At 39.9% G+C, this 288,358-nt stretch overlaps 6 protein-coding genes and 1 pseudogene across 31 annotated transcripts in view; 3 read left to right on the forward strand and 4 right to left on the reverse strand.

Moving 5' to 3' along the window:
- The first annotated feature begins 28,778 nt into the window (after positions 1-28,778).
- On the forward strand, positions 28,779-47,017 carry Plek2 (pleckstrin 2). Of its 2 annotated transcripts, none has more exons than XM_076921895.1 (9): positions 28,779-28,984; positions 35,452-35,616; positions 38,234-38,415; positions 39,555-39,646; positions 39,935-40,122; positions 40,331-40,432; positions 42,385-42,468; positions 44,621-44,699; positions 45,323-47,017. In XM_076921895.1, exons 1-9 carry the CDS (start codon positions 28,943-28,945, stop codon positions 45,448-45,450), a joined length of 1,062 nt encoding a protein of 353 aa, XP_076778010.1. In that variant the 5' UTR covers positions 28,779-28,942; the 3' UTR covers positions 45,451-47,017. The 2 variants fall into 2 exon arrangements, with proteins under 2 accessions (XP_076778010.1, XP_076778011.1); XM_076921896.1 differs by lacking the exon at positions 28,779-28,984 and adding an exon at positions 35,084-35,163.
- A 2,249-nt stretch (positions 47,018-49,266) lies between these two features.
- On the reverse strand, positions 49,267-70,591 carry Eif2s1 (eukaryotic translation initiation factor 2 subunit alpha). Its single transcript, XM_076921897.1, has 8 exons — positions 70,039-70,591; positions 64,833-65,074; positions 60,226-60,305; positions 57,615-57,766; positions 54,032-54,138; positions 53,030-53,127; positions 51,112-51,255; positions 49,267-49,792 (listed from the first exon to the last, which is right to left on the reverse strand). Exons 2-8 carry the CDS (start codon positions 65,071-65,073, stop codon positions 49,667-49,669), a joined length of 948 nt encoding a protein of 315 aa, XP_076778012.1. The 5' UTR covers position 65,074; positions 70,039-70,591; the 3' UTR covers positions 49,267-49,666.
- Positions 70,592-70,604: 13 nt separating this feature from the next.
- Positions 70,605-87,037, forward strand: Atp6v1d (ATPase H+ transporting V1 subunit D). Its single transcript, XM_076921898.1, has 9 exons — positions 70,605-70,805; positions 74,908-75,025; positions 79,534-79,613; positions 81,158-81,225; positions 81,738-81,782; positions 83,160-83,263; positions 83,724-83,790; positions 84,824-84,902; positions 86,408-87,037. The coding sequence occupies exons 1-9, from the start codon at positions 70,765-70,767 to the stop codon at positions 86,547-86,549; spliced, it is 744 nt and encodes a 247-aa protein (XP_076778013.1). The 5' UTR covers positions 70,605-70,764; the 3' UTR covers positions 86,550-87,037.
- A 2,510-nt stretch (positions 87,038-89,547) lies between these two features.
- On the reverse strand, positions 89,548-181,264 carry Pals1 (protein associated with LIN7 1, MAGUK p55 family member). 2 transcript variants are annotated; one of them, XM_076921893.1, is made up of 15 exons: positions 181,048-181,264; positions 136,702-136,783; positions 133,925-134,449; positions 120,211-120,419; positions 113,417-113,494; positions 112,964-113,110; positions 111,157-111,318; positions 109,563-109,640; positions 105,216-105,399; positions 103,919-103,990; positions 103,511-103,582; positions 100,007-100,174; positions 98,974-99,176; positions 97,517-97,627; positions 89,548-92,783 (listed from the first exon to the last, which is right to left on the reverse strand). In XM_076921893.1, the coding sequence occupies exons 3-15, from the start codon at positions 134,289-134,291 to the stop codon at positions 92,607-92,609; spliced, it is 2,028 nt and encodes a 675-aa protein (XP_076778008.1). In that variant the 5' UTR covers positions 134,292-134,449; positions 136,702-136,783; positions 181,048-181,264; the 3' UTR covers positions 89,548-92,606. The 2 variants fall into 2 exon arrangements, with proteins under 2 accessions (XP_076778008.1, XP_076778009.1); XM_076921894.1 differs by having other exon boundaries at positions 133,925-134,212; positions 181,048-181,258.
- On the forward strand, positions 148,133-148,496 carry LOC143436643 (phosphatidylinositol N-acetylglucosaminyltransferase subunit P pseudogene; annotated as a pseudogene).
- Positions 181,265-196,563: 15,299 nt separating the features above from the next.
- On the reverse strand, positions 196,564-228,886 carry Garin2 (golgi associated RAB2 interactor family member 2). 5 transcript variants are annotated; one of them, XM_076921900.1, is made up of 8 exons: positions 228,588-228,880; positions 220,928-221,009; positions 218,774-218,935; positions 216,945-217,144; positions 215,721-216,273; positions 211,364-211,602; positions 202,870-202,898; positions 199,837-200,014 (listed from the first exon to the last, which is right to left on the reverse strand). In XM_076921900.1, the coding sequence occupies exons 3-8, from the start codon at positions 218,933-218,935 to the stop codon at positions 199,950-199,952; spliced, it is 1,248 nt and encodes a 415-aa protein (XP_076778015.1). In that variant the 5' UTR covers positions 220,928-221,009; positions 228,588-228,880; the 3' UTR covers positions 199,837-199,949. The 5 variants fall into 5 exon arrangements, with proteins under 5 accessions (XP_076778018.1, XP_076778017.1, XP_076778015.1 ...); XM_076921901.1 differs by having other exon boundaries at positions 218,774-218,953; positions 228,588-228,770; XM_076921899.1 differs by having other exon boundaries at positions 199,861-200,014; positions 220,923-221,009; positions 228,588-228,730.
- Positions 228,887-236,139: 7,253 nt separating this feature from the next.
- Positions 236,140-288,358, reverse strand: part of Gphn (gephyrin) — a 410,619-nt gene continuing 358,400 nt past the window's right edge. For all 20 annotated transcript variants that reach the window (XM_076921909.1, XM_076921924.1, XM_076921922.1 and 17 more), the window contains 9 exons: positions 286,858-286,916; positions 284,467-284,620; positions 276,709-276,830; positions 259,604-259,691; positions 253,319-253,392; positions 247,408-247,472; positions 240,452-240,555; positions 238,170-238,266; positions 236,140-237,133 (listed from right to left, as the gene is read on the reverse strand). In XM_076921909.1, coding sequence (XP_076778024.1) covers positions 237,000-237,133; positions 238,170-238,266; positions 240,452-240,555; positions 247,408-247,472; positions 253,319-253,392; positions 259,604-259,691; positions 276,709-276,830; positions 284,467-284,620; positions 286,858-286,916 — 897 coding nt within the window. In that variant the 3' untranslated portion in view covers positions 236,140-236,999. The remainder of the gene's footprint in view (positions 237,134-238,169; positions 238,267-240,451; positions 240,556-247,407; positions 247,473-253,318; positions 253,393-259,603; positions 259,692-276,708; positions 276,831-284,466; positions 284,621-286,857; positions 286,917-288,358) is intronic.

Raw genomic sequence — 288,358 nt, forward strand, 5'->3', positions numbered from 1 at the left:
GAAAAGGAGGGAGGCTGGGGCAGATTAGGAATGAAGGAGACAAAACATTTGTCTCCTGACTGGAGCATTCTGTCCCAAGTACCGGTGCCAAGATGGCTCAAAGAGACCTTATGATAAGGAGCTTGGGAGAGAGTTGAGGGCTGGCCTGGGTGGGAGGGTGCTAGCCTGGAAGCCTGGACTCTGAGAGCAGAAGGCCCTAAATGGGAAACAGTGTCTTGGTATTATCTCTCAGATCTGACTCTGGGCTCCCCAGGCTTAATCAGACTCCATTTCCTCAGTCTATGAAATCAGGTGTTAGGGGATAGCTGGCAAGGACGGCAAGATAATGAATTGCTTGACTTTGGAATCAGAAGGATGCTGAAGACAAGACAACCCTGTCTCCATGCCCCCTCTGTAACCCCCTCCCACTGAAAGATAGAAAAATCATAAGTTGATCCCCTAAACCCTACTCTTAAAAGCAAAGACATAAAAACCTGTAAGTCAAACACTGTGTTGCCTCAGTCCCAGAAAATTAGCTGACCATTTGAACAGATGGCCCTAACTAAACAAACCTTAAGATTCATGGTGTCAGGATGCTATGGGCCCGAGATTAGCTTGGCCAGGCTTTGAACTAACAGCCCTGAGACAGTTGGTGCCAGGATGCTAAAAGTTTGAGATAAGCCTGACCCCCCTTGAACTGGAGCTCATGATATATAGTGTGAAACTACTTCGAAATAGCCAATTATAAAGTGACACACCATGCATCTTAGGAATTTGAGATCAAATGTATCGATGACCTAGTGACCTGTTCCCCCTCCTTCCCCCTTCCCTAACTCCACTCTCAGCCTTCCCCCTTCCCTAACTCCACCCCCACCTGGTTTGTAGATTCACCCTTAAAAGCTGTAAACTTCTTTTGTTCGTGGCTGCGGAATCCCTCAGGCCCCTGCGTGGGCTGGAAGGGAGGACAGCCCTGGCTAGCCAGTAAACCTCTTGCGTTTGCATCAAGATGTGTTTCTCGTGAGTGATTTGGGGTGCGTCTGCAGTTCTCCACGGACCGTGAGTTCTTTTTCAAGTGGGCCTTACATTTTGGTTCCCTGACCGGGAAACAGCAGCCACCCCCGCACTCCCAGAAACAACCTTGGAGGTAAGGGGATCCCCAGTGTGAGTGAGTGAGTGCATGAGCCGGCCGGCAAGTCCATTGTCTGTTTGAGGTGTGTTTAAAATAATCTGTATTCGGTCCGAAATAATCTGTACTCAGTTTGGAGTATTCTGTAAAGCACCAGCAAGTCAGTTGTCGGGTCTGATTCTGTATCTGTACCTGTATTCTGTATTCGGGAAAGCTTTTGGTTTTGCAGCTGCTTCACTGGTCGTAATGACTGGGAAGCTGTAGTCGGCAGACGTGCTTGGATGGCTACAAGCTGCCAACCCTGGAGACGTCCGGGGGGTGGGGGGTGTTAAGGAGGGCCAGAGGTGTCTGGTGAAAGCCTCCTATCTGAGGAAAGAGGATTGCGGTCTCCTTCTGAGAGGGGAGTCTGGCAACCCCCTTCCATCTGAGTCGGTTGTGTGGTTGGGGAGCACTCGGTGTAGCCAGTGTGTTTCAGGTTGTTTGGTTTCTGCTTGCTGTTTTTGTGTTTTGGCCTTGTTGTGCACGTGATGAGGAGACTCTTGACTGCTAGAAGAAGTTAGAGAGACTTGAGGGGCTGCAGGGCTTTACTCTGCAATATTTGGTGAAAGGAACAGAGAGAGGGAGAGAGAGAGAGAGGGGGAGAGAGAGAGAGAGAGAGAGAGAGAGAGAGAGAGAGAGAGAGAGAGAGAGAGCTAAAACAGTGTGCTCTCAGGCGAGTTAACAAAAGAAAAGGCTATTTCAGAGCCCTTCTGGGAGCAGGAGCAAATTAGGAGGTTTCTCTCTGGCTCCTACTGAAGAGAATTCTTAGTTATGCTTTCTCTATCTACTGTGTGTCCTTGGCGCGCCAAATTTGTCCACGTGTCTGTCTTTGTTTCGTCGGAATGAATAAATGTTCTATGTTTCATGTTTTAAAACAAAAAGATTAAAACTTCTGGCTTGATTTAACTTAAAACTCTCTTAAAGGATAATCTTAATTTACACAATAGAAGCTGATAAATAAATTACCTTGCTCTGGGGCTGGAAATAAGGCACACCAGAAGGAACCCTGGCAGATATGATTATTTGCATAAGCTGCTCTTGGAGGGGGCCAACAAGTTTTTTTTTTTTTACTTCTATGGTAAAGAAATTGATGGCTGTTTTCCTAGGAAAAATTTTTTGTGACCGTGTTTATTAGCTTATTAGGCTCAACAAATGACAAGGTGCTTTCTTTTGAAATTACAGCTAGAAAAAGTAAGAAAGATTTGTTTGGATGAAATATATAAAATGTACATCTACTTCACTTTTGTTTCTGACTGGTTTTAAAGTATTAAATGTTCTATGTGTCTTGGTTATATGTTATTAACCTATAAGTTAGTTATTAGATATGATTAAAAATTACAACTTTTGGTAACAAAAAGCTAGATTAAAATTGGTAACTCAGGGTTAGAGTCATTCAGAGATCAGATATATAAAGATAAGATTTAAAAACAATGTCTCTTTAGTGAGATATTAAAAGCTGCACTATCATACATTCAGATATAAAAACTGGCAGCCGAACTATGTAAGATAAAACTAATGTACTTGCTGTTAATTAAAAAAAAAATAGATTGTTTACATTGTTAAAAATTGGTTTTATTTCCCAAAGTTATGGTTATACTCTAATATTGCAAAAGAAACTTAAAAATATAAACTGCCAGTATTCCATTGAATTTTTGACTCACCCATGTTTATGGTTGAGAAGAGGATCGAACAGGTGGAGATGATTGCAAAAATAATAAGAAATAAAAACAGCTGTGGCACAGTACAGGCCTGCTGCCAACTTTATTTGATACAGTGACAGAGGCAAATTTAGCCTCACCAAGATTGAAAAGGAGATATTATTACAAAGTTTTGCCTCAAGAAATGGTTAATAGCCCTCTGAAAGGAGTTTCAATGCAAGCCTTTGTTCTCATAAAACGAGCTTTAAAATTTTGGGGAGTGCTTGTTGCTCCAGAAAACATTCAAAGGCAATATCTTTTCAATATTTGGGACACCAAGATAGTTTACTTACTTTAAATGATTTCAGAAGCTTCTAGGAGATGCTAATTAGATAACAGCTCACCTTAAGCTCACCAGAGGAGGACTTAAGCCTCTGTTTGATGTTCTCAAGGGAGATGCAAATCTTAATTCCCCTTGACAATTAACTGATGAAGGAGAAATAGCTTTGCAGAAAGTAGAGGAAGCTGTTAGTTATCAATAGATACATTATACAGACTGGTCAATTGTTGGCTGTTTCACAACAGTTCTTTGGGAAAAGGGACCATTAATATAGATTCATATTTCTTTATCTCCAAAGAAAGTTTTAACACCCTGTTTTAAAGCTGTTGCTGTGTTAATACAGACTTGTAGGTCAGGGTTACAAAATTATTTTGAAAAGAACTTAATGAACTGTTCCTTATTCCAAAGAGCAATTAAATTGGTTATTAAAGAATACTGATATTTGGCCTATCATATGACCAACTTTCTAGACAAATTTTGTAATCATTATCCAAAAGACAAGTTGTTACAATTTTTCTATACATGCTTTTGTATTTCTTATAAATTTACACATGCAGCCTATAGTGTGTTTACTCTATTTACAAACAGCTCATCTAATGGGAAGACAGTACATGTAATTGGATCCTCTTCAATTTCCCGATGCTTCAGCACAAATAATTAAGCTACGTGCTGTAACCACTGTTTGTAATGCTGAGGAATGAAGCTTTCAATTCCTATACTCGTAGCCAGTAATATAGCTCATGGTTTATAATTGCTTGAAATTGTTCCTTATTTAGATATTGCTAATTCTCAAATTTTACAAATACAGTTTAATTTAAGAAACATGTACTTTTCCTTAATTTTATAAGACATTTGAAAGCTCATGCTGGATTGCCTGGATCCCAGGAAAATGTCACAACAGATTTATATACTAGGCAGATTATAGACATTCTTCCTTCTTCTTGTTAGTTCTTCTTGAGACAGTGGAGGGGGAAGAGCCTTGGCAGGGGTTAGGACCTTGTTTTAGGAGATATTTAAAGTTGCTAAATAAAAAAAGTTTACTTGTCTAAGTTACTATACCACTGTGGCTGACCTGCTTTCTCTGATCCTCTGAAGCCAGAAAGTGCAGTTTCTTCAATTTAACACATCCTGAAAACAGCCAAGGATTAAATAAACAGCCTTTGTTCTATCTCATCAGGAACTGCTGGGTTCTAACTATGCCTGCTAGTCTCAGGTTGCAGAAAGAAAAGACATTTAGAAGAAGTTGTTGTAGAGTTTATTACTAAGTGTGAAAAGTTTCCTAGGAAAGCTGTTTAGGGAGAGAAGTGGAAAGATCCTAAGTGGAGAAAAGGAAAACATATACCGTAAGTGGAGATAGGTGAAAAATTCTATCCTATCTCTCCATTGTATCTGCCTGTCATCTCTTTGTCCTCAGTGCTTGTATATCTTTCAGAATACATAATCACACGTGACAGGGTTCATCACAGGCTCACACCTTGGGTCAAATCATGGGATGAGGTGGAAGTTTGCAACAGAGAATGTTTACATGCACGTCCATTGGGAGTGATTGTCTGGCTGGACATCCATTGCCTAATAACAGTCCAGTTACAGAAGAGCTTAATCATCATTGATATAATTTTAGAAATTCTTATAGGATCATCATTAGAACTAAGAAGCCATCTATTTGTCTATATAGCATCACCACAAGATATTATATCTTCATGGATCTGCAGAGATCTGCTCCAAAGGTGCTGTTGCTTGGTTATTGTTACACATGTTTAATTATAATGGCTTGAGACAGTAATTTGATATTTCTAGAGAGTATATAAGTCAAATTACAAAAACTTGTTCTCAGTGACCTCAATTTTTTTTTTTCATAATGGTATTAATACTTGAGAACCTATGCCTAATCAATTATGACAAGTGGATGTTACTCATTTCTGATTTTAGAAAATTAACATGTACATGTGACTTGACACCTTTTCAGGCTTTCTAGTTACAACTGCTTTAACAGGAAAAACAACTAAAAATGTAATTAGTTATTGCCTACATTATCTTTCTATGCTTGGTGTTCCATATCAGATTAAGATAGATGGAAACTGGCTATTATAGTCAGACATTTGAGATGTTTTGTTGACAATCTAATATTACCCATATTACTGGAATTCCTTATAATCCTCAAATACAAGGTATTGTGAAACAGATACTATGGAACTTTAAAATAATATCTTCATAACTATCTGAGAGTGGGAGGAGCGGCTACTAGTGCTTTTGCCCTGGTTCTTACAAGGAACACTGAAACATCAACTTTTGAAAAACCAAAAGAGGAGTAGTTATACACACAGAAGGGGTTCCCTAGGGATATTCTTTATCATGCCTTGTGTGTTCTCAATTTTCCAAATCTGGTTGCACATGGCAAATCTGCTGCTGAATGCCTTTGGCACCCCGAGACCAATAAAAACTATGCAACAGTTATGTGGAAGGACCTTCTTACCTTCAAATGGAATGACCCAGACCCAGTTCTCATATGGGACTGAGGATTGATATGTCTGTTTGATACCAAAGAAGCACAACTATAGATGGCTGCCAAAAAAATTAGTGAAACAAATAGATACTTCCACAAAGCCAGACCTAACTATAGATAAGATAAATAACAATTGACATCCAGGGAAGAGAGATCTCCCTGAGAATTCCCTTCTTTTTCCTTTCCAGATAAAAAGGCCACCCGTGATGTCTGCTGTTGGAAGTTCTAATTCTGATGCCAGCTTCAGGACTTCTACCACTCAGAACTTCAAGGGGCCATTGACAAGGACATCGAGCAGCTAGAGATTGACATCACTAATCTGAAAAAATGCCTTGTTTTGCTGTCTGAAGTGGTCCCCCCACCCCCCACCCCCCCACACACACAGAGGGCTGGATCTGGCCTTCCTTCAACAAGGGACTATGTTCTGTCCTCAAGGAGGATTGCTGTTTTTATACTGACCATACTGGGGTAGTTAGAGATAATATAGCTAAGATCAGAGAGAGATCAAAATGACAAAAAAAATCGTGAGAATGAGTGGGAGGGTGGCTTAAAAAACTGGTTCTCTGCCTCTCCTTGGCTTACCAGCCTTCTCCCTTCCATCCTGGGCTCTGTAGTCTCCTTCTCCTTTTGACTTTCAGCCCTTGGGCCTGTAACAGACTCACTGGCTTTGTAAGACAACAAATTGACTCCTTGGCATCTAAATCTCTACAAGTATATTATTATAGACTTGATCTGGCTGATAGAGACTTGGCTGAGACTTGCGTTGACCTATCTCCTTTAAGAACTGCATAGAACTCAGATCTATGCACGCTGGTTCACATGACATGAACACAGCGTGGGTACCTGCAAGGGGTGTGTGACGAAGTACTGCAGGGGGAGGACCCAAATTGTCCACATCTGAGTCCCCTGTGAAGCAAACCTGATTGCATAGAGGTTGGTGTTAATTTCTTGTGTCTCAAAGCTGCTGACTAGGACCCTCGATATCCTATGAAGCCCATGAGACATTTAACCCTCTCCTCCCCAAAAGACACCATTTCTAATGATAATGGGAGGATCAGGTCAATCTTCCCCCCTCTGGTTAATGCCCGCTCATATATCAATGAGATTTACAAATGTCTGCTTTCTCAGACCAGTCTCCTTAAAATTGTTTAAAAAAGAGATGCTGGGAGCCAAGACTTCCTTCTTCCTGAGAACAAATGTCAGCCTGAGTTAAAAGGACCTTAGCAGCTTCCCTGCCTGAGAAAAAATTAGCAACTTGAGCCTAACAAATGTTTTATTGCCCTCTTGCTCCAGAAAGTGGTTTGGGCTAAGAAAATGATGATTGCTAAGGATTTAAAAGCTGACATAGCCAATCCCCACTGGTATCCTCCCAGATGGGGCCCCTCCTTGTTCTCCTCTTATTACTCCCTCTAGGACCCTGCTTCCTAGATCAATCTGTAGCTTTTGTCAGAGAAAGGGTGAACACAGTACAAATATTGATACTCAGACAACAATATCAGTCTATACATCACCGGGGCTTGCAGATGAATCTAGTGATACTACGAATTAAGATTCTAAGATTAGAAACTTACATAAAAGAAAAAAATTGGGGAATGAAAGATAGAAAAATCATAAGTTGATCCCCTAAACCCTACTCTTAAAAGCAAAGACATAAAAACCTGTAAGTCAAACACTGTGTTGCCTCAGTCCCAGAAAATTAGCTGACCATTTGAACAGATGGCCCTAACTAAACAAACCTTAAGATTCATGGTGTCAGGATGCTATGGGCCCGAGATTAGCTTGGCCAGGCTTTGAACTAACAGCCCTGAGACAGTTGGTGCCAGGATGCTAAAAGTTTGAGATAAGCCTGACCCCCCTTGAACTGGAGCTCATGATATATAGTGTGAAACTACTTCGAAATAGCCAATTATAAAGTGACACACCATGCATCTTAGGAATTTGAGATCAAATGTATCGATGACCTAGTGACCTGTTCCCCCTCCTTCCCCCTTCCCTAACTCCACTCTCAGCCTTCCCCCTTCCCTAACTCCACCCCCACCTGGTTTGTAGATTCACCCTTAAAAGCTGTAAACTTCTTTTGTTCGTGGCTGCGGAATCCCTCAGGCCCCTGCGTGGGCTGGAAGGGAGGACAGCCCTGGCTAGCCAGTAAACCTCTTGCGTTTGCATCAAGATGTGTTTCTCGTGAGTGATTTGGGGTGCGTCTGCAGTTCTCCACGGACCGTGAGTTCTTTTTCAAGTGGGCCTTACACCACCAGTCCTCCCCCCTTGGAAACAGCACTGCCTAGTCCTCTATGTCTCAAGTCCCTTTCCCTCTTCCTCCTCCACAAGCAAGTACAAGGCAGTGTGCCCTTTCCCACGGCCCTCTTGCTCCTAAGCCTGTTCCTCATAGTCTGCTCTCAGACCTGAGATTCTTTTTTTTTTTTTTTTACCTCCTCTGTGATCTGAAATTTTCATGTGTTGATCTGTACAGAGCTGAAGCTTCCCAGCACAGTGTCTGATACACACACACACACACACACACACACACACACACACACACACACTAGCACTCAAGAAATAATTTGCAATGAAAGATGCAAGTCACCGTAGGCCTTCGAGTTAGCAATCTTCTCTGTACTGCTCCCATTGCTCTCTGCCTCCAGAAGCCCGGTCCCTGAGAGGGAGGGGAAGGTGCTGAATTGGCTAGTTTCTATCTCTGCCTTGCAAGACTGAAGGTGGCAACTGGACAGTGAATGTTAGCTGCTGAGTGGAGACTGGGAACAATGACAACTCCCAAGTACCCACTCTGGTGTCCCCAAAGGCACTTCCCTTAGCTGGGTCTTCCTATAGAAGTGGGGCTCCTTTTGATGAGCCATGCGAGGTTGCCAAGATTGTGTACCCAGAGAGAGCTTCAGTGAGGACCACCAGGAAAGGGTGGGAGCCTATATCCCTCAGACAGGAATTGAATTGTTGTTTTCAAAGCCTGCTTATCTGCCTCAGGGCCACATCGCATCAAGAAAGAAGCTTTAAACATATTGCTGAGTTAGGACTGGCTAACACTATGTCCTTTACTGATTCCTGGTAGAGAGCAGACTCTACTTTCACACAGGTACCAGTCGGCCTGGCTTTCTGGGCGTTGGCCCAGCCTTCTTGGGGGATGTGACAATCCCCAGGTCCTGGCAAGAAGCCCCAAGACTCTGGGCAAGAATGGATCTATAGGTTCCAGGAAGAAAACTTCTGTGGGAAGCAGAGCTGTGGTGGCATGTCTGAGCCTTAGGGATCAATGTGCAGGAAAGGGAGCCCTCTGGGAGCCAGAGAGGCTTAGAAGAGCACTAAGAACAGGCCATCAAGGTCCCCCACCCCCTACAAAGGAAGACTCAGCAGCCTCCTTAATAGACAGCCTGCTAAGACTTCCTTAATAATTTGTTTGTTACCCCATATACTGTGCAAACTGTGCAACCAACAAACCTACCTAAATTAAAAACAGACCCCACCCCCCACCCCTTGTGGTGCCTCCACTGGTTAGAGTTACAGTCCAGACCTAATGCAATGCCGTCCAGACCTTGAATAGCAGTGACTTCTGTCACTTGAAGCCTGGGGTCCCTAGGAGATAAAAGGAAAGGGTGACTTGCAAATAGAAATGCTTTGAAGCAAGAATCCCACAGAGTCTCCATAGGTGCTTGGTTAATTATTCAAATGACCTACCTGGGCTTTTGACAAAAACAAACAAACAAACAAAAAAATTTTTATGACTTCCTTACCTAAAGCTCAGGGAACATTGGGGAAAAGGGGGCAGAAAGAATGTGAGAGCCAGGGAGTCAGGGAGTTTGCTAGGAGGCTGTGTCTCCTAGAACTATGAGAAGCTACACCCGGCAAGTCTCACCAACAAGACTTTCTGAGCAGGAGTTGAACAAGGACAGCACCCACAGACATGCCGAAGCAGACAGAGGAAGGACCATGAGACCTCGGCCCTACACAAAGAACTACAGACAACTAAGGAATGCTGAGCCTGGGAGAAAGAGTCTTCCCCAGGGAAGATCACGCCAATTGGTTATTTAGTATCTCAAATAGCCAATCTTGAGAACACACGTAACACTATACAGAGAAGTTTCTACTTAGGAGTGTGTGTGTGTGTGTGTGTGTGTGTATGTGTGTGTATACATATATGCACATGACAACAATTATTGAAAAAAAGAGGCCATGAATTTCAAAGAGAACAAGAAAGGGTATATGGGAAGTTTGGAGGGAAGAAAAGGAAAGGGAAAATGTTTAATTATATTATAATATATTTATATGACCATTCTGAGTTTTGAGAGGGCTTGTAGAACTAAATACATCATGACTATGCGGTGACTGTGGCCATTGTATCCTGGTATGGGCATCTCATGGAGGGGTTGCCACTGTCTCAGAGTCTGGAATCTTTTCTGCATTCCTATCTGTCTTTTTATTTCTGTGGATGTCCATGCCTGATGCTTGATCCTTCAGTCCTCCCAAAGCCTTCTTGTCGGTGCTTTGTGTAGAGTTGGGTGTTCTGCAATGTGAATGCAGTAATGAATCATCTGGTCTGATTATAAAAAGAATGTTCCCTGGCCCTCTTTAAAGATTCTGACCAATGAGTCTCAGAGGTTCTGCGTCTTTATTCCGAGAGCATCCCAGTGATTCTGAGCTATCTGCCCAGTCCCACCCCCTTTATTATTGAGACAGAGTTCTAAGGCGACCTACAACTCTTCATCCTCCTGCCTCAAACTCCACCATGAGGAATCGTTGTGCAAACAACTATCTTCTGAGTTTTTTTTTTTTAACCTTAAGTAATATTATAATGAGCACTGTAGAAGTGATTCCAGGAACCACATCTTAGGTATATCTGTGGAAGTAAAATTGTGGAATCAAAAGATAGAAACGATTTTTTAAGGTTTTCTCATATCAGCATCAGGAAGCCTGTACTACCAAATGTACCTTCCCCCCACCATGAGCAAGCCTGAGAGACCTTGTTTACCACAACAAGGTCAAGTAACAGGATCTAGGTGGAGTTACCCACCTTGGCTGCCCAGAACACAGAAGCAGAACTGCCCCTGGGCTTGCCTTGAGACATCTCCAGCAGTGACCTGGAACGGACTATGGATTATCCCACCCATCTGAAACCAGGAGTTGGGTCTTCCCCTTTAAATTGAGAGCTGAATATTAAAGCTTGGGGCCTTGATCAGAGAACTTTGTCTTGGCCTCATCTCTTCTCACCCTCCTTCCCCCTTCAATTCCCAGCCCCCCTTTCAGGTGTACCCAGTTGACTTGTGGCCGCAGGCGGCTACAACCAAATATAAAATTGTATCACTTAAATGGAGTTTGCTTTGTTTTCAAACAGAATCTTGAGTAGTTCAGGCTGGCCCTGAACTCCTGACCCTTCTGCCTCCACATCTCGACTGCTGGGATTATAGACATACACCACTAAGCTTGGCTAAAGTTAATTTCTGTTTTCTTTTCTTGGAGACAGAGTCTCATGGATAGCCACCTGGCTTTGAACTTGCTATGTAGCCAAGGCTGGCCTAACTCCTGATCACCCTGCTTCTACCCACCGAATACTGAGATGACAGTCACATACCACCACACTGAACCTTAAATTGCTTTTTTCCAGGGGTTGTTTCTTTGAGACAACATCTTGTTATGTAGACCAAGTTGGTCTCAAACTCACAGAGATTTACATTCCTCTGCTTCCCCGAACTTGGATTAAAGATGTGCTACACGAGACTGGCCTTAAATTAATTTTTATCACATCATAAAAAGTTAATTAAAACAGGAGAATTAAGAGTTGTAGGCTAGCCTGGGATACATAGTAAAACTGTCTCAAAAATAGGGAGGTGGGGATGAAATTTGGGGAGATGGTTCAGAAACCCTGGTGTCCCAACTTTAATTCTAGTCTCAGAATTGAGAGGCAGGCTCCCTCAGAACATGCTAGCTAGGCAAGGTTAGTCATATTGGAAGAGAATAAAATGGAGAAATAACTGAAGATGACCCCCATATTAACATTGTGCCTCCAAATGCATCACACAGACACACAGACACACACACACACAGACACACACACACACAGATACACACATACACAAGAAAAAGAAGGAAAAACACCACAGAAGAGACAAAGACTTCAAGATTCATGGTGCGTCTGCTCACTTCTCTGTGTGTGTGTGTGTGTGTGTGTGTGTGTGTGTGTGTGTGTGTGTGTGTATACTCTTCATCTGATTCTTATCAGAAGGGATCAGGATTCTGGCTTTTTTTTTTTTAACTTGGGGCAGTTCTTCAGTTATTTTGGGCTTTATTTGCTCCCCGTCATCTGTGGCTTTCACTTCCCTGTTTGCTTTATTGCATTTGGTGGTACAAACGGCTTTTAAGAGCAGATTTAGATCCATCCCTCCTGCCTCTGATGTCTGTTGCAGGGATAGTTAAAATGTTTTCTCCAGTTACAGCTGAGAGTCGTCTGCATTTCCATTTCTTTCTCTGGCTTTTTATGGCCCGTTTGGAGCATAACGTGATGCATGATATAAAAAATACGGCTGGAAGCGGATCCCAGGGTGCGCTGACATCCCACAGCTTTTCTGCAGAGCGGTTCTTTCTTGCAGCACTTGTGGTTGCTTCTTTGCCTTCAGCCAAGTCATTAAATAATGTATCTGTCTTAACAGAGTCTGCACTGGCCCCTAACTTCTCTTTCTTTCTTTTTGCATCAAGGCCTCACTGCGTATCAGTGGCCAGCCTCAAACTTATGACTCCATCTGTCTCTGCCTCCCAAGTGTGGGATTAAAGGCATGTGTCTCTACACTTGACTGACTTTTCTTATTTTGTCCTGGTATGTGTTGAGCTGGACACGGTGGCACATGCCTGTGATCAGCTCTGACAAGCCTGATGGGAGGGACTATAAGTTCCTGCCAAGATGGGTTAAATTATGAGGCCCTGTCTCAAACAAACAAGCAAACAACAACTTTTAAAAACTTTGCCCATTCAGACTCCAAATGAATTTTTAACAATTACATAAGTTATATAATACATCTCATTTGGTCCTTTTCTCCCCATGTTAGTCTTATTATTCAACTTCACAATTAGAATTAGAGGAGCTGGAGAGATGGCTCAGTAGTTTAAAGCAGGGATTACTCTTACCCAGGACTACAGTTTGCTTCCTAGTACTTATGCCAGGCAGCTCACAACTACCGGCAACTCTTAGATAAAAGGAACCCATGGCTATGGCCCTCAAGGGCACCTGTCTGTACTCATGTGCATATGGTTACACATACACATAATTTAAAAAAAAAAATTAAAAATCAGAAACACTGGTGGTGGTGGCACAGAATCCGAGCACTCAGGTGGCAGAGGCAAGTGGATCTCTGTGAGTTCAAGGCCAGCCTGGCCTACAGAGATAGTTCTAGAACAGCCTGGTCTACAGAGATACTTCTAGGACAGCCAGGGCTACACAAAGAAACTCTGTCTCAAGAACAAAACAGAAATCAGGGTGAAGATCCATCCCTTGGTCAGTCAGGTTTTTCTTTACTCTTCATATCTAATTTTTTTTTCGTTGAATAAATATATTTTACTCCAAAGCAAACTCTTTCCCAACTACATCCATTATTTTCCGAGTTGTTGTTTGAACAGCTCACTCTCTCACTTTCTGTTCCCTTTCCCTAGACCACTCCTATTCGTGTGCTTACTAAAATAAGAGCCATGAGCCTAAAATGATACACTTCCACCCTCCTGACCCAGCAGATGTCATTTCTTGGCATCAGCCAGCAGCTGTCTTTGGATTGTTCTGAGGACATTTACAACTGCCTTTCTCTCTTTTCTTTTCCCTCCCTGTAAATGGGCAGACTTATCTTTGCACTGTCTTCCTGGATTAAAACATTACTCATTTAAAAAAAAAAAAAAAACTCAATATTCCAGAAGTGTCATCCCTATTTAACATATGAAAAAGGAGACAGTGTATACTAAGCTGAATGGTGTCTCCTCAACATTCTTGCTCTCCAGAATGTGACTGATTTCAAATGGGGCCTTTGGAAGCAGAATCAGTTAAAATGAGGTCATACATGGGTTAGGATGGACCCTACGTCCAATGACTGATGTCTTTATAAAAGAGAAAACACATAGAGAAGCCATGTCATGAATGAGGGAGAGAGTGGAGGAATGTGTCGGCAAACCAAGACACTGGGACATTGCCAACATCCCCCAGAAGCTAAGAGAGAGACTTGGGACAGGTTCCCTCCAACCCAAAGGACTAGGTCCTTTGAACACCCTGAGTTCAGACTTTCAGCTTCTTCAGTGTGAGAGTACACACTGCTCATTTGTGAGGGCAGCTGTATGGCTCCAGTCCATCCTGAACTCCCATCTTCCTGGGCCTCTCCACTGCTAGTGTTTCATCCTTAGATCTGCTGAGACCAAGGAGGGGTGGTACTTTAAGCCTGTCCCAGCTGAGACAGAGGAGTGTTCTTGAAATCCTGTCCCAAGCAGAATATGAGTGGTCCCCTCTGGAATGCAAACATCAAGGAAGGACAAAATTTCTCCTGTTTCCCGACCAACTGTCAATCTGTCTTTGTAGCAGGACTATTTATGGGACATTCTGGTTTTAAGCACCCAAGGCTCTGTCATCAAGGGATTCAGTGGGGCATAATTTAAAAGTTTCTGACCACCAGACTTTCAATCTTGGCTCCACCATCTTTTAGAAACCTAATTCTGGACAAGACACTAGACATTTTGAAACCCTATCTGTAAATGGAGACAATAATCATTTATGCCCAGCATGTCTTACAGAGTTGATGCTAGGATCCGTTAGATGATTTATAGAAAGGCATTGTTTAAACTGTGAACCTCTGGGTCCATGTTACCAATCACTAGTGGTTGTCCGTGGAGCAGGAGGGGCTGGGTGAAGGATTGAAAGGGCTCATGCTTCTTGCTCTGTATATCTTCTTGTTTTGTATTTCAGCTCTGTGTCTTTTGTGTACTTAAGATGCATTTTATTATTTTAACTATGTATCTGGGGGTGGCATGTACACATGACTTCAGGTTCCCACAAAGGCTGGAGAACACACTGGATGCCCTGGAGCTGGAGTTACAGGGAGTCGTGAGATGCCCAGCGTGAGCTGGCAACTGAACTCTGGTCCTGTGAAAAAGCAGTTCCAGGCCCCACACTCTCAAGCCACCTCTCCAGTCACTAGTATCTCATTTTTTGTTTTCTGAGTTCTGGGGAGCAAATTCAGGACTTCCCATGTTATAGAGACGTACCCTGCTACTAAACCACACCCCAGTCCGCCTCCATGTCTTCAATGAAATAAAACGTTGAAGATACTTTTAAAGGTTTTTAAATGAAGAGTGTGTGTATGGGAGTATGTTTGTGTGTGAGTGTGTATTGTGTGAGTGTTTGTGTGTGTGGCCAGCAGAAGCCAAAAGAGGTTGTCAGATACCCTAGAACTGGAGTTGTGGGTGTTTGTAAGCTGCCTGGTGTGGGTCCTCTGGAAGAATAGCAGGCAAGTGCTCTTAAACACTGAGTCATCTCTCTAACCCCTGAAAATATTTTTAGGGCTAGGGATTTAATTCAGTTGGTAGAGTGCTTGCTTAGAATGCACAAAGTTTTCCCCAGAACCACACAGACTGGGCATGGCGACACATGCCTGTAATCCTAGCTAGCATTGAGGAGGTGGAGGCAGGAGAATCATCTCAAGTTTGAGGCAGCTTGGGATACATGAAACCCTGTCTTTTAAAAAGTGTTTTTTAAAAACATTTACTGAAGAAGCGAAAGCAAATAAAATTCTCTGCCCTTGTTTCAGGTTCTAGGTAGATATGCTGAATGATAAAGGCCTACTGTTGGCTGCTGGCTGGCATGCAGCACCTCTCACACAGGTGTTAGGTTTAACCATCACTGAGGGTGTTATTAATGGAAAACGTTGCTTCTAGTTCAGCCTCAGCCTGATGGAGTTTGAACAAGTTATTTTATCCCCGTGGGCTCTACTTCACATAAAACGTAATGATACGTCTTAAACCTTAATATTTCTTCCAATGGTGTGATCCTAGCATCCCTTGGACTCCCATGTGGTAATTCCACTTGCCATAAAGACCAACACTAAGATCACCAGAGGAGGGATGGAGAGTTGGCTCAATGGTTAAAAGCAATTGTTGTTCTTGCTGAGGACCTAGGTTCAGTTCCCAGCACCTACACGGCTGCTCACAACCCTCTGTAACTCTAAGCACTAGTGGTATACACACATTCAGGCAAAACTTACTTCCATGAAATAATAAGATAAACATCTAATTTAAAGGTTTTTGTTGCTGTTGTTTTTATTTTTAAGATCATTATTTGAGGAGGCTGGCTACCCAGAGAGCATGAGGTTGCCAGCCCACATCACAGGCAGCAAAGGGAGGGGATGCAGGAATTCATCCACAGACACGGAATGACAAATACCTAATACTCAACACTTAAGGAAGGACAGGACAGGCCTCAAGCCCCCAGGGTGGAAAGGCAGGACTGAGCTGAGTAAACTGGTCCCTATCCCTTACTTAGTCCAAAGGTGGAAGGAGATCGTGAGGTAGATTAAAATGCAGTTGTCCTCAAAGGCAGGGTACATACTGCTTAGAAGCCAGGAGTCAGTCTGCCTGAGTTTGAACCTAGCCCCTTCCATCAGCACCCAGGTGACCTTAGTCACGGCACTCCATCCTCGGTTACGCAACAAATCACAGCAATAGCACCCCCTAGGGGACAGTTGGAAGATTACATATGTGCAAGCACTACCCAGTCACATAAAGAGCATGTGTGGGTTTTGTGGTTGTCCCAAAACAAAGAGAAGGAAACATGGCATAACCAGTGTCCTGTGTGTGCATGCATATTACAGGCTATGTCTTGAGCCTGTAACAGACCACATAATCAGAATGTATGATCCAGATAAGGGAGATAAAGGAGATAGATAAAATGTATTGGGGAACTAACAAAAAGTGTAAAAGCTATGCCTTGCCACACTTGGGGTTCAGTCTTTGAATGTAAATCTGCTAAATCCGGTGCCAGCACAAATAAATGCTACTTCCTGGCAGGAAGCTTTTGTCTTACGTTTCTCTGTTTAAAAACCCCACAACAGACTACATTTTAAGTTATTTTTTTTCTTTTTCATTTGCATGTTTGGGCGCAAATATGTATGGTTTTCATTTGGAGGTTCAAAGTTGATTCTGGAAATCATTCTTGATTTCTCTCTTACCTTATTCAATGAGGCAGCGTCTCTCAGCCTAAACCAGAGCTAACTGATATGGATAGACTCTCCCGCCGTGTTGTTCTGGAGGGTCTTGTCTTCATCTTCTGAGGCTGGGTTAAAAATGGGCCATCTTGTTCAACCAGCATTAGTTATGAGGATCTGGACTCTTGGTCTTCATCCTTGCATGGCCAGTGTTTAATCACTAAGCTATCTCCCCCAGCTATCACTGTATATTTTACTATGACCTTAAGGAGCAAGGTGGTGCAGCTTTGGGTTTGGTGCACTGAGGACACCTTGTATATGTGGGTAGATAGCTCCTCAAATGTTCGAGAAGCAGCAGAGGTACCCCATCAGGGGGAGTGGGGGACAATAGAACACTCCTAAGCTCCTATAAACTCCAAGAACGCTCCGATTGTGTCTTGGGTTTAGTGCAGGAACCCTGAAAAGAAAAGAGGGAGCACAGGCTGGAGGCTTTGACTCCAGCTTGGATCCCCTGAATCCACTGCGGAAAGCACTTCTGTCCCAGCCTATTCAACTCTTGGCAGTCAGGGACCTTCCCTACCGCTGATCATTTCAACTACACGGGGTTTGGCTTCCCTCTAGTGGCCATTCTGATGAAATGCACTTAAAACTGGCAGCAACACGTTGTAGTACTTGCCCCTCCCCTTTGTTGTTTCTCTTCTCTTGCCTCCTCTCCCCTTTCTCTTCCTCTCCCCACTTTCCTCTTCTCGTCTCCTCGTCTCCTGATTTTTTTCTTTCCATTTTCTTCTTTCTCCTTTCTCTGGCTCCATCCTTTACTTAATTTATTCATTATTGTAACTTTTACCATAAATAATTTTTGGTTTCATACTCTACATTTTTGGCACTTACCCCCTATGGTCATTGGTGGTAATAAACTTTAAGTGTATTTCCTTTTTTAAAAAATTTAAAGCTGGGAGTGGCGTAGCACACCTTTAATTCCAGCACTTGGGAGGCAGAGGCAGGCAGATCTCTGTCAAATTTGAGGCCAGGCTGGTCTACATAGCAAGTTCCAGGTCAGCCAGGGCTACATTAGACTCTGTCTCAAATAAATAAATAAATAAATAAATAAATAAATAAATAAATAAATATTGTTTTTAAAATCTAAGTGTGGTGGCACATGTCCTTAATCCCAGCCCTTGGGAGGCAGAGGCAGAGGGATTTCTGAGTCAGGGGCCAGCCTGGACTACAAAGCAAATTCTAGGACAGCCAGGGTTACACAAAGAAGCCTGTCTCAAAAAACCAACACCAGCAACAAATATAATGTGGTAGAGGGGATACAGTAAGAATGTCAGTTATGGGAAAGCCACCATATGGATGAGAAACAGCAAGGAAACTGAGGTTTTGAAGAAAAAAAAAATCCAATCTGAAATTTTGGAAATGAAAAACTCAGTGAAGGGCCGGTGAAATGGCTCTGTGGGTAAAGTCAGTAGCTGCCAGGCCCAATGACCTGGGTGTGATCCATGGGACCCACAGGGTGGAAGGAGAGAATTGGTTCCTGCAAGCTCCCTTCTCACCTTCCGAACTCAAGAAGCACAGGTATGCCACAACTTGTGCCCGCCCCACCAGAAAATAAATAAGTTAATGCAATTTCAAAACTTTTTTTAAAAAGCCAAATAAAGTGAACAAAAAGTACAGTGTGGAATACTCAGCCTGGTGGCTCACCCTGCAGAGAGACAGGAAAATTGCCAAAAGCTTGAGGTCACCTTGTTCTACACAGCAAGTTCTGTGCCAGCCCAGTCTCCATTGTGATACCCCATCTTAAGAACACAGACAATAAGAGGAAGGACAACAAAGGAAAGTGTCACCAAGAGAGTAAATGAAACAGAAGAAGGAAGGTTGGGGGAATGATATATAATTCTGCCTGCATATACGCCTGCATGCCAAACTGGGGCACCAGATCCAGGGCATCTGGCACCCTCTTCTGGCCTCCACGGGCATCAGGATTCCATGTGGCGCACAGATATACAAGCAGGCAAGCACTCACATGTAAAATAAGGCAGGTTCAAGGCCAGTCTGGCCTACATGTCAAGTTCCACTCCAGCCAGCCATAAAGGGCTCTAAGATTTTGGGGTGGTCTATAGTGAAATTCTGTCTCAAAAAATTTTTTATTCATTATGTGTATGTGTATATCTCTGTGTGGTTTTATGCTGCTGAGTGAAGTACCCATGGAGGCCAGAAGAGGGCATCAGATCCCTGGCTCTGGAGTTACAGGTGGTTGTGGTTGATGTACTGGGAACAGAATTCAGGTCTTCTGCAAGAGTGTATGCTCTTAACCACTGAACCATCTCTCCAGCCCTTGGGAACTCTAATAACGAAAATAGTAATAATGGCATTATTATTTTTTTTCTTAATGGCATTATTCTTAAACCTACATTTTCAGCTGGGTGGTAGTGGCTCACACCATTACTCCCAGCATTCAAAAGTCGGAGGTAGGTGGATCTTTTGAGTCTGCGGCCAGCCTGGTCTACAGAGAGACCTCTTGGTGAGTCACTTTTGCTCACCAAGTGCAGGCTCAGAAATCAGGGAAATAAAACAGGCCTGGGGAAGCTGTGCTTGGGCTCTCATATGAGAGTCCAGATATACTCATGAGAAAAGAGGCGGGAAAGACATGGCAAAGTTCATATACTCAGAAGCCCAGAGACAGGAAGTGCAGCATGCCACACCACACAAGCCCTCATCAGTGAGGACTCCAGGGTAGTCAGGAACTCTCAGACACAAGGAAAGAGAAAACTTAGGCTGTGGTCTTTAGTGAGGCCTGTATGGGAAAGGTCAGGCAGGTAGGGGAGACAGTCTGGGATCACCCATAAAGAGCTCTAAGATTTGGGGGTGGCCTCTAAAATTTGGGGTGCCTTGTGCCTGGCCCTTGGATAATTAAAGCAGAAGTGTGTAGTCTCCTGGGGTGTACAGGCCAGATAGGAGAGGGGTGCCTCTGGACTGGTTAGCATGTATATCAACGGTATGTGGCTTGCCATTTTAAAGAACTATCTCCAAAAGAGTCTGTCTCTTTCCATGCTAGGGAATCTACCCCTGTGATAGCCTGGTCCTTCAAATAGGTTTGGGTGTGGGGTAGTTTGTGTGTGTGTGTGTGTGTGTGTGTGTGTGTGTGTGTGTGTGTGTGTGTATGCAGGTGTACATGTGTGTATGTGTGTATATGTGAAGGTCAAAGGTCAACCTTAGGTACTTCTTCAGTGGCCATCCATGTTTTTTATTAAGACACAGGGTAGCTTGCTGGTCTGAAATTCATTAAGTAGGCTAGGCAGGCCAGTGGGATTCCCAGGAATCCCCTGTCTCTGCCTACTCTGGGTATGAATTACAAGTATGTCCCACCACAACTGAGTCCCAGAGATCAAACTCAGGCCCTCATGTTTGTAAGTCAAATACTTCACTGAGGGCCATCTCCTCAGCCTCAGCTTGGTTCTTAAAGATTTAAAAATAGTATATAGAAACCATGTACACGACTAGAACACCTCCCATGTCTTCAGTCAGATCCATTCATTCTTATGCTAAGCCCTGTTCTAAACATCTGGATTGCTTGTTAGGGTCCATCACATGGTTCGAAGTTTGCTCTACCTTCCACAGCAGAGGTTACAGGCGCTTGTACCCAACTTTTTACGTAGTTGCTAGGGATTTTAACACAGGTCCCAGGGGTGTGAATACTCTAGTTTGATTTTTGTCGCTGTGAAAACACTGGCCAACAACAACCCAGGGGCAGAAAGGTTTTATTTGATCTTACAGTGAAAATCACAGTCTGTCACTGAGGGAAGCTGGGCAGGACTCAAGGCAGGTGCTGGGAGGTAGAAACTGAAGCACTATGGCAGCTTGCTCGCCATGGCTTGCTTTTTTGATATAGACCATCTGCCTAGGGGTATGGTGGTCCATATCATTCAATATCAACCATTGAAAGAAAGAAAGAAAGAAAGAAAGAAAGAAAGAAAGAAAGAAAGAAAGAAAGAAAGAAAGAAAGTCCCACAGACTTGACTTGCCTCGAGGCCAGAATGATGGAGGTACTTTCTCAGTTGAGCGTCATCTTTTCTCAGATGATGCTGACTTGTGTCAAGCTGACAAAAACTGACCAACTACTAAATAACACCTGAAGCAGGGGCTCTTTTTACAAGGACAGGGTCTCTCATGTAGTCCAGAGTGGCTTCTGCTTAATACAGAGCTGAGGACGGCCTTGAACTCCAGATCCTCTGCTCCCGTCTCCAAACAGTAGGAATCTCCAGCCTGTACCTCCACACCCAGCTTCTCACTGGCTCTTCTTGGAGAAGCAAAGTATGCAGAGGTACTGGCTGGCTGTCATCACCGCTCCCTCCCACCCGCTTTCAGGGAATAACACAGAAGGAAAAGCACCTCAGAGACAATACATAAGCAGCCCAGTTAGCCTGACAAGGCAGGCACCATTAGGAGCCTTAGGCCGGAGGTAGTGGTAGTGGTTGCAGCAGCGGTGGTAATGCACGCCTTTAAAACCAACACTCTCAGGAAGTGGAGGCAGGCGGATCTCTGTGAGTTCGAGGCCAGCCTGGTCTACAGAGTGAGTTCCAGGACAGCCAGGGCTATACAGAGAAACCCTGTCTCGAAAACCAAAGAAAGAAGAGAAAAGAAATAGACTCCTTTATATTAATACACCTTCAAAATGCCATTTTCATTTCTCCCTGCCCTGTCGCAAAAATATAAAATAAAATGAATAAAAAATTCAAAAAAAATCAAAGTCGGGGAGGAAGAGAGATGACTCAACCTCTGCTTTGATGCTCTTTCATAATTTTTGAAAATACGAAGTTGGAGCTGGAGCCGTGGCTCGGTGTTTAAGAGGACTTGGCTGTTCTTACTGAGAATCCAGGTTTAGTTCTTAGGGTTCACATCAGAGGGCTCACAGACATCTACAACTTCAGTTCCAGTGAATCTGAGGTTCTCTGGCCTCCTCAGGCACTGGGCATGCATGCAGTTCACATACAGGCATGCAGAATACAGGCACGTAAGATAAAATAAAGCAATCTTTTAAAATAGCTATTCTTAAAAAAAAAAATAAAATAAAAAAGCCAAGCCACAGGCTCAGTGGAGTCAGTTATAGATTCCACCTCACACCAGTCAGAATGGCCGAGATCAAAAACTCAGGTGACAGCAGATGCTGGCGAGGATGTGGAGAAAGAGGAACACTCCTTCATTGTTGGTGGGATTGCAAGCTGGTACAACCACTCTGGAAGTCAGTCTGGCAGTTCCTCAGAAAACTGGACATAGCATTACCTGAGGACCCAGCTATACCACTCCTGGGTATATACCCAGAAAATGCCCCAATATATAACAAAGACATATGCTCCACTATGTTCATAGCAGCCTTATTTATAATAGCCAGAAGCTGGATAGAACCCAGATGCCCTTCAACAGAGGAATGGATACAAAAAATGTGGTACATTTACACAATGGAGTATTACTCAGCTATTAAAAATAATGAATTTGAGAAATTCTTAGGTAAATGGATGGAACTAGAAAATGTCATCCTGAGTGAGGTAACCCAATCACAAAGGAACACACATGGTATTTACTCACTGATGATTGGATATTAGCCCAAAAGCTTGAAATAGCCAAGATTCAACTCACAGACCACATGAAGCTCATGGAGAAGGAAGACCAAGTGTGGGTGCTTCGGTCCTTCTTAGGAGTAACAGAATACTCAAGGGAGCAAATATGGAGACAACGTGTGGAACAGAAATGGAAGGAGGGGCCGTCTGGAGATCATTCCACCTGTGTATCCATCCCATGTGCAGTCACCAAAGGTAGACTTTGATGTGGATGTCAGGAAGTGCATGCTGACAGGAGCCTGATATACCTGTCTCCTTAGAGGTCTGCCAGAATCTGACATATTCAGAGGCAGATGCTCACAGCTAACCATTGAACTGATCAAGGGGTTCCCAATGGAAGAGTTAGAGAGAAGACTGAAGGACTGAAAGGGTTTGTGGCCCCATGAGGAGAGCATCAATACCAACCAACCAGAGCTCCCAAAGTCTAAACCACCATCCTGGGAGCACATAGGGAGGGATCCATGACTCCAGCTGTATATGTAGGGGAGGATGGCCTTGTTGGGCTTAGGTGGGAGAGGAGATCCTTGGTCCTGTGAAGGCTGGACACAGAGTGTGGGGGAATTCGAGGGTGGGGAGGTGGGAGTGGGGGGGTAGGTGGGGGCACGCCCTCATGGAATCAGGAGGAGGGGGGATGGGATAGGGGTTCCTGGGTGGGGGCGGGAAAAATGGGGTAAGGGGATAACATCTGAAATGTAAATAAAATATCCAATAAAAAATTTTTTAAAAAAGATCAAATCTGGAGACTGCAGGCGGTCGTTTCCTATTAAATGTTTGCATTTACTAGAAACACAGCCTTAATTGCCCTTGATATATCTTAATTTCTGATCTTCAAATGAGAAGAGATTATTATTACCTTCACAAAACTAGAGTACCCGCAAGTTTCCATTCAGAGGAGGCAAGCATCCTGCAAGGAATGGAAAGTTCCTGCTTCTGAAGTCCCACTCCTAAGTCAAGACTAGGACTGTGGAGGCGGCCAGGCAAGCGAGTGGGTGCAACATTTAAGGAGACAGGCGCTCTGGGGCCAGATCCTGCCCCTGCATGATTCCGAGACAGAGGCATGTACCTCCTTAAAATTTGTGTCTGTAACTACTAGTTTGCTTTCCTGTAGTGGAGCTTGTGGGTTGTCTCAATTACCTGGCACTTGTGGACTGGAGGACGTCTGCGGATGCATTAAAAGCATCAAAGGCATCAAATTCGCCCTGGGAATTTTTAGTCGGAACGGCCCAGTTGAAGGGACCTCAAAGCCGAGCGATGGATACGAATCAGAGTTTAACGTCCTTGCCTTCTCTCCTGATTTTTAGCTTCAGGAAGTCTGCAGTCACCTCTGCCCAGCAAGTCCCCCTCCCCCACCCTGCCCCGGGTCCCCCTTAGTTCTTAGCTCCGCAGTTGAAGCGGGCTCTGGCTTTCTTCACCCGGCGTTTAATTTCCCTGGCAAACTGCTCCACCTAGCAACAGGCAGCCTCTCCCTAGGGTGGGGCTGGCTGTGTAAAGGAGCGTCCTCGGGACATTTACCTGCCTGCCTCAGGCTGAAAGGCCAAGCTGGACCGGTTACTGGCTGCCCCAGATAGCCAGAGCATCGGGAAGGGGCACAGACCCTGCGCAGCGGTTCGCTGCCTGGCTTTTCCTCAGTCCTTCTCAGAGGACAGATCTTCAATTTTGGGTTAAGAGTTTCGGCCTGGGGAGGGTTGGGGCAGTTAGGGAATTTCCAGGCTCCAGGGGCCCAGCTCGCTTTCAGAACCGCCCGGATTTTTACGTTCTCTTTTTTTCCTGAATAGTTTCCATCTGGGCTGTAAAGAGATTTCTTAGAATGAGATTTACCTAATCTAGGCTCTTCTAGTCCTAGTCTAGGACTTCTGCTATTTTTCCACAAAATTGAAAAAAGCCAGGACAAGCCAGCTGCCGTCCTGCTGGGACGTGGCTTGGTGAGTGGGTCACGCCTTTAGGTGAAGAGGAAGGCCCTTCCTTGGGAGGAGACAGCCCTGTGGCCTTTACTATCACGGCTCAGACAGCGTCTTTTTCCGCACAATCTTTTGTTCTAAGCGATGAGACCAGGTGGTCCCGGTAAGAGCCCTGCAGGTACTCTGAGGACCAATCGGACCAACCCGACGGTGACTTCTGAAGCCTGCCGAGCAGATGTGATCCGGCACCGAATACCATAGCCACTTTTTTCTGCTCTTCAGTTTCTCGGACATCCCCAGACCAAGATTATGCTTCCCCAGTCCCTTTACCCCACACTAAATAAACAAAAGGAAAAAAATTTAAAACCCCTAATTTCCAGAAATAACAATTGGGGAAGGGAGTTGAGAAAAAGGAGGGACTGTGTAAGAGAGGCTCAGAGGGGCCCTTATCTCTCTCCAACAGGTCGGGTCCTGCCTGCTTACAGGGCTGAGTCACCATCCTGCCCCACCCAAAACCCTATAGTCCCTACATGAAAGGCTCTCTGAAGCCTGAGTTCTCCAGGGGGTAGGCAAGGGCTGACACCACCCTCGGGAAGCAGGGAATCTGGCCTCTGGTCCTTGCAAAAGACTTGCTGAGCATCTAGACCCTAGATTCTAAAGAGATGCTGTTTCCTGGAGCACCAGGGTGGAAGGGTCCGCTGGGCTGGAGAGGGGCGTGTGGCAATAGCTTTTACCAAGTGACCTTCGTTGGGTCCCCACTGATAAGTTTCAAGAGCAAAGTCTGTGAATTGCTCACAGCACTTTATGCTTGGTACCTCTGACACAGTCTGTTAATGAATGAATGAAATAGAAAACGAAAGAATATACATGCTCCCTGATTTACAGTGGGGTTATGGCTCCATACACCCACTATAAACTGGAAACCTGTTTAACACTGTGGAATGCCACAGCTCAGCAGTACTGTGGCATGTGTCATCCCTTCCCTTCCTGACGGCGGGGGTGACTGGGCGTTGTAACTCACTGCATCGCTCTGAACTGAAAGAGGGCCACAGAGGTGATGACGCTCACATGTAGACCAGCACGAAAGTCCCGCCGCAGGAAGATCTCGAGTTTGAGCTAGCCTGGGCTACAGGAAGATCTCGAGTTTGAGCTAGCCTGGGCTACATAACATGTCTGAGTTCAGTTTGAACTACATAGTGAGATCTTATCTAAAACCAAAAACAAAACAGAAAAAACAACGAAGAGGATTGCAGCATTAGTCTGGGAAAAGACAAAAACTTAGAAATCTGAATTAAGTGTCTATGTTGAACTGCTCTTGAAGCATCAAAAAGCTGAAAAGCCACAGAATCTAAGTAGGGTGAGAGCCAGTCTGTGTTCCTTCTGTGGAAAAGCAATTTAATAGATGAGCTTGGGCAGAGGCATGAATTAGGCAATTTTTTTTTGTCTTTGCCTGTTTGTTTGTTTACTTAGTTATCCTTTGTTTATTTTGTTTTTCAAGACAGGGTTTCTCTGTGTGTCTCTGGCTGTCCTGGAACTCACTCTGTAGACCAGGCTGGCCTCGAACTCAAAGTTCCTCTTGCCTTTTGCCTTCCAGATGCTGAGATTAAAGGTGTTGCCACCACTGCCTGGCTTATTTGTCTTTATTATGTCACTAAGTGACATTCATTGTGTTTACACTGATGACTGACAGGGGAAAGTCAGCAGACTGTTCACTGCACGTCTGACTTTGCACTCTGACATGCACTCAATGCATGTCTCCTGCTGTCAGTGAATAAACACGATGATGTTAAGTGACAGACCACAAACGCTCCCTGATTTACGGTTGGCTGTTGTTATTGTTGTTATTAGTGCAGTGCCAGGGACCAAACCCAGGACCAGAGCTACACACCCTATTCAAGTGCTTCTGGGGGCATTGTAGGCTCTAAGATGCCATGTACCACCTTTCCCTGTGGCCACTGTCCCTGTCTGGGACTTCCCTGGCCCAGGCTTCTTCCAGTTCTCAGTCCCTTTCATGGGAAGTCGTTCCAGGAAACAGTGTTCATCTTAGCAGATGACACAGATTCCCCAACATACTGTAATTGATGCTGGTGTAGACACTGGGCTGCTGGTGAGGAGCTCACAGGGGTCATGTCTGCGGCAGAAGCTTGGTACTGAGTATTGAGGATTTACCACACATCTCTAATCCAGCACCCAGAAGGCTGAAGCAGGAGAATCTTGTCAATATATTTTTTTAATTATTTATTTTATTTCATCTACATTAGTGTTTTGCCTACATATGTCTGTATGGGGATGTCATATTCCCTGGAACCAGAATTACAGGCACGTTTTGGGGTTTTGTTGTTGTTGTTGTTTTTATTGTGTTTTTCCCCCCAGCTATCACATGGTTGCTGGAAATTGAACCCAGGTCTTCTGGAAGAGCAGCCAGTGCTCTTACTGGCTGAGCCATCTCTTCAGCCTGAAACAGGAGAATCTTAAGTGTAAGACCAGCCTGGGTTATATAATAAGACCCTGCCAAAAAAAAAAAAAAAAAAAAAAAAAAAAAAGGGGGTGTGTGTGTGTGTGGTGGCACACTCCTTTAATGCCAGCCCTAGGAGGCAGATGCAGGCGGATTTCTGAGTTTGAGGCCAGCCTGGTCTCACTCTGTCAGTGAGTTCCAGGAAATGGAAAAAAAAGAAAAAGAAAAAAGAAAAGAAAGAAAGAAAAAGAAAAAAAAAGTAACAAATATAAGACAGCTAAATCAACCAATATGGAAATGATTGAATAGGTTACAACAAAGTTATACTGAAATTTTATGTGACTATTGAAATCATCTTTTTGAATCATTTTTAGTGATTTGTCAAGTTGCTTGTTAGCTATTGGAAGTTAACAAGTTAGGGCTCAATTTTTTTTAAAATGCTGCAGCGTTGCTGGCGGAAGTGTCCCTGGGGGCGGGCTTTGAGACTTGTCTTACCTCAGCCCACTTCCAGCTCTGATTCTCCAGGGATAGATGGTCATTCTGACAAACTCACTAAGCCAGAGTGTTCATTGTGAATATGGATCTACTGGTTGTAAACAGAGGATTCTGATTGAAAGCCAAAGGAATGACTCTCTAGTGGTAGAATTCACACCAGGCTGAGTCATCCGCACAAACACTGATCTAACAGCTTTCTCTACACACGGATACATGATAGGCATTACCTGGCCCTTCCTAACAAAAAGGTGTCTGCCTGAGGCTGGAGGCTCCTTCCTGGCCCTGCTCCTCCCCAGGTCCAAGCTGTCCCTGATATCTGTTTTCTTCCAGCTCCTCTTCCCGGTGGTTGATCTGGGTTTATGTCATCGCGGTTCCTTGGTAGGTTGGTGGTGCAGTCACGACAGACTGGGGAAGACAGAGGAGGTGAGTCACGCTGAAGGTCCAGTGAATCAGACAGGGTGGGCTGGGACAGGGGTTTCCCTGAAGGAAGAGCATTAGTTGTTGAGGAGGGTGGGGGGTAAACACCACCAGGAGAAAGAACCAACTTTCCTCCTTTCAGAAAACCCACTTAGGAACCCGTTTTCTAAGGAAAAGGCTCAGACTGTTCCTCCCAAAAGGAGTTGACAGAGGTATAGGATCAGCCCTGCTGGGGTTCAGAAGCAGGTACAATGCCCTGGGGGTGTGGTTCTGAGTGAACTCAATGGCTTCAAATTTCAGTTTCCTGGAAAACACAGTATTTGCCTTGTGGAGTTGGGGTATTGCAAATAAAGCCTAGCACTACTATTGGAAAGAGAATGGAATCTCTGTTACCTTTGGATTAAAAATCTAGGAAGCTTTTACCTGGTAACACTATGGCCCCTGCCAGGTCTCTTACTTTAAAGGTGAAGGTGTATGTTTGTTACAGAGGGGCAGAGCCCAGCATAGGGACACTAGCGTGTGCTGGGAGCCAGATTGAAGGGCTTCTCTGTCTTTCCATTGCCACTGCTGGCAGTTCTTTCTCTCTAGTCCAGACACTCCAGGGCCTTTGTCCTGACTAGCAGGCCCTTCCCTCTGCAGAGCAAAGAAGGAATATCAGGTATTCGATGCGGATCAGCACTACCAAGGTTTTCTTGTTTCAGACGCCAACATGGCGTAGTAAGACGTTGTGTTGATTCTATTGGGATATTTTCTTCATCATAGGTATTAGTTTTTATTTTAAAATATTGCATTACAATGTGACGTATACCGAAGACTGGATTGTTTTGCGTGCTCTTTAAACTCACCCCGAATTGCTAAAAATCTTTGACTCAGATTTTTTTGGTTGTTTGCTTTTGAGATGAGGATGGTGTGATGTACACACTGAGGTGAGAATGTGTTCTGTAGACTATGGCAGTCACCTTAAATTTGCGATTTCTATGCGTGCGCTACACACTGTTTCTCTGCTCTCAGGAATGGCTCACAACTATAGGCACCGGTCCAGGGTCGTGTTCTTGGGCGATCACCGCGGGCCATGCCGGGTAGGGCTGGCACACTGGGCATCTGGCGAGAGACGGTCCGCACAGAAGTCCCGACCCGGCCAGACTTCCTGCCCGCGGGGCGGGAGGCTCTGGGACTGGAAACGCGCCAGGGGGCGTCTCCGGGCGGGAGCGGCTTCCTGGGCGCGGGCGGCATCGGAGGCGGAACGCGGGGACAGCTCACCTGGACTGGCGACATGGAGGACGGCGTGCTCAAGGAGGGCTTCCTCGTGAAGAGGGTGAGTGCGCTCTGGCCTCGCGCCCGCGTGGCCGTGGGGACAGCAGGGCGGGCAAGTGCTGGACGCGGGGATGAGCTGGCGCAGTGCTCCCACTGGCCAGCGGGCCTGGCTTGCACAGGCTAATCCTGCTTGGTTACTGTGGTTCAGGGCTGGTTCTCTCCGGTGGATCTCTTAAAACAATTTACTGGAGTTGAGGACAGGACCCATGGTTAGCATACTCAAGGCCCTGGGTTTGGTCCATAACAACACCAACACCAACACCCCACCACCACACACACCCCACATGCCTTACTAAAGTACCATAAAGTGGTGTGGGTGCAAGGTGGAGAGAGCGTGGTTAAAAGGCACGGTTGGAAAGAAGGGATGATCTTCTGTGGTAGAGAGTTAACTATGACTGACCGCTGTTAAGAGTATATTCTCAAGTAACTAAGGGCATTTTGACTGTTTCCAACACCAAGAAACATTAATAAATGCTTGAGGTGATGGACATGCCAGTTACCCTGATGCGATCATTGCATACCGTGCCTAAGATTGATATCCCACTGTATGCACTCCATGCATATGCCCAGTCATGTGTCAATTAAACATAACAGCACGATATTGAAATATAAGGCACCATGGATATGCCGTGTAATTTACAGCCTAGAAGGGAGGAAGGCACCACCCCTTCTCAGTGTGTGTGTGTCTGTGAGTGTGTGTGTGTGTGTATGTGTGTGTCTGTGAGTGTGTGTGTGTGTATGTGTGTGTGTGTGTGTGTGTGTGTGTGTTACCACTTAGCTTTCTTATTTCATCAGTCATCAGCCCTGCAGGGTTAGTGACTGGCATCAGAACTGCTGTTGCTCTGTTGTTAGAGACGAGGAGACTATCAGGAGATGAAATAGCTTGTCTAGAGTAAGTGAGTATCAGACAGGATGTGAACTCACTCCATCATTAGTTCTCCCCCATCACCTTTGTTGAAGAAGCAAGTGTCCAACCAGGGACTGTGGGACTGACTCCCAGGATGCCTAGGGTCAAGGAACAAAAGAACATAGAAGAGAAACTTTTATGGTTCAGTGCATGCAGAAAATCTCAGGTTTGACCTCTAACTGGTAAGACAATTATTTTAACATTGATGTCAACACTGAACATTTATATTAGTATAATAGCATGCTATCTATCTACCATCTATCTATCTATCTATCATCTATCTATCTATCTATCTATCTATCTATCTATCTATCTATCTACATGTACAGGTGACTGAGCCCTTGGGCTGTTGTTCTGAGCTGACAGTCTTAGGAAGCTTGGTGATGAAGGATAAAAACTTGTCCTCCTTGTTAGCTCACTGGGTCACAGCCCCCATTAGCCCTGAAGGCTCAGGTCCCTTTCATCCTCTGTTTACAAGATGTCTGTGTTGTTTTGCACAGTGTGTGATATGGGAGGCGAGGGAGAGACAGGGTTTCTTCAAAGCTACAAGCAAGGAGGATGGGAAGATGAAGCCAGATCAGTGGACTGGTGTCCATCTGTCCAGAATTCCATGTTCACTTTGTGTCTTTGTCATTTAAATGATAATACGGTTTATCCAGGTCACAGTGACAGCCTGTGGGGAACCTCTGACTTCCACTGTACTGCAGTCTGTGAAGTGTCTGAGCTGGGGTCATGTGGGGTTGTTTAGTGATTGCTAGGCTGAGGTAGAAGCCCATGGAGGAGTGGGGTTACCTCCAGGTCAAACCCTTCAGATAGGGCTTTGTGGGCCTCTGCCTATTCCTTGGATTCCCTACGTGACTCTCCACTACTAATACTATGCAGAGACAGAGGAGGGCTGAGGCTCGCTGGGACCCTGACTCACTGAGGAGAGGATTGCCCCTCTCTTCTGAGAGGCCTGGGTTAGAATTCAGGGTGTCAGGAAGCGAGGAGTCATATTTGTTCCTGCCCAGGTGGGGAAGCTGGCCCAGGATCCTTGCCGTGATCACCACCTGCTCCCACTGCCCCATAAATCCACTTTCCTCTCAAGTGGCAGCAGTAAGCCTGTGCCACAGGGTTGTGATGGCACTGGGTGGTTTAGGAGAGTTCACAGCCCCAGGATGGTGAAGACCTGAGCTGGAAGCCAGAGAGTAGAGCAGCCATCTCCTGGAAGGCTTAGCTGGGGGCAGGCAGGCAGGGGCATGATGGAGTTGGCTCCTAATCCCGCCCAGACAAGAAAACCAAACTTAACGAAAAACACAGGGCACTTGCCAGGCCTGGCTTTCAGGGAGAGGAGCAGCTCTCTCTCTCTCTCTCTCTCTCTCTCTCTCTCTCTCTCTCTCTCTCTCTCTCTCTCTCTCTCTGTGTGTGTGTGTGTGTGTGTGTGTGTGTGTGTGTGTGGTGTTGGTGCGGGGGTTGGGGGAAGGATACAGCTTTGTGGTGAAGAGAGTCAAAACAGGTATTGCTGCCAGGCTTGGATCTTGCTCATCATGTTGGCCTGGAGACTGTAAGACTCCAAGACTCCATCTCAAGGAAAGACAGAGAAAGCTACTTGTTTGTTGTTGTTGTGTTTTTGAGACAGGGTCTCATGTAGTCCACACTAGCCTCAAACACTCTGTGTATTTATGGATGACCTTGAACTCTTTGATCCGTCAGCCTCCACCTCCCAAGTACTGGCTTATAGACCTGTAACATCATGTCCAGTTTATTTAGTGCTGAGGCGTCAATCCAGCTCAGCAAGCCTCTACCAACTGGACTACATCCCAGTGCACCAAAATATGTTTCTTATGTATGGAAAGTTCTAGAAGACTGTGTAGTGGCTCATACCTCACTTGGGAGACTGAGGGAGGAGGACCCTGAGTTGGAGTCTCAGCTACATAGGGAGACCCTGCCTCAAATAAACAACACAACCAATCAACCAAACACCCCTGGAAGCTACCTACGTATCTCCTGAGATAAACAAATGATTAACTAAATAATGGTTATACAGATGTTAAAAATGCTTATGGTATTAGCTCTTAAGAGGAAAAAGACAGAAGTGTGGTAGTTGCTTTCCTAGTTGGGTTGACCAAATACTCAACAGAAAACAAATTACGGGAAGAAGAGTTTCTTAGGAGTCCATCATGGTAGGAAAGGCATGGCTTTCAGGTCATGGAGCTTTGCAGCTGGGAATTCCTCACCTCTGGGAAGATCAGGAAACGGAGCACGGCTATGCTGGAGCATTTTTCCCCTTTCTGTTCAGCCTTGTATCCCAGCTCATGGGCCAGTGCTGCCCACATTCAGAGTGTGTCTCCCCTTCTCTGTTTAACCTCCTTGAAAACACCGTCAGACACACCCATCAGTGTGTCTCCTAGGTGATTCCAAACCCAGCCAAGGTGAGGATGCAGGTTAACCATCACATAAGGTACATGTGAAGAAAAACAGTATGCCAAAAAGAAAGAGACTCCAGGAGTTCTAGAGGCTGGAGGTCCAACACTCAAGGTACTGGTAGGGCCATGCTCCCTTGAAGCCTGCCAGGTGGAACCCCCACTTGCTCCTCTGGTTTCTAGTAGTTGCTGGACACCCTTGGTGATCCAATGACTTGTAGCTCTGTCACAAGCCTCTGGATGCTCTATCACATCGCATGGCGTGACCATCCCTCCTGTGAGTCTTCCCTCTGTAAGGATACCAGTCACATTTCACCTTGGATTAGTGCCAGCATTACTGTGACGTGACCTTGTCATAATTTGATAACATCTACAGAGACTTTATTTCCAAATAAGATCATATTCATGGGTATCAGAAGTTAGAATGTCAACGTTTCTTCTGGGAGACACACTTCATCCCATAACAAGTACCAACTCTACTTTTGGGGGTTGTAGGGTATAACTGTCTGATTCTTCATCTTTATTTTATTTATTTACTTACTTCTTTATATTATTATTATTATTATTATTATTATTATTATTATTATTATTATTTTGGTTTTTCGAGACAGGGTTTCTCTGTATAGCCCTGGCTGTCCTGGAACTCACTCTGTAGACCAGGCTGGCCTCAAACTCAGAAATCTGCCTGCCTCTGCCTCCCAAGTGCTGGGATCAAAGGCGTGCGCCACCACCACCCGGCTACTTCTTTATTTTAAAACAAGATCTCATTGTATAGACCAGGCTGCCCTCAAACTTACAGAGATCTACCTGCTCTGTCTTTGAGTGCTGGGCTATACAGCTACCCTGCCTGGCTATTTCCTCATCATTAAAGCAGGAGTCGAGTAGCCTCCTTTGAGAGTGTCTCCAGCTGTTATGTTTTATGTTTTGTGCTTCTTTAGTATAACCATGGCGTGCAAGTTCATCTCGTGGGACCCCTCATGTCCCCAAAGGAACTGGCCTCTGCCTCAATCCGTGGCTTCCAGACAAGAGGCCTGAAGAGAGAGGGTTCTCCATGCATGGGGACTAGTGTCTAGGTAGAGTTGGGGCTGGGTTTACTTGGACCTAGACTCACTTTGCCTGTGTGAACTGTGGTTTATCTATGGAGTGAGGTGTGAGAATATTGCACAGGCCTCCTGGGGAGGTCCCCACTACAGTCTCACTGTTTCGTTCACTTGTTCCAACACACTGTGGTCAGAATGATTGTTTTGTTGAGGCAGGATCTCCCTGCGTAGCCTCAAATTTGTGATCCTCCTGTCTCAGGTATGATTACAGATTAGAGCTCCACTAAGCCTGACCAGAGTGACTGACCAATTGATTGATTTTTGAGAAAGTTTTAAATTCAGGCTTACTATGTAGCTAAGGATAACTACATAATTCTTAACTTCTGATCCTTCTTTCTCTACCTGAGAGCAGGCATGTGCTACCATGCTTAGTGTATGTGGTGCTGGGGATGAACCCAGGACTTCATGTGTGTTAGGCTAGCACTTTATGTCTGGGTTACATCCCCAACTGCAGAGTAATCTTTCTAACCTGAGACCCTAAGCTTGTTCTGCTTCTGCTTAAAATCCTTCAAGGTATGAAGATCAAACTGTGACATAGAATGGGAAACCTTTGCCTACCAGGAACCCATTACTTCTCCATCCCTGTCCATGGCCAAGTCATGTGGAACCATGCATATACCCCTAAAGGGGAAGTACTGTCATGGTTTTGTTGTTGGGGATCAAACCCAAGACCACACAAAGATAGGCAAGGGCTTGATCGACAGGCTACATCTCTACCCTACTCTTGCCTGTCTTCCTCATCTGACTAAATCATGTACAATTCCCAGCAACCACATAGCGGCTCACAACCATCTATCCCAGGATCTAAAGCTCTCTTCTGATATCCTGGCATACATACAGATAGAGCACTCATATACATAAAATAAATAAATAAATAATCTTTTTAAAAATATTTTTTGCTTATTTGAGTTTGTTTATTTTACAATTAAAACAGCACATCCTTTTCTGGGTATTATAATCTACACCTATAATCCTAGATCCCAGAAGGCTGAGGCCAGAGGATCATAGGTTCAAATCCAGCCTGGGTAAGACCCTGCTGTCTTGAAAACAAACAAACAAACAAACAAACAAACAAACAATGTTTGAATGCTTTCAGCTCAATGGTGGAGAGATTGCCAAGCATTCTTGAGGCTCTGGTTCAATTTCACCACCATACACCCTCAAAGAATTGTTTATAATATATTTTTAGAATTATATATTAGGGGCTGGGGATATAAGTTCAGGGTACTCACCTTGCATGCATGGTGCCTTGGCTTCAGTCTCTAGCCACACACACACATACACACACACAGATTTTCTTTTAAACTGTTATTTATTTATTTAGTTTTGGAGACAGGGACTGTAACCCTCTATGTAGACCAAACTTGTTTTGAACTCACAGAGATCTGCCTGTTTCTGCTTCAGGAGTGTTAGAATTAAAGCTGTGTATTACCTCCCCTGGGGCTGGATAATCATGAGTTCGAGGCTACCCTGGGTTTCATAGTTAGATCTTGTCTAAACACACGCACACACGTACACATACATACATACATACATATCTAATATATACACAATACATACATACACACATACATACCCTGTCTAAATACATACATGCATACATGCATACATGCATACAGACAAACATGGTAAAGGGAAAAGACTAGAAGGAAACTCCAGATGTTAACAATGGCTGTCTTGTACTAAAAGAATTATAGGTAAGTGATTATTCCTTATATTTTGCAGTTTCTCTCGAGCTTTATGACTTGGTCCTGGGATGTATAGCTCAGAGGTAAAACACTTGTCTCACATGCCAGAGGGCCTGGGTTTGATCCCTTTCACTGGGGGGGATTTATAGACAGAACAAAAGTGAATAGGAAGTAAGGCCAAGGTCAAAGGCCTTTTTGCCTTCAGAAGAGATGAGCGAAAGGAGAGTCGGACACAATGACAGCTCCCTCCTTCACTGTGCATTTACTCTCAGCCCACACGTGCTTTAGTCATGGGCTTCCTCTCTCCAGTGCTGTATCCTCCCCTGCATCGGCTCACCACTGGGATTTCCTGTCTGCCCGTCTGTTCATAGGGCCACATTGTCCACAACTGGAAGGCACGATGGTTCATCCTTCGGCAGAACACACTCCTGTATTACAAGCTAGAGGGTGGCCGGCGAGTGACCCCGCCCAAGGGGAGGATCGTCCTCGATGGCTGCACCATCACCTGCCCCTGCCTGGAGTATGAAAACCGGCCGGTATGTGAGCATCCTGATGCGTGGTCCCCTGTACCAGCCACCTTGCCCTTTTGTTATCATTGAATGATCTGGGTTCAAATCCTGGCTGTCCCATGAACCGGGGCAAGTAGTTAAACAGAGGCAACAGGTGGCTTAGCTATTAAAAGCATTTCCTCTCCTGCTCTTGCGGTAGTCTGGTTGCCAGCACTCATATCAGGCAGCTCGCAACTGCTGTAACTCCAGTTCCAGGGAATCTGGTGCCCTCTGGCCTCTATAAGCACCTACAAGTATGTGGTGCACACAAACACACCACACACACACACAGAGAGAGAGAGAGAGAGAGAGAGAGAGAGAGAGAGAGAGAGAGAGAGAGAGAGAGAGAGAGAGAGAGTGTTGTCTACTTCAAGTACGGCCTCAGGAATAGGGATCCCGGGAGTGAAGACTATCAATGTAGCTAGTAAGGGAATACTCACTGAAGTTGTGATGGGAGATTGTCTGGGACGAGATGAGGTAGGCCATGGGGAGCCACTGAAGGTTTTGAGTGAGAGTGGATTGCTGAAAAGTGTTTTTAGATGTCCGGCATAGTAGCTCACACCTGTAATCCCAACACTCAGGAGGCTGAGGAAGGAGGAGTGCCAGAGTTCAGGATGTGAAGGGCGGCCTAGATAACATCACAGTTTCAGAGGTTCAGTCCATTATCATCATGGCAGAGAGCATGACAGCACACAGGCAGACATGGTGCTGGAGAAGGAGCTGAGGGTTCTACATCTGGATCTGCATCAGCAGGACCTAAGAGACTTTAGCACTGGTTTCTGAAACCTCAAAGCCCACGCCAGTGACACACTTCCTTTAAGACCACACCTGCTAATTCTTTCAAATAGTGCCACTCCCTGGTGACCAAATACTCAATTCTATAAGCCTATGGGGGACATTCTTATTCAAAGCAGCACACCACTTATCAAGAGTCTGTGAAGTGTCAGAGGAACCATTGAAGAGTGGTGAGCGTAAGCCGAGATGACTTCACATCCTCTCCCCCTTAGAATCTTAAGACTGAGTGCACAGTAGGCATGGTGGTGCACACTTTTAATTCCAGTCAGTGCTCAGGAGGCAGAGGCAGGCAGATCAAGGCCAGCGTGGTTTACAAAGCAAGTTCTGGGACAGCCAGACCTACACAGACCTTATCTCAAAAACCCAAACAAGCAAAGGACCTCACTCTCCAAAAGACTGAATACAACATCTAAGCACATATAGATGGCTTGTGTTTGTTGAATCAATCTTGAACAAAGGTGAAAGATTGACAGATGTGTCAGATGGTTTTAAAGAGGAAATCCTGGTTTCCTCAGTGGTACTCTGGGTATCATTGAATGAAGCCTCAAACTCACAGGCTACATTCTAGACCTGTTGCCCCTTAATACTTATTACAGTGAATGGGGAACATGGGTACCATGGAGATGAGAAAGATTAGGTTTCAGTTTCCAAATGGGAAACAGGCTAAGTTCCTGGAGTTGTTAATTTTCATGTTAATTTCACATGAAGTTTTACATGAAATAACCAACACTGTAGTGTTTCTCTAGGAACAAGTCATAAAGAGAGAAAGAGACAGACAGAGAGAGAGAGAGAGAGAGAGAGAGAGACAGAGCGAGAGACAGAGAATGTGTGTGTGTGTGTGCTATTGAGGTGTTTGGTGTTCACTTGGCCTTTCTAGTCTCTCCTGAAACTAAATGAAATTAAACTGGTCAACTGCAGCTTGACAGAAACAAATTCAAGCCAACCTTCCACTGATGCTGGCAAGTGAATGCTAACTTAGTGAAATGTCTTCACGATGTCCCTTGAGACAGTGAGTCAGCCATGCCTTATTCCCCCGTATTTAGTATTAATTTAAATGAAGGCTATTAAGTTCGAAAGCAAAACAAGCACGCTGTGAATATGCTGGTGACCACAGTTCGACTTGACATGTCTAAGAGAGGCTCCTGGCTTTGATCCCTATCACTGAGACAGTGGGCCTGATCTACTTCTTCCACAGTTGCTTTCAGGGCCCCCAGGTGTCCAGTTAGAGGATACAAACACGGCCCATAGTACAAAGACTGTCTGCCGATTCCACCAAGTATGAGTCCACCATGTCAGTAGCTGCTCACGGCCCTTGTACTCTTAGGTACAGCAATGTAGTACCTCTGTCTCCACCTAGTCCTGTAGCAGAATCTTCCATCTTGGGTGAGGATCCATCCTCCGAGGATGCTGACCGAGGGCAGAGCATGGATCAGAGGGCCAACCGTTTGGGAAGGAGCTGAAGCCACATGGAGGATGAATGAAAGACTTGGAGATACTTAAACTGTGGTCAGAAGTGAGGCTGTGGTTCTGGAAGGAGGAGCCAGAGCCACAATGCTGGGGTGTACTCTACAGTACTCTGTGTAGAAGGGAAAGACAGCTTTAGGAGGCCATGAGCCTTGGATGTCTTGGATGTACCCAAATCAATATGTTCAGCCCGACTTGCTGAGTGTGAGCAGAGGCTGGACACTAGGCCTCCCTGGATGCATGGCCTCCTGGGTTCTTGCCGGTCCTGTCATTTCTGCTGCCAGCATTCTCTTGACCGATTCTCCCCCGAGTATTGATCGGTCTGTCTGGTTGTCTCTTCTTACAGCTCCTCATTAAACTAAAGACCCGAACTTCCACTGAGTACTTCCTGGAAGCCTGTTCTCGAGAGGAAAGAGACTCCTGGGCCTTTGAGATAACAGGGGCTATCCATGCAGGGCAGCCAGGGAAGATCCAGCAACTCCACATCCTGAAGAACTCCTTCAAGCTGCCCCCACACATCAGCCTGCAGTGAGTGCTCCACCTGCCTGTCCCTGCCTCTGCCTGGACTCCCTGCTGTCTTTCTTGCCTATTTATTGTGGAGGGGGACCCTATAGTGCTGCCTAGGCCTGGCTATTCAACCCTTGTGCTTCAGGGTCAGCCGTTTTCTCTGTTCTGGTTATGCTGTGTTGACTGGCTGGAACTTGCTTTGTGTAGCTCTTCTCTCCTGTTTAACCTCTTAGGACCTCTACCAAGTCATTTTACCTCAGTTCCACTTTAGGTAGAATGCTTGGCACTATGGTCAGGTCTCGTTTGCAGCTCAGTGTCAGGTAGCAGTCACCTGTTTAGTGAGATCCCTCATTCAACTGTCCAAGAAATCACTGAGTCACCTCACGATATGTACAAATATTATGTATCAACTTCAAAAGGAAAAAAAAGGGGACAGTTACTGAGTGCTTGTTGAATGGCATGCATTGTGCCAAGTGCCCGGCAGAGGTAAATGAGAGTTAACCAAGTCTCCAGGGCCTTCCACCCCAAGATATACATAGAGATCTTTCAGTGGCGGCAGCAACTGTCACATCAGGTAGAGGGAAGCCAGATGATACTGTCTGTCCCACAGAGATGTCTGAAAGGTGTTTCCCTCACGAAAATATAACCTCTCAGGTAGCCACACTATTACCCCCATCATGGAGGGGGTGTGAGTCGACTCCTGGACTCAGAAAACTCCACCCCAGCCTCTGAAGTCTAGTCTGGCTGGGCCCCGTCTGCGGGTCTACATCCCCGCTAAGCCAGGGTGAGTGCAGGGAGGAGCGGTTGATAAGGTGGATTACAGAAGGGGTGATGCAGAGGGGGCGCTGAAGAAGTCCAGACAAAATGCAGCAAATCATAGGGAGCCACGTGGGTTACTGCAGTTACTGCACGCTCTGTGTTTTAAACCGTCACAGTTGTTTAGTCTGATGTCCACAGTCATAGTTGCCTAGTGTGGAAATATTCTAACACTTAGATGACCAAGAAGAGAGGAGTCTCTGAAAACCCTGTGCATTGGATTTTGATTGTGTCACAAAAGCCTGTCTCTGTGTTGTGTGTCATACCATTTGTCCCTTGCTTTAGATCATGAACTGTAACTGACAGGGTGACCAGGCTCCTTTCTTTGCCTTCCTTCTATGTAGTCGAATTGTGGACAAGATGCATGACACCAGCAGCGGAATCCGGCCGAGTCCCAACATGGAGCAGGGAAGCACCTACAAAAAGACCTTCCTGGGTGAGCCTGCCTGTCCCGTGACCGGGTTGGAGACCTGGGTCGTAGTGCCTGGAGCTCATCCAAGCAGCTTATAATGGGGACGGAGCTGTCTGCTAAGAAATGGGATGGCCTGTGAGGACCACCTGTGGCTATGGCGACAGCTCTGTGCATTGGGTGTCACCATCAGGCTGCTCTGAGGTAGAACCTGAGGCCTCTTGGGAAGTCAGCATCAATAAGGTAGTTGATTAAGCCCCTGAGTAGTCTAGTCAGCCCACGGCCTGACAGGTGTTTGTCCTTGTGCTCGCACAGGCTCCTCTCTGGTGGACTGGCTCATCTCCAACAGCTTTGCAGCCAGCCGTCTGGAGGCAGTGACCCTGGCCTCCATGCTTATGGAAGAGAACTTCCTCAGGCCAGTAGGGGTCCGAAGCATGGGAGCTATTCGCTCTGGGGATCTGGCCGAGCAGTTTCTGGATGATTCCACAGCCCTATACACTTTTGTAAGTTAGAAGTTGGGTTCCTCTTGGCGTTCGGGGAGAGAGAAGGAAGTGGTCGGAGTAGCAGCCATAGGGAAGGCCCAGGGTATGGGGAACAGCTACCTCAAGGGGACAAGTGACTTCTGTGTTGACCAATTTTCTGCCTTTGCAACTCCTATGCCCTGGGCCTGGGGTTCTTTTGTAACAAGTCCTCGCTTTCCCGTCCCACTAGGCTGAAAGCTACAAGAAGAAGGTAAACCCCAAGGAAGAGATCAGCCTCAGCACAATGGAGTTAAGTGGCACAGTGGTCAAACAAGGCTACCTATCCAAGCAGGTATGACTCTTTGAGCAGGAGGAGATGCTTGAATCATACTTGTAGGAGACAGGAATGAGCCCAGAGGGAGGCAGGGGCTGAGGATGCTGGGTATTCTTTACTAGTGGGATCCACAGAAACAGAACCTCCCCTTCTCAGCCACAAGAAGCAGGACAAAGACCTGTACATTCACACATACCAGACCCCAAGAATTGTTTTGAAAAAAAAAAAATATATATATATATATATATATATATATATATATATATATATATACATATACATAAGTAATTGTTACATCGTCTTTGTTTGGGTTTTATTTCTGTGAAGAGACCCATTACCATGACCATGGCATCTCCTTTGGTTTGTTTTTGCTTTTGTTTTCTGAGACAGGGTTTCTCTGTGTAGTCCTGGCTGTCTTGGAAGTCACTCTGTAGATCAGGCTGGTCTCAAACTCAGAGATCTAGACCATGGCAGCTCTTAAAAGGAAAAAGTTTGATGGGGGCTAACCTACAGTTTCAGAGGTTCAGTCCATTATCATGGCAGGAAGAATGGCAGCGTCCAGGCAGGCATGGTGCTGGAGGAAGAGCTGAGAGTTCCACATCTTGATCTGCAGGCAGCAGAAGGGGACTGTACCACACTGGGCATAGCTTGAGCACAGGAGACCTTAAAGCCTGCCCCATCAGAGACACTTCCTCCAACAAGGCCACACTACTCCAAGGCCACATTCCCTAATGCCACTTTCTATGGGTCAAACATTCAAATACATGCGTCTCTGTGGGTCATACCTATTCAAACCACCATATGCATTAAGAAGCAACGTCTATATTATTGCCTGATTTTACATTTGTCACCTTCCTGATAAGCATAGCGATCCATCTGCTCTTAAGTTATTACTTACCATAGAAGGAATGCTTCACCCCAAAGGTCCTGCTGCTGCTGGGCTTGACAGCAACACTAACTGAGGGAAGAAATGAGAGCCTACATGAGTGGATCAGGGGATGAGAGAGGCTCTAAACGCTAAGGAAGTTTCATGATCTTGGGCGTGAGTTCAGAGAAAGCTTCTTTCTCGCTCTCTGTCACACACACACACACACACACACACACACACACACACACACACAGAGCTTAATACCTTCTATTTACACTTTATTGTATACTGTATCATAGACTATAATTGATTTTTTTCTGATATAAAATGTTACATTGATTTCCTCTGTGCATACATGTAAAGTACACAAATATACATGTAGCTACAGAGTTGTTTTTGGACCAAGTTGATCCTTAAAATGTTGGTGACCTTGGTGATGTGCTGTGGCCTGTGAACTTCTGGTTCACTTGCTCTGTCCTCCTCCTCCTTTAAAATTAAAATTTATTTAATATCATTATTTACATTTTTTTGTGTGTGCATGGGTGTTTTGTCTGCATACATTTGTATGCGGTGCCTACAGATACCAGAAGAGGGAATTGGATCTTCTGGAACTGGAGTTATAGATGGTTGGTTGTGAGCCACCATGTGGATGCTGGGAACTGAACCTGAGCCTTCTTCAAGAGCAGCAAATGCTCTTAACTGTTGAGCCATCTCTCTAGCCCCGTCCCCATTTTTATTATTGTTGATCAGTGGTGGGGATTGAACCTGGGATCTTGTGCTTGCTGGCCTCACAACCTTACTGCTCAGCCATAGCCTCGGCCCCTTAGTCCTTTTTTAAAAATTCCTGAATGTGGAGATAACACACCCCTTCTTTTAGTGCTAACTCTTATCTCTCTGTACACTAAATGTGGTACTTCTGCTATGGTGCCACTAAACAGGGATCATGTTACTGTAATCCTTGAGTTTCTTGGAAACTCTCGCTGGAATGTCGTTTCCATCAGAGTAGGCTGGTTTGTTGGGGTTTTGTTTGATGGAAGCATGGAAAAAGGAAGAAAATGTAGAGCTGTCACCAGTGAGACTTGAACCCTTTTCTTCCCCACAGGGGCACAAGAGGAAAAACTGGAAGGTGCGTCGATTTGTTCTGAGGAAGGACCCAGCTTTCCTGCACTACTATGACCCTTCCAAAGTGAGTGACGAGTGTTCTTTGGGGCTGTACTGCTTCTGAGTCCAGTAGACCAGGCAGCTAGTGTGCATCCTCTCCCACATCGCCATGGTTCTGTGCAGGCCATGCTACGCTGTCATACAGTTGTCTGCTCAGTGTGTGGCCTTCTGTGCCCACTTCCCATGAGAGGACCTTCATTATTTTGAGAAGCAGCACCTTTTTCTTTCCCCAAAGCCTGCGTTGTGGGCAAGGTGAGGTGTACACATGAGATGGGCAAGGTGAGGTGTACACATGAGACTCCAGCCTCTTCAACCCTTTCATCTGACTGGCCCACAAATTCTGCCTCCCTTGGCTTTTTATCACCTTTGAAAACATTGTAATGTATTTAATTTACACATTATGTTTTGTGTCAGGAATTGCTGCTCTGAGTACCACCTCATGCTGAGTTAATCTAATTTTAATCAAGGGGAGAAAGGTGGCTGTTTAGTTGTGGTGTTCAGCCTTACCTTTGATATCTGTTTTTCGTCAGGACCCCTTAGACTCATGGAGGAACCCGCTCATTCCCTGCCATCTCTGTTGTTAAGGGTTTCCATTACTGTGAACAGACACCATGACCAAAGCAACTCTTATAAAGGACGACATTTAACTGAGGGTGGTTTACAGGTTCAGAGGTTCAGTCCATTGTCAAGGTGGGAGCATGGCAGCGTTCAGGAAGGCATGATGCTGGAGAAAGAGCTGAGAGTTCTGCAGTTTCATCCAAAGGAAGCCAGGAGCAGACTGTCTCATAGCAGCTAGGAGGAGGTTCTCTTCTGCACAGGACGTTGCCTGGGCATAGGACTTCAAAGCCTGCTTATACAGTGACACACTTCCTCCAACAAGGCCACACCTATTCCAACAAGACCACACCTCCTAATAGTGCCATTTCCCATGAGCCAAGCTTACTCAAACCACCACAGTGCCCAAGCACAAGGAAGACAAAGGCCTGGGAAGAGAGATAGCAGGAGAGATGACTGAGTAATCAAACCCTTGGGTCCCCAGAAGGCACCTATTGACCTATTGATTTCTCTAAGGTCTCGGTCTCTCTCTCTCTTTTTTTCATCTTTTAAAAATTTTTTTTAAAAGACAGTATATCACATAGCCTGGGGTAGCCATAACTCACTGTCATGTCACCAAGGATGCTGTTGAATGCTGGGATTACAGGCGTCACCACCTGGATTGAACTCAAAATTCTGTGTAGGCTAAACAAGCAAGCTAACAACTGAACTACATTCTCAGCCACACAAATCCCCTCTGAAGCAAGGAAACTACTAGCAAACGCATAAGCACAGGTTTTGCACGTAACTCTTAGTCTAACCTTAACTACTCTGCGCTTTTGATGAGTCCAGGGCCTTTTGCTATTAATTTGCTCCTATGCTGTGCCTTTATGGCTCCTACTGCTGGGCTAAATCCACCCCAGTGCCCAGGATCTGTTTCTCAAAGCCTATTCAGTTTCCCCTCGAGACTGCCTGCTGTAGACTCTGCATTGTTATTTAACTGTGTTTGCTTTTGTTTGCTGAAACCACCATTTAGTATTGATTATTAACAGAAGGGACCAAGGGCTGAGGCTCCTGGTGTATAAAGTTGATCTTTAACCATCCAGATACCATAAACCCAGTCCTTTTTCCTACCAAGCATATAACTAAAGACTTACATAACAATGTCCAATGTGCAGGAATACCCATTATCACTTACTGACCAAGGTTAAAGAAGCCAGTGCATGCTTCTGGTAGAAAGTTGGATCAGCCTGGTATCTCACCCCCCCCCCCCCGCCACCCCCCCGAGACAGGGTTTCTCTGTATAGCCCTGGTTGTCCTGGAACTCACTCTGTAGACCAGGCTGGCCTCAAACTCAGAAATACCTCCCAAGTGCTGGGATTAAAGGTACGTGCCACCACTGCCCGGCAGCCTGGTATTTTAATGGCACTGTTGCTACTGGTCCTGAAGAGGCCCACACTGCCTCACTGGTATAAATTACTTGTGCAAATGAAGCCCAAGTTCAGTTTCCTTTATTACAGATAATTTGAAGTGGCTTTACAAGGCCTACAGATCAGTTATTAGGGGATGTGGGAATGTGTCTTTTTTTTTTTTTTTTCCTTTTGTATGTTCATGAAATTACTGATTAGTCTCTTCCTCCACAGGAAGATAACAGGCCAGTAGGTGGGTTTTCTCTTCGTGGTTCCCTTGTGTCTGCTCTGGAGGATAATGGTGTTCCTACTGGTAAGCTACAACTTCTGCTCTGGCCTAAAGATCTCTGGGGCCACCATCTGCATGTTATTGATGCCCCTGGGAGGAAACCCTGAGCAGGACTTTTCTCAGTGAGACAATGTTATCATTTTTGAAGCCCATTTAAAAAACAAAGTAAAAGGTTATATGGGATGTTCAATCAACAGAATAATTCTTACTTTTGATATTCTTTATTCTCAGTTTCTGTGCTGATGGCCTGTAAGCGTCCATCTAAGTTACAGCGAAGGGTCACAGTGTTTTCATGTTAAAGTATGCTTTCATTTTCTATTCGTATTGATTTTACAATCCCCAGCTATGGTAGGAAGGTAGTATCATTTCTGATTTGTGGGTATAGAAATCGAGGTTCAAAACCAATCCAAAGTAAACATCAAATTATGTGCCTTTTTTAAACATAAACTTAGGGGATTCTTTGATGTGAAACTGTTAGTCTGTGAGTAACACAGGGCCAAGCAAGCAAGCTGCAAACTTTCAGAATAACCACAGACATGCCTTATAGTAGGCAGTGGAAATACTCAAGTGTTTTTGTCTTAGTATACATTCAGCTTATTCAAGCCGGAAGTGACATGGATATTCCATACTTTTCCTCCCCCGTGTAGGAGTTAAAGGGAATGTCCAAGGAAATCTCTTCAAAGTGATAACGAGGGATGACACACACTATTATATCCAGGCCAGCAGCAAGGCTGAGCGAGCAGAATGGATTGAAGCTATCAAGAAGCTGACATGATCCGAAGGAGCAGGACCAGGGTCTTCATCACTGGATACAGATCAGACTTCCTGGAGAACTGGAGTACAAGATATTGGGCTGGGGATGTGACTCAGTGGTAGAGGACTTGCCTGGCAATCCTGAGGCCCCAGGTTCAATTCTTGGTACTATTTGTTTGTTTTTTAAAAAGACTTTACCATTGTACATTTTGCACCACTTTGGAATGAGACTGCCCAAGGTGGCTCCTCAGATAACAGTGAGGATGTGATTTCTTTCTGCCTTCCTATGACCAACTTTAAAAGCTGGACCAGCTGTTAGGTGGGCAGTATCTTGACTTTGCTCTTCAGGACAGAAATCTGTCTGTCTTTGGGGAGTATAGTAGTACCTCTCTGTTGGAATACTAACTCCAGCGTTGCTATATTAAATACTCTAGTCTCAAGACAGCTCTCAACTGATTTCAACAACTCAGTATCTCTGGGATTAATAAAAATTGACATCTGTCTCTGGCTATTATGGTTCTTGTTCTATGGTTCCCACAGGCTTCCAAGCTATAACGCCTTATGTATTTATGTATTACCGAAGTTGGTTGTGGAGAAATCTCAGGTGATGTTACCAGGATGAGTAATGTTTCTTACGGTAAAGAGGGTGCTGGCAAACTGCTGACTGCTCAGAGGGTAGTTGTAGTTTGTCTTGTACTGTAAGACAGCAAGTATCACATGTTGCAGAAGTCATACTCTCTTGAAATCTGTCACAGATATTTTTTAAAAATACAGCTTTTCTACATAGAACGAACGCTTAGAAAGACACGGGGCATGTGCTCTCCAAGTGACAAAGATACAAATGACAAAAGTTAAATGAAGGCACCAAACTTTGGTTTAAAAATCAACATTAGCTGAAGTTAAGAACTTCCCCAGTTGGGAGTTAAAGTGAAAAGTCTATCATACAGTATTTTTATAAATATTTTTATTAAATTTATACAGTGATCTGGCCCATTATGGCCAGCATTCTTGCCAAGGACAATGGCTTGGACTTTAATAGATAAAACACATAACTTACATTTAAGAGGAGTGGATATTTCTAAAGTGCCTAAAGTAAAAACTTTTCTTAAAATAGATTTCCTCTTCATGTCTGGAACATCTGACCCTGAATAGTCAGGAATCCAAGAACATGTTCTTTTCCCTTTATTCCTTACTTTGTAAGAGACTGCCTTTTCAAGCACCACTTTTTTCATTTGGCATCTTTCCAGGTTTAATGTACCTAGAATTACTTTTAGAATGATGACAGGTGCTTATCTGAATTAAACTACATTTGGCTTGATAGCTTCCTGCTTCCAAATTGCCACAGCCATGCTTCTCATAGCTACAGGTAAGACAAGGATTCTCAAGGGTTTTAAAACAGGTGAGCATTGGCTGGAGACAAAGCAGTGAAGCTGGCAAGGTACTAGACCCAACTCTTCTTCCTTGTTCTCAATGTAAAAAAACTACCAGGACACAATGGGCTGGTGTACCATAAGCTGAGTAGTGGCAGAAATATCAGCACATCTCCATAGCTACAGTTAAGAACTTGAACATCTTGAAATTCCTCCCACCCCCAGCCCCCCAAAAAAACTCGAACATATTTGTGAGAATTGGTTATGTATGGTTATAAAACTGATTTTAAAAAAGCAGTTTCAATGTTTGATTTCTTTTTAGTCACTTTCAATTCATGTTAGGGGTCTTAAAATACCATTCATTTTGTTGTATGACCATGTGACTGTAATCAAAGGCAGAAGAGGGAAAGCAGAACTGTGAATATTTTTAATGAGAAGGCTTAGGTAGGAGAACCAAGATATGTTAAGTTCTGTGTTGTTTACTCTGTTCAGTTCTTCCCAGCTGGGTGAGTATGCCTGGCCTCATGTGTTTTAGTCTTTTTATCCAGTATTACTGCAGTACTGACCTCCCTGGCTAGTCACCATTTTACACAACTGTAGAACCTAATAAAAAAGCTCAGATGGAAAAAAAATTATGAGAGATCTGAGCTATTTCTTATTCTCTGAGACAGGGCTTCTCTGTGTAGCCTGGCTGTTTTGGAACTTGCTTTGTAGACCCAGGTATGCACCACCATGGCTGGCTTAAATTTTGTTTTTTTCTCTGTGTAACAGCCTTGGAACTTGCTTTGTAGACCGGTTAGCATAGAACTCAGAGATCTGCCTGCCTCCCAAGTGCTGGAATAAAAGATATATGCCACCAACCTGATTAAATTGTTTTTCTTTTTTTTAAAATATAAAACTTTTCAGTAAACAATCCCTAGGAAAAGGGCACTTGTTATACTTGATATTGCAATTTTTCTTCTGTGGTAATGGGGATTGATCCCAGGGCCTTGACTTGCTAGGTATGTACCAGGCCAACTTACATTTCTAAATCCTTAGAGGAGTATGTGTATTCTGTCTCTGAATTATCTGCGATTAGTTACTATTGTAACTTTGGTAACACCTTCATGTTCTTTTATAAACTTGAAAAATTTTTGAGACAGGGTCTCTCTATGCAGTATTTGATCTGTAACTTGATATATAGACCAGCTAGCCTTGAACTCAGAGATCCACCTGCCACTGTCTATGATGGGATTAAAGGCATGCATTACCTGGCCCTAAACTTGTTTCTTGATGCATGACCAGTGGTTTTCAATCTTTGGGTCATGACTTAAGATTGCTCCTTTCACAGGGGTTGCCCAAGACCATCAAAACCACAGATATTTACATTATGATTTGTAATAGTAGTAAAATTACAGTTATGAAGAAGCAATAAAATGATTTTATGGTTGAGAGTCATCACAATGTGAAGAGCTGTATTGAAGGGTCCAGCATTAGGATGGTTAAGAACCACTGCTGCAGTCAGCCAATCTGGAGTTCATTCAGATTCCCTAAATACTAGCAACATGGTATGCTGACTGGCAAGCATGGTTCCTTGGAAATGGGTTAGACCAGCAGATTAGAAGGCTAACAGACTACTATGTTAAACAAAGGACAAACTTTCATAAATGGTATAAAACATCTGCCAGCATTCCAATTTCCCATCCTTTTGACAGAGGGCCTTGCAATGGCTGCCCAGGCTCATCAGCAATCCTTCTCAACTTTCCAAGTTCTAGAGCCATAACCATACCTTCTGTACCCAACTCCAGAGCTCTTCCCATTCACTCTAGTCCTGGACTGACTTAGTTTTAAGTTTGCTTACAGATAATAAGTAGTATATGTATCCTAAGATAAGCATGCCAAATTAAATGAAGACTTTCTACCTGTGATGCTGTAGCTGTAACTTTATGTGTGTTACTTGAAAAAATTATTTTCACATTAAGTAGCTAGTTTGTGAAGGTAAAAATAGGAACACTAAAAATTATTTGTTAAATCACATCTTGTTTTTTTTCTTTTGGGGGGGGTGGGTACATATATTAAAAAAACAACTAACGACTTAGGTAGCACCGACAAGATAAAGAGAAAACTGTCCCCTTCAGTTGAGTGATGCTGCTCAAAATAACTACATCAAAGCAGCATCACTTTAAAACATCCCTTGACTTATGAATTCAAGGTAAGTAGCTTAGTATATACCAAAGGGACTGAGTGTGATGACTTCTCCCATCACTGGTTTCAAATAAGTTAACAGGCACATAATTCTTTCATTGAATTTCAAGGTTTTTCTCTACTAGGGATCAAATTCCTAATTGCTTCTTTAACATTCCTTTGGAAAGTCTGTTACTGCATAGGTCATTTGATTATTAGCCCACTGACTTCTACCATATGAAGATAATTAGGGTCTGAGCATTCAGATTGGCTTTAACTGGTGACAAGAAGGAAGAAGCCTACAATTAAATATCCCAGAAATTTATTTGATGCTTGCTTGAATACATTTTATATAGAAAGATTGGGATTGTTTGTGTTTGGAGCCCCTGGTAAATCTCTGAACCATAAGGGTGCCAATCCAGAGACATCAGATATGAACAAGTCCAAGTTTAGGACTGCTGTTTAAGATTTGTCTCTGGTCAAATCAAGCCACTCCCTTAAAAAATGCTTGAGATGTTAGAGCCACTATGTGAAAACAGCTGACACGAAGGAGGGCATTTAGATTCTGGCTTGTTGAATACTTAAATACTTGGAAATAAAAATATTCAGCTTTGAAGTTTTCAATACTGGAAAACTTTCAAGTCTAGGGTTTACAGCCAGGAAGGGCTGCTTCGTACTCCTTAAACTGGACTGATTTCCAACACGTTAATCTTCAGCTTTGGCTTCCATTTCTTCTGCATCATCATCTCCATCCACTTCTGCATTTTCTCTCTCAAGCCGTTCCAGCTGCCTTGCAAGTTCAGTCTCATCTGTATCTGTGACCACTTTGGGCTGTGGAAGAGGCACAATTTCAAAATGAAGTAAACAGCAGAGAAGATTTGACTTCAATAGTATTACTGGACAATGTTTAAAATCTAATGTAAAAAAATTCTTTCATTTCTAACAATTCAGTCTTGCCTGTGCTGACTTACCACTGAATAAGTTCTATCAGCTGAAAGTTAAGAAAGTACAAGACTGTCCAAGGAAATAGTGCACACCACAGTGGAATAATACTTTCTGCCATTTCAATAAGCTCAACTGAAAATGAGTTCAGTGGTCACAACAAAGACCACCGGATGTTTTGGTTTTAAAACAATAGATATTCTGGGCTCCAGATAAATTATTCTTCCTCAGAGAATGAATCATTCTATACACACAGACACACAGCATATGGAAGTTAGGTTTTGTTCATATTGAGATGAGGAAAAGACAGGTTATTTTATGTTTGAAACAGGATTCCCCATGTAGACAACAAGCCATTCCTTCTGCCTCTGCCTCCCAATGCTGAAATTATAGGTTTGTGTCATACTATGCCTAGCAGATTTTTCTCCATGAAGAGAAAAACCCATTTGGCACAAATGTTTATCCCATAACATGGCATTCCAGTGCTAACAGTGTTTTATTACCTGTACAATTACTTTATATTCAATAATTTTTTATTCCCAAGTATATCTGACAGGGCAGTGAGCTTTGATATGCTGACCAGGCAGCCTCTGAACTCCATGCAACCATTCTGGTCTCAGTTTCCCAAGTACAGAGATCACAGGCATGAAACACCACATCCAACTCATCTGCTACAACAATACTTATGCGTGTGGGAATGCACTGCCATGGTGTGCTTTTGAAGTTGAGAAGACAACTTTTAAAAGTTGCTTTCTCCTTCTAACATACAGGTCCTGTACACTAAATTCTAGGTCACCAGGTTTGGCAGCCAGGGCCTTTAGTACTGAGTCATTTTTGCTGGCCCCCTAACTGACATTTTCAAAAGCACTAAGAGGTTGAAAAGGTGAAGTAATTTCTGCACAAGTACAAGATTCAAGCCCTACCAGCCACAGCTAAAGCTGGCAACAGTGGTATGTACCTGTAACCTAGAGCTAGGAGTGAAGATGGGGATCTTCAGCCCTAGGCTCAGAGAGTCTCAAGAAAACAAGATAAAGGATATCCAATACTGAACTGCCTTTCATATGTGTACCCATGGGTCAGTATACCTGGGCACATACACTAAAAAGAAAATGAGCTGAAAACTAGCCTTGAGTACAAGGAATCCTGTATCAAAAGCAAAAACAAAAAAAGTGTTAAGAACAAAGTACAAAGTAAGACCCCGATCTCACCTCCATCTGAACATTGAATACTCCTCTCTTCTCCTCAATCTTCTCTTTGATGACTGCCATAGCCTGATTGAGGACAGAGAGGCCTTCTGTCCTCTCTAGGGTCGTTGTTGTCATCACATACCTGGGAGGAGCTATTAGATTAATCTAAAGGAGAAAGATGAAAATGAAGTTATGATTGTATTTACCTAGGATAATCTCAACCCATCTCCCAGTTCTCTACATCAGTTTATCAATACATTCTCTAAATTAATGCGTGCATGCATCCAATCTATTCAGTTCCCTCTCCATTTCTACAGTTAAGGATCCATTCAGAGAATGGTGTCATTCATAATGGGTGGGTCAGTGTACCTCAATAACATAATTAAAATGATCTTGCACAGACATGCCCAGGCGAATTCTAAGTCTGTCAAGTTGTAAACTAACACCAACCATCACATACAGTCAGACCACTGATACAGTGATCTCATCTAGTACATATATATACACAGTCCACTATAATACTGAATATGAAGAATTATAACCACTGGGTGTTTCTGGTGGTTGTCATCAGAATAATGGGTAATTGGGGTTGGGAAGACTGCTCAGTGGTGAAAAAACATTTGTTACTTTTGCAGAGGATGCTGGTCTGGTTCTCAGCACCCACATAGTGACTCACCACCATTTATAACTTCAATTCTAGAGGATCTGACACCCTCTTCTGGTTTCTGGGGGCACCAAGCATGGATACACATGTAAGCAAACACACACACATAAAGTAAAAACTGAATCTTTTTTCCCCTCTCTCTAGGTAGGCCACTCTGTCCTTGAATTCACAGAGATCTGCCAGCCTTTACTTCCCAAATGCTGGGATTAAAGGCATATATCACAATGCTTGGTTATAAATAAATCATAAAAAGAAAAACTGAATTATCTCTAAATTGATAGAAAAAACCCTGAGTAACAACCACCCAGTTGAATGTGTGTTGTTGAAAAAATGTTGCCTCAAGGCACTGCAAACATTTTGGGCACTGCAACTTCTTACTGTAAAGATTTAATATTGTTGGTCCACTAACAATAGAAACCCCCTACATTCTCTATAACTGGAGCACCAACAAAAAGCCATAGCTGTAAACACCCCCAGAAATATCAACTCATAAAAAATTTAAATAATGAGACATGACACTGAACTTTGATCTTTTGTAAGAACAATAGCTTTTAACCCCTGAGTTGGCTTTCTAATCTCCATGATAGTTTTGTTTTTAGGAAACTCTTATAAGAAGGAACTAGACTGAAGTGATTTTGAATAAAACTTCCATTTTTGAATAGAGGTTCCTAAGACCTTCCTGGGAAACTGGCATCCTGCTTGGCAGAGACAGGTATGTGGGAAACTGACATCCTGTCTGTCAAGTCGAGGCAAGGTGCCCCACCACAGTTGAATAACCCAGCATATTGGAACAGGATACGTATACCATGAAGACACATTCCTAAGGAGGTCCCTTATCCCTAAGCCCTGATGAGAGGGATAAGCTGGCATAAATGTTTGTGGTTTTGAACTCCAGAGTCTGTTCTGCGGCTCTGATCAATCAGTGGTGGTCTGAGTGCAATACACTTTTGTCATCTGCTTAAATACTCACTGAGATGAACACAGTTAGTTCCTGAGTCTGTGCTGTTATCCTGACTGGCCAATTTTTGTTACCTAGGTTAGTCAAATATAGACCTTGCTTTGCTGGACTCTTATGACTGCTTGGGTTGTTTTAGATTTCAGACCCCAACATGCCCAGTATGCACTTTATCACAGAGCTGCACTTTTCTACCCAACATGACCAGCAAAAGAGGGAAAAGACTGGGACCATGACTTAGTGGCCCTGGGTTCAACTGCTAACACACAGGTTGACCACAAAGATCTGAAAATTAGGGTGGGAGAAAATGCATAACTTACCTTGATGGGCATGGTTTCTGTAGAACAATTTAAACCTGCTCTCAGGGCTTCTTTTACAGCATCAATGCCTTCATAACCATAGCAAGCTACTTCAATATCTAAAATTACAAAAATTCAAAAGCTGGCACCAGAAATGACAAAAAGGAAAGATACATCATGACAGCAAACTGTCTAGAACTAGTTAAAAACTGTACACCCTTTGGCCCAGCAATTTGGTCTCTTTCTACCATGTAGGTCTTGGGTTTGAACTCAGGTATTTAGGCTTGGTGTCGAGTGGCTTTACTTGTTGAGCCATCCTGTCAGTACTTAACCAGCACATCTTCTAGAATACCTGTATAGATGGTAAGTATGTATTTTTGAAATTAAAGTTCACTAAGGAGTGAACCCAGGGCTTCACAAATGCTAAGAATATGGTCCACCCTGTTCATATACCTCTATCCCTTTGACCCCTGGTTTTCAACCTTCCTAATGCTGTGACCCTTTAACACGGCTCCTCATGTGGTGACCCCAACTACAAAATTATTTCATTACAACTTGATAACTGTAATTTTGCTGTTATGAATTTTAATGTAAATATCTGATATGTGACTCTTGTGAAAAAGGTCACTTGACTCTCAAAGGGAAAGCCCATAGGTCGAGAACTGTTGCCTTAGACATCTATGTTCTTGTAAAGTCTCTGTACAGGAAGAATGTCTGAAAATATTCCAGATGATTAGCATAGGATCAATACAAAGGCATGGAAGAATACCACTGTCCTGTTGAAATATTTTAAATTGTATACCAAGGCAAAATAATACTTCCTTATTAAAGGGTTGAATTAAAGTTAGTTAACCCTCCCCCTAACCACACAAAAAACAAACCAAAACAACACCTAAAACTTTGTTATAAAAAAAAAAAAATTAGAAAATGTATAGCCGTTGATGTAGCAGCACATGTTAGGTAAGTCTAATTACAGCTTGCTTAGGCACGTACAATATTTAAAGTCATTTAGAAGGCATTTACCTGCTCGAATTTTGACAGCTTGTGGGGTCAAACGCCTATTGATATTGTTAATGAGTACTTCTCTTTCATCTTCATTCAAATCTAAACTATCCAAGATAGATGGGTCTCTGAGGAAAACAAAACAAAACAAAACAAGAACTCAAGGTAACATTACTAATAACTGTGAAAACAAACACATCCCACAGAATAATATAACAATAAAGCACTAGCTTCCACAGGGAAGTTAAAATTTTGATCTGTACAAATTTAATTACATGTTCTTTTCTCTTTCCAAATGTGTAAACTAGGTTGGAGAGATGGCTCAGTGGTTAAGAGCACTGGTTGGTCCTCCAGAGGTCCAAAGTTCAATTCCCAGCCACTACACAGTGGCTCACAACCATCTATAGTGGGATGCAGGGTTCTCTTCTGCCATGCAAGCACACATGCAAATAAGAGTGCTCATATACACAAATAAATCTTAAAAAAACCAAACAGTGTCTCATATAGACGCAAGTGTCTCATAGAATTGTATTACATGAAGCAATGCAAATAAAGTATATGACAAACAGAAAACTGATTATTAAAACAAAAATTTTTACAGACCTGGCTAAAACAAGCAAATCAATAAATACCTTTTAATATAAACCTGACATCCTATTATAATTGGCTTAAGTACTTCTGAGTAGTTAGAACCATTTCAAGGGCTTAGAATGTAGCTTGAAAGCAACAAAACTTGGGCACTGGGACAGGAAAACATTTACTGCCAGTGAGGTCAGGAAGGGCTTCATGGCAGAAACTAGCATTTCAATTAATCCCCCCAAGTGTCCAAGACCTGGATCAGAGAAGGGCTTAGCTAAGATTTCATGTTAACTGGATAAGTTGGGGAAAAAAGGGAAGAAAAACAAAATAAATAGAACAGGAGGCACTAATAAGCCGAGGCAAAATGTTACAGAAAATTTAATATGTGAAAAAAGACTATCATGGGCAAGCATCCAAACTGATAATACCAAGTCTCAGTGAAAAGTGATAGAATGTGTGCATAGGGAACTTTTCAATTAGCTTGCACAAGACAAACTGAGAACTGAGAGAACTATCAACACTGCCATGTGACGATTGATAGAGACAGACAAATGCAGACTAACATTTACAATTGGGGCACGCAATTATAGCAAAAGGAAATAAAATCTGAGATATATATCAAATGATGGTAAAGATGAGGGAAAACAGCAATATCTATCTATACAGTTGCTAGGGGAAAATAAACAGAACTAATTTGGAGTGTAATTTTGGCAAAAGCAAATAGATAAGTATATTTGTACATATTTGTAAAATCAATCTTATGATTCAATTATTTTATTCCTAGGTATTATCTAGAAACCCCAAAGGTATATGCACATTCATTTATTCATAAAACTGTTGGAAAATGGGACAAAAAAATTAAAGCTCTTAATAGAGGAACAGAATCTCAAAATGAAATGATACAGATTATAAGGAAGTAGGTATACATCAATCTGGAGAAATCTTATTCATACTTCTAAGGCAAAATGCAACTTCATTTTGCCTATGAAAAGATAAACAATGAATTAAAGTTTGAATATACAACTTATCCTATATGTATTCTATGGACTTGTGAAGTCTTGGAAATAGAAATAACTTACATTTTTCTAACATTTTGGAATATTTATGCATACAGAATGAAGTTATCTCAGCGAGAAGATCCAAGTTTAAACTTGAAATTTATTTATGCTTCATGTGTACCTGAATTTTAATCACTACTTGTTAGCAAAGGTCAGGCATATGTGTTGTGGCACAATGTTGGTTCACAAACTTTCAGATTTTGGGGGTGTTTTGTATTTCTGGATTAAAGATGCTTAACATGTATACTGAAAAACCTTAAGTGATAACAGTACACACTAATGACTTCAAGATAGTGCTTATCGATCAGTGATATTGGGTCTGAAGAGGAAAACAGTTTCTAGTTACTCCAAAAGTTAGTTTCTTAATTAAAAGAAATAATATGAGGCATTATGATTCATATGTCAGTCAGTATGTCTCAAAACCTGACAACTGCTCCTGAGTGACAATGTAGAGAGACTGTTAAGGGAAGGGAACTAGACGGACACTAAGGCTGGACAAACAGCGCAGGAGGTTAAACTAGGGCCAGGCAGTGATGGTATGTCGTTAAAATACATACTGACTGGATGGACTGTGGCTGAGTACCTATGGTACATGCTGTGCCTTGGATTCTTCATTTCATACCACCCCCCCCCCCCCAACTATTCACTAAGGAGTGAAGAGCAGAGGAGAATAGAGCTGAGGAACGAACAAGACCTGCAGGGAGGGGAGCTGTGTGCTGAGCTTGAACAGTGGTGACACCAACTGAGCAATGTGTGACTCTGAACAAATTAATCTGTCTCAGTTTCTTCAACTATAGCATAAGAATAATAACACATACATACATCATAGGATCTTAGAATTATGGAATTGCTAGCTATTATTATTGTCCTGTCTTACAACATCTCTCACACGTAAGAATCTGGTATGCTATGGATGAGTCTTACTCCCCCATTCTAAGTGTTGAGGAAACCAGTTCTAAGCAGAACAAGGGCTGGAAATTAACCTCAAGACAGTGGTGAGAAGTCATGCAGCATTAACATTTAGGAAGGAATGGGAGGAAAAGATGCAGAGTCAGCAAGCAGGGAGAGGTAAATGGCTAACTAGCAAGGACATGATGCTTCCTATAAAAAAAGTCAAGGTAAAGATGAAAATTTATTTCGTGTAGCAGATCCAAGCAAAGAAGTAACTGGCAGGAGGTCGGATTAGTTTGAGGGCCAGAAGGGTGCAAACCCCAGGAGTAGAGGAGAAAAGAACTTTACAAATGGTCTGGAAGGAAGCAGGTGGGTAGTGAGCAAGTCAGCCAAGAGGGAATGACTAAAAGGTTTCTGAGGAAGAATATTAAGAAATAGACACCATAAAGATGGGAGCAAGAACTGGCCAAGAGCAGATGTGGGGCAGCAATGAAGACACAGAGGCACCAACTGACTACTTCTTTCTAGCAGTAGGCAGTAATCTGCAATTGCAGAAAAGTCAGGAATATCAGTTGAAACCTGAATATAACAGAAGGAAAAAATAGGGCAAAGACTCCTAATACTGGCAAGGAAGTTGTTGAAATGGTATCTCATGGTGTTTCTTTGCTAGGTAACAAAGTTAGGCAAGGGACGACAGAGAAAACGGGTTTGGAACCAGAGCCTAATACTTAAGAAGGTAAGCTAACGTGGTCTGGGATGAAGCAAGTGCAGTAAGCAAGAGGCTGTACTGTTTTGGGTGAGATGTTCACACTGGTCCCGAAACCGTCCAGGCCTGACGAGGGAATAAATTTTTTTACAAGGAAGTAGTATGAGATAAAGCCATGTAAATATGGCACATGAAAACTATATATACACGACCACATACCACAGGCCTTTTACAATGAAATATTTTTAAAGTTAAATGTGACAAGGACACAATAACATCTGGGGGTGTTGTATTACTACATGCCAGGCAATCAATCTGTGTGCTAAGACTTAGCAGGTGAGACAGAAAGGCAGAATCAAGGTGTTCTTACGAGACTGCATGCTTAAAGGCATCGTAGGCACCATATCCAGGTCTCTTGTACTTGTCATCAAAGACCCAGGCAGTCCTCTGGAACAGGCTTTCCAGCTGCTCATCCTTGGTATATTCTAATACCTCAGCAACATGTCGAAGAATGCTATAAACCTAGATACAAAATGAAGAACTCAATAATTTGAAAGTAAGAGAGCCACAAAGAGGCATTTTTGTATTTTAGCAGATGTAATTTCACTCCAATAATTCCTGAACAATAAAATTTCTAACTACAAATTCTTTTTTCATAAAGAAATAGTCACTCCTTCGCAATAATCAACTCAAGTAGGTATAAGTAGAAATATGACATAACTTTGGGGTTTCAAACAAATTAACATCTGCATTTGTTTCACTTGCAACAAGGCACTTGGTATCTTTCCTTACCAAGAGTGCTCTTCTATTATCAAATATATACAAAACTACACTATAAGGGGAAAACTGTTCAAAGTACAGAACCAATTTTACTATTTCTTTTGCTCTGTTAGTATTTAAAAATTATCCACCCAGTACTTACCCATCAAACTCCCTAAAAATAATACAAATTTAGAGAAAAATAAGAAGCTATTTCATGAGCTAGCAAGATGGCTCAGTAAAGGTGCTTATTGTCGAGTGATGACTAGAGTCAGGACACATGGGGTAGGAGAGAACTGGTCCCCACAAGAATCTTCTAACCTTTACATGTGTACCATGCTACACACATATATGAATAAATAAATAAATGTAAGTAATAAATTATTTCATGTTTCACATCAAAATAGAGTAAGAAAAGGTCCTAAAACTACTTGTTTAATTTTATCATTTTGGGAACATTCTCTTGTTTATGCTATTGTCTTGTGAGACAGAGGCTTTCTATATTACCCAGATTGGACTGAAGCCAAACTCCCATTTTAGCTTCTCATGCAGGTGGGGCTATAGGTACACATCAATGTTCCAGGCAAACATTCAATTTTGCAATGCCCTAGAGACCCAAAATATGTAAATTGCCTATAGCAGTGGTAACACTTTTACTTAGACACTGTAAAAAAAAAAAAAAAAAAAAAAAAAAAAAAAAAAATCAAACCCAGGGCCTTCTCTATACTAGGTAAATGCTCTTCCCTCAACTACAACCCTAGTCTCTGTTTTGTCTCTGTCTTTTTGAGAAAGGGCGGCAATTATATAGGTTGAGATGACCACAAACTCCTAAGCTGGCTTGGAGTGCTGGTAACAAAGGCATGTACCACCATGACTTGGCATTCTGCATTTCCAATATCTAGCCAAGTAATGCCAAAGGGTCTAGTTCAAAGACTATACTTTCTCAATGACAAGGCTTAAGGAAAGAGGTGTAACTTAAAAAAAAACAAAAAAAAACAAAAAAAAACAAACCAATGTATTTCTTTTACATGTTTCAGATGTGTAAACACATAAAATGAAAGGAGAGATCTGGATCATGGTCTGATGTACATGGGACTTTCATTATTTATTTTACTGGGTATCTTAGTTTCTTTTCTGTTGCTGTGAGAAAATAACCTAACAAAGGCAAAGTAAAGGAGGAAGGATTTATTTGGCTTACAATACCAGGCTACATTTCAGATGAAGAAGTCAAAGGCAGAAGTCTGAGAAAAACTGGTCACACCAGCAGTCGAGTAGAGAGCATGTCTCAATGCTCATACCAGTGCTCAGCTTGCCCCATCTACTTCACCCAGGTCAGGATCCCTGGGTCAGGAAATGGTCCCACTCACGAATTAACCTCAATGAAGAAAACCCCTCACAGGTGTGCCTGGAGGATTGCTTTTAGGTGTCAAACTATCACACTGGACTAATCAAAATAATAATAATAAAACCATTTTTTTCAAGTATTTTCTTGGTATTTTATCTCAATGACAGGAACACACACAGTAGAAAGGACCAAAATACTAGTAAAAGACAAAGAAAATATGCCATGAAAAACAGAGGATTAGGGGCTGAAAGATGACTTAATGGGCAAGAGCACTTGCTGGTCTTGCAGAAGACCTGAGTTCAATTCCCAATAAACACACCGTGATTCACAACCATTTGTAACTTCAGTTCCAGGGGATCAAATACCCTCTTCTCATCTCCTTGTGCACCAGGCACAGCCACGGTGCACACACATACATGTAGGTAAAACACTTATACACAAAATAAACATATCAATCAATCTCTACTTATTTACATTCCCCCTCCATTCATGACCCCCTCCCTCTCCACTCCATATACCCATCCACCCATGTATCTCCACCCATCTTTCCGGAGACTGCGTTTCTCTGTGTTAATAGCCCTGGCTGTCCTAGAAATCACTCTGGAGACCAGGCTGGACTCAAACTCATGGGGACTAAAGGTGTGTGTACCACGAACACCAGCTCAAAATCTTTTATTTTTATTTATGTGTATATACCCACAGAGGGCAGAAGAGGGCATCAGATCCCCAGAACTTGAGTGACAGTTGTGAGCTGCTCAATGTGGGTGCTGGGATCCAAACCTGGGTGGGTCCTTTGCAAGAAGAGCAAGCACTCTAACAATCAAGCCATCTCCACAGCCTCCAAAATAAAAAATTTTAACAAAGAGAACCAACTTACAGTTTTGGATTTTGTGAATTTGTCTTCACATTTGATTGCTTCCTCTGGAGAAACTCTTCTTTTTGACAAATCTATATATCCTATATGAAAATATTTTAAAATAAAATTTATTTGCTCAAGTATAAATCATTGACAAAAATACTGCTATGAAAGATTTAGATAAGATTTCAGATATTTTTTAGCATATAGACATCCAACTGTCCCAGCACAACTTTTAAAAAGACAATGCATCCACTACTCAGATGCTTTTGTGCCCTTGTTGATAGCCAACTGAGTGTAGAAATATGAGTATTCATAATTTTAATTCTTAAAATGAGCTACCTTTAAAAAAATAAAAAGATGGTCCCTCAATATAGCCCAGGCTGGCCTTGATCTCAGATAATATATATGACCTGCGCCTGCCTTTTCTGTCCTGGGGTTAAAGGTGTGTGCCACCATGTCTGGCTCCATTTGATCAGGCCTCTTCTCCTGATAACCCCACCTTTCAGGGGCCGGGGGCTGGGGTTCGAACCCAAAGCATCACACCCTAGGCAAGGTCTTTCCATTGTGGTATACCCTTAGGCTCTCATTTTCTCTTCAACTAAAACCCTAATCATCTTATGTTTTTCATCTTTTCTAACAAAACAATAACAATTACAAAATTTCCCATGGCCTTAATATATGGGTGTTCAATTTAGCAAATGTTTGCTTTCTCCACCCAAGACAACAGTACCAAAACCAAAGCAAAACAACTACACTGGTTCATTCTTTCTCACAGCTCCCTGTCAGCTGTCTCAAATCAGGTTTCCTCAAGAGGCCATGCATGTCAGGACATGCTTTCCTTTTGGGCATTGTAAGAAAAAATCTCCTTTAAAGATATTGGTCTTTTGTGTTATCAGTCAATTACTTTCATAAACTTAAATCTTGATGGTACCAATAAGACAAACAACTAAATTCATTGTAAGAAATATTAGGAGAAAGGGGTGGGGGGAAGGAATGTTTTAAAATTAAGCATATGTTTATTTCAGGTACCGTTAAGACTAGCCTAAAAGAGTATTACTATTTCTTTAATGAAGTTCTATTTGGCAGTAAATTACTAGTTTCTCTTTAAAGTGTCTCCATTTTGACTTTTGTTGTTGTTTTTTTGTTGTTTGGTAGTATCACTGGATACACAATTGTAACTTGGCTTTTTTGGTTTTTTCCCAAGGCCTAAACTCTTAATTAATAATTTCTAATAAACCAGAGCACTCTGTATTTCTACCCTCTACTTTCCATGTATGTTGTTTTTAAAAGCTACTTTCACAATTTTTGTGTACCCTCCCCCACAATGTTTTGGTGTGCTTACATGCAGTATAACTACCATTTATAGCATACCAAGTTATGGATATTTTCCAGTCTGTAAACTCATGGTTTGATATTTAGTAATTACAGGAAACTTAAGGTTTTTTTTGATGGGTATCCCACTATAACAAGCATGCACCGGCCTAGTAGCCCCCCCCCCCCCCGCCCCCCAGTACATTTCTGCTGCCTTGCTCTGCTGGCACAGTGCTTTCATATCCGCTGCCTTACTCTTCTACTGGCGCAGTGCTTTTGATACTGGACATGGCTGATGCTCTATCCATATTCTTTTCTCCTAATATTTTCTGTCCTTTACATTGGTTCTTTCTAATTTCTGTCTTAAGATTTCCTTTTATTCATTCTATAAAAGATAGTTTTCTAATGTTTTTGGGCAGCAGAACAATCATTTTAAAAAATCCTGTCTCCTAATTCAGTCTTGGACTATATCTGGTCCTTAGCAACCACCCCTCAGACATTGTTTTGTTTTATTCCCACCATGTCTAATAGTTTGGAGTACATTTTTGACATTATGAATGACATTTGGGATAGGATCTGAATTACTATATATTTGTTTTTTAAAAAAGTTGTTTCACCAGGAAAATTAACTATTTAAATTCAAAATTAACTTAAGTAGGAAACAACTTTAGCCTTCAGATTTTAACCCCTTAGGGGATGCTTGAAGGCTATCTATTAATTCAGCGGTCACACGACTGCGTCAGAATTCATTTAAAGACCGGGGTTCTCCTTTTGTGGACCTTTCTTATCTCTCTAATCTAATTCTAATGGTGTTTTACTGACTAATGCTTCCTTTAATTATATATAGTTCATGTTGTGGCCCCCAATCATAAAGTTATTTTCATTGCTACTTCATAACTGTAATCTTGCTGTCATAAATCACAATGTAAATATGTGAGCTTTCTGATGGTCTTAAGTGACCCTGTGAAAGGGTTATTTGTCTCCCAAATTGAGAACGACTGTTCTAATCCTTATCATTATTACTATTTCTATTTGTATGGCTACCCAGAGCTTTATGTGACTTAACAAGTAATAATGTAAGTTTTATATAGCAGGATCTTAGGTGCCCTGCTTGAAGGATCTTCAGTATGTACTCGGAGAAAACACAAAACAGAAAAATGACCCAGCAGAGCTCCTTTCTTCCGAGTATGGACTTTCAGCTTTCGATTTCTCCTTGTCTTAACAGATACGTTTATACATGTCAAGTTGACAGCTGTTATGGTAAAAGTCTTGTCCAATAGGATCTAACTTTCTCATATTAAAAACAGATCGTCCTTTGGGCACGGTGATGCATGCCTTTAATCTCAACATGTGGAGGTGGAGGCAGCCTGGGCTACAGAGCAAGTTCCAAGACAGCCAGGGCTATGCAGAGAAAGCCTATGGGGGCAGGAAGGAGAACAAAAAAAGCAAAACCAAACAAAAACCTAAAATCTGTTAATTTTTTATCTCAAGTCTACATTTAAGCCAGTCATCTTACTGTTAATTTAATTTTAAATCAAGAAAAAAAAAAATCCCACACCAAATATATTCATGCCTACTAATATTCAAGGGTTCTCTAAGAGGCTCAAGCATTGCAAACAAGTTTTGCCCTTTCCCTCTCCCTTCCTAAACCCATTAAATTATATTCCAAAAACTAGCCCCCAAGGTCTATTCCCTTATTTGGCTAAGGACTCATTCTCAAAACAAAACACCATGGTCCATCCATCAAAATTAATTATTTGGCTACACTGGCTAAGTTGTCTAATCAGGACTTACCAACTGACCCCAGCATAGACTTCCCCTGTTTCTCCTTAAAAACTAGTCCACTTAAAACACCCACTGTCTGCTTTTGTCTGATCCAGAGGCAAACCCCCCACAGTGCCTTGTCCCTCATGGATAATAAATCCTTTGTGCTGAGAACTAGTGACTGAGTGTGTTCTAGGGGCCCTCTTTTACAAATAAAAATAAGATAATTATTAGTCTAGGTTTCTTTCTTTGGAACTTGGTTATAATTAGTTAATTAGTAAAATACTAAAAAATTTCAAGTCATTTGGCCACAAACTAACTCTGGAATTAAACTACTACTACATGCTGGACAGTGGTGGCAAATGCCTTTAATCTCAGCACTCTGGAGGCAAAGCCAGGTGATGTCTGTGAGTTCAAGGCCAGTCTAGGCTACACAGTAAAACCCTGTCTTGGAAAACTCAACCAACCAACCAACCAACCAACCAACCAACCAACCAAAACAACGCAGCAACCTAAACCTTAACCAAACCAAAAAACCCCTACTACTACAGTAAAAGGTTTCTGATTAGTCAGTTAATTAGTACCCTTTAAATTTAAAATTTTAGACAAATGAAACATGGATTATGTATATGTAGACGTGGGCATGTGATTTTAAATGCATACATCATATGACAGTTGAGGCCATAGGAAAATCTTGGGTGTACTTAGGAGCTGTTCAGTTTGATTTTTGAGATAAGGGCTTTCATTGGCCAGGAACTCACTGAGTAAATTAGGTTGGCTGTCCATGAAGCCCCAGATTCTCCACCCTCCCCAGAGTTGGGATTATATTACACTTGGCTTTTCTATGTAAGTTCAAGGGACTGAACTCACCTCCTCCAGCTTGTAATCAAGCATTTAAATGACTGGTCATGTTCTCAGCCCCCATGTGCTTAACAACTTTGTATGTAAAAGAATTTATGTAGCAAGAATTCTAGTAGAATCATTTTCTCTAGGGTAAACATTAGAACAAAATTGTTGTTTCCTAGAAGCACTCTGACCTTGAAGAAATCACTGTAGAAAACAGTGACTGTTTTCTGTTAGCCGCAGAGTTGATTTTCTGAAGGAGCTTTATAGCTTTTGCATGACTTTGGTCACAACAGTCAGTCCTGGCACATCTGAATATCTTGCATTGTTGAGTACTACAAACAGTACCCAATGAGGACTAAAGTTGCAGAAGTGTGATGTTTTCCTTCAGAAAACAGATTATATTAGGGGCTTTTAGTATGAGAAACTAAACCCCCAAAACAACTTTTATGAACAGCTACTAATATGCTTGAGCGTCTTTTCGACATTCAGTCCACAGAGGCTGGATCTCCCTCTGTGAGCAAAGCCTGAATTCATCCTTGAGTGACCTTCTTTCTTTGATCGTCTTTTGAGACTCACAACACTGACAAATTTAAATATAGTAGTTTAACTACAGTGTATTTTAAAATTATACTTTTAAGCCATTTGAAACCAGAATTTTCTCTAGTTTTATAGTTTATATTTCTTAGCTATTTTTTCTCACTTACCTTTTTCTTTATCCACTCTAATGACAACTACACATTCATTTCTGCCAATTCGGATCAGTTTGTTTATAGAACGAATACGTCGTCTGGATAATTCACTAAGAAGAATCATGCCTTCAATGTTATTATATTCCAACAAGCTGACATAGGCCCCCATTTCAGCAATGGATCTTACATTCACCATCACTACATCTTCCACCTCAGGAAATTTGTGTTGATAAAATCTACAACTTAGACCCGGCATTCTGCAATTTAAACAAACAAATAAGAAAATAAAGTGTTAAGCTAAAAATAACCAATGTTGTAGACCTTGAAGATGAAGTAACACAACAAACAGACATTAGTCTCCTCATCTCTTTTTAAATGTCTTAAATGTCAGAAAATGGGCAGATCCCCAGGACTCAACTTTAGTTTTTATATGCTCTATATTTTTGTGATGCTTAGGCAATCACTTTTAGAGAAACTATTAAAAAATAATGACTATCTATAAAGTGCCATGAGACCTAAGGATTAAAGGAAAATGTCAAGAGTAAAACATTATTTTAATATCACCACCACTTAAGTAGGGCATCTAGGTGTATACATGTAATACTAACACTCTAAAGGCCTTAACTCAGAAGGATCACAAGTTTGAGAACAGCCTGGGCTATATACCTAGATGCCATCTCAAAACAAAAGCAAAGTGAAAACAAACTCCCAAAATACAGTAAATCAGCACCTAATATTTTAATAACTATCATGGAATGGGGGCATCATTATGATACAGTTTCGACATTACCAAGCTACTCTAAATCAGCTCAGGTGGCATGTGCTACCATACAGTGTATAAAAAGAAGACTAATTACTTAAACCTCAACCAATATCCCAAATGTTACAATCTTTTTTGTGATGCTGCAGACTGAGCTGAGTTTCTACTTACACACTAAGCAAATCTTTCCTGACTTTTCATTAGCTGCACCCCAGTCTAGTATCACTGTAGCCAAAATTACAGTTTCACAAAATAAAAGTTTATTAAGGGGCTGGAGAGATGCCTCAATGATTCAAATGCTCTTCCAGCAAATGCAGATTCCATTTCCAGCACCTACATGATGGCTCACATACTTAACTCCCAAGGGATTCCGATGCCCTCCTTTGGTCTCTGTGAACAATGCACCAACACGGTATACAGCTATACATGCAGGTACAATACTCATAAAATAAAAATGACTTCATCTTTTATTTCATTTTAAAACAAACAAGTTAAAGCTGAGTGGTGGTGGTGCATGCTTCTAATCCCAGCACTTAGCATTCGGACTTAGGCTGATCTCTGAGTCCGAGGCCTGCTCAGTTTACAGAGTGAGTTCCAGAATAGCCAAAACTACCCAGAGAAACCCTGTCTCAAAAAGCAAAACAAAACAAAACCAAAAAACCAACCAATCAACCATACCCAAATGATTTAATTCAGTCATTACTTCTAACTTATGTTATTCTCCAACAGTTTGATGAGGTAGGGCCTTGTCCATGCTTGGGAAATATACTTCACCTCCAAGCTCTACCCTACTTCTTCTATTTTTATTTTGTTAACACATATGCCTACTTTTGAGAAGAGCTTTATAAATCTCTACAGTCCAAGTATCTTTTTATCTCCATGCACTAAAGATACTTAAAATCATTCCCTTTGATCCACCCAAAGTACCCAGCACCTTCTCTTTAATAATCCACAGGCTGGAAATCATACCAGTTAGCACTATACTTTAAAAAGGAAGTCCAGAGACCTTAATTGTAGCTGAGGACTTTTATATTTTCTTATTAATCATAACCTACTTAAGGTTGTCAGAACTTAGAATATAGGTAATAATTATAGCCCAAAGGCCTAAGAAAATAAGTGTGACAGTTTAGTAATTTACTTTCTAGGCAGATCTATGAGTTTCAGACCATCTTGGCTGACAGAGTAAGTTCCAGGAAGCCAGGGCCACACAGAGAAACCCTAACTCAGGGAAAAAAAAAAATCAAAATCAAAACAAAACAAAACAAAAAGCCCCCCCCCAAGAATTAGACTCTTTACACCTAGCATATCTGTCCTAGTATGGTTTAAACACAGACCTACACATAGTTCCACTACCAACTGGGAAGATGTATGTGGGACTCATACATCTGCTTCTATCAGGAGGACTACTACATGATCTGGACATTGCCTAGCTCTCTGATGCACCACTTCTCTCTAGTTCTCCCTATTTGTAGGTAAGGAAATGGAGCTGCAGGCTGAGCAACCTGCTCCTTTACATACTGGTATGTGTTAAAGTCAAATTTTGAGCCTAAATTTTGAACCATTTGTGCTCTTAATATCAGGAACTAGAAACATCTAACATGACCAAAAAGAAACACTGAAATACATACTCCATGTTGGAATGATGTATCACATATTAGGCCAAACTAGCAGGACAGAACTAACAGTATTGCTCATCTGAAAGTAACATGTGGCAGACTCATTTCTCCTGCAGCTCAACAAAACAGGATTTAGTAAACAAAAGAAAGTAGACACTCAGCTAGAATTACCCATTTGGAAACAGCTGTCTCTCTGTCTGTCTCTCTCTCTCCTCTCTTTCTTTTTTGGTTTCTTGAGACAGGGTTTCTCTGTGTAGCCCTGGCTGTCCTGGAACTCACTCGGTAAACCAGGCTGGCCTCGAACTCAGAAATCCGCCTGCCTCTGCCTCCCAAGTGCTGGGATTAAAGGTGTGCGTCACCACTGCCTGGCCAGCTGTTTCATTTTTAAAACAGAGCTTCTCTTAAGGATGAGAATGCAAATATTTTCAAGTATCTGTATATAGAGAACTGGTGAATTAAACAAAGACTTTCAAAGTAAGCATCAAAATAAATGCTATAGGAAAATGTTCAACAATTTTAGGAGATTTAAAAGTTGCTAATCATGCCGGGCAGTGGTGGCGCACGCCTTTAATCCCAGCACTTGGGAGGCAGAGGCAGGCAGATTTCTGAGTTCGAGGCCAGCCTGGCCTACAGAGTGAGTTCCAGGACAGCCAGGACTACACAGAGAAACCTGTCTCGAAAAAAACCAAAAAAAAAAAAAAAAAACCAAAAAAAAAAAAAAAAAAAAGTTGCTAATCATATTTATTCAGCAAATTTCTCCAAATAGCAGCATCCAAAAGGGTGATGCTTTTTTGTCTTATCAGCTGGTTAGAGGTTATAGGCAACAGAGTAAGAGAACACAGAATGAAAATATGGCTACTACTTTAAAAGGCACATATCTGTTTGCAAAATATGGAGTGAATAATGAAACAGTGTATTACTTACAGTAGAAAGTCACCTGAAACTACAAAGGAATTTTTGTCACAAAGAACTTACATGTTGGCTAATTGACCAAATCAATTAATAAAAACAATGATTAAAGAAGCCCATTTTTTTCCTGTCAATGAAACAGAAATCAAGAATTTATTCATTCCTTTTGATAATTTTCAAAGTATTCTGACTTTTTTTCATTTTGTAATTTAACTTAAAACAATTTTTTGGGTAGTCACTACTAAGTACTAAACAATTCTGACAAAAAAATTTTTCCCTAGGGAATTAAGTACCAGTGGGAAAACAAATTAGGATTACAAGGTGCTATGAAAAAGCAGAGAAAAGAATTAACAGGAAACCAAGGAACAGAAACATTAAATGACTTCAAAGACAAATAACATAATACACACTAAAAACAAGAACCAAACCCAAATCTTTAAACACTAAATCTGATACCCACAAAGCCTCACTGTATCATAGTAAGACAATATTAGTTAAGGCCTCCCACCCCTTTAGACAGGGCTTCAATGTGCAGCTCTGGCTGGCCTCAAGCTCACAGAGCACCTGCCTCAGCATTTTCTTTCTTTCTTGAGACAGGGTTTCTCTGTGTAGCCCTGGCTGTCCTGGAACTCACTCTGTAGACCAAGGCTGGCCTCAGAACTCAGAAATCTGCTTATTTCTGCCTCCCAAGTGCTGGGATTAAAGGCGTGTTTGCCACACACCTCTCACTCGAGATTCCACTTCTGCCTTTTGAGTAGTTAATGCCACACAGGCTGTATGTGCTGTAATGTAAACAAACAAAAACACTTTCTGAAGCTAGTTTCAAATTCAAATACCTTGCATTATCATTATTTTGCCCCTGCTAACAATAGGTACACTTCTGGTACATTGTCATGTCACCATAGCAGATATGGGCAATGAACATTCCAAAATAAAATGTACCACGTTGGGAAAATGCTTGTTCAGTTCTAAAGTTTACTAGCACAACTAAGTCTTTTGAGAATCAGGACCTGCTATCTGGAAATAAAAGGCATTACAATTTCATAACTGCCATTTTTGATGAACTATAGAGGGTCCCCACCCCTTTAACAACTTGAGGAGAAAAAACAAGATTTTTCTGATGTACTCTCTTCAAGAAACAATGTTTCTTCCTTAGTGAAAACTAAAGTATCCTAAATATGGGAGGTGGTTAAGAGCACACAGGTAACAAAGTTTTTCTTAATCTTAGGATTTCAGCATCCATAATGAAAATACTCTAGTTTTATTTTTGTAGTTGCCCAGACAGGGCAAATAATCGCCTCAGTAGCATGACTTCCAATAGCTGATTTTCAATTCCAGGAATTCACTCTTACTGAAATGCACAACTAGAGCGAAAACTTAACGACCTTCAATATTAATAGTTACGTTTTGGCCTTTTTTAAAAAAAAAAAAAAACAACAAAAAAAAAACTTAAATACGGTGGTTTATCCTATTGGTTCTCTGGCGAAAAGTTCAGTCTCCACAAGAGTCAGAGAAAAGTTTTGGCAGTATCCTGGGGCTGAAAAGAAGGAAAAAGGAAAAAGCATCCCAATTCTCCGACCCGGTAAAAGCAAAGCATTCAATCGTCCTGAACTGGGGGTGGGATGTCGGAGAGTTCTCCAGAAGCCTCCCACCACAGGACATCTTTAAGGAGGCTGTAGAAATCTACTTGGCCCACGTTCCTTCACAAGGTTCTTCCGCCCGAACAGCCACGTTTCTGGCTCACAAGACTAGATACCGGCTGGCGAGAAGACGCAGGAAATAACCAGCGGGCGGTGGCGACGCTGTCCAGACACTTCCCGCGCAAGAACGGGAAAGGGGGGGGTGATAGCCCAGGGCCTAGCCTCACTCGACCACTCCTGTCACTGGACATAACTAAGGCAAATTCTTGGGGAAAGCAAGCTGCAGGGCCAGTTACCTGAAGTGTAAATGTGAATCCCGAACTAGGGTCCCACGCCGTGCTCCTTAGTGGCAACGAAGAGACTCGGAACACCAACACCAGACGCCGAAGCTCCTCAGCGTGCGCTTCGCCCAACCCAGCGCGCATGCGGATCCACCTCTCACTGCGCAAGCGCCGACGGAAAAGGCCCTTCGTTACCACTAACAATAGAGTCTTGGTCCTCCTAATATGGGCGGTGTGAACCACAGGGCGAGCTGAAAAGTACCGTTCTTTGGTATTTATAGATTTTTGCAGAGGGAACTTCGCTAGGCTTAAAGAAGAGGTAAGTTTCTGTTTCTTGCTCCAGGATGATGACTTTAAGTTTTAGTCAACCGAGAGATGGCGCTGTGGCGAAAGACGGAAAGCCGAGGAGAGGAGGAGCTTGATCCTCTCCAGACCCATCACTCAGAGCACGCTGAGTGCCGGCGTTTCGCCGGAGGGAGGGGCGGTGAAGGGACCCGGAATTCCGGATTGTGCACGCTTCCACATCCGGGCATTCCTAAAGGCCAGCCCTCTCCTTCGCCTCAGTCCTCTCACAACAGGAAACGGAAGTGGGAGCCGGTTTCCTGGTTGCCTCCTAGCAACGCAAGGGGTCAAGTGACACCATCAGCTGACTCCGGTGGAGGAAGGTGCTGTGGTAACCTGTTCTGGAGGTGTTGCAGTCCCGATTGTCCGGCCGGGGCCCCGAGCCGAATCACCGTCAGAATGTCGGGCAAAGACCGGATTGAAATCTTCCCTTCGCGAATGTAAGTTAAATAGGACAAGCGACACCACGTTCAGGCACATCTTCCCCGAGCGCATTAATGCACATCCTTGGCCACCAGAGCGAGATTCCTTGTTTTCTGGGCCGCTCCTGAGCTTTCCCCAGGGTCTTCCTCTGAGTTCGGAGGGAGGCTTCTTTCCAGCCCCCCTCACCTGTTCCTTCCGAGAGAAGAGGCTGGAGAAGGTGGTCCCAGTCCACAGGCTTTTTTGGAGGTTGATGCCTTCACTCATTCATTCCACACACACGGAGTTTACATAACTGAGCCGTCGCCATTTCTGCCTCAGTGCTGACGGGTGAGACGTAGAAGCTAAGATGGTTTGACCAAAGCTCTCAGACGGGAAGTGAAGTGATGGGAAGCATATAGAAGGCCCCTAAGCCAGAGTGACATTGACTGTGTCACCCTCTCACAGCTGTAGGTTTCAGTCTTGGATCCCGTCAACAATCACCTGCTGTGGGAAGGTATCCCTGCATTTCTGAGGTATTCCTACAGCCTTGTGATGACTGCAGTCTTTCTACCCTAGCAATGCCACTCATGACACTGTCACACGGATATTTATTTGGGCTGTCTCCTGGATGAAGGAGGCATCTTTTTAATGCATCTCTACACAAAATGCACAAAAAAGTTCTTCCTCGAACCCTTTCTTGCCTTGGGATGTGCTCAGTTGCAGGCTGCCTTTCTGCTTTGGCCTAATGTCTTTGTTAGGAGAAATGACATCTGTAAATGAAAATTTGAAGTTTTCTCAAATGCATATAACTTGTGGAAAGTAAAGGTTATTCCTGTTGGTGCTCTCATCTTCAATTGTTCCTGAAGAAGGAAATCAGTTTTTACTCTGATATTTAAGTCTTTAACTATGGTCCTGTTTTGGTGTGTGTGTGTGTGTGTGTGTGTGTGTGTGTGTGTGTGAGAGAGAGAGAGAGAGAGAGAGAGAGAGAGAGAGAGATACACTGTATTGTTTTCCTCTTCCTATTCTTTTTTTCCTCACAGATCAGAGGACTCTTAAATAGTTATATTTAAACCCCAGAGTGAATTTCTGTCTCTGCCAGGGTGTATGTAGTTCTCAATGAATGAAAGGGTTTAATTATTTTAAAAAACACCCTTTTAACCTTCTCCCCACTAACTTTGAAATGGCAGGCTATACTAACTGCACAAATGGGCTAGTTGTGGAGAAATGCAATGCTGTGGAACAGCTAAAGATCAGGACTACCCTAGGGTGATCTGAAAACCCAGCATGTAATGAACCCCTCCAAGCTTTACTGAGACACCAGATTCCAACCTGGCTTCTGGAAACACAAGGCTATGCTCCTAGGATGACCATAGTTCTCCCCCTGGGCCCTAACCCCAACTATAATGCCACTGAGTAATATCTCAGAGATAGAGCTCTTGCCCGGCATACAAAAGGCCCAGGGTGCAATCCCCAGCACCTAAAAGTAAAAATAACCATGCCTTCCTCAAACAAACAAAACTCAAAGCTGATAGAATTAAATACTTGTTTTAGCTGACACCTGATTTGATAAATCCTAGACTTCTCTTTGAAAGAATGTTTATTAAAAAGGGTTTTTAATTGAATATATAGTTTATATAACTCATAGATGTGTCAGGATCTGAGAGAACCCTTCTTTGCAAGGTAAACAACGGGGGGGACAGGGTCTCTGTGTCTCTGAGGGAGGCTAGAATCCTGACTTCTGTTAACTGTCAGAGAGCAGACACCGCTGACACAACCACAGGTGGACTCACCAACCCTTTTGATTTTTACTTCTCTAAGTCTGCTTGAGTGTTACTCATTTTCTTTAAAATGCCCAGGCATGTCTGTGTGAGCCAGAATGGCGCTCACCTTTTTACTTTGCTGTCAGTGGTCTCACTGTTATAAATAATGTCTAGCCATATTTAATCACTATTCATAATGCTGATATGTTTTTACTTGTACTTTGGAACTTTTAATTTAAGACTACAAGGTGGAAAATGGTCTTCTTTGGGCTCAGACGGAGAAATGATAGGTCTGTGACCGTGGAACTGTTATCTGAGAGCACGCAGTTTGCTAGCTGAGAGGAAGTCAGGGGTGGGAAGTAAATATTTTTCCCAAAGCTTGACAGCAGGTTCTTTGTCATATAGTCAGATGTCTTTGATTCAGCAGGAGACAAAGTCACTGTTTTAGTTGAAGGTCAAACTTCTTGTTTTTTTTCTTCCTTCCTTCCTTTCTTTCTTTCTTTCTTTTTTTTTTTTTTGTAGGGCTGAGCAGCTCTGAAACAGAAAAGAGCAGGTTTAACAGCCGTGGTCTGGATCATGCAGTACTGATTTTGGTTTCTCCTTCATTCCTTGGTGCTACTGTCCTGTGGAATGTTGCTTTCATTTGTGTATCGCCAGAGAACATGAAACAAGTTTGGATGGAAGCAAAGGAGTTCCAAAAGGGATGTGGTTCAGATGGCAGAGCACTTGGCCAACACATACAGTGCCCTGGCCTTCACTCACTAGTACTATATAAATCTGGGTGTGGTGGCACATGCCTGAAGCATAACAGAATCGGGTTCAAAGCCAGCCTGGGATACATAAGACCCTGTCTTAAGGGGGAAAAAGGCACAAAAACTGGAGTTAGTAGAAGTCAGGTAAATCTTGGTTCTTCTAAAACTGTTGGGCAAGTCACCTCTAACTCATTATTATATATCCCATTACTATTTTTTAAAAATAGAATTAAGCCTTTATTTCCATCTTTCTCAAATTAAGCCCATACTATTATTATTACATTATGACCTTCAGCTTGCCTTCAGGTCCCAAGTGCTAGGATTACAGGTGTTCACCACTCCGAATCCAGCTCCAGTCACTCTTTAGTCCCAGTAACTGAAAACTTCCTGTTCACATTCACAGAGGTACAGTCATCTAGAACGACCTTTAGTTTATCAGAAAAGCTCCAAACTTGTAGGAATCTGCTGTGCTGGGATTAACCTAAATTTTATCTAATTTTCTCCCCAACTTCCTGTGTGTATGTGTGTGTGGGTGTATGTGCATTCAGGTATGTGGGTGCATATGCCTGTGGAGGTTAGAACAGCGTGTCTAGTTTCTTCTTCAATTACTTTCCCCTCTTTGCCTTGAGATTGTCTCATATGGAGCTGAAAGCTTGTGGTTTGGGCTAGGCTGGCTATGAGGGTACTCTCAGAATCTCTGCCCACCAGTGCTGGGGCTACAGGCACATGCAGACATCCTTGGCTTTCTCTTGGGTACTGGCTCCTTATGCTCAAAAAGCAAGTGCTCTTACACACTGAATCATCTCCCAGCCCCTTATCCAATCTTTTGAGTCTTAATTCTGGTATTTAGTGTCAACAGTGCAGAATGTTCAGTGTACACATTGGTGTGGCTAGCTCTTGCTTGGGCTGGAAACTGAACCAGCATCAATGGTTTAGACTATGGTGAGAGTACCCACTGCTAACTACCTTTCAGATGGAATACTGTTCAAGTATTATATCATAATCAGGGATGAACTGTTGAACTGGGGTCTTGTGCTCCTAGGTTTAAGCCTTCTTTTGAGTTTTGAGCAGGTCACTAGAATCAAATCTGGTTCAAATTCCTGCCTGCCTGATCTCCAGTGATAATAAGATCTTTGTTTATGACTTTATTGCAACAACAGTAATAGAAATATATCATTGTGGATAAAGTATAGAATATACAAAAAAATGCAGTAGTAAAAAAGTAAGCTCATGTTTTTCCCAAGCCTTGTTTCCCAAAGAAAGCCATTCCTAGTTTCTGTGAGAACTTTGTAGTTCTGATCTTTGCACCTGGATGAGCTCATTCAATTCTTAGTTCATATAAAACAGCAGATAAATCTCATAGTGGTATTTGCTGTGTCTTTTTTTTTTTTTTAAAGATTTATTTATTTATTTTATGTATACAATTACACTGTTGCTCTCTTCAGACACACCAGAAGAGGGAATCAGACACTATTACAGATGGTTGTAAGCCACCATATAGTTGCTGGGAATTGAACTCAGACCTCTGGAAAAGCAGTCAGTGCTCTTAACCTCTGAGCCATCTCTTCAGCCCCTTGTTGTGTCTTTTAAGTGGTGACAATAAATATGTTTGCTTTGTTTTTTTGTAGGGCACAGACCATCATGAAGGCTCGATTAAAAGGAGCACAGACTGGTCGAAACCTCCTGAAGAAAAAGTCTGATGCCTTAACTCTTCGATTTCGACAGATCCTGAAGAAGATAATAGAGGTAGAATGAACTTTGCTTAGAGCAGGGTATCTACTTAATATACATCTAAGGAAAATAAAGTATGCAGTGGGAGATACTTAAATCTCCAACCCAGTCAGGATCGGTCAATGAAAATATGACTCAGTAATTATGAATATAATCTGTAAGCCTAGATTGGGCAGATACCCCTATACTGTTCCCCAGCTAAGAGACCCTTATAACTTGAGGATTTCCCAGACTCTGCATCTGTCCTTCTACCTCCTGCTTCTCAGTTCTCTTCTCCTTCGTTGTCTTCTCTCTCCTCTTTTCTCCCCAGTCATCGTCATCTCTGTCATCTCTGTCCTCCATTGTCTTCCTCCAGTCGTCCTCCAGCCATCTTCCCTCTCTCTCTTCTCTCCCCAGCCTTTATTTCTCCACCTCCCCTTCCTCTGCGTAACCACTGGCTCCAGCCTTTATTTTACAAATTAAGATGGGCAGAAGGTTCACTAGAAATCACCTGTGTAATGACTCATACTTCCTCTGCAGTCCTTCACAGGAAAGGGGAATTAGTATCAAAATACAAGGCCAGGGCTGTCCACAACAGAAGTATGGCCTTGTTTTTCTTCCCTCCACCTCCCATCCCTTTCTCTCTTTCTCTCTTTCTCCTTCCTTCCTTTCTTCTTCCGGTGCTGGGGATTAAGTCTAGGGCTTCATTCATGCTAAATATATACCTTACTGCAAAGGTAAGTATCTCTTTCCTAATTTTTCTTGATATTACTTAAATCAACTTTTCTCCTTCAGAAATACTAATACCTCTATAGTAGGTATAATAATATAGAACTGTTATGTACTATGTAGGCATATGAACACACAGAAATGTAAGTTTCAGAGAGTTCATTATAAAACCCAAACTTTGTCATGTCGACAGAGCCACATGATCTGATCTGTACCATGCCTGCCTCTTTCACCTCATGAAGCTCTTTCTGATGTCCCCTTCTAGGGACTTTTCATTATGTTTTCTGTGATTAAAATGCTTTTACCTTAGTCCTTTCTAAATTGAGATAGGGCCTTGCTTTGTAGGCCAGGATAGTCTGGAACTCATGGCAGTTCTTTTGCCTCATTCTCTCAATGCTGAAATTCCAGGCATAAGAGTAGTGTCTCGCTCCCTAGAACTTCTTTTGGCTGGTTTCTCTGGTCATTCTGATCTCCTCACAGAGGCTGTTGCTGACCATCCAATCTGAAGTGACTACTATTTTTACTTGGGTCATACGTCTTCATTTTATCTTATGGTGCTACACACTACTGCATGATATTATCTTATTTGATGGTCTCACTCCTACTAGAGAATCTAATTTCCAGAGAGTAAGGACTTGGTCTTTTCTCAGTACTCTATTTCTAGTGCCTGAAATAGTGCCAGCACATAGTAGGTTCTGTTCAGTGGGGTTTTTTGGGGGAGGGGGATAAATTGTGACTTACACAGAATCGTTCTCTTACTAGGTCTCTTCTTGCCTCTAGCAGTCCCATCTCTCATTTCTCTGAGTTAGTTTTGTTTTGACACTTTCCAAATATGAATTTGTTTATTGTAGTTTATGTGCCTGTGCACATGCCAGAGCACATGTGTGGAGTCAGAGGACATCAGGAGTTGGTTCTTGCCTCCCATTTTACTAAAGCAGTGTCTCCATGTATCTGCTGCTAACTCGAGGCTGGCCGGCCAGATGGTTCTTCTAACTCCACTGTTGTCTCCCCATAGGAATGCTGGGATCACAGATGTATGCTGTGTGTCCTCTTTTTTTCTGAGGCAGGTCTTTTCAGTAATCTGTTTCCACTATGTAGTTCTGGCTAGTCTGGAACTCTTTTTGTTGTTGTTATTTTAAGAATTGTTTATTATTTATATATATACATACACTATAGCTGTTCTCGGACACACCAGAAGAAGGCATCAGATCTCAGTACAGATGGTTGTGAGCCACCATGTGGTTGCTGGGAATTGAACTCAGGACCTCTGGAAGGTCAGTCAGTGCTCTTAACCGCTGAGCCATCTCTGCAACCCCCACTCTGGAACTCTTTATGAACACCTGGCCGACCTTGAACTCAGAGAGATCTGCTTGCTTTTATTTCCTAAATGCTGGAATGAAAGATGTTCAGCATGGTGCATAGCCCTTCTGGCTTTTATATGGGTGCTGAGGATCAAGATTTAGAAAGGCATCAGGTGCTTTTACCCACTGAGCTGTCTCTCTGTCCCCAGTATTTTGTGCATACACATGGATTTTTAAAATAACAGTAGTATTAAATTCTATAGTACTTTTGCCTTCTCCTCCCTCTCCCCTACTCTGTGACATAACACAGACAACTTTATATATCTATACATAAATTTGTCTTAGTCTTTATGATATGATATTTTATTGTGGATAATGGAATTAATGATGTGGCTGTAGTATTAATAGTGCCTTGGAGGGAGGAAATGCTTAAATCCTTTTGTACATATATGCTAACAGTTTTCTAGAAAATAATTTTACAGTCTTCTTCCAGGGTATAGGTCACTGCCAAGATGTAATGCTAATTTATAATTAAATTCTGCTTGTTTTCTTACATCCTTCCTAATGGGCATTAATGAAGTTCCTATTTGTTGCCAGTCTGCTGTGCTGAAGTTGTCTTCAGTCTGTGCTATTTTCAGTTATGTGTGAGCTGATACAGCTTTTCATGGTCACTGGTAATTTGATTCTCTTGTGAGTTTCTTTTCATTTGAGAAAGGTCATTATACATTCTGGTAAATGTATAAAACACTAAAAGTATTTTCTTCATATCTGTAAATTAGAGGACAATTGAAGTGTCTTGAGTTCCTTGGATGCAAGCCTGGGGACTTGTGTGTGTTAGGCAGTGTTCTTCCACTGAACTGCATCCTGTGCTTTTTAGGTTAGACAGACAACAAACAACTGAAGCTCCTTCAGTTTTATTTTGTTAAATACAAAGTTTGCCCTTTGTCCTCCCCAACCCCAACTTTTCTGCCTGGCTATCACTCACAGGCTGCGTAGAGCCCACCTTACTTCAGCCTGGCTATCACTCACAGGCTGGGTAGAGCCCACCTTACTTCAGCCTGGATATCACTCACAGGCTGGGTAGAGCCCACTTTACTTGAGCCCTCCTGCTTTAGTTGTCCAGTGCTGGGATTTGGTATGAGCCACCAAGCTGACTCCTTAGAGATCTAAATTATACAAGGCTTAGAAAGGCTTCAAAGGCCTAGAAAAGGATTGTTTTATTTTGTTACTTTATAACTTTATTTTGAGAGAGAGAGAGAGAGATTCTTTTTGCCCAATTTCCCATAAATTCATGGGCTCAAGCAATTCTCTGGATTTACTAATCTGAATAATTCTGACTATAGGTGCAAAACACCACATCTGGCTTATAAGTTTTGTTTTGTTTTAGTTTTCTTGCAACAGTTCCATATAACCAGGGCCGGTCTCAAACTGCTGTGTAATGAAGCATGACCTTAAACCATCTTTTTGTCTCTCTTCCTCTTACATGCCAGGATTACAGGTGTATGCCTCTGTATCTGTCTGTTCATTGTGTGTGTTTTACGATTTACCTTTATTATGTATATGTGTGCATCTGTGTGGGTATGCACATGTAAGTATAAGTGCCTGCGGAGGCCAGAGGACCTGTGTTCAAATGCCTAGAACCCATATAAAAAGCTAGGCATGGTCTCGTGAACCTGTAACTCCAGGGTGGGTGAGTTGGGGTGGGGTCTTGCTAGCTGCCAGCTTAACTCCAGTTTCAAGAGAGAGCAAAGTGGAGAGTCATAGAACAGGAAAACCAATGTCCTTTGTGTGCGCTCTCTCTCTCTCTCTCTGTCTCTCTCTTTGTCTCTCTGTCTCTCTCTCTCTCTCTCTCAAACACACATGGGGGAGGGGAGGACAAAATGTATTGACCTCTTTTACAGATGGGTCTTTTTTGGTGAAAGAATGTTTTAAGGTTGGAATTTCTCATTTTTGAATGCATGGACAGTTAAATGGTCTTTTATTATAATAAATTCTCACATAGACCTGGACTTGTTTCTGAATACTCTGTTCTGTTTCTTATCAATCTCATACCAGATATGTTTATTTTAACAGATTTTCTTTTTAATGTTGTTCAGCTAATTTTCTACTTACCTGACCCAATTTTTTTCTCTTAAAAAAAAAAAAATTGGCCTTTCCAAGCAGTACATCCTCAGCTATGCTCTGGAGTCAGTGTGCCACTGGGGTTTTGGACTCTGAGTGAATTTAGAAGATTAATTTGAGCGAATCAGCATGTACTTATTCAAGAATAAGTGAGCTTTGTTAGATTCAGTTTTGTGTTTGCCAGTGAATTTGTTTTAATTTTAACACTCATGGTTTTATAACATCATCAGGACCGTGACCAAAACTGGAGTTTTCTCATTATCAAATCAGTTTTTGATGCTGATATATTGTACTTAGCATAAAATACTGATGATTATTAAAAGGAACTAATTATGGTATGATTTTTTTCTGTAAGCTCTTGACTGACTCTGTTGTTGGCATATGCTTTCTCAGACTAAAATGCTGATGGGTGAAGTGATGAGAGAAGCTGCCTTCTCATTGGCTGAGGCCAAATTCACAGCAGGGGACTTCAGGTAAGATGCCGAACAGGGTGTTTGAAAAAACCCAGTGCCTTCAGGTTCAATTAATTAAAAAATGTATAACGACAAAGGATATCGTAATAGGAACACTGCCAATGTCATAACCTTAACTGCCTCTACCTTCCTTATAGGTGACTGCCTCTTGCCTTCCTAATGGTTTTTTATAAGTGCCAAGCACAGGGTACTTGATATTTTGAAACCCGTTTTCAATTAACATTTTTCCCTGTTTTCACAGGTTTGTACCCTAAGAAGTCTTATAATTTATTAACCATTTCTCCTGTGCTGGATCTTTGAGGTGAATGCTAGATTTTTGAAATCTGAGGGAATGACTATGAACATTTTTATCTTTCTAGGATACAGTTTTGTTGAGAATGGAATCCATTATTCAATTGAGAGCCTTATGACTTTATCAGGTCATTATGGCTTGACAAAGTATGCATACTGGTTTGTAAATGAATTATGTCAGTCTATTCCCTTATGATTCTCTTAGTAACTCTGTGAGGCAGATAAATGGTGTTACCATAGTTTACAGTGAAAGTGTTCCTGAGAGCACATGACTAGTTATGGACAGAGGTGTAAGTTGTTTTCTGGACTTCTTAGTTTTCTTTGTGATGACTTGGGTCTTTCCTGCTGTAGGAGCTTTTCCTGCTGTTAGGGCCTTACACCTGCAGGCCCTGAAGCTAGTTAAGTGGCAAGTTTCACGGTCTGCTAGTAGGATACTGTAGTAGGTAATGTAATTAGTTGCACTGACTTTATCAGCAGAAGGGGATCAACAATAGTAGTGTATTTTGTGTGGTTAGAGGGAAAGTTGTTCTTTTTTGTAACAGATGGTGAGTTGGATGACATCAGAAGAAAGTTAGGATAAAGACTGTAAATAGCAGCTCACCAACTGAACAGCAGACTTAGAAGGAAAGAAAGTTTTCTGCTAGGAATACATCCTGCAAAGTCCCATGTCCACTCACTGAAGACATAAGCCAGCCACACACTTTAAATTTGCTTATCCTGTGGCTACTGAGTTAGCTGTTGTTAGTTCCTCATTGAGGGCTTCCACTAGCTCTGTTGAGGGTTTTTTTTTTTTTTTTTTTTTTCTGGAATAAAGATGATTACTGGGGGCTGGAGAGATGGCTCAGCTATTAAGAGCACTGGCTGCTCTTCCGGAGGTCCTGAGTTCAATTCTCAGCAACCACATGTTGGCTCACAACCATTTGTAATGGGAAATTTCCTCTTCTGGTGTCACTGAAGACAGATCTCTCTGTCTTTCTCTGTCTCTCTGTCTCTGTCTCTCTCTCTCTTTCTCTCTCTGTATATATATTATATGTAATATATGTTTATATATAATAAGTAAATCTTTTTTAAAAAGATGGTTACCGACACATAATGTGACTTCTTATTTTTGGTTTCAACATCCAGTGGGTCCTTGTAGAGTTATTTTTGCAAACAAGACTAAATTCATTCATTCATTCATTCTCTCTCTCTCTCTCTCTCTCTCTCTCTCTCTCTCTCTCTCTCTTCTCTCCCCCTCCCCTCCCCCCCCCCAGCACTACAGTTATCCAAAATGTAAATAAAGCCCAGGTGAAGATCCGAGCAAAGAAAGACAATGTAGCAGGTAACTGACCAACCTTAATCCTTTGAGAGGTAAAGGTAACAGTTTACAGCTAATCAATTACATGACAAAGCCCCGGTTTCTCTTAAATTATAAACAAGTTGATGGCATGTTAAGACTTTAGCACCTAGTTCTAGTACTCAGGATAATTTAAATTTCGAGAAGAAGCTAACTCTTGAGAAGACAAATTCTTAAGTGTATTACTTGAAACCATTTATAGTTCTAAACTTAATTTCTTGTTTTTTTTTTTTTAAGTATTTGATTTAGCGTTTCTAGTATTTGATACTTCGTATAGAAAGCAGCCCCCTTTTAAGGAGGCAGAGGCCAGCTGATCTCTAAGTTCTAGGCTAGCCTGGCCTACTTAGTAGAATCTTGTCTTTAAAAAGAAAAACAGCTTACCTAGGCTACATAGTCTGCTCCAGAGGAACCAGACCCAATGAAAGAAAAGAAAGAAAAAGTACTTCCAGCCCAGTCTGTGAGTCCATATACACACATCTTCATTATTTTTCTAACAGGTGTTACCTTACCAGTGTTTGAACATTACCACGAAGGAACTGACAGTAAGTGCAGATATCCTAAGATGTATAATTTTAACTGAGAAATACAGGTGGTAGTCATTTGCTGTTTAAAAATATGAGGCTTTGTTGTTTATTACCAGTTCACTACTGAGACTTCTACACTGCCTTTTTGCTTAAACTGCATTCACCATGGACTATTTATAATTTTTGGTTCATGTCTTTTAAAAGTAGAGTAAGATCTTACATTCTGTGACACATTATGAATGCTGGGTCTTTCTAGATAGTTTTAACTTACTCCAAGCTTTTTGGAATTTTTCTTTCTAACTTAGCAGCATTTGTGGGGATAAGTAACATTTGTTTAGTCTTCTCAAAGTGAAGTAATTAACTTTTTCCCATATAAAAATATTCTTTCTTGTGCCACTTCTGTCTCATTGTTCATGAACTTGTTCACTGAATTGTACAGAATGTTAAATGTGGCTCATATAATAAAGGAATAGTCACATGGACAGAAAAGTTTCCTTGTGCTAATGGCATTGACCACTGTTATCTCATCCATCAAGTTTATAAAGTGGTGACGTTTCCCCTCAAGGGCTAGTGATGAAACTCTGTGGTAGTGCTTGTCCAGCATGCGTTTAGTTCTGACTCCATCTTCAGTGCACACGTGACACACCACACACACACACACACACACACACACACACACACACACGTTTAGTTCTGGATTCCATCTTCAGTGGACATGTGACACACCACACATACACGCATGCACGAACGAGTGTAGGTGTGTGTGTCTTACTTCTGTCCTTACAGTTACTCTAGTAGTCTTGTAAAGTAATTTTTTTACAACCACCAGCTATTACTATTCAAATTAGAGAAGCTGTGGTAACCTGCAAGAGACCCTCAAGATTGACTTGTGGACCTTCCCTCCGAAGAGGAGAGAGTAGGGATTAGATCCTTAGCTGAGATTCTAGCCGTCCCTCATGTATTTCTGTTCTAGCTATACATGGTCTCGGGGGGTGCCAGAGTAGATGGTTTTAGCTTATGGAAGACTAACTTGACGTGGGGCCTAACTGTGCAGCTGTGAGGAAGTTAACCATGCGAGGGGGAGGCTTTCCTGAGAGGCAACTTGTGGGGTCACCATACTTCTCTAAGTAACTCATGCCTCTGTAATATGAGCCCAGTAAACTCATTGGTTCACTAAGTGAGACTTCAATGGGATCGTTTTGGTCTGTCAGCTGGTGCCCTTCTGCGTAAGTAGATACCTGCTCATGCGAGCTGGGAGTGGCCATTTTGTGTTTGATATTTGTTAGTGATTTTGTCTTTCCATGTTTGTTATTCTTCTGAATTGTCTTCCTTTTGGGAATTTACAGAGGATTATCTACTCTCTAATTAAAAATGTTGTCTGACTGGCTCTTTCAGGCTATGAACTGACCGGTTTAGCCAGAGGTGGGGAGCAGCTGGCTAAACTAAAGCGGAATTATGCCAAAGCAGTGGAACTACTGGTGGAACTGGCTTCCCTGCAGGTGGGTCACAGCAGTGAGTGCCCAACCCGGCTCTGACAAGTCACGTGGGACACTCAACTCAAATAATCCTGTATGAAACAAGGCTAATGATCTGACTTTTGAAGTGGTGGCTTCTTTGATTTTTATTAATAAAAATGCATGTGTTAGTGGTACAACTCTGCCCTGCTAGACAAGAACAGCAATGGTCAGTCAGTACCAGATGTAACGTAAATATAACATGGTTTGTGTATGTGTCCACTTAATACATATCTAGGCTATGAGGGAATGTTTCTCCATGGAAATGCCACTAGTTCTATAGAAATCTCATGTGGATTTTCACTTTCTAAGGCAGGCTGAAAAGAGGGTAGTTGTCTTTTGGGTTCCCAAATGTTTTGTACAAGTACAGTCTGAGTGGGGCCAAGTGTATCGGTATGGCTGATCATGGAGACATGCTTGTTAAGAATCTGTTCTTTTATTTTAGACTTCCTTTGTTACTTTGGATGAAGCCATTAAGATAACCAACAGGCGTGTAAATGCCATTGAGCATGGTGAGTCAAAGCTGCTGGGAGGCGCTTTGCGCTTTGCTCCTCCCTGCCAACTTGTTAGGCAGCTAGGACTCAGGGACCAGGCTGAAAGGTAACACAGACCTCTGCCATAGTGAGGAGAGAAATGTGTCCAACAGTATGAAAACACTCGGGTGCATCCTGAGGGAGTTCAGGTTAGCAACTGTCTAGCTCCTGTGATCACTCTGTTCCTTGAGAGCCTTAGTGCTTTCTTAGGTCATGTCCATTGGTTGATTTATCTTTAAATCTCACCTTTAGGCTATTGTCTCATTTTGCTATATTTATTTTATATCTTTTATTCCATTATTTAAAACAGTACAATTGTGTTAATAATGTTGTTGGCTGAAGAACTCAATTTCTACAAAAGAAACATTTATTCGGCCTTAGGTAAGAAAGGAACAAAGACTGAAGCAAAGAACTTCCTTCAGCTGGTGCCCTAGTAGTATTGTCTAACAATATTTGTGGACATATTGTTGGTAGTGCTCTAGCACAGGTTAAGCAGGTACTACCACTGAGCTATGTCCTTATCTCTGAAACCTATTTTTTGTCTGCTGTTTATAGTGTCAGTCTGAACTCCCACCAAAACAAAATGAGTAAGGTTGATAGTTCTCAAATGTAGGGGCTCACATTCCAGAAGAATAGGAACACAGTGTTAAGGAGAACTGAATGACACATACAGTGGTCGTAGCACTTAACATAGTGTCGCTTACTTTAAGGTAACATCTGTAGCTTACTGTTAACCTGCTCGGGTATACTTAGAATCCAGTGTTGGATCGTTTTGGGCCAATATGGTATCTGTACATAGAAAAGATACTGGAAGGGTGCATACCAAAATATTTTCAAGGTAATTTTATTTGGCTAGATTACATCTCACTTTTTTTGTTTTGTTTTCCAAGTATACTGCATTAAGTGTACATTAATGCTTCAATTAGAAAATAGTAAGTACTATTCAGATAAATACTGGGGATCTTTTTAAAGGGTGGTTAAGTTCTCACATATGTATGTTTTTAACCTCTAGTAATCATTCCCCGGATTGAACGCACCCTTGCCTATATCATCACAGAACTGGATGAGAGAGAGCGAGAAGAATTCTATAGGTTTGTTGAAATGGGCACTTACTGGTTTTTGTTTTGTTTTCCATATGTACAGTTTTGGTTTGCTCAGTGGCTAAATGTACTTAATGTTCGTGTGAATAAGCACAGTTGGTGTTTTATTCTGCTAAATAAAAAGCAAGAAATAAATGCTGGGCGTGTAGCACTTGCTTATAATCCCAGAACTCGGAAGGCAAGACTGTAAGTTGCTTAAGGCTATCCTGGGCTCTATTAGAATATACACCCAGAGGAAAGAGAACTGAAAGAAGACAGTAGAACCCCTTTGCCCGCATTGGATTTTCCATTTCAGTGACTGTGGCTAACTGCAGTCCAAAAATGTGAAAAGAAAATTAGAGATATAAATGTGAGTTTAGTTTTCAATTGTATGCTCTTCTGTGCAGCACGAGACTTTGCAACCTGTGCTGTCAGGTGAAGCATCCTTGTATCTACATCCCATCCTGTACACTACCTGCTGTCAGTCACTTAGTACCCAGCCTTTACCAGAGCAGACATCAGCTGTCAAGTTACAGCGGTGCTGTTTCCTTTTTTTTTTTTTTTTCTGTGTTTCCTTTAAGAGGTAAATATTTTTGACTTATGGGACTAATTATTAATCCCTTAATATACTTAATTTTCAAATTAAACTTTTAACAATTTTTTACCACATTTGCTTTAGTATACAGATAGAAAGTTTAGCTACAAAGGGCTGACTGACCATGCATGAAAAAGCATAAATGCAAACTTAGAGATCTGTAAGTCTTGGGATGTATCTCTGCAGAGAGCAGGACTACTGTACTTTCAGAGGCTGTGGAGATCAGTGTCATGTTTTGCATATAGATTAAACATGGCATAAAAATGTATGCCTCTCAGAAAAAGTAGGAAGATTATTCTTTAAGCAAGAGTGATTGGGTTGGTTATCTTTACATAAAACCTGAGGTAAGAAACTGGAATCGAGCAGCCATTCAGCAAGCAGTATTGTCATTGAATATGTACAGGTAAGAAAAAGTACTTGGAAATCCCAACAAATGGATCACACCACCAGAGATTAGCACAGTACGTGGTGAGAAATAATGGTGCCCACTGGCTGTTTATGAAGATTTAGAGCAGTATGGGGAAATAAGTGCTACACAAAGGGACTGTGCTCTACGCTTGCTTAGTGGAGGGCAGGCGAGAGGAGTGTTAAGGGAAGCATGCTGGTCTGAGCTCTTGAAGCATCTCAGTGTAATGTACAATTGTAGTTACCATTTATGTGTAGGGTTTTAGTGACTCAAAAAGTGTAAAATGCTCAGAATTGTTCTATTACAGAATGAATTTCAAGTTTTATTTAATATAGGTTAGGGTATAGGGTTACTGCAATCAGATATTAGTGTTTTTCCCCATTCTGAGATGAGTTTTAAATTACTGAAAATGAAACTCAGATTCTAGTTTCCCATGTTTATTGTCTAGTTACAGAACCTGAAGACATTTGAGTTTCTTTACACTCAAACAGCATTCAGAAAGTCCCCTTCTTACAGGTTAAAGAAAATACAGGAGAAGAAAAAGATTATCAAGGAAAAATTTGAGAGGGACTTGGAGCGGCGGCGAGCAGCTGGAGAGGTGATGGAGCCTGCCAACCTGCTGGCTGAAGAGAAGGATGAGGACCTGCTGTTCGAGTAGCTGCCCTCTTCTGCTCCCTTGAGACCAAGCATCATCCATTTTAACTCAGTGTGTAGGCTCGGTATGTGTGGATATTTATTTTGTCATAAGAATTTCTCTGGCTGTAAGATTTATCAGAATGCCTTGTGAGACTATTTTTCCTGCATCATAATTCAGCAAACTGAGATTTGTAAAACCTGCCCAGCAACTTACAGAATTTCCTCTGTGAAAGTGTCATACTATTTTATTTACAATAGTTTGATCTGTTTAAAACTTTCAGAAATACTTACTATAAACATTGATGGCCTCAGGCAAATGCTGTGAGCACCCTTCCTTCCTACCCACTTGCAAACCTTACCGCTGTTGGCTGAGGCTGTGCAACCATTGTGTTATTGTGGTCTCCTCAGCTCTCCACCTATTTTTCTTTGCACGATATGTCTGTGTGTAATGGGAACAGTTCTGCCCATTTAAATGTGACTTATGAACAGAGTAAAATGATTTAAAAAACACGTTGTTTCTTTTTCTTTTTGAGAATTAGCTAAGAACAGTGACTGGGTCCTTATGCTCAGATCAGTGACCTTACTGCCACTCTGGTTTTACTAGATTTACCGTGAGGCAGCTATTGCATTTTGGGCTGTTACTAAGTGACGACCAGTACTATAGGCTTCCTAACTTCCTTTCTAATCTAAGAACAATATTCATTCCTATTTTGGACTAGTCAGATAACTTTGCTGCCTTAGAAACAATAGCAGTTTGCTGTCTTTTATGAAGATGAGATGCCACTGGACAGACCAAGTAGTGTTTGAGGTTTCAGTATTGTTTGATTTGGCATGATGATCTGTGAGTACTCAGACCTTAATACAACCACTTCTGTGTACTCCGGGCTTGTCTGGGCACCACATAGTTCTTAGTTATGAGGGTGACACCAGCACTGCTATCACAGTAGATATTAAATGATTTTGTAAACATTTAGGGCTGTTTGCCAGGTACTTACTGATTTGTGTTTATCTTCTCAAAATCAATAGAGTTTTTTTTTTTTTTTTTAAAGTGGTGTTAGGGAGCCTATTCATGGCCTCATGCTAAACAAGTATTTATCTTAAGTCACATCCCAAGTCCAAAAATACATGTTTTAGCCCATTCCATAGAGGAACGACTTGAGACACAGGGGAGCTTACTTGCTTTCAAATTAAAAAGCTTCAAAGTGGTGATAGTGAATCTAGAATGGAAGCCCAAGTAATCAAACTTAAGTTTTATAAAAAACATAGTATGTGTGCGTACGTGCCACAGGTAACTGTGTAGTTCACGTAAGTAAGTCAGGTTTTTCCTTACATCATTGGGTCCCAGGATGGAACTGAAGTTGGGATTTAGGGGCAGGCACCTTCATCCACTGAGCCATCTCACTGACCATAAAAGTTTACTCAGTTTTTTGTTTTCTGCTGTGTGTACATACATGTTTGCATGTGCATGTGGAGGCTGGAGGACAACCTTCGGAGCTCTTCCTTAGACCTGTCCATCTTTGTTGAGATAATCTCACTGGCTTGGTGCTTGCTGCAGGCTAGAGGAGCAGGTTCCCAAGCTGCAGGGATCTCTCTCTGGCATTCCCACGCAGGGATTGTAAGCATGCACTACTGGCTGTTTTCTACGTGGGTTCTGGGTGGGGTACTGAACTGATACTCTTGGCAAACCCTTGAGTAATCTCCCCAGCCCACATCCTTTTTATCCTTTCCATCTTTTCCATCTTTAAAATTCTAGGTATTTAAGAGCAAGATAGAGAGCCTGTCTCAGAGGATCGGATTTGTAAGAAACCAGATGTGGCTCATAGAAAATGTCAAGTTCACAAGCACACACCAAAAACCCCCAAAACTAAGTAGGTAAACTAAGTAGGTCAGTGAGACGGTTCAGCCCCACAACTTGAATTGCATCCTAAGATCCACATGATGGAAGGAAAAACTGACAGTACGTGAACTGTGCAGCAAGTAACTTGGTGATGTGTAAATTGTACCATTTCAGTCATGCGTATGGAGAAATGGAGCAGCTTATATAGGTTAAATTGCATAGGTGGAATGAATCCAAGTCAATGGAATCTTGATTTCACAGGCATAATCCTTGAGCTAACTAGGCACTGCTTTTGAAGATACCCACATTTAGGTTTTATTTATTTATGGATATTCATTTATTTGAAAGCATTGGACCAAAGGCATTTAGATTTCTCATGTAGCTTCAGTAAAGCTCTGGTGCTTTCTTGCTTAAACTGTCTACAGATTTACAGATGATTTCCTATTGAGATACCATCTTATTATGTTCCAGGGTGGTCTGGAACTCAGCATCCTCCTGCTTCAGCCTCCAGAGTGCTGGGATTGTAGGCACACACCATCACATTCAGCTAAAACTTTAGATGACTTTATGGTTTCACATTAAAAAGTCAAGATTAAAATAGTAGGTAAATATTGTTGAGGTTGGCTGGGAGTGAGCTGATCCAAAAGAGATAGATCAGGAGTGGAAAAGAAAGCTGGAGCATGTCAGGTTGCTTATATATCATTAAAACTTTGTGATGTGACCTTTGGGGGACAAACAGCAGAAGGTGCCAACGCACATCCTCAATCCCTGGCTGCCCTAAGGTAAATTTGCCTGTTCTGTACCTCTTCCTTCTGAAAAGTTTTGTGCTCAACTTTAAATTGCTTATTTTCAATACTTTTAAAGGCCAGGGGTGGTGGCATATGCCTTTAATCCCAGCACTCAGGAGGCAGAGGCAGGCAGAACTCCAGGTCAGTCTGGTCTACATAGTTCTAAGAGGATTGTGTATCAAGATCCTGTCTCAAAACAACAACAAGCTCCTTGTTTGTTCCAACCAATAATCAGGACTATCTATGCCAATAAAGTTCATCTCATAACATTTACACTGTAATTTGTATTGCACTCAGTTTCCAGCAGTGTTGATCCTGGCAATCCCTTGAAAGAGAGTGGTCTGTATATATACAAACTCTGGATATAAACATAAGAAAACAAATTGTCCAGTGGCTTTTACAATTTGAAATATAGGTTTACTTTTTATTTTTATAATACATTGTGCAGTATGACATCTCAAAATAACGAGTGCAGAAACAAGACAGTACAAAGGGAGATCAACAAATATCAGAGTGGCTACCTTCATTAAGGATAAATCCCTGGTTTATATTTTCCACACATTCGAAAAATTACATTCAAATCATTCCTTATCAATATTTACTCCTTAGGCCATGAGAGAAGGAAAGCAATCCATACACTAGATTTTCATAGAAAGCTAATCTGGACCAGTCTAAAGACTTACATCCTATTTATTCTGAAGTATGAAAATCTAAGAAATGAAGGTACTTCCTTGTTTGGATTTTCAGAGGACATGTCATTAACTGGTATCACCTACTTTATTTCTGAAACAGGGTCTCATGTGGCTGATGGTAACCTTGAGCTTCAGATCCTTCTGCTTCCACTTTCCAAATGCTGGGATCACACCCATCAACACCCATGCTGGCTTCCTCTGCACAGCCAGGGTTTTGTGCATGTTAGGTGACACTCTACCAACAGAGCTGTGTTCCCAGCCAACCACAATATCGTTTTTGTAAGCGGCTAAGACTTCCCTGGCACGGCAGTTTCCAATCAGAACCACAGAAGGATAGGAAATTGAATTGACCCTAACGGCTATACAATCACATGTAAAACAAGGTTTTTTTGTTTGTTTGTTTGTTTGTTTTAGCAAAGCTTAACATTTCACTGTTTAGGGACTATGTTGAGCATTAGTACATTCATAACCATTAGGATTTACAAAAGCTCAGGATATGCACTATCCTATCATTACTTGCAAGTAAAGAAAATGATAGAATCTCACTGACCTTGAGAATCTCAGTCTAAAACTACATGGTGGTATGGCATGTGCCTGGGTATAGGCTCTACTGTAAAGGTCACGTGTGGAAGTCTTGACAGCATACAGCCCCACTGTCACCAAGTGGCAATCACGCGAACTTAAAACTTTACTCAAATCCAGTATTCATCCTTCCATCCTTGCTTCTTTTCTTTCTCTTTAAAAAACATATTTATTTTTTTGAGACAGTTTCATGTAACTCAGACCAGCCTTAAACTCTAGGTCTTGCTATAGGGTTACAGGTGTGTACCAAGTCTCACCAGTCAGTATTTTCAGTCGGCATGCAGGTCACAAAGCTCTGCTGACCATAGACTACCTTTCATTCCTGAGGAGAAAAAAACCAGTGAAAAACTGAAAAGATTTAATCCTTTAAGTGCTCAGTGAATTGACCTTCAATGCTGACAAGGGTGTGAACCTTGCCTTTTTCCTGCTGTAAACTGGGAGTGTTCAGACTTGAGACTATAGCATTCCTCCCCTCAACCCAAGAATGTGCTTTTAATTCCTAAGGAAAATTATTTTTAAGGATCTCTAATAGACACACTTGCCAGGCAACTACAAAAGCCATGCAAAACTGAACATAAAAGACATCACAAACACTCTACATTTGTGCCAATAAGATTATCCAGAAGAGAAATCACACATAAACAGCACTGATAAGACATTATTAACACCAACTGCTTGTGCTGAGTGACAAGTCAGTGTCATTCCAGTGTTGAGCTTTGGGAACATGAAACTCTGTAGTTACATAAAATCAAGACATTCACATTTGAAGTTGGTTGTCACACAGAACATTTTACTTAAAGGCTTGAGTTAAAGGCTTGAGAAGACTACAAGTTAACTAACTTTCTGTGTGGATTTGTAGACTATGAATTTTAAAGCTATAGCTAAAGAGACAGTAAAAAAATCCCATTAGCATGAACACTTAAGATTTAGCAAGCTGCTGCATTTCGGTCACAAGGAAGACTGTTGGGACAAAACTTGTCTGTACACACTTAATAAAACATTGCTCTGGTGTCCTTTTCTAAAATGCTCAATGACTCACTTCCTTCTGATCTCAAAGTCAGTTGTATTTCTTCAGTGTGTGTATAAAACTTTATTCCAATGCAGAACACAGCTATTAATCTATTAAATATCAGTATACAGCACAGATTTCCAGTTTGAATCTACATACATAGCACATAGATATAATTCTGTGCTCAGATATGAAAATGCAGAAACTGTCAAATATGTTACGTCCTTTCACTGACATAAATATTTGTATTACAAGGAACAAATTTTAATGGTCAACATAGTTTATATGAACTCTTTATCAGAGCAAGGAGTCAAGGCTATCAAATCATCACAATTTTAATAAAGTAATTCAGAAAATTCTATCTTTTGTATACTTGTAGCTGTACTGGAGGCTGCATTCTCATCCACAAAGTCCAAGCGAAGGTCTGGACTATTTTTTTTCATTTTCCGGTTTTTTTGAGACAAGGTTTCTCTGTGCAGACTTGAGTGGCCCGAAACTCACTAGACCAGGCTGGCCTTGAACTCAGAGATCCACCTGGCTCTGTCTCTTGAGTGCTGGGACTAAAGGCGTGCACTGCCATGCCCAGCAAAACTGGTACTTTTAATGGAATGTTTTTCAGAATGGAAAGATGTAACTAATAACTTTAAACTTAAAAAGTTGCTCCAAACTAAAGTGGCACTTTTTTTTTCCTTTTCTTTTTTAAGAGAAATATTTCTGATGACTAAGTCAGTTGTTTAAGAAAATACTGTTATTCTCAGTACAGAGAAGTACAGCCCCTTCTCTCAATAATCCCATGAAGTTATTTAAGTTAAATGTTAAATAATGTTAATATTCATAACTATGTAAGACAATGGACTCTTACGTATATACATACATGTTTTTTATAGACATCTGACCCAGAAGCAAAGAGTCAGAAAGGTGAAAACAAAAGGTAATTTGCCAGGATAAATCAGAAATGCTCTGAAGAAAGTTTCCACTTTAAATCTCCAAACAAGTCAAGGACCCCTAAAGCAATGTGCAGGAAGTTGTGTACAAATTGCCTAATGCACCTTTCTCACTAGTTTAAGAGCTTAACTCTCAGCGTTAAGACTATCTTCCTGCTGGCAGTTTGCCAAATAAAGTTTGTCTCATAAAGTTTCTGTATCATGATGACACCGAACAGCCGTTTCCTTCACCTTAGCCAGGTGGACGGCACCCACTGAGGTTCAGTGTCCAGTTTGTTAATGAGCCTTAGCAGTTCCTGATAGGCTTTATCAAGATCCGAGTTCACGACTGCAGTGTCGAAGTAGTGGCCATTGTTCTGTTCCATCTCTCTAGTCTTCTCAATGATCTCCCTTAATTCTTCAGGCTGCAAGGAAAACATAAAGACTGAGAATACAGAATGAGTCAGGAGGGTCAGTACACGGCTTTCCTGTTTGTTATAGACTCAAGAGTGCCTTCCCAACCCTTCTCTTGAGCTACCATCAGCATCTTCAGAATTTGTGTTTGAACCCTGGTTTATAACACATTTTGTTCTTATGTATTTTCATTTTATCTTTATGCCTAAAAACATGGGTGATTATTTTGACTTCCCTAAAAACTTTCATTTTCAAATATTTTAGGGCATCATGACCTTTATCTAAAAGTAACATTGGGGCTGGAGAGATGGCTCAGCAGGAAAGAGCACTACTTGTTTTTACAGAGGACCCAGGTTTGGTTCACAACATCCACACAGTGATGGTTCACAACCATCCCTAACTCTTGTTCCAGGGGATCTGACCCCCTTGTGACCTTCTAGGTAACTGCAGTGGTGCACAGACATAAATGCAGGTGAAACATCCACACAAATAAACATAAATACATCTTTTAAAAAAGTAAAAGTAGTATCTTGCTGGAGTTCAACTTTCTGACTAGAGTAAATGCCTCTAAACATTCTTCACAAGAGCATTTACTCTTCCTAGGGCCAGTGGTGCACACTTTTTATTATCAGCACTTAGGATGCATAGGTAAGTGGTGGATCTCTGAGTTTTAGGACAGCCTGGTCTACATAGTTCCAGTCCACCCAGGGCTACAAAGCAAGACCCTTTCTCAAAAACAAGAGCAAAAATGCCTTACCTGGACTACAAGTTTAGACAGAATTAACACGGGAAAACTAAAGGATTGATATTTCTCTAAGAAAATCTTGTATCAATCCAAGATTTAATAACATGCTGGGACTGTTTTCAATGTACAAAAGATATTCTTTCACTCATATTCTCTGTCTCTGTCTAATTATCCCCAGGCTTCTGGAATTCTTGGCCTTCTGCTTCAAATACTGGGATTTCATGTGTATACTGCCACACTGGGCGCTACTAAAAACAGTTTTATTTATTTTTTATTTAATTTTCTTTCCCCTTCCCCCTCCAAGGAATTGTTTCTTTATATGGCTCTGGCTATCCTGGAACTTCCTATGTAAACAAGGCTGGTATCAAACTCATAGGAGATATGCTTATTTTTTATGCCTTCTGAATTCTGGGATTAAAGGTATATGCTGCTAAGACTAGCCCTGCCTGGCCCTACAAAGGAGTCTTAAGATATAAGAAAGTATCTCACTAGAGTATTGGAGATAATATAGAACAGGGTACTTTAGAATACTGAATAAAGGAAATGTTTAATGGAGACAAGCCAGTGGCAAGGCCATATGCAAAATTATCCAGAACCCTACAGTCATTCGGCTCATGGTAAAAAAATGGAAACTACCCCAAATCCCCCTAGTCCATCAAGATAGCTAATTAAACTTCAGACCAAATGTCTTGTGTGATTTTTAAGTTTGGGTCCATAAAATGACTCCACTCAATGGTAAAGGAAAACACAGTAAAAGCATGACAACTCTGGGTCAGTTTTAATTTGAAATGCTGAAGATCTATGTTTACAGCAGAGACCTTATCACTGTAACCAAGCACTATAACCGTTGTGCTGAAATTTGTCTACTCAAAGCTTGAGATCAATTGTCAGCAAAACTAGACCAAATAAAGACCAAAATCTAAGGCAGATTCCAAAACTGACGGTACAAGAAGTTCACTGATGGTTTACATTTTGGACCAAACACCAATACTAAGAATTGTGTTTACCCACTAGTTATGTGATAAAAATACTATAAGAAATAACACTGGACATACAAATATAAGTGAACTAAAAAGGCAATTATATATACCACCCTCAACCCAGTAAGTGCAGAGCAGACACTTTTACAGAGTGGGTGATGGGAGGAGGAGGAGGTGTATCACTGGGGCTGGGCTTTGGGGTTTCAAAAGCCCACATCAGGCCTTGTCTCTGTCTACCTCAAATATAAGCTCTCTCTGAAACTGAAAGCAAGCTCCCAATTAAATGTTGCCTTAGTCAGTCATGGTGTCTATTCATAGCAATAAAACAGTAAATGAGACACTACCTAAAAATATTTATAATGTAGTAGCCATTAACCTTGTTTTCCCACCCCTAAGGAATTACTAAGCAATGTATGTCATGTATTCAGATTTGTCTGTTCGGGACATCCTAAATGTATGGAATCATACAACTTGTGGTCTCTTGAGTCTGAGGTTTTTAAAAATAGCATCTGGTATTTTTAGGTTTACCCCTTGTTGTATTAAGCATTGGCAGTTCATTCTTCTTTATTGTCTGTTTTTCAAGATGTAACAACAAAGTTACAGGAATCAAAATAGTGTGGAATCAGTCTAAGTGCAGAACAGAATCCAGAAATAAAAGTGCCAACACAGTAACTTGACAGGTAAATGAGACTTCAACATGTGTGTTGTGGCACATGTATACCCCCAACCATCATGCACATCACACACATATAAACTTGTGGGGAGCCGACAGAAGGTGGCTATCATCCTTGCAGCCATCTTGAGCCATATACCCTGACAAGAGACTTGTTTACAACAGCCTACAACAGCTGAGCACACTCTGATAACATCTTGTTTTAGATACCCAGGATTTTCCCTTGGGTGTGTGAGACTTAAAGGTGTGATTTAGAGATAAGACTTAAAGGTATGACTTAAAGGCATGGCTTAGAAGTGAGACATATAAAAGGCAGAGGCAGACAGAAGAAAGAATTATTAGACACTTGAGATTAGACACTCAGACTTGGAAAGAGAACTAGGGATTAGACACCTGTACTCTGTACTCGAGACAGGCAACTAGGAATTAGACACTTGGATTGGACACTCGAGACTTGGAAAGAACTAGGAACTAGATACTTGAAAGGAACTTGGGAACTTCGAAGAGAACTTGGAACTAGGAAAGAGACTAGCAACTTAGAACTAGGATTAGGACTTGAGACTTGGTGCTAGGAACTAGGGATTTGGAGAGAAGAGAGACTGAAGAATAAATGGGATTGAATCACACTCACTCTGTCTGGTCTCCATTCTTCGTGTCTGTCCTCACTCTCTCTCTTGCTGAACCCTGACCCGTGGACCGGAGCAGCTTGGGGCAGTACAGGCTCTAACAATTTAGCCCCCAAGGCTTTTGGCAGTGTGTGTTCCAACACTGACAGAGCGGTCCGCAACATTTTGGCCCCTAAACGTGGGGCAGAGCGGTCCATGACATTTTGGCCCCCAAACGTGGGGTAGCTCAGTTCACAACATAAACTATATGTATTGTGCAAAATAACAGAAAATAGAGACTTTTCAACAAAGATTGTTGGAACAATTTGATAACCATATTATTTCAAAAACAAAACTTCCTTGTCACAGCACACTAAGACTATGAATAGTTTAACCAAAATACACAAGCTAAAATATTTAAGAAAACAGAGGATAATGACTTTACAATTTTTTAGACATGTATAAAATTCATTGGCCATAAGAAAGTGAAAAAGTGAATTTCACTAAAATTAAACATTTCTCTGGCAGGGTCTTATGGCACATGGCTATACTCCCAGCACATGGGAGCCAGGGAAAGGCAGGAGGACTGACAGTTTCATATCATCCTGAGCTACATAGCAAGATCTGCCTTACATCCAAGCCAAAACAAACCAAACAAAAACTTATTTCTCACTATCCAAGGATGTAGTTGAAACAAAACAAAACAAAACAAAACAAGACAGAGCTGGGAGTGGTTATGTATGACTTTAAACCCAACACTGAGGAGACTTAAGTAAGGTGGATCTCTGTGAGTTCAAGGCCACCCTGGTCTACACAACAAACTTCAGACTCTGAATCTCAAAAACAAACAAAAAACCAAAACAAAAAAGCAAACTGAGATCTGGAGAAAGTAACTGCCATATATACATGTGCCAAGCATCTACCAATACAGCTCAGTGGGCAGAAGTGCTTCCTCTGAAGCCTCCTGATCTGTTCAATTCCTGGGGCCCATGTAAAGGTGGAAGGAGAGAACCAATGCCAGAGAATTGACCTCTGACCTTGACATCCACATCATGGCACACATGCACCCATCTACACAAACATACACATACATACACATAATAACAAATAATGCTAATAAACAAATACATAAGCAACCTAACTTTAAAATAATGACAAGGTTTGAGGCTTGCACAGAGGAATATGCTCAAATGTTCATATGAAAAGATTTTCATTATTTTCAGGAAAATGCAAATGAAAACCATATGTATAGCATGGTCTCCATCAACACATCTAGTAAATATCTATAATAACTTAAATACTTTTTCCCCTTTCTGTTCCAGATCATGTGGGAAAACAAAAAGAAGAGAAGCAAAACAAGGTTTGGGTGGAAAAGAAGGACTCAATTCTGGAACCCTGCAAATGTCGAGCAGTTCATGAGAAAAGTTTGCTGGGACCTTTGGAGTAGGGAGGAGGCAGCCCTGTCAGGCATGTATGGAGAGTGAAGGCGTTTTAAGGCATTCTGGAGGGACTCCAGATCTGAGGTCAGCAGCAGGAGATGTCTGGGGAAGACAGGAGCAGCCCTGTAATATGGAGAGCTGCCATGGTTCAGCCAGCTGCAGCTGTGGCAGTTCTGGGACAAGTGACAGAAAGAATAATCAGCTTGATGGCTGAAGCTGTACAGCTTCGAGGTTCCAACAGCTCAGGTGAGGGTAGAGTCTTGCTTGATGTCAGTGATGAACCAGCACTATGACAAGGTTACCTTTGGGTTCTTGCCTTCCTTGGCTAACAACGCCCGAAGTCTCTCTTGTGATGGTGGTGCAATGAAGATGATATATGGTTTCAAATCTGAATTCCGGAGGGTCTTCAAGGACTGTAACAAGGATATTTGGGTTATTGAAATAGCTGCTATCATCGAACTACTTCTCAATAATATAGATTGCTAAGATGTCTATAAATAAATGTTTCCAAGCATTTCATCATGAATAATTCATAGTATCTTCACTCACTGTAAATGTATTTAAATATAAATTCACATATACTACATTAGCCTAGTGTTCTAGATACTGAAACAGAGGTAAAAGACATTGAAGGGATTACAACTGTATGGTAATAAATCACATGTATTATTAAAAAAACACAGTAAGATTCATTTCTGAGGAATTAAAATCCAGGCAGTTGCCTTTCTAGGTGAAGATACTAGAAAGCAAAATCAGAGAGAAAAACTTCCCATATAGAAGCCAAGCACACCCATGAGAAAGCAGACTGAATGCATTAAGACCTATGGATTCGCACTGTCCTGTCTCTGCATTCTCAAACTGAAGTGCTCTAACAACCTATTATATACATGCCCCTTCCTAAATGAACAAACATTGATATGCTAAGCTACTTCAAGTCTTGTGGTAATATTTGTTAATCTAAATAAAGAACACTGAAAGAAAGAAAAAGTTTCCTTAAATAAAATGTTAATGGTTGAAATAGCACACACCTCTGCCTCTACTCTCTAGAAATCCCAAGCCCCACCCTCAAAAAAGAAAAAAGAAAAAAGAAAAAAACAAACAAGCAAAGAAAGAAAATGCTATTTTAGCAAGCCATTTTAAAGTCAATTTCTTGTCTATGTACATCTACTTAATGCACACTTGATTTTGTGGTTTGAATTGGTGTCAGCAACAGACCCAGCACATTCATCAAAGTTCTATGTTAAAGCTGAATTGTTAATAAAAAGCACCAAGTTTCCATGGCAAACACCAATTTTAAAATCTCAAATTTCAACACACATCTTTTAAAATAGGAAATCTAAGATGTACTGCCTGGTAATTTTGTTTGGCTTACTCTGTCAAAGATGTGAATCCAAGGTTCATCACTCAGATAACGCTGAGCCTGCACTGGGACATGTGTGAGCCCTTGAAACAATGGCCTTTAAAACCGAAGAACAACTTTCAAATTCTCTAATTTTTCTCAGATCAGAAATGGTATTTTCTGAAGACATTTTACGTATAGTCAGTACCAGAGTTAATTGTATTTTAAGTTTTTAAAATATATACATTCTGAAAGTGAAAGAGATTCAGCTACATATTTGAGTTTACAAAGTGAATAGAAAATCACATAAGGACTTAAATAATCTTTGTCATTTTTGGATCAAACACAGGTTTCACTAGATAACTTTACAAAACATGTCCTCCAAATTTAACACTCTAAAAAACACAATTCTAGTTGTACCTGTGTTCGAAGACTTAAAAGGCATATTTTGCCAGAGTTGATTACTTGTCGTACAGAATCTATGCTGGTTCCATACAGATTTTTCTCAAATTCACCATGTTCAATAAACTTGCCAGCTGCTATATCAGCTTCAAATGCTTGCCGTGAAACAAAGTGGTAATCTCTCCCAGCTACTTCATGATCTCGCCTATTCCGAGTTGTATCTAAGCAGACAAAATCAGATAAAATAATAAACACAATGGGCGGGAGGGATGGATCAGTGGTTAATATGTACTGGTCTTTCTAGAAGATCTGAGTTCAGGTCCTAACACTCACAGCTGGAGCCTGCAGCGGCCTGTAACTCCAGCTCCAGGGTATAAGGAACCATCTTAACAGGCAAGTGCACTGAAATGCACACACTGCTCCCCTAACATACATATAAATACAAATAAAATAAATTGTTGGTAATAATAATAATAAATATGGATCAGTGAGTGTGGAGAAGATGGATAATCAACCCAGGAAGATTTTTTATTTTATAACACAAATTATGAAACAATGAATTGAGGAAATGTTAAGGGCCTGTGTGTTTATTACTGTTCCTTCCTATAAAGACATGAACAAAAATTGCCTATAGTGTTTTAATAGTTACCTAGATCCAGTTTGTTTATAACTGTAAAATACTGCCAAGTCATTGTTCCTTAAAGTTCATTTCTATTAGAGTAGGTACCATGTAATCTTAAAGTTCTTTTCAGAAATTAGTTCTAAATTTCTATCTTCAATATCAGTTTGAAGAATCAGGTACTGTGTTTCCTTTGCAATAGGGAAAGGAGCCTAAACTATAATTTATTTAGAAAATCCCTTATTTTATTTATTTAGAAAATCACTTAGGAAAAATTTAAATTCCCCAAGAACTACCTTTAACAAAAATTTGCCAGCAAATTTCGTTAAACAAATTTCCTTTTGTTGACACTGTGCCAATAAAATGAACATTTTCCTGTGTAGTTAAGATTCTGAGAAAAGCACAGGAAAACAGGAGTGTGTCCAAACTTACGAGGAACTGCAGATGCAAAGCGGTCTTTTTCTTTGTTCATGAGTCTCTGGCGCAGTTCATTCTGGCCACAGTTCTGTGGACCGATCAAGATGATAGGTCTTTTCCTATTTGCTGGCTGATGGTAAAGTGACATTTCCTCATACGTTAAGATCTCTTCATTGTCATAATCTTTGGAAAAAGAGAGAGTTAAGACTTTCAGATACAATGTCATATCATAAAGGTGTACTTTTACATAAAATAGCGAAGTTTTGTTGATATTGTGTGTTTTTGAGGTAGGAGCTTGCTCTGTAGACAGGCTAGCCTCAAACTTGTAGTAATCCTCCTGTCTTAGCCTCCCAAGTGCTGGGATTACAGGTATTTATGCAACCATGCCTAATTTAAACATAACTAGTTTGTAGTGAATACTATAATAGAGAAGACTGCCAGGGGATACGCTTGTGATGTGTCATTTTCATAAAGACTACTCTAGTTAATAGGGTTATTTTAGGATCAGATATAATGCAGAGCAAGTATGGATAAACATGTGCATATAGTAACTATTGAGAGTGCTAGAGTGTTTGGTTAGATTACATAAGTTAAAAATAAGTGATACTTGTGATTTCCACCCTTTAATCCAAGGAGTAGAGTAACATTCCTAAAGCACAAGACTCAGATGAAGCCAAAGCTATCGAATCAGAACACACACAAACAACTGGCAGCCTGGCATGTCCTAGGAAGAGGCAGCAGTCAGCTCCATGAAGGAGGTAACCTGTTAGTCTTGCTGGCGCTCAGCACAGAGTAGGAGCTCGACTGTATTTGTTTAAAATCTAACTCAACTGTTCAATTATCTGCAACAATTTAAGCTGAAACTTTAATATCTGAACTTGAGTCTATTAGTCTACAACCTCAAGAAATTTACTGTGAGATGAAAGCACACAGTTTATTGCCATGGAACACAGCTGGTACTTTAAGCAACATAGACAACTGCTTCCTTTCTTAAAGCCATTTTCTTTCTTCTGAGCTTCTTCAAACATGTACAATCACACTGGTGGCCTTCTGATTTCCTCACTTATTCATTTCCACATCTGGAGGTTTCAGATTTGCCAAGTGTCTTATAGTATAGGAGCTCTTGGAGTTGGCTTGATCAGTATGAGTCTGTTTCAAGGAATGAAGTAAGAGGTGCTAGGATGTGGCTCGGCAGTGCAACACTTGCCTCTCCTGCATGAAGCCCTGGATTCATTCTCAGCACAGAGAGATTGGGAGTGGAGGCAGAAAGGAAAGAAAATAAAGAAAACAGGACTCATCCCCTGACTTAGTTCAGCAATGTACTAGTAAATAAAGATATTAATCACAGCCTTAGCCAGTAAGATTAAAAACTTATTGAATCTTCTTAGTTACATAACATGCCAAGCATAAAGAATGCTTGCCTTAGAAAGCAATTATTATAGCTGATTCAATTTTAGATTCAGTAGTGTATAGAATATCTAATAATCTAGCTGGGGGGTGGTGACAGCAGCAAATGCCTGGTGGATCTCTGAGTTCAAGGCCAGTTTGGTCTACAGAGTGACTTCCAGGACAGCCAGGGCTACATAGAGAAACCCTGACTTGAAAAACAAACAAAAAGAGTTATCTAATAATAAATTTTTATTAGTTTAATTTATCCTGCACATAAATGCACAGAGAATATCTTGTCTATTGTATGAATATATCACCTGTTGCTTAAAAAGCCTATGGCCTATGGCTTTGGCAGGAAGGTCAGACATTCAGGAGGCAGAGAGAATTCTGGGATAGTGCCAGGTAGAGGAGATTCACCCAGGAAGATGTGACAAGACAGATATGTGCTACCTAAGTGCAGGTAACTAGCTACACGGCAGAATGGAGATTAAAACAAATGGGTTATTTTAAATTATGATCTAGTCAAAGAAAAGCCTAGCTATATGGCCAAGGTATTGGTAAATATATTTTGAGTCTGAGTCTTATTTCTGGGAGCATGAGGATGGGAGGAAAAACCAAAACTAACTTTTATACATAAATGCTTCACATTTTTAACAAACCTTACAGACTTTTAAACAGTAGTGCTTCTGACTTTAATCTGGCCTTTCTAATGTGTATCAAAGCAGAGCTAAGAAATTCAAATACAATGAAGATCAATCAAGAAGGTAATGCATCCAGAAAATAAGTCCGAATTTATAAAAATGGTAAGTGGTAGTGACGCACAACTAGAGTGTAAGTGCACCGATCAGGGCAGTGGCTGTCAGTCAGGTACAGCAGACTGCTGTCCCAAGAACACAAGCACAGTGTTAGAATTCTGAGATCTAGATTTTGAAAGATGTTAGGACTTTACACTTTCTCATCTTAGCAGTCTGTCAAGATAGAATAAATATTCCTGTGTGCTGGCCTCAGCCAGTAATTAGTGTGCTCTGTAGAATGACCTGCCTCTCTGACTTAGACTGTTATTCATATTTTACCTCAAACACATTTTGTGTGTGTGTGTGTGTAAAAAAAATTGTTAGCTGAAATACCCAACAGCAGGGAGACAGAACCTGAAGAGACCACCTTCAGTAGATAGACATGGCCCCCAGTGAAAAGATGGGGCCACTTGCCCATCAAAATTTTTTAACCCAGAATTGTCGCTGTCTAAAGGAAATGCAGGAACAAAACTAGAACAGAGGCTGAAGGAAAGGCCATCCCGAGAATGCCCACTGTAAGATCCATTCCATCTGCAGACACCAAACCCCAACACTATGTGCTTGCAGACAGGAGCCTGGTATGGCCGTCCTCTGAGTGGCTCTGCCAGCACCTGACTAAGACAGATGTAGATACTCACAGCCAACCACTGGACTGAGCCTGGGGACCCCAGTGGAAGAGTTAGGGGAAGGGCTGAAGGAGCTGAAGGGGATTGCAACCCCACAGGAATAACAACAGTATCAACTAATCAGACCTCTCAGAGCTCCCAGGGACTAAACCACCAACCAAAGAGTATACATAGGCTGGTCCATGGCTCCAGCTACATATGTAGCAGAGGACTGCCTCATCTGGCATCAGTGGGAGAGGAGGCGCTTGGTCCTGTGGAGGCTTGATGCCCCAGAGAAGGTGGATGCTAGAGGGGTGAGGGCAGAATGGGAGCACCCTCTTAGAGGCAAAGGGGAGGGAGATGGAGTGGGGGGTTGTGGAAGGGAGACTGGGAAGGGGGATAACATTTGAAATGTAAACAAAATGATCAATAAATAAAAAATTTGTTAGAGGCAAGTAATAATTTTTTGTTTTGTTTTGTTTTTGGTTTTTTGAGACAGGGTTTCTCTGTGTAGCCCTGGCTGTCCTGGAACTCACTCTGTAGACCAGGCTGGCCTCGAACTCAGAAATCCGCCTGCCTCTGCCTCCCAAGTGCTGGGATTAAAGGCATGTGCCACCACCGCCGGGTGCAAGTAATAATTTTATAAACAGCTTAAATAAAACAATTTTACAGGAAACAATATTACAAATGTCATAAATACAACTCCTGCTATTCCTGAGATTAGAACTTACCATCATTTTTATTGGCGTTATATAAAACCTTTTTCCTCTTCTTTTTATTCTTCTTTGCACACCATAGTTTTCCTGTTGATCAATCAAAAATAGTTATAAATACTGTATCTGTTTTCTAAAATAATGCTATTTCAGATTGATTAAAGATTTATTTTACTGTTGACAACTATTTTTTAATTTATCATTTTCTGTTAATTACATTGTAGACAGATGTGTAGTATTTTCATCTTTTCTTACGTCTAAAGATAATGAATTTAGCTTCTTCTATCACTCCTTCAATGCCTACACCTTTCTTGACAGTTCCAGTGTGTAAATTCAACATAGTTCCAGATGAAACCCCAAAGTCTCTTTCCTGCTTTTATTAATGAACATCAGATGTAACTGTAATAGCAAATGTCCGTGTCTGACCTGATTTTTCTGGCTCCTTATCTTCTTCTATAGTTTGCTTCATGGCTTCCCTTTGCTGCTGAAAGCTTTTGCCTAGCAACACAAAAAGAAAAAAACAGAAGGATAAACATATTTTTAATCAAAGAGAAAACACCAGAAGTAATTTTTCACACTGCTTTCCAAACCCTTCTGCTAACACAAGAATAATTCAGGCTAAAACACATAGCCTGCAATGTCCCCTTTAAAGAGAAGGGTTATTTTTAATTATATGTATGGGGTGTGTGCAATGTAGACACTGGGAACCAAACTTGGGTCCTTTAAGAAAGCAGTATCAAGTCTCAGTCAGTGAGTCATCTTTCTAGTCTAAGCCTGCAAAGGTTTGTTGTGATCCTGCTTATCAATCTAATCATATATATTATTTGTCACTTATTATAAAAAGATAAACAATAAACTAATAACAGAAAATTTAATAGTTCACCTTTAAAATTTTTCAATGACCATGACTATGGTACTTTGCAGTGCCACGCTGGGACATATAATGGTTCTCGTCACTGAGGATTGTCTCAAGTCAAACACATGAATTCTAGACATCAACTTTCAAGTAGTACACAGGTAATCATTCATGTTCTGATTTCAACACACCATTCAACATACTTACTTGTATTTATTATTCACAAATGTGTGATAATGACTTATTTCATTTCTACCTTTGTTACAATGACACAAATAGATAGACAACACATTTTTCCTCAATGGATTAAGATTTTTTTGTTTTGGTTTGGTTTTTTTGTTTTGTTTTTTGGGACAGTATCTTACTATGTAGCTCCAACTGTCCTGAAACTCACTCTGTAGACCAGACTGGCCTAGAACTCATAGAGACCCAACTGCCTCTGTCTTCTGAGAGCTAGCATTAAAGGCATGTATCATCACACCTGGCAAATGATATATTTATTTTTATTTTATGTGCACTGGTGTTTTGCCTGCATGTATGTCTGGGCGAGGGTGTCAGATCCCCTAGAACTGAAGTTATAGACAGCTGTGAGATGCCATGTGGGTGCTGGGAATTGAACCTGGGTCCTCTGGGAGAGCAGCTAGTACTCTTAACCACTGAGCCATCTCTCTAGTCCCTAATGGATTACGATGTTAATGTAAAAGGTTTTAACGTGCTCAAACTTCATCTTCTCAGTTCTCTATCTTAAAATAAACTAAGGGAGGAGATGCAACAGACTTTGATTCCAGGCCTCTACACAGCTCAGTGCATGTTCTACCACAGGGCTGGACCCTCAGTCCTTTAAATGCTTTCAGTCTTGTCTCTTACCTGGAACAAGTCCAGCTAGAGGCTGATTATCTTCGTCTCCCTCTCTATAGGCCTGCCACCAATTTGGATCTTCTTGACTGATGACATGAAGTATATCTCCTTTTTGAAAAGACAGCCCTAACTCTCGACACGGAACGTAAGGGTCATCTGAGGGGTCATAGTCAAAATGAGCTTTCACATGGATCTGAAACATAAAAGGTACAAATAAGCGCAAGAATAATAAAACTGTAAAACAAAATATCCAGCACAAATGTAACGTATGTGTTACATCAGTGCAGAGAAACGGACTGAAAGGACATTCAGTTAACAGCACTTTAGGTAGGATTTGTTTAAACTTACTTATTGACATCTCTGTAGACTATAAACAAGTAGAAGCAGTTCAAACCGGGTGACTGCTAACAGCTAACAGCTAACAAATTGAGGTACAAAGTTGCCACAAGGTAAGGTAACCAGAATAGAAGTGGTCTGACCTGTGAAAACACTGGTCCTCAGTAAGGCATGCAGCTTCTACACCACTACTATGAGAAAACGTAGATTAGTGTCACCAGGTTCCATGTAAGCAAGTGTCAGCTGCCCTGGGGCTGTCACAGCCAGTTGATTTCATGACCACTGTAGCTGTGCCTTAATTCCTTAGTGTTTCTTTTAAAAAAATTTTTTTTTAAAAAAGTAGCATGTTCCACACTAAGAAATGACCTAAATCAGGATGATCACTGGGAAAAAAATTCTTACCTTATTTGATCCAAAACTACATGATCCATTTATAGAAAAAAAAATATGAAGGAATTGCATGTTTCTATAAATGAGGAAAATGTTTATGCTGGGTGTGGGGTTGACTACAAGGTGGACAGAGGCTAAAGGGGACACAGGTGGGAATTTTAGATGCTAGTGCCATCTGGTTCTTTAACTGGGTAGTATTTACAAATATATTAAAGATACTTGTTCTAATTTGAAAGTGGGGTTCTACTTATCTAACTAAGATAACTATCTACCTAAGGAACCTTTTTTTTGCAAAATGTTTATTAATTCACTGTATTGATAAGATGTTAACACTTCAAATGTTTATCATTTCTAAGTAAACCATAATGAACATTTTTTTTTTTATCACAGATATACTTTTAAAGTCAGACACAGACGCACAACAGGCTTTTAAATACTTAAGAGAAGTTAAAACACTGCAAGGAAAGCCTAAGGAACCTTCTATTCTTGATGTGAAAACAGACATTAGATTATTGAATCCTGAATACTCAGTGCTAAAATGAGTTTTAAAAAGTTCTATGGGATAGCAGGGAATCAAAACACTGCTGGAATGGTGCCTAAAAAGAACACACATACAAATTAACAACTCAGTATAAGAAAAATGTATGAACTTGAATTGTTTTAGAAACTGGGTGAAAACCACTTCCAAAATCTATTTAAATTGTTATTTTTTTTTTGTATGTGTGTGTCCCCAAACCCTGGGAACCAAAAAAGTAAAATTTTAAGTCTTACTACAAGTAGTGAAAATTACTTTAACAGATTTTATTAACTTATTGTCTGAAAGCAATACTCATCATTGTTATGCAAAGCATATTGCTGGAGTGCCATTACAGATACTTTAAAAGGCTGAACTCTTGTTCTTGTTTTTGAGAGACAGGGTTTCACGTTGTAGCCCTTGCTGTCCTGAGATATACTATATAGACCAGGCTAGCTTCAGATTTCAAAGATCTGCCTGCCTCACATCCCAAATGCTGGGACAGGAGTGCACCACCACCAAAGGCTGAAATGAAGAAAATATTCAATTAAAAAAAAAGAATGAAAATGTACAGAAAATAAAAGCTTTAGAGGCTGGAGACAGAAAAAAAGGCTGAATTCTTACCACCACCTCAGACTTGTAGCCTCTGCACTCTGCACTGACAGACATTGGGTGTTAGATAGAAAGGTCCTGTGGTCTACTGCCCTCTAGTATACCAAGAAAACCCAAAAGACAGGCGAGGGATGAACATAGCCTTATGATCTCTTCCAAAGGCAAGAAAATCACTCAAAATTCTTTTCAGTTTACTCTAGCCTACCCAATTCATTTCCCAGCCATCGTAACTGAAGTGGCTGGAAACATGGAGGACTGTTCCATGTAGCAGAGGACACCCTGTGTTTATAGGACAAGCACATCTAGACACATCTGAAATGTCTCACGCAGCTGAGCCTTTTCTTCGTAGTAACTGAAGGTAGACGTCCAATGGCCTCCACAAGATAGGCTACTTCTTGTTAAGTTTTTTCCCTCACTGACCCAGGCTACCCTCTAACTTACAGTGATTGTTTGGTCTCAGCTTCTCAAATGCTGGGATTAGTTATGAGCCACCATTCCTAGATATTTCATTCTTATGTTTATAAAAACAAACAAACAAACAAAAACAAAAAAAACCAAACACGTGTCAGGCATAGTTATGCACACCTTTAATGCCAACATTTGTGAGACAGAGGCAGATCTCTGTGAGTTCAAGGCAAGCTGATCTACAGAGCGAGTTCCAGGATGGCCAACACTACCCTGTCCCCAAAATCCAAAAATAACCAACAGCTGTGATGAATGAATTATTTCAGTACTCTGATTTTACATTTGCTGAAAACAAGTGACAACATACAACATTAACTGAGAAGAAGCAGTATCAATACAGCATGCTAGTTTTATCTATTAAAGTAACTTTAACAGGCCAGCAAGATACCTCAGTGGGTACAGGGGCTTGCTGCCAAACCTGATGACCTGAGTTTGATTCCTGGGACCCACATGGTAGAAGAAGAGAACTGATTCTCTGATGACCATATATATGTTGTAGTGCGTATCCTTCCCCCCCCCACTTAAAAAATAAATGTGTAACTGTAAAAGAAATAACTTTTATTAAAGGTAATTCCAGACTGCATGAACAGAAGAAAAAAAAAAGCTGATAAAATATACCTCAACCTCTGACACTCGTTCTCAAAGGACAAAAATCATTTACTGAGCAAGGTAGAGCTATCAGGAGCAGTAAGAGGAGAGCATGTTCTAACCCTCTTCAGTTGTGTCTTCCCAGTGTGCAGAGTCTCTTTTCACACTTGAGGCTTATTTACAGGACAGACACATGGGAAGGCAGAGCAAGCACAGAAAATGACAAAATTCAGAGGCCAAGTCTGTTTCCTCATGTCTCTTCCTACAAAGAATTCTAACTATAAAAAGGCTGCAAATGCAACACTGACTGCAATATGCTCTGGGAAAAGATAACAGAGAACAGAAAGAGCCAAATAAAATACCACACCTGTGGTGAAAGACAATGAAAAATGAAACTGGTCTTTTTCAAATACTAAAATTTTTCAAGAACTAAAAACAATGGATGTAGAGGTGAATATGAGCAAAGCACAATGCTAGACATGTATGAAAATGTATGATGGAACCATGATTTGATACAATAACTCAACAAAAATAATAATAAAAAAGAATAACAAATACATAACTAAAGATCAGGTTTCCATGTCACCCTCGGACCTTCCAGCCTCATTTTTAATTGCTCATGATGTGACTAAGATGCTACACAGTTTATGAAGTTTTCCACTGATATTGTTAGAATATTTTCAGTCTTCTGCACCCAATACTGATAAGGGGCTATTCCCATTCTCTCCCAATTCCTCAACTGTACATCTAAGAAGACACTGAAAAATTTCTGTTTCTATGGACTTAACCTATTTTGAATATTGTATATAAATAAACCAGTAAAAACCTTGTGATTGCCATTAAAATTTTCACGCTCATATATTTTGTAGCATATACTCTCATATCAGCCCTTTAAATCAAATAACATCTCAGTGTACAGAAAGTTAATTTTCAAGTTATTGCTGGTGGCTGTGGCTATTTTTTAAGTTGTTTTTACATTTTGGGTCTTATAAATAATACCAGTATGAATATCCATGTATGAATTGTCCTATGAGTATTTGTTTACAATTCTCTTAAATATATAATTACCAGGAATTGCTGAGTTGTACAGTAATCAAGTCTATCATTTAATAAAGCTGTGTTAAATATTGAACATAGAAACACACCAGAGTAACAACTTACACATATTTGTAAAAGTATCCTCCTCTATGTGACTGAGTGAAACTCAATTATAGCTGAAGACAAACAACAATGTTAATAACAAAAAGTGTGAAATTAAACTATGTTGTATATTTTACTTTTAAAAAGTTCACAGTTTACTAAATTTTAAATGTTGATGTTTTATACTTATTTGAATACAATTACATGATTTGTTTTTACTTGACGACACTATATTAAATTTCTATAAAGTAGACAGAAAAGTAGACAGAAGTGAAAAAGGAATATATAATAAATATTTGAAAATTACTTACTACAGTTTCTTTGGCAGGAGGGGGCTTGATCTGTTGACTAGGAATCAGAACAAATGTCAAAGTTCCATGCATATCAGACTGTAACAGAAAGGTTAAAGTACTTCAAACATCCTCCAGGACCTCATGATTAACAAACACTCTCTAAACAGGATGATGGCAGAACTCCCTCGGTCCTATAGGAAAACGTTTCCCATTCCTAACTACTTTCATTATTTAGTCTTCCTGTCCACCGTTTGCTGTATCAAGTTGCGCAGCTAGATTCATAATTACTGCCCAGTTCAGCACTAGCTGTATTCAGGCATATCCAGCCTAGACCGAACTCTTCATAACTTTTCATGCTGACAAAACAAGGAACAGTGCTCAACATAAGACAGCACCAATCAAATGGGCTATGCGTGATGATCAATGGCACTTTGCTCTACCAAAGCTACAAGCAGAAATATATAGCTTAACTTCTGACACTCATTCTCAAAGGACCATATACATACATACATACATACATACATACATACGGTGGAAATAGGGATATGGATATTTTCTAGTGTTTACAATAGATATCAGCAGGTAGTAGACACACTACTGTAACAACTCATGTTAAATAATTAAGAATATACACACTGGTTTGTAGATGGGAGTACTGGCTGATGCCATGGGAGGAGAATCACCAAAATGGCTGGGCTATATAGTGCGTTTTACTTCAGACCGTGCCTCCAAAAAGGAAAAAGAAAAATCATAATTTGTGTTGCATACAATATGATTAAACATCATTTTCAAGACAATTAGGCTAAGAATGGTGGCACATGCCTTTAATCCCAGCACCTGGGAGACATGGACAGGTATATCTCTGAGTTTGAGACCAGCCTAGTCTACACAGTGACTTCCTGGTCAGCTAGGACTTCATAGTGAGACCTCAAAACAAACAAACAAACAAACAAACAAACAAACAACAAAAGACAGTTCACCAGTTGAGAGCACTTGTGGCCCTTGCAGAGGCTCTCACTTGATTCTCAGTATCCATATTTTGGCTCACAACCATATGTAGCTCCAGCTTTAAGAAATCCACTGTCTTTTTCCGACTTTCACAGATACCAAGCATGTATGTGGAACACATACATACATGCAGGCAAAACACCCATAAGGCATAAAATAAGTAAATTTTAGAAAATTATTTCTAAGAAGGTAATTAGGAATGAATACCTAATTACTGGCACTGCCCAGCAGAATTTGCTCAACAAAAATGTGTAGCGGCTATCTCAGATGACAGCCATTAACTACATGATAACTCTTGTTCAACTATAGCTAGTGAGAATAAGAAACTGAGTTTCAATTTATTCACCAGGCATGCACAAGGTGTACAGACACACATAGAAACAAATCTTTAAAAAATAGTAGAAGTAAAAATAAAACTTATAACAGAGCTCAAAGTAAATAAAAATAAACCCAAAACCAAAATAAGAATTAACAAGTCCTGTAAAAGTTAGGCTAAAAACTACTTTATACTCATCAGTTATTTTTAAAAATGCTCTTTAATAATCTCAGTTTAATAACAAAACAGGCTTTTAAATGAACCAAATATTCTACAGTCTGAACGTACCAATAAGTCAAAAACCTCATTGACATCTTTCCCCCGGATTTCAATGCCGTTGATCTCCAGAACTTCGTCTCCTTCGTGCAGGAGCCCACTCTTCTCTGCGGCCCCTCCTTTCACTATCCGGCTTATGATGACAGAGTCCATCTCATTACGAACTGTGGCACCCTAAAAACACCCAATATCTAATTTAAACATAAAAATGCATTTTTTGTTAAGCATTTCATTTTTAAATTTTATTTCCTAAACCTAATAAGACTACCTCCCTAGTTCATCTTAAGAAAATGTATTCATATTGCTACAGTAACAACTGTAGTTGTAACATGAAAGCTAGGCATTCCCCACCAAAGATTTCTGTTTCAGAGATACTTTGGGTTTTTTTGTTTTTGTTTGTTTGTTTGTTTTGTTTTTTTGAGACAGGGTTTCTCTGTGTAGCCCTGGCTGTCCTAGAACTCACTCTGAAGACCAGGCTGGCCTTGAACTCAGAAATCTGCCTGCCTCTGCCTCCCAAGTGCTGGGATTAAAGACATGCGCCACCACTGCCTGGCTCAGAGATACTTTATTCATGAAAATTCTGACGTATACAAACTTCTGGAGCATATAATAGCAGAGAAATATATACTCTGTGTTTAAAGACATAAAATCAATTTTTTTCTGGATTCTATTGTAATAGCTAGAAAACATCTAGGCATAACTAATTAACATAGTGTCTAATTATAAAAAATTTCTTAAAACTCAAAATATAATTAAAGGATAAATAGCAATATGGCTAACTATGCAAATGTTAAACAGAGCTGCAGCCAAATGTATTAAATACTAATATTTATTATACAAATTGGAAGGACAGTGGGAAAGTGTATACTCAAAAGCTAGAACAGTAAAACAAGATAAAACTTATTTTTCAGGGCTCAGTGGTTAACAGCACTTGTTCCTGCAAAGGACATAGGTTTTGTTCCCAGCACCCACACTGGACTGCTTACAAACCACTGTGACTCAGGCAAGGGGATCCAACTCCCTTTTGTCCTCTGCAGTCACCTGCATGTATGTGGTACACACAAATACACGCAGACACATAATGAATAAACAAGTCTTTAAAAAAAAAAACCTCCTAAAGTTCTTAAGTATTTAACTTTAATACTGTCATAACTTTTCCATTTATTCTTCAAGAAGGAACTAGTTACATAAAGCACTTGTACATTCTTTTTAAAAAATATTTTTATCACTCTATTATTTAGTGTGTGTGTGTGTATGTATGTGTGTGTGTGTGTGTGTGTGTGTATGAAACTGCACATGTGCGTGCTGGAAGTCCTCAATCTTGCTCCATCTAATATTTGGAGCAAAGTCATTTAACCTGGAACTGACTGATTTGCCTAGGCTGGTGGCTAGCCTGCAAACTCCAGAGAGGTCTTCCTGCTGGTGCCAGAGCTGAGATTACAGACATATGTCATCATTCCTGGCTTTTCACATAGGTGCTGGGGGACAACCTCACAATCCTCATGCTTGTGGACCAAGAATGTTCCAATTAAACCATGTACCTAGCTCCTAAAGACTAGATTTTCTAACTGTTGTTGTAAAGAATAAGTTTGAAAATTAGTTTTCTCTTCTATGAAATCCTCAGCAAGTATTTCATAAGTTATTATTTTCATTAAATTATGAGAAAAGGTAATGTAATTAGCTTTTTCAACCAAATAAGAATTTTGAGCAAGAACATATTACAATTACAACAAACTGACCCACCAAGAGAAAACTCCAACTGTACATCATATGAGGTCTGCATAGAAAACAATCTCAGACCAGGCATGAGAACACTTACCAATGGAATATCCCGAGCCTTTTCGATACGAACTATTTTTACAGTTTCTCCCCCATAATGGCCGATGCTTTCATAGACTCTCTCATCTGTAATGGGCTCTAGCTGCATTTCCTGTTCAGCGACCTTATCATGGGCCAGTAAAAGTGCCTGTTTCAAAGAAACCCACAGTACGAAAAGTAAGTGCATGATTTATTTCTGTATAGTTTCCTCAGCCGTAAGGGCCTAAAACACCACAAATATGGAAGGGACTTTTGCCCAGTTTTTAAAATAAGCTATTTAAAAACATAATTTGTATACTTTTACATATGAAAATGTATAACCCAGCAATAATTACTTTGCAGAGTGGGTTACAAACTGCATGACTAGGTCTCTTGCAACTTTAGGAAACTGTGATTTAAAAAAAAACAAAAAACCGAATACTGGAAACATAAACAATATTCTGTCTTTTTCTACCTGAATATGTGGAGCATTCAACAAAGCAGTTAATTCTTGTCCTTCCTTCTGATGGACTGGCTTTAAGACAGTTTGTACCTAAAGAAATAAAAAATTAATTTTTTTCCTGGTTCATAGGAATTAGCAGTAGCATCTATGCAGGAAAATATTTTTAAGTGAAAATAAAATGGCAAAAAAACACACTTATATTAAAGAAAAACACTAAAGAAACATGAAGAAAAATCTTTTCCCAGATATCTTTCAATCTTTTTTTTTTTTTTTTCCTCCCTCCAGACAGGGTTTCTCTGTGTAGCCCTGGCTGTCCTGGAACTCACTCTGTAGACCAGGCTGGCCTCGAACTCAGAAATCCACCTGCCTCTGCCTCCAAAGTGCTGGGATTAAAGGCGTGCACCACCACTGCTGGCTCTTTCAATCTTATTATGGATAAAAATAACATTCCTTTTTTTTTTTTTTAAATCATACTTCAAAAGCAAATGAACTGTTTCACTTTTGAAGGTTTCTTCTAACACAGCATAAAATACATTATGATAATTACATGACAGAAGATCTGCCCACCCATTAGTTATTATGCTACTTTAGAGATTTAAATCCTATGTTTCAGGAACTACATTAAAACTCTGAGATGAAAATTTAAAGTTACAGATTCACAAGATAAATGTAGTAACGTTGGTCAGTGTTTTCTTAGGACAACTCCCACAGTTATGAGAAGTTTCTCAGGCCTGTGTGTCTCTCCTCACAGTCGGGCTGGCCTCCAGCATGTAAAGCTCAACAGATGACCTGAGTCTGGGCCTGCACTTGTCATCTTCCTTTCCTAACACTGCTGGATGGTTTGACTAACTAACCACAGCTGTTGTTGACTTTAAAAGAACCATCTATTAATGTCATGATTATCTAGTCTTCCTATTAAGACATTTACGCACTCTTTCCTATTTCCTTGGTTTCTAACTACTTGAACTAAAAATTAAGTCCACTTATTTGCAATTTTCAATCTTCTACCAATGAATATTGAGGCAGATATGTTCCTCTGCACACTACTTTCTCCCAAAGATTATACTGTGCACTCTTACTGTTTATGCCTCTTTTTTTGCCTTTGACCTCCAATCCCCCACTCCAAAATGGTACACTGCAATAAAGTAAATAACAAAGCCAAAATTGTCACTATTAATGGAAGTATGAGAGTAACCAATGATTAAACAGGAATTCTATATCCTTTATGGCTATTTTATTAGCAATTCTCAAATTAAACATTTAAGATGATAAATCTTAATTAACGACAAATTTTGGCCACAACAAGCATACCAAAGCAATTATAAGGGCTGAGGAGATGGCTCCATAGTTCAGAGCTCTTGCAGTTCTTATAAAAAGACTGAAGCCTGATTCCCAGAACCCATAGCAGGCAGCTCACAGCTACCTGTAACTCCAATTCTAGAGGATCTCATGCCTTCTTCTGGTTCCTATAAGTATGCACACGCGTGCACACACGCATGCACACACACAAATTAAAATACTAAAAAAACAGAGGACAGTGCTGGGTGTGGTGATACATGTCTTTAATCCCCTCATTTCACAGGCAGGAGGATCTCTGTGAGTTCCAGATAAACCAGGGCTAACCAGTGAAACACTGCCTAATAAACAGACAAAACATAGCACCAAGACTGCTCTGTCCTCCAGTTTTGGTACCTAGAAACTATAGACAAGTAAACGCTGATTTTAAAGACAACGCTTTCCTTTTGAAACTTCATAAAAAGTACTAAAAGTTAATTTGAAATCTATAATCCCTGACCAAATACTTTCTGACTGCTAGAGAAAGCAACTCTGAGAGGGAAAGATAGTTTTGAATTAAAAAAAAAATCAAGACTTTATAAAAGCTACAATCAACTCAATAATATTTTATATAAGACACTTTTTTTCTGTTTATACTTTTAAGTCAGTTCCTAAGCATCTCTGAAACTTTTCTTTAAAAAACAATTGGAACTTTGATTAATACCCATTTCTGTACCAGCAGGTGTATTTCATTAAAAACAGAGAAATGGCCAATGACCACACAAAAATAGTGTCAGCAATCATGATGGAAAGGCAAATTAAACAAGACACCACCATACCACATATCTGAGAGTCAGTAGCCAGAAACTGACAAGGTGGTTCAGTAGGTAAAGGCACTTGCCTCCAGCCTGACACTAACCAAGTTCATTTCCCAGAATCCACACGGTTGAAGGAGAGACGTGGCTCCTCAAAGCTTTCTTCTGACCTACACACTCACACCACAACACGTACATGTTCACATACATACACTCACACTCTGCAATAAACAAATGTAAACACAATTAAAAAATGGATCAGTAATAGGAAACAACCAATGTCTCACAATAGATATAAGTGAGAAAACACACTGTTACACAGTGGACTACTAACTACTCAGAAAGCATCACAACTTGGGACTAGGACTTAGAAGACTGGTCACGTGTGCCCATCTTTGTAAGTGTTTGGTTTAATTTGATACATGTACAGAAGAGATGAACCTTTAAGATTAGACTGAGCAGAGGAAATTAGACACTGCCATGGTTTGAATGTGAAATGTCCCCACAGGCTTGTGTTAGAACATCTGATCCTGTTAGTTTTGTGAGGCTAAAGATGTAGGGCTTAATTGGAGGAAGTTGGCTGCTTACAGCTTATGTGTACGTGCCATAGGTTATAACTTTGCTTCCAGCAGTTATGTTTCCTGACTGCCAAGGCAATGTAGGCTGATGCCTCACATTCCTTCTGCCACAGTGAGCTGTCCCAATGCTATGCCTTCACAACCAGAATAAGCTATGTCCTCCCCAAATCCCTGAGCCCAAACAAATCCTCCCCATTCAAGTTGCTTCTTGTCAGGTATTTAGCCACACTGACAAGAAAAATAACTAATGCAGATACAAGAGTAAATATTGCCTATTTATTACATGTTCGTAAATGGCAAATTAGTAAAGCAGAAGCCAGGTTTGCAGATGACAAAGGGGCTAAAGAAGAGGTGGTTACTCTCTTTAGGACCGTAAGCAACAAGTAGGGGATATTTTAGTAACTTGACAGTGGGTGGTATATTTCATAGGTGTATACACAGGTATTTACACTGAGCCAACGACAAAACACCCATTTTTAATAATTGCAAACTATATCTCAATAAAGCTGGACACACTCTATGTATATAACTATTCCTCAGTATCACCCAGAATTAGTTATAGAAACTCTTGTTTCAGGCTGGAGAGATGGCTCAGAGATTAAGAGCACTGACTGTTCTTCCAGAAGTCCTGAGTTCAATTCCCAGCAACCACATGGTGGCTCACAACCATCTGTAATGGGCATCCAATGCCACTTTCTGGTGTGTCTGAAGACAGTGACAGAACACCCACATACATGAAACAAATAAATAAATCTTAAAAAAAAAAAAAAAAAAAAAAAAGAAAAGAAAAAAGAAACTCTTGTTTCATACCCAAAGCTAAGGTCACTAAGTCTCTTCTACAAAAGGACAGAATATTTGTATATAACAAATATACCTTTCCATCCATATACTTTAATTTTTTTCTACTTATACTTAATGTGCAATAGTTGTACACTATTGTTTAGGGAATAACAAGGGGGGAAAGTCTGTCTTGAATAGAGATTTAGGTTCTTTTAGCAAACTAGGCTGAATCTGAGGCTACGAAGTACAGTGATGCCGAGAGGCAATTATATATCATTTTGTTTGTTTCTGTACAGGGCCTGGGACTGAATTCAGAGCCTCACAAATGCTAGGCAAGAACTCAGGCACTGAGCTCCAACCTTATCCCTGGGGAGATATCTCTTACAACTTCTACCAAAGTGAAATCATACTGTTTAAATTGTTTTATGAAAGTATTGTAAAACTTTTGATTTGCTATAACAGAAATATGACCACTGTCATCCTCATCACCTGTCTGTCAGCTACAGGATCAAGTCTAAGTTCCTTAGCACTAAATATCATCCGATTTTTTCCTCCTTCCCTGTCCTGGCATTATTTACCACTAAACCATGCTCTGCACATATGCCATATTGTCTCCTCACAACCTCTGCGCTCATGCTACTATAATGCCTGCCTGCCTGCCTGCTTGCCTGTCTCTCTCTCTCTCTCTCTCTCTCTCTCTCTCTCTCTCTCTCTCTCTCTCTCTCTCTCTCTCTCTCACACACACACACACACACACACACCAAAATTTAAAAAACATCAAATTCTCAAAATTCATCAAAATGACATGTTGGCTTACATTTTACTTAGATGTTTTTAGATAAGCAAAAGGTTATTTAACGAAATTCAAGTTATAAACATTTTCTTTAAAAAACAGTATAATAACTACAAAATTTCCTTGTTTATTAATGCCTTAGATCATCAAAGATTTAATCTGGATCTTAATAATTTGAAGTTTTCAAAGGCTTTACTGTCCTCTTTTAGTAGTAAATGTTTGAGATTTAGTTCACATTATTTTGGCAGTACTAGGAGTGGAATCCAGGGCCCTTTACCACTGAGTGCCATCCCCAGTCCTTAACTGATACACATAAGTGTTTGATTTTTAATATATTTATTTCCTCTGTGTATGCTTAATCACTGTGGGTACATACATGCCATAGCAAATGTCAGGAGATGAGTCTTCCAACTGTGTTTATTCCAGAGATCAAACTCAGGCTATCAGGCTTGGTGGAAGGAGTCTTTACCTGCTGAGCCATTTCACCAGCCCTTAACTTACAAGGAACATTTCTTAATGTTTCACTAAACTTGTTAAGATTCCTCACTTATACTGATTTCCATTTAAAAGTGGCATGAGTAGGGACTGGAAGATGGCTCAGTGTTAACAGCATTAACCGTTGCTCTTGGAGAGGACTGTACTTAGATTCCCAGCACCCATGTTGGGCATCTCATAACCACGTTATTCCAACTGCAGGGGACTGATTCTCTTTTCTGACCTCCATGAGTACCTGCAAGCATGTATGTGTGTACACACAAACACACATAAATAAATATACAACTGAAAAGCATGAGATAATTTCTTGTATGCATGTACACATGTAAGTACTTTTGGTTTCTGAAATGTAGTTTCACTATGTGTGATTTAGATTCCAGGCTGGTCTGAATAAACTATAAAGCCCACTCTTGACTTTGGATTCCCTTTTGATCCTCTGGTTTTTACTGCCTAAGTGTTGAGATTGCAGGTGTCTATCATTACTCCCAGAAAAATTCTTCTTTGACTTATTTTATTATTTTTGTGGTACCAAGGATTTTTATCTAGGGCTTTGCGCTACACAAATGCTTTACCAATCCTCAGCCAACTTTCCTCTAAAACTGCCTCATGGTCATGCACACCTTTCACCTTAGCATCTGGGACGCAGCAGTAAGCAGATCTCTGAGTTCAAGGCCAACCTGGTCAAAGTAATGCTATTTCAATCTCTGTTTCTTTAAAAAAGTAATTTTCAGGAAAGCCATTTAAATTACCTTATGTAAATTTTTTTTTTTTTTGGTTCTTTTGAGACAGGGTTTCTCTGTGTAGTCCTGGCTGTCCTGGAACTCACTCTGTAGACCAGGCTGGCCTCGAACTCAGAAATCCGCCTGCCTCTGCCTCCCAAGTGCTGGGATTAAAGGTGTGTGCCACCACTGCCTAGCGTAAATTTTTTAAAAAGCTAAAGAAATGGATCTTTTAAATTTAATTTAATTTTCTAAATTAAAAAAAAAAAAGAAACCCTGGAATTCATATTTCCTCATTGCTAGGAATTGAACCTAGGGCCGCATGTATGGCAGACAAGTGCTAGTACATCAAGCTACACCCAGTGCTCAGCAATTCCTTCAATGAAAAGAATACCACACAACTAATTTCAGCAGTGAAAGGTGAGCTCAAAAGCCATGAGTTGGTGGTGCAGGCCTTTAATTCAAGCACTGGGAAGGCAGAGGCAGGTGAATCTGAATTTGAGACTGGGCAGGTCTACAGAGAGAGTTCAAGGAGAGTGAGGGCTACATAGAGAAACCCTGTCTCTGGGGCTGGGGTAGGGGTGGGGGTGGGGGTGGGGGTGAAGAGGGGGAGGGTGTAGCTCAAGGAATAGTAATCCACCAACTCTTTGAGACTCTGGTAGATGGCCAGTTTCTTTTCTAGAAATCACTTTTCTAGAAGTCACTCTGCCCTGGGCAACACTAGACTGCTCTGTCACGCTGTGAAGCCTTCACCACCTTAGGCATTTCAACAAGGAAAACACCTCCCTTAGGGACACTATGCTCAAATATAAAGCATCTTCTAATCTAACATTTTGTCTGTAGCTCTTGGAAATTGTACTTTGTCTGAGCTCCTTTTGTATCTTGTATGTGGTTTCAATGAGATGCATTTATTTGATAAATTTTCCAGGGGATCAGACAACCTCTTCTGGCCTCATGAGGTATATTGGCATACATGCAGGCAAAACACATATACACATAAAAAATAATACAAATTAATAATGTGCAACATTTATACCATTTTCATAAGATCCCTAAACTATCAACAAACAATATATCTAAAAGAGTTATATATTTATAATCCCTGATTATTAGAAATTGTTTTACGTGAGTTTATAATACATAATGATTAACTTAATAAAACCATACTAGATGCATTAAAATTGAAACATTGGTTACTATCTATACTTATATACACAATTAACGCTTCATAATCAGTATTAGCTAGGTCATAAATGTTTTCAGAACATATGCATGCAGCAGTTTTTTTTTTCACTTCCCATGTGACTAATAACTTACTCTGTAGGTGCCAACAAGATGTTTAGACACATACCTCTTGTACAAGGTCTTGTACATTGGAGATAAGAGGAAATGGAGGGCTAGCCTTGTTCATGTGCACCGTGACAGCATTGTGTATCTTGAATGCATTCTGAAAATCTCTGTTCTGTACAAGCTGTAAGAGCAATGCAATATCCTCCTGGCTCTGAGAGTCAACCAAGGTGTGTTGGATATGTTTAAGTGAAGAGAACAAGTCTTCAACTTCTAGTAAGAGAAGAAAAGTTATCCCCAAATTAACTGTTTTGGTTTAAATTTGAAACATGTTTTAAGATAATATTTCTTGAACCAGTAAAAACATTTGTTTTAGGGAAAAAAGTGCACATAGTTTTTTAAGTGTTATTTTACCAACATTTTCATAAAACTCTTAAAGCTATAAAACAGAATAACCTGCATTAAAAAAAAAACATTGTAATTAGAAAAATATATCCTTACTATAAAAACAAATAAGGAAATACAAAATTAAAGAATATCAATAACCCCATTATCTAAAAACATATTCCCCATTAGCATCTTTTTTCATTAAGAGTACATTTTAATTGTTTTAATTGCTATTGTTAAAAGAACATTACAAGTGATAGGTCCATCATATTTTACATGGCTAATGCACACCTGATAATAATCATTGAAGTCCAAAATTTAGGATGCTTCCATTTTAACTATTATAGGCAATAATAAATATTTCAGCATAAAAATTATTTATGTCATTGCTGCATATAAATTTGTAGGAGATTATGCTAGCATTATCAGAAACAAATACTGAAAAGATGGTTTAGTGGTTAAGAAACCTGGCTGCTCTTCCTGAGGACCTAGGTTTGATTTCTAAGCACCCATATCACAATTCACAACTGTTTGTAATTCCAGTTCCAGGGAATCCAACTCTCTATTCTGGCCTCTCCGGGCACCAGGCGTGTATATGATGTACAGACATACACACTGAGGGAGGTCGGGATATAACTGTAAGCAGGATAGGAACCTGGAGGGAGGAACTGAGGCAGAGGCCATGGAGGAACACTGTTTACAGACTTGTTCCTATGCTTTGCTCAGCCTACTTTCTTATTTTTCTAGAGGACCAACAGCATAGAATGGCACCACTCAGTGGGCTAGGGCAGCCCACATCAGTCAGTATTTAATAAAATGCATGACAGACTTGCCTACTGGTCAGTCTTATGGAGTATTTTCTCAATTGTGGTTCATTTTCAAATAACTAGCTTGTACTAAGTTGATGAAACAAACAAGCCAGTACAACCAACTACTTTAGTTGTCCACAAACTAATGTGTATGTCTCCTAAAATGTTCCTGATCTGTATGTTTTATGCCTATCAGAATGCATACACGGCATGTATATTTTTTTGGAAATGATTAGGCCTCAATGATTAAGAACCATTAGTAGTTTCTTCCCTGCTCCCCAACACAGTTGTGTGTGAGAGGGCTGCACAGAGAAACTTTGTCTCAAAAAGCAAAACAAAATAACAGGAAACAAAACCAGAAGAATATATAATTTAATACTCTACCAAATTAATAACTTTAAAGTATCTTTTGAGCAATACAGGAAAGCATTTAAGTAACTTAAAAGAAAATTTATGAACTCTACAAAGCAATTAAGATAATGGTTCATAATATTAAGAGAACAACAGATACTCCCTAAAGTAGAGGGAGTCTTATTAAAATGTTAATAACTGTTAAAAGAGGCTCCGGGTAGTAGTCTGGGAAATAAGAAAGTGAGGAGCCTCAGGTCTCCCAGCTGACTGAAACCAATAATCAACCTTGGTCTAGAAGGGAACTAACTGTTTCTCAGCATCTTTTCAACTCCAGGGAGAATGAAGGTATTTTAAAATAAAAACATTGCTGGAAGATCTCTTCTGCACATTAAAGCTATTTAACAATTAATTAATAATATATTTTTAAAAATTATTTATATTTCCATCTATTTGTTGTAATTACTGGTATTACTTTGTTGAGGTCTGGTCTGTTGCTATGCACTGTAATGCTAAACACTGGCCCCAAGGTCTGGCTGCCCCCAGGGATGAGGAAATCCTCAAGTATCCTAAGTGATGCTATATAATCTTGTTTCTTAATTTAAAACTATTGGTTGAATAAAGATGCCCACAGCCTTTAGCTGGGCAGAAAAGAGGTAGGTAGGTAGGTGGGGTTTCAGTACCTGGACTTGGGTTCTGAGGCAGTACACCACTAGGAGAAGATCGAGAAGGTGGAGAGAAGAAGATGCCATGAGGTAAGGGATCATGAGAACTGGCCACGAGGGTTGGCCAGCTGGCGTAAGAGTGGCCCAGTTGAAACATGGCAAGTCCTATCTTGGGGTTATTTACAGGGAAGTAGACAAAATAGCCATAGAGGATTGATATCTGCCCAGCTCTAGTGATGTTTAAGGCTTATTATAAATATAGAAGTTTTGTGTCTTTTATCTGGGAACTGAACAATCAAAGGTGGGGTAGAAACCCCCAATTAATATTAAATATTTACTATAACATTACTTCATACTATGTAGCTTTTTGGAGTTTTAAAAAGGCCAATCTAACCATATAGTGATACTGATAATTTTGTAATCTAATACTAATAATTAGTATTATCTAATACTAATTACTCATTAGAATAAATTCCTAGGGTAAGATTACTGATTGTAGAAGTATTTAAAAGACTTTGATACACATTAACAAACTGCTTTGGAGATTTATAGCAACTTATATTGCTACAAGCAATGACTGTGAGTGCCTACTTTGAAACATACCAAATTAAGGATTACTAATCTATTATTCTTTGGTGAACATATTTTTATATGACATACCATTTGTATTTCTTTTTTCAAGTAGTTTATCTTTAATAACCGCAATTGATATTCCTTAAGTCTTAAGTGGAACATACTGAACATAACTTCATTTTTGTTCTGTTAGAACAATAGCTTTTAATCAAAAGTATCTATAAAAATAACTAAAGAGGAGGGTAGGGAGATAGCCCATAATACAAACTGTTTGCTGCACAAGCATGAGGGCCAGGGTTATAGTCCTCAGCATCTACCACTTATCTGGCCCTATGGAGTAGAGACAAGGGTACCCATGTCACGCTGGCTACTTAGACTAGTTGGCAGACTCTGGGGTCAGCCAGGATCCTGCTTCATTAAAATGAAGTGGAAAGTAACTGGAAGAAGACATTGGATGTTAACCTCTGGCTTCAACACATCACATGCACACATATGTACAAGCAAACATATGAACAAACATCTACACTTCCCCCCAAAAAAATCATTGAAGAAATTTTTAAAAGTTGTATGTTTGGTGATCTACACCTTTAGTCTCAGCACTCTGGAGGCAGAACATAGGTAGATCTCTTGAGTTCAAGGCCAGCCTGGTCTACAGAGTGTGTTTCAGAACATCCAGAGCTATATAATAGAGACTTTGTCTCAAAAACAAACAACCAAACAAAATACAGGAAATAGAAATTTCCTAATTAGGTAAGAAGAGATGGTAGTTTTCAAATTTGAAGAAATTAGTAGGCTTTTTCTGTTGATAGAATTGGAAATTAGAAATATAGGTTCCAAAGAAAGGTCATGTCTGGCCAGTCTGTTTATATTAATTCTAAGACTGTTAAGGCCATGTGGCAATTTCAGACTCAGAGGCAAAAAATAAAATAAAACAAAATAAAACAAAATAAAAAACTAAAATCACTCTGAGGCTGCCTTTCACTCATGGGGACTAGAGAATATGGTAAGATCCACGGATACAGGCAGGCAGAGAATAATAAATACAGCTGAAATTTAGAAAAGGCTCATGACATGGATGACATGGGCCCTATGCACATTAAAAAACAAAAGTAGTAGCTGGAGAGATGGCTTTGTGGTTAAAAGTACTGGCTGCTTTTCTAGGTCATGAGTTCAATTCCAGTTCATACTCATCTCCAAGTACAGTTCCAGAGAATCATATACCTTTTTCTAGCCTCTGGGGCAACCAAGCACATATATGGTGCACAGACATACATGAAGGCAAAATACCCACACAGAAAATAATAGATTAAAAAGAATAAAATTAGTGAGAAAAATGATAACTATACTTAGCTATAAATTTCAACTAAGTGTAAGACCAACTTAAACTTGTTCCAAACAGTGTTATTTATACCCATACTCAAGCCTATCAAGACCTATTCATTCTGGCTTTTCTTTAATTGGCAAAAGCTTTTAATCAGAACTCCAAATGCACTGTGTTAATCAATACTAAAGTGAAACCACTTGCACTGCAGCTCAGCCTTCATATTAGATATTACCATTATTGAAGCATATGAATGGTTGGCTGGATTACATATAGTTATTGACTTTCCTGAACAGTATAATAGAGTATATATTTTGTATGTATTATTTAATTTAATCATCATTAAAACCTTGAGAAATGTTTCTCTCTGTGTGTCTGTTTACTTATATATATTTTTTGAAACAGGGTCTCTTATAGCCCAGGCTGGCTTTGAACCCACTATGTAACTGAGAAAGACTTGAAGTCTTGATCCTTTTACTTCCATCTCCCAAAGGCTGGGAGGAGTGCAGAACCTTGCTTAGGTTTTTTTTTTTTCTTTTTTTTTTTTGGAAAGGATGGGGACTGTACACCGGTTTCATACATGTTAGATAAGCAGTCTACCAACTGAGCTTTAGCCTCAGACTTTGAGAAACTTTTCCAAATTAAATGAAGACCAACAAGAACAAATACATAAAAGTCATGTCAAATTTATATAAGTGGAGAAAAATGATAAAGTGGTTACACTAAAATCATGAATAAATGACATCAGACTGAGAGTCCACTTCATTTTCTTTGTGCCACACCAGGGGTGTGGGTGTGGTGGGGCTGAGGTCCAGGGCTTGACTGTATGGTATTACCTACCTGTTTTAGAAAGGCTGCTTTGAGCTGTGGTTTCTGCCCAATACAGCAATATATAATTTTCTATTGGGCTTTATAGGAATGCATATACTACGGTTGTACCACTGTCCATCCTTATGAGACCGTACACTCGCCTTCCAACTTACCCTCCAAATGCTACTTTTACAATACTGCTACATTTTATTTCTGTTATTTTAGACAAGAATCTTATTTTAAAATATTTTCTCAGGGTATTCCATTTAAAGTCATAATACTAGGTAGAATATGGGGGAAGTTAAGCAAAGTAAGTCAGAGCTGCAATTTTGAGAACAAAACCTTCCTGAGAGATGCGCACTGCTATGAACAACAAAGACATGCAGCAGAACTGACAGGTATGAATTAAAGATAAATCCCACAGTTGCTTTCACGACTGAATTAACAGGGAAAGCTTTCAGATGGCATTCTCAGAAGGAAAGCTGCCCAAGTACTTTTGATGAAAAAGTAGAGCAGACTAAGTTTCCAGTCACTTAGAAGAGTTTTTAATACGTCATCAGATACACATACAGCACAAGAAGATATAAAGTAAATCATCTCAAGTTGCAATACTTTACAGAAAATGTGAAATACCAAATGACATAAGCCTTCTAATTGAAACTAGTATAAATAAATCACTTTGAAAAATACCCAAAATTATGATGCATTTGCTTATAATAATTTTGTCACATAGAAAGTAATACATATGTATGGCTTTAAAATATGATAAAATTTGTCCATTATTTTCTCATTTTTTTCACTAACAAACATGAGAAAAGGTTTTATCTCTGAAATTAAGAATGATATCGTGAGCAATACTACTGGCTTTGGTAATAAATTCTATAGGGGTCACAACTTTCCTATAAAGCCGCTTTTCATGGTCTAGATTAAGTTCTTGACTGCTACAATTTGATTAGTTTCTCCCTACTTGATTTCAGTAGAAAGTATATTGAGTTCCCAGTACCTTATCTAACATTTCATGTGACTTAAATGATGATAACATATGCTAACAGAAATCAAATACATTGGCTTTGGGATATAATAATAATAATAATAATAATTTAAAAAAAAACCATACACACAAGTCCTTAAATTCACCTCCTAACAGTCCCCCAGCCCCAGTCTTGGCTTGCTCCTAAGAATAAAACATAGAATGAAGACTCTGAAATAGGCAATAGGATCAGGCATGAGGGCACAACCTTCTATTTCTAGATTTCAGAGGTGGGGGCAGGAGCATGGAGGTTAAAGGGCAGCATGGTCTACACAGGGAGTTCCAGGCCAGCCTGGGCTTTATAAGACTTCACAAAAACAAACAAACAAAAACAGATAATAAGAAGCAAGAGTCTATTTTCAAATATTTAAGACTCTGGGCAACCATCTGATCCATTTTTAAAATTTTTATTTTTATTTATGTGTACGTCTTCTCTGTGAGGCTATGTACACATCTGCGATAGTGGCATCGGACGGCCCTGAAGCTGGAGTCACAGGCATGTGGGCTGCTGGGACCTGAATGTGCTTCCTCTGCTCTCTCAATCATCTCTCTCTCCAGCCCCCAGAGACTTTTTATCCCAGCATCAAGATCACCAGGGACCAAACCCAAAGCCTCGCTCACTCTAAGCAGATGCTGTGCTGGAGTCACGTTCCCAGACCCTCTTCTCTCTTTTTAAACTAAAGAAGATACAATTCAGATCTTTGAATTTTGGTTTTTAGTGGACTAGGTCAGTATGAATTTGTTTAAAAGTATGAGAAACTTAAGACATATCCTGAACAATAATTAATCATTATTAAGTTATGCTAAATTTAAAAAAACTCTAGAGATGCGATTTTAACATAATAACAGTATTAACATAATATCAGTGCAGCAAATAAAAGCAACAACAAAACTTCCAAATACAAGTGTACCACTTGTTTACATACAGTTCCATCTGGACCTCATGAAAACCTTAATACTGAGGTTCAGAAAAGCAAATAACTTATCAAAGTCAATAATAATTGACAATAAAAACTACTTAAAATAGAGTATGGGCATGAGTTTTGTCTACCTTACGCACACAGGAATCATTAAAGGTCAGAAGAGGGTATCAGATTCCCTAGAAACGGAGCCCAGGTGGTTCTGAAACCTTCCATCCACTGTAGCCCTCTGCGGGAATATTAAGTGCTCTTAACCACTGTGTCATCTCTCCTGCCCTGTCAAGCATTTCACACACCAAAAAAGGAAGAAGCAAGTCTTTGCAAGAGGGAGAAAAGTTACAATTTATTATCATTTAATAAAGTAGAGTAAAATTTCAGGTATGTGCATTTTTTTTTATTTACTGAAATTGAATGGTGTAGCACTGAATTTCTTTTAGTAAAATTATGTTGAAGAACCATAATTTATAGGCTTATGCACATAATCCAATGAACTGTTCAATCTTCAGGGATGCTCTAATTTTAGCAAGCTCAGAAACAACACTTCAAACAACTATTTTCAATCAGTTAATCGCTTCATTTGTAGAAGGAAACAACAAATATCCATGAAGAAATGGCTAATAGTTTGTTTAGAAGTAACTAGAACAGGTTAAGCAAACATTTGATAGTGAAAGTAACTTCAGAAGGAAGCTAATGTAAAAAAGAATCATTGACCCTGAAATTTTGCTAGATTTAAAGAAACTTTATTTTTAAAAGTTTATGACAGTGTGACAAAATTGTAGTATATCTCATGGTATCAAGTCAGTTTATGTTAGAAATCTGAAAGAGATTTGTTACTTTATTTCATTCATTATTCACCCTTATTTTCTTTGCTTTTATCTTTTACTTTTTTCATATTAAAATATCTGGAATAGAACAGGCTTTAACCACAAAATTCACGAGTTTCCTACATAACTATCAAGCAGCTCACTCTGTGTCTCTGTGTGCAAGTGTGTGTGCCTTCCTGCGGCCTCTTCAAGGATGCATCGATTACAGTCACACACATAACAGAAAGCAGTTTTCTTTAGCTTATTCCCTTTATTCTGCCTAGTTCTCCACAACCCTGGCCCCAAATTATGTAACTGTTAATACAAAACAAAAGCTGAAATATATAACCTAGAAATATCTGAGAATTACCTGGTTCTCTCTTTCTACTGTAACCTATGCTTTTTTTCAGGATTTCATTTACAAGATTATTTATTTTGATGATAAATGAGAACAATTATTTTATTTGTAATAAAGCAAGGTTTTGAATGTACATCAATTTCAAGGAAATCTTAATTAAAATTCTATAACTTATAATAGTATTATTTAAGAATTTTGGCTACTTTTAAACAAAATTCAATTGATCCCTTCTGAATATTTTCTGTATCATTCCACTTTTCTGAATGCTTATTATTATATATTACCAAATTTACAAATACTATCATTAAAAACAATCTTTCTAGCCACAATTTAAGTCTTAAGGAATGCTTTGTCTACTCACAGATAAATGATGTGTCGTTTGGAAACTGAAGGCGACTTCTCAACAAATAGATGAGCTGCCTCATCTTTCCCTCACTAGAAACAACACTGTTGTTTCTGGCTGTGAAGAAGGCTGAAGCCATCTCCTGTCATGTGTGTATTAATTAAGATACTGACAAGCAGACACATAATTTTAAGGGAGTATTTCTGTTGTAGTCTGATGTGTTAGCAGATTATTAGCAGAGAAAAGTATTTGATAAACAGTATTACACTTCTTAGGAATACTTTTTACTTCCTGCACAACATGATGAGTTTCGTTATGATTTATTAAATCTTCTAAGAAATAAATTACTAATACCTGGCACTATATTTCCATTTAGAAAATAGGTAAAACAGCCTTAAATTCAAAGGCCACATGATGGCATTAATGAAAACCATAGTGGATTATAAATTGGATGAAATATTAGTTGTCTTTTAAACTTGTAGAAAAGTGAGTCATAGAACTCATACACAGGAACAGAAAAAAGTATAAACAACTGATTCTAAGTAATGACAAATGGACAAATATATTACTCTTAAAAGAATTCAAACAAACAAACAAACAAACAAACAAACAAAACAGATCAATCCAGGTTAAATGAGGGAGGGAGAAATGGTAAGAAAAGGTAAGCAAGAAGAAACAGGATGAAACATTTCTTTTTTTCTAATAAAACCTTATGAGGGGAAACACTAAAATTCCTTCATATAAAAGTACTACACACTAATTTTTCCCACTGTAATTATATCTGAGGGAATGCAGCAGAATTCACCATCTCTGAACATACTGTTGGAATAAACCTTGAACAAACTATGTCAGACCCTGACCAAGGAACTTCCCCTTCTCCTAAGACTTGCTCAAACTCCAGCCCCTTTCCCCTTGCCATCACTGCCTAACTCAGTCACCCACTGTCACCAGCATCCTGAAAGCAACAACATAATAGCCTTTGATTTGGGAGAGGGGGCAGTGTTTGGAGGCAAAGCAGTTCTGAAAGATAAAATGGCCTTGTCTGGACCGACAATTCCAGGAACCATGAAGTAGAGACTGTATGTAGCCCCTGAAGCTGTATTTTTTTAAAATTTACTTTTATTTATATGAGTACACTGTAGCTGTCTTCAGACACACCAGAAGAGGGCATCAGATCCCATTACAGATGGTTGTGAGCCACCATGTGGTTGCTGGGAATAGAACTCAGGACCTCTGGAAGAGCAGTCAGTGTGAGTCAGTGAGTGCTCTTAACCACTGAGCCATCTCTCCAGGCCCCTGAAGCTGTATTTAACTTCCCATCCCCCACCCATATAAACTCAGAGTACTCCCTTCTCTCTTTGCAGAACACCCCCTACAGACACAAAGTTCAATCCTTCCCTGATTCAAACAGTCCTGTCTGCTGGATTCTTTCTGCCATCTGTCCCTTTATGGTGTCCTAGAAGTCTAACACATATTATTTACGATTTCTGAAAACAGAAGCACAGACATTTTAAATATGCATTTTATACAAAATTTATCAAGGAAAACTAAATGAGATACAATAGAAATGGCTCCAAATTTGGAATAAAAAGACTCATGAAAGAACAAATGTAGCATGTTTATGATGCTTATGGGCAAACTAGGGTTAGCCTAAGCCCTGGTCAGGTGAGTGAAGTGCAGGCTGGATGTCACTTCCTATTCAAGCCTCTACTTGCTACAGCATGTACTCAATTCTAACTGTGGCAAATTCAAATCTGACCCTTCCAAGTATTAGCTTGATATCTTAAGCAAGAGATGGGACTGAAATTCAACTGTTGTTTTGTGTGTGACCAGGTCTCAGCATGTTGTCCTGGCTGGTCTGGAACTCACAACCTTCCCACATCAGTTTCCCAGCATGTCTGTACTGATACTGGCTACTGTCTTATCTCAGAAATAGAGACCATAGAGGCCTTCTTAACAGAATTATTATAGGAATGGCATTTGCTAAGGTACCTAGACTACAGATTTCAACAGGCACAGGAATGTTGAAGTGACAATGATGTAAAAAACGTGTTTTATTACATCTAAAATCAGTAACTATAAGAAACAGCATCTAGCTTTAAAGTGAACACAAATTAACGTATAAGGCAACATTTCTCAAAATGACGTCTATAGGCTCCTAACGGCTCTGTAAGGATCAGTGTATGCAGGAGTAAAATTCATAAATACTCTACGTGTGAGATGGCATCTGCCATCACTCATCAATCTCATTAGATCCACACTCCTTGCTAACATAAAGGCTTGAAGAAATTCTTTAATAAGAAGGATTTTTACCTAGGATTCTCATGTTACTTGGACACAGAGAACTCTTTTGTATATAAGTCATATCTTAGATCCAGGTTTTCATTTTTTTGTCATGCAACAGAATTTAGAGACAGTAAGTTGATCCCATATAAGCAATTCCTGTTTATCTTATTGACAGTTATCAAAAACTAGATTTTAAGATGTAGTTATTATCTTAATAATTATTCACCTTTGTTTTCTAGTAGTTTAATAAAAAAAATGAGTTGATATAAGACATACTGGCTTATGGGCATATTCTTGAATACGGATGTGTGGGAGGGCCCAGACCACTGTGGGCAGTGCCATTCCCAGGCAGGTGGCCCAGGGCTGTATTAAAAAACAAGCTGAGCAAGCCACAAAGATCATGCCAGTGAGTAGCTCTCCTCCATGGCTCCTACCCTATCTTCTCTCAATCATGGATTATGATTAGCACATGTAAACTAAATAAATCCTTTTTTCTGCAAGTCACTTTCAGTCACTGTGTTTATCACAGCAAAACCAAATTAGTACGAGGAGCTGGTACTGCTGTCAGACCTGAGAGAGCTGTGCAAACCAGGAGCTGGTACTGCTGTCAGGCCTGAGAGAGCTGTGCAAACCAGGAGCTGGTACTGCTGTCAGACCTGAGAGAGCTGTGAAAACTAGAACCAATGGCTGGAAAAGCAGAGCTGGGCTTAACGAGCTGTCCTGGGGCAGCTTGGAGGAGGAGAATACGGAGGAAAGGCAGACAAAGGAGACATGTAAAGGGAACACTGAGAATCTCTCAAAGGTTGTATCAGAATGCTCCGGTGATAGTTCCAAATTAAGTGTCTGTGGTTTCTGGTTGTTGAGGTTGATGTCAGCAGTGATTCCTACGAGACCAGGATCACTGAAACATTGGCATAAGAGGACAATAGACTAGTTTGTTGAGGTTGAAAAGTCAGCTGTGACTAACAAGAGACCAGCAACACCGAGGTGAGATTTTCTGGCAACTATTTCTTAAGGGGAACACAATGAAACTGTGGTCTCAGTGAAGGCTGCATCTCGAGCTGGAAGCTGAAATCAGCAATGTGTAAGTCTCCTACATGGTAACAGGGTGTTTTTTTTTTTTTTTTTTTTTGAGAAGGGAAGAAGAAAAATGCTTACAGTGTGTGGAATAGAGTAACCTCTTCTTTCTTTTCTTTTCTTTTTTTTAAGAATTGTTTATTTATTTTATGTATGAGTACACTGTAGCTGTCTTCAGACACATCAGAAGAGGGCATCAGATCCTATTACAGATGGTTGTGAGCCACCATGTGGTTACTGGGAATTGAACTCAGGACCTCTGGAAGAGCAGTCAGTGTTCTTAACCACTGAGCCATCTCTCCAGCTGATAACTGATTTTTGATAACACAAAATTTCAAGGTTGAAGAAATCATGGAGAGACCTGGAACCATGTGGCAGGATTGGAATCCCTGAAGAGTCTCAGAGAAGCCATTGCCTGAATGTGCACTTCCACCGCAGGGGAGACCCCAGAATATTGAGACATGCCAACCAGTGCCATGGGTTGGCTACTACTATCAAGGCCAGCTGCACTAGTAGACTGGGACCAACTTGAGCTTGAGACAAGATGTGTGTTTTGCAAATGACAGAGCTAAGAAGCTGAGCTGCCAACTAGGCCACTAGGCTGACAACACTGAGTTTTGAATTTTGGTTTGATTTCACTGTAACTGTTCAATGTTTTTTCCCTTTTGAAATGAGAAAGTACATAACTTGGTTTTGATTTTAGAGGAGCACACAGTTAAGAGACTGTATTTTTAAGAACTTGGGCTTTTAAATTGGAAAAAATTTTAAAGACTGTGGAACTTTTAAAAGTAAGATTGTCTCATATTGTGATATTAATATTTACATGATATCTTGAGAACAAATAAAAAAGGAAAGGTTATGATTTTAATAGTATTTGTATATCATGTTGGTAAACGGTCAATTGTGCTGGTTTTCATTAACTTGATATAAATCTAGATACCTAGAAAGAATCTATACTGAGGAAGTGCCCCCATTTATACTGGCCCATAGGTGTACCGGGGGCATTTTCTTAATTAATAGCTGATAGGATGGGCCCAGGCTATGGTGAGCAGCACCACTGTTATATGCCATGTTTCTCAGAAGTGCAATATTCCTTCTAAATTGAAATGTTCGCTCTAGGAAGGAAAAGGAGGATCAAAACAGACACATGTCAGGGAGATCAGGAACTTTAAAAGACTCAGGGCCCCTACCCAGCAGTAAAAAAAAGAACCAAACAATTATTGGGGGTAGACAGGAGACACTGGGCAGCTAATCTCCCTGAAAAAGAAATTCAGACTGTCAAGCTGTCAGCTGCATGGAGAATGTCAAGCAGTTTTGAGAGTTGCTGCTCCCTTTGGGGTAGACTTTCTGGTCTTTTAACATTATCTTTGCTGCTTGTTTGTTTTGTTTTTTTTTTGTTTGTTTGTTTGTTTGTTTGTTTGTTTGTTTTCGAGACAGGGTTTCTCTGTGTAGTCCTGGCTGTCCTGGAACTCACTTTGTAGACCAGGCTGGCCTCGGACTCAGAAATCCGCCTGCCTCTGCCTCCCAAGTGCTGGGATTAAAGGCATGCGCCACCACCGCCCAGCTCTTTGCTGCTTGTTAAGTAACCTTTCACCCATAGTTCTGTCAATAACCCCAATAAAGCTGGGGTGAACAGATGTGTGCTGCATCTCCTCCGGAAGAGCAGCCACCCTTGGACAGTTGCTCCTGGGCTGTTAAAAAAGACAATTTGAGCATGTAAGTCATGAGAGGCAAGCCAGGAAGCAGTTTTTCTCTATGGTTCCCACCCTGACTTTCCTCAATGATAGATTATGACTGGGACATGCAAGCCAAATAAATCTGTTTCTCCCCAAGCTGTTTTCAGTCCTGGTATTTATCACTGCAATAGAAGACAAACTAGGACAATATTTAAACCAATGCTTTTGTTGTATGTGACTAAAATATAAAGAACTTAGTGCTGAATTTAACTCACCATCATTATATGCTCTCAAATCTGGCCCTTAGCATACACATTTTCATTAGGGTATGCAAAAAAACAAAGCAAAACATATTGTGCTATTTTTACTTACCTAATATTTTTACAGCATAGTGAGGACTTTCTAAAACAATTCCTTCTTCTGTGTCAAATATGGGGTTATCTATTCCAGTCTTTGGAGGAATTTGAGCTAGTTTCTTAAGTCTCATGGAAGAATTTAGGTCAAGTTCTTGCTTTTTCCCTTCCTCTTCACGCCTACGTCTCATATCCTCCTGTTGTTGTCGAATACGCTCTAACTGTGCACTTCTTCGCACTGGCATCATTCTGGTGCCCAAATCTCCAGGGCAGTCAACAGCCATCTCTCGGTGTTTCGGATATTCCTCTGGTGATGCAAGATCAAGATTTTTTATTCCGCTGTCTGATTCCTCTGTTACATGCCCATTCATATACGATGTTGTCATGGTTATCTATAAAAACCTGTACCACTCTTTATATATCAAAATTTCCTATAAAGCCAATTCTCTTGATTCTGTAGTATAAAATCCATGTTACTTCAAAGAAAAAAAAATAACTTCTCATATCACATAATAATGCTATGAAATGTATCCATGAGGGAAATCTAAGAGGGAAAGATGGAGGGAAAAGTATAAGAATTATAATATAAAAGCAAACTTTATATAGCTCACTTCCAATTTATACACAATATAGAGAATATCTGATAGGTACTTAATATAGTTGGTAATACAGAATAAGGTTATTCCTTCATTTTACAGACAATGTCGAGGACATAAAATATTTTTTAAAAAGTTGCCTCTCAAAACTATGAAGCATATTATTAAATTTTACTGCTAAGAAAATGGATACACTGAAAAGTTTAGCAAAGTGAGAAGGTGGAATGGTTTGCTATTAATTTTGTAGAGAATAGGTGCTTTGTGGATAGAGAAACATTTTAATAGCAACTTTAAACATCTCAACTTTAGAATATCACCCTTTATAATTGGTAACATATAAAGAAAATTAAGATGAACTTTATAAGGACTCATTTAAAGAAAGTGGGATAGAACGTACAGCAAAAGGAGCAGACAGACAGGAAGACTAAACTTTCATTTTCCCTCTACCATATTTCCTAACTTGTTGTTTAAGGACAGCCAGTTTTTCTCTCAACCTGAGTAACTTAGAAGATTAACTTCACAGAACTTCTCTTAGTGTTAAAAAATATAATGTATACAAGTTATAAAATAAATACAGATATGTACTATTAATATTAATTTGAGTCTATGTTAAGAGTCCTCCAACATAAATGAAAATAAAAACATATTTTATGCAATGGCTCTAGCTTTTCATCAACCCACTTATGCAGGCTGTTTATGTGTGCAAACCCACACATTAAATTTAATTGGTTTCTTTTGCCCAGGCTTTAAAAATATTTACAGTAATGAGCTTGCTGCCTCCTTGAGCTGAGCATCATGTCAGCAAGTGTGTACAACGCTGACTAAGGAAAACCCAAGTGTTTAGACTGTATTCCTAATACTTGTCAACCTTCCTTCAAATGTCTCACAGTGCAACAGGGACAGAAGACAAACTACTTAATACAATAAACACCTACACATGCTATAGAAGAAGCACTAAGGTCAATAGGAAAGCAGAGATGAATTACATCAATGACTAAAATTGTATTTTTACAAGAACGACATATTATCCTCCATCCAAACTTTAAGTCTTTTTATTTATAACCATGTGACCTACATATAACTACCTCATTTACCATTAGATTGCCTTCTTTCCCATTAAAATGAGAGCTATAAAATTTATATTAGGTGATCCTTAAGCTTTCTATGTTAATTATAAAAAGTATGAATTAAACTGGATACAGTTTATTTAATGTTCTCATTATAAGCAAACAAATTTTTATGTAGGGTTACTATACTACTATGGCTAATTTTAAAAACCTAGAAGTTTATATATTTCCAAAAATGAACTCTTAATTTTTTTCATTTATAATTACTGGTTATTTAAAAAGTATATCTATTCACTATGGTAAATCATAAAAGAAAACTATAAATCATTATCTGGATCAGAATTCTCATGGACATGAGATCTAGTCTTTTATTCTCAGAAGATTTCTGCAACGAGTATTCATCAACTTAACAATCTATTTTAGCTCTCTCTCCTGAGTGTTGTGTTTAGTGAGAGACAGAAAAAGAAATTAAATGACTATTTTTCTCTGGTTTTTCTCATCAGATTCAAATGTGTTAGAAACCATTTTTCCTTATATGTCTTATTTTTAAGTGTCTAGTACTTAGGGTAATATGTGTGATAGAGAAAAATGTCCAAGAAATATCTGTTCAACTAAACTTGGACTATTTTAAGTTCAAAGAGGATGCAGACATCTAAAACAGGTGACAAGTAACAAGGAAAATATAAGGATATAGTTTTTTGTGCTGCATTTTGAAGCACAGCTATCCATACAGAGGTAGGGACTGTTGCAGATTAATGGAAATCACATGACCAAATGATACAGATGGCAGAATCCAAAACTCAATACCATGAGACAACATTTGTATCAAAGCTAGAAAACAAAACAGTTTACTGGGAAAATAGTTTCTTATATAACCTTAAGTTTTAGGAAAGACAGACTTCATATGCATAGGTATGTTTGCTGCCTAAGTGGAGTCTTGGCCTATCTCCCCCGACCCTGTTCATCTTCCCTTCTCTTCTCTAGCATGTAAAGCCCTTTGACCAGCAGCTGGAAAGTCTCATTTTAAGTGATCAGCATTCGTCTGACATTTTAAGAGGCTGGACTATGTTTCCATAGAAACAGCTTTGTCAGCTAATACAGGACTCAGGCCAAGAATAGTGAAAAGAACTTACATTATGCAAACTGGAAAACCTTGTCTTTTATCCTCGTTTCTCTTCTCTGTTTTTCCCCAATATTCAGGTTAGCTTTCCTATTCTGCAAAACAAAAAGGAAATAATTAACTACGTGTAAAAGTATGCAATTAACCAAGTGTAAAAGTACACAGTATTTTGTGGAGAAGTGAGAAGAAAAGGTTAATTCAGCATAACATTCAATTTGCAGATAGAATTTTTTGCAGTTACAAATGCATACTACTGTCATCCCAGTCACTGAAAAATATTAATTAAAATCAATGTTGTTATATATGAGTGTTACTGAAAATGTTAAGGACTGGGGCTGAAGAGGTGGGGTAGCTCAGCAGTTCTGGCTGTTCTTCCACAAGACCTGGATTAAATTCCCAGCACCCACAGGCAGCTCACAATTACCTCTAATTCTAGTTCCAGGGGATCGAACATCCTCATATACACATAAATGCAGGCAGACACCAATGCACCAATCTCCCCAGTTTCACTCTTAGGTATAAACCTAAAACATCTACATCATAACATAGTCAAAGTAGAGAACCAGCAAATGTCCATTAACTGATGAATACACAAGTAACAAGATATACATACATACATGAAATACTGAATAAAGAAGGAAAAAAAAAAAAAAAACCACTAAAACAGCCTAGACCAGAGATAAACTTCAAAAACAAGTTTAAAAAGCCTGTTATGCTGGGCATAGTGACAGATGCCTTTAATAACAACAGGTGGATCTCTGTGTCAGGTCAACCAGTGCTATGTGAGATCCTGTTTTTGTAGCTGTCAGGGTGTGTGTGTGTGTGTGTGTGTGTGTGTGTGTGTGTGTGTGTGTGTAGGGGGTAGGGGAAGCAGCTAGTTAAAGGGAGATAATTCAGTTGGTAGAGTGCCTGCCATGAAACAGTGAGGACCTGAGTTCATATTCCCAAAACGAACATAAAATGCTCATCACAGTGACGAGGGTCTAAAAGGCTAGAGCTTGGGGAATATTGAGACAAGGGGGTCCTTGGAACTCATTGGCCAGCCACCCAGACAAACTGATGTACTCCAGGCTCAGTGATAGACCTTGTTTTAAAAAATAAGGTGGAGAGGGATTGAGGAAAACATTAAGCAGTGATCTCCACTTACACATACAAATGTGTATGTGTATACCCATACAAACACGTACGAACATACACCAAAAGAAAAAAAGCTAGTAATAAAAGCCCACATACTATATGATTCCATTTATTAAACGTCTAGAATTGGTAGGACTATAAAGATGGTGGGTGCTTAGGACTTAGTTAGGAAGGTGGGTAAGAGAATTAAAACTGATTGTGTAGGTTTCCCCAGGGAATGATATAAATTATTGGTAGTGTTCATATAGTTCTGAATATACTAAATGTTAACAAATTATACATTATCATATATATCAGTGAACTGTTGGCCTGTGAGTGATACAAAACAATAAAGTACAGTGAAGTGACACTAAAAACAATTGTGACTGCTAATCTCAGTTGTCAACCTGACACACCTGGGAAGGGGAAACCCCAATTGAGGACCGGATTCCATCAGATTGGCAATTGCTAATGATAGTTCCTTAGCAACAGGGTAGTTGCACCTTTGGGCGTGTGGGCTTGGGCTTTATAAGGAAGGTAGCTGTGCACGACTTGGGGAACAAGCTAGTAAGCAGTATTCCTTCTAGATTTGTTGGTTCAGTTCTTGCCTTTGGGTTCTTGCCAGGGCTTCCCTAATTCATGGACTGTAAAGTGTAAGCTGAAATAAAACTTTTCTTCCACTAGGCTGCTTTTGGTCACTGTATTTACCAGCAACAGAAACTAAACTAAAACAACAATAAAATCATTAAAATTAAAAAAAAAAACAAACTAGCTGCACTAAGCATTGAAGGAAGGTGTGGAGAAACTGACACTCTATTTGATAGTTCATGGGATTCAGTTCTCATCTTCTATCATGTGGGTCCCAAGGATGGAACTTGGGTTTGTAAGGCTTGCCAGCAAGCACCTTTACCCACCGAGCCTTCTCTTCAGCCCTACAAAAATTATTTTAAAAACTCACTAAACTGAACACTTAAAATCAAATTTTAATGTAAGTTTTGCTAATTTCAAAGGAAAACAAAACCTTATACACTTAAGAAGGCATCTCTTAGAGCTGGGTATACAGCCCAGTCACTAGAATTCTTCCTTACTATGTTGCAACTCTGGGTTCAAACGCCAGGCAACGCCCCCCCCCCCCCAACCAAAAACAAAATATAAAAGAAAAAGAAAAAAAGGAGCTATCCTTGTTATGTGTGCTATCTCTCCTCTCTCTCTCTCCCTCCCTCTTCCTCCCCCTTCGGGGTCTCTCTCTCTCTCTCTCTCTCTCTCTCTCTCTCTCTCTCTCTCTCTCTCTCTCTCTCTCTCTCTGTGTGTGTGTGTGTTATCACAGACAGATTCCTGTAGCTCAGGCTGGCCTGGAACTCACTATGTGGCTGAGGTGACCTTGAACTCCTAATCACTTATCTCTATCCCTCAAGTGCTGGGTTTATAGATATGTACCACGTGCTGAGCAGAAACATTTTTTTCAAAAGACCACTGCAAGAAGACTATATTCACATCATATAAAGACCCTATTTACCTGCTGAGGATGTCGCTTACTGTGGTATATCATGTATTTAGCATGCATAAGCTCTGGACTCACTCCTGAACACACACGACTCAACTTATTCAACAAATACTTAACTGATGTCTGAGTTTCAGTTTCCCAAACTTCCATTTAACAATGAATGACTCCTTCATCCCCTTCCCAGTGTGGGTACGGGGAACCACAAAAACAAAAAAACAAGGATCTAACCACATCCAAAACAAAGTAAATACAAGTCAAAACTGAATTACAGGGAAGTTAGTCACACAAGGTATTAACTCAAATTATTACTCAGTAAAAATAAGGGCAAATTTAAACAAAAATCAATCTTCAAGATACAACTGAAAAAAATCTTTTTTTTAAATTTTATTTTATATTTTATTTACATTTAAGATGCCATCCCCTTTCCCCATTTCCCCTCCCTAGAAAACCCCCGTCCCATGCCCCCCCTTCCTTTTTGCTTTTATACAGTTTTTTTAAAATGTTAATCAAAGGATTTATAAGTTTGGTAATGCTCAATCAGAACCGTAACCCAATACCCAACCTAGATATAAAAACTGTCTTTGACTGGTGGAGACATGTGAACATGTGCCTCCATGCCCCCTCTCTCTTTCTCTCTCTCATCACCTAGCTTCTCCTCTCCTTCATCTTCTCTCCTTACTCCATCTCTTCCTCTCAGTACTCCTTCCCACTTAGCTTCTCCTACATATCACTCTTCCTGTTAAAGTAAAACTTTTCTCTCAAAATACAATTAGAGCATACTTATTCCTAGTTGTACCAGTGAGGTACAAGATAGTCCTAATACCCAGTCCATCATTTTGTTGACTAACCAGAACCTCTGTCATCTCTTCTAACTAAAACACTTACTTTTGATCCTGGCTTTTTGGCTTTAGAATGAATGTCAGCTGAAAACCATCTATTCAGATCTTTTCTCTCAAAGTAAATAGCCCAGATTGGCTATGAGACTATATGTCTTCAGCCCCATCAGAAATCCAGAATGACTGAGTTAACTGAAATTATGGGAAGCACAAATCATAGCTTCTAAAACTTAGCCAATTTATAGAGATCGCTGAACACCTGAAAAGCCCCTATACTACCGAACGTTGGAGCATCAAATCTTCAGCCTTCTGGCCCAGAGTCATCTGACAGACCTTAGTGATGCAGGATTATTAAGGGCTAATTACTCTGTCTAGGCAGATATAATCAGTCGACTATTCTGCATGTGTGTCCTTTTCTGGACAGTAATTTGTCTGTAGATGGAAAGAGGCAATTCTTGCCTAGTGGCTGTCACCACACAACTGGAGTAACTCCAAGGATGCTCAATTTCTTCTTAGAATCCACAGCAGGAAGCTGTCAGGAGCAGACAGGTCTCTAATCAGAATGGACATTAATATATAAATATTTGTAGCGTCAATTATATGGACTTCTGATGTTTTGAAAACCAACTATCCATGTAAGGTAACCTGGACTGTTGTCTGTTCACTCCTCTCAGCTATTTCTAAATAAAATATGGGAAACCTCCTAACAATAAACTCAAAGCCATGAAATTGCTATAGTCCCTTAACTCATAAGTTAACCGTTCCAAATCAGTTAAAAAAGTTAAAGAAGGACTGGGTCTAGGCCTTGTATTCCTAAATGTGTTATACAGGCACAAAAATCTTTTTTTTTTTCTTCTTTGCTTTGAGACAGGGTTACATGTAGCCTAGGCTGGCCTAGAGTCAGCGATGTGACTGAAGCACACTTTCAACTGATCTTCCTGCTTCCTGTTCCTAAGTGTGTGGACCACAGGCATACTACTCCTGCTTGGGAAGCTGGTTCATAAATTACAGAAGTAAAGACACTTTTGTTGTTGTTTTATTATCTTTAATTATGTGTGTGTGTGTGTATGTATATATATATTTGGTATATGCACGTGTGTCAGTTTCTATGGAGGCCAGAGGCATCAGATCCTTGAGCTGGAGTTACAGACAGTTGTCAGCCATCTGATATGGGCACTGGAAAGAGCAGTACATGCTCTTATATATAAAACACATCTGAACTCACAGAGGTAAGTTTACAAGGTCCTTATTCTCCTTCTATGATTCTTGGTCAAATAATTCCCTTGACATAAAATAAAATAAAATAAAATAAAATTAATCAAATTGCTAGGAAAACTACTACTATACTTATAATTTACAAAAAAAACAACCCCAAAATGGGTCAAAGATTTAAACATTAAGACCAAAAACTCCAACGTTATCAGTATTAATCATGGGGGGTTGGTGGGGGCACATCCTCATAGAAGCAGGAGGAGGTAGGATGGGATAGGAGGTTCCTGGGTGGTGGGGGGAATGGGGTAAAGGAATAAAATCTGAAATGTAAATAGAATATCCAAAAAAAAAAAAAGAAGAAGAAAAAAAAAGATAAACATGGGGTGGGTGAAGAGTATTATACACTTAGTCACAGTAATATTTTGAGTGATTGACCTAAAAGTACAGGCAACAGAAACTAACACTATCAAACTAGAAAGGTAAGTATAGCATATGAAACAACTGACAGTCAGTCCCTTCAGATGGGAAACAGTATTTGTACACCATACATCAAGAAAGGTGAGTATGCAAAATGTGTTTCCAGCCTAACTCCACAGTAAGAACCCAAGAAAAACAAGGTTAAGGGGCTAAAGAGATAGATGGTACAGTGGGTAAAGTGTTTGCCATGCAAGCATAAGGGACTGATTCAAATTCTCAGCACCCACATAAAGGCCAGTGCTCTGATTATCTGTATTCCAGCTTGGGTGGGGAGGAGTAGGCACAGAGAGGGCTCAGTGGTCAGCCAGTCTGGCTAAAAAGATGAGCTCCAGGTTCAGTGAGAAACCCTACCTCAGAAAGTGGTCTGGGGGTGGGGAGTGACAGAGGAAGATAACTGACATTAGCCTCTGGTCTTTACATCAGTTCACACACATGCAAAGATGCACATATATGTATCATACAATAGTTTCAATTAAAAAGAGATGGACAGAGAAACGGAATATGTACATAATACCATTTAGCTTTTAAAAAGAAACTTTCACCATTTTATGGTATCAAAATGGTATCAAAAACATTATACTAAGTGACACAAGCCGTGTACAAAGACAAACACCGCATGTCCTCGCCTAGATGTAACTTACTAAGAACAGACATTTAGAAAAAAGCAAAGAATAAAATGGCAGTTAGGATAGAGGAGGAGGAGTGGAATGAGGACCTCCAAGGACAACACACAACCTCAGGAAGAACACGAGAGAAGTATTTTTTGAGATATACTAAATGGTACAGTGAATACAGTGCATGATAAAGCATTAACATTTCTAAATTGCTAAGACAATACATTTCAAATGTTTTCACTACAAAACCTTTAACTTAGTGATAGCGGATGATCCCTGGATCATTCAAACACAAGAGGGAGAGGAAAATGCTAAGTATGTGAGGTGATGTGCATATTATTTAGCTTGATCATTCCATTCTGTACTCAATAATAATAATCACTCTGTACTAAAGTATATACAACTATAAACTATACATTTAATAATTTAAAGCAAAAGGTAGGAGTTTTAAAAATTCATTCTCAGGGAACTGTGTTATCAGAGAACTGAAAGAACATATGGCAGATAAGCAGCAGACAGCATAATCCAGCTTCTCAGTGACTTAGAACGAAAGAAAACAGCCCTGTGGTGAGGTGGGTGACGGGAAGAATGCTTTGTATGGACTTCAAAGGGGCCTGAAATCCGTGTTCACTGGAGACCTGGTGTTAACTCTGCCCTGTGAATAAACCAAGCTAATCTGTTCAAAGTAAATTTACAACCAAGGGAACTTGAGTTTGGTGCTACTTGGTAGTAACCAGCAGAAAAACTTGAGTCATTCTGACCCACTCTGATGGTGACCCAATGGTGAGCCAAACACACACAGAGAAAAAGGGACTGTGTCCCAGCCTTTGCCTTTTCCAGGGAGCTCACAGTCAAAAGAATCACAGAAAGAAGTGTAGACTAGCAGAAGTAGAGAATGGCCATTTCTGCCTGCACATTCTAAGCAGAGACAAGACTTTTTGTTGCTGTTATTAAAACCTGCCTCTCCCCCCTTGTAGTATTTGCTAACAGGTAGATAGGTTCTTATTTTCACAACATGTGTATGTACCTATAGACATTGTTAGATATACGTGCTCATTATCCTGGGTTTTGTTGTTTCTTTTCTAATAGTAACATTCCTTCTTCCTCCACATATTGATTTTATATATACATACATACATACATACATACATACATACATGTGTATATATATGTATATGCACACACATATGTGTATATATATATGTATATATATATATATATGCACACACACACATATATATATGTTTATTGTTCTGGGTTTAGTTGTCAATTTTTCTCTTCCTTTCTTAATTCTTTTATTCATTCCATCTTTCATTCTCCCTATCCCCTTTCTAAAATTATAACCTTCTTTCTCCTGCCTTCTCCCTTTTCACATTTTAAAATATTCAACTTTTGCTTTTCATTTCCCATTTTCTTCTGTTAATTATTGCTTTTCTTTACATCTTTAAACCTTTTAGTTTGTATTATGAGCACACATTCCTGTTGTTAGAGTTGTAGATGCTATACATCTACAGGGCTTTACTTTATTTCTGCACCTTGTTCATTGTTACTCATTGCTAATCCTACTAGCTTTCTGGTGATGGGCTCAAGCACAATACTTTGCATACACTGTATAAATGCTCTGTTGCTAAACTATACTCATTGCTAAGAAATAGTAACAAGCTACTCTATATACGACCTATGCTTACTCAAATGTCAGTGAATACTTTAACTCAAAAGATTGGGGAAGCTAAAACATCAATCTAGGTCTGGGGAGATGGCTCAGTGGGTAAGAAAGAGCACTTGCTGCACAAGCATAAGGACCTGAATTCAGATCTCAGGCACCCGAATAAAAGCTACCTATGGCTGCATGTGCTGGTGATCCCAGTGATGGGAAACAACATGGAGGGCTTTAGGACCCCCTGGCCAACCAGCTAGAAACAAACAACAATCAAGCTCCAAGTTCACTGAAAAACTCATCTCAAAAGAATAAAGGCAGAGAATGACAGAACAGGACACCTGATGTCCTTCAGCCTCCATATACACGTGCATTGGACACTAGCACATACACAAAACATGCATAGTAGTGACTAGGGCTCCAAGCAGGCATAGTTGGGGATGCCAGAAGATATTGTTTTCTACTTTTATACAAACACAGTGACTTTATTATGTGGGGGAAAAGTACTTACAATACTTTCCTGACACCATTCCTCAGTTTAAATATTAAACTAGAACATCTCTGGACTGTATTATGTTATTATTTGAATTTGAAAGCTGGTACAATCACTCTGGAAATCGATTTGGCAGTTCCTCAGAAAACTGGAAATAGTTCTACCTGAAGACCCAGATATACTACTTTTGGGCATATACCCAAAAGATGCCCCATCATACTACAAGGACACATGCTCCATCATGTTCATAGCAGCCTTATTTATAATAACCAGAAGCTGGAAACAACCCAGATGTCCTTCAACTGAAGAATGGACACAGAAAATGTGGTTAATTTACACAATGGAATACTATTCAGATATTAAAAACAAGGACATCATTTGCAGGAAAATGGATGGAACTAGAAAAAAAATCATCCTAAGTGAGGTAACTCAGACTCAAAAGGACATACATTGTATGTACTCACTGATTAGTGGATATTAGCCAAAAAGTACAGAATACCTAGGACACAACCCCCAGACTGTAAGAAGTGTAACTAGTAGAATGGGCCAAGTGGGGATGTTTCAATTCCACTAAGAAGGAGGAAGGAAATAATCATGGGTGGAAGAGGGAGAAACAAACTTGGGTAAGAGGGGCAGGGGAGAGGAAAAAGGGAACAGAATCGGGTATTGGAGGGGGCAGGAGAGAGGCTGAGGGCCAAGGGAATGAATGCAGATAAGCAGCATGGAGGGATGGGAGGACCCTCTACAAAGTACCAGAGACCTGGGAGGTGAGAGACTTTAAGGACTCAGTGGAGGTGACCTTAGCCAAAATGCCCAACACTGGAGAGAGAGAACTCAAAGAGTCCACCTCCAGTAGATAGACAGGGCCTCAAGTGGAGGGACAGGGTTACCAACCCACAGACAAAATTTCTGATCCAGAACTGTTCCTGTTTAAAAGAACTGCAGGGACAAAAATGGAGAAGAGACTGAGGGAAAGGCCCAACTTGGGATTCATCTCATGGGAGGGTATCAAGGCCTGACACTATTACTGATGCTATCTATGATGTGCTTACAGATGGGAGCCTGGCATGGCTGTCCCCTGAGAGGCCCTACCAGCAGCTCACTTAGAAGCAGCAGATACTTACACTCAACCATTGGACTGAAGTCAGGGACTCCTGTGGTTGAATTAGGGGAAGGATTGAAGAAGCAGAAGGAGAGAGCGACCCCATATGAAGACCAACCATCTCAACTTACCTAGACCTCAGGGAGCTCCCAGAGTCTGAGCCACTAAACAGGAGTATTCAGGGGCTGATCTGAGGTCCCTGGCACATATATAGAAGAGGTCTGCCTGGTATGGCCTCAGTGGGAGAAGATGTGCTTAATTTTCTAGAGACTTGAGGTCCCAGGGAAGGGGGAGGCCTAGTGGGGGAGGAGAGCACCCTCTCTAAGGCAAGGGGGAGGAGGAATGGGATGAGGAACTGTGGGAGGGGGGACCAAAGGGGAGGCAATGACAGGAATGTAATTATATAATAAAAATTGAAAAAACCCTGTTGTTTGGAGGCTAGAGAGATGGCTATGTGGTTACAAATACTGGCTGTTCTTGCAGAGGGTCCAGGTTCTATTCTCAGTACCCTCATACAGCTCACAACTCTAGTCCCAGGGAACAGATGCTCTCTTCTGACTGCATGCATGCAGTATACAGAAACACATGCAGGCAAAACATCCATACACATAAAATGAAGGCTAGAATACAAACAGACAAAACACAACATGTTATTTGAATGCTAACTCAAGCTTCATAAGAAATCATCTAATAATACTAGAGAGGTAGCTCAGTGGTTAAGAGTACATACTGTTTTTGCAGAGGACTGAATTCAGTTCCCAGCACCCGTCCCAGGCAGCTTATAACTACTGGTAACCCCAGATCAACTGTATCGGATGCCCTCTTCTGTGTTCTGGCATTCATAGGCACCAGGACACATCATATACAAATACAGTAGTAGTAGCAGCAGTAGCAGCAGCAGCAGCAGTAATGGAAATTATCCAATTCATTTTGGTTTGAGATTATGATACAATTTCCAGTTTGTAAAATGGCTCTAAATATACTTCTACTACTTTGTACTCTGAGTTTATGTAAAAGTGAGTTTTCAGTCAGTGACTATAAAGTCAAAATGCTGATCATTTCTGAAAACCGCTAAGCATACTGCTCTACATCCTAGGGTACCAAATATTCAGCCAAGGCTTCATTCTTGGGGATAAGGAGTCTGCAAGTTACAGGCCAGCCTGGTTAAGAAAGTTTACTGTTTCTGCTGAGGATATGAGTTGGATTTGCAGCACTCAAGTTTGGTAGCTTATTAACTCCTTGTAACTTGAACTCCAAGGATCTGATACCTCTGGCCCAACAGGCATCCATACTCACATGTACAAACCCAGACACTGATAATTATACAGACACAAAAATAACATCTTTTTAAAAGATTGAATTCCTTACATTAAAAATAACTCATCTCCTTTGTCTTTAATAAATGTTCCTACAAGAGCAAACCTTTATATATACAATAAAAAGCAGTATAATATACAACAAACAGTAGCTCAAGAGTGAGCTGAGGTGCAACAGATAGTATTCATTAATGTTGGGAGGCATGCTGGCATATAGTGTTGTATGCTCACATCTAGGCTGCAATAAAGACATACAAGGATAAGCTGGCCCTGCTGGAAACACCTTGAATTTATTTGCTTGAATTAATTGTTGGCCATTGCTCATTCTGAGACTAGCTACTGCTGCCAAAAATTTCATGAACCTTCAAATTCATCATTTCAGACAGGGTTGCATTAGGAAGCTGGCCAATGACTATTTGAAGTTTTAGCCAGAGCAATAAAGTGAGAATAAAAACTACAGAACCATGAATAGGAAGAGTTAACTTATCCCCATTTAAAGAAAATAGGACCTTATGTTTAGAAGACACTAAAGATTCTGCCAAAAGACTTTAAGAACCACACAAAAGAGGGAAATAAACATCAACATACAAAAATCAACAATAACAACAAAACAGCTTTCTTACATACACATAAAAGCTTTTCTAGGAGAAATCGGGAAAGAAACTCGTTCACACTAATATCAGCAGTAAAATACCCAGGAAGAAATCCAAGGACTTAAATGATCTATCTATACAATGAAATGTGTAAATAAACACTGAAGAAACTAAACACACCAGAAGATGAAAAGACAACCCATGTTCATGGACTGGCAGAATTAAAGTTGTTTAAATGGTCTGTCCCCACAATAAATAATGTAATTTAAGATACTCTAATAAAAGTTATTTTATACAATTAGTATATGCTAATAATTTTAAATATTATTCCCAAATATCACATCAGCTCTTCCAAAGCAATTTTGGATGCCAATTCCTCTTAAAATTAAAAAAAAAAAAGTGTGGGTGTTTTGTCATCATGTACATCTACATATCACCTGTACTCAGTGCCCATGGAAGCCAAGAGGGCACCAGATGCCCTGGAAGTGGAGTTGCAGGCAGTTGTTAGCCGCCTGCCAGCCCCTGCTCTTCCTCAGATTATCTAAAGCCACAGGGAAGATGGTGGAAAATTCACTGTTGCCATTGCCAGAAAGAGCGATTTATGGCTTTGTTCTTTTCCTAAGCTCACAGTTTGGCTTCAATACTGGGTGCATGTGCATGCGTTGCCTGTCTACCTCCTTATCACGGTCGTAATTGGTTATGTGCTCTTATTTGGAATCAACATGATGAGTACCTCTCCACTTGACTCCATTCATATCATCACAGGTAACTGCTAAAAACCAACAGAGGAAAAACTACCAAGAGGATGCCATCCCAGCATTGAGAGACATTCTCATCAGTGAAGTAAACAAAATGTTCTTCCTAGAAGCCAAAGAACTCAACACCTAAAACCAAGCATTTACAGTGGGCTGAATAATTTTGAGCATAATTATATTGACTGTCCTTTAAATACCCAATACTGACATGTAAAAACATGAACACTGATTCCTTAGATTGAGTTCAATTGATACTGTAAATATTTTCAACTGAGTTTTTAACTGACACATAAAATACATTATACTATTTTAAAAAATGCATGTAGTTTTAAATGATCTATAATATGACCTTTCTTGATTGGTATATGGTTACCAATTAAGACTTTATAAGCCCTAGAAGATAAGAACAGTCTAGACAACACAGCCAATGTAAGAAACAAGATAAAACCAGCTACTTCTGAATACTAAGTTTAACTGTTCAAATTTCTTCCTTAAGCACCAAGAGATTACTGATAGTCAAGAATAAAACAAAATGACTTTTCAGGATAAAACTATAATGCAACTATAGTTGAGTAGAGGAAAATCTGAGTAGCCAATGACAATATTTTAATACTTCACACTGAGCGAGTAAAGCAGCAGAAGGAATAAAAAGGGTAATTTTAAAAAATGGCTATTACAAAAGTTTTGAGATAGGGAGTTAAGTATAATTCTAAAATACTTAGTGTAATAATTAGACCTAGGAGAATTATATAGAACTTTAAAATATGGACCTCGAGAGTCAGCCCATTCCCCCTTTTCCCATCCCTAAGGAAGAAGAATGAATTAAGTACTGAAAATAAGATAACAAATTCTACTTTTAAAGTATCATGCATGTTCCCCAAGCTCTCTTCTTCTAGTACCAGCCTGAAAAATAAACTTTAAAAAACAAATTTAAGAAGCTGGGTGTAGTGACACATGCCTTTAATCCTAGCATTTGGGAGGAAGAAGGAGCTGGATTTCCGTGAGTTTGTGACCAGACTGGTCTAGATTGAGTTCCAGTACAGTCAGAGGTACATAGTGAGATCTTATCTCAAAATATGCCCTCTAAATCAAACCCAACCCCCAAAACAATAAAACAAACAAACAAACAAACAAACAAACAAACAAACAAACAAAAAAACCTTAAAGAGTGTTAATTCCTAGTGCCTACATTAACAACTTGATGGCAAATGGTACTTATTATTTGAAGCAGCCACTGTAGCTATGCTATAAGAACTCATTGTTATGGGTCTGCACTGCTGTTCCCACAAAATATCTGTTAGCAGCAGGCTTGGTATTTTGGTTTGCAAAGACCAGTCAAGAATTTTCATGAATAGGCTGATACTTGGGGGCCAGAAATTTTCTGTGACTCCGTGCTGCAAGTCATGGAGTTTACTGTAAATCTTTAAGGGCACCAGAGGAATCTCCTCTTTCATTGACTGTCACCATGACTGATGGACAACCAAGTATCCATGGTAACTTGATTATTAAAAAAAAGTTATGAAATGGCCTCCCACCCGTAGCCTTCCCAGTACTAATCTCATCTGTTCTGTGCCCTGTTTTTGGACAGCGCACCCTCATTTTTATTCAGAGGCACTTTATATCTCTTATTGCTGCCCAAACTAAATAGACTGAAGGCCAGGGCTAGAGAGCTCCTCCTATCTATACCTTCAGTGTGTTTACTTAAACTAAAACAAAAATAAATAAACAAAAAACTAGGAGTTTTAGCACAATGTTAATTGGTGGATCAGGCACTAAAACAGACTTGTTTCTAAGTAATTTAAACATTCACATCTTACATTTAGATTGCTTAAAATTTTTATTATCACTTGTGTGTGGTGGGGAGAAGGGGGTGCACATCACACCTACTGGAGAGGTCAAAAACAACTCTGTGGAGTTGGTTCTTTCCTTTCACCTTACGTTCCAGGGACAGCATTCAGACTGCCAGGTTTGTGTAGCAAGTGACTTTTTCTGCAGAGCTGCCTAGCTGGCCCAAAATGTTTTCTACAGTGCACTGGAAATACGATTTCTTAGTCTTATCTCCACAGATTCCCCCAAAATGTAGGCAAGGCAGACACTCCTTTTCCTAAATAGGCACTGAATAATTAAATCACATAACTAAAAGTAACAAGGCAGAAAATCCAAACAAGTGACCATTCCTGTGGCTCCCCAGTGCTGTTTCTAAAGAACAGAAACTACCATTCAGACAGAATGCTTCCTTGAAAATAATTATACTACTCTCCTGCTTTTAAAATATGGTCAGAGAATATCAACATGTTTCTTCATACATTTGTTAGTGGATCACAATCTTATTTTACCATCTGACTTCAGTCACATTTATTGCTCAAGGCTCCTAAAAACTGAGCTAATAATGATGCAGAGACAGTCCTGTGGAGAAATGTTAGAAATGTGATTCCTCCCCTACTAGCCATGAAAAATGAAACTACACTGCCAACATTCCAGTTTCCAAGTGATCTTACACTAAAAAATTACTCTCTATTCTTCATGTTCCAACTTTAACATGAAGTCAAGGTGAGCCACATGTCTTAACCAGATAAACTTTTTAATAATAAAATAATAACTTATAGCTCTAAAAGTATGTTAAATGTGTTAACAGACCAGCTGATCAACAAACTAGCTACCCATCCTCCCCCCATGGTAATATCTGAGCAGCTTGAAAGTCATTCCTGTAGCATCCCTAAATATACACAGCTATCAATTTTAATGGTGTCTCATACACATCACAGCCCCTCTCTTCCCATGCTCTCCACCAGCTCGCTCTGACATGGTTTCTCTGAGCTCAGTAACTCAGCCTCAGTCTTGCTCTTTGTGGATCATTTCTCACACTGCTGCCAGATTTAACTTTCTCAAAGAATCCCTATTACCATGACAGTGCTCCTTTTAAAGTTTTTGTTGTCTTTCCTTTTTAAAGCTACTGTTTACTGAGGGTTAAGTATGCAACATTCATTCACTGGGCTCAATACGTGGCATGCATAATCTAAATTAAACCTCACAACAGTCTCTTTGTTGAATGCAGGGTCTTCCTTTAGTCTGATTCCAGGGTCCTTTACATTGTCCTGTAGGACATGTTTGAAACTCCTTAGCCTGACCCTTTTGTGAGTTCTTTTGACTTAATCCTAAAACACATTCCCCATCTTATTTTTCCCCTCCAAGCTCCCAAATAAAATTATTTCCCATGTAATCCTTATGAAATTCCCACCTCCATATCACCAATATATTATTTCTCATACTGCTTAAAAAAATTACTGTTTAATTTTTCAACCTGTTAAGTTTTTCTCTTCCACTGAGTGTCTTATGAAACCTCCTTAAACTTATCTGCTCTCTTCCACAGCCTACCTGTATGGCATGATGCATGCCTTTAAGGCATCATGCATTTTCTACCTTGAAATTAGAATTCTTACTGCCATATTAAACCAAGCAGATTTCAAGCTCTGTCATGGAGTTAGTGTCTAATTTCTATCTTATGCTCTCATATTGTGTGCAATACAATGGTCTCCCTTGAGTACATTACAGGTTCCAGTCTGCTTTCCAGTTTCCATTGTGAACAAGGGCGAGCAACATGTATGAAACAGGCTCACTATGCACAACCTCATTCAGAATTTTACCAATATAGTTAAATCAACATGTATTGCTAGCAAATGGTGAGAGGTCCTTAAGCCTACAATTCATTTTAAGCTTAGATTACTATTTATCAAAGTCATGCTGATGGGGTTAGGTTATGACCATTCTTCCATTGAATGTATTTTTTCCTTTAAAGTAATGAGCAGTGATGCTAAGTACCACAGGAGTAAAGGTAATGAGGAGAAATGGCTGTTTCTTAATCTCTCTCCTGAGGACACTGTTTCGAAGACTAGAATGATATATTCTGGTAGGATGACAACATACATATCAGGTCAACATAAAAGGACCGTATGGTCTAAAAATATTAACAAAACACAGATATTATTAAACTGATTTGAATTACACTAACATCTAACAGACTGTTAAGTACTCATAAAAGGAACTCTATTCCCCATACCTTTTTAAAAGGTAGTCCACTGTTTTTACTTGTATTCACACTGGGCTAAAATAAAACTAATACTACAGCAAACAAAACAATTTATAAATAAAAAGAAATACAGTGTAGCTAAGGGTATATCCACTAGTAGCATGCATGACTAGCACATATAGGCCCCAGTTCCTGGCAAAGAAAAGAGTATGTATACTTTACATAAACAGAGAACACTGGTAGGATACTATTTATGACAATGATAAAAGTTCAAAGCAATCAAATCAAATTTTTAAAAAAGAAAAAAAACCAAAACAACATAACGTTTTTCCCCTAGACAGGGTCTCTGTAACCCTGACTATACTGGAACTTGCTACGTAGACCAGGCTGGCCTAGAACTCAGAGATCCACCTGACTCTACCTCTTGAGTGCTAGATTAAAGGTATGTGCTTGCTCCAACGTTCGGTAGTATAGGGGCTTCTCAGGTGTTCAGAGGTCTCTATAAATTGGCTAAGTTTTAGAAGCTATGTTTAGTGCTTCCTATAACTTCAGTTAACTCAGTCATTCTGGATTTCTGACGGGGTTGAAGACCCATAGTCTCATAGCCAATCCTGGCTATTTACTTTGAGAGAAAAGATCTGAGTAGATGGTTTTCAGCTGACATTCATTCTAAAGCCAAAAAGCCAGGATCAAAAGTAAGTGTTTTAGTTAGAAGAGATGACAGAGGTTCTGGTTAGTCAACAGAATGATGGACTGGGTATTAGGACTATCTTGTACCTCACTGGTACAACTAGGAATAAGTATGCTCTAATTGTATTTTGAGAGAAAAGTTGTACTTTAACAGGAAGAGTGATATGTAGGAGAAGCTAAGTGGGAAGGAGTACTGAGAGGAAGAGATGGAGTAAGGAGAGAAGATGAAGGAGAGGAGAAGCTAGGTGATGAGAGAGAGAAAGAGAGAGGGGGCATGGAGGCAGATGTTCACATGTCTCCACCAGTCAAAGATAGTCTTTATATCTAGGTTGGGTATTGGATTACCCTTCTGATTGAGCATTACCAAACTTATAAATCCTTTGATTAACATTTTTAAAAAATTGTATAAAAGCAAAAAGGAAAGGGGGGCATGGGACAGGGGTTTTCTAGGGAGGGGAAATGGGGAAAGGGGATGGCATCTTAAATGTAAATAAAATAAAATGAAAAAAAAAACAAAAAAAAGGGTATGTGCTACAACATCTGCCTATGAACAGTTTGTTGTTAAAAAGTTGACAATGTCAAGGCAGCTGTCTGAAATTATGCAAAATTATGGGTCCATGTCCTTGTCAAATCTTATCAATACTGCCAGAACAGCTCAAGCCCCAAGGGACCTATTGGTTGATTTAATGATCACATATTTCCTTTTTATATCAGTACATATGAACTGTATAATAGTTTCATTATGACATTTTCATACAAGTATACAAATGTACTTCTATCATCCCCATTATAATCAAGTCTTTAAAAAAAGATTTACTGCCGGGCGGTGGTGACGCACGCCTTTAATCCCAGCACGAGGCAGAGGCAGAGAGGCAGAGAGGCAGAGAGGCAGAGAGGCAGAGAGGCAGAGAGGCAGAGAGAGAGGCAGAGAGGCAGAGAGAGAGGCAGAGAGGCAGAGAGGCAGAGAGAGAGGCAGAGAGGCAGAGAGGCAGAGAGAGAGGCAGAGAGAGAGGCGCAGAGGCAGAGAGGCGCAGAGGCAGAGAGGCGCAGAGGCAGAGAGGCGCAGAGGCAGAGAGGCGCAGAGGCAGAGAGGCGCAGAGGCAGAGAGGCGCAGAGGCAGAGAGGCGCAGAGGCAGAGAGGCGCAGAGGCAGAGATGCGCAGAGGCAGAGAGGCGCAGAGGCAGAGAGGCGCAGAGGCAGAGAGGCGCAGAGGCAGAGAGGCGCAGAGGCAGAGAGGCGCAGAGGCAGAGAGGCGCAGAGGCAGAGAGGCAGAGAGGCAGAGAGGCAGAGAGGCAGAGAGGCAGAGAGGCAGAGAGGCAGAGAGGCAGAGAGGCAGAGAGGCAGAGAGGCAGAGAGGCAGAGAGGCAGAGGCAGAGGCAGAGGCAGAGGCAGAGGCAGAGGCAGAGGCAGAGGCAGGCGGATTTCTGAGTTCGAGACCAGCCTGGTCTACAGAGTGAGTTCCAGGACAGACAGGACTACACAGAGAAACCCTGTCTCGAAAAACCAAAAAAAAAAAAAAAAAAAAAAAAAAAAAAGAGGGTGTCAGATATCCCAGAGCTGGGATGCTTATAAGCCATTATGGTTGTTGAGGCTTGAATCTGGGTCCTCTGGAAGAGCAGCTAGTTCCCTTTATCTCGGTGCTATCTCTCCAGTCCCTATAACCAAGTTTGAAAGCATACTTTATGTACTACTTACCTTGTCCTTATGTACTTTGTATAATACATGTTCTACCTGCAGGCCAACCAGACGGCTTTGTGGGTAAGGCACTTACTGTCGAGCCTGATGACCAAACAGGAGTTTTATCCCTAGACCCACATGGTAGAAAGAGAGAACTAATTCCCACAAGTTGTCCTCTGACCTCCATATGTATGTCATGACATGCATGTACCCACATACACATATAAAATTGTAATAATATAAATAAATGTTTTAAAAAAACATCTGTCCTACTTGCTCACCTATTTATATGAAAGTACTTTCCCAACTGGAATGCAAATAATCTGTGGCAATTCCAGTCTTCTATGTTAGCTCTTCTGGATCCTGGGCAGTGCCAGGTATGTTCATAGTAATAGCTGCATTAAATTTGAAGGAATCGTTAAATGGTAGCTACAGGAAGTATGATGGTTGATTTCAACTGTCAACTTGGTAGGATTTAGAATCCCCAGGGTATGCCTGTGGGGGATTATCTTGATTCGGTTAACTGAGGTAGGCCATCACCCACTGCAGGAGGTGTCATTCCCTGGGCTTGGGTCCTGGATTACATAAAGGGAGGAGGCTGGGTGAGCACAAGCAGGCTTTGCTTTCTGCTCCTTGACTGCAGATATAGCTATGTATTACCAGCTGCCTCAAGGTCCTACTGCTGTCAACTTTCCCACAATAATGAGATGTAATCTCAATTATGAGCCAAAAATAAGCTTCTCCTTCCTTTAAATTTCACCACAGCAAATGAAAAAGTAACTTAGACAGGAAAGAAGAGGAAAACCATACCTACCAAAACATTTTACAGCCCAAAGAGAAATACCTTCCAGATTCTTTAATGACAATTGTAACAAAGTAGTTAAGTGATACTAGCATGGTCACAGCAGTAAGTCACACAATTACTTTACACCTAGAGCTTGAATCTGCAGCTGCGATGTATGTACAATCATATGACACACAACTACATTATGTATGTACGTCACCACATGCCAGAAAATTTAAGACAAAAAGGACAATTCAGCATTTCACCTCTTACCTGAAATCTGCCTACTTTTACTCTTTCAACTGTTTCACTGTGATTCAATCTTCATATTTCTAGCAACACGCACAGAAATAGGCTTATACAAACATTATGTACACATACATGCCATTTTTTATGACATTACCTGAAGGCCACCTATTCTAAAAAATGAGAGCTGGCTCTCTAATATTACAGTCATCCTTCCCACAAGTTCTATTTCCCTTTTCAGTGAAATCAATCATATATCCATGCCTTCACTAAACAAGTTCTTTTAAAGTATTTTTTAGTTCATTTTCTTTTTTGTGTGTATGGGTATTTTCCATGCATGCATGCGTGCATGTATATATGTATGTATGCATGCATGCATGTGCACGCCTGGTGCTTACAGAGGCCAAAAGAGGTTCTAAGACCCTCAGTGACTACAGGTACAGATGGTAACTCCAGTGAGCCACTAAGTAGGTACTGGCAAGCAAACCCAGGTCTTCCGGAAGAACAGCCAGTTCTTTTAACCATTGAGCCATCTTTCCTGTCCCAGAAATAGTATTTTTTAAAGTTTTATTCTGGTAGCTTTCCAGGTTCTAGAAGGCTGACTTCATAGACTCCATTATCTTATGTTTTCTTGTCCTCCAATCTTCCTCAGCATTGCCACTTAGGAATTATCCACTAAAAGAAGCAAGGAATGGTTGGGTTTGTTACTTCTGCACCTTCCTCCTGTGGTCATACAAGGGCTGGGTCCATTCAGACCACAAGTCTCATCATGTGGCCCCACTCTAACTGCTACAGTTCATTTAGACCTATGTTTAACAGGCTTTCAGCTGTTGCTAGGTTTGGAGTGCTTTACCATTCTTTATTGTGAACAATATCTTTGTGAGCTTTCATTAAATTTTCTTCTATTCCTGGGCCTGACTCTGACATCATTGCATAGATTCTAACAGAAGCATCTTCTGAAAGTGCAGCACTGAGAGCCATTATTAACTCTTTATCCTCACCTTGGGAAATTCTCATATCCTTTCCTTCTTTGTCTATTCTCTTTTTGAGTGTCCTCTAAAAGCTTCCTGAGAGACGATACATTTTATGAGGTCTTGATTGGCCTGGTACCAAAGTAGATCATAACCTACAGATATTCTTTTGCTTCTTTGCTTCCAATATGAACTCAGCCTCATCCAAGAACTGCCTGGTATACGCTGGACACCACTCAATTACATTCCAGGTTCCAGTGACTTTTGGCTTTTTGTTGTCCATTCCACAGAAATATTTATAGTGAGAACAACCCTTTCCTCCAACTACGTAAATAAAAATGCGATCTAAGTAGAGAAGCACTGAAGGTGGGAGCGGGTAGTGGGGAGGATACAAGAATACAGACAAAGAAGTATGGCATGCATGCACGAAAATGCTATAAAGAAACCCATTACTTTAGAAATGAATTGGGGGTGGGAGCTGGAAGGGTGGTTTTGCAGTTGGGAGTGCTTCTTGCTCTTCCATGGGATCCAAGTTTGGTTACCAATATCCACATTAGGCAGCTCCTATAAATCCAACTCTAGGGGATACCATGCCCTCTTCTGGCCTCTGGGGCACCAGCATACACAGGGCATACACTCATACAAACACTATACACATACATTTAAAAAAATTAAAAATTAGTTTTAAAAAAGGTGATATAAACATTTAAGAAGTTTTACTTTCCCATTGTTTCTGTGTTGTTGGTATAACTGACCAGTAATGTTCACTGTTGGGAACTATATATTGAAATAGACTTTATATATTGTTGATGCTACTTAATATTTTTGAAGGGAAATTTCTACCAAAAATAAAATAATGTATTAGCTCATTTAGAAATTATTCCTATAGAATGTATTTCTATAAGAACAGCAACTTCAACAATGTAACTTTAGAGGTAGTAATCCACCAATAGGAAATTAAATTATAAAAAAATAAATAATCCACAAACAGAAAATTGAATAAATAATAGAAAAACTTATATAATGGGACACCACCAAACTTTATATTGCTACAGCTAATAGCCACAGGGAGATACTGAACACTTGAAATGTAACTGAAACAACTGAAGAACAAAAATCATAAACTTAACTTTAATTTAAACTTAATAACTGATATAGAAAACTTTTAAATATTCTGAAGCAGTTCAGGTATGTTATTCCACTTTTTATGCTATGAAGTTAATATAATTTAAATGCAGGTTAACCATAGGGTGCCTCATTTAATGAGGGAGATAGGTTCTAAGAAGTGCACTATTAGACAGATTATTATAAACATCAAAGAGCTCCTTCCGGTCTGGGCCCAGGAACTGAGCAGATCCTGGATGGCAGCTCTGCCCCCAATCACAGAACACAGAGGAAGCAGGGCTCCCAGGAACTCTAACCCAGGCAGTATCTTAGGTAAGCAGACAGCAACATTCACCCCAAACAGGGAGTAACTGGGACCCAGAAGGACCCAGGAAGCCACTCCCGGCCTGGAGCACTGGTTCCCTTTGGTCTGGGCCAGAGCACTGAGCAGATCTTGGGCTGCAGCTCTGCTCCCAATCTCTAAGAACTCAGAGGAAACTGGGGTACCAGAGCTCTAACCTGGGCAGTATGCTGTCTGCGCTTGAGCACTGAGAAAATTTTGGGCCCCAGCGTTTACTCCAGTAGTTACACCCACCCCACAAAGTTCTGCTACAACCAAGATAATAGGAAAGACAGGCTCCAGTCAGGGACAAGGCAGATAGCACTAAGGAGATACAGATGGCAAAAGGCAAGCACAAGAACATAAGCATCAGTAACCCAGGGTACTTGGCATCATTAGAACCTCGTTCTCCCACACAAGAAAGTCCTGAATTACCCATATCACTAGGAAAGCAAGATTCAAATTTAAAATCACTTCTGATTTTAAATCATGATGATGATAGAGGACTTTAAGAAGGACATAAATAACACTCTCAAAGAATTTGAGGAGAACACAAGTAAACAGGTAGAAGCCCTAAAAGAGGAAGCACAAAAATCTCTTAAAGAATTACAAGAGAACACAACCAAACAGGTGAAGGAATTGAAAAAAACCATCCAGGACATAAAAATGGAAGTAGAAACAATCAAGAAATCACAAAGGGAGACTACCCTGGAGATAGAAAACCTAAGAAAGAAATCAGGAGTCATAGACACTAGCATCACCAACAGAATACAAGAGATAGAAGAGAGAATCTCAGGTGCAGAAGATACCATAGAAAATATTGACACAACTGTCAAAGAAAACACAAAATGCAAAAAGTTCTTAACACAAAATATCCAGGAAATCCAGGACACAAGGAGAAGACCAAACCTAAGGATAATAGGTATAGAAGAGAGTGAAGATTTCCAACTTAAAGGGCCAATAAATATCTTCAACAAAATTATAGAAGAAAACTTCCCTAATCTAAAGAACGAGATGCCCATAAACATTACAAGAAGCCTACAGAACGCCAAATACAGTAGACCAGAAAAGAAATACCTCCCGTCACATAATAATCAAAACACCAAGTGCACAAAACAAAGAAAGAATATTAAATGCAGTAAGGGAGAAAGGCCAAGTAATATATAAAGGCAAACCTATCAGAATTACACCAGACTTCTCACCAGATACTATAAAAGCTAGAAGATGCTGGATAGATATCATACAGACCCTAAGAGATCACAAATGCCAGCCCAGGCTACTATACCCAGCAAAACTCTCAATTACCATAGATGGAGAAACCAAGATATTCCACGACAAAACCACATTTACACAATATCTTTCCACAAACACGGCATTACAAAGGATAATAGCAGGAAAGGTCCAATACAAGGAGGGGAATTATACCCTAGAAAGAGCAAGAAAGTAGCCCTCTTCCAACAAATCCAAAAGAAGATAGCCACACAAAAATAACTTCACCTCAAATAACAAAAATAACAGGAGACAACAATCACTGTTCCTTAATATCTCTTAACATCAATGGACTCAATTCCCCAATTAAAAGAAATAGGCTACTGGACTGGATACATAAATGGGACCCAGCATTTTGCTGCATACAGGAAACCCACCTCAGTGCAAAGACAGACCTTAGAGTAAAAGGCTGGAAAACAATTTTTCAAGCAAATGGTCCTAAGAAACAAGCTGGAGTAGCCATTCTAAAATCTCCAGCCTGAGAACACAAAGGGAGGGACTCATGGCTCCACCTGTATAGGTAGTTGAGGGTGGCCTTGCCAGGCATCAGTGGAAGTGGACAGCCTTGGTACCTGAAAGTTTGGATTCCCTAGTGATGGGGAATTGCAAGAGCAGGGAGGCAGGAATGAGAGGATGTTGGGAGCACACCCTCATAGTAATTGGAGGGGGCGGGGAATGGGGTAAGGGGTTAGGCATCAGTGGAAGTGGAGGGTCTAGGTGCCTGAAAGTTTGGATTCCCTGATGTTGGGAAATTTGAGAGCAGGAAGGCGAAAATGGGAGGATGGTGGGAGCACACCCTCATAGAAACTCCCAGAATTATATGGATTAGACATGACAGAGGCAGGCAGCCAGAAGACTAGATTCCAGAATTCAAACAAACAATTATCTTGATACTAAAATTTGTTTTGAGAATTGTATATTGCAGAATACATAGCCTTGGTGTATCTACTCATCAGGCAAGCTGAGCACACCGGCTCGAACCTCTGATGTCCTGGAATTCCAGCTGGATGCAGAGAAGACACAGTGTCAGAGGTTTATCAATTTACTCTTCCCCCAACCCCTCTTCTATTATCTCAACACCCATAGTCAGCTTGAAGAAGTTAATGAAGAGTCAGCGCCCCTATTCCCTGGGCTTGGGGATTGAGGTGGTTAATACTGGGCTGTCTTTCTAGGGAAAAGTAGTGGTTTTGCTGGAACAGGGAGGATTAGCTAGGATTTATTGCATAGCCATAACCTACTGGTAGAAATATGTATAATTGTTATCAAGATAAAGTTATAATTTCTTAAATGGTACAAAATTTACTTTGATTTCAAATTTAAGGTTTTCATTGGTACGGGCTTCTTATTAATATAAAAGTGAGATGAATATTGTTACTATCACAGGCATTGCACCTGTATAACACATTTAGGAATACAAGGCTTAGACCCAGTCCTTCTTTAACTTTTTTAACTTATTTGAGATGGTTAGACTGTGAGTTAAGGGCCTATAGCAAATTCATGGCTTTGAGTTTATTGTTAGGGTGTTTTCTATATTTTCTTTAGAAATAGCTGAGAGGAGTTAACAGACAACAGCCCAGATAGCCTTACATGGATAGTTGGTTTTCAAAACATCAGAAATCCACAGAATTGACATTACAAACATTTCTGTATTAATGTTCATTTTGATTAGAGACCTGTCTGCTCCTGACAGCTTCCTGTCTTGGATTCTAAGAAGAAATTGAGCATCTTTGAAGTTATTCCAATTGTGGTGAGTCAGCCACTAGGCAAGAATTGCCTCTCTCCATCTACAGACAAAATACTGTCCAGAAAAGGACACACTTGCAGAATAGTCGACTGATTATATCTGCCAAGACAGAGTAATCAGCCCTTAATAATTCTGCATCACTAGGTCTGTCAGATGATCCTGGGCCAGAAGGCTGAAGATCGGATGCTCCAACGTTCTGCAGAATAGGGTCTGTCCAGGTGTGCAGAGGTCTCTATAAACTGGCTATGTTTTAGAAGCTATGCTTTGTGCTTCCCATAATTTCAGTTAACTCAGTCATTCTGGATTTCTGATGGGGTTGAAAACTTATAGTCTCATAGCCAATCCTTGCTATTTACTTTGAGAGAAAAGATTTGAGAGGATGGTTTTCAGCTGACATTCATTCTAAAGCCAAGAAAAAAAAAAAAAAAAAAAAAAAAAAGCCAGGTTCAGAACTAAGTCTTTTATTTAGGAGAGATGACAGAGGTTCTGCTTAGTCAACAAAATGATGGACTGGTCTATTTGAGAGAAAAGTTTTATTTTAACAGGAAGGGTGATATGTAGGAGGAGCTAAGGTGGGAGGAGTAAGGAAAGGAGGAGAAGGAGAGGAGGAGCTAGGTGATGAGAGAGAAAGAGAGAGAGGGGCCAGACATGGAGGCAGATGTTCACATGTCTCCCAGTCAAAGATAGTTGATATATCTAGGTTGGGTATTAGGTTAAATTTCTGATTGATATTGAGCATTACTAAACTTATAAAACCTTTGGTTGACATTTTAAAAAATTGTATAAAAGCAAGAAGGAGAAGGGGGTATGGGATAGGAGTTTTCTAGGAAGGGAAAATGGGGAAAAGAATGGCATCTGAAATGTAAATAAAATATCCAATAAAAAATAAACATCAGAGAGCATACACAGGAACTTAGCATAAGCCAATTCAATGTGGACATTTGATCTGATCAAAGGAAAGGGTAAAGATACAATGCCTAAGGTGGTGCTGAAGGACTGTACTATTTTACTGTACATGTATTTTTTGAAAATAAAAAATACGCATTAAAATATTAAATTACATTATAGTATAGCAAATATATAAACCACTAGCAGTCACTTTTTCTCATTTATGAAGCTACATTGCTATGCTTTTATATGGCTAGTACTGTAGCATGTTTGTTTATAACAGCATCACCATGAACAGAGAGTAAGTTGTGCTTTGTTACAGTATCATATCACTAGATGACATCAAATTTTCAGCTCCATTTTAACTTTATGGGGCCAAATATATAGTCTCCTGCTAACCAAAATATTGTTATATAGTTCATGAATGCTTCTAATGAAAAATTATTATTCTAACTGAGATGTACTATCAGTATAAAATACAGTCTGGATGTCAAAGACTTGTTGCTTAAAAGATTTAAACTTTTATTTTTATATTTACTACATATTGAGATAGTCATAATTTTGATATACTCTGTAAGACACACTGTTCATTTTCTTTCTGCCTCCCTCCCTGGGATGACTCTACTCCTGAGCTATACTTTCAGATCTTTCCTTTTGTTTAATTTGGGTATTTTAATATGATGCCCTAGCTAGATGAAGTGATATGATGCAAAGATATGTGAAAAAAAGCAAATTTCAAAACAGCATTTGCATACCATCCACTTCTGCAAATGCTCAGATACAGTTTATAAAGTTATTAACAAAAACTGGGAAAACATACACAACCTTTTTTTGAAGATTTATCTTTATGTGAATGAACATTTTGCCTGCACGTATAAATGTACTTGTGATTGGTGCTTTAAAAGGACAATGAATCACTTGGAATTAGTTACAGACAGCTATGAGTCACTGGGTACTGGGAACTGAACCTGCTGTCTTTGTAATTCAAAACTAATATTAACTTTTAAAAATAAGCATAGAGGTTTTAAATTTCAAGAGGGACACTAACACTTTAAAATATATCAGGCTTTAAAATGTATGTGGCTTAAGGGTAACAATTTCCTTCGTATGAGGCTTTGGGTTTGATTCCCTGAACTGGAAAAAAGGTCAGGTTCATAACTTCTGACAGCATTCTGTTATCATCATAATGACTCACAATTACGAGGGGCAGAGAAACAGCCCAACAGGCACAAGCACTTGCCATGCATCATCACCTGCATTGTGATCCCTGAACCTATGGTTCGGAGAAAACCTAAGTTGTCCTTTGACCTCCACATGCATGCCACAATACACACCCACACCCACTCACACACCATACATGCACAATACTAATGCATTTTTAAAAGACACAATAAAAAATACTCAAGGAATTCTAGTTATTAAACTCGCATAGCTGTTGCTTTGTTCTGAATATATTCACTATGGAGTCTCCATTTCTGCCAATCAATCGTTTCCCTTAACACATGCTTACATAAAGTTTTACATCTCTAAAACTTCATTACAAGATATTTCAACTTCTAACACTGACTGATTTACAGTCTACTAGAGAAAAAAACATTTCAAAGGTCAGCAAATTAGTAGATGATTACCTCTATCTAGACGGCTGGCTGGTATACAAATTAAAAATACCAGGGGAAGGTGTATTGCTTTGCCAATGAAGAAGTACCAAATAGGCCGGGCGGTGGTGGCGCACGACTTTAATCCCAGCACTTGGGAGGCAGAGGCAGGCGGATTTCTGAGTTCAAGGCCAGCCTGGTCTACAGAGTGAGTTCCAGGACAGCCAGGGCTACACAGGGAAACCCTGTCTAAAACCAAAAACCAAAAACCAAACCAAAAAAAAAAAAAAAAAACCCAAAAAACAAAAAACAAAGTACCAAATAACCAGTTTAGAGTTACTAGGACAAGAATATTAACCAAAATGAAGACTAATAAAGACACAGCAAGACTAGTCTGTAAGGTTAGACTGAGAAAGTTGTAACAGTATATTCATTCAGGACTATAAAATGAGGATGTGTCACCAGAACAGGAAAAGAACCTTGACAAGGAAGATGTGTGTAGGAAGCCGCCATTCCAAGATGGCGAGGACATCGTGTCCTCCCCACTAGTAAACAACTAACTGAGCAGGTGCAAAGGCAAAAAAGCGCGCCAAAGTCACTGGCCAATCCAGAGGCGTAATATTGGGTGATGAGTGAATAGCCAATCAGAAGTGAACACACACCACTCTAGGGCATAAATAGCAGTGCCATTCCCGAGGTTCCCCTTCCTTCCACGGTCTTCACTTCTGCTGATACAAGATTAAAGCCTCGCTGTGGTAATACCCGAATTCTGCCTCTCGTGTCTCTCTTCCACGGGCGAAAGGGGACACGGGAGGTGCGCGGAACAGATGTGAATACATATGTCAATACAAACAAGAATACAATAAACTTTTGGCACCACAGTATTATCAAGAGTACAAACATCATTATAGTTTGCATGGTCTTAGAGGAGAGAGCATGAGTCTAGTCTTACAAGTAACATTTTTAGCAGATCAGTACATAGTTACTATACTGCTAATCCTATAGTTAAAGGAATTGGCTACACCTTTATGCAAGAATGTTAAGTACTCAATTGGTACAAAACACTTGAATAGTCACTGACAAGAAAGATTACTAAGGCAGAATTCTTGTCCTTTGTGTTTGGCTGTTGCTGTTTTGAGAGTCTTAGGTGGCCCAGCCAAGACAGCTTGGTACTCACTCTGAAACTTACACATTAACTTGTGGCTACCTTTACTGTTTTGTACCCTTATATTTAAGAAACCTAAAATCTACCATTGAAATCAAATAAGAACAAAAATTCAGTACAATGTTAATTGTTAACTGCTGTACCAGAACTACAGAAAAAGGGAATCCTAAAAGAGCTGGCATAAAAAGAAAAGAATACAAAGCTCAAAGTATTAACACAAACACATTAATACTAATACAATTAAACAAACGCTTTTCAAACACCACTGAATTTCAACTCTCCCAATTAAAAAATATATGGAATGAGCCATCTTGAATCCAAGCACTCAGGACAGGAGGTAGAGGCAGGCTGATCTCTGATCATTGAATCTTGGACTAGGACAGCCAATTCAAATATTCCTATAGTTACTAAAGCAAATTAATGATAATTATCTAATCTCTTTAAAATATATCTAAATATAATGGTAGTCAGGAAGATAGATGACTCAGTAGAATCACCAGTTTGAGGCCAGCATGGAATACATAGTAAACTGGAAGCCAGTGGGGATACAAGAAAACTGTCTCATAAATTTAAAAAAAAAAAAAAAAAAAAAAAAAAAATCAATCCAAATAAAAACCCGACAACAATAATAATAATTTAAAAATATATCTAAATGAAACTCATCTCTATCATCCTTCACTATACCAAATCTAGCTCATATTCTATCTCCCACTTATTTTTACTTTTATGGGGAACCCAATATATTTCAGAAACTATGTTCTTATTCTTGATACACCATCTCAGTTAACTTTCAAAATAAAACCCATGAGTTAATCACCAGTATAAGTTTATATTGATGTCGACAAAATTAACTCAGAACCTGTGACATTCCCACTTCAAATTTCTGGCCAACCTAAAACAAACATGATTGTCACTAGAGATACAACTCATTACATTTATATGCAAGTATAAAGTCCTGATTTTGATCCCCAGAACCCATGTGAAAAGCAAGAACTGTGAGTGCACACTTGTATTATCAATGATGGAAGGACAGAGACAGGCAGGTTCATGGGCTTGCTGGCTAGACAGCCTAGCCTAATTGGTGAGCAGCAGGCCAGCAAAAGACACTGTCTCAAACAGTAAGATGGACAACTCCTAAGAAACAATACCTGAAGTTGTCTGGTCTCTACATACATGGACCCACAAACACATACAGAGTTAAGAAAAAAAATGAACAGAATTGCCTTAAATTCAAATTCTTGTTGGGCAGTGGTGGCACATGCCTTTAATTTCAGCACTCTGGAGGCAGAGACAGGCAGAGTTTGAGGTCAGCCTGGTCTAAAAAGCAAGTTCCAGGACAACCAGGGCTACCACAGAGAAACCCTGTCTCAAAAAACCAAACCAAACCAAACCAAACTAAACCAAACCAACAACAACAACAAAAAAAACAATTTCTTAGTTTATAAGATTAAAAAGACTTCAATATTAAGTCAAAGTTAAAATTTAAGCAAATAATAAAAATGGGATTAAGCATATAGTATGTTCTATCCTGAACTGTTTTTCACAATATATTTCTTTTAGATTTTATGTGTATGAATGTTTTTCCTGCATGTATATATACAGACCTCATGTGTGCCTGGTGCCCATGGAGGTCAGGAAGAGGCTTATATTCCCTGGGAGTTACAGACTGTTATGAGCCACTGTAACAGTCCTGGGAACTGAACCTGGGTCCTTTGCAAGAGAAGCAAGTACTCTTCACTACCAAGCCATCTCTCCAGCCCCACTAAATACCCAACATCAAATGGTCTCTTTCTCATTCCTGGAGACTCTCCAATTCTTCAGATAGCAACTGAAAATCTTACAATTCTCATCTACCTCTATCTACCCACAGTATGGTGCAGATCTCAAGACTACCTCCACTTGAGACATCAGCCTTGTTCTAAGCCTCCTGTAATTCTGATCATGCATTTATTAACCATGAATTCCCATGATCCCTTCCTCACATTCAATAATTTGTCAAATAGCTAAAGAACTCAAGAAGGCATTTTGCATATAATCTCTGGTTTACATGAAAGAATGCAATTTAGGAAATCTAAATGGGAAGATGCACAGGGGAAAGTAGGAGGGTAAGAATATGTATGGTTCCTGTGTCTTCTTCAGGTGTACCACTCTCCCACACATACTAACCCAGGAGATTCTGAATGCTATCATTTAGAGTATTTTTAATGTAAGCTTTATTTTCACATCATGATTGATTTAATCACTGGCTACTGGTAACTCTACTCCATCTTAACTCCTCAGAGGTACAGAATTAACCTCCACTCATGCCTTGATCTTTCTGGTGGCCAGTCCCAACCTGAAGCTATTTAAGAGTCCAGGTAAGAAGTGCGTCATTGCAACAAAAGACACTCTTATCACTAAGGAAATTCCAAGAGATTTAAAAGCTCTACATCAGGAACAGAGAACAAAGACCAAACACAGTTCTCATTACATCACAGCCTCACTAAGCATGAAGCTACTCAGGTTAAAAAACACTTTCAACCCATATCGAGCTTAATTAGTAATCTGCTCGAGATTTTTCACTCTAATTCAAGTATATTTTAAATACCAAGTAAGTTGAAGGTGTCTTTCTTCAAAATGATTGTAATCTTATCAAAAAGACAATGTTAAGTAAGTCTTAAGTATGCTACACTACAAAGAAAAACCAGGGCTTGAAGTTAAAATGAATTTCCAATCTTGACTATCACAATATGATTTTGAATAAATTAATTTGAATCTCAATTTCCTCTTTTCCCAAAGAGAGAATACTGATAAAAACTTGGAAATGTGGTTGGTAATACTTAAGGAATAGATACAAAAGCAACTGCACACAGCTTGACACATCAGGAGATGAAACAAAGAATACCACTTGAATTAAGACTTAGGGGAAAGCAAAGGCAATGTGATTTAGTCACAGTATGTATTTACATAGCTCTAAAACAAAAAGAAAGAATAAGGTAAAAAAGAGAGAAAGAGATGATTACTATGGGGGCTAGAGAGGTGCCTCAGAGGTCAGAAGCACTGGCTGCTGCTCTTCCAGAGGACCCAGGCTTAATACCCAGCACCACATGGTGGTTCACAGTATCTACAGTTCCAGGGGATCCAATACTCTCCTCTGACTCTAGAACACAAGTGCACGAACATACATGCAGGAAAAAGACACACACACATAAAAAATTTAGATTTTTTTTCAAAAAGGTGGTTATTTTTAAGTCTCAAAAAAAAAAAAAAAAAAAAAACTAACTTTCCTTTGGCCAACTATTAAGCATCTATTAATTCCTATTAAGTGAATCATTTTAAAAAATATTTAAAGATTACATGTATTGTTCTTAGACAGTTAAGAGTCTCATGACCTAATGCCTATGAATCCCTTTGATACTCCAGTATGCATGTGTTTCAGAGGAGATGAAAGAACCATCAGATTCTCAAAACTCTCTGCATTTTTGTTCTGTTTTTCTGATACAGTATCATGTGTCCCAGGCTGGCCTCAAACTTTCTATGCATCCGAGGATGACCTTGAACTTCTGAACATCTTGTTTCTACATCTTGAGTGCCTAAATTACAGATGTGACCCACCACATTCAGTTTATGTGCCGCTGGGAATCATACCTAGCACTAGGTGCATACTAGGTAAGAATTCTACTTATTATCTATCAAGCCCAAATTAATTTCTAATACTGAAATTAAAGAGCTGTTTAGTACTTTTTTTCTTCTACGGTTATCAGTCAGGAAATATTTTGTGTTTGATATTTCAGGGCACAGTTAAATAAACAGAAAATAATAGTTTCAACCCTTAGCTTACAAATTTGTTACAAGGAGGGCTGGAAAGATGGTTCAGCAGTGAAGAACACTTGTAAATCTTGTAGACAACCTGAGTTCAGTTCCCAGCACCTACATGGTGGCTAACAACCATTTGTAACTCCAGCTTCAGGGGATCTGATGACTCTGGCCTGCATGCATGTGGTGCACACACACGCGCGCACGCGCGCACACACACACACACACATACACATTCAGGCAAAAAACTCATATACATAAAATTTTTTTAAAAATCTAAAAAAAGTAAAAACATATTTGTTATAAAGAAAAAAATATATGTTACTGAATACTGCTATAGAGTAACATTAAGAATGTGCTAGTGGCACTATAGGCAGTTTCTTGTCGAATCAAGAGTAAACAAAGGGAACTTTACTTGTTTACTCATGTTTGGTGAGACTGGGTATTGACCTAGGGCCCTCACGAATGCTAGGCAAACATCACCCCCCCCACCCCCCCGCCCCAGTGACACCAAGAGCCATCCTGCTTCTACAATCCTTTGAGGACTTAACACTATTAAATATTTAAGTTTTAAATATTCAGGTTTTTCATAATTCTTTTCAAGATGTGCATAAATAACTAGAGAACTCAAAAAGCTTATTTCAAAATCTATAGACTAAATCAGTAATAACAATTTTTATAAGGAGTAAGCAAAGCTGAAAAACTCAAACTACCTAATAGAAGTAGCCTCAGTAGCCAGCACTATGTAACACTAACAAGAGACTAGACATATCAGTGGGAAGCAGGAGCTCACAGAGCTCACACGTTACGTAGTGTTTTTTGAAAAAAAGACAAGGGAAAATAAATGCAGAAGAAAAAAATCTTTTCAACAAACACATATGAAATCTCATACTTTTCAACATTTTACCCAAAATGGATCATAAACCTAACTCTAAAATACAAAACCATGAGTATTGTATAAGAAAATATAGGACAATCTCTTTGTCCTAGGCAAATAGTACTTAAATAATAACATCAAAAATCCCTCCAAATGGCAAAGGCGAGCTGGGAAGTGTTTCAGGGTTAGAAGCACTTCCTGCTCTTGCAGAAAACCTATTTTCAGTTCTAAGCACCCATGCCAGGCGGCTTAGTGCCTGTAACTCCAGCACAGGGTATTAAACATTCTCTTCTGTATCAGTTCCGATTTATGAGCACTTTATTTACATATGCACACACCCACATGTGTCTATACATAATTAAAAACAAATAAAACCTTTTTAAACTTCCAAAAGCCAACCAGTAAAATGACCAGGCCTAACAAATGGAGTTCTTTCTTTGGGGTCAACATGGTAAACGGAACCAACTCCTGAAAGTTGTCCACAGATCTGCATACTTAGTCTGTAGAAACATGCATGACACCACAGCCTATGTGTGCAAGCATGCATGCACGCACACACACACACACGTGTGCGCACGCACACACGTGTGCGCACGCACAGACACACACACCTAAACATAATATTTTAGATCCCCAAATCCATTAAAATTGTAACAAAGTTAAATACCTATTAAATTTAAACTAAATGTTTCTTCTAAAACTATTTCCTACACAGATTTGGGAGGGGTGGGGGTGCTGACTTAAAGAAGAGGTGTGTAGGGTAAAACCCAAAGGTCAAATCAAGCACATACCACCACCTTTTTTTTTTTTTTTTTTTTTTTTTTTTTACAGGTACAGTAATACACAGCATAAAGACTTTCAAGTCAAGACAGACTACATTAAGATGCTGATCCCAAAAGACTATGGATCACATTTCTGCTGGTGTTGATGTAAACAAAACCTTCTGCATATAAAAGTGCAATATGTACAATTATGTGCAGCATGTATACTTGATAATGGCAGCTATTTATACCACAATTGTTTTTATTATTTATACTATACTTCTAATCATTATTTTAGAGTCTATGCCTACTTATAAAAAAGTCTTACTGTGATGAAGTATGTTGTGCCGAAATGGTAGTAAATATTGTATTCAGAGGTCTCAAAGTAACTGACACAATCTAAATTTGTGTAAGCACATTCTGTGATGTTCACACCATGAAAAAATTACAAATGATATACCATATTTCTCAGAACATACACATGTCAGTAAATGATGCACAAACCACAAAGCTTTACTGGAGCATAGTTATGGTTGTTTGGATAACTACCTTTGCATTCTAACAGCAGAACTGAATACTTACAACAGAGGCAAAATGACCCAGGAAGCTTAAAATATTTACAGAAAGTAATCTTCCCCAGCCTTAAGAGATCAAAAGACAACCTAAGAGGCCTCAACACCTTTCATGTTTCAGGTCTTTGAGTGAACTATTAACTAAAAAAAGGAACTATAAACTTAAAAAACAAGGCGGCCAAATGTTAGAATTCCTATGCTAAATGTTTGATAAACTCAAATTTTAAAAATTTGTCAAATTAAACAGCTCAATTATAAGTTACTGAAATCTTTATAACTAAGCTGTCATCTGTAGTTTGATAAAAGAAAACTTTTCACAACTCAAAATATATTTAATGAGGATGCAGGTTTTCCCATTCACCCACATTTCATGACGGTATTAAGCACAAAATCAAACAATCTAGCACTTATTTTATATTTCTTTTTTTTTTTTTGGTTTTTCGAGACAGTTATTTTATATTTCATTTTACTTTTTAATCTACTGACTAGCAAGCAAGCAATCCACTCTGACCAACAAACAAATGTATGTGACTTCTAAGACATTTTGGTATAAAGAAGTAGAATGAATTTTCTTGTGTTTCTTTAAAGTCCCTAAGTTTTCATGGTGAATAAAAGCTCTGAATTAAATCAGTTTGTCTTTGTTCAAAATAAAAACTCACCAGCTGGAAACAGTTGTACACACATACCTTGAATCCCAGTAATCATGAGGCTGAAGTAGGAAGATACTGAGTTTGAGGCTAGCCTGGGCAATACTGTGAGATCCTGTCATTCATATATATATATACACATACACATGTATATATTCATGTATATATACACATACACATACATATACACATATAATGTATATAACAACAATTTATATAACTAGAATGATTTTACTATTTATAATATACTTCTAACCACTATTTTAGAGACTACTCCTACTTAAAATATATTCATTATTCATGTAATATTCACTGTCTTAAAGGAACAGCTCCACATTTCATACCAATAGACTGAATTAAGATTTTTCAGACCAGTATTTCTCAAATTTTCTCTGCATTGTAATTACACCAGCTTTCTTTTAGTTCTTCCAATGAGCATTTGGTTTCCATATGCTTTTGTATGTTCCCCTTGGTAAACTCCTTCCTGCATATGTGTGTGGGATGGTGTTTGGTTTTTTGAGACAAAGTTCATTTTGTAGCTCAGGCTGTCCCAGAAGGCACTATGTGTCCCAGGCAGGCCTCAAAGGCAATTCTACTGCCTTAACTTCCCATGTGCTGGATTATGCAATGAACTATTGCATCTGATTTCAGAAGGAACTTTTCCTCATACCTACTCAAACAGAACTCAGTTCCTTTGTGTCCCAGTATATGGGGGTGGGAGGGTCATAATTATAATTTTTTTGTCCTACTTTCTCTTCTGAATAATTCACTGACCTTTAGAAAGGACAGGGAAAGCAAGCCAGGCACTGGCTGGTTTTTATCATCACTACCTTTTTGTGTAAGTGAGCTCTGCTATTTCTCAGGCTAAGGCCTAAGTAACGCTAATGAAGGAACAGAAAAGGCAACTCTGTACCTGGGACAGCTTCTGTACTGGTCCTGACTGTAATGTAACCTGGGAGAGAGTACCTCATTACTACTGCATTACTCAGAACATATCTCTGTCATCAAGTGATGCAGGAACCATAAAGTGTTGTTGTAACAGTCACGTTCATTTGGGCAACTATCTCTGCACTCTAATAGAGATACAACAGAGGTTCTTTGGTACCTGCAGGAACTGTCAAGTGTGCAAACTGAATTTCTTTCTTTATTAACTTTAAATTCTTACGTGGACAGCCTCATCCTTTATAGGGAATACAATTTCTTCCGAGGCAGTCCCCTAGATTCTAGATCTTCAAGATAAAAGTTGTTAGGCCTTTTCTTTTTACTTTGTTCCCCCCCCCCCCCCAAATTAGAATGTTTACTTTGAAATTCATAGGCAGTTGTAAGAAAATACACAGATCTCCTAATCTTTGCTAATCTTTTCAACTACAGTACATTGTCATAACCACATGCTCACAGTGTTGGTTAAGGTCCATATTTTCATAAAGACCCTTGGGATAGCCCTTTGAAGATCACACCTATTCTATAGGATGCCTGCAACCCCTAACTACTAATCTGTTCATCCATTTTTTTATTTTATTTATGTATTTATTTTTGGTTTTTCAAAACAGGGTTTTTCTATGTAGCCCCAGCTATCCTGTAATTTGCTCTGTAAACCAGGTTGGGCTCAAACTCACAGAGATCCACTGGCCTCTGCCTCCTGAGTGCTGGGATTAAAGTTGTATGCCACACTGCCTGGTTTGTTCATCCATTCTTAATTCTGTCAGTTCAGGTACATTATGTACATGGAACCACATAGTAACTTGAGATCCCCCACTAAGCAGTATCTGGAGATTCATCCAGGTTATACCATGTATTAATCTACTATTTTCACTGCTGAATGTTATCTCTTGGGATCAGTTTGCCAGCTCAATTTTTTCCCATTGGGAGATATGGATTTTAATAGGAATTAAGCTTCTATCAACATCTGTATTTAAAAAAAAAAATCAAAACAAGTCAGCCTGGTCTACAGAGTGAGTTACAGGACAGCCAGAGCTACACAGAGAAACCCTGTTTCAACAACTAACCACTCCCCCCCACCCCGGGGAAAAAAAACAAACCAAAGACAAAACAAGCAAATAACAAAAACCATAATTCATTTTCTAAAGCTATTTTAACATGCCTACATAAACCCAGTGTGAAGAATATTTGATTACAGTGATACTTATAACATTTTCTTTGATCACTTTGTAATTTTAAAGAAGAGTCTTTCAGTCTACAAGTCTACAAAGTCCATTATGAATCAACACATTTTAAATCCAGGACTGAGGATGGCTTAATTGATAAAGCACTTGCTGGGCAAGCATGAGGACTTGAGTTCAATGCCCAGAACCCACATGAAAAAAATCTAACAGGCTCTCACTTGAAGGTAAAGATAAGATCCCTGGGCTCAGGTGCCAGCCAGGCTCTCTTAACCATTGTGTCCCAGGCCACTGAGAGATACAATCTCAAAACAAAACAAAACAAAACAAAAACAAAACAAAAAACCCAAAAACAAGGTGGACAGGTACTACAGAACATCAAAGGTAGACCTCTGATACATCTGCACATAAGCATGAACACACAAGCGCACAAAGGAATTTTGACATGCAAAACACACATACTTGTTAAAGGAATCTTAATTCTCCTAATTTTATACATAATTTATCAAATCTTTCCATTTTTTTCTTAGCAGTACAAAAAGTGAGTTATACCACTCCCCTCTTGTCACTTCAGTTTAAGAATGTTAAGATGCATTCGTTTGAGAAAGAAACCCAAAATGTCTTTTTATTTAAAATAATCCTAAAAGCACACTAGTCTGATTCAACACTGAAAAACTAGTATGAATCATGCTGAAAGACTAACGGGAAAAAAGAAATCATGACCAGCTCAACAGATGCAGACAAGATATGACAAAATTTGACAACCATTTATGACAAAAGAAAAATTACTTCAATAACCTGGGAAATACCAAGTTTCATTTAGTTCAAAGAATCTATAAAATGGCCTATTTTTCAAAAGTGAAAATGCAATGAACGATCTCACTTCATAAGAATATCCTTTTATTTATCCTATTCCAAACCATTGGAAATCCTAGTCAGTGAAAGTTTAAAAAAGAAAGAAGAAAAAAAACCCAATTTTTTAAAAAAAGTATTCAAACTAAAATGAAAAGAGAATTTTTTTTCTTTTTATTGCAGCTCTTTAATTAGAAAACCCCAATATATCAACCACTATGGTGTTGGGGGTGGGGGCTGGGGGGAGAAAGCCAATAAATTAGTCTAGGAAAAAAAAAACCAGAGACTGGAGTAATGGCTCAGCAGTTAAGATTTACATGTGCTGCTTTTGCAAAGGAACCAGGTTAACAGCACCCACATGGTGGCTAACTGTCTGTTAGTCCAGCTTCAGGGAATCTGATACTCTTTTCTGACCTTACAGGCACACACTTGGTGCACAGACACATATGCAAGCCAAATACACACTCATATAGACATGTGTTTGGCATACATTACTTCATAGGCTCAGCTACCTGGGAGACTGAGGCCGGAAGATCACTGGAGCTCAGCATTTCAAGGTCAGTCCAGATAACAAACACTGTCAAACAAGGTGGATGGGACGGGGTACAATGGTGCATGCATATAACCTTCAGGACTTAAGATGCTGAGGCAGGATTTCTGAATTCAAGACCAGCTTGGGCTACACAATGAGATCCTATCTCATAAGGTGGAAAAAACAAACCAAAAAAAAAAAAAAAAAAAAAAAAAAAAACCTAAAAAAAACCAAAAACAAAATATAAAGTCAACTTATACAATATAATTGAATTTCCACATATTAATCATAAATTAGAAACTTTTAAATTACCATTTTGGCATTTATAATAGAACAAAAAGACTGAAATACTTAGATATAAGACCTAATAATATGCAGGATCTGTATGTTGAAAAATGCAGAATCTCATGAACAAAATCAAAGACCAAAATTGATGAGGAGAAATGCTGTGTTATATATTACTAGACACAGGCTTGGATACAGTTTAATGTTAAGCAGTTATCCAGAACCCAGTTTCAATTGTTATTACCGTAAAATTAAATATAAATTTAAAAAAAATTAATAAGATAAAGTCACTAAGAGTCCAGGTTGATCTACATATAAACCAATCCCAATCAAAATACCATGTGGTATTTCTGTTGTTATCAACAACTTGATTCTAGGTATTATATGGAAAAGCAATGGAACAAAGATAACCACAGTGAATCTGAAAAAGAACACTTGAAGTATTCATATTACTGTTTGCTATGACATGTTTAATATTCAATAATCAAGACAATGTATTATTAGTAAAAAGACAGATAAGCAGATCAATAAAACATACTATGTTGTGTTTTTTTAATTTTTATTTATTTGTTTATTTTATATATGTGAGTACACTGTAGCTGTCTTCAGACACACCAGAAGAGGGCATCAGATCCCATTACAGATGGTTGTGAGCCACCATGTGGTTGCTGGGAATTGAACTCAGGACCTCTGGAAGAGCAGTCAGTGCTCTTAACCCCTGAGCCATCTCTCCAACCCCACGTTGTGTTGTTTTGACAAAAACATTGGGCTTTCAAGAAGTTCTTTCAAGTGTCATAAAAAAAAAAAAAAGACATTTATATTAAAATTAATACAATGGAACACAAATCTAAGTGTGAAATATAAAAATATATAACTTGTGGGAAAAAGTAAAGAAAGCTCTCAATGAACTTGGAAGGTGTTTCTTCAGATACAATATCAAAGATCAGATCCATAAAATAAACAATTGCTCAGCTGGACTTCATCAAAGTTTACAATGTCAACACCTCAGAAGACAGATATGAAGATGAAAAGGTTAATAGGTTAGGAGAAAAATCTTGGCAAATTACTTATCTGATAAAAGAAAAAGCACTATAAAGAACTATCAAAAGTCAGGCTGGGGGTGTAGCTCAGCAGTAAAGCACATGCTTGATTCTCTCAAAATTCAACAGTAAGAAAATAGAAGTCTGGCAAGCTGATGTATGCAGTGGTCCCAGCTTCTGGGGAGGCTGAGGCAAAAAGATAAAAACTTCAAAGACATACTGGAAAACAGAATAACACTATCTAAAAATAAATAAATTTAAAAATAAATGATAGAGAAATAAAAATGGCAAAGAAGTTCGTTATTTTGGAGTGTATGCAAATAAGCACAACAACCAATATTCAATACTGTTAATTGTAAGAGAACTCTAATTTAAAAATGCAATGACATACTGTTATATGCCTGTGAGAATGGCTAAAGTGACAAAGACGGACTGTACCAAGTGCTGATAAGGGTGTAGAACTACAGGACTCTCACACATTGCTGGTGGGAATGGAAAGTGGTTCAGCTACTTTGAAGAGAATTTCTCAAGTGTACTAGGTGTACTAGGTTTCCAGGGTGCTCCAAAGTACCACAAACACAATGGCCTTTAAAGAATCACATACTTAAGAATTTTTAATTCTATAAGCCTGATGGGTCTCCTGGGCTAAAATGAAAGTCCTATCAGAGCTGAGCCCCCCAAACCCCAGGTGCCAAAGGTTAATCCATTTCCTACCATTTTCTACCTCTGGAAATCAAGCACATTCCTCTGCTTGGGACTTCCTCTTCTATCTTCAAACACACCTGCTTTTTTTTTTTTTTTCCCATCTAGAAGCTGTTTCTACTGTTCCATCTTTTTTTTTCCTCTTCAGATTCCACCCTTCCTCTCTCCTTTTAAAGACTTGTGATAATTCGGCCCACCTGAATAATCTCAATATTCTAAGATGCTGATTAACAACCTAATTAAACTGACACGTAACCAAGTATATTTGCAAGTTCTAATGGTTAGAATATCTTCAAGGGCCACTGCTTTGCCTACTGAAGACAGATTTTTCTTTAATTTTGCTGCTGTTTTGTTTCATTTTTAAATACAGCTAAGTTCACATTTGTTCATATGACCCAGGATTCCCACTTGTAAGTACTCACCCTAGAGAAAGGAAGACATGCTCACACTAAAAACCTATTCACACAGATTTATGGCAACTTTACAAATAATCACAAAAAGCCCAAAACAAATGCCTTTCAGCTGGTGATTAGATAAATAAATGCTGGTACATTCACATGAGAGAATACTGTGTTCAGCAATAAACTGGAAGGAACTGTGCATATGCTCAGGATAGATGAATCTAGAATATATCGTGCTAAGTGAAAGAAAAGAAGAGACGGTGCTTGCTTAAGCAGCACATACACTAATAATGGCAAGGTAAAGAGTAACACGGCGCCTCCACGAGAATGGTATGCAAATGCGTGGAGTATTCCACACCTTTCCGTAGACTTCCAAGACATGGCCTGTATAAGAAGAAAAAGACTTCAAGAAAACCGTTTAAAGGACTGAAAAGCCAAGGTTGGTGCTGACAAGGCAGGTGTCTAAGGTGGTGCACAAGCCTGATGAGGAAGGACAATCTCCAGCTGACGCAAAACGTAGCAGCTGGGCTTTGAACAACACTCTGCATCTCAAACTACTCCATCCCCAAGGAGGAAAGGTTCCGAGTGCTTTTGTGTTCCACATGTGTGCAGTAGGTATACCTTTACAGAGGATTTAATAAACTGTAAAAACTTCAAATGAATGGCAAGAAAAACTTAACACATACAGTTACAGTTAAGATTACATACTATCTTAAAAAGAGAGATTACAGGAGGGAAATCATTAGTTGCCAGGGGTAAAGGTTTGGGGGAAGACTGACTTTAAAGTTTTAATCTTTTAAAGAAAGAAAACAAATACATAATTTCTTATCCAAATGGTCAGAAAATTTTAAATCTGACAATGCTAACCATGGGCAAAGATAAGAATCATAAAGTAAGTGCGGAGGGGAAAATCATTTGCCCTCAAAGGATAATCTGGCTATAACCAACTAAGTTTAAAATGCACATCAAACTGCTGTCAACAGTTCCCTTTGCAGGTGGTATACTTCTTGGAAAACACATACTTTTCAGAGACACACAGAAGGATATCCATTAAGCACTGTATAAAGTATTAAAAAAAAAAAAGAAAGAAAAGAAAAAACTTCAGAAAAGGAATAAATTATGTAGTTATTAAAAAAAAAAAAAAGAAAAAACAGAAGTGACAGGGTAGGGCATACAACCCTGGCAATTATTAATATGATGTGGAGAAAGTAACTTACTGATTTAATTAACCATTAGCAAGGAGCTGGGCATGGTGGCACATGCCTGCAATGGCAGTACTTAGGAGTCTAAAGCAAGAGAATGAGGAGTTTGGGGATAGTCTAGGTTACACTACCAGGTGTAGGTCAGCCTGGGCTACATACCAAGCAAGATGCTAGGGAGAAGTGGGCAGGCATGAGCAAAGAGAACACACTGAAAGTAGAATACCAAGACAAGTATGAAGCATTTACTTCAGACTCATCACCACGTCTACAACCCTAACTTGTCCCTGAGGCCTGAAAATGTTCTATACATATACAAGATTACTTCCAACTTAATGATCCTGTAACTCAGTAAGTGTATAATAAACACTCTGAAATCAGGAAAACATCAGAGAAATAGGACACATTAATATACTGATACATAAGTCAGACCAATTTTTTTCCCAAAACATTTCCAGCATATTGTTCACTGTAACATATATGAAAAGCAAGCATGAATTTTACCTGTGGAAAAGTTACAAGAATATGATAAATAGTTCATCTTAAATTTTTTGAAAGTCTGATTGTTGTGACAGTTAAATGTGTGTTTAACTTGGTAAGACTCAGTGCTCACTTGAGTCCAATTTGACTGTAAATGTTAAAAGGAAGGTAGTTTGTGATTAACATATATATGACCCATCAAAGGACTTCAAGGAGGTTATTCTCAATTATGTGAGTTTATTAATAAATGCAGTGCACACGTTACAGGAGAAACCTCAACAGAAGAGAACAGCAAACAGTGGCTCAGAACTCTGGTTTACTCAATATCTTAAAGAACAGAAGGATTTTAGACATGACAAGACAAAGCAGATTTGGCTTTTGGCTTACATAGGTGGGGAGCTATGGGTAGTGAGTCTGAGATTTTTAATCAGATCCCAATACAGTAGCCTAGATGGAGGGCTCAGAAGTAAAGAGCATATACTGCTCTTGCAGAGGAAACAAGTTACATACCCAGCACCCACAATGGGTGGATCATGAGAGCCTGTAACTCTAGTTCTAGCGGAATTCAATGCCTTCGGCTTCCACTGCTAAGTGCACTCACGAGTTAAAAAACAAACAAACAAACAAACAAAAAACAAAACAAGCAAACCAAAAAATCTATCGCTATGAACCCACCATTATTTGTCAAATTCAAGGTGATGATTTTTAGTCACTCGTGGCAAATTTACTCAATTTTAAAAGATTATGAATCTCTTTTTATCTTTGTCTGTTTTACCTATAAAGCTCTTTAACTTTTAACGTAAGCCTGCTACAACAGTTTAGAATGACCTTTTAAACAAGAAATCATGTCCACAGAAATACTATAAAAACAGCTCATCTTCAAGAAAGGGTGGTTAATTTTCATTCCCATCAATACCTATACTTCAAAAGTAGCAGCACATCAAATAATTTGTTCCTGTTGCAAAATTTAACAAGTCATTAATTTCTGGCATAATTAAAAAGGATAATTAGAATACTATCATTAAAACATGACAGTGCCTTATTAAAACCTGAAATACCTTCCACCCTGTCCGCTAAATCAAAACTTTAGAATTCTTGCTACAGTGGCTTTCAGAATTTAAATTCTTGAAACTCTAAATTAGACACAACACACTAACTAAAAAACCTCCTAGGTGCTGCATTCATTTTAGAGTAAAGTGTCATGGAAAACTTTTCGGCCGAATCTAAATTCCACACACATTACTGTATGCCAATCAGCGGGACAGAAGGTGAGAGCTATCCTTAGGGAAGTTACGTAATTGCCAATAAAGATCGTTCCAAGCCGTATTCATTGAAAAGGAGTTTACAAGCATTTACAGGCTTCAAAGTTCAACGGACAATCTCCGTCTAAGTTCTGAGAAAGCACGACCGACACCGGCTTTTCTTTAGCAGTGGTCACAAGGAAGCAGGAACTGTTTATCTCAAGAACGCAATGAGTAGCAGAACACCAGGGGCTGACTCAGGCACAGGAACGCTGGCTGCATTCCGTCTTCCCCGGGAAAGTGTTTCCCAGGCTGGTTCCCCGGGCTGATCGGGGGTGGGGTGAAGGAGAGTCCCAGGGACTCGCCGACTCCGGGCCTGGGCGCAGCGAGACGACTCCCTGCCGGGGCCCCCCGCAAGTCCGGCGGGGTGGCCCGCCACCGCGCCAAGGCGCGTCCCCAGCCCAGGGAACCAAGCGGCACTGCGCGGGGAGCGTTCCTCCCGGGGACAAAGGTTGGGCTGGCACCGCGGCGCCGGGCTCAGCCTGGGGTTCCCCAGGGGACCCTCGCGGTGCGGCGGGTCTGGGAGGGGGCGCGAGCCCCGCCGCCCCTCCCCCGCCGCGCTCCCGGGAACCTGTTGATGAAGATCGCCACAGCCCCGCCGCTGCGGGTCCGCCCCTTACCTCCAAGCCCCGGCGGCGGTCGAGCCACTCGCCTCTCTACCGGCTCGTCAACGCGGCCAAAGCAACAGCCCTCCGTGCGGCGGCCCTCAAAACACCGGATAAAGAATCCAGAAACTCCGGATCCCCTCCACCTCGGAGCCTTCAGTCTCCGCCCCCTCCCCACCGCCAGCCTCCTCCGTCGCCGCCGTCGCCAGCAACTCCTCCTCGAGGCCGCGCGAGACCAGCCCCCCCGCGGCTGACGCGAGACCGCGCACGCGCCCCTGGGACTCTAGCGCAGCGGGCGCGCCTATCCCAGGCCGTTCCCGGCGCGGCCCGCCCACGGCCGGGAGAGAGGCTGGAACGGATCGTCCAATCCTGAGCGCGCGTGGGGGAGAGGGCCCGCTGATTGGTCCGCTCTGTTCCCCCCGCCCCCCGGCGCTCGGCCGCGCGCACTGGCGCGCCTCGGACTGCGAAGCGCTTGTTCCAACCGCTGAGTCGTCTCGCTGCCTCAGCCCACCTCCCCGCCTCCGTGCGCTCGCCCTCTTCCCTGAGACGGACTCAGAAGCCGCTGAGGCTGCTAAGGCTCGACGGGCCTGGGAAGCAGTCATGTCCTAAGGAAAATCCGATTCCCTTTGAAGAGAATCCTGTTGTCCTGTCAGGCACGTCAAAAATGCTAATGCTCAAAACAGCCGTGACGCCGACACCTGGATGAGTATAAAGTCCTACACAATTCCCTGATTCCACAGACGACTCGTTTCTGAAAACCGGGAAGGATGTCAAAGGCCACAGTTGTCACAGATTTCTTCGGAGAGGATTGGGAGTTACATAGGCTAGTTCCAGCACTGAGTCCATGCTGTCAGAACGTACCTATGCCACCATCTGGGATGGGTGGTCGCCGAAAGTGCTATGAAAGTGTGTCCACGAGCAACTGGATTTGGAGCAGACAGAAATATGTTCTATGCAGAAATCTCTTCTGGACCAAAATCCATTGCTTCAGCCTGTTGAGTTTTCTCCAGGGGCACAAGTCGTAGACAATTGTTCCTCTGTGCCTTCGTCTATGCAATTAATCATGTCCTTATTTCCTCCCACCGTGGTTTTTAAGCACTATTCCCAACACACCCAGGCCCCTACCTACTCTTTTCATCTTATAGGTTGTTAGTGTCCCCAGGGAACACGATGTCCTCTGAAGTAAGGACAGCATCAGTTTAGATGCTCAATATCTTTTTGGATTTTACTCTTCCTGGATCATCAACTTCAAATCTTACTGACATTTAAGTATTTAAAGTTGTATTAGTATTTAGTAAGACAAAGACAGAACTTTTTTACACACCACTAAAGACCTCTTTCCTTCTGTCAAACAGTACTCAGTGGATTTTGAGTACAGATGGACAACTTCCAAATATATGTAACTGAACTGTCTGCTTAATTCATCTTCTTCACAAAGAAGTGGGAATCTGTGAACTGCAAGTAAACTGTCTCCAGAATTCCTAGAAACTGTTAGCCACACACAAAAGGTTAGTGAGTGTTGATACTCCTTTCTACCGTTTGTGATGCATAAAACATTATGTAACAAGTACTCTAGTTCCTTTTTTTAAAAAGTGGTGTCCCCCCCCCCTTTTGGAAATGTTAACATTTTAGCTAGCTTACTCTTGTGAGGGAGGACTGTTCTGTGCATGGTAGTGTGTTTGACAAAATAGTTTCTGTCCATTAGATTCCAATCGCATCTCCCTTTCCAAAAGTGGCAAAAGATGTTTACAGATATTGCCAAAGGGTGGGAGGGAAAATGACCTCCAGTTATGGACCACTAATGTAGCTTTTCGAAGAAATGATCTCTCTACATAGTGTTCTTTTTTTTTTAAAGATATATTTATGTTTTATTTTGTGTATATGAGTATTTGCTTGCATTTATGTATGTGTACTACCTGCTTGCCTGGTGTTTGGTGAGGCAAAGATCTTTGGCTTCCCTGACATTCAGATTACAGACAATTATAATTCACCATCTGGGTGCTAGGAACGGAATCCATGTCGTCCTCAAGAGCATCAAACACTCTTAACACTTTCCAGGCTCCTAGAAAGCATTTCTTTTCATACCTCCCAATGGCCCCGTCCAGACAGCTTTCCAAAACACTTCTTTCCAAACGAACACCCCTGATAGGTAGGTACGTTGCCTTGCTTCCCCAGTTGCTTAGGTTTCCCTCTTGTAGGCTCCACTCTGATAAAATAATCAATCACTATTAGTGTGAAGCAATGGGACAGCCACTACTCTGGAAATATGGGAGATTCCTTTATAAAGTACAGTAAAATTTTATTATTTTAAATCCTAAATATAGTTTTATTTTTTTAAAGGAGACGACTGTGGAAAATATGAAATCTATTCTTTGGTAAATAGAACCTTTTCCAGAAGGCCCATATCACACTAATTACTGGCCTTGTATGCAAAAATGGGCACCTGGAAGAGTGGAAAGTATAAAAACTACAGGCAGAGTGATGAGAGTGCTGTTATGTGGACGCACACAAGCCTTCCTGGACTTAAATTTTCTCATTTGTAATTTAAGAGGGCTTTTGTTTCTGATTTTATGTCTGGTGGCTTCTGCAAGTAGAGTCTAACACGGATATTATGGAAGTTAAGACAATATAATATCCCAAAGTGGAATAAAATAGGTAATCGGTAATTTATTTTAAAACCTCCTGTTTGAAGAATTGTTCATCCTTGTCAGAAGGCAATCCACCTGCTGAGTCACCTTGCTGATTTGTAACTAAACATTATGGATGAATAGAGAAAGCCAAACTGTAAAACCAACTGTAAGAAAGAGAGCGACCATAGGACATATCCTTGCTCCTTCTTCATCTTGATATTTGCTTATATCACCTACAGATGTATTAAATTAGTAAAATGCCATGCTACTTTAAATTTGGGGGAACATATTAGCATTATATTTTAGCCACTGTAAGAAGTCTAAAACCTGAAATCTCAAATTTCAAGGTGCTACTATTTATCATTATCTTTGAAATCCTTAACTGTAGACATTATATCTGCTTTTTGTCTAGTAAAAGACGTTTTCATAACTGTTAGTTGCCTAAGCATTTTTTTTTCTGAAATAGATTCTCAATATATAGCCAAGGCTGGCCTCGAACCTGCAATTCTTAGCCTTTCTACTACTACAATTATAAGCTTGTGCTACCATGCCTAGCTTTTGCTTTCTTATTTTTAATTGTATTTGCTATAACAGGCAATACAGTATGTAATTGCAAAAGCAGAAACTGAATGAGACAGAACTTATAAAACAACAAATTTGTTTCTAAGCTAAAACTATTAAACAGTAGCTGTCATGTAGAATGTAAAGTTCTACTGTCTGTGACTAGTAACGGCTCATTCAGAGTAGCACTGTGCTGTAGGGATTGGAACAGCTGATAGACGCTGTCCTGGAGGACATGACAGTATAGGGACAAGGTAAATACAAACAGTAAGACAGTGTGGGAAATGAAATAAAAGAATCAAAGAAAGATGAGGTTCACGGCAAGAGGACCTTTACTAACTAATTGGGGGTAAGAGACTAAACTACAGTCAGATACAATAACGGGAAAATAGGTAGGAATTGAGATTTTTATTAAATGCTACAAAATTTGATAGATTGGAGAAATAAATTCAAATGTATAGCATATTTGAAAAACAAAGTGAAAAACAAGGTAAATTTTGAGGTACTCACCACAAAAAAAATAAGCATATAAAGAAATGTTAATTAGCTTACTTTGGCCGTTCCTCAAATATATACACATTTAAAAGCATGTTATACATCATAAATATATGCCATTTTCATAAAGTAAATTAATTAAATCTAAAATAAAAATAGACTGCATTAGTCACCTTTCAGCACTGTGTTACAATAACTGAGAAGCTCAAGGTTTCAGTCCATGGGTACTTACCACCCTTGCTCTTTGGCCCATACTTATGGGTGTGGGAACCTGTAGTGGAGCAAAGCAGCTCACATCACAGATGACAAGAGGCAGAGGAAGAGAAAGCGTAGAAGGGTCTAGGAACAAGGGATACTCTTTGAAGGATACTCACAGTGGCCGACTTCTTCCAACTAGGCCCTATCTACGAATAGCCCATTCAACTGTGATGGTCTTTTGATGCATTAATCAATCTATTGAACAAATTGACATCCTCTCAGGGTTGGGATTTGAGAGAGACACTGAGGCAGATTGATCTTTTGGGTCAGAGATTTCTTAGAAGAGCTGTTAACGCTATTGTTGACAGGCAACAACATGGCGGGGCCTCACAGAAGTCAGTCTCCAAGCCATCCCATGGCAGATAACATGGCAGGAGCTCTAGGGAGATCAGATACAAGCAACACAATGGAGATCCTTTCTTATAGGTCTCCGAGGAAGGAGGAGGTTTTATAGTACTGCTTGCAGTTAGACTGTCTTCTTTCTCTGGTGCCTGGCAGGAGAGGGCTTCTGCATTCCAGGGAGGGAATTAGTGGCTCTGAGGATGCAGGGGAAGTGGGGGGAGGGCACATTTAGTTAAGGTATACCCACTACACCTTAGTCCTCTGATGTCTGGCAGCCTGAGCCTTTAAATGTCTGTGAAAATTGAATTAGTGAGAATTGAATTAGGACGTTTGCTTGTCTCTTGCAATCAAGGCACCTGTGGAGTCTGTTAGGAGTGACAGGAAGCTTGCCTTTTCCTTTAGAGTGGGTGTAAGATAGGGGCTACTGCAGGTAGGTGTGGCCTTAGATTTGCCATTAGCTCAAAACCTACCACCTTCATGATTCAGTCATCTCTTAATTGTGCCAAAAGCTGAGAACCAGACTTTTTTTCACATGGCTCTTTGGGCGGGACACTTCATATTCAAAACACAGTAGACATAGGCCATTTGTGTAAATTTGAATGCCACGTACACAGGGAATTGAAGTCTGGGTTTATTAACCCCTGTATAAGATGTTCAATATTTAGGATATCAGTCATTTGTAACACTTTCATTTATACATTTCTTAGTTGCTCTGTAGCAAGAGAAGGACGGTTAGCTAAATAAAGCTTGTTCCATGAAAAAATTTTATTCTGGAGAGAAGTAGTAGGTAAATTTAGAACTTAAAATTTTTTTCTGATGAAGATATGCTCGTGACCGAATTTCAAAACAGCAAGTCAAGTCTGTTCTTAAGAGATTGTAAAATTACATATATCTTTTCCTCATCAATTTCCCAATCAAATTTGTTTCATTTGCACAAAAAATATCAGCTACTACTTTAGCTAATGTTAGCATGTGAATGTCTGTGTGTAGGTCTGAGTAATATATAGCCTAAATCTTCCCAAACTCATTTTGATTAAAATGTAATTCTGTAACTGCTTCAAACAGCTTTTGTGTCTGGCGTGGTGGTATGTAGCCTATGGTCACAGCCATTCCGGAAGCCAAGGCAAGGAGATCATTTGAACCCAGAAGTTAACACCAGCCTAGGAAAGGTCGAGGGAGGGAATAGTACCCAGCTGGTTTGGCTAAGAGCTTTCTTAGTTTGTGTGAAACCCTAGGTCCCATCTCCAGCAGCAGCAATACGATAAGAGAGTTGGAACAAAAGAAGCAACATCAAGATTAGTATGTGGAAGAAAGCCGTTTTCTGGGAAAGACCGGAGCCCCTTCCTTAGCCTGACATCCTCTATGAATAGAGTTAATGTGAAACAAAGCCAAACTACAGACAGGAAGAAGGGGGTGGGACAACCAAAGGCAGGAGGGGCAAATGCTCTGGGGGCTCCTTTCTTAGCTCACTGGCCCACTTCCCTGCTTGGGAAAGCTTGGTTTTCTTAATAACCAATTTCTGTTCCATACCTACCTTGAAAAGAGGGACTTTTTCTCCATCTCCTCCTGGTGGCTATAAGGATTTCCACCTTACCCAGTGCTTTCCTCTTAAACGCCAATAAAATTCTCCTTGAGTTCCCTTTGAGTCAATTTCTAAATTCTCTTATTAATAAGGCTAACTCTACAAAGGGAACCTAAATTTCCCTGGTAACAACAACAAAAGCAAACCCCAGGGTTTGTCCAGGCTTTGTTAGTGCTTTTAATTTCAGCTACTTTGTTAATGTTAGGCCAAGGTGTGTTTGGATCTTCATCTGGGTTTGGTATTTTCTGTTTTCTCCTCTGGGATCTGCTTTTGTTTGGTTTTGTAAATGAAAAAATATATATAATTTATTTTATGACTGATCGTTAAGATGGGGGTGCTGAAGAGAGATGGTTCAGCAGTTAAGAGCACTCCTCACTGTTCTTCCAGAGGACCTGGTTTCAATTCCCAGCATGCACATGGCAGCTCACAACTGTCTGTAACTCCAGTTTCAGGGGATCTGACACCCTTACAAAGGCATTCATGCAGGCAAAACATCAATACACATACAATAAATATTATTTATTTATTTATTTACATTCCAGTTGTTGTCTTCCCCCTCCACATTCCCCCCCCCCCCCCCGCCACAGTTCTTCATTCCATTCCTCTTCCCCCTTGTCTCTGAGAGGGTTCCCCACTCCAACCTTCTCCTTCCCTTGGGCCTCAAGTCTCTAGAGGATTAAGCACATCTCCCACAGAGGCCAGACCAGGCAGACCTCTGCTATATATGTGCCAGGGGCCTCGGATCAGCCTGTGTATGCTCTTGGTTAGTGGCTCAGACTCTGGGAGCTCCCTGGGGGCTGGGTTAGTTGAGACTGCTGGAATTCCTATGGGGTCACTCTCTCCTTCTGCTTCTTCAATCCTTCCCCTAATTCAACCACAGGGGTCCCCTGACTTAAGGCCAATGGTTGGGTGGAAGTATCTGCTTCTGTCTCAGTCAGCTGCTGGTAGGGACTCTCAGAGGACAGCCATGCCAGGCTCCGTCTGTAATCACATCATAGATAGCATCAGTAAGCATAATGTAAGGTCGTGGTGCGTCCCCCACACTCCCATGAGATGGATCCCAAGTTGGGCTGGTCATTGGACTGCCTTTCCTTCAGTCTCTTCTCCATTTTTGTCCCTGAAGTCCTTTTAAACAGGAACAGGTCTGGGTCAGAAATTTTGACTGTGGGTTAGTAACCCAGTTCCTCCACTTAAGGACCTGTGTATCTACTGGAGGTGGACTCTTTGAGTTCCCTCTCCCCAGTGTTGGGCATTTTGGCTAAGGTCACCCCCATTGAGTCCTGAGAGTCTCTCACCTCCTGGGTCTCTGAACAAATTTAAAAGAAAAGTCTTCAAGATGAACTGGATGCTGAAACAGCTTTATACTTTGTTCCTCCCCGTATCTGAATATGTGTCTCCTTTACCAGGTAGTATTTTGTCTTAGCCTTGGCATTCAGTAACATCTCCTGAACGTGGCTGGGCAGCACATTTGCATATTAATTTCTGAAGGTGATAGGCCTTACAGCCACAGTGGTATCATATATTACACCGGATTGCCATACTTTCCAAATGATGTTAATGCCCTTTCTTTTTCTTACTTCTTACTTTCTTACTCCTCTCTGGATTTGAATCACAGCTGTAATGCCTGACATGTGATCAGAAGAAAGTCATTTATTTTCTGAGGTTTAGCATACTCATTTATTAAATGAAAGTGAAAAAAAAGGTATCTTCTATACTGGTTTAAGATTAAGTGAATTTATATATGTAAGTTATTTAGAGCAGTGCCCAAACACTACATTATTTGTCTCTCTTGTTTGTCTCATGTTCTGTGTGTTGCTGTGGATCAAATGACAAGGCCGTGTGCACAGGCCATTGCTCTACATTGAGCTACATCCCTGACCCCATCACTGAATTCTTTTTCATTTACTCCCTTAATGATTTCATCTGGTCCCATAGCTTCAGACTATGAAGACTCTAAACACACCAAACTTCTAAACTTCAAATATATCTGTAGTCTGGAGTTCTACCCTAAGCTGCACATATTCAATCAACTGCTCAGCATCTTCAGCTGATATTCTAACAAGCATTGAAAATGTAATGTGAAAATTATCATTTTGTCTAGTTGCTATTTGTTCGGGCACTCTTTTACACTGTACATAAAACCATTACGAGATTCTGTCATATCTACCTTCAGAAGATACCAAGGCTAGGAAGATGGCTCAGGGTATAAGGGTGTTCACCACCAAGCTTGACATCCTGTTTGATCTCTGGGATCAGTATGGTAGAGGGAGAGAACCAGTTACCACAAAATTGTCCCCTGACGTAAACATGTTTACTGCCACATATATGCAAGGGCAACAAGCACATAAATGAACACACACACACACACACACAAATATAAATATAAGCTATCCAGGTTGTAGCCCTGGTATTTCCAACCCTGGTGTTGTCCAGGATTTACCTGGATTGTTATAGTGACTTCCTTCTCATCAGTAGTTTCTCTTCTTAGCATAGCTGCCAGAAAGCTAAATAAAGATGAAGTCCACTTTCACTCTGCTTCAATACTCTGTGGGTCAACATGATCGTTCTTGTCCTGACCTCAGCTCTTACTAGTGTTTCCCTTTCTCATTTCACATCAAACACATTTCTGCTCTTGTTGCCCCTCCTGTTCCAACAGCTTGTTTCAGAGCCTTTGCATTTGATGTTTCTTGTGCTTGAAGTAGTCTCCACATGGCTGCTGTGCTCCATCTGGGTCGCATTTCAGATGTTCCCAGTGAGGTCTACTACACACTAGGTAAATAGCAGCATCTTCCACACTGTCTCCTACTGCTCCCTTTCTAGTATCTCCATGGCTCTGTTACTCACACCTGTTGTACCGCATATTATCTTGTCTCCCCAAACTAGACTGGTAGGCACTAGAAAGACAAAGATTTAATTTTTCCTTATTAATTTTAGATTTCTATTTTTCCTTATTATTTTTAGATTTCTATCCATCTATTATAGTACCTGATACACAGTACTTAACACATATTTGCTGAATAGATTATGAATGACATAGACATGAGTATGTAGAATAGAGAAGATGAGTCAGAGACAAACCAGTTTTGTCATGTTTGGCTTATGATGATCTCATTTCATAAGAAAATTCTCCGAGGGGGGTGATTGCTTCTGTCTCCCGTTTCTTCCATCCAAATGGCAGGAGGTACATAAGGTAGACGGTGGCAAATAAAGAAAAGTATTTGGACTTTCCTGCTTTGTTGCTATGCTTCATGGGTTACCATAGCTACTATAATTTAATTATACCTTATTTAACTGGTATAGCCAAGAATCAGAAACCAAAAAGTCCCTTTTGAAGATAGACTAGATGACTAATTACTTGCACTTTACTATAGCTCCAGAACTTCTACATGTTTCTGGCAAGCTAAATTATCTTGTTTCTAATACGTAAGAATTTTAAAGGCTTACAATGTGAAGTTTCAGCGGCTGTGTCAGTTCTGTAGTCATGAAACAGACTAGGGGAAGTCAGGTTAATTGTGAATTTCTGATGGAAATTACTAATCAGATATGAGGAGCAAATCTACCTAGAACTTGTTAAAATCTGTCAGTGGAAGCGGATCTAGTACACCATATGAACTTGTCATAGGAAGCCCTAACCTTCCCATGTGAGAGACTCCAGAAGAATTTCAGTAGGTTTTGGCTCTCAAGCAGGGGAGGGAGAGCAGGAGCATCCAAGAGGTTGGTTCTCTGCAGAGCTTTCCCTAGAGCCACCCATGGGAATGGACACAGTTTCCTTGTTCCAAAGGAATTTTTAGAGGAGTGTTTCAGGGCATATTTGTGACTTTAAACTGTTTAAATCAAGTAGATGTAAACAATGTGTAGCTCCTGCTAGGGCTTAACTAAACAAGTGCTTAGAGAAAGCTCTTACCGGCTGGAGAGATGGCTCAGCCGTCAAAGGCTAGGCTCACAACCAAAAATATATAAGAGAAAGCTTTTAAGGCTCACGGCTTCTGGGTAACATTTTGAGCAAGCAAACACAGGAAAGCAGAGCAGTGTCTCGGCCTTCTGATCTCAGGTCAGAGCATTGGGGAGCTGAGAGCAACTGGGCAACAGTAATGAAAGGCATTGCTTTCCCCTCCTCTTAGGTTACATATTTGTGTATATGTATGAACACACAGAACGTCTTGATAAAATGCATGAATTTGCTTTAATGGAGCATGGAGTAGCTACAATGGTGTTAAAACTTCAGTTAGCAAAATTTTATAAAGCACCTGAAAAGCCCATATAAAATACAGACAGGACAAGTTCTGGCAGTAAAATTAGGGATAGATTTTGTGATTCACTGTTGTACACAAATGTATTCTCTTTGTTTGTGTGAGTCAGGAAACCGGAAGCAATCTTACTGGGTGGCTCTGGTTTGTGGCTTCTCCTGAGGTTATAAATCAGGGTGTCAGATGAGATAGTCATCTGCAGGCATGACAAAGCCTTAAGGGTGGCTTTCAAGAAGGCTCACCCTCATGACTGTTTACTACAGACACCACTTTCTCTTTGGGTGGCAATAGCTCTCTCACCCTAGAACAAAGGGTCTAGGAGAGAGAAAGACCAAGGCAGAAACCATAGGCTTTTTCATGATTTAGTCTCAAAAGCCAGTCACTAAATCTCACTCACAGTCAAGGGAAATGGGTAGACTCTGCCCTTGAGGAAATATCAAGTATTTGCGACCATATTTGGGGGTTATGGTTGGTTAGTAAACTGGTTTGATTTGTTTTTATATTTTGTACTTGTTAGACAAAATTTACCACTAAGTTGTCCCTCAGTCCTGAGGAAAAGTATTGAATCTGTGACCTTGGAACCTTTTACTCCCTTTGAGCAGGTAACCACTGGGATTATGTAGATCAAATCAAATAATAGCTGAGCATTATCACAATGTATTCTGTTGCCCATATCCATGTAAATAAGCTCTATCATCTGCTTCCATCCCAAACCCCACCCAGCTGTCCACTGTGACTCTTGCAGAAAATCCTTAACCCCTCCTTTCTCATTAGTAATACTAGGAAATGGCACACTCCCAGGACAGGCTGGCTTTACATCCACAGTTTCGCAGTTTTGATACGGTGCTCTGTCAAAAGGTATAATAAGTCCAAATAAGCATTTAAATCTCAAATTTCAAAATTCAGTTGCCTTTGTCTTCAGAGTCAGTGTCTAGATAGCTTCAAAGGTTACTTTGGCCTAAGTTTTCCCTTCAGAAGTTGTCCCCTCACCCCCCAAAAAACAGTAGAAACTGCCTTAAGCTTTATATCTCTGGTTGTTTAAAGGAACATGGGTACCCCTCGATCTGGCCTGGCCTCACTTGCCCATAGATTGGTTGGTTGGTTGGTTGGTTGGTTTGTTTGTTTATTATATGTAAGTACACTGTAGCTGTCTTCAGACACCCTATAAGAAGGCTTCAGATCTCATTACAAGATGGTTGTGAGCCACCATGTGGTTGCTGGGATTTGAACTCATAACCTCCGGAAGAGCAGTCAGTGCTCTTAACCACTGAGCCATTTCACCAGCCCCTATCCCAAATATACTTTTAAAAAGACAGACTCTTTCTACACTGTATTGCTACATTCTGAGATTCAAGTCATACATACACTAGAACTTCAGGTGTGCACCATCAGTCAGACCTGTTTAAGGCTTAAAAAGTATTTTGATGATATGCATATGCTAGTTTTGCTTACATGTATGTCTGTGCACGGCATGTGTGCCTGGTGTTTCTAGAGGCCGTAGAGAGTATTGGATCCTCCAGAAACTGGTTTATGGATACTTTTGAACCACCGTGGAAACTGAACCAGGGTTTCCTGGAAAAGCAGCAAGTGCTCTTAACTGATAAAAATTCTTAAACTAATTCACATATAAAAGGGAAAACAGCAAAACCTTATTTGATTATCACATTGTCTATAGCTTCTGTAGCTCTTCTCTGCAGGCTATTAGGAAATGTGTTCCAAGTCAAAGCCTCAGACTGGGATTGACCCCTCCAGTCCTCTCTGCCACGCTGGCAGCAGCATTTCCAGGAGTGGAGCAGGTAAACACTCTTTCTGTGTCACAGACTCCTCTGACAGTGCAGTGTTGATATGTCAGTAAGAGAAAGCAGGTTTGGGGGTAGGTGTCCTTTTTTTTTTTTTTAGACTTTTAAAACTGTGTTAGCTTTCTTTTTAGTGGTACTGAGAATTGGACTTAGGGCCTCAGGTGTGCTAGGCTCAACCACTGATTGTGTGTGTGTGTGTGTGTGTGCACATTTGTACATATGATTTCAGTCACTGTAACAAAATAAATGAAAACATAAACTTGGCTCATGGTTTTAGAGGTTTCAGTTTGTGGTTGCTTGAGGCCTGTGGCTGGACAATATATCGTGGTGAAAAGACATGTAAAGAAACTGATTTCACGGTGGCCAGAAAGCAAAAGGAAAAGGAGGAAGAGAATAAGTCATAACATCCTCGTGAAGGGCACACCCTTCTCTTCGTTACTTTCCTATTGCTGTGACAACCCGCTATAATCGAGGCTACTTAGAAAAGAAAAATTAATTGGGTTTATGGACCCAGGGAGTTAGGATTATCATGGCAGCAGGCAGGCAGGCAGGCGGGCAGGCGGGCAGGCGGGCAGGCAGGCATGGTGCTGAGCAGTAGCTCAGAGCTCTGATCCATATGCAACAAGCAGGAAAGAGGGAAAGAAGGAAAGAGGGAAAGAGGGAAAGAGGGAAAGAGGGAAAGAAAGAGGGAGAGAGGGAGAGAGGGAGAGGGGGATGAGGAGGGGGAGGAGGGGGAGGAGGGGGGAGGAGGAGGGAGAGGAGGAGGGGAGGGGAAGGGGGAGGAGGGGGAGGAGAGGGGGAAAATGGGGGAGAGGGGGGAGAGGGAGAGGGAGGAGAGGAGGAGAGGGGGAGGGGGAAAGGGGGAGAGGGAGAGAGGGGGAGAGGGGGAGGGGGAGGGAGAGTGGGGAGAGGGAGGTGGGAGAGGGGGAGAAAGTGGGATTGATTTGCAGGACTTTTAAAACCTCCAAGACTGTCCCTACTAACAACCCCCTCCAACAAGGCCACACCTAATCATTCCCAAACATTCAAACATTTCTACTGATCAGGGACCAAGCATTTAAATATATGAGCCTCGGGGGGGGGGGGGGGGCATTCTCATTCAAACCACCACCACCTGCAGTGATCTAATTTTCTTCTACTATCTAAAAGTCAGCTACCTCCTAATAGTACCAAAAGCTGGGACCAAGTTTTCAACACATGGACCTTTGGGGGCCATTCCAGATCTAAATTATAGAACTGCATTGTTTTAGTCTATAATTAAATATTGCCTTTAATAATAAACTTACTGCTGCTGCTGGTGGTGCACACCTTTAATCCCAGCACTTATGGGGCAGAGGCAAGCAGATTTCAGTGAATTGGAGGCCAGAGCTAGTTCCAGGACATCCAGGACTACATAGTGAGATGCTATTTCAAAAAACCAAAATTAAAAAAAATCAACAAACAAAAAACAAAATAAAAATCAACTTATTAAAGTATAACTTATATGAAGTAAAACATTCCCACTTTTAAATATTTTGTTGACAAATATATACATGGATATAACTGTCACTTTGGTCAAATGATAAGATGTTCCCATGTCTTTCAAAAGTTCCCTTGTCTCCATTCACTTCCAAAGAACATTTTATTTCCCCTTCTGTGTAAGACTCAAGCATCCTCCCTTGGGCCTACCTTCTTACTTCTTTAGGTCTCTGGATTGTAATGTGGTTATGCTGTACATTCTGGCTAATATCCACTTAAGTGAGAAAATATCATGTATGTCCCTTTGGGTCCGGGTTACCTCACTCAGAATGATATTTTCTAGTTCTATCCATTTGCCTGCAAATTTCACAATGCCCTTGTGTTTAATAGCTGAGTAGTGTTCCATTGTGTAAATGAACCACATTTTCTTTATCCATTCTTGGTTGAGGGACTTTTGGGTCATTTCCTGTTTCTGGCTATTACGAATAAAGCTGCTATGAACATATTGTTGAACAAGTGTCTTGTGGTATGATGAAGCATCTTTTGGGTACATGCCCAGGAGTGGTAGAGCTCGGGCTTGAAATAGAACTATTCCCAATTTTCTGAGAAACCATCAAATTGATTTCCAAAATTATTGTACAAGTTTGCATTCCCACCAGCAATGGAGGAGTGTTCCCCTTCCTCTATATTCTTGCCAGCATCTGCTGCGTGGAACAAGGACTGTGAGGAGTGAGAGGGCTGAGAGACAGAAATTGTTGGGGGCATTTCTGAGAGAAGCCAGAGACCTGGAAATGGGGGAAGGCTCCTGGGAGGATGTGGGGGTGACCTTAGCTGAGACTCCTAGCAGTGGGGTGGGGATATGGAGTCTGAAGTGGCCATCTCCTATAACCAGGCAGGACTTCCAGTGGAGGGAGGAGAGGGGAGGACCCACAAAACCTTCTACCCCAAATCTGCCCTGCTTACAAGATGTGCAGGGATAAAGATGGAGCAGAGATAGAGGGAATGGCCAACCAATGACTGGCTCAACTTGAGACCCAACCATGGGAAAGAGCCAACCCTTGACATTATTGTATTGATAGTCTGCTATGCTTGCAAGACAGGAGCCTAGCATAACTGTCTTCTGAGAGGCTTCATCCAGCAGCTGATGGAAACATTTGCAGAGACCCACACCCAAACATTAGTCAGAGCTCAGCGAGTCGTGTGAAAGAGTAGGGGAAGGATTGTGGGACTTAGGGGATAGGAACTCCACAGGAAGACCTACAGAGCCAACTAACCTGGGCCCGTGGTGCTTCACAAAGACTGAACCACCAACCAAAGAGCATGCATGGTCTGGACCTAGCAGATGTGCAGCTTGGTCTTCATATGGTCCCCAACAATTGGAACAGGGACTGTCTCTGACTCAGACTCTGTTGCCTGCCTTTACACCCCTTTCCCCTAGCTGAGCTGCCTTGTCTGGCCTCAGTGGAAGACGATGCACTTAGTCCTGATACAAGTTGATGTGCCAGGGAGGGTTGGTACCCGGGGGTGGGGGGTGGGGGGGAGGAATGGGACAAGGAGGGGTGGTAGGATGGGACTGGGAGGGGGGAGGGGAGCTGTAATTAGGGTGTAAAGTGAATAAATAAAGGGAAAAATGTTTTCTTGTACCACACTTTGCAGTCATTGCCCTTCTAACTGTGCCCCAGATAGCCACTGACCTCTTTTGAGTTGTTTTCCAAATCTTTTAAATCACTTTAGGTATTCTCTGACTATTTGGCTTCCTTCAGCATGTTTCTATGATTGCAGTGTTGAAGCATTTATTAGTAGTTTGTTTCTTTTGGTTGCTAAGTGCTAGTGTTGTGTGAACACACCACACAATTTGTTTGACTACTCATTTGTTGATAGGTAATTGGCTTGTGTCCAAGTTTTTTTCTGCTACAAAAAAAAAACCCACTATGATCATTTGTGTGCAAGCCTTGTTTTGAACTTCCATCTTGCTATGAGCGTGCTTTTCATTTCTCTTTGGTCATCTGATAAGAATGCCTTAGGTTTGTAAGAATTTTCTGACCTATTTTCTAAGGTCCTGTACAGCAGCCCTTTGAAGGACCAGTCATAGTTAAGAGCGTCTTTCCTAGTTTGTCACAGATAATCTATGTCAAAGAAATAGTTCATAAAGGAGAAGTCACTTCCAAATTGCAAACTGTTTATTTGCACTTCAGATTTTAACACATCACCAGAAGTAGTCTCTTGTTGATGTCATGAAAATCTTTTTCTTGATGTGAAGGCGGGAAAGAAATTCTTTCCATCTTTAGAGCAGCAGGTGAAGGAAGACACACCCCCTTGGCAGTGAGTCAAGGGACTGGGTAAGGACTGTTCCCTAGAGGGGTACTGCTAAACAGAAATATGCATGAGTTTGTGAGTTACAGTTTAGCTTGGCTATAAGGCTTCTCGTGTTCAAATCCCGTTTCACCATTTTCTAGATATTCATATACCTTGAGCAAATATCTTCAAGCTTCAGTTCACCATCTGAAATGAAGGAAGACAACAGTACTCTATGGATTGCTGTGCAGATTAACCAGAGAGTATGTGAAAGGCATGCTGTAGAATGACCAGCTGACTTTAAAACAATTAAATAGTAACTTTATTTTTAATGTGTAGGAGTGTTTTGTCTGCACATATGTATGCACTTATACTGCATACCTGCTTGGTTGTTCACGGAGGCCAGAAGAGGGTGTCAGATCCTTTGGTACTGAAGTTACAGATGGTTGTTAGTTGCTGTGTAGTACTGGGAACTGAACTCAGGTCGTCTGCACAAACAGCAAGTACTCTAAACTAGGGAGTCATCTCTCTAGTCCTCTTCAGGCAAGGATTGTCTGTAGTGTCCTGGTTTTCCTTTTTGGCTTTGGGGTTGCTGGGTATTAACGTCAGGATCTTGCATATGCCAGCACAGGTAGGTGCCCCTCTAGTGACCCACATGCCCAGAACTATAGTTTCCTTTAAATGAATTTTTAAAAAATATGTTTGCAAATGACACTCAGTAAATTGTCTCTTAGTATCATGTGTTGTCAAATTATGCATTCAATAAATACTCCTTTAGCACCAAGTATTCAGCCAGGACACAAATATCTAAAGAACCCAGTCCTAACTACCAGTGACCCCAAAACGATGCAGGAGACAGAGTGGGGCTGGCATTACAGGAAAGCCACAGAGAAGACAATCTGTCCTAACAAGCCCAGATCAAAGATGCCTTATAAACTGAGTTTGTAATCAAAATCCTTTTAATTTTCATAGCTCTGCAGCTTTTTAAAAATACATAGCCACAAACAAAAAGAAAGACACATCTAAAATAGGATTTTAGAAATTAGATTGGCATGGATTTGCATGGAGTGATTAGCCTTTATTTTGCCACACAAAAGGTTTTGCTGTTTTCCTCTTGCAGAGACTGCCTTTTTCTGAGTTGGGTTTTGTTTTTAGTTTAGTAGTTTGTACTGATCTGACAAAAAACACACAAGTCACATTATTTCAAAAGTCTGAAATACAAAATATATTCTTACATACAAAGGAGCCTAAAAGCTTTTACTATGAAGTATAAGACTAAAAATTAATACAAATAAGCAATTAAAAAGTAAAATTAGAAATGGAAAGATACCTTAGCTGTTATGCGCTTGCTGCTCTTGCACAGGACCTGGGTTTAGTTCCAGGCACTCACATAACAATTCATAACTATACTGTACAATACATAGTACTATCTACCATACTATAGCCCAGTTCCAGGGAGTTTGATGTCTTCATCCAATCTCCACAGGCATGTACATACAAGCAGGCAAAACACTCATGCACAAAAAATAAAAATAAATAAGTCTAAAAAAATATTAAAATGAAAAATAAAGTAACAAACTTAGTATGTAGATCAGTAGTACAACACTAATGTGTAAGGTCCTGCGTTCATCCCCAAATGCTACTGAAAACAAAAGTAATGCTAAAAATAAAAATAATAAAACTATTTATAACGAAGCTTTTCTGCAATATGGCTTAGGTAAGGTGCTTGCTGGCAAGCCTGACAACCTGTGTTCAATCCCTGGGACCAGTCTAGTAAAAAGAAAGAAAGAACTCCCACGTAGTAGTAGTAGTATATTGTTCTCTTCCAGTGCCTCACCAAAAGCCCCTTCTGCCTCCTGCTGTCTGCCTGCTGCCTCAGGCCTGTGGTAGAGAGGGATCCACAACAACCCCCTCCACATTCTGGTCTACATCTGTCTGCAATTGCACCTCTTTTGTTACTACAGAAAACATGATGAGATTTATGTTGAGTCAACTTATTATAATTTTCTGAGAGTGTTTCATCTTTCATTTAAATCTACAGAGACCTACATTGAACACTCACCTTTAGGCCATCCAACGGGTTTTTCCAATGTGACCTTTTCTGTTTTACTAGACTTGTGTGCCTTCCCCCTGAGAAAGGGGGAGACAGGTGGGGTACAAGGTTGGAGGAATTAGAAGAGGATTTGATATGAGGAGAGCAAAGGGGAAGAAGAGGATGAGTAAGGCAAGAGGAAGAGATATCATTTGAGAAAAAGTGGGAAAGAAGGAAGGCCCAAGACAAGAGAGAAAGGGGCACACAAGGAGAAAACAACCTGGGTCTCAAATTCAAACAATGTTCTAAACACCTCGCCAAGTGTCTACATTTTTTTTTCGAGACAGGGTTTCTCTGTGTAGCCTGTCCTGGAACTCTGTAGACCAGGCTGGCCTCGAACTCAGAAATCCGCCTGCCTCTGCCTCCCAAGTGCTGGGATTAAAGGCATGTGCCACCACCGCCCAGCTGTCTACATTCTTTATGGTGGAGCTCACTGCTGGTTCACACACCTGGTTCCTTCTGGGGCTTCCCTCTCCTTTTCTTTTTAGTTTATGTTATACAAGCAGGGAATGAACTGGCTGTTTAGAACTTGTAGTATTGAACATGAAGATAAAAGAAACAGGTGGGATGGGAAGGAAACGGAGTATTCCGTGTATGATTTTCCTCTCGTTTCTTGAATCATTGTCCTTGGTCTCATTTTTTGTCATGTAGGAAGAGTACCATGACATCATAGGAAAGCCTACGCTCCCGGCTCACTACAGAGAAATCAAAAAGGCTGAGAAGAAGAATGAAGCCTTGAAAGGTAAGAAATTAAAAATCAAAAAAAGAGAGAAATGACTTGGGTCCAGAGACACAGGTCCAGCTTGGGATCTGCCATGTCATTACGTGGCCTTTCTTATAGGAATGCTGTATTTGAAGTGTCACTTTCCACAAAACATTGCACAGAAACCCCTTCTGCTGCAGAGGTGTGTGGGAGGCAAACCACATAATTTTGTCCTTAACTACCATTGCCTAGGGAGCTCACCACAGAGATTGGTTTTCCCCAGCTTTGGGCAGTATTATTATTCTGGCTTTACCTAGAAATTAGAATTACAGAGGCATTTTTAGTCTTTGTTTAGACTGAATTTAATAGAATGAGGGTTTAGGATGGGGTAGCCTTTGCCTTCTTGAGGTAAAGAGTATTAATTACCATGAGTGTGTGAAAGGGAAAAATGTGATTCAGAGGAGGGTGAAGAAGGGGAAAGAAATGCTGATCAGGGGGAATACTGAGAAACTATACAAGCCTAAGGAAGAGAACGGGAAGACACGGGAGAAGAAAGAAGAAGAAACAGGGAAACGTGAAAGAGAACAAACAGGGAAAATGGTTAATGCCTTGTGGCAACCTGCGCGCCACATCACACATTGTGCCATGCTTGCGGCTCACCAAGCTCCACATGCACTTTCTCTACTCCTTTACTGTATCTGTGGTGAGTCCCTGATGCCCAGGACACCCACTTCAAGCTGCCTGCTAGCCTTCCAGAAATGGGCCATCAGCAGTACAGCTTTTAGAATAAATTACTGTCAAAATGCCCTCCTGAGCCCAACAGCTTAGCCACATACAGAGGAAGTGAAGTGACATGTTCATGTAATGGAGAAAGTCAGGTTAGAACTTAAAGCCCAAGGCCTCCGACTCAACATCAGTGTTCATTGGCCTTTGTCAGCATTTCCACATCCCCTCTGGCTCCCTTTCCCAGATTGCTTCACAGACCTATATATCCTAGTCACACTGTCTCCCAAATTGCCCTCCTTTGTCTTGTTCCTACAAGTAGACTTACAATAACTTTCCATGTGTGTGCACGCATGTGTGGTGGGTTCACATGTATCTAAGTGTGTGTGTGTGTGTGTGTACATGTAGAGGCCAGAGAAAATCTTAGGTGTCTCCTCAGACACTCTGATTTCTGAGATATGGACTCTCATGGTCTGAGGCTTGCAGATTCAGCTAGGCTGGTCAGCGGCCACCAAGGATCCTCTGTCTCTGCATAGTGCCGAAATTACTAGTGTGTCTTACTACACCCAGCTACCTATGTGGGTGCTGGGATTGGAGCAATAATTTCTTCTTGCTTCAGCACTTTAGTGCCTGACCTATCTCTCCAGCCCCTGTCAATAAATCATCACCATCTTTGTCATTGTTGTCGTCACCCCACCATCATTGTTAGTATATATCAACTAAAATAAAATATGTAAGTAACTCTTTCTGACCACACATACACATCCCTCTTCTTACCTCCACCTTGACTGTTAGAAAAGCTTCCTACCTACTCTTTCTGTGCCTGGCATCCTCTAGCTTCTCTTACCTGACATTTGCTTCATATTTTTGTCTAATCTCTCCTGAGTCTGCTTAAAAACCTTGAAGTTGTACCAGAAGACAGGTGGAATTATTAGTCACAGATAAGATAAAGACAACCATATTGTACCCCACATTCGGACATCCACAGCTAACTAAATGAATTGTATCTCTGCGTTTAGTTACAAATTAGTGATGGTCAGGCTGCCATTAGATGGATCCTCGCCTTTGGCAAACAAGGAGGGTATTTGTTTCAGCTACTGGTACTAGGTAACTCGAGCTTCTAAACCTTTAGTGTCTTGACCTCTTTATAAATATAGTTTGTGGTAGAAGTTGATGAGTGAAAATTCTACAAACTAAAAGGGAGGTCTTACATTTTCTTTAAAAAAATATTTTTTAAAATCATGTATATATGTCTGTGAGTGTGTGTGTCTATGAGAGTATATGTCATGTGTGTGTGTGTGTGGTAGCACATGGAGGCCAGAGGTGTCAGATATCCTATAGCCTGAGTCACAGGCAGTTGTGAGCTGCCTAACTTGGAGCTAGGAATCAACAGGGATCCCCTAAAAGAGTAATATACATCTCAACTACTGAGCCTTCTCTCCAGCCCCCACCTGGCATTTTCTTTATTGAAGCACTTTTCTATATGGTGGTCTCAGGTTCAACTCTATGGATCAGAATGCAGATCCTACATATGGTGAAGCTCAGTGGGTACTTTGCATACTGATTCCCAATGAGCAGATATAAAGACAAATTCCATTTGTGTAAAACTCAGTACTGTATTGGGCTGGAGAGGTGGCTAAGAACACTTGTTATTTCAGTTCCCAGCACTCACTTGATGGCTCACAACTGTCTGTATCTCCAGTTCCAGGGCATCTGATGCCCTCTCCTGACTTTTCCCAGTATCATGTACACACATGGTTCACATACATGCATGCATACACCTATAAAACACTCATACACGTAAAAGAAACATTTGGAAAAAAAAGTGTTATGTCTACTCTATAATCTTCTTTTCCTTTCTCTTTCCTCCTTTTGTTTGTTTGTTTTTGGATTTTTTGTTTTGTTTGTTTTGTTGGAACTGACTTTTAAATATGACTACAAATGTCTTTAAATATTCTTAGGGTTTTTTTGTATCTTTTTCCTCTTCAATTAACCAAGTTAAATATTCCTATGAGTGCTTTTCTTAGTATTCTTTTATAAGTGCCCTGAAGCCAAAGCTTATTGCAGCTCACAAGTTAGAGAGTGGCTAGCGGTGAGTGAGCAGTCAGTGAAAGGCATGGTTGCTGATGGCCTGTGTGGCAGACCACCTCTTCAGTTACATGCTTCTTGTTAGAAACTGAAGATTCTTTAAGACATGAGAATGACATGAGTAAGACATGAATAAGAAATCCCTGTACCCAAACATTAAGTAAGTCACCCCACAGTGAGTGTTAGGCTAAAGATGTAAGTGGAAGAGCAGAGGAGCTGAGTGATTTTAATTTACCAAAAATATTCCCTATACAAATGTGCAAGGATAGGAGGTCCTGTTGCTGCTGTAAGTTGGATCCACCCATCGAGCGGGTTTTGGAGTGGTTCGTACCTAGTAGATTAGACTCAGGGAACTGGAAAGTCAGACATGAGCCCCACACTTGAAAAGCGTCTGAAGATGGTCTTGGAAGAGTCTCTCCAGGGTGGAGTGTTTAGAATTTTGGGAAGGCAACAGTAGGCCTAGCTGGAACCCTTTGTTCCTAACCATCTACTGTTACAAGAACCCTGAGTAACTCTTGTCTATTGAAGAGCACAAAAAAATGTGTCTTGGAATTTATTCCTTACCTGAAGTGTCTGAATCAGTTCTTGTACTCCTGTAAAAATAAACAGCACAGTTCCAAGAGTTGCCACTTTGACCACAAATATTTAGAAAAACCAGCTGGGTCTGAGATAACCCATCATTTTCCAAATGCTCTGTGAGTGGTAATGGATTGTGCTTAGCAGGCCTGGACTGTATTGATTATACAGAGCGGGGTGGTTTATTTACAGGCTATTCATCTCGTAAAAGCCACACAGTAAGTTGTATGTAATGGCTAGCAGCTTTTGTTATTGCATTTCTCACAGTCACAGGCTGCTGGCATCTCCACCCATGGCTGCTCAGTCCTCCCCTCTTGCCGGAGTGCAAGAGAATTTGTGGAAGAGTTACCTTTAGATTTATTTCCCTGCCCAGATAATCCTACAGAGGCGGCTATGATTCGTACAAGGGGTCAGGCAGATACAATCATTTCAGGGTCTACAGTGATCTTTCTGAAACTTAAAGTAGTAATTCTCTGGAATTTTCCAAAAATGGATTCTTGCAGCTATGCCAGCAGGTCTCAGGATTTAGATTAAAGGCTGAGATTAATGATAAAAATTGTCAAGAAACCGGGCAACACAAAGAAAATGTGTCTTATGAAACAGGCAAAAATTAATACAGAGCTTGTTATCTTGGTCAAACGAAAGGTTCACAGCAGTACTGTTCTGTCTGTGAAGGAGTGTAAATGAAGTAAATTCTTCATTACTCCAAGAGTCCCCTATGACAGTGGAGAAAAGCTTGGTTCGGTCATCTTTATCCCATATAGATTTAAATTGCTATTTTGCATTGTAAATGGTAGTGCCCAGAGAAGCACAATATTCAGCAAGGTCATGTTTGGCTTTTTAAAATTTTTGCATTAGAAAACAAACAATTATAAAGTGTCCCTGAAATTAATGGTCTTGGGAGAGAAAAGTAACATATAGAATGTATTCATTTACTTCACCATGCTGGCTAAATCCTGCAAATGCCCCTGGAATAAAGCTGAGGTGAATTCTAATATGTTCTTAAAATATTACATCTTTCTTTTGCAATTAGCATCCTCAAATTAGACACTAGCTACTAATTATATTCCCAGTACAAATAGGTAGTAAAGAAGAGCCCATGCTTACTAAACACTTCCCATGTAAATGTGTCCCATGGGACAGACCTCAAGAGGCTTACCTAGGATAAAAATTTAGTTTTGTTTTTATTTTTACATTTATTTCTTCCTAGTAGTTAGGAAATTAATGGCATAGAAAGCTAATGGGGAAAGTCTTTCTTTCTTTTTTAAAGAATTATTTATTTTATATTTGTGAGTACACTGTAGCTGTCTTGAGACACACCAGAAGAGGGCATCAGATCTCATTACAGATGGTTGTGAGCCATCACGTGGTTGCTGGGAATTGAACTCAGGACCTCTGGAAGAGCAGCCAGTGCTGTTAACCTCTGAGCCATCTCTCCACCGTGGGGAAAGTCTTAAAGAATTTAAGATTTGCTAAATTACAGTATCTTTGTACTTTAAAATTCCATTATTTTTCTGCTTATCATTTCAAATCATCATATAGTAAAGCTGACCCTACAGAGAACTTTTGTTCTGTTAGCTTTGTAATTTTTATCATTAAAAAGACAAAGCAAAACAAAAACAAAACCCTAGCCAGGCAGTGGTGGTGGGTGCTTTTAATCCCACCCAGCACTGAGAGGCGGGGTAGGCAGATCTCTGAGCTTGAGGCCAGCCTGGTTTGTATAGTACGTTCCAGGACAGTCAGGGCTACATAGTGAAACCCTGTCTCAAAAGCAAAGCAAAACAAAACAAAACAAAAGAGAAAGAGCAGTGAGTTTTCTTGCTCAGCTCCCTGGGGCCAGGAGAGGTGGCTCAGGGGCTAAGAACAGTGGCTGATTTCCTGGAGAACCCAGGGAGACTCCCAGCTATCCCAGGTCCAGGAAATATGATGCTCTTTTCCATCCATCAAGAGCCCTAGCTGTCCCCAGATCACTCTCACACTCTAGCCTTCAAGAGCAGGATTCAAGCTAGAGGGGAGGCAGAGGCAGGCAGATCTCAGAGTTTGAATCCAGCTTAATCTTCAAAGTGAGTTCCAGGAGACAGGGCTACACAGAGAAATCCATTCTCAAAAACCAACCAACCAAACAACAAACAAACAAACAAACGCAACCAACCAAACAACAAGAAAAAACTAAGTGTGCTGGTGAGATGGTCGGGAGGGTAAAAGGTACCTACTGTTAAGCCTGAAAATCTGCGATTGATCCCCAGACCTCACATGGTAGAAGGAAAGAACCAATTCCCACAAGTTGTCCTCTGACCTGCACACCTGCATCTAATACATTCATCCCCTAACCCCACCTCCACTAAATGAATGAGTGAGTAAATAAATAAATAACTCATTTAAAAACAAAACAAAAATAATGTTGGGTGTGGTGGTGTAGGGCTTTAATCCAGAACTTGAAAGGCAGACAGAGGTGGATCTCTGTAGAGTTCAGAGCCACCTGGTCTACATAGCAAATTCTAAGCTAGCCAGAGACCCTGTCTCAAATCAAACCAAACCAACCAACCAGCCGACCGATCGACCGACCGACCGACCGACCAACAAAAACCTACCAGAACAAAACAACGTACAACACTTGCCTAGCATGTACAGAGCCTTCTGTTTAATCTCCAGAACTGAAGGGAAAAAAGCCATTGAGGACAGGAAAGATGATGGCTCATCAGTTAAGACTTCTGTCTGTTCTTCCAGTGGTCCTGAGTTCAATTCCCAGCAACCACATGGTGACTTACAACCATCTATAATGAGATACGTTGCTCTCTTCTGGCTTACAGACATACATGCAGACAGAATGCTGTATACATAATAAATAAATAAATAAATAAATAAATAAATAAATCTTTTTTAAAAACTTGCCATTAAAAGCTAATATAACTAGAACTAGAGATATGGGAACTAGAGAGATGGCTCAAGAGTTAAGAGCACATACCACTCTTCCTGAGGACCTGAGTTTGGTTCACAGCACTCCAGCTCCAAGGGATCAGGTACCTTCTACTGGCTTCATGGGCAGCTGCACTCACATGCAATAACCCCACATAGACTCACATGCATACACATAGCTAGAAGTATCTTTTTAAAAAGTGCTAATCTAATGCTGAGGGAATTTTTAGAGCAATGAAATGATTTTGTGAACATGTAACAAAGGGTACATGCTACATACGTTCATTAAAACCCATAGAGTTTTATACTCTGAAGTATGACCCTTTATGTTGTGAACATGTAACAAAGGGTACATGCTACATTCATTCATTAAAACCCATAGAGTTTTATACTCTGAAGTATGACCCTTTATGTTGCAGACTGTAGAGTACAGCCATTTAATAACAACACATCAATATTGGTCCATTGATTATCATATGTTAGTGAGGAAACTAGGGTGGGGAAGGGAAGTGGCTATGTTTCTGTCTGCTCATTTATTCTATAAATTGAAAAGTAAAGTTTGTCTTAATTTTTCTAGGCATGTAACAATTTTTAAGTGTAAAAGAGCAAAGAAAGAAGATGGAGATTTAAACAGTTAGCCTTGTGAGTTTAGATTCTGATTCATGGTGTGATTGTCGAATGTTATCACTGGCAATATTGTGTTGTGAAAATGAGATAAACTAGAAGGTGGTATTAGAGTGTTCTGGCCAGAGCAGTTTATGTAGACAAAGTTTCTAAGTTGGATTCATTTGCATCATTACAGGAAGACAGCTAAAGATTTTCTATTTAGCCCACCCTGCTGAATAGTAGTGAACACTCTGTTCCTCAGTGGTGGGCACCTGCATTTCTACCTTCTCTGTTTCTGACCAATGCTTTCCGATTCTCTCTTTCTTCTTTGTTACCCTTTTCTCCTGTTTGTTTGTTCTGTTTTGTTGTAAACTTTCCTTCTTTATCCTTTAGGACAGCAGACTTACTGGTAGCAGTTTTGGTCATTATTTAATTCCACTGAGATAACTCAGATTACCATCAATAAACAGATCAGGCAAACTAGGCAGTGACAGTTCACTCCTGTCATCGCAGCAATTTAGGAGGCTGAGGCTGGAGGACTGAGAATATGAGCCAGCTTGGGCTACATAGTGAGTTCCAGGACAACCTGAGCTGCATGTTGAGACTTTGTGCTAAAAATAAAAAAAGTTAGGGATGTAGCTTAAGCAGAGTGTTTGCCCAGCATGGAGACCCTATCTATCATGAGGGGGGCTTATTGCCATCAGTGGGGGACATTTATTGGTTTTGTTTCTTCACCTCTAATGAGGAAGTAGAATTTCCTGTGGATGGTCATAGCATTTCTCACAGTGAGCTGTAAGAATGTACACCCAGCTCCTAGTCTAGGAGAATTCCCACAAGGGAACTCATGAGTTTGAGTTGACAGTTTTTCCTTTTACTGTGAAATACACATACACTCCCCCACCACACACTAAACAAACAAATGTAATTGAAAAAAAATTAAAAACTCAAATATTTAGTGATAGTGTTAAGAGAATTATACCTACATAAGTGGAATTACGAAGTTGTCAAGATGGGAAGCAACCCTCAATGGTAAAGTGTGCTGCTAACGTGTGCAAGCCTCTTGCTTCAGTCCTCAGCACTCTCCCACAAATCATCAGCACCAAGTCTAACACTTATCAAATAGATTCAAATTGATCTGAGCTCAAAAGAGTGGGAAAGCAGAAAGAATGTTAGTCCACAGTTTATTCTGTACCAACAAAGTAAGATGGAAAATATTATTTTTAAAACCAAAATGAGCTAGAAGAAAAGAAAATTCTATCATTCATTGCCTCAGTTCTACAGGGAAGTTCTTTTTTTTTGTTGTTCACTGAAAAGTAATTTGCAATGGCAAAGTGTGATTCATTTGTTCGTTAATATTCACCAGGCATCTTGTGTGCATTAAGAAGAAGAAATAAACAGTAAAAAATCATCAAGTTCCTGTCCTTTGACATGCTTTATTCCAGTGGGAGAGGCAGATCATAAACAGCAAAATATATTATGGCAGCCAGGATGTGCTGAGGTTAGATCTGAGATGATGGGGAGGAATGGAGGGGGACAAAGTAGTGATCTGAGGAAGGGAAGGAAGGAACAGTGTGTGTGTGTGTGTGTGTGTGTGTGTGTGTGTGTGTGTGTGTGTGTAAAACATTTGAGCAGACAGCAAACATGTGGAACTCTGAGAGAATAGAGTTCCAAGCCACCCAATAATTACAAATATCTGCCAAATAAATAATTTTAAATATACACATGTATAATATACATATCTACATATGAACAAAATGGGAAAGGAACATAGATTATATTCTAAATAATTGATGGAAATTCATAAAATTTCCAGTTAAGTTATTTCAAGACAGAAACAGTAATTTGACTTCAGAAGACAGACATACGTTGGAAATTGTGCATTGGGTCTGCAAGGTGGCTCGGCCTGTTAAGGCACTTGCCACCAACCCTGATGACTTCAGTTTGATCCTTGGAACCTACAAGATGAAAGGATAGAACTTAGTTCTATGAGTGTCCTCTGACTTCTGTACATGTGCATACAAACACAGGACAAGCAAATTAATGTAAAAACAATTAGGATTAAAAAAAAGAAGTTAAGCAATTTCCAGTTGCTTCTCATTGGATGTCTGTCATATTCGTGATGTCCTTATATGCAGTAGGGAGCTTTACTGCAAATGATTAATCAACCAACTGTCTATTCAAACAACAAATAGCTACCCCCTTGACTTGTAGATATACATATAAAAGAAACAACACAAAGAGGAAAGTAATTCATTGGAATGAAGTATTTTGTAGTTAAAACCCAGAGGTGATTCACATGACCACTGAAGAAGGGCTAACCAGGAAGTCAGCTGCTTTAGTGACATGGCAGACACTTACTAGGAGAAACACATATGCAGAACTGAGGACTTACAAGCCAGAAGAGAAACATTCCAAAGATTCATATGTGTATGTGTGTAAATTGGGGATTTATTTCTACAACAGGATGTGAAAAAGCCAAAGTTTGAACATAGGTCATAATTAAAGGAATTGATATTTGCTGTAGCTATTGATAGAAATTTAGTTTTTAAAGATTTGTTTTATTTATTTTTAATTATGTATATGTGGGGGAGGGAGGTTATGTACATGTGAATTCAGGTACGTTCACAATTTACAAGAGGGTGCTTGACAAGGTGTCACTATGTAGCCCTGGCTAGTCTGTTTTGCATCTTACTACACATCCCAGGCTGCTCTCAAATTCACTGTGCAGCTCCTGGTGCTCTTGAATTTTATGCTGCTACAAACTCACAAACATCTGCTTGCCTTTATTTCTGGCATGCAGGGATGAAGGATGTGCATCACTGTGCCTGGCCATTAAAAATTTTATTATGCTTTTTAATATTTCTTTGTTCTAGTATAGTTGGTAGAACTTATAGAATATATACAAATATTAATGGAAACATTCTTAATTTGTTTTAAAATTTTAAATTAAGTTTTATTATTATCATTGTGTGTGTGTACATATATGATGTATAAAAATTCCAGTGTGGACAAAATGCCATGACCATTCTATTTTTCTCTCTGTGTGGGAATAGCATTAACCTTCTTTAGAAGCCCTCTTTATACTAAGCTTGCTACATTTTGCCCACAGAACCTATAAGACATTAGAAATCTAAGGCCTTTATTGCCACAGCAGGATTAACTCAGAACAATCTTTATTGTCTTGTTTTTGTCTGGCTTAGAAAAAGCAAACTAAAGTTTTGAGAAATAAAATATATTTTTATAATTTTATGAGACAAAACAACATAAACAAAATATATTTTAGAGTTATAAATAATACTGTCCAGAAAATAAAACTGTCCAGAAAAATTTTTTGAAAGTGCCTTTTGTCTTTAATGAGAACTTTGTTAACTCTTGTTTCTTCAAGTTTTCAATTTATGATTGCTTTAGTTTTATACTTTGCATTTTTATCAAAAGTCACATACTTAATTTATTATCTCCAAACCAATAAATAAAAAGATTTATTGGTTTAGTAATTTGGGTTTTGCAAGATTTTTTTTTTTCTGTGTAGTCCTGGGTGTCCTGGAACTGGTTTTATAGACCAGACTGGCTTTGAACTCAGAGACCTGCCTACCTCTGCCCCCTGCCCCCCCCCCCTCAGTGCTGGAATTAAAGGTGTGCACCATCATGCTTTTATTTATATTTAGTTTAACTTAATGTGTATTTGTCAATGCCTGCACATATGTATGTACACCTTGTGCATGCTTGGTACTACCAGATGCCAGGATGCTGAATCTCTGGTAGGGGATCTAGAGGCAGTTATGGACTGCCCTGTATGGATGCTAGAACCCAAAGTGGGTCCTCTTTAAGAGCCCCAGGTGCTCTTCAGTGCTGAGCCATCCCTCCAGCTCCTAATGTCTCCAGATTTTAAAGGAAAGAATTTATAGACTTTCTCAATAACATTTACTATTCTACCTATTATTGATAGTTGATATGACACTTTTAAGTTTTCAGTTTTACTTTTTCAGTACGTAGCCACTCCATTAGTTTACTATTTTGTTCTTTTTGGAGAAAAAACAAACTATTTTTAGCACTTCAAGTTACTTAACAAATTCTAGTTAATTTCATTCCAAGTTATTTTTTTGTCCTGTGTGTACAGTATATATAACTTCTCTTCCCCATCCCCCCACTCCATGCCCCGCATCAAATCCAGGGCCTTATGTGTTCTAATCAAGTAGTCCACCATTGTGCTACCCCCCAGTCCTCCTTCTAATATATTTATTTAAAAGACAGACAGCATTGCACCCACCTCATTTTTTTTACTAACGTAAATTGTTTAAGGGGGTGGGGGTTTAACTATGCTTCCCAGACTGGTCGAGAACTCCTGGGCTGAAAGGGATTTTCCTGCCTTGGCCTCCTGAGCAGCTGTGACTACAGGCATGTGCCACATCGCCTAATGTAAGCATTTTGATGGGGTTCTTGTTAAGTCTTACTCTAGAATGAGTGTATTAACTTGCACCTCTACCAGGACAACATTCACTCCCATTCAGTTTGCAATCAGCTTTGTAATAGAGGTATTAAAATAAGGAAAATGGTTTTTTTTTTTTTCATATTACTGCAAGTACAGATATATGTAAAGGATATATGAAGGCTCTACAGACAAGAATGCAGATAAACATAGTCATAAACACACACATAACCTTTTCAGATGTCAACACTCCAGCTCCCAAATGTGATTGCTGTGCCTCTGTCGATTCTCTACAACCCATGCTCTTAGCATTAACCCGACAGCAGCACAGGATGCTGGTGTGGAAATAAAAATTAGCCAAGGCTGACCCCAAAACGAATGGCTAAGAGGTGGCCTATGTCATCGTTCTGTCACACTGTGTCTGTCTGAGAGTCTTCAGAGACAAGTGCATGAGTTGCCGGGAAGCAGGCATCTGTCTGCACACATGCTGTACATGCTAGAGTGCACACAGCGCTTCCTTCCCACGCTACTGACCTGGACTCTGAGGCCTTTAGATGTATGTTTTGAAGACGAAACATCTTTTCTTCAGCAGTTTCATCACATATTTCTTTGTATGTGTCTTCCTTGCTTTTTACAGGAGTCAGAGTAGTCGGAAAACACTCTTCATCTTCCAAAGCCAGGGATATGTTTGAGATGGCCACATGTTTGGGGGAGTCTCGGTAGTCATTCATAGCTTTTTTATCTCGTAGAGTCCTGTGCTTCAGGATATATTCCTTGGGAAATAACAAGCAATGAGAAATCAGATATCAGAAGGACACCATGTAGAAACAATGTTTATGGAGCAGTTTTTAGTCCTTTCTTTCATACTTACTGAGTGTTCACTCATCCAGGGACAGAGAGTAAGGCATGGTGTTGCATGACTATGGAAAAGAGCCTTGGCTGGAATGTAGGCTGGTGGCATAGGAACAAAGGCCTGTGCCAATGCAGCCTAGTGCCCAACATTCAGGTCAGAGTGACAAGCCCCAGTGTCACCTCATATAAGGCAAGTAGGGTCCAATTATAACACTTGTCTTTGAATTGCAGGTTAAGGAATGTTTTCTAGAAATACCTTGCTGTGTAGTCTTCAGTTAGGTTGCTCATAGGAGCATCTGATAGGTAGTGGGGGCTCGGGGCTCATAACAACAACAATAACAATAATAATACTTTCACTTTTTAAGACTCTAAAATGCAATTCTCTAAAACCTCTCCTCTGCTTTTAATGTCTTCCTGCCACATCCCAGCTCTCCGGGTCTCTCAGTGACAGCACCAGAGTGGTCAGACTGCCTTGTGTGGGCCTCAGTATAGTCCGTCAGAGAACTCCATACCTGTGTCCCTGACATTCTCGTGTCTGCTCTTTTTCCTCCCATGGCAACCACCTGGTCAGTCCTAGTACTGTAGGACTTAGGTACACATGCCTGCAGTTCCAGCACAGGGAAACTGAGGCTGGAGGGTTGCAAATTCAAGGTCAGTCTGTCCTAGTACTAGTAACAACATGTCTCAAAACAAAACAAAACCCCACCCCGAAGAATATGTAGTAATCTTAGTTCTTAAAGAGAAAACATTTTTTTTTCTTACAATGAAAATAATTTGTATTTTAGACAATTTAAGATGCTGCAAGGGGAGTCTGGAGAGACAATGGTTCAGAACACCAGTTGCTCTGTAAGAGAACCCCAGGTTCTATTCCGAGCTCCCACAAGTGGCTCACAACTGTCTGAAATTTTAGTCCCTGGAGATCCAATGCTGTCTTTTGGCCTCAGCAGGCACTACACACATGTGGTGCCTAAACACCATGCAAGCAAGACATCTATACACATGAAAAGATCCTCTGAGGACTGGAGTGGAGTTAGGAAGTGCTTCCTTGCATGGCAGCACTGCTCGTGGCAGCAGCTCCTCTGGCACACTTACTTTCCAGCCTACTTGACTCTGTTTTGTCAAGATCTGCTTTGAGATCACTTTGAAGCATCTCACCGTTTGTGTATTTACTGAGGATTGGCTCAGGCCACATGACTGTAGTACCAGTGCTTCACCACTGGACCACCTGGCCCTTTTTCTAACTTTCCATCTTGAGATGAGGTCTCGCTAAGTTCCCAGGTTGGCCTGGAGCTCATTCTCTGGTCTGTGCAGGCCTCAGACTCACAGGCTGCTGACACACTCCTCCGTAGCTGTGGTCATGGGCTTGTGCCACCAGGCCTGGGTAAAATTACCACCAGAATGTCCTTCCTGTCATTATGAACTGTGGAAAATTATTTGGATATTTCCTATATAAACTGTTTATCTCTAGCATGGGAAATACTTCAGAGGAGTAAATAAGGTACAAACTGCACTTACTCCCTCCATGCAGAGACAAACTGCTACTCACAGACTGTGTTGTTTCTTTTCTGTGTGTGTTCAAGTGCATGTCCATGTGTGTGTACACATGCTTGTGGAGGCCAGAAGTCCACACAGGTGTCTTCCCTCTCTAACTCTCCACCTGATTTTTTGAGACATCATTTCTCAATGGGACTTGAGGCTCACTAAGTTAGACTAGTTAGGCAGTGAGCCTCGATGATCCGTCTGTCTCTGCCTCCGTGACGCTGGGATCTCAAGTGCATGCCATCGGCCTCAGCTTTTGTGTGAGCTGGAGATCAGCGTCTGGTCCTCATGCTTGTGCAGCAAGCAGTTTATTAATGGAGCTAGCATCCCAGTCCTTAGTTTATTAATGGAGCTAGCATCCCAGTCCCTAGATTTTTGTTTAGTGTGTATGTATCAATGGATTTTTATATCCAAGAGATTATTCTTTCCCCCCTCAATGTATATAATGAACATCTTTTCAGGCTAAGAAACGCTTTTGAACAATTCTAACAAGTACACAACACTAATTCATCTAATAGACTTTTGCTATGGGCTTGAAAGATACTATGGGAGTCCCTAAACAGGATGAGAATGGCACTTGCTCTCATAGTCCTGAATTTGGTTGGCTATTCTTGGCAAGCATTTAGGCTGTTCTAATGCTTTCATTAACTTGCTGTTATAGGCGTGGTATGGGTGTGGGGTGATTAACGTGTTCTTTGTATGTGTGGTGCTGTGGGTTGGACCTAAATAAGGTTTTGTGTGCACCTAGCACACATTGTATCACTGAACTATGTCCCCAACCCATGAGTCACATCTTTGTAGCTAACTCTTTATTCCTGTTAGAGGGTATAAATATGTACTTTTAATTTCATGTGCATTAGTGTCTTACCTGCATGTATGTCTGTGTGAGGGTGTTGGGTCCCCTGAAACTGGAGTTACAGACAGTTTTGGGATGCCATGTAGTTGCTGAGAATTGAATTTGGCTCCCCTGGAAGAGAAGCCAGTGCTCTTAACTGCTGAGCCACCACCTCTCCAGTCCCAGGCATAAGTATTTTTAAGGTTCTTGCTTCATTATCATTTCAAGAATGTTTGACCAATTCTCACCCACACTGTAGATCTCTCCAGCCCCACTTCACTACCCCTTTACTATCGTTGCCGGTTTTACTCCACTCATCGTCAGCTCCAAGGTTAACTTAGGGAGGGGACAGTAGAGGGAAAGAGGTGCTTCTCTGGTGCACTGCCGCACAGCTGGCAAGGAGCAGCGTCTTACGTGTCTCACAGCACATGACTGCAGACACAGATGAGATGTTTAACTTTTTCCTAATTTGCAGTGGTTTCTTTGTGAAGCGTCTGCCCTCGGCCATCACTTTTTCTGTATCATTGATCCAGTGGACATTGTTTACTGGTCTTCAAACTGATCTATCTTTGTAGTCCATTATGCCACCAGACTAATCAATATTTAAGTATTTTTGTTTCTCTCTCTCCCTCTGTGTGTGTGTCTGTGTGTGTGTCTGCTGAGAGAGAGAGAGAGAGAGAGAGAGAGAGAGAGAGAGACACAGAGAGAGAGACAGAGAGAGAGAGAGACAGAGAGGTGGTGTGTGGGTGCCTGTGGAGGCTAAAAGAGGCATCAGATCCCCTGGAGGTAGAGTTATAGGCAGTTGTGACCTATGGGCTGGGAACTGAACTCGGGTCTTCTGAGAGAACAGGAAGTGCTCTCTGTTGCTGAGCAACTAGTTTGATTTGTAAAAAGTTCAGTACAGCTGGGCAGTGGTGGCGCACGCCTTTAATCCCAACACTCTAGAGGCAGGCAGATTTCTGAGTTCGAGGCCAGCCTGGTCTCGAGAGTGAGGAGTGAGTTCCAGGACAGCCAGGGCTACACAGAGAAACCCTGTCTCACAAAACCAAAAAAAAAAAAAAAAAAATTCAGTACCTTAATTCAAAGTTTGCTACGTCCTCACTTCCTAATGTATAATTCAGGGTTTGAGAGTGACCTTCATAGTTCTCTTTCCCTCTCCTCTTCTCTCTCCCTCTCTCTCTCTCTCTCTCCCTCCCTCTTCTACTTTTTTTTTTTTTTTTTTTTTTTAACTTTCTGGCCTTTTAAAAAGTCAATAACTTTTTAATTTCTGATTTCTGCTCTCACCTTTTCTTATTGAAGCTTCAGCCCATCCTCATATTTAAGTAATAAAATAGCCATTTTGTTATATTAATATTCTCATTTTAGGGGTGATGACAACATTAAACCTGTGTTTGGCAATTTAGGTAGTCATGCATATAATACCCAGAAGGTTAAGATTCTAACCTAGGCCTTCTTTCTGTCACACAGCTGCTTCTGATACTGGAAGGATCATCACTATTTCAGGGAATATTTTATGACTTATACTGAGCTTAGGGATTGAGTCAACTGTTAAAATTATGTTACTGTGAGTTGGTTCCACAGCATCTTCATCATGAGTGTTAATTAAGACTTGATTACAGCTCCCATGTTTGATCATTAAAGAATGAAGTGTCTCACAACACATACCTTTTCCTCCTGCTTGGTCTTTAGTATATCATCGTTTTCAAATACTATTCTGACCCCTGAGATGTTTGTGGCCATTTTGACTTCTGAGACTTCTGAGACTTCTGTGACTTCTGTGACAATTTTTACATCTGGAACATCTGTGACTTCATTTTCCAGAACATCGGTGACATCAGTGACATCTGTGATATCAGTGGCATCTGTATATGCTGAGAAGTCTGTACTTTCCATGATGTTACAAGGGTATCTCTGTGTTTTCGGGTGCATGGCCCGCAGTTCTGTGAAAGCAGTAATGTCCGTGATGTCCATCGAGCCTGTGATGTCTGTACTGTTTGTGATTTCTGAGAGGCTTGAGACCTCAGATACTTTAGCAGTTTTGACTTTCTCCTGATTCAAGAGGGGGATGAGGTCTACCCACTGAGAAAATATGATATCCTGTTTATACACCGGAGCACAGAGCTGTAAGTAGTAAGACCGGCCGTTGATCAGCTTTACCTTGAGACGCATGTGCTTAGCACTGTGCACAGAAAGAGTCACAAACTGCAGAGGGATAAACCTATAAACAGATGCAAATGTAACATTATCCAAAGACCTAGCTGCAGAGCTATAAAGACTTTTTGAGCTTGGAGAATGAGTCCCAGATAGGTGTGGGTGGGAGCTCCTGAGAGCCATCTCATCTTAAAAATGTGTCTAAAATTTTGGTGATAATAAATGACAAGAATGTCATTTATCGTGAAAAAACTGGCCATCCTAAATAAGCCTGAAAGGGAGGTTTAGGGCTGGTGACGAGGAACTTAATGCACATATATGGAAATATACACAAACTTCATATGTACATGTATGAAAATGTTATAATGAAACCCATTGTCTATATAATAAACATATAATGATAAAACTGTCTAAAAGTGAGTCTTAAATTAAGTTACTTGCTCAAGATCATAGACCGAGTTAGCGGCTAAGATGAGGCCAGAATTCAGAGCCGAGGCTGTTGTGGGGAGGGAAAGCATGCACTTGAGAGGTAGTTTATCAAGTCTTCAGTGCTCATTGTGTTAGGTATGTTTTTTACATTTAATTGTCACTTTGACTACCTTTGTGATAAATCATTGTTTGTATCCTCTTAAAGACATCCCTGTGTTATTGAGAAAGCAATGCACCTGAAGTGCTCTGGGATGCTTGTCATCTTTCCTTTTAGCCATACGGGGTTATCCTCCTTTCCTTGTGACTCACCTGGTGAGCACCAGATTCCCTGAAGAGGAAGACTTCAGAAGGGTTTTAAAGAGAGGTTCTGGTTCTTTTCGAGCTTCTGGTGTCAGATGTGCCAAGAGCATCATATTGGGGGTCTTGAAGACGGTGTTGGAAGAACAGATGCCTACGGTCACCCAGTTTGCTCGGTTATGCAGGTAAATAGACTCACCTCTCCTATTGACCTGGATGTAGAGAACAGGAAAGGACTTTCTTGGTAAAAGGTATAGATTTTGCATCCTTGCTTGCAAGAGCAGTGTAAGTGAGGGGCAGAAAACAAGGGGGAAATGAGGTGTGACACCTCCATTCCTCGGTTTGTTCATGATTCGGAGATAGCAGAATGAATAGCTTCAATCTCTGGTTTGTGGGGTCTGCAAGGGAAGGTCAGTGCAAACAACTGAAATAACTACTAGTACTTTAGGATCCTATGGAGCATGCAGCTGGGGATTGGCTTAGGTGGGAGTGTAACTTGTGCTGTGTTAGCACACATTTAACAGTTCAAGTAAGCAAGGGCTCCGGGCGCTTTCTAGGATGATTTTATTCCCTCACTTGAACCTCCAGAGTCAGGAATGTTGGTAGCTTGCTGCCAAACACAAACCAGGAAAAACAGGTTTTTGGAGACTATGGCTGCAGTTATTTGGGACTGTGGCTAATCTACTGACTACAAACTTCCCCGTCCCTGTGTGGGGATAGAGCTATGCAATCAGTGTATAAGAGTTAACATAAACAAGGTGTGGGAAGAAAGGTAAAAATAAAAGATTATTAGCAGAAAAAAGTAACTGAAAGCAAAAAACATTAAATTTTGGCATCACGTGTTCTAAGGCATAGCCTGAAACATATTCTAGAGACTTCATTCCTCTCTGAGAGGTACGCTGGGGACAGAGTAGTCACACTAGTTCTCTGGTATCAGTCAGAGAACACATTTATGAAGCATGAGATCTCCTTAGTGTTGACGTGTCTGTCTCCCTCCCTCTCATACTCTGTGGGACCAGCCGAGTGCGTTGGCTCTGTGCTTGTTCTGCATCACACACTGTCATGACATTTCCACGAGGGACAGGCATGGTCTTTGCCTGAACAGAGTAGAGTGTTGGGAGGAAAGCCAGCACAGTGTCCAGGTGCTCTGTGTCTCCATTCACAATGCAGGTGCATTCTCACAAGAACGTTTGTCTCTGACACTATCTGACAGTTGCATTTCCCCTTCAGAACTAAGATATAAGGTTTATTTTATTTCCTAGCTTTTGTTGGGTAGTTGTTTATTTACTTGGGCACCGGTGCTTCATGCATGTTAGGCAATGGCTCTTCTATTGAGCTCATCTCTAGTCTCAAGTGTTTTTCTTTAAAATATAGGACTAAAGGCTACAGAGATAGCTCAGCTAGTAAGAGCACTTGCTGTTCTTACATAGGACTTGGGTTCAATTACTAATATCCACATGGTGGCTCACAACCATCTGTCTATAGCACATACATGGTACACAAACATACATGCAGGCAAAACATAAAACAAATCCATGCATTTTAAAATGAATATAAAACCTTAAGAAAGAAATTATCTGAATACCTTCCTGCAACAGTATGTTGTAAAAATAATTTTGTGTAACATTAAGATTATGTGAGAATGGCAATTCTAGTAGAGATAGGACCGAACTCTTGCCTGAGGGGCTTGTTGAGAACATCTGAAGTGACTTTCCCTGTTTAAAGTTACAAAACTGTCCCTCATCACATTTAAAGAATTCTCTTCTCAATCTTCCACTGTCTTTGAGAAAATGAAGTACGGCAGTTGCTAGAGCCTCACTGAGAGTGTAAGTGGTATTTACCTGAATAAAATTGCTCTCCAGAATGGGAGGAGATACATACGGGGAATACTCTCCTCCATCCAATATGCTCTTAAGATGCCCTAGTCTGTAGTAGTGAGGGATGCAGAGGGCTTCTTGCTTATTCACTGACTTCTTGCTCTTGCTCTTGTTCTTCTTCATCATCTGAGGAAACATCAGAAACTCGAGAGAATGGAGATAAATTAATAACAAGCAGAGAAGGTCATAGTTACACTGCCTCTTTTAGTTATTAACTGAGCAAGTTTTTATCAAAATCTGTAATATGCATGACTCCATGGCAGGCATTGCAGGTACATGCAAACCAGCACCTTACACTTTAGGGATTGATAAACAGTAAGCAAACAAACAGAAAAGTTGTCTGATAGCACAGACAGCAGGCATAAAGAGTGACAGCGGTGGATGGCTGGAAGTGCTTACTGGGGTGGGAAGGAAGGCGACACATGTCTCCTACCCCAAACTATTATTTCTATCTTCCTAATTAGTCAGTCATGGAGGGATGTAGGCTATTGAAACTGCATTAAAGGATACTTGCACACCTTACACGTGAGGCAAGTGGTGGGCTCTCTGTCTAATCAATGAGGGTTCATTCCCTGAACTGTAACTCAGGCTTTCCTCTCTGAAGACAGCTTCAGGAGAAAACATGATTCTATGCCATTGATTTCACCTTGTGTCTATTAAAAATGATTGTAAGAAAGAAATACACAGAACCTAGAAATTTATGTGTACATATGTTCAAAAGACTATTCTTTCCACTTAAATATATATTTCTGTAAAGAATTTATGCAAATGGCAAAAGCTAAAAGATATTAACCATCACTGTTCATTGAAGAAATGTAACTCCAGTAACTGTAGTCACTACTACAGTCATTCTTCAGAGACTCCCTTTCTTCAGAGTCCACAAAAATGGTAAATTCTACCAAAAATGGTAGTTCACTGATGTCTCAGTGTGCTACCAGCCAGGGCTCTCCCTGCCATAAGCACACAGCTGTAGACACAGCGAAATGTGCAATTCCAATCTTAGCACAGATTTCCCCGCCAGGCTTTCTACTGTCAGCAACTTGATGGCTCCATTTGTAGTTTCTTAAAAATATTCACAGTGAAGATAAAAATCAGTCAAGTTGAGCCAGAGATGGAAGAGACTGAAAGAATGAAATAACCCAGAAGTTAACCACTGAGCTATGGTCCAGACCGGCTAAACTTTGAAAAATAATGAGACTCTCAAAAACAAGTGTATTCAGAAAAAACCAAAACAAAATAAATAACAAAAAACAACCCCCCACCATCACTTAAAATAGAGATGATGAGAAATAATAACTAAAAATTAGTGCTTTATAGGACTAATGGACTTTGCATGTTCCATTTCATTTGATTGAGACTATACTCATAGACCACACAGCGAAGGCTTCAAAAGGGAAAGTAACTTTGCCATCAGGTTGTACCTCATAAGCTATGATTCAAACCCTTATATCCTGCCTAGAGGAGCTTTTGGCTGTTACTCAAAGGCAATTCTATGCCTATGTTCTTGGAAAGATAGATATGGAAGCTGGCAAGAATGAGAGGGCTTGGGATAATGGGAAGAAAGGAAATAGGACCAGAGCAAATAAGAGAAAATAACCTGTTTCCTTCCTGTTCCCTTCTCTTCCTAAACAATTTGGTCCTGATGCATTTTCAGGTAGCAAGGTAGGAGAAGGGGTAGGAATGCATCCCAAAGCTCAAGGAAGGAAGAATAGCTCTTGTTGTAACTGTCACCTGTCACCAGCTGTCAGCTCAGGCTCTCAGCTCACACGTCTCTAACCTAGAAAAGTTAGTAAGGGGCTGGTGAGATGGCTTAGTGGGTAAAGGCTCTTGCTGCCAGGCATGGCAACCTGATTTTTACCCTCAGAACCTATATGGTAGAAAGAGAGAACCAACTTTTACTTGTAATATTCTGGCTTTCTACATATAAATAAATACAATAAACACTTTAAAGTTGATTACTGTAGACAGTACGCTGGCACATGGAATCTTCAGGAGAAAGGGAGAGCTTGTCAAGGATAGTAGGTAGGAGAGGAAGTGGGGAGAACAGGAGGAGGAAGAGGGAAATGTGACCATGCAACTCATGGTCTCATCCACGAGGGACATCAGATCTCACCTCACCTCTAGGCCAAGCCACAGTCCTGTGTTGGGAATGAAGTTTGTGACTCACTTCAGTTTGGGCTTCCTCCTTTTCATGATGTAGCTTTTGTGACAAATACAGAAAACAAGGGATTATACACAGTTGCTAATATCATTTCTATACATTCTGTTTCATAGGTTGAGGTCTAAGCCTTAGAATCTTGTAACTAATACAGATGGGTTTTATGGTTTGGATGTTAAGTGTCCTCAATAGCATCATGTGTTAGAGGCTTAAAGACTGGACCGTGAGAGCTTTGATGTTATCCATAAGTTCATCCACCAGTGGACTTATAGATGGCACTCCTGTGAAGTGGTGACAACTTTTAGAAATAGAGCCAACTAGATGGAGTAGACCACAAGGGACATATTAGGGCGTGCTTGTGTCGTGGGCTCCTTTACATTTTTTCCCTTTTCTTTCTCCAGCCACCATGAGAGGTGAGCATCTTCGCTCCATTACGACTACTGTAGAGTCTGGGAGTCGTCAGAATGGGGGATTTGAACCCAGTTGCTACTGCTGTTTCTCATTGACTATGGTCTTCTTTGCACATGTATGTGCATGTGTGTTATTTGCTTATGTATGTGTTCATGCATATGAGAAGGTGTGCACATATGACACACATATGACAGGGTTCTCACTGAAGGCAGAGCTCATTGATCCAGTTACACTTTCTGGACAGCCAGCCTGAGCACAGTGGTCCTCAACTTTCCTAATGCTGTGACCTTTTAATATAGCCCCTCATGCTGTGCTGACCTCCAACCATACAAGTATTTCACTGCTACTTTATAACTGTAATTTTGCTACTGCTATGAATTATAATGTAAATATCTGGTATGCAGGATATCCGATATGTGACCCTTCTCCAAAGGGATCATGGCCTGCAGGTTGAGAACCACTACCTTAGGGTCTTCCTGTCTCTGCTTCCCAGACACTGGGATTACAGGTACATGCCACTATGCCTGGCGTTTTACATGTGTTCTGGGGATCTGAACTCAGATCTTCATGTTTGCGTGGTAAGTGCTTTACTGACTAAGCCCTCCTGGACACCTTATCATGGGCTTACATGGCTGGAACCCAAACTAATAATTGGTGGGCCACTCCCTGTATGGCCAAGGAAGGTACAAGGTGACAAGACAAAGGGAGTAATACAGATCGTGTTACCTTGGTTGTACTTATCAGCTATTAAAATTGTGTTCCTACGGCTACTTGAAGCTTTTTGTTGATACTTTCTGTTAAGATTAAGAAAGCCTAGTACAAAAGTAGCAGGATTATCAGAGACTTGGAGGGTCTCAGGGTGAGTGAGGTAGCTCAGCTACTGAAGATGCTGACCACCTGAGTTGATTCCTGGGATCCTCATGGTGGAAGAAGAGAAAACACCCACAAGTATTCTTCTTATCCCTCTATGTACATCATGGTGAGTGTATATACACACAACATGCATTAAATAAACAAAACATTTTAAGTGTGAAGATGATAGCACAGAAGAGCAATGAATAAATACTGGGTGGGGAAATTCAAAGTAAGTATTGGGTTGCATAAATACTATTTTTTTCTTTTTGTGGCTTATAGTATTTTACACTCAACTCTTGCTTATTTAGAGCTGGATGATAGAATACACATCTCTGAAACAAAATCACCCCAAGAAAGTGAAAACACCACTTGTTAGAGGTGTGTCTTCTATTTGTATATACTTGCGTATCAATAGATGCTACATTGCCACTAGGACCAGGAATGTCTTTCCTCAGTGCAGCATTGTAGCCTCTATGATGCCCTTAATTTAAGAAGAGAGGCTGTGTCGATGGCTCAGTGGATGTGTGCTTGCTATACAATCTCTAGCACCTGGGCAAAAAGCTGGCCATGGTGGACATACGTATAACCCCAGTGTTGGGAGTCAAAGACAGGAAGATTTCCAGAGATTGCTGGCTAGCCAGTTTAACCAAAATGGCAGGCTTCTGGTTTAGTGAGAAATCCTGTCTTAAAAGGACAAGAGAGATATAGAGGAAGACACCCGACTTCTCCTCTAATGTCTGCATACACATACATGTGCTTAGGCAGCCATACATCCATGTGCATAACACACACACACACACACACACACACACACACACACGCATATGCACACACATACAGACACACAAATGAAAAACAATTTTAAAACAACCCCACTTGATAGATGATATCCCTGAGGAACAGGCTTATCTAGGAATTCAGGACACACAGAGAGAAAAAAGGACTAGGAGGCAGCCATGAGTGAGTCTTGTCTCTCTTCATGTATCTTGAGTCTTCAAAAAACCAGTGAGGTCAGAGAAAGAGCAGCGAATGTGCCAGCCTCTTTTACCATCTTTGAAGTGTTTTTTTGTTGTTGTTTGGTTGGGTTTGTGTGTGTGTGTGTGTGTGTGTGTGTGTGTGTATGTGTGTGAATGTTTGTGCTGAAATTACTTTATTATATTGAATTTTGAGTGAATTTTAAAATTTTATTCTTTTTTTTTGTTTGTTTTGTTTGTTTTGTTTTTGTTTTTTGAGACAGGGTTTCTCTGTGTAGCCCTGGCTGTCCTGGAACTCACTCTGTAGACCAGGCTGGCCTCGAACTCAGAAATCTGCCTGCCTCTGCCTCCCGGCAATTCTTAATTAAAATGTAATTACATGGTATGTTCCTTCTCCTTCCTCCAGTCTCTCCCATGTCCTCACACTTTCTCACAAATTAATGGCCTTTTTCTTTAATTATTATTGTCACATGAATATGAAATACAAACATGGAAATTATATAAATGCAAGTCGCTGAGTCTGTATAAATGTTGCTTGTATGCACATATTTTTAGGGCTGACCACATGATATTGGATAACCAAGCAGGAGGCTCATCCCTGGGAAGATTACACTCCCTCTTTCACTAGTCATTAATTGCCTGTAGTTCTTCATCTAGGGGCGGAGGTTCAAAGATATCCCACAAACAGATTGGCCTGTCAATTAGTATTGTCATTGTTTTGGTCTTGTTTAGAAAGAGCTATGTTGTTGAGATTTCATGGGTGTAGTTTCCTTGTCATATCTAGAAGATACAATCTCAGAGCAGATTTCCTGGTCTTTTGGTTCTAATCATCTTTTTACTCCCTCTTCTTAGATGTTCCCTGAACACTAGGTGTAAAGATTGTGTTGTGGATGCATCAGCTGAGGTGGAAATGGGCACCCTATGACCAGTTGTTTTCTCCACTTAGATGAGTTGTGGTTTTCTGTAATGGTTTCCATCTGCTAAAAAGGAAACTTCTTGGATGCGGGGTGAGAGGTAGACTGATATGTGGCGATAAGGATAAGCATTTAAATGCAATTAAGACATACTCATTTAGGAAAGAGGCAGTGGTAGGTTCTTCTTGAAGATCCATGACTTCAGTAATCATGGATACTTTGATACATTTCCAATACCAGCCATGATTCCCTTCCTATTGACCAGGCCTTAAAGTCCAGTTAGACAGCTGTTGATTACTGCCAAGATATTAGTGCCACTATTGTTCCTTTAGGGATATCTTGCCATGCTGGTCATTGTGGCTCACAGGCATCACAGCTGATAATACTATTGATTATTGTCCTCCCTTGGGAGCTTGCATGTATATAGCACCTCCTGACACTCTAAAAGCTGGTCTTCAGAGCAGGCTTTTGGGTCAGGTCCAGTTGGAATCTTCCAAGTGCTGTATCCAAAGTGCTTGGTGTCTTCAGCAATAGGAACTCATCTTCAACTTCTGGGAGGCAACCAAGGGTAACAGTAATAGTCTATATTATTTTAGGTGACTCTTGGGCTCCCCAGACCACCAACTGGTACAGAGGTTACCATACCCAATAATGGGGTTTTTGTTAGTCTGTGGATCTTCTGGGGGAGCATCCTATGTGGCAAGACTTCATTTAACACACACACACACACACACACACACACACACACACACACACACACACACATTGCATATTTTTAGGTAAATAGATCCTTTATGTTTTTTTCCAAACAACCATTAAAATAGATTTCATGTATATGAGTGTTTTGCCTACACATAAATATATAACTATGTATAACCATGTGCATGTCTTATGCCTATAAAAGTCAGAGGAGGGCACTGGATCCCCTGGAGTTGTGAGCCACCACATGAGTCCTGGCAACCAAACCCAGGTCCCCTGCAAGAGCAACAAGAGCTCTTAAATACAGAGCCATTTCTCTAGCTAGAATTTTGACTACTGTTTTTATGAACTGTGATTTGATATTATTTGCAACCTGTATTCTTCAATCTCTTCAACAAGACTAATGGGGTGACAGAGGAATGGCCTGTGAAGGCAGTCTGGCCCTCCTCCCCAATACTAGTGCACACGATTTAATAGGGACACTCTTAGTATCTAGAGATGCAGTAAGATTTTGGTTTCTAGTTTTACAAATAAGTCTCTACTTAGTTACGTATGATAATGGAGATTTCTCCACAACATGAAGCATTGAAAACTATAGTAGTTACCAATCACAGTGTAGAGCTGTTTGGACCATCACAATCTCTTGTATGATATGCCCAATATAATGATGCCTCGTGGTTAAGCTAATGACTGAGAAGTGATTTTCTCTTAAAGACAATCAGATGGGTTCAGGGTTCTACTCCCATGCATGTCCTGTACTCTCTTCTTCTTCCTTGCAGTGGGTTACCTTGCAAGAGAAGCCTGGCCTCTTAGCCACAACCGTTGTCAAGTGTTACTCATTTTGGTGGCCTGAAACAATTTTCGGCTTTGCTGTTGGATGTGGTGGTATAATCCTAGCACACTGAGAAGGATGCAGAGGGAGCATGAGTACATGGTCAGCTTTGTTACAAAACAACCATAAAATTCTAAAATATTCTCCAGAATAATAATAATTCTAAAATTATTCTGCAGAATAATTCTAAATTGTGTGGGATTAATACTAATGATGGTTTTGTTTTCATAACAGTTTTATCTCTAGATGACTTTGTTATCATTTTTGAAGGATGTTTTCCACATTGATAATCTCCTGAGCTCAGGTTTTCCTTCTACCTAGGGTTCCTGCGGCTGGGACTGCAGACACACCCCTGTGTCCTGCTTGCATTCGTTTTAAAAGTGGCTTATTTAAGAGGTTACAAATGAAATGACTTTTTAGTATAGTTACAGTCTTGTCACAATCACTATAATTTAATTTAGAAAAATGTCATCATTATCTATGGATATACTTTTAATAAATGTAAGTGAAACATAAGTCATGCCACTGTGTCTGTGGTATATCATCTGTAGCCATTGCTTGCCAAAGGGTTGGGGTGACCACAGTCTTTCTGTTGACAGGCTGTAACAGAGAGTTTTGACCAGTAAAATCTGCAACATTATTTATGATAATGGGCTACTCATTTGTAGATACGATAAGTATTTTAAACAACAAAATAAACCTATTTAAATAAATTATTTGTTAGATTTCAAAAGTATCATTTTATGGACATTATAGGCATGGAAATCTAGAATATAAAACAAAAATAAGCATTAGTATTAGAGTTTAGGCATGTTAATCACTGGTTAATGTATATAATTCTAATACCTTTGTGCTAAGTACTGTGTAATTAAGACAGAGGAGCAGAGCAGGTAACTAGGGTCACTGTGGGCGCTTCATGAATGTGCAGATTCATCTGTTCTCATTTGTTCTTCTAGAGTTGTGTATATTATGTGTAGTGGTGTGTGCCCGTAACCCAGCTCTTGGAAGGTGGAGAGTCAGGAATAAAATGTTGTTCTCAGCCACATAGCAAGTTTGAGGTTAGCCTGGGCTACGTGAAACTGACTCAAAAAACTTTAACTCCAACCAAAACACAACAGAATTTTCTCAATTATAGTTTATATTTTTCTAACAATTTATGAATTTTGCTAGGCCTACCTAATGCCCTGAGCTAAACAGGCAAGAGGCATAGCAGTGTTACAGGCCAGGCATTCTACAGCACTGCAGCACTGCACAGGCATCCAGTCCCTAATTCCTCTGTCATCAGCAGATCCTCTCCAGACTTTGCCCTTTCTCTTACCCAGGGCCTCCCTCCCACATATCTGTTTCCCAGTTCCAGTTGGATGGAGACCCATTCCTTCAGCAGCTCTGCTCATCAGGCCATTTCTACAGAACTGCACTGTAATTTTCAGAGGGGCTCCTTATTATATCCAATTACACGCCAGAAACCACTGCCAGTCACGGGACTGGGACTAGAAATCCACAGGACAACAGTGTGTTAGCACCAGCCAGGATGGAACTGCTTCAGCTTTGTCATATCGGGACTTGCTGTCAAGGATGACCAAGACCCAGAAGGAAGGACAGTGTGAACAGAGGCATCCCTGTGCTGTGCTGATGCTGTTTGCTGAGGAGAAAATGTACTTGTCTGGATCGTTTAGAAGTGTGGTAGCTTGAATGTTAATGGAACAGTGGAAAGGATGAGAGTAAGGGCTTAGGAACCAGTTTGGAAGTGGTCTGGTTGGGTTTTCTAACTAATACAAGAAGATACCCAAACATATTTAATGTTGTCTATAAATACTGTCTACTTACCATTCCCAATACAATCTTTTCCCTCTAGTATTTAAACGTAATTTTCAAATAGCAAAGTTGAAAGAATTCTATAGACCTGAGACTCATATTCTCTTGTGGTCTTTTCTTTTACAGTGCTATAATATGATGTGTAATTATATATTAGCTCTTAAATAGCCCTTGTCTAAACCCCTCCTGATGATGACATCCGATGGCCTTGAACTCTTGACCTTGACCCTTCCACTCCAGCTTCCCTTGTACCCTTGACTATATGTCCACCAGCAACTCAGCCTCTGTCGTTTCTAATGTAGTTCCAGGAATATCTTAAAGCCATGTCTATCACTGTTCTAGTTTGCAATTTCAGTTGCAGTTCTGAGAAGTAATGGCTGTCATGGCCTCTTTTTTCTTGATGGTGCTTCCCTCTCAGCTTTTCAGCTTTGAACATTGGACCCTGTATTAGGGTCTCCTCTTCCACTTGAATAATTACAGATGAGTCTGCTAATGAACTCAATTCTATTTCAGTCTCAGTCACAATAGAACAAAATTGGAATAGTGATATAAAAACTCTTTATTTAAAAGCAACTCAGAAAGCTTGCTTTCATTTCAAATTTAAACTATCAATGAAGGGTATGTAGGTTCCTGTGTATACAAGTAAGTATAGGCCAGAGGACAATTTTTGGTTTTGTTCTTTAGATGCCATCCACCTTTTGGTCAGGTACAAGGTCTCTCATTGGCACAGAACTTGCCAAGCAGGCAAGGTTGCTGGCCAGTGAGCCCTCGGGTTCTGCTCATCTGCATCTTCCCAGTGCTAGGGTTATAAACAGGTGCCCTTGAATCCAAGTTTAGATGTAGGTTCTAGGGATTAAACTCAGGACCTACTGTATCCACTGAACTATCTCCACAGGCTCAGTGAGATTAGTTTTAAGTAAAAGAAGTTCAGTCATCAACTAGTCTCTAAGCTTTTAACTCTTCTAGTTGAGGTACAAAGTACAAAGATATGAAATGGGGGGGGGGGGGGAGAAGAGAGAAAGAAAGACTCTCTAGCCACAGATAAGCAGTACTAATCAAACTCTCCATTCCCCTCTTCTTCAGGCGCATATCTAGGTTGCTCTAACTGACACAAACTTACATAGAATCTGCTGAAATAGATCTCGGGAAACCTCCTGGATGTCAAACAGGAGAACTGTGTTCAAATAGCACGTTTCTGCTTCTCCTTTCACATTTCTTTAGCAGAGGTGTTTCTGTGTGCGGGACAGGCAGCTAAGCACCTGGTGAAGGGCTGCCTGGCATTGTTCCACAGCTCCTGCATCACAATGGACTGACAATAGCTCTGAAGTAAGAAGGGCATTGAACAGGAGCAGCTGAAAAACCAAACAGCCCCTGAGATGAGATAGCTGCTGCCAGCATTCCTGAGACTCAGACAAGGGCAGCTGGGAGTTCTGAGGCTCTATGAAGTAATGGAGGGGTGTTTTTTTTTGTTATTGTTGTTGGTGTTTTTTTTTTTTTTTTTTTTTTTTGTTTGTTTTTTTGTGAAAAGCCATCCTGATGATGTGTGGCTGAAAAAGATATAATAAAAATTAAAAATACATTTATCATTCAGTTGTTAATGTATCATTCAACCCTGGTTTTCAGAGACTTCCAAAGCATTTTGAGCCATTTGAAGAAAAAACTTCAAGTTGTCCATGGTGGCTTACACCTGTAATTTCAGTACTTATGAGGCAGAGGCAGGAGGATTTCAATGAGTTTGAAACAAGCCTAGGATACACAGTAAGTTTGAGGTCAGCCTGTAAGATCCTATCTAAAAAACAAAAAACAAAACAAAAGCAAACAACTTCCTCCCATCCCCACCAAAGCAAAACCAAGAAACAAAACAAAAAACTCCAAAGCTTCTAACAAAGGTAACATTCTTACAGGCCAACAGTGTTTAGAAACAACTGAGGACCAGGTGTCATGACCTGATTCTTTTACCTTTGTATCTTCATCTGCTGTATTCTGGACACATGCTAAGTGGGCACTCAATAAGTTATTGGATGAATGAATAAGATAAATAAACATCCCCTTCTGTCCTTGCTCCCTGTGTTTAGGAGATTGTCTGCATCCCGTCATACTTTAATGTTTTGCTCATGTGCTGGAGATACATACCTGTGTTGGAACTTTCTTGCTGCAAGTGGGGATGAAGGACACAAAGGGATGCTGGCTGAACATATGGGCTAAGAGAGGAGCTGCTACCTTGTTGAATTCACTTCACTCAGGTCCCTAAGTTCTAGATTCAATGCTTTGGTTGGGCAGGGTCCAAAGAGTATTTTGGCCCCTCAGAATAAACACGATCAGACACAAAGTGTCTGATCCTTTATGAGAACTGTAACTGTTTTTGGAGACCTGGTAGCTTTCAGGAAAAAGGAGACTCTATGTAGGCCCAAGCAGGTGCACTTGGACTGATATTTTGCTTTGGATACTCTTGCATTTTCTATATTGAGTGCCATTTTCATATGGACAGATTTATTTTTTTCAATAGGATCTTGCTATGGACTTCAGGTTGGTCTCAAGCTTTCAGCAATGTGTTACTTCAGCCTCTAGAATGCTGGGATTACTGGAATGTGCTGCCATGCCTGGCTCTGATGGGCAATTTCTCGTCTGTTCATAGCTCTAGCATGCTATTATAAATAATAATAGCATGTTTATTTCATGATCACCACTTACCCATTATCCTGTTCAGAAAACATTTTTGCATAAATCTGATTTCCTCATTGTTGATGGCATAATTTCTGAAGCAGCTGGATAAAATCCTTTGGAATTACTTTCATAATTTTGATGATACTGATATACAGTTAAAACATACCAAGAAGCTAGGTGATGAAAGAGAGAAAGAGGGGGGAGACAGGGAGGCAGATGTTCATGTATCTCCACCAGTCAAAGATAGTTGTTATATCTAGGTTGGGTAGTGGGTTACACCTCAGATTGAACAATACCAAACTTATAAAGCCTATGACTAACATTTTTTTAAAAAAAATGTATAAATGCAAAAAGGAAAAGGGGGCATGGGATAGGGGTTTTCTAAGGGGGGGAATGGGGAAAGGGGATGGCATCTGAAGTGTAAATAAAATATCTAATAATAATAAAAAAAATACCAAGAGAGAAATATAAATGACATGATTTGAAAATTTACCTTTAGATACCTTTGGATTTACCACTAGCATGCACAAAACATATTTGACTTGGTATAAACATGGATTTGAAATACCAGGTCAAAGATGCATGACCTGTTAGTTCTCTGCCTTTATATAACAGGTGTCTACATGGAGTCCTCCCAACTGCATTGTAAGCTTGTAGTAGTAAAATTTCTTCCTATGTTGACCTTGGCTCCTTGGTGAAGCTGTACAGTGTCAGTTCTGTCTGTCAGTTCAGTGTTGAGCACCTGCTACTGAAGACACCAACCCATGGTGGGCCAAAAAGATGAGCAGAATCTGCCCTAAGAGAACTTGTCATCAGAAGTGGACCCTGAATAGACTGATTCAATGTGATGCAGCCATCGAAGGGTGCCTGAAGGACCCTGGGAACATGGTTGAGGGGCACTTTGTTTTATGTGAGGCTTTAGCTAAAGCTTGGTTATTTCATTTTGCTTTTCTCTGTTCTGTCTCTCTGTCTCTCAAGCCCAGGGCCTTGTGTGTGGCAGACAAGTGCTCTGCCACTGAGCCACACTTTTAAATCCCTCTGAGAAATATTGAAAGAGTAATCAGTCTAGATAAAGGCAAGAGGCATCAAGTGACAGAATTTGAGGGAGCAACTGCTTGCTTGGGGAAGTGTCGTGTAGAGCTTCAAATGCTCTAAGTTGGTTCTGGGATCATCAGCTGTAGAGGTTTTCCAGATTTACCGTCTGGTTTGGTCACTCCAATAGCAATGTAAAGGAAAGATTTGAGGAGAGCAGTTCTGCAGGGTGGGACCAATGAAGGGGTGGAGGGAAAGAAAAGGAGGGGGAATTTGGGAACTTTGAGTAGAGTCAGAATTTGGTGACTCACTGAATGTGTGGGAGCTGAGGAAGATGCAAGATGACAAAAGTTTTGGCTCTGCATACTGGGTTCATGTTGGTGCCCTTAACTAGGGAATAACATGTGAGCAGAGGAACAGGTGTGCAAGACATAATGCACTGTTTGTTTACAGGAACCTTTGTTTAGTATGATGCTCTGCATTCAGTTGGTGTTTACTGACTTCTTTCTTAAACCATCAGGATCTTTAGGCGCTCTTGGTGATATATCCTGTAGGCAGGAGATGGATTGAATATTAAACCCCGAAGCCTTCACACTGTGGTGGCAGTCAGCTTCGTGTGGTGCTAGTCCATATTTCAGAATACAACCCCATCCCTCTTGCACTGAGGACTTCCATACTGAAGCTCCGGTCCTTTTGTCCTTTCTGGTCTGAAATCCCTACTTCTGCACGTCTCACTTGGGGCCTATTTTCATTTTTCAGACATCAGCTCAGCTGTCATGTGTTCCAGGTGAATGCTGGCGCTCCCTGAGAAGGACATTGCTTTCTCCATCCCACTGGCTTTGTCAGACTCCACAATAGGTTGCATCACACTAGAGGGAGCTTGGGAATGAGTAGGAGAGAGAAGGACTTGTGCTCCTTCCTGTTGCCTTGTTTCTGTCAGTGTCACCTTGACAACAGCAACAGCCTGCACTATTATTTTTTTAAATATCTTGTTTTATTCTAATTCCTTACACTGTCCAAACCTGCAGCTTTGCTGGATTCTCTCCCTGGATGCTGAGCCCTGTTCCAAAGAGTCTGAGTTGCTAGGTCTGATTACTCTAAATTTCTCTTGAGGCTCTCCCCAGCCCTAGTTTTGTACTTGTTTCCTCTCATCATTACTTCTGGTATCTTTTTCTTCTGTGCTTTCACCAGCGTCTTGTTTTTCCCTTTACTACTGTCTCCTGGTGGGATTACCAACTGTGATTTCTGCCTTTCATAAGATGTTTGCATCTTGACTGTACTTGAGAACGTGACTTAGTACTCTATTCATTCTTTTAATGAACCACTGCATTGGTATAATTATATATATATAACTATACATAGACATATACATATATATCTCCTTTCTCACACGTTGTTACTGGTTACTAGGAAGGTTGTATTAATCTCATTAATCTTCATACCTTTGGTGCCTACAGTGGAGCCTAGCTTCTTGTATGAACTTAAGTTAATGTTTTTTAAATGAACTGAATTATTGTAAAAGATTAGATGCATAAGACAGATACTGTGCATACACTTGTACACCTAGTGCTCAGAAGCAGAAGCAGGAGAATTACTGCAAACCCAAGGTTAGCTTGGTCTAATATCAAGTTCCCACCCAGCCAAGAATACATAGAAAAATTGTTCTTAAAAAAATTGACAAAACAAAGACAAAGGAAAACAGAAAAAAGGCCAGAATTGAGCACGTTTTTCATCTTTTAGTTTTATGCTAATTTATCGGTGGACTCTGTAGAATGTAATTCTTTCAAGAGTGTCAAGCACAGTACTTACTGATAAGCTTGTCGGAATACAATATATTATTTAGTTGTAGAAAAATGATCAGTGGAATAAGCGGGCACAGTCTGCTTTGCTTCTGTGTGGTCAGGCACTGCTGCTTTCTATAACTGAGGGGAGACGCTTACCTTGGTAGAGTTTCTTGAAGATCACGATTGGCAATGATTAGAGCTGCAACGCTTTGTTTGTTAGCCAAGAATTTAAAAAATGTAAAGTCATCCAAAGGATCTACTTGCAACATTACTTTAACGTTTACATAGAAAAAGACTTGTTTATGTTCTATGTTTCATTGTGTGATATGGTTCACAATATGAGAGCATAGAGCCCCTATTCCCTGGGCATGGGGACTAAGGTGGTAAATGTTGGGCTGTCTCTCTAGGGAAAAGTAGTGGTTTTGTCGGAATAGAGAGGATTAGTTAGGGTTTATTGCATAGCCATAACCTATTAGTAGAAATCTGTATAATTAATATCAAGATGAAGATATAAATTCTTAAATGGCACCAATTTACTTTGTTTACAAATTTTAAGGTTTTCATTGGCATGAGCTTCTTAGTGATATAAGAGTGAGATGAATATTGTTACTCTCATAGGCATTGTACCAGTATAACACATTTAGGAATACAAAGCTTAGACCCAGTCCTTCTTTAACTTTTTTAACTGATTTGAGATGGTCAGCCTGTGAGTTAAGGGACTATAGCAAATTCATGACTTGGAGTTTATTATAAGGGTGTTCTCTATGTTTTATTTAGAAATAGCTGAGTGGAGTTAACAGGCAACAGTCCAGATTACCTTACATGGATAGCTGGTTTTCAAAACATCAGAAATCCTTAGAATTGACATGACAATCATTTCTTCTCCATTTTCTAATTCTGAAAGAAAAATGCTTTTTATTTTCCAGGTTTACTGGGCTACTGGGGTCATTAAACTCAGAGCTCTCATCATCTTCCTCTTTAGAAATCTGTGAACTTTTTATGTGCCCTCAGCTGCTGTTTCTCCTTCCTTAAACCCTGCTTCCACACTGCTGTCAGTTTGAAGTAGCATGTTTTCTCACACACAGCTTCACACCAAAGCATTTATATTCAGTTTGTAATTTTTAATGAATTTCATTGTCACTATTGAAATTCTACTCTTACAGTTTATAAATGACTGCCTAATTGACATTTTTCCTATTTCATTCATATTCTCAGGACTTCATTCTTACTTCCTTTGTGTCTGGCAGTTGGCTCCCTTTCCTTGGGAGATGCTGAGCCCCATTCCCTGTCTTCTACAAGTATTTTTCATTCCAGTCTTTCTCCAATACCCCAAGGCCCTGCCTGGTTGGCTTACTGTCAGTTCACCCTCTTGGGAGAATTCTGTGCATGAGCTCCTGAGCTGTCCATCTACAGCCAGTACAGTTTTGAATTAACCAGAATTCTTAAATACTCCTCTACAAAACGAACTTGTCTGATTTTTCTCATTAGTTGTCTAACATTTTTTGACTAAAGACCTGGGTTCATTTCTTAGCTGTTTCCTCTCCAGAGCTTGCATTATTTATGAATTCTTCCCATTGTTCTCTCCAGCAGTGAGCCCGCCTGTCCCTCTTTCTCACCAGTCACTCTAGCCAGCACCACCTCATTTTTCTCCCAACTGGCATCTTCTACCTCTGTCTAGTTTAATTGGATCTTCTTGAAACTTCCAGAACATTAGTCCTAAATGTGCAGCTCTGCTCATACATCCTTGATCAAGAGTATTTTAATAGTTTTTGTCCTTAGAATAAATCCAGATGCCTTCACTTGGTATTCAAGAACTTTACAGTCTGATTCTTAAAGATGTTATTGCCTCCCTGCCCAGTGAAGTCTCATATCAACCTGTTTCCATAGTTCAGTGGACTCTGGGGCCATGGCTGCAAGTTTGAACCTTGTTGTTTTCCTGTGCTAGCTATGTGACACATTTCTGCCCTGGTTTATTTATCTGTAATAGGAACCACAAGGGTTTTGTGAGAGTAAACAGGAAGTGCTTTGAACAATGCCTGGCATACAGTCAGTGCTTATGGACTGTTTCACTGTACATATTTACTAAGGCTATACACGTGGATTTCCATAACCATAATTTCTAAGGGGCCCTGAGTGAGCACTGGAGCTCTTTAACCTTCTAGCTCTGTATGATGGCATCTGTCACAGGTAGCACACTCTCATGTCCCTGATGGAGTAGAGCACAGCTACAGCTACTTTGTTTTGTTCCTGGGAGTTGTGGTAGTATGGCATATTTTGCACCCCCACACACAGTCGGTGCTTATTTTTTTAAATGAATATAAAGAACTATGTGTTTTCCATTAGATCTATTCACTCATCTTCTCTTCACCTGTAAATCCAGAAGAAAAGCAATAGAACATTGAACTTTGATCTTGAAAACAGCAAATGTCATTAACAGGACAAGGTTTTCCTTTCCTCGCCTTTGATATAGTGGTCTGTTATTTTGTTTTTTAGTATAATTTACTAAGCATACTCTACAGAACATAGTGTCTTTCTATAACATGGCTTGAGAAATATCTCCAAGTTTTTATTAAAAGACATCACTAAGTGCACTTTCAAACGGCAGCATGAAACCTCCACATGTCCAGTTTTTCAAACAGTATTTAATAAATGTCTAATGCCAGCTGTGATGACACACGCCTTCAATCTCATCACAAGGTTGGTAGAGGCAGGTGAATCTTGTTCCCGGACAACCAGGGCTGTTTAGTGAGAATCTGCCTGGAGAAACCCAACCCAACCCCCAACCCCAATCCAAACCCAACCCAACCAAACCCCTAAAATTCCAGGCACTCATCTGACATTTTCTGATTCATAAATTATTTTTCTCTTTACTTCAAAGAACTGTACATATCCAAAGTTGATACCTAAGAGAAGAATATTTTCCCTAAACAATAAAGCATCTTTCCTCTAGCTATGCTTACTATTTATCCAGCCATCACCAGTAGAACCAGAAGATGGGCAGTTCTCTTACCAATAGACTCCAATGCTATTATTTTTCTAAACACCTAAGATGCAATATTGTGTCAGACCATAATTTCAATCTTTCATACTGTGAAACCTTATTAGGGTATTTTAAGTATTCGCTTACCTAGGAAGAGTTCTGTCAGAATGGAGCAACAATCTTCTTTCTAAATAACAAGGCCGCACAATACATTTTTAAATAATGATCAAGGATTTTTTTTTATTCATTAAGTTTCATTATCATTACAGAAAATGTTATGGTACAGAGTTGTTTAACATTATTTTGTTTTTGCTCTTGATTTCCACATGAATGCTGGTAACACTAATATCTGTACAAGATCAGTCTTTGATTTTATTTTTGTTCTGTACAATTTTAAATGTGTTGGTTAAAAAGGCTGTCAGCACTTAAGGAAGCATTTCCCCCAGTTTGTTTGTTCAAATAAAAGGTATCCAGTTACTGCCTGCGAGTACTGTGCCAGGAGGCTGCTAGGGTAAGACCTTCCCTGGGTGCTCAGCAGGGAAGGTTCTTGCGGCAGGGCGGTGCCTCCGCACAGTCTCCTCTTTTGGCATGGTGCACATAAACACGAGATACATGATAAAGAACAAGCAAAAGCTCTCTGTAAAGCAGTTATGAAGCATACTAAGAAGGGAAATCCAAGTGTTGCCTACACTAGTATAAAGAAGCAGACAGCCTTGATTAAGAGCATAAGTAGTTGTATTTAAAGATGAGGAAAACACAAGTTCTGCAGGCACCTACCGCTGTCTACTAAAAGCTATCGCTATCAGACCTAGCATTGAACACACAAAGCAATTTGCAAGAAAGGAAAATTTTGCTTTGATATAATCAGAATAGAGTTGTCTGTTGAGATTTATTCTTAGGTGTTTTTTTTTTCTTTAAAAGGTATTTAAATTCATTTGAAATATAGTTCAAGATGTTGACTATACAGATCAACTTTTATCCAGATCAGAAAAACTAGCTGTGCCGTTGCATATTACAGGATACAGTCAATGATATGTGGACATGCAACAAAACTTCCTCCTGTTGGTCACCATCATAGCCGTCCAATGACCATGACATCTACCACCTCGCCTTTGTGAAGCTCCACATACTGCTCTGTCTTTGGAGGTAGCATCAGTAATCCGTTGGCACTGCGCATGCTCATCAGGCGGCTGCTCATCTGATTCCCTGGAATGAAACAGTCTCATTACTGCAGCACAGGCATCAGCACATGTGGAGAGGCCAGCAAGTGCAAGTGCAGGGCTCCCAGATGGAGGACAGACGATCCATCTTTTCTGTACCTTTTCCAGGTGAAATTCATGTCCTAGATCCTTCACCTTCTCATCAAAACTTTAATTTAAAAACAAATGCTATATATTTTAAAAGAATAAAATAGGGTTTTATAGCATCATACAAAATGCCACAGAAATTCTCACTTCAAGGTGAGCTTACATTTGTGTAAAAATAAAGCCTTTTTTAAAATTAAGGATAGCAGTAATAGCAGCTACCATTTAGGTGCCAGACAAATGACAAATCACTTTATAAACTTTCTTATTTAACTCTTACAGGATGCAAAAGGTCTGAGGCACACTGCTGAGGGCCTTGCTAATCAGGCTGCTGACCAAGCTGCATGCAGAACTCTGGGATGGCTCATGAACTGATCGTTGTTGTTGTTGATGTTTGCAGTTATACAGGAGCACCTACTCAAAGGTAACAGTTTTGTGGAGTTGAATCAAAACCTGAGCAAAATAGGACTAGAAAATTGGGGACAAAGGTTTAATATGAAGACCTCTTTTTTTCGGAGCTAGAACTCTGAAATAACACAGATTTCTGTGTCCTTAAGATTTACCAGCACCTAGAATATAGTAGAGTCCAAAAACATTATATTATAAATTCTGCTTTCTCCTCACATTTCAGGATAACACATACTGTGTCCTCCTTTCCTACCCACCCATCAATGTTCAAAGGGCTGCTTGAATTAATAGATCAAAATATAATTTAATTTTTATATTTCAAATGTTTATCTAGAAAATATGGTTCAGTGAAATAAGTAAGCATTATTTAAGAATAACTTATTTCATCAAACTTTTCAAAATAAGACATACACAATCATTCATTTTGTTATCACCAAGGAAAAGACACGACTGACAAAGCTGGCGCTGTGGTTCATTTTTCAGAATGAGTGCATGGGGTCCTGGTGGGTGTGCAGGTGTGAGTGACTGACCTGTACTCTGGGCCCAGGGCAGTGGTTCTTGGTGATGCCAAGTCAGTATACATCGGTGGTATTCTGGGCGAGGGTCCAGTTTTACATCACACGATAACTACAGCAAGAAGAGGGAAAGAGATTTGAATTGGCCCCCTGATCATTTCACAGAACTACAGAAATAGAGTTAGCATAGATAATGTCCTTGTCACTCTACTATTTCTGTCATTTCCATCTTATTTTTAATAAGGAAGTCCAGGGTCTGGTTGCTATGGTCAAAAAGAAAGAATGTTAAGAAGTGAGTGTTTAGAATGGAGGAAAGGGCAGTTGAAAAAGTCCTTTGTTATGTGCTGTAAGGACCCTGACCTATGAGACAGGGAACTGAAGCAGTACCTTAGCACTGAAAGGAGGTAGCTCTGACAAGCACATTCAATATCCATCTGCCCAGCAATGCTCATTGCAGATTTAATGTGTGCTGGGCATTATTCACTTCTCCATCTACAGAACTATTTTCAATAGCGTTTTTTATATTGCTTATATTTTCTTTGCTGGAAGCATAGCTTCCCAGTGCTACTAAATTATTTTGTGATTCTCTCTTAATTTCTTTGTGTATGCGTGTGTTCTCCAGTACTAAATTTCAGTAGCCACTTCCATGGTTATTATATGGCCAGTTTGAAGGAGGAGATGGTGGGTATTAAAATGAAAAATAAATGTGAGGATTCCAAAGAGGTTTGTAGTGTTGAATAAATCATGGGCTCTTAGAACAATGTGGATTCCCTACTGCTTCCTCAGTTTAGGAAGTGTGAATATAATGAAGTCTCCATTACTGGGTTGGCTGTATAAATCTGACTGCTTGGACTTTGATTTTTTTTATTGGATCATAATTTTTCATTCATGAATGAAATGAATTCATGAAGTTTTCATTCATGGCTGGTCTTCCTACTGTCCTTTCTTTCTCCCTCTTCTTCCATTTCTGTTTCTTACTTTGTTAAACGTTCCAGGTGTTATCTCCTTGTGATTACTCAAAGAAAGGTCTTTCTGGAAGAGGGGTGATTGACACAGGATACTATGCCTGGCTAGTAGAATTTAAGTGATATTTTAGGGAAACAAGATGGTCTTATCTTCTTACAACTACAAATCTCCAGTAATAAAAAAAATCAATGTTACGACTATTGATGGCTTAGATTTTCAAAAACGTTTTTAATTTCTGTGTATGTGTCCATTTGCACATGCAAATGCCACAACATACATGTGTGCAGGGGTGGGGGGTTAGTCAAAGGACAACTTTCAGGAGATCATGTGGGTCCCAGGGATTGAACTCAGGTTGTCAGGCTTGGCAGCAAGTGCCTTTATCCGCCAAGCTATCTTGCCCGGTGTTTTACATATTTTTATACTATGTATCTTGAGTAATATTTTATTATTTCCTCTTCTGTGTTTTATATTCCTTTGTTCAACTAATCATAGAATTGTGTCACATGTAAATTACTTTAAAAGTACTGAGAATTAATACCTTGGTTCTGTAGTATATGATGACAATACATTCATTCACGAGTACTACAGCCCATGTATGTTTGTCTGGGTAGCAAGTTAGACTAGTAGTGCTGGTAGAGAAAGGCACGCTAAGCCCCAGGTGACTTGCTGCAGTAACTGGCTCCTGTCTGACCAGTGCTGTTTGAACAGGACACCTTCCTTTCCTCCTGAAGTGCCAGATTCTTTAGTCCCTTTCTGAATTTTTTGAACAGCAATCACATAAAAGCAGGCAGGCCAACTTCGGTCCTCTATGAATTTCCCTGGAGAAATGATCTCTCACCTCTAACTCCACACAGGTCTAATGTGTGGAGCCAGCTGATTTCTGTTTGCTGGTTTGTTCCCACTAGAAGAACCCAGTAGAAGTTTGAAGCCTTGCTCTCTGGATTCTTTTAAGTACTTTTAAAATTTAAACATTTTATTTATTTTTAAGTTTATGTGTGTTTTGCCTGTGTATACCCTGCCTAAGAAGGCAAGAAAAGGGTATCAGATTCCCTGGGACAGAGTTTACAGACAGTCGTGAGCTAGCGCTGTGTGGGTGCTGGGAATCCAATATAGGTCCTCTAGAAGAACAGACAGTACTTTTAACTTCTGCGATATTTCTCTTTCTGTTGGAGGAAAATAAAAGTGAATTTCCTTTTCTACTTTCTACCATCAAGGAGAGACTATTAATACATTTATGATACAAGCAAATCTGAAATCCTAGGCATTTATTTTGGGTGGTTGGCACTTGCTATCAGGCTTCAGCTTGGTTCCTGGTCATGAGGAAACATTACCCTGGCTTTGATGATGGTTGGCCGAGGATCCAAGATACCCTGCATCTTTCTCAGTGCAGGTACAACAAAGAGGTTGCAGGTGACCACAGCTGATACAGGATTCCCTGAAAGTCAACCAAGTAGTTATTTATATTACACCACATAAAAATTTGTCAGATAATTACACCTGCTTGTACATTCAGGCATGATAGAAGTGACTGACCACAAGTCTATTTCTGAGTCACTCTGAATCCAATAGAATGACAGAGTAGACTAGCTGGGAGGTATGCACCTTTAATCCCAGGACTCAGGAGACAAAGGCAGGGAATCCCTTGAGTTCAAGGCCAGCCTAGTCTACAGAATGAGTTCCAGGTCAGCCAGGGCTACACAGAGGAACCCTGTCTCGAAAAACCAAACCAAACCAAACCAAACCAAACCAAACCAAACCAAACCAAACCAAACCAAACCAAAAAGACAGACTAGAGGTCCAGTTAACCACATCATATGCTACACAGGATATGAATGGAACCTTTTGGTCATCCATGGAAATACAAAAAGATCTGATACTTAGCTTTTAATACCATTTCTCCTTTCTTGAGTGCCTTGCACTGGAAGCCATTGCCAACCTTGTGTGTGTGCATGCTTGCAGGGTTATAGGTGAAGTGGTCGACATGGAACCCTGGGCTGCCTGCATGTGAGGCACCTCAATCCTTTTTTTTTTTTTTTTTTCTGGTTTTTCAAGACAGGGTTTCTTTGTGTAGCCTTGGCTGTCTTGGAACTCTTTAAAGTTCTTTAAAGTTATCTGAAGAATTTTAGAAATGTAACATTCCTCTCCAGGAGAAATAAACATAGGTGTACCTTGTACTTCAAAGGCAAGTGGCTATGAAAAACAATAAAAGGGCTACAAAAAAGAGATATTTGTTGGTGTGGTGTCCATAAGTAATGATCAAGTGGTACCCAAGCCAGACAGTTCTTCTGAGCCCCAACTTTGCTTCACTTTGGTATGAACCATCAGGCTGTTCTTGCATTTAAGGCAGAGAGCCTCCAAGTGCTGGGGTTACAGTTGTGCACCACCAACCCTTAGGAGTCTGACTAAACTCAGTCACAGAACTTGATCGTTTTCTTTAGCAAGTTCTAAAATCCCAATTATGTTGAATTCTTTTATCCAGTGGAATGTGATGGCGTGTGTTGGTGTTGGTAATGGGGAATGGGCTTTCTTAGTTTATCCAGTGGAACGTGATGGTGTGTGTTGGTGTTGGTGTTGGGGAATGGGCTGTCTTAGTTTAGGTTCCCCAAGGTAAGAGACAAGGGCCAGGTTATCAAATTACTAGATAAAACCACACCTTCATTTTTGTTGTCCCAGTAGCTAGGAGATTTCTGTCATCTCTCAGCATATTTACACTCTACAGAAGAGGGGCTGGATTATGACATTTTCATACATGCATCTGTTTGTTTACACTCTACAGAAGAGGGGCTGTGTTTGTATACACTCTACAGAAGAGGGGCTGGATTATAACATTTTCATACATGCATGTGTTCGATTACACTCTCCTGCTCACCTCTCCCTCCCATTCCTGCTGTTTCCCTTCCTCTTAAAAAATAGCATTCCTTCTTCTTTAATGTTTAGATTTAAATCTAGATTCTGCCCACAGAGAAAATATATAATATTTGTCTCTCAGGATCTGGCTTATTTTGGTTATCATAGTGATATGTAACTTTATTGAGCTTTTTTTTTTACTAATTGCTGGGTTTCTTTTGTTTTCTTTCTTTCTTTCTTTCTTTTTTTTTTTTAAGATTTATTTGTTATTTATATGAGTACATTGTAGCTGTCTTCAGACATACCAGAAGAGGGCATCAGATCCCACTAGAGGTGGTTGTGAGCCACTATGTAGTTGCTGGGAATTGAACTCAGGACCTCTGGAAGAGCAGTTGGTGTTCTTAAACACTGAGCCATCTTGCCAGCCCCCTATTGGGCTTTCTAAAAATGAAATTACATTCTTTGTGTTCAAATAACATTCCATTGTGCATATATGTCATATCTCTTCCTTCTCATCTGCTGATGGATTTCAAGACTGAGTCCATAACTTGGCTTTCATGAATAGTGTTTTTATAGTGAACATGGTTGTGAAAGTATCTCTGTTTCATATGGACTTAGATTCTGGGTTATATGCTATTTTTATTTTTTTAGTTTTTCCATCTCTCTCTTTCAAAGCCTCCACACTGATTTTTTACTGTAGCTGGGTTAACTTACATCCTTGTTTGTATTTGTCTTTAATTTTCTTGGTGACAGCCATTCTGACTGGGATGAAATAGATTATTAATTCATTCTCTCTCTCTCTCTCTCTCTCTCTCTCTCTCTCTCTCTCTCTCTCTCTCTCTCTCTCTCTCCAGGGTTTCTCTGTGATTCTCTCGATATCCTGGAAATTGCTTTGTAGACCAGGATTGTCTCAAACTCACAAAGATCTGCCTGCCTCTGCTTTCCCAGTACTGGGATTAAAAGCATGAGCCACCACTGCTAGGCTCAATGCAATTTTTATTTGCATTTTTCTGATGGCTGGGTATGTTGAACATTTGTTTCTCTATTTAACTTCTTTTGAGAATTGTCTGTGAAACTCATTTGCTTATTTATTGACCGGATAATTTTGGCATTTTTGAGTTATTTATATATCAGTCCCCTGTGTCTTTTTGCCTTTTAATCCCATGTAATCCTGTATGTCAATTCATGTGATTATTTCCCATGTTGTAGGTATCCTATTCATAAAGTCATTTTCCATGCCTGTATCTTAAATAGTTCCTCATAGCAGTTTTAAAGTATTAGGTCTTCCATTAAGGTTTCTGATCTGTTTTATACTGACATTTGTACAGTGATCTGGCTTCATTCTATATATAAATATACAGAACCTCTTTTTTGTTGTAGAGGCCCATCTTCCTCCAACATATGTTTTTGGGACTTTTGTCAAAATTCAGTTGACGGTTGGGCTGGGAAATAGCTCAGTGGTTAAGAGGTTATTTCTCTTCCTGAGGACTGAAGTTTGGTTCCTAGCACCCACATCAGAGAGCTCACAATAGTCTGTAACTGCAGCTCCAGCAGATCAGATTCCTTTGATCTCTGTGGACATCTGCACTCATATCCATACCCAGACACACTTCTTCACACATAATTTAAAGTCATAGAATAATTACCCGAGTCCTCTGTGTTGTCTTATTGTTCTATGTATCTAGGCTCTTTTTGTCTTGTTTCATACACACACACACACACACACACACACACACACACACACACACACGTCTGTATGCTTGTATATTTGTGGGAACACACATGCACATTTACGAGTGTGTGTGTGTGTGTGTGTGTGTGTGTAGGCCTGAGGTTGTTAATAGGAACCTTCTTTAGTAAATTTTCCACAGGTTTCTTTACCAAAGCCTGTGGCTGGTCTCAATAGCCAGCATACATTGATGATCTCATCTGCCTTATGAGGCTGGAATTACAGATGAGCTGTGCATCTAGGCAGTTACTGTATTTTGGGAATCTGAACTCTGGTCTTGATTATGTGGCAAGTGCTTAAACTGCCAAGCCATCTTCCTAACCCATGTATCTGTCTTCGATGGCAGGATCATGACGTTACTATGGCTCTGGACTGTAACTTGAAATCAGGTATAGTATGACATCTCTAACATTGCTCTTTTGGCTCAGTTGCTTTGGGTATCTGGAGTTTCTATTTCCATTTAAACTTTGGGACCCTTTCTCCCCACATTCTGGGAATAATGTCATTGGAATTTAATGCAATTGCATTTACTGTGTAGGTTACTTTCAGTAACATGGGCATTTTCTCAATCTGTCAATCAATGACCATGGGCTGTCTTTCCACCTTCTAGTGTCTTCATTTTCCTTCTTCAGTGCTCCAAAGTTTTCACTGTAGAGGTGTTTCATTGTCCGAGCTAGAGCTAGGCTTAATTCCTAGGGGTCTCCCCCCACTCTGTGTGTGTGTTGTGTGTGAATTTCGGAAGCAATTTTGAATGTGCCTTTTCTTCTGATTTCTTTCTTGGCATATTCATTACAGTACACAAGAAGTATAGATCTCTGTATCCTACCTTGCTGAATTTACCAGAGCCAAGAGTTTAAGTGGAGCTTTTATGGACTGTAAGTATAGTCATTATTATCTACAAACCAGGTTAATTTGATTCCTTTCTTTCTGATTTGTATCACTTTTTTTTCTTCTTCTTGCTTCTGCTCTGGCTAAAACTTCCAAGCAGTATGATGAGTAAGAGTGGAGAGATGCCTCATCTCATTCTGAATTTAAGGGCATACTTCAGCTTTAATACACTTAGTAGAACGTTGGCTATAGATTTGTCATATATTGACATATTTTCCTTCTTATTTCATGGGTTTTCTCATAATGGCTGGAACTTTGTTAAAGGCCTTTTCTGTAAATAGTCAGTAGAATGCAAGTTTTCACACTGTTCCTTAGTAATCCTCTGGATTTCACCAGCATCTGTGTGTCTGATTTTATCACCTCTTCTGGCCTGTGAAGGCACCTGCAAACATATATAACATATACACATGGCCTCAGTGAGAAGAGACGAGCCTGCCCATTAAGAGACTTGAGGCCCCGGGAGTGAGGATGCCTGGCAGTGGTGTGGTGGAGGGTTGGAGTGGCAGGCACATCCTCTTAGAGACGGGGGTGGGGGGGGGTGGGGGGGAGGAGGAATGGGGTGAGGAACTGTGGGAGGGTGAACAAGGAAGGGAGTAATGACTGGACTGCAAAAAAATAAAATTACCAAATGATTGTAAAATTGCTACAACTCTTTAGTTTTATAATTAAAATTAAATTTATTTATTCAGTGTGTGTGAGCACATGTGTATGCATGTTCTGATATGCACATAGAAATCAGAAAAGAAGCTGAAGGAGTTGGTTCTCCCCTCCACCATGCGGGTCTGGGGGATTAAAATCAGGTTGTCAGAGTTGACTTTTATCTGCTGAGCCATCTCACCAGCCATAATATTTTCAAAATGAATTGTCCCATAGAATAAATATAATTGAAAGGATTAATAATTAGTAAAATGTGATTGTTTCTGAATGGTAGTTATGATAATAAGTAACATTTCTTTATTTTTAATCTATATTTTCTAAGTTTTTATAAAGGTTTAATTTTTCATTTTTTATTTATGAAAGTATGTGTGTGTATGTGTGAGAGAGAGAGAGCACGTGGGTGCACGCATGTGCCCGTGTATCATAATATACACATGAAGGTCACAAAACAACTTATTGGAATTGGGAATTGGTCTCTCTCTCTCTCTCTCTCTCTCTCTCTCTCTCTCTCTCTCTCTCCAATGTGTGTCCAGGGGATTGAGTTTGGTTATCAGGCTTTGTTGCAGGTGCTTTAATGCACTAGGCTGTTTTGCCAGCCCTAATTTCACATTTATTTTACTGCACACATAGTTTTAAAAAGTTAAAAAAAAATAAAATATGTGAAACTATTACATTGGCTATAATTTGTTAAGATTGGTGAAGACCTTTGAGTACAGAGCCTTCAATAAAGCTAGAAACTGAAATTTCTTTTAAGTGAAGCACCTTTGCTCTGTGTAGGACCTATATGATCAGGCGCAATGAAAGGTGTTTCAAATAAAATCAGTGATCTGAAGAAGGCTTTTAATACTGTAGTTTCTATGAACATTTATATTTCATCAGAAATGGGTTCCTTCAATAATAATCTTTGTGCTAGTGTCACTCACTGACCGTCTAAATTGGTAGATAAAATGAAGCTAGAACAGTTGTTCATTTTTCATACAGAGTATCAGAGAGTATGAATGGCCCTAGGTTCAGTTGTAAACCACAGATGCAGTTTGAGGTTGCTTTACTTTCATGTTGTCTTAGTATTTTCTGTATGACACAGTCTATTTTTATGCTTTGCAGATAGTGTTTAAAATGTTAAGACTTAAAGTTCTTCTGCCTGCTTCTTTTTTAAATAGTTTTATTTTGAGATTTACTGAATATATTTAAAAAAAAATCTCTGAAACCCATGAGATTTGTGAGCCTGAAAGGATAAGTACTTACTTTTCTGAAGGGATTAGTGTTAACAAAATGGGGACTTGAGAATTATTACAGGATTTTATTTTTTAGACTAGGTCTTACTTTTTTTAAGCTAAGACTGGCTTGAAATTTAAAAATAATAATAAATTAGAAAGTAATTAATTTCTTGGTCTTTGAAGCTGTAGTGATTTTCCTGCTTCATTCTCCCGTTTTGGAATTATAGGCACAAGTAAAGGATACCTTTAAAATTAAAGAGTAACAAGTAGATAATGTTCTAAACCACTTTAAAACTTATCAAGATTCATAAAGACTTAAGATGCATGGCTGAAAGCAATGAAAACTGAATTAATAAATTCTTGGAAACTGGACTACCTTGATTTTGTTCAGTCTGAACACACGAGATTCTGTTCACAAGGGAATTAGGTGGTGATACTGATGTCAAACTGGTGATATGTAAACACTGGTTGAACTATACAGGATCAGTAAGTCTGCCTACCTGTCCCTAAATATTTTACTACGAGAAACGTTGTTGTGTGTGTTTGCATTAAGACAATGTCTTGCTATGTAGCCCAGGCTGGTCTCATTTCATGATTCCCCTGCCTCGGCCACCTGAGTGCTAGAATTACAGATATGCATTGGCACACCTTATAATATGTGATCTTGTATTTGCAGCACTTCTAGTTGTGAGATCTCATTAGACTTCCACAGATACCTGGTTATCATCTGAGAGTAAGGACTGTGCCCTGGGAGAATATTGTGGTTTGACTAGGTATCTGTCCATCTTATAGGTGAAGAACTAGCTTCAGAGAAGCTAAGTGACTTGCCAATTAGTAAAGACATTCAGGTTATAAATCAAGTGATGCTGACTAGATGCTGGCTGAGAAGTCCAAAATTTTTTGGGTCATTTTTCTAGAAAAAGGAGAAAATAATTTTGATGATTCTTACCTGGTAGTGCAAAAATAATTTTTCTTACACCATCAATATCCAAAGTTGCAAATGTTGTTGGCAAGCTAGAAACAAAGAAAGAGTGATCTTGTTTGTGATGGCTAAGTAACAGAAGAGGTAAGTTGAGCGCTCTAGTTTTCTTGTTGAATGATTCACTTACCATAGAAAACATTCTTTTGTGGACTTGTCTTTAAACCTTCCTATTGGGCAGTGGTGGCGCACGCCTTTAATCCCAGCACTTGGGAGGCAGAGGCAGGCGGATTTCTGAGTTCGAGGCCAGCCTGATCTACAGAGTGAGTTCCAGGACAGCCAGGGCTACACAGAGAAACCCTGTCTCGAAAAACCAAACCAAACCAACCAACCAACCAAGCAAACAAACAAAAAAAGACAGAGAAGAATCCTATCTGCTGCAGCAGAAGGATCTCTCAAGGTGGGTGAGGCTGGAGCATGGCGGCCATTGCTAGCACTATGAGACAGAGCCCCGGGATGCTGTCAGTGAAGTTAGGCTTCTTCAGATCCATGATCCAGGAGGATCCAAGGACTCAGAAACCTCCGCCTAGCCAGTGGCACAGGTTCCTTCCAGTCTGAGCTAGTGCCCTGAGCAGACCTTGGGCTCGAGTTCCACATCCAGTCCCACAATATCCAGAAAAAGCTGGACTCCCAGGTGCTCTAACAGGCACAGGATCACAGGATCTTAGGAACTTGCTCACACCAGGATTTCAGGATAATAGAGGCAGCTTGACTCCCAGGAGCTCTGACACACCCAGGATCATAGGATCACAGGATCCCAGAGACAGCTAGACTCTGAGGAGTTCTGACACAACCAGGATCACAGAAGAGACAGGCTCCAGTCAGAAACAGCAAGGACAGGTAGCACTAGAGATAACCAGATGGGGAGAGGCAAACATAAGAACATAAGGAACAGAAACCAAGGTTACTAGACATCATCAGAACCCAGTTCTCCCACCATAGCAACCCTGGATACACCATCACACCGGGAAAGCAAGATTCTGATCTAAAATCACTTCTCATGAGGATGATAGAGGACTTTAAAGGTAAACAGGTAGAAGCCCTTAAAGAGGAAACACAAAAATCACTTAAGAAATTACAGGAAAACACAACCAACAGGTGAAGGAATTGAACAAGACTATCCAGGATCTAAAAATGGAAATAGAAACAATAGAGAAATCTCAAAGGGAGACAACCCTGGAGATAGAAAACCTAGGAAAGAGATCAAGAGTCATGGATGTAAACATCACCAACAGAATACAAGAGATAGAAGAGAGAATCTCATGTGCAGAAGACACCATAGAAAACATTGACACAACAGTCAAAGAAAATGCAAAATGCAAAAATCTCCTAACCCAAACCATCCAGGAAATCCAGGACACAATGAGAAGACCAAACCTAAGGATAATAGGTATAGAAGAGTACAAAGATCCCCAACTTAAAGGGCCAGTAAATATCTTCAACAAAATTACAGAAAACTTCCCTAACCTAAAGAAAGAGATGCCTATGAACATACAAGAAGCCTACAGAACTCCAAATAGACTAGATCAGAAAAGAAATACCTTCTGTCATATAATAATCAAAATGCCAAATGTACAAAACAAAGAAAGAATATTAAAAGCAGTAAGGGGAAAAGTAACATACAAAGGTAGACCTATCAGAATTACACCAGACTTCTCACCAGAGACTATAAAAGCAAGAAGGTCTGAACTGATCACGGGGTCCCCAATGGAGGAGTTAGAGAAAGGACTGAAGGAGCTGAAGGGGATTGCAACCCCATAGGAAGAACAACAATATCAACCAACCAGAGCCCCCAGAGCTCTCAGGGACTAAACCACCAACCAAGGAGTACACATGGAGGGAACTATGGCTCCATGCCATATATGTAGAAGACCATATATGTAGCAGAGGATGGCCTTGCTGGGCATCAATGGGAGGAGAGTCTCTTGGTCCTGTGAAGGCTTAATGCCCCAGTGTAGAGGTATCCAAGGGCGGGGAGGTAGAAGTCAGGGGTAGGTGGGCAAACACGCTCATAGAAGCAGGAGGGGGGGAATTGGCTTTATATATATATATATATATATATATATATATATATATATATATATATTTGGTTTTTCGAGACAGGGTTTCTCTGTGTAGCCCTGGCTGTCCCGGAACTCACTCTGTAGACCAGGCTGGCCTCGAACTCAGAAATCCGCCTGCTCCTGCCTCCCAAGTGCTGGGATTAAAGGCGTGCGCCACCACCGCCCGGCTGGCCTCTTTATATTTTTAAGATCGCTGTCTCGCTCCCTCCCTCCTTCCTGTATCTGCTTCCTACCCTTGTTTGTCATGGTACTGGGGATCCCAACTGAGATCGCTGCGCTTGTGCTGCAAGCACTTTACTGACTGAGCCATCTCCAGTCGCCTGAGTATCCTTTTCTTTAAAATCAAAGACAATTATATTTGGAATGTGCTGTACGTGGAAAAGACAAAGCTAACTTCTCTGATTTTAGTTTTTTGTTTCCACCAGTGAATAGAATGTATATAGGTTACAAGTTCTTATATTTAGGTAAGTATAATATTCTAGCCAGTTAAGGGAAGACCACTTAAATTTATAAGCCACTCTGTTGTGGCAAATTAGTTTATGGATAATTGTATTTAAAGTCAATATCAAGTATAAGGGCACTTTAAATTTTCTTTTAAACCCTAAAGGTTTCTCCAAAGGTATTCACTCAAAAAAGATCTATTTACAACAGAATATTTTATACTCAGGCATTACTATTATAAGTATTTTGTTGATGTAAGTGTGTTAGGTCTAGAAAGCCATTTTCTTAGACTTCAACACATACTACTTATTCTGAAATCAGAATTGACAGCATTTATCCATTGAGGTTGTAGCGGAGAAGAAACATGTATAACTAAAGTAGTCCCTAAGCTGAGAGCAGGACTAGAAACTGAGGATGCAAACATCATTACCACAAGCTGTGTTTAATTCCCCCCGCAGCTGAAAACAAGTGATATCAGCATCCTTCCCCACAAAAGGGGAAAAAAGACCAAATGTACATTTAAGAGGAGTGAGAAATTCAGTGACAAAGAACTCACTACTGTTCCAAAGCACTGGGGAAACATCAGTATACAACATTAGCACATGACAGGCTATTACTTATTTTGTGCCTGTGTATGTACATGCGGCATGATGTGGAAGTCAGAGGACTCTGCAGGACTCAGGGTCTTTCTCTTCCCTTCCATCATATGGGTTCTGGAGATAGAACTCTAGTCATCAGGCTTGTTTCCCTACAAAGCCATCTCCATTCCCCCCCCACCCACGAATTTTTTTTGTTAAATATTTTTTTTGGCTTTTCCAAACAGGGTTTCTCTATGTAGTCCTGGCTGTCTTGAAACTCTTGTCAGTTCGGCAGGCTGGCCTCGAACTTGGAGATCCATCTGTTTCTGCCTCCTATTTGTCGGGATAAAATTGTGTGCCATCAACACCTGGCCCAAAATGTTATTTTTAACAGAATGATCCAAATCCCAAAGTTTCAAAAACAAAAGGGGTTTTCCTGCAATAGATATATTGGGGCACATTCACAACCATGCACAGACATACTGTCAGGGATCTTATGAAATTCAGGAGAACACCATAGGGTTAATTGTGTTTCTTTTTAAGATTTATTTTATTTTATGTATATGAGTGTTTTGCTTGCATATATGTCTATGTTCCCTGTGTCTGCAGAGGCCAGAAGAGAGTGTTGGATTCTCCTGGAACCAGAGTTGCAGATGGTTGTGAGCACCATGTAGGCACTGGGAACTGAATGCAGGTCGTCTGCAAAAATAGCTTGTGCTGTTAATGGCTGAGCCATTCTTCTAGGTCCTTTAGGGATAATCTTAGCTTTGTACTAAATAAGGCTAAATTATGAAGGTAAAGCCTAATGCTTGTCCTGGAACTGAAGCCCAGTGTGAACAAACCTTGGTGACTTTAGGAGAGCAGGCTGGTATTTGACTTACAACAATGTTAAGCTCCATGCCACGCTTTCTCAAAGTTCATATGAAGCCCTATCAGAGTATAACCCTGAACTAAAGCAGGGTTACTGTTTCCTGTGTCATGTGCTAACATTCGCCCACACATTGAGGTATGAACAGGTGCTTACATTTACTGAGTGCCAGGATCTAAGATGGCAGCTTTAGTGCCTGAAGACCGTGTGTGTTTTATTAATACTACTATGGGGCATTTGAGGATTTACCATTATAGGAACTTCTCCCACCAGTTCTTTCTAGTTTTAGGAAATGTGAAAATCTTCCTGTATGGTTATTTCACTTTCTTCTTGGATAGAATGGGAAGCAGTGTTAAACAGCTTTATAAAGTATTTATATAAAGAAAAAAAGCAATTGAGTCTTGTTGGGGGCCGACTTTTAGCAGAAAGCGGCTATCAGCTTTGCAGCCATCTTGAGCCATATACCCTGACATGAGATTTAAATTACAATAGCCTACAACAGCTGAGAACACTCCGATAATCTTGGTTTAGATACCTTGAGATTAAAGGTGTGTGAGATTAAAGGTGTGTGACTTAATAGTATACTTAGAAGTATAGAGATCAGAGTTAGAAACAAGACCTAAGGGCATGATTAAAGGTGTAACTTAGAGGCGTGGCTTAGAAGTGAGACATATAAAAGGCAGAGACAGAACAGATCAGAATTCAGACATTTGGGAGACACAGCAGAGAGAAGACATTATTGAGACGATAGAAGACAGAACCAGAGATCAGAGAATATAGACGGAGATCAGAGACTATAGAGGGATCATCAGAGACGAATCTCAGACATTAGGTAGAATCTGCCGTCACCCTCGCTCTTGCTGAACCCCCGACCTGCAGACCGGAGCGGCAGCTTGGGCCGGGATACAGTGGCCGCCCAAACGTGGGTCGGCCTGGGCCTCAACATTTTGCTCAGGCCGAGACATTTTTTGGCCACCACAACTTGGGGCTAGTGCGGTCCCCAACAGAGTCTGAATCTATGTTTTCACAGATAAAGGATAGAGAAACATGTTCAATACAACCCAAGGAAGCAATCATTTAGTCTACTAGACATGACACAGTGATCTACTTTCTCCAAAAAGTCAGTGGCAAAAATAAAAAGGCAAAAATTAAAAAAACAAACAAACAAACCAAAAACCAAAAAAACACACCAAAATAACCACCACCACTACCACCCTTGGACCCCAAATCTAATAGCAAAAGGTTCAGGGAGAAATAAACATTTAATAGAGAGTTAATGACTAAGAGCAACAAATGGACTTTACTTGAATCTCAAATTAGAACAATTATAAAACAAAAAGTTCTTTCTCTTGACATTTTGAATATTAGATAATAATACAAAACAATATTTATTCTCTTAGAAAAGACAATATTGTTGTATTTTTGAAAGACAGTGTTCCTGTTCTTATGACCTAATAAAATGACATGATGTCTAAAACTAGCTTTAAAACATTTTAGCCACCTTCCCCCGAAAAAGAGGTGGGGAATTGGTGAAGCAGATATAAAGGGATGCTGGCAGTCGCTGAGTGCAGAAATGACGTGTGCTTGGGCTCAGTGTTTTTCTACTTTCCTATATATTTGAGAATTTTCATGCTGACCTATTTTAAGAAAGAATGAAGGTATGGGGAGAAAGAGAGGGAAAGGCACTAAACATGGTAATTACAAAGGAAACAAAGAAAATTTCTTTGCTTTGTTTCTGCCAAACTCATTGATTCATAAGATAAAATCTTATTTCAAACTGGAACTGTACACATGAAGAAGATTCTAGTACTACAACATTTTATTTATTAAAATTAGAAACCCATAGTAAAAATATAAAACAAAGAATTTAAGAATGATTAGTTAAAACAATCCAAATAATCTAATATAGTAGATAAAAGTATTTTTCATACCCTGGCTTCATAAAAACTCTTCCAAAATGAATCTGAGCATGAAGATCAATGTCCAGCACCTGCTTGAGATAGTCCTGTAAATATTAAAAACAGTCATTTTATTTTTTAGTTCATTTTAGTATCAGACTTTTAACACATTAATGACAATAAAATTGATTTATGACCAAAAGAACCTCTTTGCTATTTTAATGAAGTTGATGTACTTTTCTCAGCTATTCGTTCCTCGCTCTCTTACTCATTGAATGATTATGTTTGGGGTGTATTGTGTATGTGGAGTATCAGTGGAGGCTTAAGGGGATACAACCCAAAGAAAAGAGACAATTTCCCTTCCTTTCTAGAAAGTACTTGTAGAGCCAGAGGCAGTGCCATAATACCTGTAATCTCAGCACTTAAGAGGAGAACATAGGAGAATCACAAGTTCAAGGCCAGCCTGGGCTAGATAGTAACACTATTTCTTAAAAATAAAAGCATAAAGAAAATTTTAGTCTAATAGAAGAAGCTAGACAATAACTAGAATAACCATTGTAATGTTTTTATTTGATGAGTTTTTGTCTCCGAGATAAAATTTTATGACCAAGAAAGGCCATTAATAAAGAAGTCTTTTTTTTTTTTTTTTTTTTTTTTTTTTTTTTTTTTCCGAGACAGGGTTTCTCTGTGTAGTCCTGGCTGTCAAAGAACTCACTCTGTAGACCAGGCTGGCCTCGAACTCAGAAATCCTCTCTGCCTCCCAAGTGCTGGGATTAAAGTCCTGCGCCACCACCGCCCGGCTAAAGAAGTCTTTAAAAGTTACGGTTGGTGTGGCACAGTTACAACAGTGGCACGAATGTTATAGGGTAACAAATCGCTCTCTGATTAAAAAGATTTAAGCCATGTTTCACATGAGGAAACACATTCCTGCTACTGTAAATCTGGCCAACAACCCGGTTGGGGAGCTTATAGGCTCCAGGGTGAACCTACCATTACTACTGTGTTAAATGAACACTGTATTAAAGCATCCTTTAACTTCAGATTCCTCGTAGATCAGATTCCTCGTAGAATAGTGCCATATCAGGCCTCAGTAGAGGAATTTCCTTGTTCAGTGAACAGTGGTTAACACAGAAACAACACTGGTCAGAGCGCAGAGCAGATGTGTAAATGGATGCTCAGCAGCAAGTGGGCGGTCTACAGTACACCTTCCTTAAGAAGGACTCGAGGGATGCCATGTCTTCTGCCCATGGCAGGACTGACACTCATGAACTCGCAGGGGTTGTGGTAGCCTGAATAAGACCGCAACTTATAAGACCAACATATTTATGAGCCTGCCCTGAGAGACTATGGACAACTGGTGGTTTGTGGGGAGGCTGAGTCAGCCTCTGGAAGCTGCCCACACTCCAGCAATGCTCTCATATTCATCCCTGCAGGAGGGAGGTCCTTTAAGACATGTCAGACAAACCCAGCTCCCCTTTCCCCCTTTCTTTTTTCTTGGAGGTGGGGCAGGTGGGGTTTTGTTTTGTTTTGTTTTTTTTGTTTGTTTGTTTTAAAAGACAGGGTTTCTCTGTGTAGCCCTGGTTATCCTAGAACTTGCTGTTAAGACCAGGCTGGCCGCGAATTCACAGATGCCTGCCTGCCTGTTTACAGAGGATAAAAGGTATGTGTGACCGCCCAGCTGCTATTCATTTTCTAATACTTGAGCATATTTTGATTTTTAGAACAAAGCCTTGATTTTTATTAAACATCATATCTAAGAGTCTTGTACTAGTAATCTTTTACAATCCTTTGTCTCTACCATCTTCATACCTACATGGTAAACATGTGACTACACTAGGCTTCTCTCTCTCCTACCTTCTTTTTTCAAAGGACTATTTTTCTGGATGTAAGTTCCATATTGCAGTACATTTTTTGAACTTTGAAAGTGCTATTTTGGGTTCTCTCATTTATGTTTAGATGATTTCTGTTAGTTTTATCTTTTCTTATGAGGTGGAGTACTTTGGTGAGACTGCTCATTATTATGGGTTTTCAGGACTTTGGCCAGGATTACCTAGGTATGGTTTCTCTATAGCTCCTGGAAATCTCTGGCTTGTTGTCTTTTACTAGTTTTGAAAATTCTTTGTCTGATGGTTTTAGTGCAGAATTCTATCAGACCTTCAAGGAAGACCTAATACCAATTCTCTTCAAACTATTCCACAGAATAGAAACAGAAGGAACACTACCCAATTCGTTCTATGAAGCCACAATCACGATCATACCTAAACCCCACAAAGACCCAACAAAGAGAACTTCAGACCAATCTCCCTTATGAATATCGATGTAAAAATACTCAATAAAATTCTTATAAACTGAATCCAAGAACATATCAAAACAATCATCCATCATAATCAAGTAGGCTTTATCCCAGGAATGCAGGGATGCTTCAATATTCAGAAATCCATCAATGTAATCCACTATATAAACAAACTCAGAGGGAAAAAAAACCCACATGATCCATCTCACTAGATGCTGAGAAAGCATTTGACAAAATTCAACATCCCTTCATGGTAAAAGTCTTGGAAAGATCAGGAATTCAAGGCCCATACCTACACATAGTAGCCAGTAGCCAACATCAAACTAAATGGAGAGAAACTTGAAGCAATTCCACTAAAATCAGGGACTAGACAAGGCTGCCCACTCTCCTCCTACCTATTCAATATAGTACTGGAAGTCCTAGCCAGAGCAATTTGGCAACAAAAAGAGGTCAAAGGGATACAAATTAGAAAGGAAGAAGTCAAAATTTCATTATTTGCAGATGATATGATAGTATACTTAAGTGACCCCAAAACTTCCACCAGAGAACTCCTAAACCTGATAAACAACTTCAGCAAAGTGGCTGGATATAAAATCAACTCAAACAAATCAGTAGCCTTCCTCTACTCAAAGGATAAACAGGCTGAGAAAGAAATTAGGGAAATGACACCCTTCACAATAGTCATAAATAATATAAAATATCTTGGAGTGAATCTAACTGAGCAAGTGAAAGATCTGTATGACAAGAACTTCAAGTCTCTGAAGAAAGAAATCGAAGAAGATCTGAGAAGTTGGAAAGATCTCCCATGCTCATGGATTGGCAGGATTAATATAGTAAAAATGGCCAACTTGCTGAAATGCAATCCCTATTAAAATTCCAATTTAATTCTTCACAGAGTTAGAAAGAGAAATTCTCAAATTCATTTGGAATAACTAAAAACCCAGGATAGCAAAAACTATTCTCAACAATAATAGAACTTCTGGAAGAATCACCATCCCTGACCTCAAGCTGTATTACAGAGCAATAGTGATAAAAACCACATGGTATTGGTACAGAGGTAGATCAATGGAATAGAATTGAAGACCCAGAAATGAATCCACACACCTATGGTCACTTGATCTTTGACAAAGGAGCTAAAACTGCCCAGTGGAAAAAGGACAGCATTTTCAACAAATGGTGCTGGTTCAACTGGAGGTCAGCATGTAGAAGAATGCAAGTTTATCCATACTTATCTCCTTGTACAAAGCTCAAGTGCAAATGGATAAAGGACCGTCACATAAAACCAGATACACTGAAACTAATAGAAGAGAAGGTGGGGAAGAACCTTGAATACTTGGACACAGGGGAAAAGTTCCTGAACAGAACACCAGTGGCTTATGCTCTAAGATCAAGAATTGACAAATGGGACCTCATCAAATTGCAAAGCTTCTGTAAGGCAAAAAACACTGTCAATAGGACAAAGCAGCAACCAACAGATTGGAAAAAGATCTTTACCAATCTCACATCGGATAGAGGGCTAATATCCAATATATACAAAAAACTCAAGAAATTAGACTTAAGACAACCAAATAACCCTATTAAAAATGGGGTACAGAGCTAAACGAAGAATTCTCAACTGAGGAAACTCGAATGGCTGAGAAGCACCTTAAGAAATGTTCAACATCCTTAGTCATCAGGGAAATGCAAATCAAAACAACCCTGAGATTCCACCTCACATAAGTCAGAATGGCCAAGATAAAAAACTCAGGTGATAGCAGATGCTGGTGAGGATGTGCCAGGCTCCGACCCTAGCATTTCCAGTAAATCTCTAGGCGATAAGGACAAAGATCATGTTCTGAGGTCTTGGGAATAGTTTGAGGTATCCTTATCTTAAAGTCTCTTTCTGGTGAATTAAAGTTCTAGTGTAAGAATCTTGAAACAGAGTAGAATAAAGAAAACCAGAGTGCCTAATTATATTAGCTTTGTTTACTTCTAAATAAAACTCTAAGATAGATGATATCTTTGTTAGCACTAATAGATTAGATTCAGATGTGTTCATCTTATGCTTACAACATTTTCGACACAACTGCCATGCCTGTGTGTACATAAGATTTTGCCTCTGTAGAGGTATAAGGAGAGACAAACATTAGATCTGCCTAGCAGCATTATCCCACAATGAGCTCCTTAGAAACTAGGATAAATTCTGTATAAAACAATCCCTAAAAATACATTTAACATTAAACAGTCCTGAATTTAGGGTATGCACTTGTGATATTAACAGCAACTTGATAGTGAAAACATGCTGCAAACCATTTCTTATAGTGCTCCCACAGTACAGATTCCCAGTGTAGTCCTTGGGTTTCATGAGATGTCTGTATTCTATGCTTTACCTGGTGCTAAAGGCTTGTGGGAGACTTTGAGGAAAGACTTACCACAGCTAATTATGTGTACCATGAATACATATCGACACTATTAACACTCCTTCAAGCTATCATTTGAAATAATAGTCTTAGATTAAGATTTTTTTTAATGGATTTTGGAAGCTAAAAATCTATTCTCAAGAGTCTGAAATCAAAGTTGTGAATGAAAATGCAGGTATTTTCTGTTCAGGTTACTGAATTTGTTTTCAGAGACAAAATAATTCATGGACCAGGATAGGTTGTAAGTTTAGACCATTTCATAACTATAGGGTGCAGGGTCCAAGATCACATATACAATTATATATTTTATATACTCTAGCTCCTAGAAAATATTAATTTAAAAACCAGGCATGGTAGTACATCTGTATCTCACTCTAGAGCTGGAAGCAGAAGGACCAGAAGTTCAAGATCATCATGAGCTATATACCAAGTACAGGGCTAGCCTGGGCTATAGGAAACCTTGACTCAAAAAATATGAATTTATTATAAAACTGTATGATGACTTTGTAATTTTTAAATTTAAGTCATTATTATGAGATAGGAGAAAATTTAGAAATAGGTACAACATTTCTAAAATACTTTTGAGATAAACCATAAACTTGATTATAGCAAGGAATATTTTACCTTAGTAACATTATTCAATAAGTCTAATAATCATAAGCTAACAATTTATTAAGACATACAAACTTAGTGATAGTATAATGCTTAAACTGAGATTTATATAAGCTTAAGATATACTATGTATAAAATACTTAGTCATATAGTAATACATATGTGTATATTTTTTCATTGCAATTATCAATCATTTAAAGAAGGCAAAAGGAACTTCTTCCTTTGGTTCTTCTTGTTGGGAGCAGAGGCTGAAGAATATGGTGGTAAGATGGATGCCTCTGTAAGGTCATGTTCAAACTGAAGAAAGGTGGATCTTTATCTTGGGCATAAATATAACATATAAAGGAAGTCCCAATGTAAAAGTAAGTGAAAAACATGTCTCCAACGTATGAGCAAAAAGCACTCTATAGTTTATGAGATTTTCCAGGACACTCTTGATATAAACACCCTGATTAGTTCCATGGTATCACTTTTAGAAAGATCAGCACTTCCTGAAGCTGTCATGCTTTTAGCTTTGTGGGATTCTGATAATGAATACTAGATGCCTACCTAGTATTATTGTTAATGGTCAGCGTTTACTTGACATAGCCTAGAATTACCTGAAAAAGGAGTCTCAATTGTCTGTACCAGGTTGGTCTGTGGGTATTTCTGTGAGGGATGGTCTTAATTATTAATTGATGTAAGACGGCCCAACCAAAAGGTGATACTATTCTCTTGATAGGTGGTCCTGGGCTAGATAAGGAAGCTAGCTCAGTATGAGCCTGCAATTGAGCCGGCAAGCAGCATCCCTTAATAGTTTCTGCTTCAAGTTCCTGCTTGAGTTCCTGCAGTCACTCCCTTGAATGATGGACCTGGAGGTGTAAGGCAACCAATTCTTTCTATCTCTGTGTTGCTTTGGGTCAGAGTGTTCTACTGTAGAAGCAGAAATCAAATCAAAACACTACCAAAACCACAATAGTGGATCAAAGGTAAAATCATAAAGTGACTAAGTTCCATGAGTCTATTTTTCCATACCTTTTCCCCCATGGATACACCTCCTGATGTGATGATGACATCAGCACGGCTGATACCCTCATTCAAGGCATTGAGTAAGTCATCTGGGCTGGAATAATAAAGACAAATATGTTAACACAGAAAGAAAGAAACAGTGCTAACTGAAAACTACTTTAAAATGTTATTGGCTTACATTATTGTGAACATAATAATGTGTTTTGTATGAAGTGGGATTCAAATGGGTCTCTACAATTAAGAGTGTAAATACTAACAGAAAAAGAACCTTATACAATGCTGAAGTAGTAGCTTCTGGCACTTTCACAAAGCTTTTTGTTCAAACAATACAGTTGAGGAGACAGTGGGGTGCTGTAGGATGTCTGAAGTACTTTGGTTTACCTACAAATATCCCATGTACTGAAAGTCATATGTCCTGAAATTCCTGGACATAGAAGTATGGTCACCCTAAGTGTTGACAGGATCACATAAGACTTTAGAGAAAGTCAGGTGCAGTGGTTCATGCCCATTATATCGGCATTCATGGAACTGAAGCAGGACGTTCACTGTTAAGTCTGAGGCCAGCTTGGGCTGCATAGTGAGATACTGTCTCAAAAAACAAACCCAAACAACAAATGAACAAAGAGTCTTTAAAGCAAGTGTCTTGGAGCCCTGAAAAATGGACTAGACTTTGACAGAAAGGAATGGGAAAGGGCTTTATAAACAAAAGGAAATGCACTGGCGAGAGCCTTGGAAGAGCAACTAAGCTTACAGTGTTACCAGATCAGAATGGACTATGGCCTGGCTAGAGTGAAGGGCGTGGCAGAAATGATTAGGTAGGATAAGAAGATTTTGGAAGTTCCCTCAAGCTTAAAAATATGAGGTTTATCAAATAAGAAGTGGAGGGGAAAAACCCAATGACTATGAAGAGCCAAGAGGACCTTGTTGGGGAAAGAAAGGATAGGAAAAAAAGAAGGCAGGCGATATGGGCTACTGTGTAAGAGTAGAGGGACAAGATGAATACTGGGGATTGAGGATAAGCAGATTCCTTTTAGCAAAGAAGGCAAGTAAGTGTACCAGGCCCTCCATGGTGTGCAGCTGAATTCTAGGGAGAATAGGTGCTTTATATCCAGCTCACACTCTCCTTTTCTGAGAACATCTTACTTGGAAGAGAGTAGTGTTTTACTTTCTGTTTGTCCTTCATGGACATTTGACACAGACATCCAAGAAGTAAGCCTGGCTTCTCATTTTCCAGGGTTGGCTTAGTCCATCTATACCTAGACCCCATTCTTTCTCTTGAGTTCCATGTGGTAACACTATAATGTCCCCAGAATTCCTCCTTTGCTTAAGGTCACTTGAGTAAAAAGTGTTTGAATACAAAGATACCTTTTATAGTGATTGAATGTATTTCCCAAATCTCCCATGTCTGTGAAGCTGGATATCCAGTCACCTTAATGAACTACTTGATAAAGGAGTGGGGCAGAACGTTATTGATGCCAGATGGATTGAGACTGCCTAAGCTTAAATCCTGGTGCTGCTACTTGCTAAATGTTAAGCCTTAGACAAGTTCATAAACCTCTTTTGCCTCAGTTTTCCATCTGTAAAGTAAGGATAAAAGAGTTGTTACCACATTGAATGATACAATATATAAAAACACTAGGAATAGTAACCAGAACATCTATGTTTCTCAGAAAGGTTAGTTGTCATTTATCCAATAGTCTGGCAAAGTACAATTTTAGGACGCCAGACATTTATTTCTTGAAAGTTCAGAGGTGATCTGAGGTTGAGGTTTAAATCCATTTATAGAGTATATAGTCCAAAAGGCAAGGCACATTTTCCTGCTTGCATCACTGGGGTTGTTGGATCTCAGAAGCAACCTCCCAAGGAGAATCTATGAATATAAACCTTGGAAAGTGCCTGTGGGAGGTTCTGCCTACCAATATAGGGACATTTGCAGGTCTTCAGTTAGATGTACAGAAGTACTTGTATGTTCACTGAAGGAAGAACCCACAGTAAAAACAAAACCAAATCCACTGTAAAGTGGATTTTAAAGTTAAACTAGTTAGACAAACATGGAAGAATGGTTGCACTGAACTAAGTACTTTAAACAGATTTTATCAGTCCTTTTCATTTTGATTTAAGGAAAAATACAGCAAATCATTCTGTTATGTGGTAGAAATAACACCTTACCATGTAGATTGTAGTTCAAGTAAATATCAACTTAACATAATTTTGTGCTGATTCAAGGAAACATTAGTTAATTTTACCAATCTTATATCATTTATAACATGCTGGCTATACAGGATTTTGAAAAGTATCTTGAAACAAAGCATCAATGACACACATTTGATCATGGGATTAATATTGTAGGTGGACTGTCTTGGCTAACTGATGATTTCAAAGAAGCATACTTTCCAGTGATTTTTCCTTATTCCTTTCATATTATTTTGGAAACTTTTTCCTATTTTGTAAAAAATAAATAAATAAAACAACCATACAAATGAACAAAACAACACAAACAACAACAACAGGTCTGTGTGATCACTTAATCATCAATGGTCCACATGAAAAATTAGTTTGCAGAAGTAAATTACAAGAGATTTTGTCCCAAATTCTTACTGTAATTTTATCTTGCTTTAAAGAAAATGCTCAATACTACTTTCCACATTGTGGCTACAAGATGAATAAAATGGTTGCTTCTCAGTTTGGAAATGTCATCTTGTCTAGCATCACAGCTGGGCCCACCATCTGGGTCTTGTCCTTCTCCATCTTCCTGTTTCCCATCTTTGACTACTTGTGTAGCACACTTCTGGTGATCAAAGATGATGGCTTAATAGATTCACATATGGCAACAACTAGAGGACTTACGATTTCATGTACACTGCATGTTAGGCTGGATGGACAGCATGACAGTTTTATGGAAAAAGAAAGTGATATTCAGGGAGCAAGGTAGTGTTAAAGTGAGACAGAAGAGTAAAGGGCAGCACTGGCTGGAACTATGGTTTCTACACACTCATTAAGAGTTTGTTCCACTCCAGCCCAAGGAGAAATAGTTGTATGAGTTTTATTTTGATGAACATATGATATATAACGAAAGGACGATTCTTATGAGACTGGATTCTTGTGTAAAAGCATAGAAAACAGGGTATGGAGTAGACATAGGTCAAGATTTTCCTGGAACGACTATCAAAACCTGCACAGATGGATGTTTGGGATAGCTATGAGAAATGAACCAATATGACTCTGAACCCTAAAATCTGATGGAAACTAATATTTTGACTAGACAGAACTTATGGACTTGTTTACAAGCCATGAATTTACTTTCCTTTTAGGACTCATTTAAAATTATAAAACATTTCATCTTAAAATATTAACAAGTGTTAATATTTTCCTATGTTCTATCTGCTTCATAGTTCTTTCACTAGACTACTTCTTCTTTTTTTTTTTTTGGTTTTTCGAGGCAGGCTTTTTCTGTGTAGTCCTGGCTGTCCTGGAACTCACTCTGTAGACCAGGCTGGCCTCCAACTCAGAAATTCGCCTGCCTCTGCCTCCCAAGTGCTGGGATTAAAGGCGTGCGCCACCACTGCCAGGCCTTCACCAGACTTCTTAAAAATTCATTTTGTGTCTGCTTATGCATCTCTAGTTGGTTTGATAGTCACTGTGTAGCTTGGACTGACCTGAACACCCTACCACCAGTGTTGAAATTACATGCATTAACTACTATACCCAACTGATTAAAAAAAAAAAAAAACCTATTTATTTATTTATTTATTTATTTATTTATTTATTTATTTGTGTGTGGCTTGACAGACACTCTTACCTGCTGTGCCATGTCACTGGTCTCTGACTTTTTAACTTTTAACCAATAAAAACTGAGTTTGCTTTTGAAGATCAAGATATCGACTTAAATAAGATGTAAATGACATTAAAATAATAGATATTAGAGTAGGAAGAAAACCTCCTGATTTTCTCAGTTTACTAAACAGAAATGAGAGTATATTAATTTTTCAAGGATCAGATAGTAAAACTGCAAAACATAATCTGTCTTGATGCTTCAGACATAATTCTCTATGTATAATCAACTGACACTGAGAAATAAAATTAATGACAATAATGCTTGTGTTTTAAAAGAACAATATACTTCCACACCTATGAGTTAATTTCACAATGCTGTTATATAGGCAGGATAGGAGAAGATACTGAGGTTGACAGACATAGGGAGATATTCAAGGTCATGTTGTTTTCATTTTTAAACTATTTTTCTAAGTGACCATAATATTCATATGGTGAAAGACACCATTTTTTATAGTCTACCTTCAGGCAAAAGCTGTCAGTATATATAAATCTTATTTGAATATGAGGATGCAGGGTCAAGTGTGATAACCTCTTTATATAATGGTGAATAAAAACATATTAAGAAAAATGGAAGCAAGTTGTATAAATTAATGAAAGTTAAGATGGAAGCAAAAAAAAATCCTGTTAATCATTTATGCAAGCCTTCTATTAAAGCAAACAGAATAATAACATTTCAAGTGTATGGAAGATAGGCCTTTCAATTTTAAGCTCAAGTTCTTTTTATTGTTAATTATAAGGAAATGCCTCAAAAGATCAGAGACTGAAGATAACTGGCAAATGTAAATAAACAAAAACTGCAGGCAGGGCGACACTAGCATCAAAGAACAATGAGAAAGGAGCTGGAGAGGCCACAGTTAAGTCAAAGCTGATATAAAGCTGACAGCATCTGTAACTAAGTGCCTTATCAAATGTTCTTGTTTTATCCAGGCTTGGCAACTGCTCTACCAAATCCTTTCACAAGGTAGGCACTTGGCAAATGTGCCAGATTAATCTTGGTTTTAAATCAATCTCTCTATAGTAGCTTTGGGAATAAACAATTATAATGACATTACAGCAAATAATAGTTTCTGAGAATGGACACGAACATACCATTTAATATTTTTATAGGGATAAATGGCACTTTCTTTGAGAGGGAACTAAGTAATGTGAAATAGGATTGTGCATTCACATGTCTGAAAGGCCATTATATAGAAGATGGAAGCAGCTTATTTCAGAAGAAACAGATTTGGCTTAGTCTTATGGAAACACATCCTGACTGTAATAATAATAACATATAAGAAGAAAATGTGCTGCCTCATAAAAATGATGTTTCTTACTAAAATAATCAAACAAAACCATGATGACTAGCTGCAAAAGATTTTACTTAAAGCATTCTCCATGAGTGAAAGACTGGTCTAGGTAACATTAGGGTATGGCAGGGCACACCTTTAATCCTAGCACTTGAGAGGCAGAGGCAGCTGAATCTCTTGAGTTAGAGGACAGCCTGATCTACAGAGATAGTTCCAGGACAGCCAGGGCTACACAAAGGAACTCTCAAAAAACCAAAACACAAACAAACAACTCCCCCCAAAACCAGTACCCTAAATATTCTGAGCCTATGAGAATATTGAAAATTATAAAAAACAGTGACTATTTTCTTTTATAATATGAAACATAGAGGAAGAAAGTGATTTGAGCACTGCAATAAGATACTATTTTATGGGTCATACTGTTCTTCCTCTCAATTTTTTTGGGGAGATACACACATACATCAATACTTATACATACATGCATACATATGCAGACAGATGATATGATAAAGAAGATGAAGGATTTTCAATTAACCAATGTGTTCCTATCAAATTTTGATATAATTTAAACTAAAACATCTTTATTTGTAGTTTGAACATACTTGTATGGTGCCTGTTATATGCTAAAGGTTGAAATGTTGTAACATACACATATGTATATGTGTGTATGTGTGTGTTTACACTGTATAAAGATGTGTCTCTGTCCTTTCTCACTTGCCCAAGGTACTTTTCTGTAGCAGTAATTGTTAACTGCTCTGTGCTCCACATGGGTCACATGCGCGCACCTGCCCAAGAGCTATTTGGATTTACGAATGAAACACATGCAAACACACACACACACACACACACACACACACACACACACACACACACCAATTAATTTTAACATGCCTTTACTAGCTGGGCACTTCTAATCCTTCCTGAGGCTAGCAAAAACTCCCCTCCGGTATTCTGGAGTTAACATCTTTAAAATCTATATTTCATCTCTGCTACCCCAAACCCAATCGGGGAAGTGGCCACTTGGAATTCTTACATGGCTGGTCCATCCTAAGCCCCTCTCATGACGATTCTTTTTTTTCTTTCCCTTCTCTCTCCCCAAGCCTGGGAATCCTAAAGTCCTGCCTCTGACTGTCCTGCCCAGCCATTGACTGTTGGCATCTTTATTTACCAATTGGAGACGATTGGGGACAGGGTTCCTCAGTGTCTCTTATATGCACACACTTGTAAGCAGTTTTGGGGACCAAAATTAACATCATAACACTAGCAGCATTAGGCCAAACCCACTTCACCTTTCTGATTGGTCTAATGACAAGCTGAACTAGTAGGAGATTCTGGAAAAGAACTGGGCTCAAAGGATTTGCGAGGTGCCAGGACTGAGTATTGGGAGGCAAACCAGGAGGCAGAATGTAGATTAGCACACATGGGTTAATTTTAAGTTTAAGAGCAAGTTGGGAACAAGCCTAAGCTAAGGCCTAAATCATTCACAATTAATAAAATGTCTCCATGTCATTACTTGGGTAGCTGGCAGGTCAAGACAGTCTGGTAGTGTGTGATATGTGTGTATGTGTGCATGTTGAGTGTGGAGACCTTAAATTGATGTACAGTGTCTCCGTCCATTGCTCTCACTCTTTATATGGAGGCAGGGTCTCTGAATTAAACCCAGAGTTCACCGATTGCTTAGTCCAGGTAGCTGACTTGCCTGCTGGGATTACAAGTGGTCCCATGCCCTTTCAGCTTTTACCTGGTTTCTGGAGCTAAGACTTACAGTACTCATATTTGTTTGTTAAGCACGTCAACCCTTGAGACATCTCCTCTGCCTCCTCTCACTTTCTGAACATTAGAGTCATTCACATATTTGACTTAAATGGAGGGGAAAAAATCTTTTCTTCAACCTAGAGCCATGACATTCATCTTCAGTTTCAGAGATGATGACTCATACCAATATCATGCTTTTTAAGTTCTAAATCTCTTGTTTAATAAAAAACACAGAAATTCCGCTTTCCTTAGTTCCATCTTTTAAATAAGTGCTAATTATGATCATAATTTTCCTTTCTCAGCTACATTATTTGTTCCCAAAGCTATGATGGTGAGATTGATTTAAAGGTATAGGCTGAAAAAAGGTACAAGAGAATTGTATCTCAAAGTACATCTACCAGAGAATTAATGTGACTTTCTGAAGACTAGTCATATGTCCTGGTTTTTCTGGCTAACCAACAAATCTGATTTCAGAGGGTACCTGCTGCTTCATTAAAATGCCTTTGCTTCTGAAAAGTTGTCTTTGCTACAAACGGTTATAATCCTGAGCAGCAAAAAATTATTTTTGCTTTACATGAAGTCTGCTATAAAATTCAAGACCAAGGTAAAGCCTTTAACCAAGTTTATAAAATTTAAAGTGGGAAAGGGAGGTGCCCCTGAGGGAGAGGAAGGAAGGTATAGAAAAAGGTGGGACTCAGGTAAAGGTGACTAACAGTATATAAGAGATCTGATAGGGAAATGAGGAAAAGGGAAAGAAGAGTAAAATAAAATAAGGATGTCTGAACAAGCCACAAGGAACCATACTATTAATTGGTTACCTAAAAACTCCACTGTAATATACATAATTCTGTATATAAATATACATATATAGCTTTAATGAGCTTTTCTCACTTGAGCTGATGATGCTTTTTGCAAGAGATACAGACCACCTAGCAAAAATGCTAATACCAGACATGACAAGCTGTCTTTTGAATTGTTGCTCAGGGCTGTCTAAAAGACTCCCCAAACATACAGCTTATTGCTGTTACCTTTTGTGCCCTCAAGAGGTAGAAGGAATAGATCCTATTCCTGAAGAGACCAGGCCCTTCAGAAACAGGACAGAGACACCCCTGAGTGGGAACTGATCTCAATGTCCCTTCTCTGATGACTAGCTTTCATGGTACCTGAAGCATTATGTAATGTTACAAAGGAGGGAGGTAGCCAACAGTCCTAACTAGCTATGACACCTATGAACCACATCAATGACCAGCATGGCATGATAACCCTAAGGATGGAGTAGTGGTACACATACCTTGACTGTAACTAACATCTCACTAATTGTTAACTAATTGTTAACCTACAATTGTTAACTTATTAAACCATCATAATCCCTAACAATAATTTATAAATCCTTGTCCTTATACTTACAAATAAATCTAGTCTTCACCTCTCATCAAGGAAACTTCTCTTGCAGCAGACTGAGACTGCTACAGAAAACTAAAACCAATCAAAAGGCAGAGTTGAAGAGCCCCAAAGGATACAATACAAGTTGTAGAGTCCCAAAAGATACAATTACACAATACTGTCACACTTAAGGCTCAGGGAACACTGTGGAAGGGGATGGGCAAGATGATAAGAGCCAGAACATAGTTTCTTGTCGGAGTGTGTCTCTGAATAAGTAATATCAGAAGCTGCACCAATTAAATCTCTCACCAACATGACTGCTCAAACATGAGCTGAACTAGGATGACAGCAAGCAACATGCCAAAGTGAATAGAAGTTCACAAGGCCTCAGCCCTTCACAAGGAACTGTAGGCAACTGAATTGGGAATGGAAGAGGTGCCGTTCTCTAGGGAAGAGCACACCAAGTAGCTGTCCAGTACAAAGCAGTTAACCTTGAAAACATATATACAAGTAGCATTATACACACTGAGCAGGTTATATTTAGCAATATGTATGTGTCTACATTTATGCATGCAATAACAATTAATGAAAAAAGGCCATGAACCTGAAGGAGAACAGAGTAGAGATAGATTGGAGAGTTTGGGGGTGGGGGAAAGGGAAGAGAGAAATGTTGTAGTTATAATCTCAGCTTCCTTGCTCAAACTTCAAAGTACTCAGAAAGCAAATACATTTTTTATTTTAAAGTGCTTAATATAAAAACAGATGGCCAACATCTGCTAATTAGGTTTTTGTTTTGTTTTAAGATGAATGAAGTTGGCAGACTGTGGGAAGTCCTAGGTCTTGTGGATTAAAGAATAAATGCAGTTAATAAATACCCAAACAACAAAAGCAGCTTGGGGGCATTTACTAATTTCTTCAAAGAGTAAGGATAACTACAAGCATTTTCTGAGCATTAGTTCATATACTGCATAACACATGTGCTATACATGGCTGTTATTTCCCTCTACTTCCACAAGATATTTTGGCACTATGCAGTTATAAAAAGAAAAGAAAACAAGGTCAAGCTTTGAAGCCAGTAGCTAGTGCAGACAACATTTAAAAAATTAGAATACTAGGTGTGGAGGTGCATAACTTTAATCTCAGCAGTTTGGACATAGCTAGGAGTTAGGAGATAGATCACTGTGAGTTTGAGGCTAGCCTAGTCTACACAGGGAGATCCAGCCCAGCTACAGCTACATAGTAAGACCTTGTAAAAAAAAATTAAGAAAAATAAATGAAATAAGTAGTGATAATATTATTGACTGAATTCAGATATATTGATTAAAATGAGTATATTATATGTGTGTGTGTATGAAATATATAAGTGAAACATAATAATCAGACCTGGTTGAGGGGCTTTAGGAAAGTTTGTGAGGTTAGTGTAGTGTCAGGTTCAAAAGAAACAGGATAAATGGCTTTCCGTGGTGTCTATTAGTATACCCAAGCTCATGCCAGCCTTCAGCCTCTCAGCTTCTCAGATACTGTCACAGAGTCCATGCTGCCTTCCTGGCCCTTCTTACCCTGTCCACTGCCATAAACATCTCCAGCTCATCAGCATCCTTTCCTCCAGCTCTTCATTCCCATATGACGCTGCCATTTCAGCCATCTGTTCTTTGCTGTCTGTCTGTCTGTCTGTCTGTCTGTCTGTCTGTCTGTCTTCTTTTGGTCCTCTCCTTGCTCTCCACCACCTCCTCCTCTCTCCTCTCTCGGCCTGGTCCTATCTGCTGGCCTTGTTTACTTTCTCTTCCTCATCTGGACCCTTCCACATGCTCTACAATAAAAGCCTTTCGGTCAACCAGATTTGGAGCCCTCATGTTATACTTTATATAGAAAGGAAATTCCTACTGGTATAGCACTATCTAGAGATAACTTCTTGAGGAAACAAAATATCAAGGCTTAAGGATTCAGAAAGGCAACTGTAATAGGCACTAAAGAAGTCTCCCATTAAGAATGAGAAGACTATCTTTTAATTAAATGCATGTTCATTAAAGTATGAAGAATTCTTTGTTAATGAGAAAAATGAAGAGTTTTTCAATAAATGATAAAAAATCTGCTGATCAAAATTTAAAACTATATTTTGAACAGAAAAGAGTTCACTTCAAAAGAAGTAGGCAGTTTATAAATAACCAATTAAAGTGAAATCTAAATTCTTCCTAGTTGATTAGAAAAGTCCCACTTTAAAGAACTTTAGGGAAGCACTAAGAAGTTAAACCTGTTTGGCTCACAAATTGGAAGCTGCAAGGCTTTGCCCAAGTAATCAATGTACTATTAAGTCTATCTTGATAATTTTTACACAATGTGCCAGTTTTATAAGAATCCAATTTGCTGTCTCAGTACTTGTTAATCTTCCACTTTGTGCTTTAATGTGAAGAGGCAGCTTTACAAACTGGCAGTTGCAAGGCTGAAATTCAAATACAGTCTAAAACAAAGCCAAGTAACTCAGCAGGATTTGCGTGGGGCTGGCTTCTAAGAAGTCTTCTTTTCTAGAAGGGGGAACATTTTACTTAATTACAGGAAGGAATTCAAGTCAAGACGCTATGCTGTGTCTTAAGCTGAGGTACAAACAGTATAATAGTTAAAAACAGTTTTTGGAATGAAATGAATTCAATTAATACTTAACTTAATTTTTTAAATTAAAAGTGATTTTATTTCATGTGTGTGTTTTGCTTGTGTGTATGTATGTGCCGGAGAATGTCAGGAGAGAGCTTTGGATCCCCGGGGATTGGAGTTATAGACTGCCATAGCCTCCATGTAGGTGAGAGGAACCAAATCCGGGCCCTCATAACAAGTACTCTTAACAATTGAACCAATTCTGCAGCCTTGAATGTAATTTAATTTAATTAAGGTTGCATGCAAAGTGAAGACAGTATAGGAAAAGATGGCCAGATCGTCCAGTCCAAGAGATGTACCCTCACCAATTGCTGCGGACATAGTGACTATCAACACATACTTTGTCCTATTAATGGAGAAGCTTACTATTATTTGTTGAGAAAGTACACACACTGACTCAATATAACAAATTCTTCACCTACTATAGCTATATACATGATAGCAACTAGAAAGAAAATATAAAAGTTGAAACTCACATATGCCCAGATGACCAATATTTTAACTAACTGTTGGCCACAACTCTGTATTTCCTGGCATGAAATGGCATTCAGTAACTCATGCCGTCTAGTAGGACAAACAGGCTGACTGGTTACTGAACCAGACAGTTCTCATCTGTTTTGTCTAAGCTTGACTAGTTTTGTATTCAAAGAAGGGAAGACAGGACTTGGGAGCCAATGATGTTACAGAATGAGGACAGAAAGCCATAGGAATGGAGAGCCATAGGAAAACTTGCCTTAGGAGAACGGACATAGGAAGAAAAGCTTCAAAAGCCAAGAAAGCATAGATTACAAATGGCAGGATATAAAACTGTGCTAAAGAGGCCTAATAGCTGTTGTATTTTTATTTTATTATTTATTGATTGATTTAGTTTTCGGTTATTTGAGACATGGTTTTTCTGTGTAGCCCTGGCTGTCCTGGAACTTACTCTGTAAATCAGGCTGGCCTCAAACTCAGAGATATGCCTGCCTCCAGTTCCTAAATTCTGGGATTAAAGATTAAAAGCCACTGCCTGGCTAAACATACTATTTTAACAAAGTGTTGCTCAAGTGAAGAGAATCAACACTAATAACAGTGGTACTACTGTGTGCTATGTGACAGCCTTTATTATTTCTCTTGATTTCTTTCTTTTTAATTCTATTTTTGAAATCTGAGTTTAATATCTGAAATGTTTTGAAAGTATTTTTATTATTAGGCTGTAACTCCTCAGTGCTAAGATACATATCTCTCTTACCTTTGTATTTTTAATAACAACTTACTTAAAACTTACAGTTGGATGCACTGAATTTACTGCATTGTTGCTACTTTCTGTAACCCATGGACCAGCAGCTTGGGATAAACATACAAGTTTGTTAGTGTTAGGTCCAGAAGGATCCCTACTCCCCCAAATTCCGGTGCTCATTCTCCTCTACCAAAGGAGCCAGTTCCTCCTCCCTGTCAGAAGGGACAAATGGCTCTCAGTGGTGCCTATTAGCATACCACAGATATGCTGGCCTCCAGGTGTCTAGTTCTCCCCTCCCTTCCCTAAACTTCTTCAGCCCCACTCCAGCTTCTCATCCTTTTAACCCTGCTATTTCATCCTTTCTCTTGCTCCCCTCTCTTAGTTATTTCTTTCTTTCCTTCTCATGCACACTCCCTGCCCCCCATGGCCAAGATTGGTCTGTTATTTGTGTTCAGTTCACTACTTTATCTCCCAGCTCTGGGCTCTTCCAGATGTCCCTAGCTGTCTCTCCATGCCTCATATCTACAATTGAAACAGTCCCCTTAACCATACCTTGGAGCAGTGACACCCTCACTTTTTACAGTTAGAAAGTCTTAGCCCAACACGTAGCTTATATCGAGATACAATGAATGTTTCCTGGTGACTGACTACACAATGAGTAAGCTGTATCACTCTTAATTCTAGTCTCCCTCAGCCATTAGCCATCTGATACACCACAATCAAATTATTTTTCTAAAATAATGACTTACTATACCACTCCTGCTTTTAAAAAAAAGCTTCAAATTCAACTAATTTGGGCAATTCTAACCCCAAATATGTGCCAACTTTATGTGTATTCTTTCTACTCCCAATGTTTTGTTCTAATCAGTCTGGCCTATTATTGTAAAATTTATGGCTCCTATTTGGATTAACACATCATCTTTTTCTATCTAGATACTACTAATCCTTCAAATTCTTGGACTCTATAAAATATGTTCTGACCACCTAAGCTTAGAGTTGTTGCAGCTCTTCTGACATATTTTTATCACGTTTTCAAAATTATAGCAAGTTGTAAATGATTAACTTCAAGAAATTTAGATTCCATTTTTCCCTCTGCACTAATTAGCTTTATAATGTTAGATGAATTTCTTAACATTGTTGGGTTTCAAAATTAGACTTTAAGAAAAAAAAAAGAAGACAAACCAAAACCCTAGAAACTCCAACGTATTGTGTTCCTTACAGTGTGAGCAAAATATAGAGAATATATTTTAATGTAGACTTGTTATTTCTAGAACACTTAAAAAATAGTGAAAAGCTATTTGAAGCCTTCCTCTTATAATTCTCACTGATGTATTAACTCGCTTTCTTCTTTTAAACAGAAAGTACACAAGGCCTAGGCAAATGTCATAGCGCTGCAGAAGTGGCCCAGAGTTTAAAGCATCGGCTGTGCTTTCAGAGGATCTGAAACAAGTTTGGTTTCTAGCACCCACAAAGCAGCTCACAACTGCCTAGAACTGCAGACCTAGGGACCTAGTGCCCTCTTTGGTCACCACAGCACTAGGCACACATGCTGTATAGACATACATGCAGGCAAAATATCCATACAGATATTAAACAAAAAATAAATAAATAAATGATGGGCAAACTTTAGGTCAAATTGGTTTAAACAGTTATAATGCTCTTGTATTTTATATTGACTGAAAACACCAGGAAAATGACAAGAACAAGAGCTACAAAGTATAGTCATACGGGACTAAAGCCACACTCGGGACTTTTCAGATGACAAGAACACAAGGATCACTTTCTACCCCCATCGGTCAGAGCTTAGCATAGGTCTGTGCTTGAAAACATTCCTGAGCTGTTTCTCACCCAGAGTTCCTCCCATGATTACTTGTTTCCTTGCAGAGCTTCTCACAGAGGCTTCTATATAACAATATTTGCTTTCATTAGAGAAGGGAATATATAGCAAAGAGAATGAAGAGACAACCTACACAGAATATCAATAGCTGTACAGTGATGTACCTTGTTTCCCTTGCTAAATTCCCAGTACAGATTTTCATTAGAAAAGCAGCAAATTCTTTCCTCCCACATTCCACCTCTGAGTTCTAAACCATTCATCTAAGCTTCTTTAATACAGCACTCAAAGACTGAAAAAGTCTGTATTAGCAACACTCAAACAACAACCCTGTTCTCAATTTTATATAACGTATTGTTACCAAATAAAAGGATATACACTAGAAAGTGGCATATTTCTCTGAATTGTCCAATATAATGGTTTTTATAGTTTGTTGTTCATTATACTTTCAAAGTATGCTTTGAGGTTAAATTTAAAATCAACATTATAACATCATCAGGAAATGCCTATCACAAATTAATTAAGAACTTTACATCAGTGTTAGATCATAGACCCCTCTCCCATCTCAGCCTCCCCTACTCCCTCAGCTCTCTCTGGGGCAGAGAGTTGATAAAGCATGCTGTGTGTTCTAGCAGTTTCCCTCCTTGCAGTTGGAAACATCCTTGAATTATAACTTTACTTTCAGTGCCTTGTGACTTCTGGCATGTAGGCTAGGTTACCATAATATGGAACTTTTATCCTCCCACCCTGAAAATTCCCTTCATTCCTGAATCTGGAAGGAATGAAAGGCCTGTGTCCCTTGAGGGCCTTGATGTTATCTCTTCTAATTGCTCTCCTACTTCAGGATCTCATCACTCATGAGTCTGTAAGTCTCTTAACGAAGGACAATTCAGTCCCTTTCCACAAACCTGCTTTCTAAAAAACTTATATCTATTAGTACACCAACACAAGAGTACTTTAAAGGTGTTTTATAGTAAGATAATGTCAGTAATATAGTCTACCAAGTACCTAAGTACCTTAAAAAAGAAAAAAGAAAAAGAAAGAAGAAAAAAAGAGAAAGATTTCCCCCAAACCAAACCCAAAACAAAACAAACAAAAAATAAACAAAACCAAACATGGCTACAGTGGCCAAGACCCTTGGTAAACAGAAGTTTGCCTGTGCTACATAACACACATGTACACACATGCATGCACATTACATACCCCATGGAAAACATCCAACCAAACCAATGTGGAAAGTGCAGAATGGAAGTAAGAATACATAGAAGTATGGGTCAGAACAGTGCGATTCAGAGCTAGGATATGTAATAATGTGAATAAGAACTAAGCTCCCTCACCTTTACATGTTGTAAACAGTTTATAATGCACTTGAGGAAGGGCCTGCACCATTGTTTGGTGGGAACAAAGACTTTTTCTGCTAAATTTGTTTCTTATTTATTTTATCCTTGTGGTTTTAAAACTCTTAAATCCATCCTACTTCTTCTCAGGTGTGTGTGTGTGTTCTTTAAGCTTCTATCTATGTCAATATTGGTTTTAGGTATTTGAAATTTATATTAAAAGACAGATTACTGATTAGGTCCAAATTCAAAGAACTCGGTATTTTTCTCCTGTTGTGAAGCTCTTCCCAATTTCTTTCTAGGAGGTGGGTCTCTGATACTACGTGACTTGCAAAGTAGTCATCAGCTATGGGCTTCTTTAAACAGCCAGGAGAACACAAGAGTAAGGATTTTTAAAAGGAATGAAGTTTAAAGACACCTCAAACAATCTCAGGAAAGAACTTTAAAAAGTTACTCATATGATATTGATGCTCAAGATTTGGACTGTGGCCACTTCCCATCTAGCATGGGTTAATAATATTACTACAACATACTTTGTGAACTGAGGTCCAGAGCCTCATCTTAAAGAAAGGACCAATGCATACTGAGCTTTCTGCAGTGGTAAGGAAGATAGGGAGACACTGGTGACAGATACATGGTATCCATCACGCCAGTGGATCTTGTTTTGTCTTTACTAGGTTGATTATTCCTACAAGTAGTGACACTTGTGGAGAACAGGAGTCTGCACCTTATGAAAAGGGTTGAGAGCTGTTGCTCAGCAGTGGGATGCTCAGAGATGGAGACTTGTTTTTTAAATGATGAGACATATCATTGGCAACTGAAAGAAACATTTGGAGAATTTACTAAAGGTTTGAACTGACTTGGTAGGTAGGGCAATGTGTTTTAAATATGAGCAGGTATAGTTAATGCACCTCTTTTGCACTTAAATAGGTGAAGCTGGAAGAAATTTGGGTTACACAAAGATACAAAATTAAGCCCAAGGAAAACAACTGTGCTTAAATGTCAAAGAATCAGGTAATAACTAGTTTTGATAGATTTTCTTGGCTTCTTATTTGTGTTTCTAATGTCTTTCTTGAAATAAAACTGTGAGCAGTAATGGCATCATCACCCTTATTCACCAGGATAAAGCCAATTACATTGATATATTATATATAAAAAACCCTTCAATTTAACACACCACAGCAAACTGAAATATTTCTCCTTTTTTTTTTTTTTTTTTTTTTTTTTTTTTTTTTCTTGCGAGTCAAGGGTTTCTCTGTGTAGTCCTGGCTGTCCTGGAACTCACTCTGTAGACCAGGCTGGCCTCAAACTCAGAAATCCACCTCCCTCTGCCTCCCAAGTGCTGGGATTAAAGGCGAGCGTCACCACTGCCCAGCTATATTTCTCCTTTTGTAATACCTATTTTAAGAAATATTTATTCCGCTGGGCAGTGGTGGTGCACACCTTTAATCCCAGCACTTGGGAGGCAGAGGCAGACGAATTTCTGAGTTTGAGGCCAACCTGGTCTACAGAGCGAGTCCCAGGACAGCTAGGGACTATACAGAGAAACCCTGTCTCGAAAAAAACAAAACAAAACAGCAACAACAACAAAAAAGCAAAAAAAAAAAAAAAAAAAAAGAATGAAAGAAAAAAAGAAATTTTTATTACTAATATAGTCTATGCATCTTTATAATCCTTAGGCTTCTGAAGAATGTGACCAATGAAAACCACATTGTTCAATCTGTCTCTTTAGCACCAAATCTAGCTACCCCAGTAATCTAGACATTTATATTTCAGAATAACTACCTTTGAAAACAAAATGTTGTACTTACTTGTCTCCTACAATCCCCAGGTTGATTGTTGGGTAACCATGTTCCTGAATTGTTGCTAGAAGTGTTGATCGATTGCTGTCCCGAATCTTTCCTGGTAATAGGTCATCTTCAGGATTTAACAGCTACAATGTGAAAAAAGTAAAACACGAATTATTTTCTTATCTAATGTTGCTATTATATTATAATGGAAGAAATTCGATGTTAATTAGTTTAGCATCTGGTTATCTATGGCAGCATCCAGCATGTAGAATTATGCTCAAAGGATCTTTGAATAACTATTGTTTAAGTAAAGGAGAATGGTAGCTGGGCAGTGGGCTAGATTTCACACTAGCTTTGGCTATACTTTGGCAATAGTGTCAAGGAGAAACTGGGCTTTCCTAGAAACTGATGATTATAATACTATCTTCCAGTTTATCTTAAAATAACTTTTATGTGTATGAGTATTTTGCTTGCATGAATGTCTGTGCTTGTGTTCCTGGTACCCACAAAAGCCAGAAGACAGCACTGGATTCCCTGGAATTGGACTTACAGGTGTTTGTGGGCTGGGAGTCAAACCTTGGTCCACAGAAAGGGCAGCCAGTGTTCTTAACTACTGAGGCATTTCTCTAGCCCTCTTCCAATTTATCTGACAATGAGAATATCTGATATTCTCAAGTTTGAAGAGAAAAACCATTTGCTTTTTTTTCTTTCAAGCTTTCTAGTCTCTTTTCTGAAGTGGAGTCAATAGTATTAAAGGAAAACTTCTTTGAAAAAAACCTATTTTGTGTCTGAACACAAACTTAAACAAGGAATACAGACATATTCCATTATCTATCTATCTATCTATCTATCTATCTATCTATCTATCTATCTCAACAATTCCATCTCTCTGAGTTAATATCTACTACTGGTGCCAAAAAAACAGAAGAAAACTTACTTATGTTAGGATATTTTAATAAGGAGTCAGCTTAGTCAGTATAGTAGGAACAACTTTTTTTTTTTTTTAAGTAGATTCAGACTAAATACAAATTACCCAGGACAGTTTTACAGACAGATTACACAAAGAACAAGTGGAACCAGAAGATTAGAACATATTGCCAAAGTTAGTAAGAGACCAGGCAGAGCAATTCAGTTGGAAGCTGAGAAAAACCATATTGAATCAGTCAGCATGGAAGATTAGATTGTATGGAGGCTAGAAGCTTCCATGCCTAGGCCTAGGGAGAGTTAGACTAGAGAAGGAAACGCTCTGGGATCACTCAGCCTAAGCTGTGTATTCACACAGCTTGAGTGTGGCTCTCATTTCATCACTTTCATCTGAGAAAATACAAGAGGGTAAAGGTACTTGCCCAAAGTCTGATAGCCTGAGTTCGGTCCTTGAGACTCATGTATAGGCAAGGAGAGAAATGATTACACAAAGTTCTACTTTTACCTTCCCAAATACACTATAGCATGTATGCACCTCAATCCTCCCTAATAATAATAAATAAAGTGAGAGGCAGATAGAGAAAAGAGAGAGAAAAGGGAAAGTAAGAAAAACATATACTTAAGTTTCAGAAAGATTTTATTTTAAGGTGCTAAGGATCAAACTCAGGGCCCCATGTACTATAGTACTGAGATTCAACCTCAGACCTAAAATACTACTTAGAAGTAGACTGAGAAGGAGGCAGAAGGGAAGTCTACTATCTCAGAGACTTTGTCTGTTAATACATGGAATACCCAGGGCAATAACCACAGTCTCCCCTTTAATCTTCTTTCTGATTCATTAGAGATGTTATGTATCCAGATTTTTGGCTTCATGTTAAGAAGTAGTGGTTTTGAAACTATTTTCTTCTAAGATCATGGACACATTTATTTAATTGCAGCTCCAAGTGGGCTACAAAGGTGCAAATGATTGTTTCAGAAAGTCACCTGCTTGACAAATTTTACCAGTCTCTTCTTGGACTGTCCTCACTAAATCTCCTTGAGAACCACGAAAAAACCAACTTCAGTTCTCAAAATCGGGTATGTACTTTGTTGTAACTCACTCCCTTTAAGATACTACTGAGATTTTGTAATATGGTAGAGAAATATGTCATCTCAAAATATGCCACTTTGGTATAAAGATGAATTTTGATCTGAAGGCAACTGAGAAGTGTAAGAGTTTCTCAGCAAAGAGCAAGTATAATAGCTCTTTGAGGCCAGGTGTGGTGGTGCAGACCTGTATTCCAGTGCCTGGGAGCTGGAGGCAGGACAGTTAGGAGCTCAAGGTCATCTTTAGCCACATAGACATTAGCTATATGAGACCTTGTCTCAATGCCCACCCTCCAAAACCCATCAATCAAGAAATGCAATACGTTAAAGGAAAGGATTCAGGCAAGAAGTCTTGTCAGTAAGGTTTTCTTTTTTGTTATGCTGCACTTCACTGAATTCCTTTAGCCTCTTTATTCAGGGGATACAGTGGTTTGAATTCTAAATGTCCCCTTGTAGCCTCATATACATTTGGACCACAGTTGGTAGTGTTGTTTGGGGAATTATGCAACTTTGTTAGAGGTTTGGTCTTGCTGGAGGAAGTAAACCACTGGGGGCCAGCTTTGAGGTTTCACAGCCATATCTTACTTCCTATTTTCTTTCTCTGTTTCCTGTGTGTAGATGATTATGTGATGAACCAGCTTCTTGTTCCTAGGGATTGTAGACTCTAGCTCCCTAGAACAGTGTGCTAAAACAAACCCTCAAATTGCCTCTGCTCATGGTATTTTATCACAGCCATAGAAAAGTAACTAATACAGATTTCTTTGTTAATGAGTTCACTCATTTTGAATTATGATATTTTTGGTTGAACTCCCAAAGTTAGTTATTTTTGTCATAAAATAAAGACCTTAGGACATTTTGTTTATTTGATCAGATATGTGCTAATTTTTTCCTGTGGTGAAGAGCTGCTAGAGTTTCCATTTGATGCCAGTAAGCATCTTCTCTACCAACTGACTACATTTCTATCTGTTTCTAACATTGATTATTAGTCTATAATCCATGTATGTTATTTGATAAACTAGACTGGAGAGAGATTTCTTTACCCATTCAAGATTGTTAAATTTTAGTGTTCAATGTTGAGAGTTCAATTTTTATGTTTAGCTAATGAATTCATGTATTCATCAAATAATGAACTACCCACTGGTGTTAATTCTAGCTTGTTTGGTCATGTATTTATTTCTAAAAGACACTCTTTCATCAAGGACAAGTGCAGTACTCGGGGTACTTTTAACATGACTGTAATATTCACACAAAAATACTTTTAGAACAAAAGGGGAATATAATTTTAGATATTCAATGATTAGCATTTTATTGTTATGCAAGACTTCAAAAGGAAATCTGCGAAGAAAGGTAAAAGTTCTTTTGCTAAATCCTTATGAAGAGAATGGGTCTTATTTTTTTTTTTTAAATGGCATATTCGCTTGGTTTATCATAAGAGGCCTCCCACTGCTTCTGTTCTGCAGAGATTTAATACTATGGTCTTAATGAGTTCATCACACACCTAAGACTTGCTTTCTTGTACAGGGAAATGGCCTTTCTTGCACCTAAGACTTCTGTGTAAAGCAAAGGCTATAACTTTTTGCAGTGGTGACTGTTTTACTCTCCCTTGCAGCAGCAGCTCTTTTATACAGCCTAGCTTTTCTTTCTCCATTTTCTAGAAAATTTACTAGTTGCACAAACTAATTTAGTGATGTATGTACACCCTAGTATACCCACACCAACTAGATTAACACACACACACACACACACACACACACACACACACACACACACACACTCAGTCAGATTATAAACTGAATGTTTTTCTTCAAATAGCTTTTACTTATTGATCTGAGAAAAATAAAAAGTTATGCTAACTTTCTTGGCTAATTGGTTATAAAGTAAGACAAGACAAGAAAGAGAAACATTTACCACTTTTAAGCATAATTTAAGATTTTAAAGCATAAAACATTAGTTTAGGGCCTGGGAGAGATTTAGTTGGTAAAGTGCTGGAGTTTGGACCTCTAGCACCCATGTTAAAGAAACAAATAACAACAACAACAACAAGAAACAAGTGTGGAACCTCAGCAAAAGCTTGTAATCCCGTGGTGGTTGAGCTCTAGCTTTAGTAAGAGACCCTATTCAGCAAACAGACAAACCCCACACCCCTAAAACAAGGAAAAGCCCAGCAGGTAATAGTACTTGATGTTCTTCCAAAGGACCCAAGTTCAGATCCTGGCATCCTTATCAGGCATCTCACAACTGTCTATAACTCCAGCTCCATGAGAATCCAACAACCTCCAAGAGCACCCACAGAAACAGACAGATATAAATCAAAACAAATCTAAAAAAAAGTTTCAATATGTATGTGTGCATGTATGCATGCAAGTATGATTGAAGAGGAACATTGGAACACTTGTCCCCCCACCCCCCAAGGGAGAGGCTAATTAACATTCCTTAGTCAGAGGACACCTACTGGATTCACATTTAGAGGAAGGAAGAGGCTGATTAACATTCCTCAGACTTCAGGGAAGGAAACCCACCTGCAGATGGGGAAGGCCCTTCCTTACAGACATTGCCATCTTGCCACCTCATTCCCCCAAAACCAATCAATTTAAAAGTCACACTGTACTGCGAATCATATTGTGCTTAGTCACTGTTTCTCTAGTCCACCCCTTAAACTGTATAAGAACTGACCAGATGGGCTGCCTGGGGTTGCCACTCCACCTTCTGTGTAGGATGACCCCAATGCATTGGATCATTAAAATTCCTCTTACTTTTTGCATTGATTTACATCTCAGAGTGTTCTCATCTCAGGGGTTCTCCAGTAAGCTAAGGCTAAGTAAGAGTCTTACATGATTACCCATTAAGTATGTATGATAATGGTCTGAAGTAAAGAAATGCCAACAATTTGTTGTTCTTGAACTCAGAAATCCGCCTGCCTCTGCCTCCCAAGTGCTGGGATTAAAGGCGTGCACCACCACTGCCTGGCTCAAATGTCTTATAGTGGACAAATGATTAATATAAGGAGCTTGGAATATAGAATTGTTATATAGCCATCAAAGATGGATTACAGATATGAAGAAGACTATGATAGAAATATGCTTGAAGAAAAAAAACCACTTCTGGCAATAGGAATGTGAGCAGCCAGGTATAGTAGTCTACTGCTTTGACTTCAGCACTCAGGAGGCAGGCAGCTCTCTGTGAGCTCAAGACCAGCATGGTCTACATAGAGAGTTCCAGGACACCCAGGGATGATACCTGGTGAAGTCACTAATGAAGTCAGTGTGTAGGTTCCTCAAAACATTGACAATAGAATTATGTGACCCAGCTCTACCACTTTACCAGAAGGACTAAGTCAACAAACCACAGACATACTTGCACAGCCATTTTTGTTGTTGTTACTGCTGTACTATAGCTAAGAAATGGAGACAGTATACTTGTCCACCACTGGATAAAGATACATACATATCTTTGGTACACAGACAAACATATTTATTTCAGACATAAATATGTTTATCTAGGTGGCAGTAAATAAGAGTAAATGTCAAGAAAGTATAAAGAAGCCACAGAGTGTAAAACAGTTTTAAGAGAAAGGAGTGAAGAACAAGAAAGCAAAGTAGGAGGAAAAATAAAAGGGAAAGTACAGAGGGAAAGAAGGGCCAGGTGGTTTGCTGGGTGCTACAGCAGGCATGCAATCAACCAAAATGTAAAATGAGTGAAAACAATATGTAAGAAAACGTTCCTTTGTAAGCTAATTTAAAAAAGCTTTATAAAAAAAGAAATCCTGATATTTGCAGGAAAGTGGATATGACAGAAGATATTATGTTAAACAAAAAGCCAGATCCAGAAAGAAAAATGAATATTTATCTCATATGTGGAGATTTTATGCATGTATGTATGCATGTGTGTGTGTCTGGGTGATTAATGTAGAAAGGGGACCATGAGAAGGAAGGGAGAGATCTTAACTGGGCTGAAGGAAACACAGACAAGAAAGCTGAAGGCAGGACTACTTGGGGAAAGGAGAATGAGCAAAAGGGGGACAAACACACAGGGAAGGACCATGAAGGGGACGAAAGAGAACAAGTTAATGGCATATTATGAAAAAGCCATGGGAAACATACCACTTTGTATGCTAACTTAAAATGTTCACTTACAAAAGAGAAGCAGGCATCTATCAGCCATACATCTCAATGAAAACCAGAACTACCATCTAAGGGGAACTTGCACTGTGACTGGATAAATGATAGCCTTGTCAGTAAGTGGAACTTCTTTCAGCCTCTGAAAATAAATGAGCAGAGGGTTTTTTTTTTTTTTTTTTTTTTTTTTTTTTTTGTTTTTTTTTTTGTAGTTGTTATTGTTTTCTAATACCCAAGGATCTCAAGCCTTCAGAGGAGATAGTAGCTTTTATTTCTTTCCTTTATCACAGATTTCCAGCATAGTGCATGGTACATAGTAACATCTGTTGAACTAAAATACATAGTTGTAAAAGTAGTTAATTTTGAATATGGGTGGGGGAAGTAGCAACGTAGAGATTATAAAATTTAGAAGTAAACATATCTCTGCTGCTAAACATGGTGCCAGTTAGATACAAGGTTATTAAAATCATCACTGTCTTATCAAAACAAAAAGAATATTTGTTTCAGGTCAGTTGATATTGGTTAGGGATCAAATTTTGTTTTTTTGTTTTGTTTTTTGCTTTCACTAACAGAAGTATAAGGATCACAGAGAAAACATTAAACAATTTCATGTTTTAAAAAGACTTATTTACTTTATGTATGTGAGTTCAGACATGCCCAAAGAAGGCATCGGATCCCTGTACAGATGGTTGTGAGCCACAATGTGGTTGCTGGGAACTGAACTCAGGACCTCTGGTGAATCAATCAGTGCTTGTAATTGCTGAGCCATCTCTCTAGATCCCCAATTTCATTTTTTAAAAGCTTTTAATAAATTAAAATTAATGCTAGTGAAGGGTTACTCTCAGAACAAAGACTTTTTTTGTTTTGTTTTCATTTTTTCTTTAAAGTCTGGTTGTCTTTAATAGTATAGTCCAAAGAAGTTGCTAAAAATCTTGGTATGATTTGATTCTGTAATTGAGCTTCTAAAATATTCATCTTTCACATTCCCGACATGACCATAGAGCTCTATATTTTAACAACCTAGGCAAAAGGGCAGCCAGGAAGGTTTTCAAGAGTTCTCAGAAAAAGCCTGATGATCATCTCATTGGAAATCCATCCAGGCATGGATGACATGTAGGGTTATTTCGAGCAGCATGCCACTGGAGATGCTTCAATGGATACCCAAACAAACCCTCAAACCAAACTAAATAAAAAAAGGAACATCAACCCCCTCTAGGGGTTAAAATGCACATAGATTTAACAAGAAGACAGGCTAGCCATGATACCTATTTCAGTCACCTATTTCTTATGATAGATAGGCCCTCATAAGTACACAAATCATGTTTCAATGGGCTAGGTTCTGTGCTTGCAGTTTGTTATCTATAGCATACAGCTAACATTCTTTATTTGTATTAAGAGTGTAGAAAGGACATTGGCTATAATATTTCATTCTACAAATGAAAGGGAATAATTTCTTAATCCACAGTTTCTAGTTTTACCCTATCTTCTGTACCTGAACTATGCTAAGGCCAACTTATTATTTCTTTGTTACAGAAATGTGGTCCCATTGTTAAGAACCATAATCTACAATGTTCCATTTACGACAGATAACAGATGTCAGGAAGTGTTTTCTTTTATAAGCTCTCTCCTTTACTATAGTTGTCTATTTATTTACCTCATTCCCTGTTGACATAACGGCAACCACTGGAAACTTATTAACTTCAACTTCTGTGACACCTACAGTTGCAAGGAGACCAATCTCTGAAGGGCCCATATGGGTTCCTTTGGCCAAAACGCACTCCCCTCTTTTAATGTCATGGCCGATGGGTCTGAAAGTCAAAGCAGAACCATAAGCATTATGGCTAAGATTAACAGTTTTTTCTACTCAGAGGGAAACTTTAGTATCAGAGAGAGGAAACGATCAGGGGAAAAAAGGTTCAGAAATGAGTCAAGAGCCAAATAATGAAGACATTCTAAAAATTCCAAGCTTTAAAGTTATATCACACTACAGAAGACAAAACAGAAGTATCTATGACTGCTCAACAGAAATGTTACTTTTTTTTCCCCACCAGACGTGGGAGGAGATGCGCGGGAGCGAGCGGGATTCGAACACACAGGGTAGAGAGAGAGAAGCGCAGAGGGACCCGCGCCCTCTGCAGGCGGACTTACGGCTGCGCCACCACCGGTTCGCTCAGAAATGTTACATTTGAAGTTACTTTGTATTTTTCTTTTTATTGTATTATAGGTAAAAGTACTAATTTCAAACCTCTGATACTAGGCAAAGACTTATATGAAAACATCTAACAGCATTAACAGAGGTCCACTGGTTAGCTCTGTGATAAGGAGAATGATGCTAAGAAGATTAGTTAGAATTGATTTCCATGTAGACACCTTAGCTTGATCTAGATCTGAGGCTACTTTTTCCTTGGTATATGTATCTTAGCCTGCTGCCATAAAGCTGGAGAAGTATAGTTTTGTTACAAAGGGAAATTAGTATTGGGCAAATTAGTATTGATGGAATCTGCATAAATACTTTGTAGCTCAATGAAAATAATTCAAACTATGCATACTATTTATTGTAGGAGAGAAACCTCATCTTTATATGTAAGGAACAATAAATTATTACCTTATTAAGGGTAGTTGAGGAGGGTGTACTATCAGCTACTTATATAAATAATACCTAATCATTTCTATTCCAATTTCTGGATAATTTAGGGGTTGGGACTCAGTAATTTTGGATTGGCTAGAAGAAAAATTAACTGTGAGCATATGTACTTATCAAAATTTTGATAATTTTATACAGCTTTACTATTTTCTTTTAAAAGACAAGATAGACATGGGATATAAAGTCATGCCAAATACCACTGGTTTCATGCTAGTTCTAAAATTTATAGTGGTAGTCATTATAATTAGGAAAAAGTTTAAAGACACTTGCAGTGTATTTGGCATAATTCTAACACCTTTCTGGATGCTGTAATTTTACATAGTGAGCTTATAAATTTCAAGAATGCTGCTCTGCTGAGCATTGATGCAGTAGAAACTGCTGATAAAATTACCCATGGACTGACATCAGTATTTCTATTTTGGTCAAGCTTCAGGAATGGCATATATAGCTTGATCATGATAGCCCTTTTTGTCCTGGGAATACTTTTATTCCTGCCCATCGTGTTAAAGCTTGTCTTTAACAATATCAACATGTTGGCAGCCAAAGTATATTGCTTGAATCTGAAAATGGATTCCCAGATAGAGTTATTAAATTAACAGGCTGGCAAGCTAAGGACAGGTAAGATTCTGTACAGAACCTTACCAATCTAAGACAGAAGTGCATTGCTTTTTGATAATGCATATTCCATGATGGGTAAGGAAGGCATTCTTGTCAGAACAACTTAAGACTGGCTCAGTCTTGTTAATGAAATAAAAAAGGGGGAGAGGCAGATAGCCTTTGGGGCTGCTTGGCAGGAATTTGACATTGGCTAAGGGCAAGGAAGTAGGCTTCAGGCAGGAATCTGACATTAGGCTAGAACAAAGAAGTAATTTCAGACAGAAATCTAAATTTTAGGCTAGAACAAGGAAGTAGGCTTCAGACATGAAAATGACTTTGGGCTAGGATAGGGAAGTTGGCTCAGATATTTTGGTCATCCTGATAAACCCTTAGAAACAGTGATCACAAGAGTGTTCATGGAATTGTGTTTAATGCCTTGCTTGTTCTTTGGCTATTTGTATTTATTGTCTTGCTTGTTCCTTGACTATTTGCATCTATTGTATTGCTAGTTCCTCAACCTAGAACTGACCTTAATACATGCATGTAATTAAAATGGTATAAAAGCAAAAAGGAGGAGGGGGGATGTGTTAGGGGGTTCTAGAGAGGGGAAATGGGGAAAGGGGATGACATCTGAAGTGTAAATAAATAAAATATCCAATAAAAAAAAATCTAGAAATTTCACTTTGATTCTTGTTAAAGCTTGAGAAAAATAGCTAGTTGACATAGTTGTGGTTTTAGATTCTCCTGAGTTCATGATTAGGTAGAGACACAAGTGGGCTATACATTCTAAATATCTGAACTTACCGGATATCTTGACCTGGCCGAGCTTGCACCAGAATTCGCACTTCAAGTTCTTCAGTACCCTATAATTAGAGCAGGTGATATAATTTCAAATAATATAGTCTAATATAATTTCTGATTAATAGGAATGAGCTCCTCTGATACCTTATCATTAGACAGGCCCACAATATATACAGATACAGAGGAGAGGAAACCATTTGTTAACTCTTTAAAAGAAATAGTGTGAGCTTTTAAAGAGAGCTCCTGAAAACTTACATTTTGTGCCAATAAATAGTACTTTTTATAATTTTCATAGTTAAAAACTTATCAGTTAAAGCATTGAATTGTATCTTGTATACAGGATTCTCAAGAATTATATATACATGACGTTCATATGTCTATACACATGTGATAAATAAAGGTGCCTGCCAATAGCCTCTGTTTTGGTTGCTGTGGAGTTCAATATTGTGTAAATGTTCCCAAATACCCATAGAAAAGCATGGCTATAGATTTCTGTAAGCTCATAGTAACCATCAACTGTACATTCATAGGCTGTGAATAATAATAATAATAATAATAATAATAATAATAATAATAAATGTCAAATATTGTGACATTTGAATTGTGCCTTGTTATCTCGTAGCTTGAGGATGTATATGTTCTGGATTTCAATACTTTATATGCTTCCCTGATGCTAATAAATATCTTCTTGGACAGTTTTAAGGTAATCTGATCTGCATGCCAATATTTTATATATGAGGAAGATGATTAAAAAGGAGAATCTCCAGAACAAGGAAGGTTGTTATCTCTTAGCATGGTTATATTTTACAATTTACTTAATCTATAAGAATACATATTATTTTTAATCTCTCCTTCAGAATATAAGATTCCTCAAACTTCACAAAACAGGTATAATTATCAGTCTATAAAACTGTTAAAAATGATAACTTTCCTAGTTTTATTCCTAACAGTCTGCTTTGTAAAAAGAGATGTATTTTGCATGTAGGAATGGTGTGGGCCTGGTGTCCATGAAGCTGAGAAGAGGGTGTTGGATATCCTGAAAATGGAGTTACAACCTGTGTGCTGGGAATTAAACTTTAGTCCTTTGCAAGAACAGGAAGTACTTTAAACCACTGAACTATCTCCAGCCTGTGCTGTTTTTTGGGAGGTGGGGTGGGGTGGTCAACTTGGCATAAGTGGGAGTTACCTGAGAAGAGAAAAAATAGCCTCCACTTGTAGGCCAGCCTGTGAGTTATTTTCTCAATTAATGATTGATGATGTAGGGGGGCCCAGATTACTTTGGGTGGTGCCATCCCTGGGCATGTGGAGCAAGTAGGCTGAGCAGGCCATTGGAAAGAAGCCAATAAGCAGCGTTCTCTGTGTTCCCTACTTCAGTTCCTGCTTCCAGGTTTTTGCTTTGAGTGCCTGCCCTGACACAGAAGGACTATGTCCTGTAAGCTGAAAAACTTTCCTCTGCAAGTTGCTTCTGCATAGATTTTATCATAGCAATTGAAACATAACCAGG

Source organism: Arvicanthis niloticus, chromosome 23, assembly GCF_011762505.2.
Source record: "Arvicanthis niloticus isolate mArvNil1 chromosome 23, mArvNil1.pat.X, whole genome shotgun sequence".
NCBI lineage: Eukaryota > Metazoa > Chordata > Mammalia > Rodentia > Muridae > Arvicanthis > Arvicanthis niloticus.

What these genes read in the sequence shown, in the direction of transcription:
- Eif2s1 (XM_076921897.1), bottom strand. Translation starts at nt 65,073, where the DNA reads ATGCCGGGTCTAAGTTGTAGATTTTATCAACACAAATTTCCTGAGGTG. An exon ending in GCCTTTAAGCATGCAGTCTC is followed by an intron (nt 54,139 to 57,614) that starts GTAAGAACACCT and finishes TGTTTTCCTCAG; the next exon opens with AGACCCATCTATCTTGGATA. An exon ending in CAGAAACCATGCCCATCAAG is followed by an intron (nt 51,256 to 53,029) that starts GTAAGTTATGCA and finishes TTTCTCCTTTAG; the next exon opens with ATTAATCTAATAGCTCCTCC.
- Pals1 (XM_076921893.1), bottom strand. Translation starts at nt 134,291, where the DNA reads ATGACAACATCGTATATGAATGGGCATGTAACAGAGGAATCAGACAGC. An exon ending in TACAAGACCTTGTACAAGAG is followed by an intron (nt 113,495 to 120,210) that starts GTATGTGTCTAA and finishes TTATTTCTTTAG; the next exon opens with GTACAAACTGTCTTAAAGCC. An exon ending in CTCCTGCCAAAGAAACTGTA is followed by an intron (nt 105,400 to 109,562) that starts GTAAGTAATTTT and finishes TTTATGTTTCAG; the next exon opens with ATCCATGTGAAAGCTCATTT.
- Atp6v1d (XM_076921898.1), top strand. Translation starts at nt 70,765, where the DNA reads ATGTCGGGCAAAGACCGGATTGAAATCTTCCCTTCGCGAAT. An exon ending in TTACCACGAAGGAACTGACA is followed by an intron (nt 81,783 to 83,159) that starts GTAAGTGCAGAT and finishes TGGCTCTTTCAG; the next exon opens with GCTATGAACTGACCGGTTTA. An exon ending in TGGAACTGGCTTCCCTGCAG is followed by an intron (nt 83,264 to 83,723) that starts GTGGGTCACAGC and finishes CTTTTATTTTAG; the next exon opens with ACTTCCTTTGTTACTTTGGA.
- Plek2 (XM_076921895.1), top strand. Translation starts at nt 28,943, where the DNA reads ATGGAGGACGGCGTGCTCAAGGAGGGCTTCCTCGTGAAGAGG. An exon ending in CTACAAAAAGACCTTCCTGG is followed by an intron (nt 39,647 to 39,934) that starts GTGAGCCTGCCT and finishes GTGCTCGCACAG; the next exon opens with GCTCCTCTCTGGTGGACTGG. An exon ending in ACTACTATGACCCTTCCAAA is followed by an intron (nt 42,469 to 44,620) that starts GTGAGTGACGAG and finishes CTTCCTCCACAG; the next exon opens with GAAGATAACAGGCCAGTAGG.
- Garin2 (XM_076921901.1), bottom strand. Translation starts at nt 218,947, where the DNA reads ATGTTTCCTCAGATGATGAAGAAGAACAAGAGCAAGAGCAAGAAGTCA. An exon ending in GGGAATCTGGTGCTCACCAG is followed by an intron (nt 216,274 to 216,944) that starts GTGAGTCACAAG and finishes ATCTGTTTATAG; the next exon opens with GTTTATCCCTCTGCAGTTTG. An exon ending in AGACCAAGCAGGAGGAAAAG is followed by an intron (nt 211,603 to 215,720) that starts GTATGTGTTGTG and finishes TTATTTCCCAAG; the next exon opens with GAATATATCCTGAAGCACAG.